This window comes from Mesoplodon mirus, assembly GCF_964341445.2.
Source record: "Mesoplodon mirus genome assembly, chromosome: 7".
NCBI classification, from domain to species: domain Eukaryota; kingdom Metazoa; phylum Chordata; class Mammalia; order Artiodactyla; family Ziphiidae; genus Mesoplodon; species Mesoplodon mirus.
This window is the reverse complement of record NC_138983.1, coordinates 434141-683631: the sequence shown is the minus strand read 5'-3', so window position 1 is coordinate 683631 and position 249491 is coordinate 434141. Positions and strand designations below refer to the sequence as shown.

Here is a 249491-nt window from a genome sequence, read left to right as displayed (position 1 = left end):
TGAAAATTTTTCTCTGCCCTTTGGCCCCCTCTCTCTCCCCGCACTCTGCATTGTGTATCCGCATTATGCATGAACCATCCTCCCCCATAGGCAGAAATACCTGCTCAGGGACTTCCCTGGTGGCGCAGTGGTTAAGAATCTGCCTGCCAATGCAAGGGACATGGGTTCGAGCCCTGGTCTGGGAAGATCCCACATGCCGCGGAGCAGCTAAGCCTGTGCACCACAACTACTGAGCCTGCTCTCTAGAGCCCACGTGCCACAACTACTGAAGCCTGCGTGCCTAGAGTCCGTGCTCCACAACAAGAGAAGCTACCGCAATGAGAAGCCCGCGCACCACAACGAAGAGTAGCCCCTGCTCGCGCCGCAACTAGAGAAAGCCCACGTGCAGCAACGAAGACTCAACACAGCCATAAATAAATAAATAAATAAATAAAAAGAATCCACCTGCCAATGCAGGGGACACCGGGTTCGATCCCTGGTCCGGGAAGACTGACATGCCACGGAGCAACTAAGCCCATGAACCACAACTACTGAGCCTGCACTCTAGAGCCCGTGAGCCACAACTACTGAGCCTGTGAACCACAACTACTGAAGCCTGAATGCCTAGAGCCCGTGCTGCACAACAAGAGAAGCCACTGCAATGAGAAGCCCGCGCACTGCAAAACAAAGAGTAGCCCCTGCTCACCATAACTAGAGAAAGCCCATGCGCAGCAACGAAGACCTAACGCAGCCAAAAAATTAATTAATTAATTAATTTAAAAAAAAAAGAAATACCTGCTCAACCATAAAGAGCAGCATTCTCCTAGCATCAGCAAGACAACTCCTTAAAAGATAACATTTCCTCTTGACCTTGTAAGGGGCCACAATGACACTTAGGTCTGGATCGTGTAAACTGTCAATAATACATCATTTAGTATACAGCCCTCTGTCTCAAAAAACTTGTAAAACTGTGCCTGGACTTCTAATGGGTGGAACAGTTCTTGGAGCTTTCTGAGGGACTATTCCTGAGGCTATAATCCTCAATTTGGCTCAAATAAAATTTTCCATTAGCTGATTAATTTTTCATCAACAGGTGTCCCAAGAGAATTAAGTACGAAATCAGTCATAGGAAATGTAACTACATTGTTGTTGTTATGAGATGGCTTGTCTTTCTTTCTTTGAATTGAGTTATTCGTGTATTCTCGATTAAGTCTTTTGTCAGATGTGTATGTATTGCAGATATTTCCTCCAAGTCTGTGGTTTACCTTTTCATTTTCTTAACAGTGTCTTTGATGAGTTTTAATGTTGCTGAAGTTTAATATATCAATTTTTAATTTTATGGTTAGTGCTTTTTTTTGTATTTTCTCTTTTAAAAAAAGTCTTTGTGTACTCCAAAGTGACAAAAATATGTTCCTATGGTTTCTTTTTTAAAATAAATTTATTTATTTTTGGCTGTGTTGGGTCTTCGTTGCTGCGTGTGGGCTTTCCCTAGCTGCGGTGAGCGCGGGCTACTTTTCATTGCGGTGCACGGGCTTCTCATTGCAGTGGCTTCTCTTGTTGCGGAGCATGGGCTCTAGGAGCACAGGCTCAGTAGTTGTGGCACACGGGCTTAGCTGCTCTGCGGCACGTGGGATCTTCCCGGACCAGGGCTCGAGTCCTTGTCCCCTGCATTGGCAGGCGGATTCTTAACCACTGCGCCACCAGGGGAGTCCCCCTACGGTTTCTTCTAGAGATGTTTCAGTTTTGGCTTTGATATTAGGGTCTTTGATGAATCTCAAATTGGTTTTGTCTGTGTTATGAGGTAGATGTCAAGAGTCATTTTTCTCCACTTGTCTTATCACTCGTTGAAAGGACCTTCGTTTCTCCACTAAAATGCAAAAATGGGAAATACAATTCACAGAAGAAGAGATATTCTACTCATCAGAGAAATGCAAATCAAAACCACAGTGTGATGTCTCCATTCTCTCAGTCAAATAGTGAAAATTAAAAAAACTGACAATACCAAGTGCTGGTGAGGACGTGGCGCAACTGGAATGAACACACTGCTGTTGGGGATGCAAAATGGCACAAAAAGGACTGTTTGGAAACAATTGGGTGTTTTCTCATAAAGTTAAGCACGTACTGGGAATCCCCTGGCAGTCCAGTGGTTAGGACTCCGCGCTTCCACTGAAGGGGGCCCGGGTTTGATCCCTGGTCCTGGTCAGGGAACTAGGATCCCGCAAGCCTCGCGGTGAACCAGTCCTCTCACTCCTCAGAGAAAAACATTTGCACAAAGATTTGCACGCAGATAATCACAGCAGCTTCACTGATTAAAGCTCTAAACTGGAAACAACCCAAATGTCCATCAGCAGAAGCTCCATGCCGGGGAGCTACCTGACCATGAAAAGTAATGGGCTAGTGACCTCTGCAGCAACTTAGAAAAATCCCACAAGTGTTCTGGTGAGTGAAAGGAGCCAGACACTAAAGATTCCATTTCTGTAAAGTCCAAGAACGGGCTAACTGCTCATGGTGATACCAGTCCCCACAGTGGCTGACTCAGGGGAGGCCAGAACAGAAGGAGAAAAAGCGTTACCCAGAAACTTGGGTCTGCTCGCCTGCTGAGCAGCAAAGCCAGTCATCTGACACGGGGTTGTGGTGAAGGAAAGCACAGCGCTGATTGCAGGGCTAAGCGAGGAGAACGGGCAGCTCCTGCTCAAAGACCCCAAGTCTCCGGAGGCTGGATCAGCACGTGGACTTTCTTCTGATTGGTTGGTGATGAGGTAACAGGGTGACATTTCGGAAAGCTCAGTCATCAACCTTCTGGTTCCAACCAGTCTGGGGTCTACAAGCTTGTGGTCTGCAAGTGAGTCACCATCCACCGGGTTGCGGGTGTCTTAGTTCCTGAAGAACAACTCAAAGAATTCCATCAGATTGTTATGCAAATCCCTTGAGGAGGAACTAAGGTTCGGTTTTATCCTGAACTGACTGTTGTCTGTACTTTTCTTGTTTAGCTGCTTCTCCCTCACTTCCCTAATTAGTAACTGCCTGTCCCTGCTCTTTGAACTCAGGAAGGGCTTGGGAGGCTAGAGCCTTTTTCTACAAACAAGAAATGAGGGACACAGAGGGGCTTTTGTACCCGGGAGGGCCCCGCAGGGTCCTGCTTGGTTTCAGAAGGGGGACCAGGGAGTTTTCTGGGGTGGTGGGAGTGTTCTACAGTCAAGGTTTCAGAGTGATGCAAGACCACCAGCATCACCTCCCCCTGGGAACTTTCTGAAAAGTCTGTTTTCTGGCCGCCCACAGGGCCTTGCTGATTCTGGTGCAGGCCAGGGTCTGAGAACCTCAGCTCTGTATATTTAAAGGGCAGTGGTCACTCAGTGTAGACAAGGAACAAAACACAACAAAATATAGACCCTCGGAAACAACCCCTGCCTGGCATCTACTGGTTCCCAGTACAAGACATCCTGGGGTGGAAGGTTGCAAAGATGTGGGGCAGAGTCTGCTAGGCAGTTGCCTGGTGGGGCGTCTCTCCAGGGGTCCCTCTCTCTGCCTTTTTCCCACATGGGCCCCACCCAGGGGAGGGGGGAAAGGGGAGACTCCAGGAGAAGGAGTGGGCTTATTTGCCTGCAGGAGGCCCCACGCTGGCTGTGTTCCAGCGGGCACCCACCCCCTTGGCCTCAGCCAGGTCCTCAGCGCGAATCAGATCTCTGTGGGTTGAATCTCAGTTGATGGTGGCCCATTTCCCAGAGGCGCAGACGAGTAGCTGGGCCAGGCAGGGGGAGGGGGTCTGGCCAGGCAGGGGCTCCCGGGGCCATAGTCACTTCCAGGCGCTGCGGGACCTGGGCCAGGAGGGAGGTGTCGACGAAGCTCGCCCCTGACGCCATGATGACTCAGGGAACACCAGAAGTTCCTTCCAACCTTGTGATGAAATACAATTTATATTTTATGGCAGGACAAGAAACATTTAAAGATAAAACTATTCTCCACCGCTTGGGCCTCCTCCCTCCCCTTTAAGGCGTGTTGTGCATCTGCACTAACCAGACCTCCTTAGGAGACCACATTCCTTCTTAATCTGGTAAAGGGTCACCGATGACCCATTACTTGCTTTGTGCAGATCTGGGTTGTGTAAACTGCCAACACATCATGTAACCCTTTGTTTCAAAAACTTGAGCCAAAGTTTCAAGTTTCAAGAGGTCTAACTGTGCTTTGACCTCTAATGGGCGGAATAGTCCTCAGAGCTTTCTGAAAGACTGTGTCCTGGGTTATAATCCTCAGATTGGCTCAAAAACTTTCTTTTTCTATGTCATTCTTATATTGACTATTGATTAATTTTTTCATTGACACTTACGTGGAGGGCTGTGATGTCCAGGGAACTGCACCCTGGCTGGTGTTTACCATGCACTGAATCAGAGAAGGTGGGATGCATCTGTCTGCAAACCTGAAACACCATGCACAGCTTCCCTCATCCTCCCATGATTACCGGCTTTGCCATTAAAGCCCCCAAATCACCACCAACACTGCCAGTCACCGGGATGCGTCCCAGGGGCACTGGGAGCCTCGCTTCCCACGTATGTTGGGCTTGGGCTGCTCTGTGGATCCGAACTCTCGCTGGAAGGCCGGCAGTGCCAGGCCTGGACCGAGAGTGTGCCCCGCAGGAGGCCAGGAGCAAGGGGGTGGCTGTGAAGATGGTGAGGAGTGATGGCTGACGTCCCCCTCTACCGACTCCATGACCTTAGGGTGCTGGTGTGGCTCAGGAAGGGGGCCTCTGGAGCCTGGAGAACCCACAGGTGCTGTATCACTACATGGACGCTCTAACACAAACCCAGACGGTGGCTGCGTGGGGCCAGTGTCAGGTGTAAGTTTGGGGAGACAAGGTACAGCTAAAGCCTCAGGGTCGCAGAAGGAGCGAGGCGTGGAACGAGAGCGGGGGCTGGGGATAAGGGCCTCGGGAGGCCGGCTGGCCAGCTCTGACTGCTCCAGAGGGGCCCGGTGCCCGGCTCAGCCCCTTCCCAGGCGGTGGAAGGTAGGGAGAACCCCAAGGTGCTCTTGCATGGGCTGCAGGAAACCTCCCAGGAGCCATGGTGCCCCCCAGGGGTCCCCACCCAGGTGCCCACCCCACTGATCCCTGGGGACAGGCCAAGGGTCAGGCTGGGTCAGTGGGCAGGAGGCTGCCCTGGGGAGGTCCAGCCTCACTGCGGCCATACGGGCCAGCGTATACAAGGAGGGTTCCAAGACTCCTGTTCCAGCAGCACCAGGACTGTCCTGTGGCCCAGCCAGTGCCATGGCACCATCCACTGGAAACCCGGTCAGATGCCTGGAGGCAAAGAGAGGGTGGCAGGGACAAGAGAAGTGGCTGCCTGGATGCCAGCTAGGAGCACATGGGGCAGAGGCCGTGGGCCTGTGAGTGGTGGGGGCATCAGGGAAGGCCCCCCTGAGAAGCTGGCCTTTGAGCAGATGCCAGGGTCTGGGGGAGAGCTGGGCAGGGCGCTGCGGACGGGACACAGCCAGTGCAATGGCCCTAGGCCAGAGTGGCCACCTGTCGTAAGAGCTGTACGAGGTTGCGGTCTGGAGGAGTGGGGGGATCCCAGCCCTCCCTGAAGACTCGTGTCAGGAGCCTGGAGGGCTGGAAGCAGAGGAGGGATAGGCCTCAGGTTTTAAAGGATCCCCTGGTGCTGTGTTGGAAGCAGACTTAGGGGCAAGGGTGGAAGCTGGAAGCCGTGACGGGCCACTGCTCTCCCTGGGGGCAGGGACAGGGACCAGAGGATGGTCATGATGGAGTGGGTGCACGGTGGGGAGAGGATATGTTCTAGGCAACCACTGACTGCCCGTTCGCCCTGGCCAGGCATGACAGTAACCACCTGCACAAGTTATCTTACAACAGGAAGTCCTAGTAAGGAATGCTGAACTAAGAAGCTACCACCAACCGGAAGACCTCAGGAAAGGTCAAAAGGAGAGAGGAGACTCCAGTCCACACGTCCTACCAGCCTCTCAGAATCCTCCTCGCTGGAATGTGTCTTGGCTGAGCGATGGGCACGCTACCAGGAATCACTGGCCAATCTCTGGCCAATCACTCTGACTCACGCTACCTGAGTCAGAGTAATTGGCCAGAGACAACCCAGAAACTCACCCCATCACCATAAAACCCGAGACTGCGAGCCACGTGGCAGAGCAGTCCTCCTGGGCTCCTCACCCCGTTACCCCCGCTGCTCTCCACCCGGGCGCCCTTCCCAATAAAGTCTCCTGCTTTGTTGGCACGTGTGTCTCCTCGGACAATCCATTTCCTAGTGTGAGACAAGAGCCCACTCTCGGGCCCTGGAAGGGGTCCCCCTCGCTGCAACACCAGGACAGCCAGCTGCTGAAGTCCCGCAGGCTGTTGGGGAGGGAGGGCGTCAGGTGGGGGCAGGGGTCTCTGGTTTGGGGGGGTCTTGGTGCTGAATGCGAAGCAGCAGTGGGGTCAGTGGTCTGGAGCTCAGGGCAGGGGTTGGGCTGGAGACACATGTTTGAGGGGCACTGGGTGGGGCATCTGAAGCCAGGAGGCTGGAGGGCCCACCCAGGGGTGGGGGTCGGGGGGAAGATGGAGAAGAAGGACAGGGATCAGGGCAAGGTCGGGCCTGGACCTGGGGGGAGCTTCTGGAGAACTGGATGTCCTGGGGTGGGGGAGGGGCACTCCAGGGCCTGGGGTGTGGCCTCCAGTTGGGACCTCAGTGCTGACCTTGCACAGGGCAGCTGCCGTGGAGGGTGGGAGGGAGAAGGAGGGATGGGGTGGACCCTGGAGGCTTTTGGGGGTCTGCTGTGAAGGGAGCAGGGCTAGTGAGGGCTGGGATCCAGGGCACGCATGCAAGCATGGCCTTTGTCACCAGACAGGACGTCCTGGGGGGTGGGAGGATGGGCAGCAACCTGGGCAGAGCTGGGCAGTGGGCAGACGGCTGTGGCCCAGGGGGTGGGGGGTGCAGCCTCAGGGATGTGGCAGGAAGCAAGTCTACCAGCCAAGATGGTCGGGGCGCAGCTCCTGTTCCTCCTCCGGCTCTGCTGGGCAGGTGTGGGCGGGCCGGAAGGTGGATTTAATCTCTGGGGTTCAGTGGGGGAAAGGGAGCTGCTCAGGGAGAGGAGGGCCATGTGGACACAGCGGGTGAGGCGAGGTCCCGGGGGAGGGGGCGGGTGGGGGAGTTGAGTCAGGTGAGCAAGGGCGGGTGTGGAAGGTGAGTCAATCGTAACATGGACGGGAACCAGAGCTCAGTTGTCTACGCTGCCCAAGAAGTTATCCTGGAGCAGAGTGGCTTAAAACAGCAAACATTTCTTTTATATCGGTTTCTATGGGCCAAGAATACAGGAGCACCATGATTTCTTAAATATGACACCAAAAGCACAGGCAATAAAAAAAAAAAAGGTAAATTTAACTGATCTCAGGTGGCCTCGGCCTGCAGAGGCTTGAAGCGGGATCTCGGTGAGAGTGTGGAATCCTAACCACTAGACCATGAGGGCCAGTGGCCAGTGACAAGGCCCTGGCTTGTCTGCTTTGTAGAAATGAATTTCAACAGAGAGACAGAAAGTACAGAAAAGTGTTTATTAGGAGGAAAAAGAGTGAGTGTGGATAGACACACGGGCGGGCTGAGAGGGAGAGTCATGCCCTCGTGGTGGTTTGAATCACTTATATGGGGCATTTCTTCCGGGCTTCCTCTGGCCAGTCATCTTGCTTTGCCTGGCTCTGAGTCTGTATTTGGTTTATCTCAGGCTCCTCCCCTGTGTGTGCATCTCTGAGCCAAGATGGATTCTAGTGCAGAATCATGGGGGTAGGTTGACACCACCTATTATGGGGTGGCGCCCCCTCCCTTTTTGGTCCCTGAGGAGCCTTTCTGCACGTGTGGAGTCAGGAAGGTCTCCTGGACCTCAAGAATGAGGACTATGTGCTCTTTATCTCTTACCTGGACAGGACTCAGCTTCTCTCTGCTCCAGCCACTCTCTTTATCTTGGACTATCTGTCCACAGGGGACAGACTCCAGCTACTCAGCCGGGGGCTCGTCTATCTCCTGCCTCAGAACTACATCAAAATTTAACACTTCAGGACTTCCCTGGTGGCGCAGTGGTTAAGAATCTGCCTGCCGGGCTTCACTGGTGGCGCAGTGGTTGAGAGTCCGCCTGCTGATGCAGGGGACACGGGTTCGTGCCCCGGTCTGGGAAGATCCCACATGCCACAGAGCGGCTGGGCCCGTGAGCCATGGCTGCTGAGCCTGCGCGTCCGGAGCCTGTGCTCCGCGGCGGGAGAGGCCACAACAGTGAGAGGCCCACGTACCGCGCAAAAAAAAAAAAAAAAAAGAATCTGCCTGCCAACGCAGGGGACACGGGTTTGAGCCCTGGGCCGGGAAGATCCCACATGCCGCAGAGCAACTAAGCCTGTGCGCCACAACTACTGAAGCCTTTGCACCTAGAGCCTGTGCTCCGCAACAAGAGAAGCCACCGCAATGAGAAGCCCTTGCACAGCAACGTACAATGAAGCCCGTACAACGAAGAGTAGCCCCCGCTTGCCACAACTAGAGAAAGCCCGTGCACAGCAACGAAGACCCAACACAGCCATAAATAAATAAATAAATACATAAATAAAAATTTAACACTTCGCATCAAAGGACACAATCAACCGGGTGAAAAGGCAACCCATACGAAGTGAGAGAGTGGCATGGACATATATACACTACCAAATGTAAAATAGATAGCCAGTGGGAAGCAGCCACATAGCACAGGGAGATCAGCTTGGTGCTTTGTGACCACCTAGAGGGGTGGGATAGGGAGGGTGGGAGGGAGATGCAAGAGGGAGGGGATATGGGGATATATGTATACATATAGCTGATTCACTTTGTTATACAGCAGAAACTAACACATCATTGTAAAGCAATTATACTCCAATAAAGATGTCAAAAAAAAAAAAAAAAAAGAAAAGGCAACCCATGAGTACAGGAGAAAGAAATGTCTAATCACTATATCTGATGAGGGATTGATATCCAGAATGTATAGAGAACTCCTAAAACTCAACAACAAAAACCAAACAACCCGATTCAAACATGGGCAAAGGACTAGACATTTCTCCAGAGACACACAGGTGGCCAATAAACACATGAAAAGATGTCCGATGTCACCAATCACCAGGGAAACGCAAACTACAACCACAGAGAGATATTACCTACACCCAGGAGGACGGCTATTCTCAGAATAACAGAAAACAACAAGTGCTGACGAGGATGTGGAGAAATTGGAACCCTCCTGCACTGTTGGTGGGAAGGTAAACTGGTTCAGCCACTATGGAGAACAGTATGGAGGTTCCTTAAAAAACAAAAGATAGAGCTACCACACAATCTGGCAATCCCACTTCTGGGAGTATCCTGTCGACCAAAAAACAGCGCAGGAAGCTGCAAATTAGAAAAGAGAGTTTATGTGGGTCTTAAGGGTTGCAGTTCAGGAGATACAGACTCAGGTAAAACAGAAAGAGTGTTCTGGGGAAAAGGGAGAGTCAGGGCCTTATAAAGACAAAAGCCACCAGCTTGTGAAGTTGTCTGCTGAGAATTGTGATTGACTCTGACGTGAGTCAGGAAATATTTGTCCTTAAGGAATCACGAGTTATCTTAGGGTGAGGGTCCAATAAGTATTGTGAGTTTCTGGCAGATGCTCTGGATGCCTGCATTAGGACAGTGAGTGGTCAAACGGTCAGATTCCATCCGGGCTGAGATGTGCATTAGCCTCACTACCTCAGTGGTTCCCCGGCTCAGTTTTCAAGTGTGCTTTTAGCAAACCCCACCTCACTTTTATTTTCCTTCCACAATCCCCAAAAGACTTGAAAGCAGAGCCTCGAGCTATGTCTTCACCCATGTTCACCCATCATTCACAACAGCTAAAAGTTGGAATCAAACCAAGTGTCTGATGATGGATGAATGGATAAAAGACACATGGTACAAACGTATATGATATTGTGATTTATAATCAATACATACTTTGTGTCCCTATTTCCTGGCAGACAGCTCCCAGAGCCCTCTGAGTTTCCTAAGAGCAACGGGAGCATCTTTTGTTACAATATTTGGTCTTCTGGCCTCAATCCCTGAAATCCCTTCAGAGCCATGAAGTGAAATGGGTGGCTTATTATTCATAACAAGTCTCTTTCCACCACTACTGGGTTTATGGTAATGAGGTGACTATTGGAAATCCCCTAAGGATGGGGATATGGTTGCCAGGGAAACCAACCACGATTAGAGGGTTGGAGCCTCCATGAAAACCCCAAAGATGGGGGTTCAGAGAGCTTCCAGGTTGGGGCCTTCCACGTGCCAGGCCCCAAATTCCACAGGGACAGAAGCGCCTCTGTTGGGAGCCCTTCCAAACCTCACCCTATATACGTATCTCTTCACCTGGCTGTTCATTCATATCCTTTAATATCCCTTATAATAAACCCGCGATCTAGTAAGTAAACTGGTTTCCTGAATTCTGTGAGCCACTCTAGCAAGTGAATCCAACCAGAGGAGGGGTCGTAGGAACCTCCGATCTGTAGTCAGTTCGTGAGAAGCACAGGTGAACCTGGATTGGCGGCTGAAGTGGGGTCTCTCTTTCTTGTCTCTGAGCACCTCTCCTGTGGGTGCTGCAGCTTCTGTCTCTCCTGCTCTCCACACCCCTGGGGGTGTCCTCTGGGGACATCCCAGCACGGCCCAGTGGTACCCTGGGCCTCAGCCCGCATCCACTCTGCCCATCTGAGAGGTGAAGGTGGTTTCTGTGCCTTTTCTGACGGCCGAGTTCAAGTCTCTGCTCAGGGACGGTCGCAGAGAACACCCTCCCCAGCTTTGCCCAGTTCCTGGCTCTGTCCTTGGTTGTCAGTCTCCCAGTAGATTCCATATCAACAATTCTTATGCTTTTGGGCCTCAGGACACTTTTATTATTTATTTTAAAATTTATTTATTTATAAAAATATTAATTAATTAATTTATTTATTTTAGTTGTGCAGGGTCTTAACTGTGGCACACGGGAACTTCTTTGCAGCATGCATGTGGGATCTAGTTCCCCAACCAGGGATCGAACCCGGGCCCCCTGCATTGGGAGTGTGGAGTCATCCACTGGACCACCTGGGAAGCCCCCTCAGGACACTTTTAAACACTTAAAAATTACTAAGGCCCCCAAAGAACTTTTACATATGTGTGTTATCCATCCATATTTACTGTATTAGAAAATAAAACTATGAAAATTTAAAGACCTGCATTTATTCTTCCTTTTAAAATAATGATGACAGACTTGTAGAAACCATCTATACCATGGTTTACCTCAGCTGACCCTCTAAACTCACCTCCAACCCTTTAAGTGCTCACCAATCCTGAATGAATTATGTCTTGAATTTGCCTAATTCTAATCCAGACCCCAAACCTCACACACACCTTACCTTTGCCCCCCAGATCCTGCTAAGACTCTCAAGGTAGCTAAGCCGCGTAGCTTTATCGATCTGTCCCTTGGTAGCATTTTGGGGAGCCAGCATTCAACACATAAAGAATAGATTTCTATGAGAAATAGTTTTTTAAAAATTCAGTAAGAAGAGTGGCATGAATACACTTTTCTGCGAATCTCCCTGACGTCAGGCTTCTCAGCGGCAGCTGGATGTCGTCACCACGTCTGTCTCCGGTCAGTTGGGAAATGTCGTCTTGGTCGAAGCATCCGGAGAAAGTCCGGCCTCGCCCAGACTTGCAGCTGGAAAGGCAGGAGCACATGAACAGCCTTTTGGGATCCTCGCGGACTTTCTCTTCCCCTTCGACACCAAACCCCAGCACATGGCGTCTCTCGGGGCGGCTGCAGTCTGGACCGGGAGCCCACCCCATGCACGGCTCACTGGGGCACCGGGGACCCTCGGTCCATCTCGCTCCGTGGACGGGTCTCTGGCCGCCGTGATGCTGTAACATGGCACATCGGTCGTTTGGAAAACGCTGGTTCAGAGTCTCCCATTCCGTGTCCACGTGGAACTCACACCAACATCACATGCTCGGAGAAAAGCCTTCAGGTCGGGAAGCTGTCTCGCTGATGCTGGCAGGTTCCAAAATTCTCATTCCCACTAGAGAGCTCAAGTTTACCGTGACAACGAAGACTGTCCGCTGTTTTTCTCATTTTGGAGAAAACGTCTGCCAAGAACCCCAGTGTGAACAACGACGGCCCGTCGGTCAGTGGTTCTCACCCCTCGCGCGTTGCCCGAGCCCAGCGCCACCCGACTCCTCACGCGCCAGGGCCCAGACTGAGGTCAGTTAAATTTGGAGCGTTTGCTGAAAGCGCTCTTTCCCCGGGAGAGTGTGTGGGGAAGACGGGGGGGCCCTGCCCCGTGGCCACCCCGGGATCCTTGCTGAGCCAACACCTTCACCCACTGGGGCCTTTGCGCCGTCTGTGCCACGGGAGCCCAGTGAAAACGGCAGCTCACCTGGTGTTAGCTTCCGAGTCTGCGGTAACAAAGTATCATAACCTGCATGGCTTAAACACCAGGAACTCATTGTCTCCCAGTCCTGGAGGCTGGAAGTCCAAGGTCAGGCGTCGGCAGGGTTAGCTCGTCTAGGGCTGTGAGGGAGCATCTGGTCCAGGCCCCTCCCCCAGCCTTGGTGGTTTGCTGCAATCTCTGATGCTCGTCATCTTGTAGAAGCAGCAGCCTGATCTCTGCTTCCGTCTTCAGGTTCGGGTTAGACTTCTCTGTGTGTGTCTATGCCCAAATGTCCCATATTTATAAGGATACTAGTCATGTCGGGTCAGGACCCACCCTCATCACCCTATCCTACATGAATTTGGGGGGATACAATTCAACCTGTAATATACCACTGTCTTGTTATGCAGCTTGTTTAGCCTTCAGGGCCCCCCAGGGACCTGTGGACCCCACCTGGAACGCCGCGCCGCGCGGTTTAACTACTGAACAGGTCGAGAGCTTCTCAGCTCTAATTTTGCCTCTCACGTTAGCCTGACACTTCAGGATGTCAATCGCTGTGGGGCCAGGTGGTTAGTCGGGGCCCTTTTCATGCTTTCAGTACTGTCCTCACCTGTGAAGCCGACCCTGCTGAGCACCACCTTCCACAGGTGACAGGTGTACCCCTCACCTCTATTCTGTTCCCAGCAGCTTGATGTAGGTGTGAAGACATCTCACACCCTATGCTATTTTGTGCAGTAACCTTTTGGTGAATCAAATATTTCGAAAACGTTAAAAAGAAAGGATAAAGAAGCAGCTCCACCCACAATGTCATGGGAAGCCGCTCTTGCCTCCTGGCCGGGCCTGTGTACGGGAGGAGAGGAGGGGACTCAGAGCCATGCCACGCTGGTGGGAGGAGGGCCACAAAGACGAGCTTGTCCCCAAGACAGAGACGGCCTTGTTGAGGGGACATTTGCTGGCGGCACAGCCGGGTCAGAGCGGGTGCTGGGCGGGCAGCTCCCTGGTGTGACGTTCCCCGCTCCACCCATGGTCAGATCCCCCGCAGCCTCCGCTGGGGTTGGTGCCATCCAACCCTCCCTCTGCCCTGCTCGACAAGGGCAGAGTGGGAGGTGGGGACGTGAGTGGTTAGGGACACGCATCAGGCCAAACTGCATTTGAACCCAGGCCCTGACCCACTCTGGGGCTCCAGGCAGGGGACCTGGCCCCTCTGTGCCTTGTTCTTGTCTGCGCCTACTTCCTGGGCACTGGGCCACCAGGGAAGGTGGTGCTCAGTCACCCCCTGACCTGGGGGCCCTGGAGAGTGATGCCCTCAGGGTGGAAAGCACAGTGACCCCTCATGCCTACGCAGACAGCTGTGTGACGTGGGGCCCTCCCATCTGCCTGTTCTTGGGAGGGTGGGGAAGCCCCTCCTGGGAGCCCAGAGGCCTGAGCAGAGAGGCGGGGCCGGGGCATCTCAGAGCAGCTCCTGGGTAGTGAAGTCTGGCCTGGGGCCCCGGGGGAGAGGGTGCTGAGGTGCTCATCCCCGCTCTGAGGGAGGGGCTCAGCCAAGCAGGGGGCGGGGCAGGGTGTGGGGAGGCTGTCAGGTCCGGGTTCCCCACTGCTGGCTGTTCTGGACCAGCAGGGTCTGTGGGTTTCTGAAGGAAGGCTGATGCCCTCAGCCCTCCCTTTTCATCTTGGGGCTCCTTGTCTGTGGGGTCCTGCCCAGGCCTGGGAGGACAGAGCCTCCTCTCGTGACCTGGGGCTGGGGGGAGAACCTTCCTTTCCCAGGGAGAGGGGGCCGTGGTGGTCAAGTCTCGTGTGGCCCAGAAGGCACCAGACACCCCCAGTTGCCCTTGACTGGGCTCTGCTGGACAGACTCGGCCCAGCATGGCCTGTCCCAGTTGGGAGTTGGGGCTTCCGAGGCCTGGCCCAGAGAGGGACAGTCGGCCCACCATCTCCCACCATGAAAGGCACAACCTGCCTCTGGGTCCAAGCTTCCTGTGGTTGCCCATCAGGTAGAGACCCCGGAACCGAGCCCTCTGGACACCCTGATCCAGGGTGGGTCCACCGGCTGCTTTGGGGATATGCAGGTCAGACGCCCCTGACCTAGCCAGGTGCTAGGGCACCCCGGCCGTCACACATCACAACACGCAGGGCCGCCAGCAGAGAGCACCCAAGTTCGCTCATGGCCAGGTGGCCGGGAGCCTGCGTGGTGTGGAGAGCTGCCCACTGTGTGCTCAGGGACCCCTCCGCTCCTGCACGGACCCCGTCCCAGCTGGCCATCTGCCCAGCCCTGCAGGCCCACGCCCTCTTCTGGGGCAACTCCCTCAGCTTGGGCTAAGCTCTCTAGATCTAGCTTCTGTCTTGCTCCTGTGACTCACGCCCCCTCCCTCCCTGGAGGTTTGGCAGCCCTGCTCCCCACCACTCCCACCCGGGCCTTCTGGATGGACATCAGTGGGCAGGGCCCCCCTTTCAGCCCACAGCTCCCAGGAGTGTCCTCTGGGCCCTCTCGCAAGGGTGTGGAGGGGAGGGTGTCCTGGGCCCCCCACCTGGGTCAAGGGGTGAGCAGCCTCACTGGGAACATCCCCAGCCCGGCCTGGCCGCAGCCTGCCTCTGCTCAGGAGCTCTTCCAAAGGCGCAATCCTGGGGGGCTCCAGGACCCACAGTGACCCCGCCCCACCTCCAGGAGACAGACACAGGGCTGATGCGAGACTTAAGTGGTTTAATGATATGGATTCGAGCCTCGGTCACCTTTCCTCGCTGGGGTGTGAACCGCAGAGTCCAGGGCTCCAAGACTCAACCCCCAGCACACAGCACGCCAGGCAAGGCTGGCCTGACACTTGCTCAGAGAAAGTTCCCTTCTGGCTCTGCGGAGGGGGGAGCGGGCAGGGCTGGGGTGGGGGTGAGGGGTGCCCAAGGCGGGCAGGGCTGGGGTGGGGGTAAGGGGTGCCCAAGGCCAGAACTCGGGTGAGTGGTGTTCAGTCCATCCTTGATCCTTGAAGGGAGAACAGCATGCCCCCCACCCCAGTGGGGTCCGGAGTCCCCCAGCCCACCCTGGGGGCGCCGTGTGCTGGGTGGGCGCTGAGGGCAATCCCTGGGGGCAAAAGGCACCAGCCCACCCAGTTCATAGCCAAGGGCAGCTGGGTGGCTGGGGTCTGCTGCCCTGGTGGCCCGCAGCCGGCCACCTGTAGGTATGGGGATGCAGTGGCTGCAAGGGGCCGAGGGAACGGCGGCAGGGCCTGAGTCACCTGCGCTGGGAGAAACCCCTGTGTGGACGGAGGCGGCCAGAGGAAAGGCCCCTGCCCCCTCCCAGGGTGCGTGTGTGGGTTCTGCGGCCTCAGGGAGAGCTGTGGGGAAGGGCAGGGCCGGGTCTGGGACCGGCACATCTCTGGCCTCAGCGGGCGGGCGGACGAGGGGCTGGCACCACCTGGTGGCAAGTTTGGCTACGGTGGGCGTCGGGGCAGGTGGGGAGTGTGGGCCGGGGCACCGCTGAGCTGGAGGACAGGCCCCACGTGCCACGAGGCGGGCGAGCCGGTCCCCAGCCGGCACGACTCTCCGTCCGAGTCCACGGTCCGAAATCCGTACACGTACAAAAATAATACTCCAGCCGCGGCGGCGGGCCCTGCCGCGGGCCGTGTGCCCTGCCGCGGGCCTAGCTGTCTTCCTCCGCACGCCTCTGGTTCTTGGAATGGAACTTGCTCATGAGCTCCTCCAGCTCCGACCCACCTTGCTGCTTCTGGGGGAGCCGGGGGACCCGCAGGTCAGTGTCTCGCCAGCCCCCCTTCCCGGGGCGCGCGGGGAGCGGAGGGCGGGGCGGCTCACCTCCAGGACGGCCTTCTGCACGGTGAGCTGGCTGTACACGCGGGCGCCCTCCTCCCCGCACACCTTCCGCAGCTCATCCTTGTTGAGCGAGAAGAGCTGGGGCCCAGTCAGGATGCCCAGATTCTCCACGATCCTGCGGGCGGTGGGGGGGGCAGGGGGCGGGCGGGGGCGTGAGGGCGGGGCCGCGGGCGTGGCGCCCGCCGAGCCCGCCCCCTGCCCGCCCTGTGCGCCCCTCTGCTCACCGGGCGCTGAAGGCCTTGGCTTCCAGCCAGGCGCGGACCTCGTCGGGGCCGGACTCGTAGGTGAGCGGCAGGTGCACCGGCTGGCTGCGCTCCACGCGGAAGTGCCGCGTCGGCTGTGCCTTGATGTGGCTGATCTTTTTGATGAGCTCGTCGTTGACCTCGTCCATGTGCTGCATCAGCTCTGCGGGGCGCCAGGCGGCTCAGGCCTGCACCGCGCGTACCCGGGGCTCCCCTCCCCACCGCCTCCCCCGCTGGCTCTGGGCCCCCCCGCCCGTAGGGTCTGGCGGCCCCATCCCTCACCGCCTTTGTTCCCGGCAAAGCCTGGGGGCAGCTTGTGGGTTGGGCTGGCAGGACCCCAGTATTTCACCCCCTGCAGGGTGAACAAGAGGGGGGGTGGGGGCGCCATTAGGTCAGCTTATCATCCCTCCCGGCACCCCTCCCCGCCCCTCATCCCCCACCTCCCAGGACCTGCCCAGCCCCCCACCTTCCCAGACTCAGCCCGGAGCCGGGGAGCCCCCGCACCAGCCCCTATAGTCGAGGGGTCCAGGCTCGGGGCCCGGTCTTTCTCTGGCCGCCCCCCACTAACCCCCAGCCACCCGGCCAGACCCTGCAGCAGGACGGAGCAGACCTCCACCTCACCTGCTCCAGGAGGGCGTCCTCTGGCCGGGCCTCGGCCAGGATGTTGCCGGGCACATAGCCTGCCTGGCCGCTGCGATTTCGAAGCTTCCACCACTGGTGGTCGTCTTCCAGCACCTGTGGGCGCCGCACCTCCACGTCACCCCTGACCCACAGCGCCCGCCCCCCTCCGCCATAGGCACCAGTGCTGGGTGCTGGGACCACCGGTGTGAGCCCCTCTTTACTGATGGGCCAGAGAGAATTCCAGAGTCGCCCCTGAGCCTGCTCCCCCGTCCCCATTCTACACACCCCCTCCAGGTGTCCCTGGCCCACCTGGCCTCCCACCAATCCATAGGGGCCACCCCCCTCCTCATTCCTCCCAGCAGCATCCTAAGCCTCTAGCCTGGTTGTGGATATAGATCACCACCCCCTCTCCAGCTGTTCCACTTTCTGTCCCCCAGTGGGTGGCCTGGATTCAGGACGGGCACAAAACTCGGAAAGTACCTTGAGGGGGCTCCCGGGGTGGGCATGAATGACAAGCCCCTGCTGGATTGGGGGGTCCCCCACTTGGCACAGGGAGGGCCCACCCCACCCTTCAGCCTGAGCCCAGCCCAGCCCAGGGGCCCATGGGCTCCCTCCGAGATCCCCAAGACAGGGAGGCCCCTCAGCCAGGTTGTGCTGGGGCGGGTGCCAGGCTGCGGACCCAGAGTGGAGCCCTGGGGTCAGGCAGACCCCACCTCTGGAACACCACCCTTTCCCCGGCCCCCACTCACCTCCAGGACCTCGTCCTTGAGCACCGACAGCTCGTTCGCATTGCGGGCTGTGAAGTCGTAGAGGACCTTGACGTACTTGGCCATGGCCAGTGCGGGTTCGTAGCCCCTGTGTGGAATGGGAGGGGCTGAGGCTCAGGGCTGGGCTGGGGTCTCTTCCTGGGCCTGGGGGAGGGCCAGGGGCAGCAGCTTCCCAGGTGAACGGCTGCGTCCTGTTCTGCGGCACAGCGGCTGTGGCTGTCAGCTGGGATGGAAACTGTGACAGCCCCGTTGCGTCTGGGGCCCCCTGCGTGGGGGGGGGCAGTGGAGGCGGATGGGATGCAAGGGTCTGTGGGCACAGCAAGGCCTGCCCTGCCCTAGCCCTTAGCCCTGGAGGCCTAGGGGTCTCCAGGCCCAGCCCCCCAGGGGATCTAGAGCCAGGCATGTACCCAAGAAAGGACAGGCCATCCCTGGAAAGTGGCTGACCATCGGGGGAGGGCCGGATGCTTTCAGAGCCATAGTCCCTCCGGCACTGCAGACACGACGCAGGGCCGCCCATGAGCTGCAGGGTCCCAGGGTGTCCCAGCTCCTGCACGGAGCAGGCCTGTGCCTGCCACTCGTGCTGGGCCATCCCTTCTGGTCAGTCTGGCCCCTGATCACGAGGGCACCCCTCATACAGTTGCAGGGCTCGGGACACTGGGTAAGTGGGGGCTCTGGGGCTGGGGCAGCCTCTGGGGCCCTGGTGGGGGGCTGTGTCAGGATTGGCCAGGGTGGATTGGTCAGGGGCTGGAGGTAAAAGGATGAAAATGTTTCTTGAAGGTGGCCCTAGGCCAGGGACCAGGGCATCAGGCTGGTGGGGCACAGGGAGGGGCACACTTGTTCAAAACATGGATTCCAGCCCCCTCCCCTCCTGAGACTGAATCCTGGGGTCTGGTGGGTAATGAGCTCCCCAGGTAGGTCCTGGGCCAGGACTGAGAACAGAAAGTAGGAGGGGAGGGGAGGAAGGATGGGGACTCCCCCAGGCCCTGGGGCTCTAAGACATGGTCTGTGGAAATGTGTGTGGCCAGAGGGAGAGAGGCCGTTCCCACCCAGACCATCAGTCTCCTCCTCCGGCTCTGAGCCTCGGCCTAAGTCAGCCCCACCAGGGCAACTGGGATCGTTGAGATCATTTAAGTTCAGTGGTTTAGTAAATTTCTAACCATGATTCTAAAGCATAAACATGGAGAAACACAAAGAGATGACGTATTAGGTACGTCATCTAAGCACTTTATGGGTGCTTTCGACATTTTCCCCTCAATTGTACACCACAAAGTTGAAAGGAAACCCGGCTCTAGTGTGGAAACCGTTATTTTGACCGTTGTGAAAAAGGCATTTGCTGCCACCTGGTGGCAGTGTACCCATAGCAGAGCCTCCGTGATTTGAGGGGTGAGCCTCACACTCCCTCACTTTGAGCAGAGCTTACCTGTGAGCATGTGGGGAGCTGACTTGGGGGAGGACGTCTCCCTGGGGTGTGGGCTCAGATGCGAGGCCATGCTTTGGGGAGTTTCTGAAGGACTTGCGGCTCACTGGAGTTGGCTGCGGGGAAGCAGACACCGGGGCTTGGTGTGAAGCAGGGGCTGGGCCAGGAGGGCAGGGCGGTGGGGCAGTGGGCGGAGGTGGAGTGCAAGCGGGGCTGCGGGCGCTCTGACCTCATCAACGGGGGCTGACGCCAGCCCCTCCACCTCCCAGGGGGCCTCCTGTAGCACGTCCAGGGGTGGTTCCCAGCCGCTCTGGAACTTGGGCACGTAGGGGGGCGTCTGCGGCTCCCGAGGCCACTCGGAGCTGGGGTGGGAGGTCCTGGGGTGAGCTGTGCCCACCCACCAGAGCTGGCCCCATCCAGGACCCCCAGCCCGCCCGCCGAGGGACCCATCCTGGTGTGCGCCCCATGCCACCACCCTACCGGGGTCGTGTCCAGGTCTCCCCCAGGGACTCCCACAGCGCCATCTCCTTGGGGACCAGGTGGCCGCGCAGGAAGCCCACAGTGTCTCGGGAGAGCAGGGGGCTGTAGACGGAGCGCGCGATGTCTGGGCCGCCACAGGTGCTGACGATCTGGGGCACAGCAGGGCGTCAGAGGCCCCCCTCCCACCCTGCGCTGCCTGCCCGCTGCGCCCCCCACTCAGAGTGCAGACGCCAGCCCCAGCCCACTGCCCAAGGTGGGCACTTGCTTCCCCCCAAGTCAGGGGCAAGCCCCCCAGGCCCCCGCTCCCCCGCCCCAGCCCCTGCCTCCCCCCAGCCCCAGGCACCAGATCCAGAGGTCCGAAGAGGAAGTGCACCAGCTCGGCTGCGCTAGGGTTCTGGATGTGCTTCTGCAGCTTGGCCTGTGGGCAGGGAGCAGGCCGACCTGTGGGGTGGCACCAGGGACAAGGCACCCCTGCCCAATATCAGCTCGGAGGGATGCGGTGGGCCGCTGTACTCACTAGCAGGTTGATGGCCAGCTTGGTCTTCTGGAAACAGTCAACAAACTCGGCCTCGGAGGGGGGCCGTGCTCGCAGCGTGAGGACGCCCTCTGGACAGGGGGTTGGGGGGTAAGCCTGGCCGGCCCGTCGCTGCCCCGGTGGGTCTGGCCTCAGTCTGATGTTGCCCACCCGTTGAGACTGGACCTTGCTCCGCTCGGTGGCCACTGTGCTCCCCACCCCCACTCCTGCGTCCACCCCAAGGCCCCTCCCCTGTCCGGTGCCCCCCACCCCCTGCCCCGCACCTGCCGGCCCCTTCTTCCCCTTCTTCTTTCCCTTCTTGCGCTGGTTCAGCTGCTTGAAAGCCTCAGCAGCCTTCTGCAGCCGAGCCACGAACCACTCGATGTCATCCAGGGCGCAGTTGAGGATTTGCTGGGGTCAGAGCAGAGGCAGGGGTCAGCCTCCGGCGCCCCACCGCTGCAGGGACACCCTCACCCGCTGCCTCTTGGCCCCTGGCCTGGGGGAGGGGGTGGGTGTTGGCTGGGGGTTGGCCCCAGGAGCCCGGAGTGGGTGGGAGGTCCTGCCGGCCCGAGACCCACCGTCTCCTTCTCAATCTTCTGAGCCAGCACGGCCCTCGGTTCCTCGTCCTGCGACTCCCAACGGCGAAAGCCTGGACGGGAGCAAAGCGGCTGCTGACTGAGCTCCCCCACCCCAACCCTGCTGCCGCCCCCAGCCCATCCCCCTCGGCCCACCTGGGTCTCCGAGCGGCATGGGCAGGCCCACTCGGTTCTTGGAAGGCGAGTCCCTGCCGTAGCGCTGGAAGGGGATGGGGGCCGGGCCCTGGGACGGGGGCAGGACGGACTGCCGCTGCCTGATCTTCTCCTGGTGGCCCCTGAAGTGGGACCAAGTGCCGCTGAGCCTGGCCGCAGCCCCAGCCCCAGGCCCGGCCCCTCCCCCCCGCCCCTCCTACCCCCCTACTTGAGGGTCTGTGGCCGCATCTTCTTCCCCAGGCGGCAGTCGGCCAGCGCGCTCTCGATGTCCTCATGCACCAGCTCCGCCTGGGGGGACGGGGCGTCAGGCTGGCTCTTGGGAGGGATCTGGGCCCCCCGCCCCGCCCCTATCCCGCCCCCCACTGCCCGCCCCTCACCTCCACCTCGTCGCAGTGGAAGAAGTGGACGTCGGGCTTGCTCTGGTCTGAGTCCTGGCACACGAGCAGCAGCACCGACGGGTAGCGTAGTTGGTTCAGCACCGTCTGGCTGTGCCGCACGGTCGGCAGTGGGAAGTTCTCCAGCTCCTCCTGGGGGACAGGCGGCTGGGACCGGGCTTGCCATGGTGCGTGGCGAGAATCCCAGACACGGATGAGGGCTCACGGCCATGGGCACGGGGAAGACCCGAGGAGCGGATGCCGGGGACATGGGCTGACTGTGGGCGTGGCCTGTGGCGTTCACGCCACGGATATGCCACGGAAAAGGAACGTGGCCTGGACATGGGCACGGACACGGACCCCACGGGGCAACGTGCACACAACGGGCACCGCCTCGGTACAGCGGGTGGAGAAGCTCTGCGAGGTGGACGTGTCCCTGTGTGACGTGGCTCCCCTGTACTCTCGGCCCTCGGCCTGCTCCCTCTCCCGCAGAGGCCCAGTGTGTCTGGGTCACTGCCTGTGCCTGCCTTGCAGGATGGGCGAATGCCCTCCCTCCTGCTGCCACCATACCTGGGATTCCACGTCCAGCAGCCGCAGCGACTGGTCGTTGACCTGCAGTAGCATCTCCTGTGTCCAGATCTTCTCCTTGGAGCTCAGCTGCACCAGCTTCCGGATGGCATCTTCCACGGACACGATGGCCTCACTCTTGTCCATGATGAATGTGGCCAAGTGCTGGGTGGGCAGGCAGGGGTCACTCTGGGTGGAGCCCTCCTGGTACCAAGAACCAGGGCCAAGGGGCTGCGCCCTGGGGCTCTGAGGGGCCATGGCCAGCCTTGGGGGTCCGAGGGGGCCACAGCCGACCCTGGGGGTCTGAGGGGCCACAGCCAACCCTGGGGGGGTCAGAGGGGGCCACAGCCAACCCTGGGGGTCTGAGGGGCCACAGCCAACCTTGGGGGGTCCGAGGGGTCATAGTCAACCCTGGGGGTATGAGGGGGTCACAACTAACCCTGGGGATCTGAGGGGAACATCCCTGCCCTGGAGGTCTGAAGAGACAAAGCCCCACCTTGGGGGTCCTCTGCTCTCCTTGGGGGATGTCTGTGGGGGCTATGGACATGCCCTGGCAAACCCCTTGGCAGTCCTACACACACAGCCCCCAGCCCACCCACATCTGCCACTGGGCTCCGGGACCAGGCTCCTTGCCCCCCCAGCAGCCCTGGTGCAGGCTCATGACAGGGCCTTGGCATGTGCCACCTCTGCCCGAGCCCGGTCTCCCCCAGCTCGCTCTTCCTTCCGGACTGTGCTCGGACACTACCTTCCTGCCTGCCTGGCCACAGCCTCACTGTCAGCACGTCCCTGCCCTGCCCTTGTGTTTATCATCATCCGACTTTATGCTGGACACAACATGCTTCTTTGTTTGCTTTCTGTCTCCTGCCTCCCTGGTGCCTGTGACAGTGCTGGGCCCCCAGCAGGCCCCCAGCAGGCCCCCAGTGAAGGTGATGGGAATGAATGAGCAGCCCATGGGGACCCCTGGCCCTCCCCGCTCCTCTCTCTCCAAGCCTGGCTCAGGCCCCTCCTCCTTCCAGGACCCCCCATGTGTCCTCGCTGACCTTTGCTGAATTCAGTAAACAATGCTGGGACAGCTGGGTGAACACTCACAGAAACTCCAAGCAGTTAAGGCTTAACCACAGAACATGGAAGCATGAAAGTGCTAGAAGGAAATACTAGGTAATTTCTGATAATCTCAGGAAGGCCTTCTTCACTGGGGGACTTTGCTAAGCAAGGAAGAGAATCCAGATGCTCAAAAGACAAGACCGGGACTTCCTTGGTGGTCCACTAGTTAAAACTCTGAGCTTAAACTGCAGGGGGCGTGGGTTCGACCCCTGGTTAGGGAACTAGGATCCCGCATGCCATGCGGTGGGGCCACGAAAAAAAAAAGGGAATAAAAAGACAAGACCAATAAATTTGACTTAATAAAAAAAAAATTTCTGCCTGAGAAAAAGTACCACATACAAAGTATATAAAAAAACCCCACAGATATAATAATAGATATAATGGAGGTGATGCAGGCTAATTTTCTTGATACAGGAAAAGGCCAACCTGCATTACAATGATAGTTCTTACTTTGTTAAAAGCTCTATTTTATTTAATCATTAAGGATATCAACGATAAATGAATAAAGAATGAAAGAATATGTAAATAAGTAAAAGATTAACAGCTCAATAGAAAAATTGACAAAAGGTATGAACAGAGAGTCTATAGGAAAATAAATATAAGTAACCTTTTAATATAGAAAATTATACTCAGGGGAATTTCCTGGTGGTCCAGGGGTTAGGACTCTGCGCTTTCATTGCCGAGGGCCGGGGTTCAATCCCTGGTTGGGGAACTAAGATCCCACAGGCTGCACGGTGCGGCCAAAAGGTATATATATATATATATATATATATATATATATATATATATATATATACACACACACACGTATATATGCAGACTCTTTCAATACAAGAATTGCAAATTGAAGCTGGAGACTATGACTTTAGAGATGAGTTTTCACCTATCCTGTTGCCCAGCACTAACAAGCCCTTGTGGGTTACACTGGCTGGTTAAGACATGGAGAAGGAGGAACCCTTGCTCCACACTCGCCTGGCTGCTCTGGGGAGGAGTTGATGGCACTGGACCAGCCCACATGCTTCCCTCTTACAATCTCAAGGCAACCTGCACACGTGTAGAATGTGGCACGGGTACAAGGCTGCTCCCTGCAAAACTCTTGGAGGCCAACCTACATGTCCATGGGCAGGTTAGAAAGAGACTGGGCAGGGGAATTCCCCGGTGGTCCAGTGGAAGAATCCGCTTTCAGGGGACACAGGTTTGATCCCTGGTCAGGGAACTAAGATCCCACATGCTGAGAGCCCGAGCACCGCAACTAAGACCCGATGCAGCCAAATAAATAAATGAATAAAATGCTAAAAAAAAAAAAAAAAGAAAGAGAGCGCGCAGGGGACTTCCCTGGTGATTCAGTGGATAAGACTGTGCTCCCAATGCAGGGGACCCGGGTTCGGTCCCTGTTTGGGGCACTAGATCCCACATGCATGCTGCAACTAAGAGTTAGCATGCCGCAACCATGAGCCTGCATGCTGCAACTAAAAGATCCCACATGCCGCAACGAAGATCCCACATGCCGCAACTAAGACCTGGTGCAGCCAAAATAAGTAAGTAAATAAATAAATATTTTTTTAAAAAGGGGACTTCCCTGGTGGTCTAGTGGTTGAGAATCCGCCTTCCAGTGCAGGGCACGTGGGTTCCATCCCTGGTTGGGGAACTAAGCTCCCACATGCCGCAGGCAACTAAGCCCACATGCTCTAGAGTCTGCATGCCACATCAAGAGAGAAGCCCGTGTGCAGCAACTAAGATCCAACGCAGCCATAAACAAACAAACAAACAAACAAATAAATATTTTTAAAAAGAAAAGAAAGAGAGTGGGCAGAAACGTGCAGTGGCTATCAGGCAGCTGGTCTGTCTGCATGAGGCGCATTGTCAGCAAAATACTGCACAGCCAAACCACCCCAACCATGCTACCCATGCATTCCAAATGACTGAAAACATAAAGAGTGTATTCTCTGACCAGAATGGGATTAAATTAGAAATCAATAACAGAATGATAACTACAAAACCCTATTAATTGGAAATTAAGCAACACACTTCTAAATAAATCATGGGTCCATATTTGTAGAAATTAAACAGCACACTTTTAAACAACAAATGAGTGAAAGAGGAAATCACAAGGGAAATAAGAAAATACCTAGAGACAAATGAAAATAGAAACACAACATATCAAAACTTATGGGATGCAGCAAAAGCAACACTAAGGGGAAATTTATACTTATAAATGCTTACATGGTTAAATGCTTAAAAAGAAGAAAAATCTAAACAACCCATGGGTCAAAGAAGTCACAAGGAAATTTAGAAAATATTCTGAGTTGCAGCAACATGGGTGGACCTAGAGATGATCATACTAAGTGAAGTAAGTCAGGGACTTCCCTGGTGGCACAGTGAAGTAAGTCAGGGACTTCCTGGGTGGCACAGTGGTTAAGAATCTGCCTGCAAATGCAGGGGACATGGGTTCAAGCCCTGGTCTGGGAAGATCCCACATGCCGCAGAGCAACTAAGCCTGTGTGCCGGAGCAACTAAGCCTGTGTGCCGGAGCAACTAAGCCTGTGCGCCGCAGCTACTGAGCCTGCGTGCCACAGCTGCTGAAGCCCATGAGCCTAGACCCGGTGTTCCACAACAAGAGGAGCCACTGCAATGAGAAGCCTGCGCACCGCAACGAAGAGTAGCCCCCGCTCGCCGCAACTAGAGAAAGCCCGCGTGCAGCAACGAAGACCCAACGCAGCCATAAATAAATAAATAAATTTATTTAAAAAAAAGAAATAAGTGAAGTAAGTCAGACAGAGAAAGACAAATATCATAGGATATCACTCATATGTGGAATCTAATTTTTAAAAAATGATACAAATGAACTTACTTACAAAACAGAAACAGACTCACAGATTTTGAAAAAAAACTTATAGTTACCAAAGGGGAAAGGTGGGGAAGGGATAAATTAGGAGCTTGGGATTAATGTACACACACTACTGTATATAAAATAGATAACCAACAAGGACCCACTGTGTAGCATAGGGAATTATATTCAATATCTTGTAATAACCTATAATGGAAAAGAATCTGAAAAAGAAGGAATACATGTATATGTATAATTGAATCTCTTTGCTGTACATCTGAAACTAATACAACATTATAAATCAACTATACTCCAATAAAATAAAATTTTAAAAAAGAAAATATTCTGAGCTGAACAATAATAAAAACAAGCACATCAAAACTTGTGGAAGGTAGCTAAAGCAGTCCTTTGAGGAGCTTTATAGCTTTAAATGAATGTCAGAAAAGAAGAAAGACTTAATATCAATGGTCTGGGCATTCCTCTTAAGAAACTAGAAAATGACAATCAAATGAAACCCAGAGTAAGTGAAAAGAAGGAAAGTAAGAGCAGAAACCAATGAACTAGTAAAATACACAAACAACAGAGAAAAATCAACAAAGCCCAAGGTTGGTTCTGAAAAGACTGATGAAATTGATAAACCCTTAGCAAGACTGATCAATAAAAAAATAGAGAAAACACAAATGATCAATAACCAGAAGGAATGAGAGGACATCACTACAGATCACACAGGCATAAAAGTGAATTCATAATAAAAGAAAACTTCCCACAAAGGAAACCCTATATTCAGGGCCTCACAGGTGAATCCTAACAAATACTTAAGAGGGAAATCACAACAATCTTCCATAAACTCTTTCTGAAGACTAGAGGAGTAGGAACATTTCTCCACTCATTTTATAAGGCCAACATAACTCTGATACCCAAACCTGCCAAGGGCATTGCAGGAAAAGAAAATTATAGACCAATGTTCTAATAAATATTAATGCAAAAAAATCCTTAATGGGCTTCCCTGGTGGCGCAGTGGTTGAGAGTCCGCCTGCCGATGCAGGGGACACGGGTTCGTGCCCCAGTCCGGGAAGATCCCACATGCCGTGGAGCGGCTGGGCCGGTGAGCCATGGCCACTGAGCCTGCACGTCCGGAGCCTTTGCTCCGCAACGGGAGAGGCCACAACAGTGAGAGGCCCGCGTACCACACACACACAAAAAAACGCATTGCATTTTTAGGAGCTTCCCTGGTGGCACAGTGGTTGGGAGTCCGCCTGCCAATGCAGGGGACACGGGTTCGTGCCCCGGTCCGGGAGGATCCCACATGCCGCGGAGCGGCTAGGCCCGTGGGCCGTGGCCGCTGGGCCTGTGTGACCGGAACCTGTGCTCCGCAACGGGAGGGGCCACAACGGCGAGAGGCCCGCGTACAGCAAAAAAAAAAAAAAAAAAAATCCTTAACAAAATAGTAGCAAATTAGTCTTGTCAATACATAAAAAGGATAATAAACCATTAGTAAATGAAGTTTATCCTAGAAATGCAAGGTTGGTTCAACATTTTAAAATATCAGCATGATTCATTACATTAACTGTAGTAAATACATTTCAATTGAGAAAGCATTTGATAAAATTCAACAACTTTCATGATAAAAGCTCTCAGCAAACAAAGAATGGAAAGGAACTTCCCCATTCTAGTAAAGGGTATCTACAAAAACATACAGCTTATAAAACGGGGAACTGGACACAGGCAAGGATGTCCACTATCATTACTTTTGTTGAGCACATGATCCTGGTAGCTCTAGCCAGGGCAATAAAGCAAGAAAAACAAAGTGGCTAAAATTAAGAAATTAAGTACTGTATTTTCAGACAAAATGATTGCGTACATAAAAAAATCCAATGAATCTATAAGCAATTCCTGAAACAAGTAAATGAATTCAGCAAGGTCTCACGATACTCAATCACTATACAAAAATTCAATTGTATAAAACAAATGCTGGGACATCCCTGGCAGCGCAGTGGTTAAGAATCCACTTGCCAATGCAGGGGACACGAGTTCGAGCCCTGGTCCGGGAAGATCCCACATGCCACGGAGCAACTAAGCCCATGCCCCACAACTACTGAGCCGGTGCGCCACAACTACTGAAGCCCACACGCCTAGAGTCCGTGCTCCGCAACAAGAGAAGCCACTGCAATGAGAAGCCTGCGTACCTCAACGAAGACCCAACGCAGCCAAATAAATAAATAAATAAATAAAACTACATATAAATAAAATAAATAAATAAAACCCCTCCCATTGCCACTACCTCTCACCCTCCCTCTTGGCCTCAGCTTCCTCATCTGGGAGGGGTCATCAAACCTGCCCACGTCCCCAGCCTTGCTGGCTGCTGGGCAGGCAGGAGAGGTGGCCCCAGCCTGGTGTCCTTCCACAGGCTAGCTTGGACCAAAGTCTAGGAGAAGGGCTGGGAAGCCCCGCTGGCACAGGTGGCTCCTCACCAAGGAGGGCAAAGTCCCTCCCACACAGAGGTGGCAGAGCTGCCCTTGGATGCTGAGCCTGCAGCAGTCATGAGCTGACCACACAAGACGGCCGCTGCCTGCCCAGGTTGGCAGGGAGGGCTGATCACCAACACAGCCCAATGCAAGAGCCCTAGGGACTCCCATGTCTCATTGCACCCACTGTATAGATGAGAAAACTGAGGCTCAGAAAGCAGTGACTCACCTGGCTTCTGTGGGCATGGAGGGCTCTAAGGGGAGGGACATTCTTACCTTCTTGGTCCAGGCCCCTCATCTCCCTGGTCCAGGGCTCCCCGCTTCCTGGTCCAGGGCTCCTCACCTTCCTGGTCCAGGCCCCTCACCTTCCTGGTCTGGGCCCCTCCCCTTCCTGGTCCAGGGCCCCTCACCTTCCTGGTCCAGGGCTCCTCACCTTCCTGGTCCAGGGTCCCTCACCTTCCTGGTCCAGGCCCCTCACCTTCCTGGTCCAGGGCCCCCCACCTTCCTGATCCTGGGTCCCCCTCCCTCCTCCCACTTTACTCATTCCCAGCCCTGCTGTCCTGCAGGTTTGGACGATGACCAGGAACCAGGAACTTGGCCGGCTGCCACGAGCAGGAAGGTCATTTTAAAAACATATTTCCTGAGTTCTAAGTGTGAATTAAAAGTGACGTAAGAGCAAAGGCCTCCGGAGCTGGTGACTCGTGTAGAGCGCAGTTACCCATATCGATTGTTCAGGCTTAGTGGGATTAGCCATCGAGAACTTCCCTGCGGGAGCTCAGAAACTCCTCCCTCTTAGTCTAGCTCCCTGTTGTGAGGCCAGGATGACAGTTTCCCTCCCACTGGGGCTTCCAGGGGAACCCAGAGCTGTCTTTGCCTTCCTCTGTTGCCCCTGGCATCCCTCTCCCCGATGTAGCTCCACGGTTCCTGTGCCCCTCGGACCGGGAGCTCCCCAGGACTGGAGGGAGGCTCTGGGGGTGAGCCCAGAACAGGCTGCCTGCTGTGGGACCACTTCTACCCCGGCCTCAGTTTCCCCACAGGCCCGGGGACCCCGGAGCACAGAGGACAGGAGTGCCCCGTGGGGTGAGGGGCTCACCTGGACGTGGTACTGGGAGGTCTCGTGCATGATGACATTGGAGTTGGAGTACTTCTTCCTCTGCTCTGAATAAGGAGACGTGGTCACTCATCCCTGAGGGCGGGACCCCAGGTGGGGCCGCAGGGAGGGCAGAGTGCAGGGGAGGAGGGCTGCTCTACGGGCCCTTTGTGGCCGCCAGGAAGGACACAAGGGCACGGAATGGAGGGACAGCCCCTCCTGGCAGAACACGGAGCTCCCTCGGTCCCCAGGAGGGACCCCCAGCTCAGAGTGGTGATGGCACAGCTGTGTCTGGGGTCTGTCCTGGAGCGGATGCAGGAGGCTCAGCCTCCTTTCATGGAGGCCTCCCGCCCACCTTCCTGGGGAGGGGTCTGGTCCAGGGCTTCCCCCAACTCTAAGAGCTGCCAGCTACCATCTCCCTGCCTCTCCCTGTCCCTCCCTTGGGCTCCTTGCTTTCCAGAGGCAGCACTGCATGGCTGGGGGAGGGGCAGAGCTGGGGGAGATGGGGGCCGGCCAGGCCCCGCCCTCCCAGAGCAGACACCTGGCACTCAGTCCAGCAGGATCCCCCGCCCCTGGAGGATCGGGTGGCGGAGAAGAGCACAGAAAATCAATATTGATGCTCCCTGAATTATTAGTAAGGCCTCTCCCCTTACTGGCTCACTGTGGGGAGGGCTATTCAGTGGCCAGAGTTTGGGGGAGGGACCTAAGCACCTGCTGGTTGATTAGGGTCCAGGGGCCTTCTCTGGGTGCCCAGGGCTGACCTGCATCTCCCCGGGTGGGGGCCTGGCACAGCCCTGGGGAAGGGAGTAGGCGAGACCCTCCCAGCCGAGCTGGCCCCTGAGGCCTCTTGTCCTCAAACCTCACTCACCAAACAGGTCCTTGGCACTCATCTTGGCCACACCGTCAGACCGGCCCAGGCTGCCACTGCAGGGGAGGGGCTGGTGAGGGTGGGGCCCATGCCGCACCCCTCCCTGGGGACTACGGGTGGGTAGCGGGTGGTGGGGGCCTAGTGGGTGGGGGTGGGGCCTCACTTGGCAGCACCCGGGCAACAGCTCACGGACCCTGATTGGCTCATGGCGTCCTCGACGGTGGCTGGCGGTGAGAGGGCAGACCTCAGAGTGGCCTGAGTCCAGGGCTTAGTGCCTGGCCCACACCTGAGTGCACAGGGGAGCCAAGCTGACACCTTATCGTGACCTGGCTGGGGCCTTGCTACCCCAGCACAGGGCCTGGGTCCCCTCCCCCTCCCTCCCTGGATCCAGGGCCTGGAGCCCCGATGGCCTGGCCGGATTCCCCAGGGTGCCTGGGCAGGCAGTCCTCAGGGAGCACAGCCCTGCCTTCTGGACACACCAGGACCACCCCTGCTCCACATCCCAGCTGGTGTTCACTGCAGCCCCATCTCTCCCTGGACCCTCGGTCCTCTACAGGGACCCCCAGGACGTGCCAGCAGAGGGGTCCCACCCCCAGAGGCTGTCTGGAGTGGGGGGGGCGAGGATGTCCTGGGGGCTCTGAAGGGGGGTCGGGGGAAGAGGCACCTTCCAAGCAGAGGGAACAGCACGTTTAAAGGCCCTGAGGCAGGTGGGAGCCAGACAAGGGAGAAAGGCAGCAAAAGATGAGGCTGGAGCCCAGGGTGAAGGGTAGGGGGCCTGGGGACCCAGAGCCCAGGGTGGAGTGCAGATGGAGCCCACCCTCTGAGAGGTGAGCAGAGCCTGGTACCCCTGGGCCAGGCTGGCATGTCCTGTGGGACTCTGTGCTCCGTGGGGACCTCTGGGTCCACACTGTGCCGCATCAGATGTCACCAGTGATGCCATCCATCTGTGGCTTCAGTGTTTAGGGGGCTGCAGGGTTGGGTCGCAAGCCAGGGGTGCTGGTATCCAGGGCAGGTAGTACCTGATACCTGGTAGCTTGTACAAGTACCTGGTAGCTTGACCAGGTACCACCTACAGGGAGGGCTCCCAGGAGGTGTGAGGGACCCGGGGGCTTCAGGCTACCCCCTCCCACATGCCACCGAGGGTCCGGGCTTGGCCAGATTCCTCTGTCCATCTGTCCGTGGAGAATGTCCGGAATGCTCATGACCTTAGTAGGTGAGCCCGAGTGTTTGCTTAATGGGATTCCTGGCGGGCTGAGCCGAGGGTGCTGGGCACGTGTGTCCAGATACACACACACACCTGGGCGAAACCGAGGCCTGTGAGCACACAGACACCTAGGTCGTGACATTCGGCCTCCCCTAGGGGGCGGGGTGGGGGGCCTCAGGGCCAGCCAGGGAGGTGGGTCCAGGCATCTGGGTTGGGGAGCAGCTGGGGGAGGGGCCACTTACAGGCCGGCTCCAGCGGGGAGTAAGGGGGCTTCTTCAGCTGACTGGGGTGGGGATGACACTAGCCCTGAGGGCCCCAGGGCCCAGGCTGCACTTTGGTTTCACTGTGGCCATTTTCCGCGTGCAAAGGAAGGCCGAGTATAGTGCCTGGTCAGGCAGGGAAGGGGGAGGAGGCCCAGCAGGGCAGGGAGGGCAGAGGGACCAGCTCCAAGTTCAAATTCCAGCTCGCAGCTGACCGACGTTGGGGAGGAGTCAGCTTAAGGCATAGGGAGCCAGGTGGGGCCCTGGGATGGGGGAGACCCTGGGGCTCTGGCTGTGCCCAGGTCTGGGCCCTAAGCGTTGGGGGAGGGAAAAGCCTGGGAAGCTGTAGGTGGGGAGCAGGACGCCAAGCTTGCACTTGGGAGACGGAGGCAGGCGCAGAGCTGGGCGGCGCTGGACCCGACTGCACTGGGCAGGGCCAGGAGAGGCCCCGCCACAGGCCGTGGGGGAGGTGCGGGAGCAGAGGCGGCGCCAGCTGGGCTGGGCCTCCCAGCGCAGCTGGGGCTGACCACATCTGGGTGGGGCACAGGGGGTCGGTGGCGCACTTCAGAAGCACCAGGAGCCCTGCTCACCCGCCTCCCTGCCACCGGGACACCTGAGGCACAGGGGCTGCCTCAGGCCAGCCCAGCCCAGCCCAGGTTGGAGGCACACAGGTCCCGGCAGCTCGGCCCCCAGCCTCCTCCCTGAAACTCCCACACCCCAACCTTAACCGAGAGCCTGACCCCGGCCCGATGTTTCCCTGGCCCTGCGTTCGCCTGCCTCTGACACACAGGAAGCCCGCTAGCACGCCAGAGGAGCCCCCAGCCTGCCCCGGCAACAGTGGTGCAGACCCTTTGAGGGACAGGGTCTGACCTCAACACCCCTTCACTGGAGGAGGGTGTTCTCCCCACGGAGCCCCAGGGCTGGGAGGCAGCCGGCTGACTCAGAAGCCACTGGCTTACAAACATCCCCAGCGCACGGCGCCGCCCCAGGACCGGACGGGGCGGGCCAGGCCGCAGGAACCCGGCTGCGGCCACCAGCCCAGGGAAAGCCCGCGGGCCCGGCGCGGCCCCTCGCGCCCGATGCCCCATGCGCCCCGGCCCGGCCGGCAGACCCAGGCCAGGGCCCCGCGTCGCGCTGTCACCTGGGGAAACTGAGGCCCAGGCAGCCCGCCCTCCGTGCGCTCGGCTCCCCTTTGGCTCCAGGGCCAAAGCGCGTGCGGGCGCCAGGTGGGGCACTCACCTGCTCCTCTCGCGGCCCCGCGCCTGGCCGCCCACTGGTCCCTTAGTCCGCGCGTCCGTCCGCCTGTCTGTCGGAGCCTGGCTCCAGACGAGAGAGGGGCGAACGGAGGAGCTGGGGCGGGGCGCGGGAAGGAACCTGAGCGGCAGGTTAGAGTCACCGTGCGCGGGCGGGCACTGGGCAGGGGCGGGGGTGGGGCGCGGATGCCCCGCCCACCCCGCCCCCGCTCCAGACCCCGCCCCCACCGCGGCTCCCCGCGGACGGTCCCCACAGCCACCCGGGTCCCTCTGCGCAAACCCCACCCCTAAAGCGGGGGCGCTGGTGGACGGGTGGGCGGGACCGGGAGCCCATCCCTCCCTGGGGCGCTCGGGGCGACAGCGCGCCCCGACGCTGCTCTGAGATCTACCCGGGGCAAGCCCAGCTGCCTGCACCCCAGAGGGGTGGCGTGGAGCCCTGGGGAGGTCAGACCTGCCCCTGCCAGGTGCCCCCAGCCTCAGGTGCCCCAGGACCCAGGGCCGAGTCCCATCCTCTTCCACTGGGGCCCCTCTGGTCTGGGGGGAGCGCTAGGGCCAGGCTTTAGTCTGAGTGAGTCTCAAAGGTAGGACCATGGGCCAGAGGCCCTGAAGTCCAGCTCCCTGAGCTTGCCAGGTCCGGGGCGGGGATACCTCCTCCATGACCTAGGAGCTCCTAAAGTCTCTTTCTTTGTGTCGCCCAGCCCAGTGTGGGCACCCTCTGAGGAGTGGGGTTATCCCATGGTCGGGGAGGGGGGGTGTCGGGATGCCTGTGGCCTACGTTGTCCTTGAGTGCCAGGGCAGCGTTGGTGTGAGGGCGCTCTGGGCAGTGACCCCGCTTTAGGCCAGGCCCCAAGCTCTGCCCGCGGTTCTGTCTTTCGTCCTCCTGAACTGATCCCCAGGATGGCTGTGCCCACCAAGCTGGGTGAAGAGGGCAGGCCGGGTGGTGGTGGGCACCCCCAGGCACCCCAAGGCTCCCGCTGTTTTCCGGGGGTGGGGGAGCAGAAAAGGTGTGCCAGGACGCAGGGTCCCAGGTCCGCGGTCCTAGAAGGCCGCGCAGCTGGTGTTTGCCAGGAGCCCCAGCTAAGGAGACACAGTGTCCTGGAAGGCCAGTGGCACTGTCCCTCCCCACGTCGCCAGGACCTTCCTGCCTGCCTGGGGTGCTGCTGGTGAGCTCGCACAGGGTCGCAGGGAGTGGCCTTCGTCCTCCAGCCCCGCCCTGCCACAGAGCCCTGGTGAGGCCTGGCTTCCTGGTCCTGTCTCCCCTCTGCCGACAACGTCCCCAGAGGGGACGGCACGCCAGCCCTTCCAGGAGGCCCAAGCCTGAAAGGGCAAAACGTGGGAGGCACGCAGGGAGGGGAGCGGCTGAGGTGGGCGCTCTCTGCTTCTGAAATCAACGTGATCGGGAGCACTGACCCCCTCAAGAATGCAGTTGGGGGCCTGGAGTCCCAGGCTGCTTGGTGGCCACCTTGAGTGTGGTATGCACCGTGGCCAAAGCAATGGGGATGTCAAGGGCATGGCCCAGACTCTCGGGCAGGCTGTGAACCCGGAGGACAACAGGTATCTTGCTGCCTGGGTCTGCAGGGGAGGGGCTGAGGTTCCCAAAGACCGCAGGTGCGTCCATCGTGGCCTCCCTGAGCCCATGTGGGCGAGAGAGGGTGGAGCCCTGCTGAGCGCACAGGAGGGTAAGCAGGGGGACGCCCCCACTGGCCTCTGGGGCTAGAGGCGCACACTGGTCCTGAGCTAAAGAAGTTGGCTGAGCAGAGAGCTCTCCGCTCCCACAGGCCCCCTAAGGGTAAGACTGACGAGGCTGACAGCACCAGTCCCCCTCGCTGAGGCCAGCCCCGCGGAGGCCCAGGCTGGGGCAGCGCAGCTCCGGGGATGCTGCGTGGGGCCTGCAGTGGGCACGCGGCCTGTGCCCTGAGGGATGAAGGGAGAACCCTGGAGGAGAAAGGTGGCTGCAGCCAGGGGCAGTTCAGAGAGGTCGAGAAGCTTCTTTATTTAAAAATACCGTGAAGAGAGAATATCCAGATGCTCAAACACAACACTACTCCAGACGTAGAAAATGTGAAATTGAGACCAAGGGAAGTCACTAGAAAACATCGGTGCAGACTCCTTCCAGGAGCACTTACAGAGGGCCTGGGAGCCGGACAGCACCCTTACTGGGGACTCTCCAGCTCTCCTCCCCCACCCCCTTGCACTGGGGCTTCCAGGTCACCTTCACCTTTCTCCAGAATCCCCAAGGGAAAGGTGTCACGGCTGAGGGGAAACCCCGCAGCCCCGAGCTGCCTGGCCCTCGGCAGGTGTCTCCTGTGCGCGGCAGGTGTCTCCTGTGCGCAGCAGAGTGCACCACCTGCCCGGGGCTCGGCCCGCAGAGCAGGACCCCTGGTCCCTGTGCCGCCCCGAAGCTGCAGGGAGAGCAGAGACGGCTGATCCCGGCCTGAGAGGGAGATGCCACGGACACCACGAGGGCACTGGCCTGGCTGCCTGCTTTCCAAAGGCCTCATCCCCCTTTGCACCCTGGATGTCGGTGGCTGCTGAAGCCAGATCCCCACCAGCCAGAGACGTCCCCGCGATTCCCCACAGACCGGCCGGGACGGCCCCACCCCTGCTTCCGCCACACACAGCCCCTGCCCAGCACCTTGTTCTGCCCTGGTTCCCGACCCCACCTCCGCCTCATAGACCCTCCACACCATCGGACACTCTAACAAACACTGAGGCAGGTCAGCACGAAGATGTCCTTCCCACTCAGCAACCGTCAGTGGAGGAGGTGACGGCTGGGGCACAGTCTGGCTCTGAGGAGGGTCTCCTGCCCGGGGCTGTCCCGCAGGCCGGGCACCGCCCACCTAGCCCTCGAAGGCGGCGATGGCCACCACCTGCAGGACGGCCTCCAGGCCGTGGAGCGCCAGGAGCATGGCGCTGAGGACCGCGTCTGCCCACAGCACCAGGGTCTGCCAGAGCAGGAAGTAGACGGACAGCAGGGCACCGCCCACCGTGAGGACCAGGCTGGCGGCCAGCGGTACCTCGGCTTCCATCAGGTTGCCCTTGGTGCCTGGAAAGCAGAACAGACATGCTGGGTGAGCGCCGGGCTTTGGGACGCACAGGCCCGGGAGGGCCCCGGCATCTCGGTTGTGAGACCAGTGCCAGCTTTGACCACCATGTGATGCCTGGGGACCTGAGTGGAAGATCCCACTGTGACCACTGCAGGGGGCTCTTCAAAGTGCGGGAAAGCAAACGCAAAAAGGGGGATGTCTTCCTTAGTGAGGAAGAAAGCCCACTGAGGCTGTGATGTTCTACTCTTGGTCTTTGGGTCAGTTGTGTGGGTGGGAGAGGGAATTTGGTTTTCTAAAGACAATTCCAACTGCATTCTGACACCTTTTCCTAATTCCACATTGACTGAGAAGATTTTGTTTAAAATTTCCAAAAATAGTTCACTTTGGGCTAAGGTCATTTTGGAAAATTTCACGCATATTTACAGAAAACAAAGCAACCGCACGTTTTACAAACAAATGGGTCAGCATGGAAGACGTAGATCTCCAGCTGTTCCGGCCACGGGTGCCCAGGGTGCCCCAGGAGCGTGAGGGGCTTGCGGATGCCCAGCGACTCTAGTGCCATTTGCCACCCTCCCATGGGCACGGGCTCGTCTGTGTCGAGGGTGTGCATGTGCAGGGGCCCGGGATGTGCTGGCTGTTCTATCAGCCATTCCAGAGGCAGGAGCATTTCTCAGACGTGTCAGCGGAACACACGGCGTGATCCCATTTAGAAGCGATGTGCTCATGTCCGTGTGCCTGTGACTGGGAATGGGGAGGCCTGGGCCCTGATGGTGAGCTGGGAAGGGAGCGGGGGGCTCTCTCGGGGCTCCTACACTGTCTGAGCTTCAGGACGTGAGGGGAGTCGGCTGAGCAAGATTCTGGCTGGGGGCCTCCAGGAGCCGGACTGGGGAGGTGAGGGAGCCTTCCACCATCCAGGCCCTGCTGCCCTGGTGGGGTCCTGACAGAACTTTCCAGATCCTTCTCCTCCTGACCACTGAGGCCAAGGGAAGGGGAGGAAGGAGGTGGGAGTGAGTGTTTTAGGGCCCCAGGGTTGATGACTGAGCTGGGTTCTAACCTCAGTGCTGTTTGTTACCCGGCAGCTTGTGCACGATATGCTTCCAAACAGGAAGCATCCCCACCAAGGACGTGGCCCATATTCTTCATCTTGTGAACAAAGCTTCCGGATAAACAAATTAATACTTAATGACACTGTAAGGCGAGGCCTGCAAAACCATGGGTAAGCAGTTTAAATCAAAAGTGTCTCTAAGAACCCTGTTACAAAATGATCAACATGTAAAGGTTCACACATGAAGCTAGCAACAATCTCAAGTACTATGTGGCTTTCAGTCAACTCACCGAAGTATAATCGAACTGCTTCCAGAATCCCCATCAGAAAGAGCAGAGTCAGGTCAAGGACCAGGTAACTGTGAGGATAAGTGAAAACCTGACCTGGAGAAAAACGGGCAACAAAGCTGAGCTCCTGTTACAGGACACAGGGTACCCACACCTTTGAGCTGCCTTTTTGCACGAGACTTACTTTTATACATGGCCAGCAGGAACGTAGCTAGGAAATAAAGGGCATAGTACGTTCCACTCAGATAGAGCAGCATCTGAAGAGGGAGCGATGAGAGCTGGCCAGCGGTTAAGGACTCTCAGGCCCAGCAAATGACCCTGCCCGAGGGCACCCACCTGGGGGGGGTGGACAGAAGGGGCTGCCCCGCCACCTATCCAGAGGGCCTGCGAACACGTGGGTCCAGCCCAGGCACCTGAGGGTGGCCACGAAGACCTGGCCGACAGCCCCCTGCCTGGTTTCCTTTGATACCCCTCCTGGTGTCACCACACCTGGCAGGGCTCCTGTGGGCTCCTGGGTGGGGCTGGGGCTTCCCCCCAGGGGACATCCTAGCCTGGAGCAAAAGGACCGGGCACATCCTTGGTGAGTGCAGGCAGGACGGCCTCGGCACCCCGGGCTTCCTCAGGTGGCATCACCCTGACCTAGGTCCCAGTTATAACACTGAGAGCAAAAAGTGACCTTTTTCACTTTCTTCAAAGAAAATGTCTTTCTCTCTTTTGGGGGGCAGTTTAATACCCACTAGCAACTTTCCTGAGCTCTGAACACTTCGTATTTGTTTATGCTAAAACAAGTCTGTAAGTTTTCCAAGTGAGGGGTTTTCGTGTTCCTGCCCCCCTGGGCCCGGAGGGAGTCAGGCAGCCACCCCTCGGCGTGGGGCTGAGCAGGAGGCACCAGTGGAGGAGGTTATATCAACTCTCTCCACCTGTTAGTGGACGCCCTTCCCACTCAGGTGGAATGACTACTCAGAACTTATAGGGAAGGTGGGGCTGGGGGCTGGGGGCTTAAAGCAGCAAAAAGCAGGAGCCAAGAGCCAACTTCAGGTGCCTGGGAGGCCTGGGTCTTGGGCTGACGGAGGGCCACAGGGATGCAGCAGCGGGATACCACCGTGGAGGAAGCTCTCCCTGGAAGAGAAGGTACAGTCAGAGAGGTCCCAAGTCCTACCAGGATGCTCCAGCAGCCTGTTCTCCTGTTGCCGCGGATTTATGGCCCGCAGCTAGGTTCCTTTCCAGCACCTCTGCACCCACTGTCCCTCCAGGGAGGATCTGACCATCTGCTTTTCTGAACCTGAGGCTGGGAGTCAGGGTGTACCCACAGGCGAAGCCCAGATCCACACCTGAGGCCAGATGCCAGGAGAGAAACCAGACACACAGCTTTTCTCATCTCATATCTGCCACACGTACATAGATGAAAACGTTTTTTGATTCAGGTTACAAGTCTCTGTCATTGATAATAGATGTTTGCTTTCCTCTGGAATTTTATTCATGGCCCCAAATATCCCTCCCCAAATAAGAATCTCCTAAGCCAGCAATCTAGGCTCTTTCCAACCCTCTCCCGCCACACAGCAGTTACACATTCTGCCCGCGTCTTCAGATGACAGTGTACGGTGACGCGCCATTAACGACTCAGAATTTGCCAGCAGCGAGAAGGACGGCGCTCTCTCCTGCTCCATTTCCTCCTTAGTCCCCGGGGGCAAGAGAGAAACTCCCAGCCTGGGTGAGCCTTTGCTTCCTCGGCAGATTCGAGGTCCTCTGGGAGTCTCACTTGGGTGGGGGTCTTACGTGGGTCAGCACAGGACACGGGTGATGGAGAGGCAGCATGTACTGAGCACGGGGAGCCTCAGAGGGTGCCCAGCACAGATCATTCATAAACCTTCATCGCGATATGGGAAGAAGGGTGCTCTCTAAACCCGATCCCTTCTTTTTCCAGGCCCAAGCTAAACTAGGCTGCCTCGATACCTGTCATTATTTGGGTGGATTTCACGTTAATCAGGACTTTGCTCCCTTCTGACCCTTCTCTTGACAGTTCGCTTCAGAACTTCAGATCTATTTGCCAGTTGCCTATTGTTATGCTTGAGATGATGGGGCTCAGGGAAGAAATGCTGTTGAAAAATCTTCAGCGCCACAGGATTTAAATACTTGACATGAAGGGTAGCTACAATTAGATATGCTGTTCTAACGACTTCAGACCTACAGAAAGAGGCTCATTCTGACTAAAGATAACCGTGGCTTTTAGAACTTCGCATTTTTTGTCAGTGATTCACTGTAATAACAATGTGGCCGTCAGAAGTTAAATGTGAAAGCAAAGAGAAAGAATGTTTTTCCTTGGGTGATATACGAAGGGTGTGAAGCGGATCGCTCTGGTGTAAACGTAATTTTCCACCAAATGAAAACGCGCGAACCTCAGTACCCGTGGCCTTGCACAAAGGTCTGGCGCTTGGGAACCCCGGTGCCGGGAAAGCTCTGTCTGAAGCTCAAACCACAGTCTGCTTCTTTGTCAGCTGCCCAGCTCACCGCTCCCGTCTAGTCCCAGCCTCTCCTCGCACAAGTAATTTCGGAGCCTGACAGCTGAGATGGGGAAATTGGCCTTTTCCATCCGGCCGAGTGAGAGCCCCGGGCCGCCCGCGTACCTCGCTCTGGTTCCACGAGCTGTGCGGCGCGGGCTCTTACAGACCCAGCGGCCAGGACTTCGAATGGGCCACCGACCGGCCGGCCCCCCGCCGCCCCGCGCAGGGCGCCACCGAGACAGGACGAGCCCGTGAGCCGGCAATCCCGGCGAGAATCCAAACCTTCGCTCCAGAAGCCGGTCCCACTGGGCCCGCAGGCGGGGCCCACTCCAAACCGGGGTGTCCCCTTCCTGCCGGCCCCGGACAAGCCCGGCCCGCTCGCTGCCGGCCCGCTCGCTGCCGGCCCGCTGGCCCCGCAAGGTTCTCATCTGGGTCGGGGGGCGCCGAGCGTCCCCTTGGGGGAGCCGTGACCTCACCGCCGTGGCTCCACCGCCCCGCGCGTCCACGGGAAGCGGCGGCGCGGACCCGGGACGGGTTCTCCGGGCCAGGATCTCACCTTGTGGACACATGAAGTCCACTGGTTAACGACCCCGGCGAGCTGCGCCCGCAGCTCGGCCTTCCCCGCACCAGGAGGAACCGAACCAACCGAACCCCTCTCCCGGGGCGACCTCCGAGACCCCGCACACCGAACCCAGCCCCTCACCTCGCCGCGAAACCGCCATCTTGCCGCGGCCCGCCCCCGCGGCCCGCCCCGCGGCCCGCCCCCGCCTGCCGCGCTCCCGGCAGCCTCTCGGCGCCGGACGCAAACGGCGTCCCTTCGGCCATTTTCGCTTCTGCTCCCGAAGGGGCTCGACGGCGCCGTGTTTCGGGACTTGATTCCGAACCGTGGCCGAGGCCCGATTAGCCCGTCCGACAGCGCTCGGGCACTTTCGGACAGGAGGAGGCGGAGAGCCGAGGCTCGCTCGTGTGGATCCCTGCTCGGGTGCGTTCGGCTCCGCTCGGCTCCTATTCGGGTGGGCTCGGCTCCCGCGGGCGGCGGGTGCAGGCGGAGCCTGCAGCGCAAGGTTCTCTAGGCCGGGTCGCGTTGCGTCGGAGACCGGCGGAGTCGGCCTCACAGTAGGGGACCCTGTTGACTGGGGACCACGGCCGGCGCGGCCTTCTAGGCCCTGAGGAGGGCTAGCGCAGAGCCTCTCGGAAACCCTCGTGCGGCCTCGGGCCAATTCGGACCGACTCGGCTCCGCACTTCGGACCACTTCGGCCCCCCTCGTTTCCGGACTCTAGGCCTCGGCTCGGCTCGACTCGACAGGGCCGCTTCGTGCCGGTTCGGCCCCTGTTCGGGCGGCCCCGGCTCGGCTTGGCGGCCGGCTTCGGGCGGGCTCGGCTCAGCTCGGCTCGGTTCGGGCAGCCATCCTCGGTCAAGCTCGGCCCGGCTCGGTCCGGCTCGGGCGGCCTCCTCGGGCGGCGCTCTTCGGGCTCCGTCCCGGCCTTCGGGCGGCTCCGGCCGGCGCCTTCGGGCGGGCTCGGCGGAGTCCGGATGGAGGACTCGGACTCGGCCGCCAAGCAGCTGGGCCTGGCCGAGGCGGCGGCGGTGGCGGCCGCGGCCGCTGTGGCGGCGGCGGCCGCGGCCGCGGCGGGAGGCGAGGCGGAGGAGCCGGTGCTCAGCAGGGACGAGGACTCGGAGGAGGACGGAGACTCGGAGGCGGAGCGCGAGACGCGGCGGGTGACGGCCGTGGCGGTGATGGCCGCCGAGCCCGGGCACATGGACATGGGCGCCGAGGCCCTGCCGGGCCCCGACGAGGCCGCCGCGGCCGCCGCCTTCGCAGGCAAGTGCCGCCCGCCCGCGGTTCCCGCGCACCTGTCCGCACCTGCCCCACACCTGCCCTGCGCGCCTGCCCCGCACACTTCCGCACGACCTGCCGGCACCTGCTCCGCGCGCACCTGCTCCTCACACTTGTCCTCCACGCCCACCTGCCCTGCCCACGCCTGGCTGACTGGCACACCCATCCTCCCCCAGCACATGCCTCGCACCTACCTCGTGTGCCGTGTGGTCCCTGCACACCTGCCCCATGGGAGCATCCTGGCCCTGCCCTGCAGCATACTTGCTCCCTGAACTCCTTTCCTTCCTTTCAATGCTCTGCGCTACTTCCAGAACCTTCTCAGCACCTGCCTCGTGCCTTGTGTGTCCTCTCCTCCTCTGTCCTGGGAGCTGGTGACACAGGGGTCAGACACGGGTCCTGTCCTGGAGGAGCCCGGGGTTGGGAGCATCTGGTCACCCAGAATCCTGAGGGCCTGCTCAGGTGTGACCTTAGCCCTGGGGAGCAAGGCATCTCACTTAGTCTGGGAGGGCCCGCAGCCTTTGGGGGCAGTCCCCTCTGGCCTGTCCGCGGGGCCCCCGTTTCCTTTACGGATCTTCCCTTCCTCGGGGACCACCCGGGCTGCTGGGCCACACTTTTGTTCTTGCCTCACAGAACATTCTCATTTTCAAGGTTCGTGAGCCACGCCCCAAAGCGCCCTTTAGAGGTTGTGTCTCCCCTGGGCACCGTTCAGAAGGAGGTAGAGACTTTCCTAAGCATTGTTCCCTCCCACTTGGGCTCCCGTGTGGCCGGCAGAGCTGGGCACTGGAACCCCTGGGGAGCATCCTAAGGCTCTTCTCCCCTAGGGAGTTTCATGGCTTTCAGAACTGGACAGCGGCCTCCCCACCCAGTGCTCCGGTTTATCTGGCCCCGGAGGAGCTGCGTGGGGCCTGCAGCCAGTTCCCTCACTGCCCCCGTGCCTGTGGTCTGTCCGGGATCCTCGCAAAAGGCAGAGAAAGAAGGCTTTGTGGCCCTTCAAGGATTCCATTTTTGTTGCTAAACTCTGGTTTGAAGTTGAGATTTTGGATGGTGAGGTTTTTCTTCAGGTTTGTGTTGTTTTTGCACGTGTCTTTCTGAATGCAGGAAGGGAATGTGATGCTATTTGTGGCAACGTTGGAGACACGTACTGACATCACAGTGTTTCTTTCCCGCGGAGTTTTATCCTTGTGTTTTTCCAGTATGTTAAAACTTGTTGGTTGTGAATTACCAAGGTCAGGTGATTCCCGGGTTTCTGTAACTCAGCAGGACACGTTGCTGGCTTGAGGCTGCCTCCTGGGCTGCTGGCGAGCTCTTTAGACCTGAGCTTGTGTTCAGACCCCTCGGCCCGCGGCTCCCTGGGACACGGTGGAGGAGACAGATGGGGAGCAGGTGTTTTTAGAGCAGTTTAGTGAGCTCGGGCTGATGGAATGTGCAGGACTCTCGGTCAGTTTGAGCACCTCCCCCAGGCCACAAGCGCTCTAGGCTTGGGACATTCTGGAAGGCAGCGCCACCCCTGGTGGCTGGAGGAGCGTCAAGGGAGGGCTGTCCAGGGCAGCCCGTCAGGAATGGGCCATGGGCAGTGGGGGGAGCACGGGGGGCGGGGCGCGGCGGCGCCCCCGTGTACAGACGCTGCTGGGAGGGGCCGGGCTTAGAATTGGGGGGCGCGTGGGGTGGGCACAGGCAGGTCTGCCGCTTTTCAGGAGGAAGAGGTCCGTGGCAGGTGGGGGTGAAGGAAGGGGAGGGAGGGATAGACATGAGCCTTCCTGCGCTGACCTGCAGGAGAGGGGCCAGGAGGATCCCACCCGGAAGGGAGGGAACTCTAGGATTTTAGGGGCCTCTTTGGGGTATGGTTTTAACTAGAAGGGAGCGAGATGCCAGGGCAGAGCCGTGGCCGGCTCAGTGGGTGCGTGAGGGCGGGCGTGCCCTGTGGTTTTCACTGTGTGTGGCAGGCTCTGTGGGGAGGGAGAGGTGGCCTCTTGTCCTTGGAAGGACCAGGTCATTCAGACTGGTCTAGAAACGTTGGTTGGGCGTTTCGTGTACAGCATGAGGCCTCCCACGGTAGCTCAGGTACCTGACCTGGATCCACCGTGGGCTGCCCCCCACCCTCGCCCTATCCCCAGTGGCCTCTGGCTGGGCCCTGAGTCAGGCTCCTGTGTTGCAGAGGTGACCACTGTGACAGTGGCCAACGTGGGCACCTCGGCGGACAACGTCTTCACCACGTCGGTGGCGAACGCCGCCTCGCTCTCGGGCCACGTGCTGGTAAGCCGCCATGGGAGCGCTTCCGGCCCCGAGGGAGGTGGCTCGTCCCCCAGAGACCCTGAGCCTGCCCTATGCCGACTGCCTGGGGAGGGGAGGGGAAGGGAGGGGAGATCGCATGGTTTCCTTTTAGCCTGGATCACGCACCTGGGACGCTGTACACCTGAAAGCAAAGTGGTTGTTACTGAGATATGACAGACAGAAAACTGTTGCTCCTGAGTGTAAGGGCAGCAGGTTGGTGAAGGGCTCAGGGGTGCAGATTTAAGAGTCTTGGTTTATTTCTTATGGTATCAGGATGCGCACAGGCTGATAGCCAGGCAGTGACTTGGTGCCTCTAGCCGGTGTCCTGCCTGACAGCAGACTGTCACGTTCTCGTTTTCTAGGAGGGGCTGGAGCCAGAGGGTCGGGGAGTTAGGGGCGGCCCCAAGTCAGCAGGCTCTGAGGACAAGAAGACCCAGAAACTAGTGTGATCCTTCTGGAAACTGACAAGGAGAGGGGGTCTCAAGTATCTACGTGTCTCACACACCTTCATGAGAAAAATACTTTGTGGTTCTCGAATGAACACAAAGCATTCTGTTTTTCCGGTCGAGAGCTGTACGAATTCAGTGATTCAGACGTAAGCAGTGTAGACGCCCTTACTGAGGCATTGACCCTGCAGGTCTGTGAGAGCAGGCCAGGTGTGTGCACGTGCACGCCGGGTGGAGGGCCCGCAATCCCACGATAAACTTCTACTCACCTCCCCTGGTTTGAAGGCCACATTTTCAGATGTAAGGAAAGGCCTTTGTCTTAGTTTTATCCTCTCAGCGTGAAAGCATGAGAGTGTCCCAGGCCTTGGTGTGGACGGGGTGCGCCGGGGTCTCTAGTCCACTCCAGGGCTGTCTGAGTGAGGCCATGACCGTGCGCCTATGGACAGTTGGGGTGGGCTCAGTGCCCGCAGGGATAGGAAAGGGGCATCTGGCTGGCCCAGAGGAGGCAGGCGCGGTCACAGCAGCATCCAGCCCCAGTGGAGAGGCATGTAAGCAGCATGGCTTGGGAGGCCCCGTGTCTGGGTGGGCTCGGGCATGAGAAGGGGTCCTGCACTGGGCCTTGGCTGTGGTTACGAACTTGGCCTCTCGGAAACCCTCCCCTGAGGCCTGCAACCTCAGAGGCTGCCCAGGCAGACGGGAGGGCATTTCCTGTTCCAGGAACACATTTGTCCCTTCACTTAGACAAGCCATGTGAACATTCGCTCAGAGCCATGCAGACCTAGCGTCGCCTAGGCGACATGAGGCATGGTGGGCCCCCCGGTGGCGGCGTCAGCTGGAACCTCTCTGTAGGACCATATCCCGGCATGCAGGTGTGCTCCAGCCGCTGTCACTTGAGACTACTGGTGTTCTTTCCTCCAGTCGGGCAGGACAGCCCTTCAGATCGGGGACAGTCTGAACACCGAGAAGGCCACGCTGATCGTCGTGCACACGGATGGGAGCATCGTGGAGACCGCCGGGCTGAAGGCACCCGCTGCCCCTCTCACCCCCGGTACTGCCCTCCTGCTCCAGGCCTCGGGGGCAAAACGCTCTGAGAGCTGGTGGAGTTTATCCTGGGGGTGAACTTTATCTTGTGGTGAATTTCAAATTTCAAATACTATTTAGTTTAAGTATAAAAAGTGGATTTTTTCAGGCAACAGAAGAGTTGCCCAGAGTTACAGGGGGTGATGCTGCTGAGCTGGGGGAAGAACCTGTTAGAATCAAGATGTTTTTTGTGCCTTTCTGTTATTCGGGGTGCGTTCAGGGTCTCTCATGTTCATGATGCTTTCTTTGCTCAAGGCCCTCAGTCTCCTCCGACTCCTCTGGCTCCTGGCCAAGAGAAAGGTGGAACTAAGTACAACTGGGACCCATCGGTGTACGACAGTGAGCTGCCTGTGCGCTGTCGGAACATCAGTGGCACCTTGTATAAGAGCAGGCTCGGCTCAGGTGGGCGCATGTGGGGTGGGCCCAGGTGGGCACAGAGTGGGCCCAGGTGGGCTCGCGTGGGGTGGGCCCAGGCTGCTGCTTATTTTGTTTCGAGGATCGCCTTCCTTTTGCATCCCCCACTGTAAGTTGGGGCCAAGGATGGTTGTAATGACTCATAAACTAGTTAAGCAAACGGGCAGGTTGAGGAATGGGGTGGCCCGTGGTGGGGGCAGGGCTGGACCATGTTTCCTAAGGTCCTCGGTCAGCTGGGTGACCCGTAGGTAGAAGGCTCTGCAAGTGGGAAGAGGTCATGAGCTCCGTGTGGGATGTGATGGAGTGTGTGGTGACTGTGTTCAGCAGGTTGGAGCTCAGGCATGCGGTGGGAAGCGCTGCCTGCAGATGTGGGCTCACTGTGGGGCGCCGAGGGAGTGGCTGAGAGCACGCAGGCCCGGGACGCCGAGGGGGAGTGAGCGGGAGGGGAGATGGGCCTGGCCCCATGTCAGCGGGAACTACAGCGGGTGGCTTCGTCCTTTCAGGAGGCCGGGGGCGCTGCATTAAGCAGGGGGAGAACTGGTACAGTCCTACCGAGTTTGAAGCCATGGCAGGAAGGGCCAGCAGCAAAGACTGGAAGAGAAGCATCCGCTATGCGGGGCGGCCGCTGCAGTGCCTCATCCAGGTACCCAGGTGCCGCGCTTCCCCACCCTCCCTGCTCAGCTCAGAGCCACAAGCCGCTGGCCCGCCTCCTGGGGCATCGGCTGCAGGGCTTTCCAGGGCTCACAGGCTGGAATCAGATGGGGTTCGAGTCCCCCGCTCACTTGCTGTGTGACCTGGGGCAAGTTACATCACCTTTCCATCTGCTTCCTGATGTTCCAAATGGGATGTTGGGGGCGTTTGCTCCACACCTTGTTGTGAGGAGTGGATGAGGTAACGTAACAGCTTCCGTTTGATTTTGTGTGACTTGTTTGTTTATTAACAGGAGAAAATCAAACGGAAGTTTAATAGCACGTATACACGGGGGAGACCGAGGAAAACTGAGTAACTCTGCCCGTGACTTTTTTTTTTTTGCGGTACGCGGGCCTCTCACTGTTGTGGCCTCTCCCGTTGCGGAGCACAGGCTCCGGATGCGCAGGCTCAGCAGCCATGGCTCACGGGCCCAGCCGCTCCGCGGCATGTGGGATCTTCTCGGACCGGGGCACGAACCCGCGTCCCCTGCATCGGCAGGCGGACTCTCAACCACTGCGCCACCAGGGAAGCCCTGCCTGTGACTTTTTAAAAGACACCTCACTTCTCTCTCCTTGAGCTCATCCATGAGAGGATAGGGCTCCTCATTGCTGTTTCCGGTTTAGCTCTAGGAGGTTGATAGAGAAATCACACCTACACTCCCTGGCAGGGGAGAGATAGATGCTGCCACCAGCAGAGACGTGTACAAGAGAGAAGGTTCTGGAAATGGTGGGATTTTACCTTCACAGGGGGATCGGGGTGAAACTGGTTGAGATCTGGGGCTGTTGACTCACTTCAGAGCCGACTTTCTCACATGTCGTGGTACTTTTTAAACTTCAGGATGGGATCCTAAACCCTCATGCCGCCTCCTGCACCTGTGCCGCCTGCTGTGATGACATGACCCTGGTGAGTGGGCCCCTGCTCCCCTCAGCTCCTCTCAGGGCTGCTTCCAGCTTAGTTTCTCCCTCAAATTCTGGTTTTTGAACATAGTCTGATGAGTGAGGCCTCAGGTGGGCCCTGGGGCTGCTCATAGGACGTTAAGGGAAACTTCCTTAAATGATGGAAAGCTCCTATAATGTCATCGTCTTTTTTTATATATATAAATCTATTCATTTATTTATTTTTGGCTGCGTTGGGTCTTTGTTGCTGCACGTGGGCTTTCTCTAGTTGCGGTGAGCGGGGGCTACTCTTCATTGTGGTGTGTTGGCTTCTCATTGCGGTGGCTTCTCTTGTTGCAGAGCACGGGCTCTAGGTACGCGGGCTTCAGTAGTTGTGGCTCGTGGGCTCTAGAGTGCAGACTCAGTAGTTGTGGTATAGGGGCTTAGTTGCTCCGTGGCATGTGGGCTCTTCCTGGACCAGGGATGGAACCTGTGTCCACTGCATTGGCAGGTGGATTCTTTAACCACTGCGCCGCCAGGGAAGCCCCTATAACGTCATTGTCTTAACCGTATTTTTTTTTTGTGGTGATGACAAGTATATATGCGCTGTTTTATGTTTTTCATTTTTAACATCACGTCATAAAAAATACTACACTGAGCTGATTTATATAGAGAACTTTTAATGTCTTTTGAAGTCTTTTCTTATCCTAAATTCTTAACTGTTTAAAGAAAAGGGATATTTGCATTAGTTTTAACGTATGTTGCTGTATAGCTTTCAAAGTGTGATACTAATTTGTTATGTGTGAACTACCAGTTTTGTTTCAATGTTCCTATTGTTGAACGTTATTTTTAAATGTCTTAAAATTAAGTAGGAAGCTGCATGATGCGATTTCTTTTTTTAATTTTGATTACTCACCTGGTTAATTAGCAGCAGCTATGGAAGAAAACTTAATTGGAGAGATGTTGAGTGGGAAAACCAAAGATTCTAAAATTGTCTAGTTCGTGTGTAGGTCACACATGAGTCTAGTAGAATGACCAGTAGGATATTTGTGTGAGAATAAGATACTTTTAAAGTTTGCTTGGGAAGACTGGTAAGTGACATCCTTGGAGATCTTCCAGGGGTAGGAGGAGCAGAGTGGGGGGTCACCCCCCTCGGGAAGCATGGAGTACCTGGTAGGGTTGTTTACGGTCACTCCAAACGCCGAAACCCTCAGGTGTCACCTGACGGCACATGTATGGAACGTGTGTACTGAAGCTAGAAACTGCCAGCAAGAGAACTCCGAGAAGATGTGGACCCGCGGGCTGGAGGCCTTGATGCAGTGAAGACGTCCTTCTCCCCACACTGGTCTGTGGGTTTAACACGGGTCTCTTCGGAGCCCCGGCAGGATCTTGTAGACATCAACAAGTTGATTCTAAGATTCGTATCAAAAGGCAGAGGAGGGCTTCCCTGGTGGCGCAGTGGTTGAGAGTCCGCCTGCCGATGCAGGGGACACGGGTTCGTGCCCCGATCCCGGAAGATCCCACATGCCGCGGAGCGGCTGGGCCCGCGAGCCATGGCCGCGGAGCCTGTGTGTCCGGAGCCTGTGCTCCGCGACGGGAGAGGCCACAGCAGTGAGAGGCCCGCGTACAGCAAAAAAAAAAAAAAAAAAAAAAAAAAAAAAAAAAAAAAGGCAGAGGAAATGGGTAGCAACACAGTTTTGAGGACGAAGACTACAACTGGAGGAATCACAACACTTGACTTTCAGACTTGCTGTATTGTTTCCGCGGTCAAGACCGTGTTTGGCAGAGGGGGACGCATCGATCTAGGAGCAGACCCACTGTCCACACACAGACCTGCAGGTGTGGGAACAGTCGGACACTCACAGGCGTAGAAGTGACCCTTGACCTAAACATCACGCTTTATATACACACGAATTCAAGATGGATCATATAGCCAAATGTGTCCAAAACTAAACTACAATTTGTAGAAGAAAATCTTTGTGATCTAGGGTTAGACCAGGGATTTCTTAGACATGGAACCAAAGGCACAATCCATGAAATGAAAACTCATAGGTCAGACTTCATCAAATTGAAACATTGTGGCTCCTGCTTCAGGAGTGGTGCTGTGCGGGGCTTCAGGGACCCACTCCCCCAATAAGTAACCCTAACTGGTGAAAATGATAAAAAGCAACCACTTAAGGTCTCTGGAGATTGTCCTGGGGGCATACAACAAAAAAAGAAACATTTATCCAGGAAAATCTTGTGAGTCTGGCAGTCGAGTCAGACCCTGCCACTCCCTGCGTCCCTCCAGCTCGGCCTAGGGAAGCTCCATCGTCCTGGCCCTGCTTGCCCCTAGGGTGGAGGTCCACGCAGCTGAGGCCAGCCGAGAAGACCAAGCAGCTCGGCGAGCAGGGCTGATGGACTGAGTGCCGTTTCTGCCCTGCTCCAGGGCAGCCCGTGGGGAGGAGGCCGGCAATGCAGGAGGGCAGCCAGCTAAACCTCCCATGGGACAGTGACCACCCTGAGGAGCCTCCTCAAAGGCTTGTCCTAAAAGCCCCCCAGTACAGGAGCCTAGTGTGACTGGATCTGACAGTGGAGCAGTTTGCAAAGGGTAGAGCAGTCGGCTGAGCCCAACAGCTGGTGCGGTAGCTTGGTCACTGCCGCCTGGAGGCCAGCAGGGCCACACTGTGGTGAGAGAGACTTTGTCCAGGACTGCAGCCAGGAGGCCCTGGAGGGAGGGGGAGTCATCTGCACAGCCACTCAGTACAGCGCCTGAAATGTCCAGTTTCAACAAAAATTGTGAGTAATGTAAAGGGCCAGGGGTATGTGAACCACACAGAAGAAAAGCAGCAGGCGGCAGGCACTGCCCATCATGGGGGCAGCAGATGAGACTTCCAAGAAGCCTCTATGTCTTCGGGGCTGAAGGAAACACGTCAAAGGGTTGTCAGCACGGGTCTCAGTCTGCAGGGGCTGGGCAGGAGGCCAGGGCACTTCAGGAGCAGGCGTTGACTTTCTCACAGTTGTGGAGGCAGGCAGCCCAGGTCAAGGTGCTGGTTTGTGCCTGGCGGGGCTCCTCCTGGCTTGTAAGCTCTCGCTTACACAGCTGCTCCTACAAGGGCACTAACCCCGGCGGGTCAGGGCCCTACCCTCCAGACCCCCGCTGCCTCCTCACTCCAAATACGGCCACCCTGATGGTCAGGGCCTCACAGGTGGTCCTGAGGACACGGTTTAGCCTAGAAGGTGACGGCAACGTCTCAACACGTGGAGAAAATCAGTAAAGGGAGGAGCCACTGGGGAGAGCCCGGTGGAAATTCTGGGGTTGGCGCGTAGGACAGAAGCTCACTCACGGGTCCACAGCAGGTTTGAATGGGCAGCAGGAAGGGCCAGCGAGCCCGCAGGGGTCTTGGGCGTGAGCTGGGAGGCTCCCCTGACCTTCACGTTTTCCTGCTGTTTCTGCTCCGTCAAGGTTCTCTCCTCCCGCGTGTCGGGGCCTCAGGGTCTGCGGGGCGCCCCCTGCTCCCCACTTGCTTTCTGTCTTCCGGGAATTCCTAAAAATTTGGTGTTGATATTACTCTCCTGTTGGAAGCGCTGTTACTCACACGTTCTCTCTGAAAGTACCTTTTCTGTTACTTTAAGCCGTTTGGGGCCTAAAGGGAGCTAAGGGAGCTTTGCACGGTTCCGTCTTCTGGCCGCAGTCTGGGCACGTCTCCAGGCAGGTCGCTGTTGGAGAATAGTCCTGGGTGGCGTTTCCACACATCTCACTTTTCCTCCCGCCCCCCCTCCCCCAGAGCGGGCCTGTCAGGCTCTTCGTCCCCTACAAGAGGCGCAAGAAGGAGAACGAGCTGCCTGCCACACCCGTCAAGAAGGACACCCCCAAGAACATCACCCTGCTTCCCGCCGCAGCCGCCACCACCTGTGAGTCACAGTGAAGCAGCTGTCGTCACGCGACATGCTCTTAGCATGTCCTGCTCACATGTGTGGCCGAGGGGTCTGGGTCAAAAGCAGCATGGCTGCCGCTCACGGGGGTTCCCTGGCCTCTTCGGTCCCGGCCTGTCCTCGGCACGGACTTCACTTTGCGACTGGAGGCCTGGGTCTCAGTCCGCGCAGCCCCCAGGCCCTCCGAGGTCTTGCCGCCCCGGGGCAGGCGCGGCTGGGGCACATGTAGGGAGGGCGAGGCGGGGGAGGCACCTGCTTCTGAAACCGCGAGGCGAGTGGGGCTGCGGTGGTGGGAGAGGCCTGGGAGGCTCCCAGTCACTAGGGGCTGTCAGCAGCCTGACGGCTCCTGCAGGGGAGGCGCCCCGTGTCCTTGGGGCTGGTCGGCAGGCGGAGGCAGAGCCCCCAGAATGCCGGGGGCACCGCTGTGTTTTCTCTTCAGCTTTGACGAAAACTTTTCTCTTAATTCAGACTACAAAGTCCTTCTTACGTTCCTTTAAATTTTATCTCTTGCTTTCTGACGGGACAGTACATCCAGGTCCTCAGGACACACAGCAGGAGCTGCGTCTGCTGGGGTGGGCGTCTCTGGCCCCCCCCCAGGCACCACCCCTGCAGAGGTGGCTGTGGGCCGGTGGGCGCTGCTGTGGCCCCCGCGCATCCCGCTCTGGCCCCTGGCTTTTTCTGCGATGTGCCCGGTGGGCCCAGCACGCAGTGACAGCTCTCCTGCTTTTCCAGTCACCGTGACCCCCTCAGGACAGATCACTACCTCTGGCGCGTTGACCTTCGACCGGGCGTCCACCGTGGAGGCCACCGCGGTCATCTCGGAGAGTCCGGCCCAGGGCGACGTCTTCGCGGGAGCCACAGGTGAGTTGTCTCAGCACCTGGCAACGCGGCCCCAGGGGGTCGCTGGACCCCCGCAGGCAGGGGCGGCGGGACCAGGGCCTGAGAAGCTGAGGCTGCTCATGGAGCCTAGACGGGCGCCGGGGGGCAGAAATGCCCTGTGTGCATGTGGAATGCTCTGGTAGCCGCCTCCGGAAGGTGAAAGGGAACAGTGGAAACTGGCTTTTGTACTGTGTTTTATTTCACCCAGAACATCCCAAATACTGTCCCTCTGACAGTTCACGTCCTCCACTTCCACGGCTCAGGAGCTGCCCTGTTGGACGTGCAGCACAGCTGGGTCTCACGCCATCGTGTCCCTCTCCCCTGACAGTACAAGAAGCAGGCGTGCAGCCCCCATGCAGGGTTGGCCACCCGGAGCCCCACTACCCAGGATATCAGGACAGCTGTCAGATCGCACCGTTTCCGGAGGCCGCGTTGCCAACATCTCATCCCAAAATAGGTCAGTGTGAAAGAATTCTCCGCCAGTGGCCGTCACGTGCAGAATCATCTTTCTGAAAGGCTTCCTAGGTGAAGTGGGGTGTGGGGCTTCAGGCCTGTGTTTGTAAAGCAGGTTTCACTGGAAGCTGCCGCTCGTTTCTGTGTGGGGTGAGGCTGCTCACGTAGCGACCTGTGACCTGCAGAGCCTGAGATTCGGCCAGGCTCTGACCAGGACACTGTGCCTGGGGTCTGTCCCGTGAGGACGCTCATCCGGGTGGCCTCAGGTGAGAGGGTGTGTGCATGTCTGCGACTCGCCCCGCCTGAAGCTTAATGGGGACATCGCCCCGCGTGTGCATTTTGAGCGATTTGTCACTGATGGCACGTTTTGGACACATTTCTATGTCAGGACACTGTTTTACAGGGAGCATCGTAATCCCAGCTGGTGGACCTTTGTGTTTTTCACGGTTTCCACCAGAGACAAGACAGCAAGATAGAAACTTGCCCCGAGTTCTAGAAAACGCCCCTTCTCCTTCTCCTTTGCTTGTCTCACCGCTCTCTCCTCTTGCTGTGACACCCCTCCCACCCTTAAAGCTCGCCTCCGTTCTGCCTCTTCCCCATACCTTGCCTCAGACCCTGGCCCCAGGCCTGGTGAGCCTCCTGGCCGGGCTGCGGCCCTGCTGACTGCGGGGTCTGGGCGGGGCCTGGATGGGGAGTGTCTGCCCCATGTGGTCGGCCGTGCCCTGAGCAGGGCTGCGAGGCCTGGGCTACTCGTCCCCCGTCTGCTTACTTGTTTCTTAGCTTGTTTCAGCGTGGACGTGTGGCTTCCTGTTTCATTCAGGGCTCTGCAACCTGTTGCTGGGATGATTTGTATTGGGATGGTCCCTGATTTGGCTGGCGGGGTCCCCTAGAGCGGCTGCTGCGTCCTCTGTCCACCCTGTCATGCTGCCCGTTTCCTTATGTCCGGCCCCAGGGCCGTGCCCTTGCGGGGGCGGGGCAGGGTTCACAGCAAGGTCTGGCCATGGCCGAGGGGGCAGGCGTCGCTCGTCCAGCTCCCGTGTGTCTCCTGCAGCCTGTGTCCAGTGGCCTCTCGCTGGGGGCTGGAAATGGGCCTTGGTGGGGCTTTTACACCAAGGACTCGGCCGACGCTACAGTCAGGGCTTCTTCTCTGGGAGGATGTTAGACATTCAGCAGCACAGCCTGGGTGTCTCTGCCCCCAGGCCCCCCGGGACAGGGGCGGGGAGCCCTTGCGTGTCCGCGTGTGCGAGTCTCCACTTCCCGTCCAGAACAGCGTCCCTTTGAGGTTCCCTCCCGCCTCCACGACTTTCTTCTCCAGCTAAGGGGACCTTGTCTCCTGCATCCCTCATCAGCCCCCTGGGGACCACAGACATCCCCGAAGGCTTTCTGTGTGAGCAGAAACGAAACCAGGAGGTTTTAGTTCTTCCGTCTGCTTTACTTTTTATGTGATGTAACAGCCCCCCCCGCCCCACTGGCTCTGCACAAGCTCCGTGGTCACCTCACCTGCAGCTGTTGTGTCGTCCATGGACGGGCGGCTTGAAGGCGGGGCCATGGGTGTCATCTGTTCGCCACCCTACTTTCCCACATTTGATGAGCGTGCGGAGGCACCTCGAAGCCAGGAGACGGGTTAAGTTCTTGTTGTGTTTTGCTTTCCACACGCTAGTGTTGACATCCTTGCCCGCCCTGGCGGTGCCGCCCTCCACCCCCACCAAAGCCGTGTCTCCCGCTGTGGTCAACGGGCTGGATATGTCGGAACAGCGGAACTGGCTGTACCTGGAGGAGATGGTCAATTCCTTGCTCAGCACCGCGCAGCAGCTGAAGACGTTGTTTGAACAGGCCAAGCAGGCCAGCTCCTACCGAGAAGCCGCCGCGGCCCAGGCCAGAGTCCAGGCAGATGCAGAGCGGAAAGAGGTACCATTTGCGCAGCGGGTCTATGGTGGCCACCTGCAGAGCCCGCCCACCTTCCTGGGCAGGGGGATCCGGAGGCCCACGTACAAGTGAAGCTTCTCTGATAGACAAGTGGCCACCGTTACCTGTCGGGCGTTTTTGTCCCTCACACACACCAGCCGTTGTGTTTGAGTGCCCGCCTGTTGTAGATGTCACTCACCCTGTCAGGCCATCCTCCTCCCGGGGAAACGGGTCTCGTGTGTTACCAAATATGGAGGAGCGTCCTCTGGTGTGTCTTTGGGGCAGAGGTCAGAGCAGGTGTGTGTCTTGTGGTCACCAGCCCCTCCAGGCACCCAGCTCGGTGCCCGCATCTCGGCCCTGCGGGGAACTGGCTTCTCAGCCCCAGAGGCGCCGTCACAGGTATTTCGCTGCCGACGAGGTCCCCGTGGCTCAGGAAGCCCAGAGTGTCTCCTGCAGCACAGGGTCCCTCAGCCCTGTGGCGCCTTTCGGGATGCAGTCTTCTAGGTGACGCGGGGCAGGTGCCGAGAGGAGGTGTGTCCTCACTGCCCAGGGCTCACCTGGGGCTGGAGGAGGGTGGGCCGGGCTGCTCGGTACCCAAGCCCTCTTGGGGGCGGCTGGAGGCGGGAGAACGGACAGTGATGCGTCTTCAGTGTCACTTTGGTTTGTAGGTGTGTTGAATTGGTTTATTTCCACCAATCTGAATAAGAAAAAGAATTTCAGTTAGTACTACTTTTTTTTTTTTTTTTTGCGGTACGAGGGCCTCTCACTGTTGTGGCCTCTCCCGTTGCGGAGCACAGGCTCCGGACGCGCAGGCTCAGCGGCCATGGCTCACGGGCCCAGCCGCTCCGTGGCATGCAGGATCCTCCCAGACCAGGGCACGAACCCGCGTCCCCTGCACTGGGAGGCGGACTCTCAACCACTGCGCCACCAGGGAAGCCCAGTACTACTTTTTATAGGTAAGGGGAAAGAAGAGCTTTTCAGGTGCAGTTTTCCTTTTTTTTTTTTTTTTTTTTTTTTTGGCCGCGACACCTGGCTTGCTGGATCTTAAGTAGTGGGGCTCTCGTCGCCAAGAGGCAGTGGATTGAAAGTCTACGTGCGTCTTTCATGGAGCTGCCTTTACTCCGCTGCGCCCCCGCCAGCCGCTCAGCATGGTCGCCTCTTCCTGTACTTCACTGACCATCTGCATCATCGCTTCTTTAATATCTTGGCCGATCCTGACCTTCGGGTCAGCTCAGGATCTGCTTCTGTTCACTCCTTTCCTCTTGACTGTGGAAGCTCTGTTCCTTCCTTCACATTCCAGTCATTCTGACTGTTTGTTGGACCTTCTGGGTTATTCATGGCAGAAGCTCTGAATTCTGTTGGATTCTTTCTCTTCCCCTGAAAAGTGCTGGACTTGGTTCTCAGAAGCAGCTGAGCTCCTGGCTGGTCTCCTGAACTTTGTTGTGTGATGGGGGGTCTGTCTCGGTTACCTCTGCCCGTCACATCTCTAGTCCTGGTCTGGGCGGGCGGAGGGGGCGGCATTGCTGCCCCCTCACGTGCGAGAATGCAGGCCCTTCTGGGGCGGGGGTGGGGACACCAAGGTCCCTACTCAGCGCCGCCTTCTGGGCTGCTATTTCTGTTGGTTCAGCTCCGTGCTGGCTGCCTGGGGGCAGCAAGTGCCTGTGGCCATCTGTGCCGGTCTCGGTCTCCCTTGGTTTCCAGCCATCTGGCAGCTCCATCCTCAGCCCTCTGCCCGCCCCCCAGCCCAGGTGACCAGGGCCCCTTGCTGTGGCCGCACACACCTGGTGGGGAGGCCCTGAGGGAAAAGCTGCCCCACGTGGGGGGGTCGTTCCCCTCCCCCTCCCCCTTGGGATTGGATCCACCCCACCACATTCCTGCCCCACCTTCGAGGACCTCCCCAACCCCAGGGTTGGATCCACCCCCCCCATTCCTGCCCCACCTGCCTGGGCCTTTCTCCCCGCCCCTCCCCGGGGTTCAGTACCCACCCACCCCCATTCCTGCTTCCTTTAGTTGCTTTCAAGCCTTCAGATCACTGTGTCTTGTGCTCAGTGGTCACTGTCTGGGAGGGTCAGCCCTACAGGCTGCTCTGGTCACCAGAGCGGCAACCGTTCCTTCATTCTGTTTGGTTTTGGAGGCTGCACATGCGGAGCAAAAGTGGTCTCCTGCTCGGCAACCAATTTTTAAAAAATTTAATTTCTGCATGTTTCATGTTTGTAAACATTTTACTAGTCCTGTTTTTAAAATACTTAATCGTATCTGTTTTTTGCAGTTATAACCAGCATCTTAATCACAAACTGCACTCATATGTTCATGTTTCTGATCATATACATTAGAAAAATCCCCAGTATGCATAACGAAAGGGCATTTTTTTCTTCGTTGAAATGTGGTTCACATACTGTGGAATTCACACCTTTAAGGTGCACAGTCCAGTAGTTTGTTCACTAACTTCTACAGCCATCACCGCCGTCTGATCCCAGATCACTTCCCAAAGCAGCCCGGGACCCGTTAGCCGTCATTCCCCGCCACCCCCAGGCCCCAGCTGCACCAACCTGTTTTCTGTCTCTGTGGCTTTGCCAGTTCTGGATGTTTCTTGGAAACGGAATCACACAACATGTGGCCTTTTGTGTCTGGCTTCTTTCACTGAGCAGAGTGTTTTCAAGGTCCATCCACGTTGTAGCCTGGGCCAGAATTTCATTCCTTTTTATGGCTAAATATTAGTTGTCACACCACATGTTTCTTCCCTCAACCATTGGTGGACATTTGGGTTGTTTCTACTTTTTGGCTGTCGTGAACAGTGCCCTGAACATTTTTGCACAGCTGTTTGCGTGGACGTGTGTTGTCACTTCTCTTGGGTGTGTACCTGGGAGCAGAGCCGCTGGGTCCCACGGTGGCTCAGGGCTCACTTTCTGAGGAGCCGCCAGACTGTTTGCCAGGGCGGCTGCCCATCCTGCGTCCACCACCATGTGTGCCGTGTGCCGTGCCCACGGCCTCACCACCACCTGTCCCTGATGAGCACGGCGGGGGGGGGGCGACCCTCACTTCCCCTGGGGGTTGGCGAGGATGCCCCCTTGCCGAGACTATGGGAGTGGGGGAGACCACTGTGTCCCCCACGTCAGGCCGGCTGGACGGCGGGTGGGCGGGTGGCTCGGGTCTGGGGTGGCGCCGACAGCACAGGAAGCCGACCCTCATCCCAGCAGGGAAGTACAACGGGAAAACGGTTTAACTTTCCGTTTTACATTTTTCATTAATTTTTGTGGACCTTTCTTTCACAGAATAAAATTACAAGTAAATTAGACACATCTCTTCCCCTCTGTGAAAATTCTCCAAAGACAGGTGGCATGAAAAAGACGGAGCGAGGCGTTTCCACCTGGTCGGTCCCGAGGTTACTTTCAGGGCACCATGTTGAGTCAGCTGCGTGGGTTTTGTTTTTCACGTAGGAATAGTCCACAGTCATGGCCACGCTCATCCCACATTTAAGGGTCCAGAAGCTGAATTCCTGTTGTGCAGAACTTCCCCCTCGACCCACGTGGGACACGTGCTGACGTGCGTGTCCGTCGGGTCAGCCAGGAGCATCTGCCGCAGCCGGATCGCTGAGGTCCCCACCGTGAAAAGTTGGGCTTTGCATTTCATTTGTAATTTTATGAATTTCTAAGAAAGAAATGCAACGATTTTTATCCTTAAAATCCTGTTTGGCGGAAGGATGCTCAGCCTTTAGGGAGGGGCTTGAGCCCACCTCCCCCGCCAAGGCATCCGACACGTCCCCGCATCCTGAGCTTTGAAAATGGCTGGAGCTCTTACAGGTGTGTTTGTCCTCTCTCTGGAGCTATAGGTGTGACGTGTCCTCCAGTAGTTTTCCTGTAAGCTGATCACATGGCGAGGGGAAGCTAGGCATCCGTCCTGTCCGGGTACCACCGGTGGGTGGACGCTAGTGTCCTTTTGTGTGTGCTGGTGTCACGAGGCTCCTCGGGTGACCTGGTTAAGTTGCTTGCAGACGTGGGTTGACCACCTTGTGCACCCTGTGTGTTTACCCTTCGTAACGGGCAATGTGTCTGATCCCTGTGGCCCCGTGATGACCACAGCACCTGGACGCTGGGTTCTTGGGAACTGGACTCCTCGGAGAACTTGTTCCCCAGGATCCTCCAGGGGCTTCAGGGGGCTCTGGGGGCTGAGAGGCCCTGACCTGAGTCACGTGTGAGTGAGGGGATGCAAAACGTGTCCCTGAAGCAGGTGACGGCAGTGAGAAGCGGCCGGCGGGGCCTGGGGGACGATGAGCCAGGAGGCCAGGTGGGGAACACCGGTAGCTGTTGTGGAGAGGCTGCTGGACACCCTGATGTCGTCAGGGTGAGACGGAGCCCCCCAGCTGGATGGTTGGGGGAGGGCTGCCCCAGAGAACTCTTCTGGAGAATCCTGTCCACAGCATCCTCCTTAGAGTGCTGGGGTTTGGTGGGGAGGACCGGACGAGTGAGACCTCGGGACCCCGAGGAGGAGGCTGGACCCTCCCTCCTTGGCTCCCTGTGAGGGCACAGGTGCTCGCGGCCCAGGGAGGGAAGCAGGGCTGCCTGCTTGGACGTTTTATGTGGAATTTCTTGAAAAATCAAGTTTTAGCCCTGCTGAACTATTAAGGAGATTTTGCCAGTTGTAACCATGGGGCATTTGTGTTGTGTGTATATAGTTAGCTCAGCAGAGATTCAACAGGGCGGAAGACCAGACGCCCTTCCCGTCAAGGACTCTGTGTCCAGCACAAGCCAGCCACATGGCTGCAGGGCACTGGGCCGCCTGCCACGGCCCCTGGCTGGGGGAACGCGTGCACTCTGGGCCCCATCTCTGTGCTCTGGCCTGTGTTCATGTCTCCCGGCTCCTTCTCAGACCTTCGATGATCTTCCCAACTTCCTTTTCAAGCGGGAATTGTGGCCCGAAGAGTAGCAGCGGCGGGCGGTCTGGGCAGCGCCTCTGGCTGCACCGCAGACGCTGTTCTCAGCGCCGGAAGAGAGCCGGTGCCCGCGGGTCGGTCCGGTGACACCTCTTCCAGGCTGCAGACGTGCCTCCTGGCCGTGCCAGGGTGGGGGGAGGTCTCTGGTTTGTCTCTTCTTATAAGCCCCCGGCCCCCCTCACAGACTCATCTCACTCCAGGGCCCCAGGGCCCAGGGCCCAGCATGCGCACTTGGGGCAGATCGGGGGTTTCCATCTGTGAAGTGATCTCCCCTTTTCCTCCCCTAGTCACCCTGGGTGGGGGTCCCCCTCCTGGACAGGGGTGATCTAGGAATAGTTCCAGAATTCTTCTCCGTGGGGAATCTGTCTCTTGTACATTTGTTTATACCTTTGTTTGTATGAAGATGGGCTCATGGCACCCGTGTTACTTGTTCTGCTCATCCGGTTTGGCTTTGACAGCTGGAGCTCTCAGTCGGCTCCCGCGTCCCTTACGTGCCCCTCAGAGCACCTCCCTCCTTTCTGGTGCTAGAAGACGCTCCAGGCCCACCTTGGGGGTTCCCCGCCCCAGCCCTGGAATCGGCCATTTCTCCAGGGAGCCTGGTTCCTTTATTGGAGAACGAACGCTCTTAGGAACCAAGATCTGGGCCCTCTTGGCCGGCAGCACGTAGCCGTGTGGGTTGTAATCGGTGTGTGCAGACACAGCCCGAGGGCTCTGTGCCCGTCCGTCTCCGTCTGTGTGTCAGCCGGCGTGTCTGAGCTGGATCTCCTGCCCCCGGTTAGCTTGGGTTAAGAAGTAATTCCCAAGGGGATGTGTTGGGAGCCCGGGGTCGGAAGTACTTGCCGCCCAAGAGCGGCTCCCGCCCCACAAGGTCTGCTCACGACACAGGCTTTTGATGCAGTTAAGAGGTATTTATTGAGCGGTTGCTGTTTTCCAAGAACTGTGCTGGTGCCAGGAGCACCAACATGGCAGGTCCAGGTGAGCGGGGCTTGCGGGCTTGTGGGGGACAGGGTGTGACACGAGGCCGCTTCCCTGAGGACTTCCAAGCTGAGAGGCAGGAGGGTCCGTGGGGTCCCCGAGCCTCACGGGCAGCCACACCTCTGCTCTCACTAACTGTGAGACCTTTGCTCTCCCTGGAGGAATTTCTATGTGTGGTTACAGACTTCGGTTTTTTTCTGTAAGTATTTTGTTCTTTAAAGTAGAGACAGGGGACAAGCTAACTTAGTAGTATCTCAGAGTCCCCGTCATGTGCGTGTTTCCCGAAGCGAGTGAGGCGGGTGGCGGGGGTTCGGGGTGGAGCATGTCAGTCAGCGCTGGGCAGAGGAAGGAGCTGCAATCCAGAACAGGAACCAAGAAGCAGTTTGCTGCTTGGCATATACCCTCGGGGGTAGCGGTGGGAGGCGGCCAGTGGTGTGATGAACGGGCGTCTGGTGTGGCTCATGGGTGTGCGAGTCACACACTCACCCGCCGGCTGGGAGCAGGGGCCTGGCCTGCAGTCGGTGCAGCCGGGTGCGCCGGGCAGCGCGGGTCACGGCTGCACACACCAACGCTGGCGGTGCCACCGGAGTCCCCCTCCCTGGCTGGCTAGAAGGAGAGGCTCCTTCGCGTCTTGTGGGGAAGACACACAGGAGACCCACCTAATGGAGCCGCGTGGCTGGGCTGGGGGCGCCTGGGCTGTGGATGAGGGTCTGGCTGGGGGACTGCAGGGCCTGACCGCTCAGGAGACGATCCTGACAACTGAGAATCCTGGCCTTCCTCAGTTTGGTTTCCTACACGTACTTGGTGGCAATGAAATCCCCTGGTATTTGGAGCAAGGTTGGTGCATTGGTGTGATCCGGAGCCCTGCTTCCCGCTCAGCAGGTGCCCACCCCGCGTCTGGGCAGCGGGGGGCGGGGACGCGGGTCAGCCTGTCCCCACGACTGACGCCTGTGCCCTCTTGCAGCAGTTCTGTGTCAACTGCGGCCGGGAGGCCCTGAGCGAGTGCACCGGCTGCCACAAGGTCAACTACTGCTCCACCTTCTGCCAGCGCAAGGTAGGCCTCCCCCCATGTCACCTCTGCATTGTCCCTGGGCTCCGGCAAAACCCCGAGGCAGCCACACAGGCCATGGCCATGGCCATGGAGGCCACTGCTCCCCCACGGCCTTGACCTTGTCACGGTCAGTGCTCCCTAGCCTTGGACGCCTCGTCATAGACCCTGAAAGTCAGCACGGTTGTACATGTAGACCTCTAATTCTGAGAAGATTAAAGAGTATTCTGGAGTAGCAGTTGCTAGTTCAGGTTTTTATCACTTTTCTCACCCTTACTCAGAGTGAGGGGCCAAGCCGTTGACTGGGGCCTGTGGGGTTATCCTCTCCTCTTAGAAACTTTCCATGATTAAAAAAGGTAACTTGCCGGGTGGACAAATAGTAAAAAATCCCATCCCTGGTGCCTGTGACTTGGAGCTGCATCTGCGGACACAGCCTCTGCCGTGCAGGGGACCCTGTGCCTGGCGGCTTCCCAAAGCGCCCCATCCTCAGATGTCCTCGGGTGGGAGGTGGGCAGGAATGACCCCCAAGACCAGGGTGTGTGGGACGTGGCATCTCCCTCCTCTGCGTCTCAGGGCTTCCCAGGGGGCTGCAGGGGTCAGCACAGCGTGGAAAGCGTGTCCAGGGGCTCCCAGCTACTCTCCTGAGCCCTGGCCCGTTCCCGGGGCGGGAGACTTGGGAAAGAGCCCCGCAGGTCTGCTTTCCCTTGTGTCACCTATGGCTTGTGTGCTGAGGAGAGGGCCCACACGCCTGCTGCGCTTGGGGACGCTGGGAGGAGCCCAGGCAGCCAGGAGCAGCCGGCCGGGTGGACGGGCTCCTGCTGGCTCGTGATCCGAGAGGGCGGCTGATCGGTGACTCTTCCCTGACTTTGAACCATCAGAGGAAGATTTGTGGCTTTATTTCTTGATGGAGTCGTTTAGCCAGATAACATTTTGTCTAAATGCAAGCTGCAGTCTTGGAACCTCTCTTGGTGAATTGGGCGGTTATATTTCAGGTATAACCTTGTTGACAAAGACTCCATTTCTTCCGTTGATTGTGTTAGGTTTGTGCTCCTGTGACACGCTGCCCTGATAAAGGCATAGGCTTTGGTTTTATTGGGTTGGCCACAAAGTTCCTTCGGTTTTGAAGTAAAAAGAAAAGACACATTTTTCATTTTTCCCAACAACTTTATTGAACAACGTATTCACTGTTTTGTTCCACTACCTTCTGCCATTTTTCAGGCAACTTCATAATTCCATCTTACCAAAACTTTTTATCTTTTTGAGCAAAGAGCTGTTTCAGGTGCCTTTCACAGTCTTCCAGGGAATTGAAATTTTTTCCATTAAGATAATTTTGTAAAGACCAAAATCAATGGAAATCCGAAGGGGCAATGTGTGGTGAATATAGCGGATGAATCAGAACTTCCCAACCAAGCTGTAACAGTTTTTGCCTTGTCATCAAAGAAACATGTGGTCTTGCGTCACTGATGGAAGATGATGCATTTTCTGTTGACTCATTCCAGACACTTTTTGTCGAGTGCTGCTTTCAGCTGGTCTGATTGGGAGCAGTACTTGTTGGAATTAATCGTTTGGTTTTCCAGAAGGAGCTCATAATAGAGGACTCCCTTCCACTCCCACCATATACACATCACCTTCTTTGGATGAAGACCGGCCTTTAGTGTGGTTGGTGGTGGTTCATTTCGCTTGCCCCACGATCTCTTCTGTTCCACATTATCGTACAGTATCCACTTTTCATTGCCTATCACAATTTGTTTTAAAAATGGAACATTTCCATTACATTTAGGTAGAGAATCGCATGTTGAAATACGGTCAAGAAGGTTTTTTTCGCTTAACTTATGTGGAACCCAGACATCAAAGCGATGAACAGAACCAAGCTGATGCAAATGATTTTCCAGGCTTGATATGGATATTTTGAGTATGTCAGCTATCTCCTGCGTGGTATAACGTTGATTGTTCTCAATTATTGTTTCGATCTGATCGCTTTCAACTTCAGCTGGTCTACCTGACCGTGGAACATCGTCCAGCGAGAAATCTCCAGCACGAAACTTCGCAGACCACTTTTGACACATTTGATCAGTTACAGCACCTTCTCCATGCACTGCACAAGTCTTTTTTTGGGGGGTTTCAGCTGCGTTTTTACCTTTCTTGAAATAGTAAAGAATAATATGCTGAAAATGTTGCTTTTTTTCTTCAATATTAAAATGGCTACACAAAATTTCACCAATTTCGATAACTTTTTTAAGTGCACGCTGATATGACAGCTGTCACAATACAGTCTAACAGAATTGTTTCAAGTGAAGTTAAAGACAATTAAACGCTACTAGAGCCACCTTATGGAAAACAACAAACTCTTTGGCCAACCCAGTATTTACAAAAATCAGTGTACAGTGCAGCTCAAAACCCGTAATTTTCACGTGGGAGCCATCGTGAACACTCGGTAGGACCTGAAGACACTTAAACCCCAGGCTCCTCGTAATAAATGGTGGTTCGGACAGTGCCGCTTCTGGGCCCGCCCACTGTGCTCCCCAGAGACCTGGAAAGGTCGTTAATGTTACTCACCTGCTTACAGTTGGACGAGGGCCATCAGTTGCTTTGGCTTTTACGTGCCGACTTTCTTTTCTTTGCAAATCCCACGTGAGGTGGGTGTGTGTGTATGTGTGTGTTTTACATCTTCATCGAGGTAGAATTTACATACCATAAAATCCACTAATTTTGAGGGCACGATTCAGTGGTTTTTAGTAAGTTTGCACTTGTGCAAACATGACGATTCGGTTTCAGAACTTTCCCTCATCCCCAAAAGCCCCCTCGGGCCCACACCCCAGCCACTGGCAACCACGAATCTCTTTCTCTGTAGATTTGCCTCTTCTGGACATTTCACGTAGCAGGAGTCGTATAACATGTGGTCTCCCGCATCTGGCTTCCTCTGACCAGCGTGTTTTCAAAAGGTTCATCCACGTGGAGCCTGAGTAGCGTCCACGGTGTGGCTGGACCTCGTCTTGCCCTCCATCCTCAGCCAACGGACATCTGAGTGGTTCCCGCCATGTGACTGTCGTGAACACTCACGAGCGAGCTCCAGGGTGGAGACAGGGTTTTGTTTGTCTTGGCTACGTGCGTCCATGGGTTTGCTGAGTCACATAGTAAACTTGTGTTTAACCTTAGTAAGAAACTTCCCAACTTCTCCGAAGTGACTGCACCCCCCCCCACCCCGGTGGCGGGTCCACCACGTCCACAGTGCTTGCTCTTGCTTTCTGGTCGTAGCCCTGCTACTGGGTGTGAAGCGACATCAATGCGTTTAGTCTGCATCTCCCTGATGTCTAAAGATGTTGAGCATCGTTGTGTGTGCTTATTGGGCGTTGTATATCTTTTTGGGGGAAGTGTCTATTCAAATCTTTTGCCCATTTTTAAATGGGATCGTTTCTCTTCTTATTGAGTGTGGAGATGTCTGTGTATATTCTGGATACAAGTCCTTTATCAGATACGTGATTTCCAAGTATTTTCCCCCAGTCTGTGACTTGTCTCTTTATTTCTTAATAGTGTCATTTTAAGGGCAAAAGTTTTTTTAATTTTGATGAAGTCCAGTTTACTTTGAAAAAATTTTTATTATCTATTATTTTTTATTTTTGGCCGTGCCATAAGGCTTATGGGATCTTAGTTCCTGACCGGGGATCAAACCCGGGCCCCCTGCAGTGGAAGCATGGAGTCCTAACCACTAGGGAAGTCCCAAGAAGTCCAGTTTATTAAAAAAAAAAAACATTTTTAATGGAGATCACGCTCTTGGTGTCATATCTCAGAACTTTTGCCTGACTCAAGGTTAGGAAAATCTCCTCTTCTCCTCTAAAACATTTATAATTTTAGCTCTTTTTTTGTTTGTTTTTTCGGCCACATAGCGTAGCTTGCAGGATCTCAGTTCAGCAACCAGGGATTGAACCTTGGCCATGGCAATGAAAGTGCTGGAGCCTAACCACTGGACCACCAGGGAGCTCCCTTTAAGCTCTTATTTTTAGATTTATGACCCATCTTGAGTTAATTTTTAGGTGTGGTGTGAAACACCGTGGACTTGAGCCCAGCACACATGAAGTTTTAAATACTGTATAGACTTACAGAGTCAGGTAATCTACATAGTCAGGTAATTTACAAATTCAAAATTTATTCTTGGGCTTCCCTGGTGGCGCGGTGGTTGGGAGTCCGCCTGCTGATGCAGGGGACACGGGTTCGTGCCCCGGTCCAGGAGGATCCCACATGCCGCGGAGCGGCTGGGCCCGTGAGCCATGGCCACTGAGCCTGCGCGTCCGGAGCCTGTGCTCCGCAACGGGAGAGGCCACAACGGTGAGAGGCCCGCGTACCGCAAAAAAAAAAAAAAAAAAAAAAAAAAAAAAATTATTCTTTTGAGTCTAAAAATAACAGGTGCTGGAGAGGGTGTGGAGAAAAGGGAACCTTCTTACACTGTTGGTGGGAATGTAAATTGGTGCAGCCACTATGGAGAGCAGCATGGAGGTTCCTTACCAAACTAAAAATAGAGTTGCCATTTGACCCAGCAATCCCACTCCTGGGCATTTATCCAGAGAAAACTCTAATTCGAAAAGACACCTGCACCCCAGCGTTCACAGCAGCACTGTTCACAGTTGGCAAGACTTGGAAGCGACCCGAGTGCCCATCGACAGAGGATAAAGAAGCTGTGGTCCATACAGACAATGGAGTACGACGCAGCCATAAAACAGAATGAAACAGTGCCATGGGCAGCAACAGGGATGGACCCAGAGATTAGCATTCTGAGTGAAGTAAGTCAGACAGAGCAAGACAAATACCATATATCACGTATATGTGGAATCTAAAATATGACACAAATGAAATTATTTACAAAACAAACAGACTCACAGACAGAGAACAGACTTGTGGTTGCCAAGAGGGAGCGGGGTAGGGGAGGGATGGATTGGGATTAGCAGATGCAAACTATTATACATAGGATGGATAAACGACAAGGTCCTAATGTATAGCATGGGGAACTATATTCAATATCCTGTGATAAACCATAATGGAAAATAATGTGAAAAAGAAAAAATATGTGTATATAACTGAATCACTGTGCTGTACAGCAGAAGTTAATACAACACTGTAAATCAACTAAACTTCAATAAAAAATAAATTTAAAAAAATTTATTCTTTTGATATACAGGCAGACCTTGTTTTATTGCGCTTCTCAGAGGTTGCGTTTTTACAAATTAAAGGTGTGCGGCAACCCTGCCTGGTCAGGTGATGGTTAGCATTTTTAGGAATAGAGTGTCTTTGAATTAGGTTCGTACAGTCACACACTTAATAGACTACAGTGTAGTGCAAACGTGATCTGTATAAGCCCCGGGAAACCTGAAATCTTGTGTGACTTGCTTTATTGCTACATTTGCTTTATTCTGGAACTGAACCCGCAATGTCTCTGAGGTATGCCTGTAATTATTTGAAATTTTACTTTTTTATTATAAAAATAAGGCAACACTTGTAGAAAATTAGGAAGACATAGGACAGCACGAAGATAGGCAGCTGGAACCCTGCCCTCCGGGGGTCACCGCTGGTCTCTGTGCTTCCGAGTGTGTGTGATGTTCATTCAAGTCTTGTCATGGCTCACCAAACCCTAACCTCTCCATGCGTCTTGGGGTCCGTGTCTCCACTAACCACGCCCCGTCGGGCCCCCAGAGTGAGCCCTGCTCCAGGCCAAGTTCGGCTCCATTTCCCACCTGTGAACCGGCGACGGCAGCTCCCACCCTGACGGGGGGCGTTGCGGGGGGGGGGGTGGACGTCCTCCCCAACCTCCCTGGGGGCCGCGGCCTCCCAGCCCCTCTGTGGACACGTGGCTGGCTCCCGCTCAGTGTTTTCACTTCTGCAATGATAAGTAATACGGTGGGGCAGCAACATCAGAGACAAGTGTTCCTCTGCAGGTGTGAGCGTTTTCGTTTAGATCCCAGGGAGGAGGCAGCAGGATCAGAGCGTGGACGTGTCTCAAGGGTCATCCTGGGTATTTGCCTTTGGAGTGGGTCCCTAAACAGGAGGGTGGGCGAGGCTGGGAGCCCCCTGCCCTGGAGGGCTGGCTGCTCAGCACGTGCAGACCCACTCCCGGGCACAGCCTTCTCACTCTGAACTGTAACACGGAGTCTGTCCTTCCTTTCAGGACTGGAAGGACCACCAGCACATGTGTGGTCAGTCGGCAGCTGTCACCGTGCAGGGGGACGATGTCCATGTCGCCGAGGGTGTGATCGAGAAAGTCACCGTGTGAGGGCTCGCGGGGCCTCTGTGGCCAGGAAGGACCCTCGAGGACGGGGGGCGCTGAGGACAAGGAGGAACTTGCTGGCCAAGTTATGAGTGGACGTCGTGTGACCGGCGCCCTCCTGCCGCCAAGCCCCGAAGGGGGGCAGGGGGCGTGGGCCTCTCCAGGGCGGCCGGTGGACGCAGCCTGGGCCCTCGATGCCCGCTCGCGGTGCTTTTTTTTATCCCTTGGATCATGAGCGTCCGGTCTTCCCTACGGGTGTGTCGTGTTCTGTAACACGCGTGTACATACATGTGTCTGTCAGTAAAGTTGGCGCCCCTGCCCCACGTGGACTGGTGACTCCAAGCTCCGACCTCCCCGAGGTCCGGGGGCCCGATCGTGAACTTCGGAAGCCGAGACCAGACGGGCCCCAGCCCGGCGGGATGGGAGGCCGGCACCTGCTGCCCAGGAGCTGGGGCCCCAGAGCTGCCAGCCGGGAAGGCCGAGCCGCCGTCCAGTCTCAGGGACAGCTCAGCGTCTGGACGTGCCACCTTCCCTTTGCACAGAGCGTGCCCGGGACCCCTGGGGACCCGCCCAGGGTGGCTCCTGCCTGCACCCGGCTATCCTGGCCCAGCTCTCGCGGGCTGGGGGCCTCGTTCCTGCCCTTCCCGGTGCCCTGCCCAGCCTGTCCCCAAGCCGGGTTCAGGGAAAGCCTGCGGTGCCCCGTCTTCTGTGCAGAGATGGACTTTGATCCCGACGCTCGCCTCACTGTTGCATCTCGTTCACACCTCTGGCCCCACACCTCCCAGCTCCTGCTTCCAGAAGGTTCTTCATAGCACACAGAGACTTGCCTTTTGGGCCACACGCTCCCCGGTGAGCCGAGGGGGTGGCGCCCACGCCCGTCCCCCCGCGCCCAGCCTGGCTCCAGGTGGGGGAGGACCTGCCCCCCCAGAAGCCCCTCTGCCTCCGTTCCATCGGCCTCTGTGGACTAAGTGGGTTTATTGGGGTTTTATTTGTTTTGTCGTCCCGCCTCTCCACCACCTTGGGGAAGGCCAGGCCCGGCCCCTGGGGTTTGCACAGCATGAAGGTGGTGGGAAGTGAGAACTGGGGGTGGGGGCCAAGTCGGCCTCAGCAGAAGGGGCTGCACCCCCAGAAGAACCCCCCCCAAACCTGAAAAGGATAAAATGGTGACTTAGGTGGGCAGCGCCCACAGGGCAAGGCTTCTAGGTCCCTTCCTGGCGTCCAGCTCCAGGCAGCAGCCTCCCTGTGAGCAGATTTGGCAGCCTTGGGACCAGGCCCTGCAGGGAAGCTGTCCTGGGGGAGGGTTTCCTGGGGTCAGGGTGGCTTCCCCTCCCCTTCTCCTTAAAGTAGAAGCCTGAGGACTGCACGTGTTGGGGGCAGTTTTCCAAAGTGTATCGTTTCTAAGCCTTTGAAGCTATCTCTGCATAACCCTGGACATCAGGAGCCTTCTAGAGATTGCCATCCGGGCGCCAAGGGTGCATTGACACCCTCAGTTCTGTGTCAGCACTTCTGATGGCATCTTCTGCCAGATGCAGCCGCGGGGGCCAGGCCAAGGCTTCTGACTATGCAGTGCGGCAGCCGTCCGGGTGCTGCCGGTCCTCTGAGCTGAGGCTGCGGTGACACTTGGCATCAGTGGGCCTGGGACCCTCGAGGCACCGGCTAAGCCCCCGAGTCAGCCAGGCTCTATATATCTGCACCTGTTCCCCCAGTGCCCACCTTGTCCCTCCCCCTTCCCACCTTGTCCCTGTGCCCACCTTGTCACTCCCCCGTGTCCACCTGTGCCCGCCTTGTCCCCCTCTTGGGGGACACACGAGTCTTCCCACAGGGCCAGCGGGGATGGCGCTGGACACCAGCAGATCCCAGCCCATCTGCAGCCCCACCTCCGAGAGAGGTGCACTTACTGGCCTGGCCTGTCTGGGGCATGGTCACCCCATCCCTAGTATAGGAGATGAGAAGGGTACATGGATGGGGATGTGGCCTTGCTCCACACAGACCCTTGGGTTGGGTGGGCATGGCAGCTGGTGCCCACGGCTGGCGGGCAGGGGTGCTGCTAGTTGAGACCCTCTTGGCAGTGGTAGACACCAGCTCTGACCACCTGGAGTGACCACGGAAGGCCCAGCAGGCGCATGTCGGGGCACATCAGAGATGGGTGGCAGGGCATGGGCGTGGGGTGTGGACCTGAGAGATGAACCAGGTGGCAGGGCCAGCGGCCACAGTCAGGGGCCCTTTGCTCCGACCCTGACCCTGACCCTGCCGTCAGCCTGATGGTTCCTTCAAGTCTGAGGTTCCCAGGAGGGACCACCAGCCCAGCTCTGAAGCAGGTGTCTTGCCCGGGTGAGGCTGTGCCCTCTGGGGCTCCTCCCGGGAGGAGACCCAGGGTATCTGCTGCAGCCATCCTCATGCTTCACAGGCAAGAAGGTGCTGGAAGCTGAAGCAGCCAACAGACCTGGGGGTCTGGCCCTGGGCCCCCTCCCGCACTCCCATTTTGTGTTGGTCCCTGTGTGGTGCAGGGACACAGCACCCCATACTGGCCCCCAGTCCATCAATACTCAGTTCCTCGAGGGCCAGTCTCTCCCAGGATGATAGGGGCAGGCTGGTCCTGGGGGGTGGTCAGGGAGGCTTTTCAGAGGAGGTGGCAGCTGAGAGTCTGAGCGGGAAACGGCGCTCACCCAGAGAGGGGAACAGGGTGGCCCCCCTCTCCACGGAATATTTTAGCACGCTGAGGGTGGGCCTGATGCCGTGGCCCTCACAGCCCATAGTTTCTCATGTTCAGAGGAGAACTTGGCACCCGGCAGTGGCCGGCTTGGTTACAGTTCCTGACAGAAGCGCTCAGCCACAGTACTGGGACCAGCAGGTGCCCCTGGCGGGGGACTGGGAGGGCCCAGGTGAAGTCCAAGTGGGGCTGTCTCGGGTTGGGGGGCGCCATGCTGTGGGCGGGATAGGCGCAGCCACTCCCTGCTCTGCCCACTTGCTCCCAGCCAAGTGGGCAGAGGATGGCTGAGTGCCTTGTGGGCCTGCGCTGGCCCTCCCTGGAGGGAGGCTGCCCCCGTGAGCCCACCCAGCACCCAGGCCCCCTGTTCCTCTGGGCTTTGGGCATCTATCGGCAAGTCAGGAGCTGGCAGGGAGCTGTGCTCCGACCTTGAGGCAGCTGCCAAAGCAGTGGCAGGGGCAGCTCAGCTGCATTTTGCAGGGACAGTGGGTGGGGCCACCAGGACGAGGGGAGGAGGTTGCTGGCCTGGGAACAGCTGTCGGGTCGGGGTGGGTTGCAGCTGGCCGGGTGTGTGGGGGAGGGAACCTGTTAGGGGAGGGTGTGAGTCGGGGCAGTCTTCCCAGGCAACGGCTGGCCCTGTTCCCAAGGCTTCTGGGGCAGGGCAGAGCTGAACACACCTCGCTGCAGCCTCCCCGCCCACCCCAGGGGCAGAGCCAGGACCTGGCTTGGTGGGGTCTCTTCTCTGGGCTTCCTCCGAAGGAAGGAAGGGGTTAACTGGCCGGATGAGGGTCAGTGGAGGCCTCGGCTCCTCCTCCTTGCCCCCTCCCCCGCCTCCAAGAGCCTTCCCAGCAGGTGTTGGGGATCTGTTTAATTACTCCTACAAACCCCCAGGCGAGGCGGGGGTGCTGACGAGGGGCTGCGGTGCCAGCGGTCTGCTCTGCAGCAGAGGCGCAGAGCCTTGCGGAAGACGGTCCGGAACTCGGCGTTGAAGATGGTGTAGATGACGGGGTTGAGGGCGCTGTTGACGTAGCCCAGCCAGGTGACCGCGCTCACCAGCCGCGGGGGCACGGCGCACGTGGGACACAGCGCCCCGGAGATGTGCACGACAAAGAAGGGCGTCCAGCACAGCAGAAAGGCCCCTGGGGGGCGGGGTTGGGGCTGCCGTGAGCGGCTCCCTGCCACGCCCCCCGCCCTGGGCGCCGCCTCACACCCTGGGCGCTGCAGTCTTCCCCTATGCCCACGTCCCCAGGCCGGTACCCACCGACCACCACAGGCAGGACTCTCATAGCTTTGCGCTCCCGGCCCGTGATCTTGGCGCGTCTCCTCCTGCGGGCCCGCAGCGGGGGTTCGGCCGGCATGGCGTCCGGGGGCACGACGGCATCCGAGGCTGGGGTGGCGTCGGGGGGCGGGGCGGCATCGGGGGCCTGGATGGCGTCGGGGGGCGGAGGGGCGTCGGGGGGCGGGATGCAGTCTGGGGCCGGGATGGCGTCGGGGGGCGGCGGGCCGGGGCCGCTGGGGCGGCGGGGCGCACGGCCGTGCAGCTTGGCGCGGCGGGCTGCCTCCCAGCGCCGAAGGCCCCGGAACGTGGCCCAGTAGAGCAGCAGCATGAGCGGGCAGGGCAGGAAGAAGGAGCACACGGACGAGTAGACCACGTAGTCGCGGTCCTCCAGGCGGCACACGGAGGGATCGCGGCTGCGCGCGTCGTTGAGGCCGCACAACACGGGTGCCGCCACCGCGGCCGACAGCAGCCACGTGGCGCCGATGAGCAGCAGCTGCCGGCCGCCGCGGCCCTGGCGGTTGTAGCGCAGCGGCACGGCCACCGCTGCGAACCTGCGGGGAGCGTGGTGAGGGCGGCGGGGCGGGGCGGCCCTACAGGGTCCGGGACGGTGGGGGCAGCCTACCTGTCCACGCTGATGGCGCACAAGTTGAAGATGGAAGCCGTGCACAGCATGACGTCCATGGCCATGAGCGCGTCGCAGAGTCCGGGGCTCAGCAGCCACACGCCGCCCTGGACCTGGGCGCAGGGAGGGGCCCCGTAGCAACAACAGACACAGGACGCTACCCTCCCCCAGCCGCCTGCCCAAAGCTGTCTTTCTGACCCCCAGTGGTCCGGGAGCAGAGGGGGCTGAATATGGGGGTGGGGGAGGGGAGTGAGCCGGAGACAGCTGGACAGTCCTGCCCGCCCCCAAGCTGGGGGCCAAGAGGCGCCCCCCTTCCTTTCTCTTAGAACTGAGAAAGGCCTTGGGGGGATCCTGGGGGGCATAGTCACCTGAGGTCTGTGATCTCTGATGCTGTGGGGCTCAGGATACCGTGGGGCCCCTCCCTGCGCAGGTGGGGACCCTGCGGCCCTAGAGTGTGAGGCCAGCACCCCATCCCTGCCCCCCGCCCCCGCAGACAGCTAAGAGTCAGTGTCTGCGGAAACTCGCTCTCTGGGCCTCTGGACGGGTCATTTCACTCCTGTCCCCTCACCCGTAAGAGAGGGCGAGGATGGCACCCACAGCATTGTTACAAAGTAAAGTCCCCGGCACCGTGCCCGGCAGTCCCACCAAGGGCAAAAGAGCAGGCAGCCGCCCCCCTCTAAATCCCCTCCTGCTGATTTGGGGCGATTAGGAGCTTAAGAGCCGTCACTGTGACGTCTGTCTGCGGCTCGGGGTGGCGGGGAGCGGCGGGTCATGTCTGTCCTTGTCCTGCTAGCCTCTGCCCCAGCCCTTCCCAGACTCACTGTGTCCACCTTAGAAAAACCAAGCCTCCCCTCCCCCATAGCCCAGGACGCTGTGTCCCCAACTCAGCCCTAAGCAGCTTTTCTCTGCCCAAACTGCGGAGTGGACATGGCTGGCACCAAGGGGGACCGACCCAAGGGCCAGACCTGCTCTGGGGCTGGAGGCTCCTGGGCCCAGGTTCTGGCAGGGGCTCTGGACCCCACACCTGCGCCTTCCCTTGGTTCCACTGTCAGGCCCGGGTGTCCCCTCGCTCCAGCTGTGCTCACTGCCCTGCAGCTCCTGGCAGCTGAGCGTCCCTCCTGCTGGGAGCCCAGTCGGTGCGTGAGTGAGGGTCTCCTGCCCTGGAGTGTGCTGGTGTGTGCACCCCTGTGGTCCTGCCTGGCTGTGGTGTGGCCTCGTGCAGTGACGTGTGTGTCTCTGTGCCCCGGGGGAGCCGGCATAGGGCTAAGCCTGAATCTGCCTGTCTGTACAGGATCGGCGGTGCCAGCTCCATGCTCACCCTTCCACCCTCTACACCTGGCTCCCCTGGGGGAGTGGAACCCGGCTGAGGGGGCTGAGTGGGGGGCTGGACTGCCAAAGTCGCCTGTTTCTGGGGTCTCTGCTTGAAGGACAGAGGCATCTCTTGGGTAAAAGACACCAAGACAGAAAGGGAGAAGAGGAGAGAGGGGCGGAAGAGGGAGGGCGGACAGACAGCAAAGCGGGCAGATGGACAGCGAGATGGGGGAGGGGAGTGAGGCTCGGAGGTGCTGGAGGCTCCGGTCATCCTGGGACCAGGCGCGGCCCCCAGCTCGAGGCTCCTGAGAGGCCAGGCGGCAGGGTCACGCTGGGTCCTCGGTGTGGCTCGGCACAGGGAACAAGGAGCAGGTGAGGGTGCGCGTGCGGTCGCGACGCGGGCTCACCTCGGAGTAGACGAAGAGAGGCAGCACGAGCAGGGCGAGCAGGAGGTCGGCGGCCGCCAGGCTCACGATGAAGTAGTTGGTGGGCGTCTGCAGGGCGCGCTCGGCCGCCACGCTCACGCACACGAGCGAGTTCCCTGCGAGCACCGCGCCGATGAGCAGCACGCCCCCCGCCAGCGCCGCCGCCGCCCCGGGGCCCCCCGCGCCGCCGCCCGTGCCGGGCCCGCGCCCAGCCAGCAGCCCGTCCGCGTCCGCGGCGCTGCGGTTCCCCATGGCGCACGACCCCGCGCGCCCCGGCGGGTGCTCAGCACCGCGGACAGTGCCCAGGTCGGGAGCCGGAGCCCCGCCCCTCCGGCCCGCCCAGCCTGGTCTTAGTCCCGCCCTGTCCGCCCGGCTCGATGGACCCCGGGGCGCTCTAAGTTGCATCCAGTCTTCGCCCATCTTGGACTTCTGCGCTCCGAGACACCGGCAGGTGGCCAAATGCAACGTCCCAAAGCGACCCGAATGAAGCGATGTGATTGGCACGGGCGGGCCCAGCATCGCTCTGCGCCTGGAAGGGTTGGGGTGCTACGCGCTGGTCTGAGCCCCGAGAAACCGACGGGGATGGAAGGTCGGGCCGACCGTCCCTCGAGACTCGCGGGCACCCATGCCACCGCCATCCCGCCCGGCCCCAGAGAGCCCCCGCGTCCCTACATGGATTGGGTCCGGGCGTCGCCTCCCCAGGGACCCTGCTGGAGGCCTTCGAGGCGGAGGTGGAGCCACTTCTCGCTCCATCCGGTTCAAGCGTCTGGGGAGGACAGCCTTTTCAGGCCACCAAGCCCAGCCTGCCCCCTGGCGCCCCCGGATGATCGGCGGTGCCAGCTCCATGCTCACCCTTCCACCCTCTACACCTCACCCGACCCAGCCTCTTGGGCCCCTTTGCGTCCCCCAGCAATGACTGCAGACCCCAACCAGGGGCCCTGCACTCCCCCCACCCAAAGCAGCCTCTCCACCAGTCTGGACCACACTCACTCACTCTCCACCCACATCCACTGCATGACACTTCATCTTCCCCCCAGTAGCTGAGCGGTCAACCTCAATTCCGGCTCCATCACCTCCGAGCCTGTGACCCTGAGCAAGCTGTGCACCCCTCTGAGCCTGGAAAATGAGCTCACCCCACAGAGCCTGAAAGGCCGTAACAGGAGGAAAGGCCTTAATAAGCCCACAGGGGGCTTAGCAGTCGCCAGAGTTCTGTGTGCTCTTCAGACATGTTTTACCTGTGTCGCTTCCTTCTTCACAGAGAAAAGCCCCAAATGAGAACCCTCTCAACCTGCACCCTCCACTCCTACAAACTCACTAGACCCCGGGCCTCCCTGGAGCACTGGGGGTGATTCTCCCTCCCTCCCTCCCAAGGATGAGCCTGGGGCCCCATGTGTCCATCACCCTCCACCTGCCAACATAGGACTGTAGGAGCTTGAGGGGCTCTGGGTACAGGGTCCCAGACCCATGCAGGTAAGACTGCGTTGTATCCATGGGGCACAGAATTGGCAGAGATGGCTGTTCACGACAGAGAGGTTAGCCTAGACCATCTGTCTCAGATTATAAAAGTGAACAGAAAGAACGTGCAAGGAAAATGTGCAGTGAGAATTTTCATTACGGACTTCCTGTGACCCGCAGCCTGGTCACTAACGGAGCCAAGAAGTGGGCTATGCAGCTGCATCCCTCGGTGGGACCATCTAATGCACGTCCTGGCCCCTCGTTTGCATCTGTGACTCCCTCCGCCCTGGGAGGGCCAGAAAACTCAGGATGGACCTGAATCGCAGAGGTGCTGCCAGGAATCAAGGATCCTGATTTCAAAGACATCAGGAGACACAGGGGCCAGCTTGAGGGACTGGTACTGTGTGTATTAAAGAGAAAACAAGGACTCTGAAGAGACAGATGTCATGATATGCTCATAAAGGGCAAAATCACTTGAGGTCTGATAAAGGAAAGGTGTTCAGGACACGGTGTAGATGGGCATCCAGGTCTGAGTTGCATTCAACATCTCCATCCCTTCCATGTGGATCAGTAAAGGGACAGGCAGGCTTCCCCCGCTTCTGAAGCCTTGAGCAAGAGAACTCACAATACTAGTGACTAGGGCAGGAAGTTTCTTTTCTCACAAGACAAAAATCCAAGGCAGGGTTGGTTGGCTCTGTGATCTTGGGTTGGGTGCCAACTGGTGAGTCCAGCCTATCCTCCTATCTGCCTTGGGTCTCTCTCCTGGTCCTCAGACATCTGCCACCATTAAGAGTGAAAAGGTAGTCCAGACTGGGAAAGGATATAATATAGTTGCAATATAGATCTCTGATAAAGGATACAGATCCAGAATATATAAAGAGCTATGTTAAATCAACACGAAAAGAAAGACAATCCCATTTTAACAAAGGTAAAAGTCTTGTACCCACATTACAAAAGAGGGTATCCTAATGGTCAATAAGCAAATAAGCACATGAGAAAGTGCTTAACATCCTTAGCCATCGGGGACATGACAATAAAAATCACAACGAGGGGGCTTCCCTGGTGGCGCAGTGGTTGAGAATCTGCCTGCCAATGCAGTGGACACAGGTTCGAGCCCTGGTCTGGGAAGATCCCACATGCCGCGGAGCAACTGGGCTCGTGAGCCACAACTACTGAGCCTGCGCGTCTGGAGCCTGTGCTCCGCAACAAGAGAGGCCACGACAGTGAGAAGCCCGCACACCGCGATGAAGAGTGGCCCCTGCTCGCCGCAAATAGAGAAAGCCCTTGCACAGAAACGAAGACCCAACATAGCCAAAAATAAATAAATAAAAATAAATAAATTTGAAAAAATTATCTCCATAGTCAAGGTAATTCTTTTTTTTTTTTTTTTGCGGTACGCGGGCCTCTCACTGTTGTGGCCTCTCCTGCTGTGGAGCACAGGCTCCGGATGCTCAGGCTCAGCGGCCGTGGCTCACGGGCCTAGCCGCTCTGCGGCATGTGGGATCTTCCCAGACCGGGGCATGAACCCGTGTCCCCTGCATCGGCAGGCGGATTCTCAACCACTGCGCCACCAGGGAAGCCCCCAAGGTAATTCTTTAAAAAAAAAAAATCACAATGAGGGAGTTCCCTGGTGGTCCAGTGGGTGAGACTCCACATTTCTACTGCAGGCGGCACGGGTTTGATCTCTGGTCAGGGAACTAAGATCCCACATACGGTGCAACACAGCCCCGCCCCCCCCCAAAAAAATCACAAAGACATGTCATTGCATGCTAAAATGGGGGGAAAATGTCAGATATGTAATTTGAAAATATTTCCTCCCAGACTGTAGCTTGTCTCTTCATTCTCCTAACAGTGTATTTGAGTTAATTTTTTTTAATGTGTAAGGTATGAGCTGAGGTGATTGATTGATTGATTGATTTTTCTCCCTTATGGATGTCCAGTTATCCCAGCACAACCTGTTGAAAATATTGTTTTCTCTCCATAGAATTGCCTTTGAACTTTTGTCCAAAAGCACTTGATTATATTTGTGTGGGGCTATTTCTTGACTCTCTATTCATTTCCATTATCCAAGTGTCTTTCCTTTCAGCAATAGTACAGTCTTGATTATTGTGACTTTATAGTAAGTCATGATATCAGGTAGTGTGGGTCCTCTAAAGCTGTTCTTTCACAAAATTGTTTTGACTATTCTAGTTCCTTTGTATGTATGAATTTTAGAATCAGCTTGTCTATATCTACAAAAAAGTCCTGCTGGGAATATGACTGGGGGAAATTGACATCTTAACAATACTGAGTCTTCCAATTCATGAATATAGTATATCTCTCCATTTATTTAGATATTCTTTGATTTCTTTCATCAGTATTTTGTACTTTTCAACATACAGATCCTGCACATATTTTGTAAGATTTGTACCTAAGTATTTCATGTTTTCTGGTACGATTGTAAATGGTACTTAAAAATTTTTTGGTTTCCAGTTGTTCATTGCCAATGAGCAGAAACAGTTTTGTATATTGACCTTGTATCTTTTTTTTTTTGCGGTACGCAGGCCTCTCACTGTTGCGGCCTCTCCCGTTGCGGAGCACAGGCTCCGGACGCACAAGCCCAGCGGCCATGGCTCACGGGCCCAGCCGCTCCGCAGCATGTGGGATCTTCCCAGACCAGGGCACGAACCCATGTCCCCTGCATTGGCAGGCGGACTCTCAACCACTGCGCTACCAGGGAAGCCCGACCTTGTATCTTTTGATGTTGCTAAACTCACTATTAGTTCAAGGATTTCCCCCCCCACTTTGGTTTTCTTCAAGATTTCTACATAGATAATGATCTTGTTCATGAATAGAGACAATTTTATTTCTTCTTTTCTTATCTGGATGACTTTTATTTCTTTTTCTTTCTTCTTTCTTTCTTCCACTGTAGTTGATTTACAATACTGTGTCATTTTCAGGTTTACAGCAAAGTGATATATATATAATCATAGATTTAAATGTAAAACCTAAAACTATAAAAAATTTGGAAGAAAAGACGGGAGAAAATCTTTGTGACCAGGGATTAGGCAAAGAGTTTTAGACATGACACCAAAAGCATGGATCTACAAATGAAAAAATAGATAAACTGGACTTAACTAAAATTAAAAACTTTCAGTCATAGAATGGAAGAAAATATCACCAAATTGCATTTCTAGCAAATGACTTGTATATAAAATACATAAAGAACTCTCAAAACTCAACAGTAATGATACTACAGGAAAGAAAACTGCAAATGAGTATCCCTTATAAATATACATATAAAACTCTTCGACAAAATATGATCAAGCCAAATCCAGCAGCACTTTTTAAAGGATTATACACTATGACCAAATGGGGATTTATCCCAGGAATGCAAGGGTGATTCAACAGACAAAACTCAATCAATGTAATACATCACATTAATAGAATGGAAGAATAAATTTAATCATCTCAGTTGATGCAGAAAAATGCATTTGATGAAATCCAACACACTTTCATGATAAAAAGACTCAATAAACTAGGAATAGAAAGAAATTTCCTCAACACAATCAAGGCCATATATGAAAAACACAAAATATCATACTCAGTGATGAGAGACTGAAACCTTTCCCTTGAGATCAGGAAAAAGACAAGGATACCCAACTTTGTTGCTTCTATACAACATGTCCTGGAAGTTCTAGCCAGAGCAAATGGGCAAGAAAAAGAAATAAAAGGCACCCAAAATCGGAGAAAAAAAGTAAAACTATTTCTATTTGCAGATAGCATGATCTTATGTATAGAAAATACTGAAGAAAAAAAAACTTGTTAGAGCTAACAAACAAATTCAACAAAGTTTCAGGATATAAGATTGACATATAAGAATCAGTTGTATTTCTATATATTAGCAATGAACAATCCAAAAATGAAATTAAGAAAGTAATTCATTTGAAATAGCATCAAAAAGAATAAAATACTTAGTAAAAAATTTAACCAAGAAGGTGAAAGACTTGTACACTGAAAACTAGAAAACATTGCTGGAAGAGATTAAAGAAGGCATAAATAAGTCAATCTAATGTTCATGGATTGGAAGATTTAATATTGTTAAGATACCTTTTCTCACCAAATGATCCCCAGATTCAGTACGCTCCCAAGTGAAACTCCAGTGACTTTTTTTTAAGAAATGGAAAATCCAACCCTAAAATTCATATGGAATTGCAAGGAAACCCCAATAACCAAAACATTCTCGAAAAGGAAAAAACAAACTTGGCACAGTTGCTGATTCCAAAAATTGCTACAAAACTACAGCAATCAAAACAATATGGTACTGGTGTTAAGGACAGACATAAAGATCAATGGAATAGAATTGAGGGTTCAGATATAAACCCATACATCTGTGATCAATTGATTTTCTTTTTAAAAAATATTTATTTATTTTTGGCTGCGTCAGGTCTTAATTGTGGCACACAGGATGTTTTGTTGTGGTGCCCAGGCTTCTCTCTAGTTGTGGTGTGTTGGTGTGATCAATTGACTTTTAACAGGGGTGTCAAGACTATTTAATAGGGAAAGAAGAGTTTCTTCAATACATGGCATTGGAACAACTGGACATCCACATGCAAAACAATGAAGTTCAATCCTTACCTCACACCATATACAAAACTTAACTCAAAAAATGAATCATAGTCTAAAATATTTGATCTAAAACTATAAAACTGGGAATTCCCTGGTGGTCCAGTGGTTAGGACTCTGTGCTCTCACTGCCGGGGGCCTGGGTTCGATCCTGGTTGGGAACATAAGATCCCACAAGCTGTGTGGTATGGTGGAAAAACAAGAGTCTTACAAGAAAAATAATAAAAATTAAAATAGGGCCTCCCTGGTGGCGCAGTGGTTGAGAGTCCGCCTGCCGATGCAGGGGATATGGGTTCGTGCCCCGGTCTGGGAGGATCCCATATGCCGCGGAGCGGCTGGGCCCGTGAGCCATGGCCGCTGAGCCTGTGCGTCCGGAGCCTGTGCTCCGCAACGGGAGAGGCCACAACAGTGAGAGGCCGGCGTACAGAAAAAAAAAAAAAAAAAAAAAAAATTAAAATAAACCTATAAAACTCTTAGAAGAAAATATAGGGGCAAATCTTCCTGACCTTGGATTTGCAATGGTTTCCAAAGAAGGTACACAAATGACCAAGAAGCATGTGAAAGATGCCCTACATCACTCATCATTGGGGAATCGCGATTCAGAAGCACAATCTCATAGAATTCTAAACTTGATCTAACAATTGGATGAAGTTTTCATTAGTCTCCTAACAGTATCTTTCTGTAAACCTTGACAGGTAGATCCTAGAATTTATATGGAAATGCAGAGGGTCAAAAATAGCTAAAACACTCTTGAAGAAAAGCAAGGTGAACGGATTTGATCTGTCAGCTATGAAGACTTATAAAAGTACCGTAACTAAGATAGTGAAGTAATTGAGGCATTGTAGCTAAGACAGTATGAAGGATGACAATCAGGCTGATGGCATATAACAGGGAGCGTGGAGACCTAAGTGCACATAGATGGTTGGCCCACAGTTACAATGACATTGAAGGGCAGGGGAGAAATATGGTCTTTCAGTAACTAATGCTGGACGACTGGACGGCCGCATAGAAAAAATGAAACTCAGTCACTGCCTAACACCATGTGCGACATAAATTCCAGATCTACATCTGGAACATAAAATAATGACGCTTTGGGAGGTAATATATGGGGTTATGGCCCATATATTATGTTATCTTAATTAAGCAGGAGACAAGAAACAGGAAAACACTGTAAGTTCCACCATATTAAGAATGCTGTCTCCCTGTGTTCACCAGCCCTAAACTATTGACAACCTTTTCTCAATCCTGGCCAGTTTCCTGCTTTGAAAGACCCTTCTTAGAGCAATTGCGCCCTTATCCCAAAGCCTGGTAACGACACCCCTTGAGCCATTCTGAGCCCATGCTCTTTCTGGCTTGGGTTTGTTAACTCAGGTTCGTTTGATCAACAGGCTCCCTTGGCGATGATCTCTGTGGGGTCCCCGACAATTGACAGTCCTTAACTTTTTGAGATATATGCTGAAATCCTTACAGGTAAAATGATACAAGTTCTGAAACCTGCTCCAAAATTAATTTGAAAAAAATAGAGAAAATCAACAGGGATAGATAAGATTTATCATAAATTGTTGAAGCTGAGTAATGGTACATGGGCGTTTGTCTACTTTTGTATGTTTTTAATTCTCTATAATAAGAAAAGTTATTTTTCTTTTTCTGGTCCTTAAGAGGGGATGTTCGTTAAGGCCACAGAAAGGCTGCACCGTGGGTCCCAGGCTCACACTGTGAAAGCATCCAGCCAAACATAACCTAAGTCACACTGGAGTTTGCAGTTCTGTGGAAGGCGGGGAAGAGCAGAGTGGTCGTAGATTTGAGAGAAATAATTCTTTTCAATACCTTCCTAGGACATTCCTAATGTAGAACTAAGAGTAGATACAATTAACTTAAACTTGACATTTAAATCTTGGTTAAAACAAACAAACAAAAAAAGAGTAGAGAATATTTTCTGTGCTTCAGTATTCAGAGAATAAAACTGTGTCACAGTGAGAGAAATTCTTCTGCTTTGAAAATGCTCCCTCCTATGTTCTACCGTGAAACAATAAAGCTGCGGGGCTTCCCTGGTGGCGCAGTGGTTGGGAATCCGCCTGCCAATGCAGGGGACGCGGGTTCGTGCCCCGGTCCGGGAAGATCCCACATGCCGCGGAGCGGCTGGGCCTGTGAGCCATGGCTGCTGAGCCTGCGCGTCCGGAGCCTGTGCTCCGCAACGGGAGAGGCCACAACAGTGAGAGGCCTGCGTGCCGCAAAAAAAAAAAATAATAATAATTATAAAGCTGCATATTCTTCCTCAGAATCCTGAATACTGAAATTGGCCATTATTAGGATCCCACACACAGAGTGATATCCGATCAGAGGCTTCAAATAGCTATTCACATACGTTGACTGTTTTCTGTGTGTTTGTAACGAGGACCCAGCCAGGGTTGACGTCCTGGAAATCCCTGGGGCTCTCCCTGAAATCTGTGGGTTGAACGTGGTGTTTTGTCACGTGGCTTGTGTTGTGTGTTTCAGAGTAGGGTCCAAACCAGGCAAGGTGTGAGTGGACCGGTCCATTCCTGCTCCAGTTCCCATCAGGGTCCGGTCCTCGTTACCTGTCGCATTTCAGCATGAAACGCTGAGGTAGCCACACGTGGGTGTGGAGGACACAGGCCAGGACCGTCTCTGGAGAGATTCTGAGCAGCAAAGACAACTGGCAACAGCCATTCAGATGTGATGGAGGCAGCTAGTTACAAAATTCTCTGCGCCATGCACATGCAGGACACAGCCCGCCTCTCCTTGCCTCGGCTCCATCTGGGTCCGTCCTTCTATGCTAGTGACTGCTGGGGACCTCGAGCAGGTGTGACTGAAATCGCTCAGGGCAGTGGATGTGACCACAAAGGGCAGAAGGAGAGGGTTCTTTGGGGTGATGGACTTGCTCTGTACCCTGATTATGGTGGTGGCTACACGGATCCATACATGTGTTGAAATTCATTTTTTACAGTATGTTAATTTTTTAGAAGTCAATTTTACTGCATGCGAAATTTTTTTTTTTTTTTTTTTTTTTTTTTTTTTTTTTTTTGCTGTATGCGAGCCTCTCACTGTTGTGGCCTCTCCCGTTGAGGAGCACAGGCTCCGGACGCGCAGGCTCAGTGGCCATGGCTCACGGGCCCAGCCGCTCCACGGTATGTGGGATCTTCCCGGACCGGGGCACAAACCCGTGTCCCCTGCATTGGCAGGCGGACTCTCAACCACTGCGCCACCAGGGAATCCCCCCCAAATTTTTTTAATAGGAAAATCTTTCCTATGAAGATCTGCCTGGTCACTTAAGTGTTTGAGGTGCTAAGACATCTGACTGGTTAAACGACTACTCAGAATTTTGAGTGTTCTCATGAATGTCATTAATCAGTCAATGTTGTTAAAGTTTAGGGGTTTTAATTTGCCAAATTTGTGCAAGAAGAGGCCACAGCAGCTGTTGCAAATACACGTACAGAAAACAATGAGATACCACTACACATGCCCTGGTGTGAATGCAAAACAGTGCAGCCACTTTGGAAGACAGTCTGCTGCTTTCCTATAAAGCAAACCATAATCTTCCCATGGGATCCAGCAATCATGGTCCTTGGTGTTTACCCAAAGGAGCTGAAAACTTATGTCCACACAGAAACCTGCACACAGATGTTTACAGCAGCTTTATTCATAATTGTCAAAACTTGGAAGCAACAAAGATGTCCTTTAATAGGTGAGTGGATAAATAAACTGTGGTCCATCGGACAATGAAGTATTATTCAGCACTAAAAAGGAATGCGCTATCAGGCCATGACAAGGCACGGAGGAACCTTAAATGCATATAACTAAGTGAAAGGAGCCGATAAGAAAAGGCCACAGACTGTATGCTTCCAACCCTATGACATTCTGGAAAAGGTAAAACAATGGAGACAGTGAAAAGATCAGGGGTTGATGCAGGAGGGATAAACAGGTGGCGAGCAGGGGATTTTTAGGGCAGGGCCCTGGGTGGTACTGTCCACAATAGCAGACTCGTGTCATTGTACATTTGTCAAAACCCACAGAGTGTACAACACCAAGGTGAACCGTACTGTAAATCATGGGTTTAGTTAATAATAATGTACGATACTGGTTCATCAATTGTAACGAATGTCCCAAACTAATGCCTGGTGCTGGGGAGGCTGGGCACGTGCGTGTGTGAGCTCCTGTACTTTCAGCTCCATTCTTCCGTAACCCTACAACTGCTCTAAAGAAAGTCTACTAATTATCTTTAAAATGCATATAAAGTTTAACACAAGAACTACTGGTTTATAAGAAGTCCTCTTACTCGATTTGTAATTTACGTGTAAGGATTTCATGGGTGCTGGTTGTAAAAGCCCCGAAGCAGGCCCAGGTCTCCCGCCTCCAAAAATGCACCCAAAGGCCAAGGCGCCCCAGGCCCGGGTCTTGCGCGGCATCAGCCCCCTACCCCCCCCCCCGCCCCCGGCCCACCTGCCCGCCGCTCCCCCGCCGCCCCGCGCCCGGCGACTGGGAAAGGTCACTGCACTGCACGGGCCGACCCCCCGCAGGTCCCGCCCGCCGCCCCTGCGGGGTCCCCTTGTCCCCGAGCGCCCAACCCCAGCGGGCCCGCCGAGGGGCGCCACCGCGGCGGTGGGGGCGGCCGGCCGGCCGGGGCGACAGCTTGGGGGGCGGCCCTGACCTTCCCGCGCGATCGATGGGGCGCGGCTCGGGCGGCGCGGAGCCGGGGCGGCGCTGACCCCCGCCCGCCCCGCTCCCGCTCCCGGGCGCCGATATAAAGGGGCCGCGGCCCGACGGCCGCTCAGCCCCGGCCCGGCGCCCACCATGGCCACTCGGGCCCTGCTGCTGCTGCTGCTGCTGCCGCCGCCGCCGCCGCTGCTCCGGGGCTGCGCCGCGCGCCCCGCGCCCCCCAGGTGAGCCCGCGGCCCCGGGGCCCGCGCCCGCCCGCCCCCACCCCGCCCCGGCCCTGACCCCCCGCGGCCCCCTCCGCGTCCCCTCCGCAGGGCCCCGCGACACTCGGACGGGACTTTCACCAGCGAGCTCAGCCGCCTGCGGGAGAGCGCGCGGCTGCAGCGGCTGCTGCAGGGCCTGGTGGGGAAGCGCAGGTGAGGGGCGGCGGGATGGGGGGGGACCTGCCAGGGGGGCTCCCCAACTCCAAACTAATTCTGACTTGGGGTGGGGAGCAGCGAGCAGGACACAGAGAACAGCACAGCCTGGACCAACTCCGCGGAGGGCCACCTCTGCCTGCTGTGGTCGGACGCTCCCACCCTGCAGGCCTGGTGAGCACCAGCCCCATCCCCCATCCCCTGCCCCGTAGCCTCCCTCCCTGGGGCACTCCAGGTCCCGGGCACAACTGGACACAGCAATGGCCCAGGGGTCTGGGAGGGTGAAACTGTCAGCGCTGGTGACCAGAGAAGGCCCAGTTTCGCCAGATGGGCAGCAGTCTCCAGCACCAAGCCCCCAACCCCTAACCTGGCTGTCTCTGCAGGATGCCCCTGAGGCCCCCCGAGGATCAGGCCTGGTCTCCCCAGATGCCTCTTGGACTGAGGGCTGGGGTCATGGTGTCAGAGCCGGCCATCCCTGCTGCTGAGGGGACCCAGATGAGGCCCTGAGGAAGAAGGAACCTCCCAAGGGGAGCTTGGACAGGGGAGGGGGGGGGTTGCAGTTGGCACCAATAAAGGAGCAATTCAGACCCTGGCCTTGTGAGCCCGCTCTGTGCGCCGTCTGGGTACCATCGAGGAAGCTGCTGCAGGGCAGGGCTGCCAGAGGGAAGGAGAGACCCATCCTTGGGATTCTAGGACCGTGGCCATGCCCAGCTGCCCTTTAAACCTGGGAAGCCAGTGGGGAGCCTCATCTTTCCGCTTCCTTATCTCCTGCCCCATCCACTGAGCTCCCTGGAAGCCGCCCGGCACCTCTGGCATCCACACAGCAAACATTCAGGGGCTCTGGGGGGGTTCAGATGTCCCCCAGCTCCTGCCCCAGGGGGCAGCGGTGAGGGGGCAAGGAGGCTCGGCCAAGCAGGAAGAGGCGACAGGCAGGACCCAGGAGGCCACTCCGCAGTGAAAGGGCCTGAGCATGAGTCTTGGCTCTGGGTCCAGGCATGCAGTCTGGATGGGTGGCCTGACCTCCCGGGGCCTGTGGAGCAGGGCCGGTGATGACACCCCAAGTGCCAGGCTGCAGGAGGCCTTGTAGGACCACGGGCTCAGGGTTGCTCCGCAAAGGTGTCTCAGGCGCGCACGGCCTGGGGCCTGGAGGTGCGAAGGGCTCCGCCAGACCCGGCAAAGCAGCCCCTCCCCCACCCAGTGTCCTCTCCCAGCTGCCGGGCTTAGGGGGCTGAGGAAAGATGGAGGTGGGGCAGCTGGGGGCCTGTGCCATGGGCCCCTCACCAGGATGCCCCTCTCTAGGGACCCAGGGTCCCCCCCCCAGCTGCCAGCTGCCCCGAAGCACTGCCATCCTTGTCACTGTGACCCTGCCCAGCCCCCTTGGAAGAAGCCGGCTTGTTTCTGAGACAGGCAGGAGAGTCCCTAGGACACATATAGCCTTTCCCTTCCAGACCTAGAGGGTTAAACTCCTCGGGGAGAGGAGGTGGGCCCGGAGGGGAACACCTGTGGCCTGAGCCTGAACCTCCCGAACCGCCTAAGGAGCTGTGCCCACGAGGGTTCTGGCAGAGGGGCCCAGCAGAGGGGCATCCCAGGTTGGGGGGCAAGTACAGCAAACACAGAGGCCCACCCCAGCCCCAGCCCCAGCCCGCCCAGGCCCCCGGTGCCCGCCCACCAGCTCTGGGTTCCTCTGTCTTGGGGTCTGTGGGTTGAGCCCGTCAGCCCCTGCATGTGGCCCGGTTCCGGCCGGGTAACCACCTGGTCTGCCCCTCCTGGCAGCCGGCGAGGCCTGGCCGGCGGCCGGCGGGAGCCCCCTTGGTGGAGGCCAGTCCTGTGGTTGGTCCAAGGCAGTCCTTGTAAAGGATCATAAAGTGGGGCGGCGCCTGGCAGGGGCGAAGTTCGCCCAGGCAGAGACTGCGCCAGCAACACAGCCGCTCAGAGGGTCCCAGACGCCAGACGGGCCCACACCCTCCCCCGGGGCCGCCCGCCTGCCGAGATGGTTACTTGGGCCCTACTGCTTACTCTGCTCGTGGCCGTGGCCCAGGCCCAGGGTACTGGGGGCAGTGGCAGAGGGGCGGGGCGGCAGGCAGGGGGCTGGCAGGCACCGACCCTTCCTCTCCAACTTCCAGTCTGCTCTGTGAAAAAGACCTTCTTCGAAGTCAATGAGAACACGAGTCCCGGGCAGCCCCTCCTCAACATCACCATCCCTGAGGGCCAGCAGGTGACCCTCGGACCGTCGTCCACCCGTTTCGCATTTCGGATCCAGGGGACTCAGCTGTTTCTCAATGTGACCCCGGACTACGAGGTGTGGATGGCGGGCCCAGGGCTGGCTGGGCCCATGGGGTCAGCGGGGGTGGCCAACCCTCCATGGGACCCAGGCGGCCACCCACACTCCTCCCCAGAGAAGGGCTCTCTGGGGATCTTTGGGTCTCAGTTTGCCCAGGGGGCCTCTCGGGCCCCCAGGCTTGGCTGAGGGCTGGCCCTGAGGGGCTGGGGCCCTCGGGGGACGAAGCTGCCTGGGCCCCGCCGCCCTCTGGACTCAGCACGATGACAGGGACGCTGGGCGAGCACCTGCTGCTCTCGCCCTCTGTCTCGTCACCTGTGGAATGGGGCGGGGGCTGGGCCAGCTGCCCAGGGGATTCCCACACCTGCCCGCCTCCGCAGGAGAACTCAATGCTGGAAGCGGTCCTGGAGTGCAAGAGGGATGACACTGTGGTGAGTCTGCCCCCCAGACCCCCTCCCGGCATCCCCACATCCCCACCCTCCCCGCGATGCCAGAGGGCTCCGGCTTGGACCTCTGTGCCCTGCTCTGCCTGGCCCACGGTCACTCCCTGGCGACCTCACCCAGTGGTGTGTTTCAAGTGTCACCTCTGTGCCGGCAACGCCCACACTTCCTCCAGGCCAGACTGTGCCTCGAGCCGCAGACTCACAAACCCGGCCCCGGACGGACATCACACCCCACGGACACCCCCACCCCGAGATCCAAGGCCTCCCCAGAGGCGCCTTGCCCTGCCAGCTCAGTCCTCACCTCCCCCTCTCCACACTGGTCCTCCAGCAAATCTGCCTGGCTGACTGGGCCTGACACCAGCACCTTCCGGCTGGTCCATCTGTTCCCCTCTTGGCCCCGCCCACCCCAGTCCACTCTCCGAATGGCAGGAGAAAGATCCTATCCAGTAAAGCAAGCAGCGGTCCCTGCCCTCCCAAATAAAGCGAATAAAGGCCCAGCGGCAAGCCGTGCCCCCCACCCCCACCCCAGCTGCTCCCTGTCACCTCCTTGGAGAGGCACCCGCCTTCCCGGCCCCTCGCACCAGCCAGCTCTGTGGTCTCCCTGAGCCCCGTGGGTGCCCCCCGCCCGACGTCACAGCGCACACCACCCACAAGTAACTCAGGATGAGCCTCTAGCGGACGAGGCCGCTTCTTCTTAACGCGGTAGTGTTGTCACAGCCGGAAAAGGCAGGGGCTCCTCAGCAGCGCAGCATCCAAGGTCCACACCCCCCAGCTCCAGAGCAGTCTTTCACAGTTTCCTGCCAGCAAGGCCCACCCAGTGCAGCTGGTTGATGTTTTTCTCACGTCTCTTTCAACATGTGGTGTCCTGATTTTCCGTGAGACTTATGCTTGAAGAAATTCGATTGTTTTGCCGTTTTCCTCATTTGGGGTTTTGCTGGTTGCGCCCCCAGTGCCAGCGTTATTTTTCTCCAGAGCATTCCCACCTTCTGGGCTTTTAAAAAATGACTTTCTGTTCCTTGTCTGTAACGCCCGCTGGAGCGGGAGCCCCAGGCAGAGAGCTGTCTTGGGAACTGCACCCCAGCGCCTAGTATGAGCTCACAGCCGCTGGGCCGGGGACCCTCCTCCCTCCCGCAGGTGACCCAGCTGAAGGTGCTTGTGTCACTGCTGGATGTCAACGACAACCCGCCCACGTTCCCCTTTGTAGTCAAGGTCCAAAGGGTGCCAGAGGTGAGTGGAAGGCAGCAGTGGTTCACGCCATCTGGGGCATCTGGCGCCCGGGATGGGGGCCAGAGGGCACAGGGCTAGTGGCTGGGGGTCTCACCCTGGGGGTCACGGGCGTGGCCAGACCAACCCCCCTCCGTCCCCCAGGACACTAAAGTGAATGCCCTCGTCATCCCCGAGACCGAGCTGAAGGCCCAGGACCTCGACAAAAGTGACATCCTGTTCTACACCCTCCAGGAAGTGACCCCGGTCAGTGCCCCCAGTCCTTCCCTTTGGGTATCCCCACCTCTGCGCGTCCTCCCGGGGCCCCAGGCTGAGTCCCCCACCTCCCCAGGGTGCCAGCGGCTTCTTCTCTTTGGTGGGTGCGAACCGCCCAGAGCTACGGCTGGACCGGTCACTGGACTTCGACAGGTGGCAGAACATGACCTTCCAGCTGCTGGTCCGGGTGAGCAGGCCACTCCCGCCCTCGTCCCGGATGCCCACGGCCCCACCCGAGCCGCTCCAGCCCCAGGCCCCCGGGCCTGATGGCAGGGCTGCGGTGTTGCAGGACACGCGAGAGGAGAACGTGGAACCCAGCCACACGGCCACGGCCACCTTGGTCCTGGAGGTGCAGCCCGCCGACCTGCGGCCCCCCTGGTTCCTGCCCTGCATGTACTCTGACGGTTTTGTCTGCATCGAAGCCCAGTACCACGGGGCTGTGCCCACAGGCCATGCACTGGTACAGGGGGCGTGGAGGAACAGGCCAGCATGAGCACGGGCCTGGCTGCCACGGGGCCAGAGCTGGTTGTGATTTTCAAGCAAATGTGAATGACTTTTCGTAAACCAATCTTGCCCCACCCCATAGTGGCAAGTGGGACACAGGGCCTCTGAAATTCCAATGAGGAAACAGGGTCCAGCTGTCCTTAGGGCAGAGCCAGCCAGGCCCCTGGGACTCAGTGAGGGACCCCAGGGACCGAGCTGGGTCCCTGACTGCCCCCTGGGGCTACCCCAGATCTCCTTGAGGGGAGCGGGAGGGGCTGAGCGGAGGCCACGGCACCAGCTCCACGGCATCCCCTCCCCTCCCTGTTGCTGCAGTCAGGACCCCTCATCCTGCATCCTGGGCCCATCTACGCCGTGGACGGGGACTGGGGCATCAATCAACCCATTGTGTACAGCATCTTCAGGGGTGAGTGGGCACCAACCAGCCCCCAACTTCTCTCTCCATGCAACACCCTGACCCCGTCCCCACATGGGCAGAACCAGCTGGGACACTGGGACCTCAGGCCTCCAGAGGAGACTGCGGCCAAACCCTCCCGCCGTCCTCCCAGGAAACGAGGACAGCTCGTTCTCCATTGATGCCGGCACAGGCAACCTCACCATGACCAAGAGCATCCCTAGCCCCAAGACCTTCCTTCTGCTGGTCAAGGTGGGTGCCCGCACAGGGCCAGGTCTCCACGGGCCCTTCCTGGGCCCCTGGCTACAGGGCTCACCCTTCAAGGACCTGCTGGTCACTGCTGCCTCTCCAACCCCCAGGGCGAGCAGGCGGATCGTGCCAGGTACTCGGTGACCCAGGTCACGGTGGAGGCCCGGGCCGCCAGTAGGAGCCCGCCCCGCTTTCCCCAGAGCCTGTACCGTGGCACCGTGGCACTCGGCTCTGGGGTAGGCGTGGCCATCAAGGATGCAGCTGCCCCCTCCCAGCCTCTGAGGATCCGGGCCCAGGATCCTGAGTTCCCAGTAGGCACCGCCTGGTCCCTGGGTCTGCCCGGCCTCCTGCCATGGGGGGGTTGGAACGGTCTGGGGAGCAGCCTGGGTTCAGGACTCACTGGGGCCACGTCCAGGACCTCAACTTGGTCATCACGTATCGGATCACCAACAACTCTAACTTCAGAATGGACGGGGAGGCTGTGCTGACTAGCGCTTCACTGGTGCATGCCGGGGTCTTCTATGCAGAGGTGAGAGGCGGGCAGTATCTCCGAGGGCCAGGGGTCAAGCTGGAGCCCAGGAGGGACAAGCCCCCTTCCTGCCCAGGTTGAGGCCAGGAACACGGTGACCTCAGGCACGGCGACCGCGGTCGTGGAGGTTCGAGTCTCAGAACAGGAACCCACCCCTGCAGGTGAGCCTCCCGGGGACCCTGGGTTGGCTTGGGGAGGGCTTCTTGCTAGGGGGAATGGTGACCCTGAGCCCTGGCCCTGGCCCCAGGCCCCCCCACTTCCCCAGAGACAGCAGGAACAACCAGAGCTTCCAGCGGCACCACGTTGGAAGCCCCCCGGCCCCCTGAGCCCTCTCGGGGGTCCTCCACGACCAGCTCTGGGGGGGACAGCGGCCCGCACCCCTCCTCCACGACCAGCTCTGGGGGGGACAGCGGCCCGCACCCCTCCTCCACGACCAGCTCTGGGGGGGACAGCGGCCCGCACCCCTCCTCCACGACCAGCTCTGGGGGGGACAGCGGCCCGCACCCCTCCTCCACGACCAGCTCTGGGGGGGACAGCGGCCCGCACCCCTCCTCCACGACCAGCTCTTGGGGGGACAGCGGCCCGCACCCCTCCTCCACGACCAGCTCTGGGGGGGACAGCGGCCCGCACCCCTCCTCAGGCACAACTCTGAGGCCTCCGGCCTCCTCCACGCCTGGGGGGCCCCCCAGTGCGGGAACCAGCCCCTCCCCCCCGTCAGCCTCTCCCAGCGGGGGCTCAGCACAGACCTCGAAGCCGGGAATCTCTCTGCCAACGTACCCTGGGCCCGCAGGTAGCACCACCATTTACCCTAGTTATCCTCGTGCTCTCTGACTCAGGACTCTGGGTGGTCGCTGTGGGGTAGGGCCCACCCAGGTCGGCCCAGCACGACCATGGGGACCACGAAACCCCAAGGGGGGTCCGGCGATGAGACAGGTCCTGGGGGGCCCCAGGAGGGAAGCTAGGGAAGATGTATGGAGGGTGGGGCAGAGGCCAGACTTAGGATCCAGCGACCCCCCCAATTCCCAGGGCCGTTCAGCCCACGGGCCCCGTGCTACCCTCAGCTCCCTGCCTGGCATGTTGGCCCCCTACCTCCCACCTGGAACTGGTGGGCACTGACCCCCTGCCCGCTCCCAGCAGCCCGGCCTATCGGGGCTCCCAGGGAACACACGGCTCCCTGGCGGGGGTCGGTGGCGCCCACTCCTCCAAACCTCATCTCCGGTGGCCAGGCGTAGCTTGCTCTTCGGGTGTCCCGAGCTTGCCCCAGGCTGGCCCGGGAGTGCTTGCGGTGGGACAGCGAGCGGGCAGTGGTGTTGCCAGCAGGGACGCCTGGGACCGGAGGAAGCAGTCCAGGCATAGACCACGTTGAGGGCCGGCGCTTCTCGGTGGTGGAGATGGCGGCGCTGGGAGGGGTGCTGAGTGCACTGCTTCTTCTGGCTCTGATCGCCCTCACAGTCCTCGTCCGCAAGCACTATGGCCACCGACTCAAGTGCTGCTGTGGCAAAGCGCTGGTGAGGCCCTCGGGGTGGGGGAAAGGACAGGAGAGAGGACAGGGAGCAGCGGAAAGATGGAGGGGGCGGTGGAGAAGCGGCAGGATGGAGAGAGAGGCAGCGTGGAGGCCAGGAGTCCATCCGGGAGATGGAGGGCAGAGGTGAGGCGGGACGGGGCGTACATACCATAGCCCACAGATGGGGAGGAGGGCAGAGAGAGGCGGAGCATCCAGCCACCTGTCTCTGGGGGAACAGGGGTGGTCTGAGCCCAGGCCTGGTCTGGTTGACTGCTGGTTCCCGCCTGCCCCCCAGGAGCCCCAGCCCCAAGGCTTTGACAACCAGGCCTTCCTCAACAACCCCGACGAGGCCAGCTGGGCGCCGGCTCCTAGCCCCTCATCCAGTCCCGTCCCGCCGGCTCCCCCAGAGCCTGCACCCCCAGAACCCAAGCCCCCCAGCCCGGAGACCTTCCGCCGAGTCCCTGAGTCCCCCGCGGTGGCCCTGGATGGGGACGGCCCGGCAGCTGTGAGGTCCATCCTGACCAAGGAGCGGCGGCCTGAGGGTGGCTACAAGGCGGTGTGGTTTGGCGAGGACATCGGGGCCGAGGCCGACGTGGTGGTCCTCAACACGCCTGCCTCGGAAGTGGACGGTGCTGGCGACAAGGGCAGCGAAAGCAGCGGGGACGAGGGCGCAGAGGCGGGCCCGCGCGGGGGTGCCCAGGACGCGCCTGGCTCCAACTCCGTCTACCTCTAGTGTGGCCGCCCCTCCTCTCCCGGCGAGGCTGGATCACCGGAGTCGGCTTGGTCGCTCTCCCCCCACTCCATTGCACAGAATAAAGTGACATTTTCGGATCTGCGGGGACGTGTGGAGTCTGCCCCAAGGGGTTGCCAGTGGGGGTGGTCAGGACGTGGTCCATTCGCTCCCGCCCTGCACTGAGCCCTCCTCAGAGGGACCGCCAGGGGCGCCCTGGGGTCGGAGAGGGGTGGGCGGGGTCGTTCCCTGCCCAGAGCGCTGGGTGCTGTTTCCCGTAAACCACCTGCTGCGCCCGCGGGGCTTCCCAGGCTCGGTGCCAGCTGGTGGCCAGGAAGTTCCTTTCCTTGTCTAACCACGGCCGACCCAACACAGAGATTCTTCCCCTGGGGGAGGCAGAGGAGCCACGTGGCCAGGAGCCGCCCTCAAGGACACTCATTTGGGAGAGCATGGGCCCGGGGACCTTCCAGGGGGTCACACTCCTGCGTCTGTGGGCTACAGTGAGGGCAGTAAACACGCTGGGGCGCCCTCAGAGGCACGTGGTCCAGGTGGCTGGGCTGTGACGGGTGGTGCGGGGTGGAGGGGGGAGGTTTGGCCCAGTGCGACAGGGGCCTGCAGGCCCTGGGCCCCGGGCAGCAGGTGGGGCCAGTGGGTGCACAGGACAGAGGCAGAGGCTGTGGACGCGACCCAGAGCCACGGAGTTAGGGACGGAGCCCCCTCCACTGGCTTCCTCAGGGGCGACCCTCAGTCAGGACTTCAGCCCCGACCACCGCCACTGTCCCTTATGCATCACTGGCGTTTTTTCCTCACGAAAACGCATTTCCGATTCCTTTCCAAGCATTTTAATCTCGACAGTATTTGAGTATTCTTGCCTGGACAACTGTCACTGGTAAGAATCCAAAGAGCACAGCTGCATCTCCTCCCACGCACCCCCCTCACCCGCTCGTCCGCTCAGGGACCTGACTGGTTTTATTTCTGATCCCGGGGTCCCCAGCTTATCCCACTGCTTCTCCCACCACGTTGGTTGCTGGCGCCCCAGCCCCCCGCAGCGCTGGGTGAGGGAGGGGAGCGGCTGGACCCCGAAGGGGCTGTGCCCTGCAGCAGCCAGGGCCCCAGTGCCGCCCCCGCCCCCGCCCGCGGTTGCACGTGACTTCCCGGCCCCGGCCCCGCCTCCGGCCCCCGCCACCATAAAAGCGCTTGCTCCGGAGCCCCAGCGGAGTGGGTGCCAGTACCAGGTACTCGGGACTCCCAACCCACGCGAAGCGAGAAAGGCAGCGACGGCCGCGTCGGACCCCGGGTTCGCTCCGCGGAGCAGTGACCAGGAGGGGTGGGCAGAGCGGGTGACGGCGGGGGGCACGGGTCCGGAACTGGGGGACCTGGAGGCGGAGGTCGCGGTGCCGCGCGGGGCGGGGCGGGGCGGGGCGGGTTAGGTTTCGTTTTCCCGCAGCGCGCGGTTTCGTTTTCTTACGGTCGTTCCCGTCTCGCCCCAGCAGGGCCCAGCCCGGACGCCGGCTCGACACGTGTGACCCCTCGTGTGCCCGAGGCCCCGCCGCATCTGTAGGGACACCCATCGCCTCCTTGGCCAGGACTCACCTGGGCAACACCGTGGCCAGAAGCCCTCAACTGCTATCTGTGACCCCAACACTTGGGACCCCAACACCCGGGACTACCCGTGGAGACTCACGCGGAACCCTCCTCTCAACCTGCGCCATCCCCCGACTGCCCCCGCGACCCCAGCCCTCGCCGCGGGGGGCGCGCCGTTCTCTCTACTCCCAGCCTTTGCGGAGGGAGCAATGGCCGTGGCTCCCGACGGGTGAGCCCGCCGCCCTGCCCGCCGCCGACCCCACCCACGCCCCCGGTGGCCCGCGCGCGCCCTGACGCCTGGCTGCTCCGCCCGCAGGGCGACCCCGCGCGTGCTCTTCGGAGACTGGCTTCTGGGCGAGGTCAGCAGCGGCCGCTACGAGGGACTACGGTGGCTGGACGCGGCCCGAACGCGCTTCCGCGTGCCCTGGAAGCACTTCGCGCGGAAGGACCTTGGAGAGGCCGACTCGCGCATCTTCAAGGTGGGACCCCAGCCCCGCCCGGGGCGGGGGCGGGCCGGTCCAGGCCCAGGCCCGAATGTCCGGGCCGCGTAATCCACTCAGTCTCTCTCCCCAGGCCTGGGCTGTGGCCCGCGGCAGGTGGCCTCTCCGTAGCAGCGGAGGTGCCCGGCCGACCGCCGAGAGTGCGCTCCGAGCTTCCTGGAAAACTAACTTCCGCTGCGCGCTGCGCTGTACGCGGCGCTTCGTGATGTTGCAAGACAACTCGGGGGACCCTACCGACCCTCATAAGGTGTACATGGTCACCCCCGAGCCGGCGTGCGAAGGTGAGGAGGCCACGGCAGGGCTGCCGGCAGGGAGACTTGGCTCTGTCCCGGGAGCAGCCGCTGGGTCGTCTTTTCGGTTTTAGAAAACTGGCATGGGAGAGGCTGGTGCCAGATTGATGGGGGATGGCGGGGCCGGGGTGAGGGCGTGTGGCGCGGCTAGTGGGGACTAGAGATCGCTGGGAGGAAGCTCATGGGCCTGTTGGGATCAGTGAAGGGGAACTGCGGTTGAGCTTTGAGGAGCTGCCCAGGGATTCACACCTAGGTGTCCCACTCCAGAGTCGCAAGTCCAGTGTTCCCCCAACCCTAATTCTCCCTCAGAAAGCCCAGGCATTAGCCAGGGGGAGGACGAGGCCCTTGAAGATGCCCCACCTACAAGGGTAAGGTCACTCTGCCCTCTTGGATCCCACCTTGGGCTGCCCCCTCACTGGGGCTGGGGAGCTGTTGATTTATGCTGGGACTGTCTGTCCTCTCCTGCAGGATGGGCTTCTGGGGCCATACCTGGCAGCAGATGCTGGCGAGAGGCTGGGGCATGGGCTGGCCGGGCTGAGCCCTGAGCCCTGTGCCCCAAGCCCAGCTGGAGATGCTGGGGACCTATTGCTCCAGGCTCTGCAGCAGAGCTGCCTGGAGGACCATCTGCTGACAGCTGCGTGTGGGGTGGAGCCGATAGTCCCTGAGGCTCCTGGTGAGGGGCTGTTGGAGGGGGTGCTCTGCCCTGCAGGGCTCTGTGTGCCAAGGGGAGGGACAGGCAGGACAGCAGAGTCCCTGGGGAGAGAGGGCCCGGGGGAGGGGGGTCCCCAGCAGGGACGGTGCTGGCCAGAGGTGGGCCACCATCCCTGCTGGGCACAGCTGAGCCTCCTCAGGTCCAGAGCTCCCTGCTTGGGCGTTGTGCCCGCCACAGTGAACGTGGCGCCACAGCCCCAGGCCCAGGTTAACAGGAGCTAGGGGACACGTGGAAGGAAAAGGGAGGAGCCGGCGGCTCGGGTGCCAGCTCAGGCCTGCCTTCCTCTCCAGACACAGGTCCACCCCCAGCCCCCTGGCAGCCCCGAGAGGCGGAGCCCCGCACCACAGCCTCCCCCAGTGCCTGCACCCTGATGGCAGGGCATCTGCACGTGGCTGGCCCCACCTGCTCACAGCTTGGTCTGCACACACTGCCCAGCTTGGGGGCCCTGGACTTGACCATCACGTACAAGGGCCGACCAGTGCTGCAGGAGGTGGTGGGGCGCCCAAGCTGTGTGCTCCTGTACGGCCCCCCCGGTGTAGGTGGTGGGGCTTCAGAGCCCCAGCGAGTAGCCTTTCCTAGCCCCGCCGAGCTGCCTGACCAGAAGCAGCTCCACTACACAGAGAAGCTGCTGCAGCACGTGGCCCCCGGCCTGCAGCTGGAACTGCGGGGTCTCAGGCTGTGGGCCCGGCGCCTGGGCAAGTGTAAGGTCTATTGGGAGGTGGGAGGGCCCCTGGGCTCGGCCAGCCCCTCCACCCCCGCCTGCCTGCTGCCCCGGAACTGCGACACCGCCATCTTTGACTTCGGCACCTTCTTCCAAGGTCAGTGATGCACCTGCCCTGGGGCTGAGGGCCTCCCCGCCTCCCCCCCGCCCTCACCAAAGCCCTGTCCTGCAGAACTGGGGGAGTTTCAGGCCTGCCGGCGCCGGGGCTCCCCTCACTACACCATCTATCTGGGCTTTGGGCAGGACCTATCAGTGGGGAGGCCCAAGGAGAAGAGCCTGGTCCTGGTGAAGGTGAGGTGGAGGGTCCCTGGGGTGGGGTGGGGGGAGGGAGGCTGTACACAGCCCTCCCCCAGCCTGACGGCACCCTCCCCACAGCTGGAGCCATGGCTGTGCCGGGCATACCTGGAGGGCGTGCAGCGCGAAGGCGCGTCCTCTCTGGACAGCAGCAGCCTCAGCCTCTGCCTGTCCAGCTCCAACAGCCTCTATGATGACCTGGAGCACTTCCTGGAGCACTTCCTGATGGAGGTGGAGCAGCCTGGCTAGGCTGGGCCCCCAGCCCCTCCCGATCTAATAAAAAGATCCCAAGAACCAGTGCTGGTGTCCTGACCAGGGGCAGGCTTGAGACGGGGGGCTTGGAAGGGGCACTGTGGATGCAAGGTTCACCCCACTTCACGGGAAACCCGCGACCTGTGGGCCCAGGAAGGGAGCCCCCTGCCCGCCCCCACGTAGGCCTCCTGTGCACACCCGTTCTCCTGACTTCACAGTGAAGAAACTCAGGGCACGCTTTAGAACCAACAAACTGCTCCAAGAGCACAAGGGCCCCTCAGGACACATGTTCCCCCCTGCCCCCAGAGGGGGCAGCACCTGGGGCCCCTCCGCTGTGAACAGGGCTCCTCCATCTGTGCTGCACCCAAGGCCTGTCCCTGGCCTTCGAGACCCGCCAACACTGCTCTGCCTGGGAGGTGGCGGACCTAAGTGTAAACCCAAGCAATTACTTATAAAACACAACGAGCAGACAGGGAATCCTGGGACCAGATGGTTGTGTGTGGGAGAAGCACCACCCACCCGCCCCGCCGTTTCTCATCACCAAAGGCTTCGCCTTTCAAGTACTGAGCCAATCAAGACATTTCTAAAGATAATCTGTTTTTGATAAATTAGAACACAATGGGAACAATGTGTGTCTATAATATACATATAAAAGTCCAGTTTTAAACTGTGAGCAAGACAGGTGCACAGACCACGTGCGATCACAGGAACCCTGAAAACGGGAGGGCGAGTGTGCCCGGAGTTTTCTGCTTCAGCTGCTCCAGCCAGAAGGGCCCCGGGCAGGCCTCAGCCCTCGGCACCCTGGGCAGGCGGCTCCTCACCGGCCTCAGCCCGCCGGTGTCTGCGCATGTGCCTGTACTTGTCCACGTAGGCCTTCACCAGGTTGCCCACCTTCACGGGGTTGATCTCCCCACTCTTGCTGTGGCAGATCTGGGGGAGGGGGACACAGTTACCCTGACGTCCCTTCACACCTGCACAGTCAGGGATCACGGGGATGGGGCCCTGGGGACCACACTGAGGGACAGCAGGCAGCCTGACGTGCGCCTGCCTGCTCTGCCCTCCTCGAGAGCTGCTGAGGGTCCCACTGAGATCAGCTGGCATGTTCACCTCTCAAGAGTCTCACTTCCTACCCGCGAGCTGGGTTAAACATCTTGTGTCATTTAGCCTCTTTAACTAAAGTCACGAGGACACAGTCGTAAGCCCCTCACAAACACCAGCATTTTACACCCGCCAAGCATCAATGAGGCGTGGCTACAAGTGGCCTGAAGCTGCGGCCAGGATGTGGCCGAGTGACCCTGGGGCCGGAGCCCCTCTCTGGGCTCGCGGACCCCACACCCACCTTCTGCACGGCCTTGCGCAGAATGTCCTTGTACTCGTCCTTTGTCACCTCCCTCTTCTGGTAGAAGGGCTTGATGGCCAGCTTCACCTCCTCCACGGCCCGCTCCTGCACGTGCAGCTTCTTCATGTACTAGGAGGGAGGACACCTGTGAGACCACTGGCCCCTGGCTTCCCACCCACCCACCCGCGCCAGTCCCTGGAGGAAGGAGGGGCGGGACTCACCTCCTCGTTCTTGGTCTTCTCCAAGGCTGGCCTGGGAGCAGCTGTCCTCTCCTCGGAGCTGTTGGCAGCAGCGGTGGTCACGGTGGCAGCATGACCAGCCGGCTCTGAGGCTGCAGCCAGGATGGTGGGCACCGGGGCCGGGCTCTGGGCTACCCCGCAGCCCATCAGCGGCAGGCTCCCCTGCAAGAGGAACTGGACCGCGGGCTGGCTGACAGGTGCATATGGTGGGACACTCGAAGGCAGAGCCAGGGTGGGGGGCAGGTTCGGGCTCTGTACCTGGGTGAGAGTACAGTCCGCTCAGCCTCCGCAGAGCTCGGTGCCCCAGTGCCCCCGGCAACACGCTCCCAACCCCCACTCCCAAACCACTAAAAGCCCCGGCAGAAAGGGGCTAGTGCGTGAGGCCCTCAGCCGCAACCCGGCCCAGCTCGAGTGGCCTTAGCCCAAGGCCCCATCCCTCCAGCCCAGGTGCCCACCTGAGAAGGGTCAGCATCAGGAAAGCCAGGCTCTGGAAGCGTATAGCCAGGGAGAGGGGGCTCAGAGAAGGGAGCCTGCTGGAACGCAGCCATGGGGCCCGCGTCCTCGGTCTCCCGGGGCTTCTGCGGCCTGTGAAGCGGCGTCCCTGAGGGCCAACACAGGGGGGTGGGTGCTCTGTGGCCACGCCAGAAGGCTGTTTCCTGGCTGGAAAATTCCAGAAAAGCATCCCAGCAGCAAGAGCCACAGGTCAGGCCGTGGCCATCTCCCTGCATGACCAAGGAGGCCCGTGAGCCATCCAGGGAGAAGACTCCGTGGTGGTCGCTGAGCCATCCTTGTACCCCGCCCCGTTGCCCCGCCCCGCCCCGCCCCACCCCACCCCACCCCACCCAAGCGCCTACTCACGCAGGCCTCTGTCCTCAGCCAGGGCACCGCTCTCCACCTCCTGGAGGTCCCAGGTGACTCTCTTCACCAGCGCCTTAGCCCGCAGCAGGGGGTTCTGAGAGGGGCCTTCCTCCTTCCCCGCAGGCGCCCCACCTATGGCTTGGCCTCCCAGAGCGCAGGGAGCTGTGGCTGCCTCAGCCGTGTCCTGCTGGAGCAAGTGCTTCTCTAGAGGGCCCTCCATCCTGGGCAGGGGCTGTACCACATCTTCACCATGGATCCGAGACACCTCCCTGCGGATGATGGCCACGGCCAAGCCAGCATCGTGCTGCTGGCCAGCTGGGGGCCCAGTGGGCTTGGGCAGGAGGCCTCGCTCTGGGGAGGAGTCCGTGCTCTCCGGAGAGGGTGGGGAGCTCATGTCATCAAGCTGCATGAAGATGGCTTCGTTTGAAAAGTCCTCGAAGAGGTGCCCCGCCTCCACGGAGTCACCGTAATCCAGATCCTCGGGGGGGTACTCGGCTGGCACCTCCAGGACTGGGGGGATCTTTGTGGGGGGCTTGTCGGCCTCGGACCCCTCCAGCAAGGCGTCTGTTCCTGCCAAGGCCAGGGGCCTGGCCGGGGGCTCCCTCTCTGGCCTGGGCTCCCCCTGGGGAAGGGGTGCTGGAGAAGCCTCTTTTGGGGCCAACTTCCTCTCCGGGGAACGGGGGCGGGGCCGTGGGCGCTTCTCGCGGGACCGAGGCCTCCGGTGCTCCCGGGGCCTGTGCTCGAGGCTGGGTGACCTGGACCTATGCCGCCTCCTCTCCCGGGAGCCTCGCCTGTCTCGGAGCCGCGAGGCACTCTCCCTGTCTGGCCGCTCCCTCCTCTCCCTGGGGTGCCTGGGCCTCCGGGCTCTCTCCAGGCTGCTGGGGGGTGAGCACTCCCTCCCCCGAGACCGGGACCCCGACCTCCGCCTCTTCTTCCTCCTGCCCTCGCGATGCTCATGGGAGGAGCTGCCGGAGCCGGAGCGGGACCTCCGCCGGCCTCGGCCCCAGGAGCCCCTCCTCCTCTCCCTGCTCTTGTCCTTGGCCTTCCTCCGCTTGGTGCGCTCGCGGCTGCTGGAGCGGTCGCTGGAAGACCTCCGATCCCGGGCCTTGGGCCGGTGCCTCTTGGCCTGGTCCTCACCTGCCGGTGGCGACGCAGACCGCGAGCTCCTGTCCCCAGAATGGGATGAGCGGGAGCCTGAGCGGGCCCTCCGGTGCTCCCTGGTGGCGACCCTCGGCCTCTGGGCTTTCTTCCCGCCGCGGGAGCTGGACCTGGAGCGGGAACGGGTTGGGGACCGCAGCTCCACGACCCTGTGGGTGGTGGCGGGCAGGGCGTCCGGACTGGGTGGGGCGTCTGGCTCCACCGCAGTCACACAAGTCACCGTCCGCCCCTCTGAGCCAAAGAAGGAGCTGCGGGGTGGTGGGTCCTCGTCCCCCCAGGGCTCCGGTGGGGACGGCCTCTGTGCCTGTGCCGCGGGCTCCTCCTCGCCCTGGAGCTCGGGCAGGCTGCAGGGCCCCCGTGGGGGCTCAGGCTCCTTCCCCATGCCGGTCTGCACCGTGTAGGAGGTGACGCAGCGCACGGGTGGCAGTGCTGGGGCCTTGGGGCTGTCAATGGAGATGGTGCGCGTGATCTCAGAGGGCAGGAGGCCAGAGCCCGGGTGCTCAGGGCTGCTGCTAGCCGAGCTGGAGTCAGAGCCCGTGGGGTTGAAGGGGTCATAGATCTCGCTCTTGAGCTGCTTCGTCTTCCTGACGGAGAAGAGGGGCGCTGGGCTCTCTCTTCTCTGCACCTTGCTGTCCACGGGCCGGAACGTGTTACAGAAGCCGGGGCTGAGGACTCTGCCGGAATGGGCTGTGTTCCCAGGAATGTTGATCCTGAAGCTCTCGAAGGTGGAGCCGACACCCTTCCCCCGGGAGGGGCCCAGAGGGGCAGGGGGCTGGGGGCCGCCCCCAGAATGCGTGCTGGGCTCCCGAGCACCCCTGCTGCTGGGCTCACCCTCCGCCCTGGCGCCACAGCCAGGCTGCCCGGGGCCCTCCCTGCCCGTCAGCCGGCTGATGCAGGAGCTGGGAATCTCGACTCTCTGCCCGCCGGCGGGGACCTCGCCCGCCCGCCTGTCGTCTCTCCTGATCTTTGGTATCCTGGGGGCTGGTCTCGGGGCCTGTCCCAGCACTGTGCTCTCGGAAGGCGAGTTAGAGCTACCATCCGAGGTCTTCAGCGCCGCAGACCTCAGAGGCGGAGGGTGCTTGCTGTCGCCGTTAAATCGGGGGCCGTCACTTTGTTTTAAGCTGGGTCTGCTCACGCTGGACAAGGTCTGAGCCTGGCCTGACTGAGGGGTCACCAAGGAGTCCAGTCTCACAGCTGCCCCCAACGTGAGCGCAGGGACATGGGCGGGGGTGGGCAGGGCCGGGGGTGTGCCTGGGGTGGCCCTGCCTGGACAGCTGGACCCCAAGCTTTCTGGCCCGCTTCCTGACTGAGTCCCTCTGGGCTGCAGGCAGGCCCCAGACCCGGCGCCTTCTGCCCCTCTGGACGGGCCAACTGAGTTTCGCTGAAAAGAAACTGGCGCTAGAAGACAAAAGGCAAACAGCCATCAGTCCCCGCCCCGTCCTTACAAAGCTCCACCCTCTCAGAATGCCCTCCCAGCGGTGCACGGTTCCCACTCCCGCTCGCTCTGGCTGAGCGCAGGGACAGGCCGGAGGCTCGCTCTGCTGCTGCCCACCAGCCCCTTCTGCTTCATACACTATCTTCACGCTATTTGTGGATCAGAAAGGGGTCTGAGCCCGTGATGGACCCTTGAAAACAGGGTAGCACCCCAGTCTACCAATGACCGCGCCCATGCAGCCCACCCTGCCCTCCACGGCCAGAACCCCCCAGGCCCGAATCCCGCTGGGGCCCAGATCCGTGGCGAGGGCTCCACGCTGGTTCCTGGGGCTGTGAGAACAGACGGCAGCTGCTGACAGCAAGGAGGGCCTGTGGGCTGCCTGGAAACTCCCCCAGGCAGTGTTCTGTGTTATCAGAAAGCGACGCGACAGGCATCTCCAGTCCCTCAGCACCCTCACCTACACTCGGAAGCAAACCCTAAAGCCGCTGGGTCACCACACGACTGTCCCTGGAGGAACGTGTGTCGTAATCTCCAGGCACGCAGAGGTGGGGGTGGCGGGCCATGCGCAGAGGCTCCTCACCTGCCCTCTTGGCACTGAGGGAGCCGTCGCGGTGGATGACGATGTCGGCGCCGTTCATCATCAGGAAGCTCTGGCCCGACAGGATGCTCCCCAGCAGGTCAGGGCTGGGGTCCGCGTCCACTTCCGGCTGGGGCGCCATGGCAGGAGCGCTCCTCCTGCAGGGCAGACCCGGGGCGGGCCCAGCCGTCACGGCCCTCCTGCCCACGCGCCTCCACACCCAGGCAGCAGGCAGGGGCCCCGAGGGGAGGGGTGAGACCCACCCGGCAGCTCCGACTAAAGGAAGATGGGGTGGGGGGGGGTGGAGTCGTCTGAGGCTTTGGCCTCGGCTCCACTTACTGACAGGCAGGAGCTCATGAGCAACGCCGACTGGTAGAGTTGGTTAAGTCTTTCTTTTGGAGGGTCAAACAGAGAAAAAGCTTGGCTCCCTGCCCGGCCCCTCCCTGCTGTGGGCTCTGCAGAAGAGCTAGGCACACGGAGGCAGCCTCTGGGGTTGTCACCTCATCCCCGCGCCCTTGGCTTGGGACTGGCCGCAGCACTTCCTCACCCAAGAGCCAGAGGACAGGCCACAGGAGAGGCCGTGGGTGCCGGGTGGCAGAGCGCCAGCCCAACATGGGGCCTGCGGTCCTTGCACGCCTGGGGCCCCACCCCGCACCACCGCCCCGGCCATCCTGTCCCCCAGGACACACCTGGAGAGCCCCATGGAGACAGGCCTGGCCACGGGCTGGTGCGACCGCAGGGCTGACCGGGACAGGATCCTCCTCTTGGCACTCAGAGGGGAAGCAGGGCTTGCAGATGCCTCTTCACTGCTGGAGGAGGACACAGGTCAAAGGGCACGGGGTGACCCTGCACATTGAGGCCCAGGGAGCCACCCCCCTGCCTCTCAGCAGTGCCTGGCACAGGTGGGCTAAGCACTGCCCCCACGGCAGCCCTTGTGACTCAACACTGAACCCAGGCCCCGTGCAGCGGTCTTCTGTCAGCAGCTGCCGAAGTCTCTGAGCGGGGACGGGGTGGGGGACAGGCGTGCGAGTTAGATCTTTCTCCAAGTTAGGGGACGAGTAGGTACAGAATTCTGAGAACAACTCGGAAGCAGGAACTTCACAAATACGAATTCTGAGGGTGAGCCAGGCCTCCACCAGGGGCGACATGCCCATGGGCCTAGGAAAAAAAGTGAGCCCCCCCAGCTCCCCCTCTGCAGTCACCTGTCGAAGGGGTCCAGCTCATAGGGGTCTCCAAACAGGGAAAGAGAGGCTGCCCCGATGTCTGCACGCATCAGTCCCAGAGAGGGGTCTGCAGGCTTGTACACCGAGGGGATGCAGGCTCCATGGGCTGGCCTGCGGAGGCCCAGCGTCCGCGCGATGCGGGAACGAGCTGTGGCTTCATTCTGAACCCAGGGGACAGAGGGAGAAACACTGATCCACAGGGCTGAAATCCACAGCCTCCATTCCAACCATGAATCCGCAGCACCAAACACTGGGCCGAGTGGCCACAACCCTGCAGCCTGAGGGTCACGTGTACTCATCACACGTTGAAGACCCTGCCTGGGCCTCACCCCCACCCGGCTCACACCGGGTGCCGGCACCCCAGGGAGCAAGCGCCTTGACGGGTTGTAGCCCAGCCCCCTGCGCCCCCGTGGTCCCAGAAGCCGCTCTGAGGGGCCCAGAACACATCTTGTCTCAGCCCCATCTTCAATCCGTGCTGCAGAAACGTGCGTATTTATCGGTGAATCTCTAAGTAATTATAAGACAAGGGTCCTTCTACGACTCCCACTATCTACCTACACACAGGATTGAAGCTCGCCCAGTGTGACCCCCCCATCCGATGCCACCTTTATCTTCTTCCCTTTACTCTTCTTCACGCGGCCCTGCCGTTTCCTGGACCTTGTCCCCGAGCTCCTGCTCTTCACAGATGATCTGGACTGGGTTTTCCTTCTTCCTGACACTTTCTTCCGTCTTCCTACAAAGAGCACGTTGATAGCACGCACTTCACTGTGCGCCCCACCCCAGGTGTCCCCCCCAAGACCCAGCGGATGACAACTGTCCATCCCGGCCTGGGGCCTTCCTCTTTTTATTTTTTTTGTTATAGGGTTTTACATACTTCGCCACAGAGGAGGGGAGGGGGGAGGCAGCGCAAAGCAAAAACAGAGTAGGTCTGAGCCTACTTTGATTTGTAGACCTGATTATTAGAACCAGCAGATTATTTTACACAATTATGAAACAAAATTAAATTAGAAAACACAAACCCTAATAATCAAAAGTAAAAGGAAATACTGGCTCCCAGCTCTGTACCCACTTGGTGGTCTCACCCTGGAGAAGCACTCTCCCAGAGGCTTGGAAACAGACGACCTCACGGTACGTGTCCACTAAAACGTATCCTGAGGATTACATTGCAAACCCAGCAGCATTCCGTCCCCCTCAGCCGCCCTGGGGCGCTACGGGCTGACTGGGGACGAGCCATGGCAGGCACAGGGCGCCCTCGTTCTGTGATGCTCCAGCACCCCCGAGCTCTCAGGAACCCCAGCACAGAAACAGCAGGTTCCGAGAAGACGTGTGCCGTTGAAGCACTTCCACTACACTGGAATCTGTGACCTCGTGATGAAGCTAAAAGCCCTACCTGATCTCCACTGAAGGATGCTACAAGCAGCCCGGGGGTTCTGAGAACTGCTCAACAAAGGAAACAGACGGAGGCGCCAGCGAGCCCGTGCTGTCCACGGAAACTGCACTCCTGGAAGCAGCCCGTCAGGAGGAAGCCTCTCCTTCACCTCCTCCGTGACTTCATGGATCTGAGACCTGAGCCCCGGGGCTGCCTGACTGTGAACAGAGAGCCTGGCGGAGCTGCCCGCTGGGAGGACCCCCAACCCCAACCCAAGCAACCCTGCAAACACCCAACCAACCCAACAAAACGCCCACCTGCACCTGAGCCAGCCTTGGGGCTCCAGCCGCCCAGCTGGAGCAGGTGAGACCTGCCTACGAGGGATGCGCCGGGACAGGACACCCTGCATCACCCCCAGTCAAGAGGACACAGAGACACTTAACAGGCGGCCACTAGCGCAACACAGATCTCCTTTGGCTCGCGATTCACGTAAACTATTTTTTTTTTAATTCCATCACAATTTGTGACACAATTAGAACTTTCAACACCGACCAGCTATTTCACCGTGCTGTGGAATTATTGCTCATCTCCTTGGGTGTAACAACGGCCTCGTTGTTAAATCAAAAGAAAGACTCCCTCTTCCAGAAACATACTGTGAGACACTTAGAGGTAAAATGAGGATCTGCTTCAAAATAACAGAGGAGGAGGGGGTGGAGACAGACGAAGCAGCCCCGGCCAGGAGTCGCCAGGCCACGGAAAGACGGTCACAGGGTGCTGTTCCTGTCTCCCTGCACTTCCACAGTGTGACTACGTCTGTAAAAAGTGCGAAACATTGGGCTTCTCTGGTGGTGCAGTGGTTAAGAATCCGCCTGCTAATGCAGGGGACCCAGGTTCGAGCCCTGGTCTGGTAAGATCCCACATGCCGTGGAGCAACTAAGCCCGTGCGCCACCACTACTGAGGCTGCACTCTAGAGCCCGCGAGCCACAACTACTGAAGCCCGCGCGCCACAACTACTGAAGCCCGCGCGCCTAGAGCCCGTGCTCCGCAACAAGAAGCCACCACAATGAGAAGCCCACGCACCACAACAAAGAGTAGCCCCCACTCGCCACAACTTGAGAAAGCGCGCGTGTAGCAACAAAGACCCAACGTTGCCGATAAATTAATTAAATAAATTAATTTTTTTTTTAACTGTGAAATATTCACAGCAAAGATGTAACAGGCAAACATGGGGGCCACTCGGGACAAAGGGAGAAGTGAGCCCGTCTCTCCAGGAGCTGCAGCACTTCCGGCTCTTATCCTGGGACGGGTCTGTGAAATGCAAGGGAGCAACTGCTGGGACTGAGAAGTGAGACCCTGGACACGAGAGGAGATCCAGACAGAAAACACGAGAAGCAAAACCTCTCTCATCCTGAACTTCAAGGCAGTGATCAGCGTGACCTCGGGGTACAGCTCCTGGCTCCATCCACTACACAGGGATGCGAACCAGGACCGCCCACTGGCGGCCCTCAGGTGTCTTCTCTGTGCTCAGCTCTTCGGGGGCGAGGGCTCTCCGGGAGCACATATGCGCTCGGCACCCGGCGGGGCCACGCAGGGCAGCGGAACCTGACACACACACGCCCGCTGGGGGTGGGGAGACGAGTTTGGGCAAGAACGTGGCGCAGCTACAATGCGCACGTTGCTGACGGGAGCACAGGGGGTGAGTCACCTCTAACACACGTTCACTGGTTGCGCCAACTAGTCTACTGCTCTCTACCGACCCAGAGCATTGGAAACACCCGCCTGAAGGAAAGATACTCACAGCAGCTTTATTACAGAACCAACCCAAATGTCCGGCACAGGCAGGTGGACAAGCTGGGGTGGTTCGTGCCGTGGCAAGTTCCTTACCAATAAACAGCAATTAACCCCAGGCACCCACTACACAGGCCCCCCAATCACTTTGCTGAGCGACAAACCAGAGCACATGCTCAAGGCCTCACGAGTGAGAACTGAGGATGGCACGGCTATAGCGCCAACGACCCGACGGCAGGTGCCTGGAGGGGCTGCCTGGGGAGCAGGGGCACCGGCTGGAAGCCTCGTCGGTCTCACCCGGAACCATACGCCCAGAGTGGATGTGCTCATCACAGGAAACGTATGTCTCAATAATGCTGATTTTTAAAAGACCACAGATTGCAACCCACTGAATGAAACAGGAAACCACATCTACTGCTTTAAATGAATAGTCAAGGAGAAAAAGGAAAGCTCTTCTTTGGAGAATTCCAACCCATGAATATAAATGGAGCACAGACCCAGAAATCACCGAGGATGTGAAACTGGGGTGATAGCTTCTCCCCAGGCAGGGATGTCGACTACCAAAGAAAAATGGAACTTACTGGGACAAAATCACCGAGACTAACACAGAAAAGGACTAGAAAACGTGAATAGCGCCAAAACCAGCAAAGACACTGAATTAATCATTTTAGCTGTTCCCACCCAGAAAAGCCAGGCATGGGGCTTCACCTGTGTGTTGCCCAATCTAGAGAAAACGTCACGAATCTTCCACAAGGTCCTTGGGGACTCTTCCCGATCAACTTCGGGGAGGCTATGTCACCCTGATGCACATGCAGGGTGCTGCTGCATAAACAACACCCCGGGGGGTTCAGAGGAAAGGACCAGACCCAGACCCCTGGGCCTGCAGGGCCTTGTGTGCGATGGTCTGTGGAAACCAAGCTACAGGGATGGCAGCGACCACTGGAAGCCAGAGACCGAGCCAGGCCTACCTCCTTTCCTCCTCCGACGGGCAGGGGCTCGCGGCCCAGGGTGCTGGTACACGGCTGTGCTCAGCCCAGCGGCCACGGCTTCGATGGTCTCATCCAGCAGAGGAGACATGAGGTACCTCGGGACGTGCTGCACAGCACGGGACGGCGCTGGTCAGGGGGGCCGGAGCCGCCTCAGGCCCCTTGAGGGAGCCCCGAGGAGCCCCCTGAGCCCCCGGGAGGCTGGACGCCTCAGCCTGGCAGCAGCAGACATCAGGCAGGCTGCTGGGGGCTCCCCAAGGGCCCAGTGGGAAGTGGGGTCTGGGAAGGCCTCCCGAGGAGCAGGCCAGGCAAGGATGCAAAACAAGGAGGGCTTGCGGGCCTCAGAGTGGAGGGCAGAGGTGCCAGGAGGGACTGTGGGCATCTGTGGTGGGGTCCCGGGACCACGTTTCCCACGAAGTCCTCTCAGCTCCTCTCAGTTCAGTACTACGGCCTTGGCAGGTGTCAGCTGCAAGGCAGGGGACCCCCGGCAGCTTCCACGATGCACCCATGGGCCGGGCCACCGACCACTGGCCGGACCCGACCGTCCAGCACCCTCAGAGCCAGCTCTCCACTGCTGCAGCTGCCTCAGGCCCACTTGGCTTTGTTCCCTGCACGCGGCCAGGATGCGAGGCCACCAGCACCCACCTGGATCCTCCTGGCTGTGGAGATCCGGTTCCGGTTCACCGTCGCTCGGACCCTCTCGCTCTGCCGTGTCCTGGCGATGGCCCGGGTCCTCCCCGCGTGTGGCTGAAGCCGGCTGGTGGTGGGCACTACATCGGCCAAGAGCAGGGAGACCTCCTCCTCGCTGCTCGCGGGACCTGCGTCTTGGAAGAAAACACCCTGGGCTGACGTGCACTCCGCTGAGCCCTGGCCCTGGTAGGAGGGCTCCGGGAAACGGGGCACAGAGGGTGTCTCTCTGGAGCTTGGGCCCCTAGACCCCCATCAGCCAACCCCCTGTCTCCAGCCCGTGCCCCGCCCAAGGAGTACAATTGAAAGCCACCCCTGCTGGAGAGCCGGACGCGATCTCCCCAGGACGAGGTGCCGGTCCCACAGGAAGGGTCCGGGCCACCTGAGGGGGGGGCAGAGTGTTACCCGCAGCAGGGGTGGCCCCGGGGGCAGCACATTCCGGACAGAACCACTCGTCCACTGGCACCTCCTGGAGAGGGGGGTCCAAACACTCCATGTGGTACCTAGGAAACGAGATGGTGTCCCCAGCCTCACTGTCCCAGCCAAGCGAGCCCTATGACAGGCCTCCCAACAACACACCCTGCTGTGGATCTTGTGGCCCCCCAGGCCACGTGTGGAAGCCCTAACCCTGCATCGCGACGGCACCTGGAGACGGCCTGTGGGAGTGACGAAGGTTAAGTGAAGTCATGAGGGCGGGGCGCTGACCAGGGACACAGCGCCCCCTCCCCGACCGTGAGCTCTGCCGGGACTGACTTGGATGCCCCCACCCGAGGCCGCGGGGGAGGCCGCCTGCTCAGAGGCCTGTGCGCTTGGAGCTGCAGACACCTGTCTCCTCACTCTCCCACCGGCATTCTGGGTGGACGGACCCCCACCGCAGGCTTCTGGGCATCTCTGCCCTCCAAGGGGACCCTGATGGCCGCCAAACTCTCCCCGGGGGATGTACCATCTGGAGGGACAGAGCTAAGAGAGCAGCAGCTGGACCCTGACGGCGGCGGGGTGGCAGCCACCATCCTGGGAGGCCAGTCTCCGAGGAACTAACACCGTGCACGGCAGCGCCGCCCAACAGCGTCTGCTTTTCAGTTGCTTCTAACTAATCCTCAAGGGAAGCAGTTAGGGAGAAGCCACCGCTGGCATGGGCCGCCGGTGCCGGAACCCTCCAAACTCCATCTCAATGTCCCAGATGGCGCCGAGCCAGGTGGAAACCAGCGCTGAGCCCACACTCAACACCCGAGCCCAGGCTGCACTCAGCTTCGAAGCCGCGTGCTGCTCACAGCCCTGCCCTGCGTGAGGGTCCAAGACAGACCCACAGGGCGAAGCTTGCCCCGACCCCATGGTTGGACCTCACCCGAGCAGCCCGGGGACAGACGGCGGGAGGCCGCTCCTCCTGGGACGCGGCAGGCTAGCACCAAGGACCGGGGAGCACCCAGAACCCCAACTAGGTTTCAGCCTGAGAAGATCCTCCAGGATATGGTCTCAGAACAACATCCAAGAACTGAGTGGTAGCTTCTCACAGAGTGTCCCCAGGATCGAGCGTGGTTCAACCCCGTTCGCCACCAAGCCCCAGGGCCTGGGAGAGGAGGCTGGCGGCGGTGACAGGCACCCCACCCAGCTACTCTGCACCCACTAGTCCCTCCATGGAGGAGATGGCTGAGGGCTCAAACCCGGGAGAGCCCCATGATCGCCCAGCAGGACCAGCCTGCAGGGCTCACTTGAGCACAAGGATGACCTCCTCCCACGGGGAGAGCCACAGCCATGCGGCACAGAGAGGTCCTCCCTCGAGAATAAATACCGCTACATAAAACACAAATGGGGGAGCTCCCTGGTGATCCAGTGGTTAGGACTTGGCAATTTCACTGCCAGGGTCTGGGTTCAATCCCTGGTCGGGGAACTAAGATCCCAAAAGCCACGGAGCATGGCCAAAAAAAAAAACCAAGGCAAAACCTCCCACAAATAATCTGTACCTTGCTTCATATAACAGTGAAAGAATCTGACGTATTCATGTATCTATAGACAGGCTTGTGATTTACTCATTTAAAAATGAGTAACAGGGCTTCCCTGGTGGCACAGTAGTTAAGAATCCGCCTGCCAATGCAGGGGACACGGGTTCGAGCCCTGGTCCAGGAAGATCCCACATGCCACAGAGCAACTAAGCCCGTGCGCCACAACTGCTGAGCCTGTGCTCTAGAGCCTGTGAGCCACAACTACTGAAGCCTGTGTTCTAGAGCCTCTGCTCCGCCACAAGAGAAGCCACCTCGGTGAGAAGCCCGCACACTGCAACGAAGAGTAGCCCCCACTCGCCGCAACTAGAGAAAACTCACACACAGCAACGAAGAGTAGCCCCTACTCGCCGCAACTAGAGAAAACTCAGACACAGCAACGAAGACCCAACACAGCCAAAAATAAAAATAAATAAATTTATATTAAAAAAAATCAGTTGCATCTCCCATTATTAAAGAAAAATGAGTAACAGAGTGATCTTAGACTTGTAGACTTGTGACTTTAGTTGAAAGATTTAACTGTAAGAAAATTTAGCTAATGGCAAATATTACCAGTGAGGATATTCAGAAGCATACGAATCACTATATTTTTTTTATCAGCTTTAATGTTTTAGGTCTATCACAATTTTTATGTACTTGCTTTATCTGTTAAATTCAAGCACATAAAAAAAAAGTAAGTTTATAAATATACTTTACGACAAAAAATATTTTTGATGAAGTTGCAAAAATCCCCAAGAGTCACTGTTAAAACTACTAAAATTGGGGCTTCCCTGGTGGCGCAGTGGTTGAGAGTCTGCCTGCCGATGCAGGGGACACGGGTCCGTGCCCCGGTCCGGGAAGATCCCACATGCCGTGGAGCGGCTGGGCCCGTGAGCCATGGCCGCTGAGCCTGTGTGTCCGGAGCCTATGCTCCGCAACGGGAGAGGCCACAACAGTGACAGGCCCGTGTACCGCAAACAAACAAACAAACAAACAAAAAACCTACTAAAATTGAAACAATTTTTTTTTTGGCCACACCATGCGGCATGTGGGATCTTAGATCCCTGACTAGGGATTGAACCTGACCCCCTGCATTGGAAATGTGGAGTCTTAACCACTGGACCACCAGGGAACTCCCTGAAACAGAACCTGATATAAAGAATTAACATAATCAAGCATTGTAGGCTCAGACAAGGCAATCCCGAGGAAGAAGTGAGCTGGAGGTATCACCCTCTGTGACTTCAGACTATGCTACAAAGCTACCGTAATCGAAACAGTACAATACTGGCTCAAAAACAGACACACAGAACAATGAAACAGAAAAGAGAGCCCAAAAATAAACCTACACTTACATGGTCAATTAATCTACAACAAACAAAGGAGGCGAGAATATACAATTGAAGAAAGACAGTTTCTCCAATAAGTGGTGCTGGGAAAGCTGGACAGCTTCATGTAAAAGAACGAAATTAGGACAATTTCTCACACTATATACAACAATAAACTCAAAATGGATTAAAGACCTAAACGTAAGACTGGAAACTATAAAACTCCTAAAAGAAAACAGTAACAGAACACTCTTTGACATAAATCACAGCAATATTTTTGGGGATCTGTCTCGCAAAGCAAAGGAAATAAAAGCAAAAATAAACAAATGGGACTTAATTAAACTTTAAATCTTAACTTTTGCACAGCAAAGGAAACACTGACAAAACGAAAAGACTTCCTGAATGGAAGAAAATATTTGCAAATTACATGACCTACAAGGGATCAACATCCAAAATATATAAACAGCTCATACAACTCAATATCAAAAAAAGTGATTAACACATGGGCAGAAGACAGCAGACATTTTTCCAGAGAAGACATACAGATGGCCAAAAGGCACATGAAAAGATGTTCAACCTTGCTAATCATCAGAGAAATGCAAATCAAAACCACAATGAGACAACATGTCACACCTGTCTGAACGGCTTTCATCACAAAGACCACAAGTGACAGACGCTGGCGAGGATGTGCAGAAAAGGAAGCTCTCTTGCACTGTTGGTGGGACTGTAAATTGGTGCAGCTGCCATGGAGAGCAGCATGGAGGTTCCTCAAGAAACTAAAAATAGAACTGCCATAGGATCCAGCACTTCCACTCCTGGGTACTTAACTAAAGAAAATGAAAACACTAATGCAAAAAGATACACGCACTCCAATGTTCACAGCAGCGTTATTCACAAAAGCCAAGATACGGAAGTAACCCAAGTGCCCATGAACAGACAAATGCATAAAGAAGATGTGGTGTACACAAACACACACCCTCAGCCATAAAAAAGACTGCAATTCTGCCATTTGCAAAAACATGAATGGACCTGGAGAGTGTTACGCTTAGTGAAGTAAGTCAAAAGAGAAAAACAAATACTCTATGTCATCACTTATATGTGGAACGTAGAAATGAAACAAACCACCGTATATAATAAAACAGAAGCAGACTCAGATATAGAGAACAAAGTAGTGGTTAACAGTCAGTAGAGGGGAGTCGGGGAGCAAGACAGGGGTATGGGATTAAGAGATACAAGCTATTCTGTATATAATAAGGTACAAGGATACACTGCACAGCACAGAGAAGTAGAGCCAATATTTCATAGTAACTTTAAATAGAGCATAACCGATAAAAATTTTGAATCACTGTGTTGTACACTTGAAACTAATGTAAGTCTATAAACCAACTATACCTCAATTTAAAAAAATGCATGCTGTTCCACTCAATTTTGTTATGAACCTAAAATTGCTCTGAAAAATAAAGTCTCTTAAAAAAAAGAACTGTAGGCTCCATTTAAAAGTTTAAGGGGGGAACTCCCTGGCGGTCCAGTGGTTAGGACTCGGTGCTTTCACTGCTGAGGGCCCGGGTTCAATCCCTGTTCAGGGAACTAAGATCCCACAAGCCACACAGCAAGGAAAAAAGGAAAAAAAAAAAGGGATAAAAGCTTAAGGGAAAATCGAGGCTTTGTGAGTGAAAGCTCCGACAGCCTCATCCAGGGCTCCCCAGCATCAAGGCCACTGGAAGGCACACAGGCTCGTCTGGCACAGGGAACCCAGGCCAAGAAGGCAAGGCTGGTGACGAGGGCCAGGCCAGGCCAAGGGGTGTGGCGGCCAGTACCAGGCCTCTCCTTCCCACCATGCATGGGCTCTCAGGCAGCATCCAGCTATCCCAGGCCCTTCCTTCTCAGGCCCCAAGCAGCCACCATCACTGGGGAAAAGGGTGCAGTCTGCGTGTGAGCAGCATTCTGAATGCTGCCACCCCCGCGGCCCCATGTCCCCACTCAGTCATGGAGTGTGACAGCAAGAGCCGTGAGCTGGACACACGGGTCTGCAGGACACCCAAGGCTCCGCTTCTGCCCTCCAGCTCCAAGACTGACAACAGGCTAGAGGGGACCCGCTCAGACACGGCCAACTTCCGGGACTCCAAAGGGGCAAGGAGCACCAAGGTGAGGCAACCGTGTCACTGAACACGGATGCAGGCTGAGACTGGCGAGAAAGGAGGGAGGAACACATTCTCAGCTGCATGAGCCCCGAGGGTGGGGCTCGGAGGCAGGTGGGAGACGCTGTCAGGCCCGGGGAGGGTGACCTGCTGTCTCAGTGCAGGGAGATGGCAGGTAGTGGGCCCTGGTGGGCAGCCCAGGCAGTGTCTGCACTGGGGCAAGCGCAGGCCCCACAGGTACCCGTCCTCCAGGGCTTGTGCTGCTCCAGGACAAGGAAAGGGCCTGACGAGAAGCAAGGGACTCAATGGTTTGAGGAATGACAATGAAAGGGGATCCACGGACACGGGGGTGGCTGGCAGCATGGCTGGAAGCGCGTCCCACTGTCCTGCCGTGTGAGGCTGCCCCAGCCCCTGGCCTCGCACAAAGGGTGGGTCCCGCTCGTGTCCACCCTCGGCCCAGCCAGCCCACACCCCCATGTCTTGCCTCTCCCCCTCGTCCTGAGATACCAAGTACATCTCTGCAAGCGGCCTCAGGATATCGTCTGGAAACAGGTGGAGGATATACAAAGCGATGGCGGGAGGGTGGGAGACGAAGCACGCAGAGCCCAGGACGCAGGGGTGCAGACGACCCTCGGGGGGCAGGTGGCGCCGAGCACGAACACAGCGGGGCAGGCCCCTCTAGCAGGTCAACAAGACCAGCTCTGAGCCGAGCTCAGGGCGCCCGACGGGAGGGGCTCACCCAGCGTCGCAGCCATCACAGAGCAGCAGACGGTCCTCCCGGTCGCTCCTGCCGCACACCCCACAGAAGGTCGGGTCTTCATCCTCATCCTCCCCAAGCCTGGCGCTCTCCACTGGGATCTGGGGACAGGAGAGCGTGCTCAGCACATGGCAAGCGGGACCCAAATCCCGGAGCCGTTTATATCACGGTTTGCAGTGGACCCAGAGCAGATTCACACGGGCTCCATGGGCCCAGAGGTTCTGAATTAACACGAATCAGTGACCTTTATGTTTTCTAACTGTCTCAGGGTAGTTAGCCCTAAGAAAAAAAATGATTCAACAGGGCTTCCCTGGTGGTGCAGTGGTTGAGAGTCCACCTGCTGATGCAGGGGACACGGGTTCGTGCCCCGGTCCGGGAAGATCCCACATGCCGCGGAGCGGCTGGGCCCGTGATCCATGGCCACTGAGCCTGCGCGTCCGGAGCCTGTGCTCCCCACGGGAAGAGGCCACAACAGTGAGAGGCCCGCGTACCGCAAAAAAAAAAAAAGATTCAACAGAAAAAGTCTGACCCACGGAAGGGCCCCAGAGAGGAGTGACAGGCGAGACAGCCAAACATGAGGGCTATGCTGCACGAACCACACAGGTGGAGAACAGAGAAGCGCCGGGCTCTCGTCCCCCGAGAACTGTCCCAGGACCAAGCAAAGACACAGAAACGTGACTGCCAAAGAATGACACTCAAACATGTGCTGCCCCGTGACGATCACAGCTATTCCTCATCGCCGCCGCCAGCCCGAGCCACCTCCACAGGGTGCTTCGGTCTCCTGCGCGTGAGTCCCACCGAGAAACAGCCTCTGCAGCTCACTTCCCCACGGTTGACACGCTTGAGCCACACTCTCTGCCTTTGTTCCTGCACCAGCCAGGGACTCGGGACCCTCCCGCGGCCTCCTGGACCCTGTGCTGGCTCTGAGCCGCTCTCGGATCTCCTCCAACTGGACCTGCTGGCGTGTAAGTGGGCCCTCTGCCCACCTCCCCTTCCCACACAGGAGGCGCTCGGGGCCAAGGACTCAAGAGGCAGGCATTCAAGGAAACAGAGCTTGCCTGCAGGGAAACTGCCAGTGCTCCCCAGAGACCTCCAGGCAGAAGAGCAAAGCGCCCTGAGCAGGCCACAGGAGGCTCCACCAGCAGGACGGGACGGGAGCTGCTGGCCCCGGCAAAGACTCCAGGAGAAGTCTGCTCCCCCAGAGCCGGAGTCCTCGCACATCCCTGGCTCCACAAATAAAAAGGCACATCTGCGGCTATAAGACTCGCTGAGAAGATGTAAGGCAAGTCTCTACGAGTCTTTCTTTTTCTTCTTTTTGGCCGAGCCATGCGGCTTGCGGGAACTTCCCCGACCAGGGACTGAACCCAGGCCATGGCAGTGAAAGCGAGGAAGCCTAACCACTAGGCCACCGGGGAACTCCCTCAACGAGTCTTTCTAATGCTGCTCTTCAACAGAAGAAGACGTATGGAGGTCTCCCAGTCCCCAAACAGCAGGTGAGCAAAAGCACGCTTTTAAGAGCAAGGAAAACATCTTGTCCCCAGCCCTCATGCTCCTGCCATGCGCCTTCCGAAGTCTGGTCCCGAGAGAGCTGGCCCCCTCTCCCAGGTCTGGGGTCCACACCCTGACCTTCCCTGCCTGCTGTGGCTGCCGTGGCTCAAGAGGAGAGAAAGCTCGGAGATGCAGAAAAGGCGTGTGGGAGTGGAGAGGAGGACGTCTGGGAAACCGCTCCCACGCAGAGCCCAGGCTGGCCGGGCACACGGCACCACCTCCGGCTCCGGGCTCCACGTTCGTGGCCGCAAAGGGCCTGTTAGTCGATTTCGAAAACACACGTAACCAACGCTGCAGGAAGGCAACTTGCCTGTTGAGGGCATGCTGTCCCATGAGATGGGGACCAAGGTAATACACAAAAGGGGGCGCCTACACGTACCTTCTTCAAGATTTTACCGCCAAACTGAGCTCGAATACAAATACATTTAAATGTAGTTCGATCCACTGGACAGGAATTGGCATTCTGTGAGAAAGAAAAATCATACTGCAACCTTATAAAATCACCTTCGCTATTAATACCATCTGAAAATAATTTCATTTAGAAGTCAAGACTTCCTTTTACATTAAAAATCTAATTTACAGAATGCCTGCGCAGGCTAGGCCCTGTGCTAGGCGGCTGGGGATACAGCAGTGAAGAAAGACAGAAATCAAATCCCTGCCATGTGGAGCGGCTCTCTTGGAGGGCCAGTCAGTGCTAAGAAGACAAGAGGAGGGCAAGGGGTGGGCAGGACAGCTGGGTTACTGGCCAGCAAGCAGGGGGCGGAGGAGAAGAGGCTGGGTGCTTGAGGCGATGCCGTTACTGTCACCCTCGCTGGGTAAGGGCAGGCGCAGTGCGGCGAGACCTGCCGCCTTCCCGGGGTCCGAGTTGGTGAGGGTGGGAATAGAAAAGAAGCGGGCAGGGGCGCTGGTCCTCAAGGACGGTGAGAGGCACGGGGCTGCAGGCCACACGTCCTTGGACTCATTACTTCTTTGAGGTTTTTCACAAAGTTCAGAAAGTAGGGAGGGGGCAGTGCTTCTAAAGCTCACCCTGCAACACTGCACCATCTGGTGAATCCCATGCGCTTTTATTGCTAATCACACGACTCAGGCTTTCCTGGGTCTATGAGATGACCCCTCAGCACGTGAGCACCGGCCAACTCGGCCTGAGCAGGCTGCCCCTGAGCCACTCAGGATTTCTGGTTCCCGAGGGGCACTGGCCCATAAACAACCCTCCTGAGCCAGCGCTCCACGAGCATATCACCCCACAGTGAGCTTCACCGACCACCCCGAAGGCCTAGAGCTCGAACGAAGCAGAGATCAAGCTCAGACGCCACCCGGGGCTCCAACTCCTGCTGTAGAGCAGAGACCCAGACCCTTGAGAGGCCGGCCACGGGCTGGGTCACACACACAGAGAGGACAGCCAGAAGGGAGGAAGTGCCCGAAGAGAAGCCACGCACCTTGGACCACTCCACGATGCAATCGAGGCAGAAGTAGTGGGCACAGTTCTCAGGTGTCCCCACAGCCTGGTCCCTGAAAGCATTAAGACAGATCGGGCAGCTCTCCGAATCATCGTCAGAGTTAAATGCACCGCTGGCTTCCAGTGCCCCCCGAGTAGCCACTGCTGCTGCTAACGTGTCCACATCGTCGCCGCCTTCTTCGGAATCCTCGGAACCTTGACAAAGAGGCAATGTTACAAGTCCACAAACCGGAGTACAGGAGGCATGCAGGCCGCAGCCGCACTCGGGTGAGCAGGGTCCCGAATCCCACACACGAGGGACAGACCCACTCCTGCAGCCTCACCAGGACAGATGTCACCGGGCATTTTAACCCGAAGCTGCTTCCAAGCTCAGGGGACACCAGCCCCACCCCCCCAACTTGGAGCCGAATCAGAACCCTCATGAGGCAGGTAGCCTCCAGGGGCCAGCCCGCCTCTCGGCTCAGCGCAGCGGCCTCCAGAGGGCACCACGTGCCATCAACACCCTTCTCAAAACAGTGTCGGTGAGCCACGGCCCTCAGGGAAGGCCTCTCCTACAGGTCTTTCATTTTTCTTGCTTCGGGGATTAGAGAGCGTAAATTCCTAACCCAGCAAGCTGGCCACAACAGTCCTGATCAATTTCTGAAAGCTTCTGAGGCTGGGGTTAGGCCAGCACAAAAGGAAGAAGACACTTTCAGTTCACCAAGGCAGAGTCAACATGTGCATTAGTTTTCTCTCCCCACTCAACTCCACTGAAATAACGCTACTTCACATGGACAGGAGAAGCAGGCTAGGGGTGTGGCAGGCAGGGTTCTTACACGCCCCCGAGACCCTGCTGTCGCAAGGCAGAGGGAAACTAGAACATAACCAAATGAGCTCTTTAGAAGCAGTTTTCTCTGGCTGGTTGTAGAGCGTTGCGGCCTATCCACTGAGGGGTGGCTCCCAGGAGCTGAGTGACGACGGCCTCCCCTGGCAGCCGGCCAGAGACAGGACTGGAGCCCCATGCCCGCAGGGATCTGAAATCTGCTGACACACCGTGACCTTGGGGAGCACCCTGAGCCTCAGATGGGAACGGCAGCCCTGTGACCCCTTGATGTCAGTCGGGTGAGACCCAAGCAGAGGACCGGCCACCAGTGTCTGGACTACAGACCCACGGAACCACTGAGACACTGAGCACGCGGTTCTCAGCCACTGTGTTCGCGCCAATCTGTTACAAACCAAGAGAAAACTAATAAAACTGGTGTCCACAAAATCTTGGAGACTGACTTTGCTCAGCTTCCTGCCTGGCTAAGGGCAAGGAAGCAGCAGCAGGCGGAGGCTGGAGGATCTGGTTCTTCCTCTGGAACTCCAGAAGGCTCAGGAACTGAAGGGAAGGCAGAGAGCTGGCCATCTGAGGGCCACCTGACCCCTCTGCAGTGTCCCACCCACGGGGGACGCCTTTGAAGTGCCTGAGGGGCAGCGACCACCAACGGAGAGGCGGCTAAAGACACAGGCAGGTGCCAAGACCCTGGGCCACCCGCCTCCCCACCCCGTCTCAGGGGCTGCCGGACCAGGCCCCAACCAGATGAAGGACCAGGCCAAGGGAGGTGCAGACATGGGTGCCAGCCCGGCGTGGCAGCTGGCGGCACAGCACGCCTGGGAACCCAGCGCAGGTGAGGGCACGGCTCACACGAGGAGGGCAGGACCACACTGGAAAGAGCTGGGAGCGAACCGAGATGAGGCCGAGCAGGGAGGGGCTGCGAGCTGAGCAGACCAGGACACGTGCGCACCGCCTGGAGAGCAGGCTAAGGCAGCAGGTCAGAGTCCCAAGTCCTCATGTTTCATTCTAAGACTTGAACAGATAATACGTATCTAAAGTTGAAAACTGAGCAAACAGCGACACAAGCAAGTGACTTTCAGGAATCAACACTAGCGCAGGAAAAGCAAAAAGATGAGTAGAAAGAGCTGCTGAGGGAAGGGGGACGTGGCAGATACCAGGCCCGTAAGGATGCAGGTAACTCCCTTTGAAGACACTACCTCTGAGACCTCTTAAATTCTCACCAGCCACAGAGATGTGCTCCTTGCCTGTGAGTTTCACTGACTGGCGCGGAAAACTAGGGGTGTCCGGTGGAGTTTTACTGCCCATCAGCTATGGCCGTGGCCTCCAGGTGCCTGCCCGCCACTGGGCACCTCCTCACCACCCGCGGGCCTGCTGGGCACTGGGCTCTACGCCAGCTGTCCCTGCACGGCACTCCCCACCAGCCCATGTCCCCCATTACCCAGCTAACCCTCCTATCCTTCAGATCACAGCTTAGATGTGTCTTTCTGGAAGCTTCTCCTCACCAGCCCAGGCCCACAGGGGCTGAGGCCTCCCCATTCCCAGTACGTCCCCGTAAACACACTCTTGGCATCTATCACCTGACCTAACTGCTCCTTTACTCCGCTGTCTCTGCTGCTAGGCAGTTAGCTTGGGCAGAGAGCCCCGGCTGGGCTCCTGCCCACCCTCCAGCCTGCAGTCCCCGTCCTCTGGCCTCCAGTAGAGGCTCAAACCTCTGCTCGAGAGATGAAGTGACAAAGACCTGATGTCCTCTGCCTCCAGCCCGGTCAAGGCCACATGCCTGTGCCCAAGCCCCAAGCCCATCTGCAGAAACAAGCGAAGAGCCACAGCGTGACCTGCAAACTCAGCACAGAACTTCACGTGCCTGCACAGAAGTCAAAATCTAACTCTGGAAGAATATGTCACCAACACACACGCGGCAGCAAACTCACACTGATGTGCTGTGTCAGTGCTCTTCCTTCACAAGCACTGTCCCACACGAGGGGTTACCTTTCTGGAACATTCTGACATTCATAAACACAGGAGTCCAAGGACTGCAATAAAAAGACTAGGCAGATGCTTCAGGACCACACACGTCCTGAGTGGACGGCTGCTGTCAGAAGGAAAAGAGCCGTAAGCCAAGCTTCCAAAGCCCGGTGCCACGTGGGGAGGGGGCTGAGCGCACCTCCCTCTGAGGGGCTGGCACAAGGCAGTCCAGCCTGGGGACCCCACAGGACACGTACCAGCCAGGGTGCCCGGGAAGGCCAGGGAAGGAGGTACCGTGAGGTCCTCAGGCGGCACTATCTCCCCTTGAAGCAAAGCTCCCCGCGCAGGAGTTCAGAGGCACAAACATCAAGCAATGTAAGCACCCTGGGAATTTCTTAATATAGTCATTCCGTGCATCTACCAGTTCTCTCAGGGGCTCCATCAAGAGCGAGAGAAAGAGCCACAGGAGGCACCGCCATCCTGCCCAGGTGGTCCCTGGTCAGGTGGTCCTAGGTCCCGGCAAACCTCGGCTCATGCTACCCCTGCCCTGCAGCAGGGGCTGGGGGCCCGCTCTGCCCGCAGTCCAGTCCAGCTGCGTTCTCCCTGGCAACGCCCTTCGCACTGCTCCCTGTTCTCAGGCATTTTAACCTCCTGCCGCCACCAGGGAAGAGACCTATCCACCGTGCCATCAGCCCAACTACATCAAAGCAAGCCAGCTTCCCAGCTGAAGACGAGACCCACTGCAGGGGACTGCCAGACAAAGCTGCCATGCTAGGGAGTCTCACCCCCAGTGTTCACAGCCCCAGGTGGCCAGCGCGGTTAAGACAGCAACTTCAACAAGGCCATTTTATAACAGCAATCCCTGTCACGAGAGAGGGGACACGAGGGGCCGCTCGAACGTCAGCGTTCTCACCAGATCCGTCTTCCAGGTCCCCCTCCTCGTCCTCGCCGTCACTGTGCTCACTGCACGTGTCATCCTCGGAGCCCCCGCTGTGGGCATCGCTGCTTTCTTCTAGATGGACAGGTAAACACAGGCCCGGGGGGCAGCGTCACGGCTGAGGCAGGTTGGAAGATGCACAGAGGTGTTCAGAGGACATCTGCCCACAGGGTGCCCAGCGCTGCCCCCAGGGATGGGGGGGTGAGGCCGCATGGGGACGTGGGGAGGGAGAAGCAGCATCTTTTGCTCGATTTACATCTGTACTGATTGCATTAAAAATAAACACGAAACAACATGCCACTTGTGCACTTGAAGAGCAAAGCATGAACATTTGCTCCCCAGCTCCGTGTGGAAAGGCGGGAGGGCGGCTCACCAGCATCGCTGCTCAGGGCGGCAGGACGGAGTCTCAGGCGGCTATCGGGCCCCGGGCTTCGGTCCACAAGCTCGTCCAGGCTGTCGTCATCCATTGCTGGACATTGGAGTTCAGCTCTGAAAGAAACCAGGGGCAAGTAATTCCCCGCCGTCCCAAGCGTTACGTAAAGCTCCCTGCCGAGAGAGCGACAGTCACTCTCTACACGCCACATCCTGGTGACACGTGTCCACCCGTAGCACAGGAAATATAATATGCTCAAAACTGTGCATACAGGGCTTCCCTGGTGGCGCGGTGGTTGGGAGTCCGCCTGCCGATGCAGGGGACACGGGTTCGTGCCCCGGTCCAGGAAGATCCCACATGCCGCGGAGTGGCTGGGCCCGTGAGCCATGGCCGCTGAGCCTGCGCGTCCGGAGCCTGTGCTCCGCAACGGGGAGAGGCCACAACAGTGAGAGGCCCTCGTACCGCAAAAAAAAAAAACAAAAAAAAAACAACAAAAACTGTGCATACACACAAAAAAGACTGGCTCCTATCTACAGAGCCACGTTCAAAGTCAGATCCCAATTTATAACGAACCTAACTGAGCCTCAGACTGGCCACCTTCTTGTTCAGTCAGGCACCCACCACACCTCAACACTCCCCAGGTACCCCGAGGCCAGGCTCGAAGGAAATGGCTTATCACAAGCTGAGGCAAAGCAGCGCTTTCAATGGGGGATGGTCACCAGAAGGCCCCGGTGCCAAGCAGGGCCCTCTCCCTGCACTCCCCTGGCACCTCCCTCTCAGCCCTGGCTGGCCAGCCCAGGCTCCGCGCACCTGACTATGCCTGGGAGGCCACAGGTACCAGCTGAGGTTCCTCTGACCTCGCCCCAGTGCATCCACAGGGCACCACCAAGTCACCTGACTACCCGGGAGCAGCACACGGCCACGAGGAGCAGAGGTCAGGTTCTGCCTCTTGGCTGCCATGTCCACCTGCTCTTGGGCTCCTGATCTCCAAGTGGGGATGCCTGTCGTGCCTACTCTGCAAGGCCACTGCCAGGATAACACAGAAGATCTAGACCAATGACCTCACAGACATAGTGGGAGACAATTACCCTCCCACACCAGGGCCTCTGACTTTGGTCTCCACATAAGGGTTCCTTTCCCATCAGTGCTACTCACTTCCCAAGTGACCCCGAGAGGAAACACCGCCCCCACCCAGGTGGCACAGTGCGCTTCCGACCAAGTCCAGTCTGCATGGTCAAAGGAGAGGGGTCACAGGAAAGACCGGAAGGCAGAGGGGCAAAGCAAGAACCAGGGGCAGGGGGTTAGGCTGACAGCAGCGTGCCCAGAAGCCAGGAAAGGCTCTCATTCCTGGATCCCACATGCAGGCTTCTCTCCCGTGGGCTGTGAGCCACACACTGTGTATTACACACGCATCACAGAAACAAGGGGATGGGCTGTCACTACCACCATTGTACAGATGCTCCCGAAGAATGATCCCGATGGGGCTGAGGCCAGGCTCAGACCCCGGAACGTCTCACTTCCCGTACAAAGCCCGATTCTGGGACCATGTTTTCTAAAATAGTGAGGGCATGTTAATGTCATGAAACTGCCAACTGCCACATGATGCTTCTACCTGGAAGTAGTCAACTGAAATTTTTAACCCCTGAAAGCCACCACCTTTCTTCTACCTAACATCCTAAGGTTAAGAAAATCAGCAACAGTTCCACTCAACTTAAGGGTCTGCACCCCACTTCTTGGTAAGTCAGCAACACAGTAGGGACCTTCCCTGTCCTGTACCCACGTCCTGACCACGTCTTCTGCTGGAGACGCACAGACCATGGTGCCACTGTCCGTCCAAAGGGATGACACCTTTCCCCTGAGCATGACGGCTGCAGCCCATTGCAGGTGAGAAGCCCTATCATCCTCGGCTCTGGCTGTCATTCTGGGACACCTGCTCTCACACTTACCCTGCCCCTACTGTGTGCAGCACGCGTCCTGCCCTAGAGAAGCCCAGCCTATGAGGGAGGTAAATACTCACACCCAGGAACCTACCGGGGGAAAAAAATCAGAAAATGTAACCCCCCAAGGAGACGACAGAGCACAGCCAGGGACAGTTCACACGCAAAAGGTCAAAAGCACAAACAAATAATCCCTGGCCTCTCCCTTGGTGACTGAGACCTAGGCCTGCCTGCCAGGGGCAGTGGCAGGGCCTGGCTCAGAGAGCTGTAAGAGGTCAGTGCGGCCACGATGGGGTCTGGCTTGCCTGAGACACCAACTCCAGAATCAGGATGACTGACTCCCCGTGTCCCTGCACCTGTGGGGATCAGTCCCGAGAGCCCTGTGCTTCTCCATCACAGCTGCGAGGAGAACCTCCAGGCCTCCCGACAGCCCTCCCTTCCTGCGTCATCACACACAGTAACTTCTGGCAGCGGCCAGGGAAAAGAGCCGGGTAGCCTCTGAAGGTGCCTTCCAGAGCAAGCGCTGTGCGACCACGGAAGAAGAGACCACCGTTAGCAACCCCCGGCCCCCCCCTTCCTCTGTAAGGAACCCGGCACTCAGAACACTGTGCGAATGGGACCCTGGCTTAGCACCTACTGGCCCCACCAGCAGCCCCAGCTCAGACGCGCCTGCCCAGATCCACCATCCCCACCTCTGCCCATATGTCCCAGACCAACGGCCAGGAAGCCTTTTCTGCAGGAAAGCCCACAGCCTCCCGGCTGCTGGCCACCTTCGGCAGTGCCGGCAGCCCTCTGTGGTGCTCCTGCTCAGCCTTCAGATTTAAGGGAACTAGGGGAAAAATTTAAACCAGAAAGAGTATTTCCCTCTCCTTTCCAATTCAGGGACTCAAAGCACCTGCGACCCCAACCATCACTAAGGAACCAAAAGACCTTCCGGTATGGTCACGGGCAGCTACGCCAGGACCAGAACCTGACGGCCCAGCACCAGGCCCTGAGCAAGCCTGCCCGGTCCAACGTCTCACACGGGGCCAACTCTCAATTTTCTTTCATCGTCTGCCACAGAGGCTACAAGACCTCGAAACTGTAAACTGCAACGGAAGTCAAAAAGCTAGAGCCCAGCAAGGTCTTGGCAGGGTTGAGACAGACACCAAGAGTCCACGCTGGGAGGTTGCTAAGAGAAGCAAAGCCAGGCTGGCCCTGTCACGGCCTTGCCACCAGCCTAGTGCAAAAAAAGGAACGAGCTCTTGTCATTCTGACTCAACATTCTTCTCCTAAGAAAAAATACCGAGTGGTCCAGGGAGAGGGAAGGTGTGCTATGTCCCAAGTCAAACCTCACTTCAGCCTCAGGTTCTGTCCAAGTGACCACTAGCCAAAATGTGGCTCACAGGCTGACTACCATCTTGCTGCTGCAGAAGCAAGATAAATATATAAACGCCAAAGTTGACAAGAATGTAAAACAATCCTCGTTACTAAAAAGAAAAAAAAAAAGCATGGGCCAGGAATCAGGGCTAGGGTTAACACAGGGCCCTGGCTCCGCACTCAGGAGCTGTGTGACGTTGTCAAGTTACTTAACCTCTCCGGGATCCAATCTATATATGTAAAACAGGAAGGCCAATACCTAGTCCCAAGAGACTGCTGTGAAGACTACGTGAGTTAAAGAACGGGAAACCATCCCGTCAACCAAACGGGCCTGTCGAAACACTGGCGAAGCCAATGAAAGCAAAGACGACCAGGAGCCGAAAACGAGTTAGCAAAGGGTCACACTTCGCTCTAGGAAGGCACCCCCACGGAAACCCGCCTGCAAGCCCGGCGCCTCCCAGCCTCTGCGCGAGGCCTCCCGCGCCCGCAGGCGGTCACCGCCGCCCGCCAGCCCGGGGCCAGTGCGGCGCAGGCCTCGCACCGCTGGGCAGGCCGCAGACAAAGCGCGAGGCGCCCGGGGCGGCCCTCCGGCCGGGGCGCAACAGACACCCGGGAAGCTGCGGTCCAGCACGTACCCGGAACCTCGCGCCCCGCCGGCCGCTACCGGGCGCTCGCCGCCACCGCCGCAGCCGTCGCCCGAGCAAGAACCACGACTAGGCCCGATCGCCGCCGCCGCCGCCACAGCCACCGCCGCCGCGCGCTCCTCGACCCGGAAGTGCATGGAGCCGGCTTCCGGGGTCCTCCCACCCCGCCCGTTGGCGGGAACCACTGGGACCAGGGAGGGGAAGAAAGGCCTGAGGTGGAAGAGAGAGCCGCTCCCTGAGCTTGGGGATCTCGAGGTTTTGGAAACACTGTTTAACGCGTTATCACCGTCCAAAGAGACAAGGTGCTTGGAAGAACTTGAGGTGTCTAAGTTCCCGCCTTTGGGCTGTTCTGGGACTGCCCCCCCGTCGGGGAGCTGGTACAGTCCGAGCCCCCGCCTGTCTCCCAGGGCGAATGGGAGCGGAAGCCTGGCACACCTAAGGTCCCGCCCCCAGCCAGGGTCCCGCCCCGCGCGATGGCCCCGCCCCCACCCCGGGTCCCGCTCCACGCGGCGCCCCCGCCCCACGCGGCGCCCCCGCCCCGCCCTCCCGCCACCCCCCTCCCATTCCTCAGACGCCAAGCGCGAGCTGCGGAGAGCCGGGATGGGACGGCCTGGTGGCGCTTCAGGGACGAGCAGTTTTGTGCCGTCCGTTCACTCCGACCAAACACTGATGGGTCCTCTGCGCGGGCTCCGCCAGGCGCTGGGCACAGCGAGGACGATTCCCCAGTCCCGTGTTCCATCTTGTCCAGACACAGTAAACAATGAACGCTGCGAATCACTGCGCCGCGTGGTGTGTGAGAAGCTGATTCGTGCTCTGATAAAAAGAGCAGAGTCCGGGGCTCCGGAGGCAGGAGGACTGGCCAGTGGTAGTTAGCGGGTGAGGATGGACCCGGCCGAGACGTGATGGCGGAGGGAGCAGCCGTGGGGAGAGCTCGGAGAAGCTTCCGGGACCACAGAAGGGAAGCCCGCGAAGTGGGTCCGGGCGGGGAGCGGCACGGGAGGGTCCTGAGCAGGGTGACAGGCGCTGGCTGATAGGATCCCCCGGGCGGCAGCGGGTGAACAGAATGGAGCAGCGGGGGCGGGCCCGGGGGACCACTGGGGAGGCCTCTTTGGCCAACCCCCCTGCAGGGACCACCGTGGTGCCGGCTGGGGTGGGGCGGCGCAGGTGAGGGAAGGTAGATTCTGAAGACAGAACCGAGGGGGCGTTGTTGAGGAGTTGGATGTGAGATGCCAGGTAAAAGGGGAAACCAGGAAGGGTTCCTGGAAGCCAGGGGAAGAAGGCGCATCCAGGAGGACGCCTGTGTGGAGCGAGGTGGGAGTCACCGGTGACCCGGAGGATAGCAGCGCTGGGGGGCGGGGCAGCTGGAGGCGGTTTAACGAGAAGGCGAGCAGAGTGATGGCCGGCGAGCACCAAGCGGGAAACAAAAGTGGAGGCAGCTGGGAAGGAGCCCACCGAGAGAAGGTTGTTTTGTTTTTTCTGTTTATGAGAGGAGAAATAACCCGCGTGCTTACAGGATCCGGAAAGGACTTTGCAGAAAGGAAGAATGGATGGTGCCAGAGAGGTGAGGGACTCTGGAGGGAATCTTCTCTGTGGGCGTGTGTGTGTGTGTGTGTGTGTGTGTGGCGCTGGCACAGCATAGTACCTCTTGGGTGTCACCCAGGCCAGGTACCCAAACCGGGACACTTTGGCTCTCAGCGTAAGTATGGATCTTGGGACCTCGGAAGAGTTTCTCAATCCCTCTGTGCCTCGTTGGCTATAAAATAGTGATGTGGAGGGCTGGATGGGTGGGGTCCAGCATGGTAAACACCCTGCACCAGACACCTCCCCCTGCCTCTCAGCTTGGTCTCAGCAAGTGTCGGCCCTTCTGCACACGCATGCCTACCTGCCAAAGACCACTAGATGTGAGGACACCGCCCAGCAGAGGATCCCAAATCTGGGTGGGTGGGAGCACGCCACTAAAGCTCCTGGGAAGGAGTTGAACAAGCAGCTTGGAGCCCCCTTGGAGCGGGATCAGCCCCTCCCACCCTCATCTGCAGCAGCTCTTGGATCCTGCTGGAAGACTGTCATGATAAACACATGCAGGGCTTCCCTGGTGGCGCAGTGGTTAAGAATCTGCCCGCCAATGCAGGGGACACGGGTTCAAGCCCTGGTCTGGGAAGATCCCACATGCCGCGGAGCAACTAAGCCCATGCACCACAACTACTGAGCCCACGTGCCACAACTACTGAAGCCTGCACGCCTAGAGGCCATGCTCCGCGACAAGAGAAGCCACCGCAATGAGAAGCCCGCACACCTCAACGAAGAGTAACCCCCACTCGCCACAACTAGAGAAAGCCCGCGCCCAGCAACCAAGACCCAACGCAGCCAAAAACAAATAAATAAAAAAAAGAGAGAGAAAAAAAAAACCTGTACCTTGCAGCCCTCACTGGGCCCTGCCTGGTGCATGCTGGCACACCCTGCTCCTGCCCCTCGCAGGCCCAGGCAGGCCCAGACACAGGATGCATGCTCCTCTCTTCGTGTGCACAGGAGGGTGGAGCTGGACAGGGAGCTCCCTTGGTTCTGTCCAGCCCAGGTCAGCCCTGTCCCCTGCCATCAGTCCTGCACAAACACACAGGGCCAGAGCCGGGGAAAGGAGACAGGCAGGGCTGTGATCCCTGACAGAAAGGCAGGTGTATCAGTGTCCTAGGGCAGCCACAACAAATGACCACAGACTGGGGGGGCTTAAAACCACAAATTTCTTCTCTCACAGTCCAGGAGGCCAGAAGTCCAAAATCTAGGTTGACAGCTGCACTTTCTCTGAAATCTGTAGAGGGAATCCTTTGTTTCCGCTTCTGGTGTTTGGTCCTTCAGTCTTCCGTGGCTTATAGCAGCATCACCCCAACCTCTGCCTCGGTCTTCATATGGCCTTCCTCCCTGTGTGTCTACCTTTCTTAAAAGCACACTTGTCTTTGGATTTAGGACCCACTCAGATAATACAGGATGACCTCATCAAGCTGCAAAGACCCTTTTTCCAAGTAGGGTAGCATTCACAGGGTCTAGGCATTTGGATATAACATATCTTTTTGAGGGACCACCATTCATTCCACTTCAGAGGGTGATAAAGGGTGCATTTGGAACCAGCAGGACTGAGGGGGCACTGCTGGAGGTCGTTCCAGCACGGCAAGGCAGGAACTGGGAGTCACCCTGACTTCTGGCCTGTCCCTGTCCCCGAATTCCAGACTTCTCCCCTCCAAACCTCTGCCTGTCTGCCCGCTCCCAATCACACCCAGCGCTGAAGGTGCAGGCCCTGCCCGCAGGGGGCCACACCCAACACCCTGCACTTGAACTTCTATACTCAGGCTTCATGCTCCTGAGGTCCCAGACAGGGTCAGATGCCTCCCTGGAGGCCCACACTTAGCCACCTGGGCAACAGTTTTGAAGGAAGAAATGAAATGACCAAGATGGTGGGAAGGGTGCAGGAGGGGCCCACCTGGTTTTGTGGCAACTGGTGGGCTCCGGGGAGGACAAGGAGTGGGGTAGTGAGCTGGGGGGCAGGAGGGCTGCAGGAGAGCAGCCGGGGTGGCTGATGCTGAGGAGGTACTGTCCCTGGGCCAAGTCGGGAGCAGAGGGGCCCTTTGTACCTGCCTGGAGCCGGGAGAACGGGGTCCTCCAGGGAGGGCCAGGCTCTGACGCAGGTGCCAGAGACCCTGGTTGACTTGAGGGAGGTGGGCAAACGGGGGAGTTCTTGCTTACTTTGGAGGGGACACAAAGGTCTTAAGAGGACCTTAACCCTAACCCTAACTCTCCAGACTGGATGGTGGAGAACAGAAGGGGCTCGGGCACGTCTCTGCCTGATTAGGGGTCCGGATGACCCATGATTCTCCCTCAGGGAGGCTGCGAGGGGAGTGTGAAGAGAAGGGGCCAGGGCCACGACTCCCCTTGCTGCCACCGTGGGGCTACACCAGGAATGGATGACTCCAGGTCTGAAACGCTCCGTTCCCTTGGTTTCTACATTTTCAATGCCCGGACAGGACAGGGAAGAGGACGGGGGCAAGCTGCCGAGGGCCCTGCGCCCTGTGCCGTGGCCCCTCCGGACAGGAGTGACCAGGAGTCCCCCAGGGCCAGCCCGCGGGCGTCGCGGGTCAAACCAGGCAGAAGCGGAGCCCCCTTAACGCCAGCCAGACCGCCCCGGAGTGGGTGCAGGAGGCGCGGCCAGTAGGTGGTCGCGAGGGCACGGGCCGGCTTGCGTGTGCGGGAGCCCGCCCTACCCGGGGAGGGGCCCGGCTCGCGCGGGCTGGGGGTGCTGAAGCGCCCGGGCTGTTCCACCGCCGTGGCCGGCGTGGGTAGCGCCTCGGGTCGTACCACCCGCCCCGGCCGGCGGGGGTGCTGCCCCGGGCGCCAGGCGGCGACGCGGCGCCCGCAGGCCCCGCCCGGCAGGTGGCGGCCCCGCCCAGAGGCCGACGTGCGGAGAGGAACGCGCCGGCCGCGCCCGCGAGGCGCCGCGCGACGGTGGGCGTGGCGTCCCGTCCCCGGCTCGCACACAGTGGCTGCGGCGCGGCAGGGCGGGCCCGGCTCGGCCGACCATTGGCTGCGGGACCTGTACATTTGCATACGGGCCGGGCGCGGAGCGCGGAGCCGGCGGGGGCGCGAAGGGGCCGCGGCCGCCGCCGAAGTTGGGCAGAAAGCCGGCGACGGCCCCGTGCCGGGGTCGCAGGTGACGCGCGAGGGGTCCCAGGCCGGTGGGCGGGAGCTCGGACCGGGCAAGGGCAGCGGGATCGGACAGCCAAGTTGGAGGGGAGGGAAGGGTCGGGGGCGCGGGACGACCCCTCCGCCCGCACGGCGGTCCCTCCAGGCGCAGGGCAGCCACTGCCCACCGCACACTGCGCTGCTCCGGACCCACTGTGCGTGTGACAGCGGCTGATCTGTCTCTGGGCTGCGCGACCGCCCCGTCCCCTCTGTGACCCTGCGGGGCAGGGGACGGCCACATCGGGTCAGAGGGCGCGCGCCAAGGCGGGTGGTGGGCAAAGGCGCCCCATGGACTGGGTGTGCTTTTCTGCGCCCAGCAGTGGGCTGAGGGAAAACGGGGGACATTAAGGGAACTTCGCTGTCCTCCGCACGAGGGGGTTCAGGTTGGACCAGATGCCCTCTTGGAGGGAACTCTTTCCCTTGTGTGTCTCAGGGTGTCAGGATGTGCAGGGTTCCTGGGACCGCCTTCCCGATGTCGCCAAGCTTAAGGCAGTCCTGGGCAGGCATGGGTGCCGGGGTTCGACCCTTGGACGTTAGGACAAGGACCTCCAGAACCAGCCTCTTGAGGGCTACCTCTGAGGACTTCCTTGAGGACAGTGGTGACAGATTTGACTTTTCTGTGCACTCTGCCACTTCAGCAAGGCCGCTAAGGGAGTCGGGGCTCTGAAGACCGTTTTGTGGTACCCCTGACACACCCTCCCAGGGGCGGGGGCTCCTGGAGGCCCGCTTTCACTGTTAGGGATTCTTGAGTTCACCGTGAAAATCCTGTGGTTGTGGAGCCGGCCCAGAGCAGCCTCTGGGCCTGCAGACGCCAGGAGGCCAGCAGCAGGCTCTGTCCCCTCTCCCAGGTGGTGGGGGCTGATGGCTGGAGCAGCCTGGTGGGGAGGCAGGCTTAGACGGGGCCTTGTGTGGACTCGGACTCCCCTTTGGAGGGACCCTGTCCTAACTGATGGTCGATGTGGTGTGATGAGTGTCACACCCAGGAGGTTTGGCAGGGCCAGCTTCTGCAGGTGGCAGGGAGGCTGTTGGTGGCTTTGGGGTTGAGAACCAGCAGAGCTGATTTGCTGCCACTGGGCAATGACTTACTGTGGGCAGCCGTCTGTGAACCCTGGTGTTCTCAGCCAGCCCTGGAGGGCCCTGCTGTGCGGGGCGGGGGGCAAGCAGGAACTCTGAGGCCAGTCGGGGCACCAGTGCCTTCCCCCCAACAGTCTGGCCCTGCAGAGCGACGGTGAAGATGGCTGCCCGGTACTCACAGCAGGCAGGGTCCTGCCCTACCATTCACTGGTTTGATGGGAGCTGGGCCTTTCCTCACCTCAGCACATTTCACATCACTGTTTTCAAAGTACAGTTTAAAACTCAAAAGTAAACTTTTCAGCAACTCAAGGATTTGCTTAGTGATCTGAAGCACTTCTGGCAACTTTCGGGGGTGTGGAATTTTGTTCACCTGCAACAGCCTCAGAGGAAGGTTCTGCCTGAGGACCCTCTGTGAGCTGGAGAAGAGGGCTGTCAGCGTCCTCAGAGCCAGCCTCAGGCCAGGGGCGGGTCCCTGCCAGTGACTTCAGAAGGAACGGGTGTTCCCTGAAAACAGACACGGAGACCAGGGGGCATAAGTCTGCCCAGTTCTGTGTCTGCTGCCCTTTGGGGAGTGGGGAAGCCCACAACACTGGGAAGGGCATGGGCTGGTCCTCCCCTTTCTCGTGTGTGTGTAGGGTGGTCCCTGGATGGCACCTGGCCTTGCCCCCTGCTGGCCTACGTGCTCAGCTTGGGAGATGACGCTGTGCTAAGGCTCAGGGCTGGTGCCCAGCGGTCCATCCAACCCTCTGGAGCACAGGTGGGGGCTACAAGTGAAGGGAGCAGGCCCCTCGGACAGTCCCCAGTCCTCCCACCCAGGGCAAGGCCTGACTGGCCCGTGCACTCCGGGCTGCACCCTGTGTGGCCTGTGCTTGGCCCTATCTGGAGTCACAGGTCAGGCAGGATTGTGGACAGGTGAGGGGATGGGCTGGGGGCTCCACAGAGGAAGCCAGGGCCACATCCCTTCCGCCACCAGGCCTGTGCAGCCACTCCCATCCCTGCTGCAGCTCAGGCAGGAAGTACCGGCTCCTAGTTACTCCCATAAGCCGTGAGTTTGGTGGTTTCCTTGCTCCTTGCACTCAGGACGTCGCGTCCCCTACTGTCGGCCCCAAAGGAAGTGGGGAATCCCAGGCCTGGCTCAGGGGCCACCCCAGAAGAAGGCTGAGTCCATCCCAAAGTTGCCCGCCCCCAAACTAAGCATGAAGACCCCTGTGATCTAGGCTGTCCCGTCCCCTGTTCCTCAATACACATGGCTGCACCCAAGCCTCAGAGCCCCCCAGGTTCTGACCGGCAGAGCTCTCCCATCCCAGCCACAGCTCTCTGAGCTTGGAGCCTGTGGCCCACCCCAGGACCAGGGATGTGATTTGGACCTCGCCCTGCCCCAATTTCAAGGCTGCAGGCATGCAGCTGAGGCTTCATGCCCACCTGGGGAGCGGAAGTGGGTGGCACACCCTCCAGGGGCCAGCAAAGCTCCCTGGGCCTCACAGACGCAGACCCAGGAGTCCCCGCAAGCTCTCAGACTCAGGAAACCTGATGGACGGGTCTGCTGTGTCCTTGAGTCCTCATATCCAGGAGCCACCCCAGAGGGGGCAGCGCTTTCTGCTGCTGGTGGGGAGCAGGCCAGAGAGGGAAGCCAGGTGGGGGAGGGGTCCAGACAGAAACCCAGGTCAGTGCTGAGGCTGCTTCAGGCGCCCAGCACCACTCCAACCCCAGGCTCAGGTTGCCAAGGAGAGAACCCCCCTGCCCCCCGCCCCCGCACACCAACAGGGAAGGGCCACCCCCCCAGGGGGTGGGTGGACAACAGCCGCCTGAAATGTGAGCCCCTGGGAGCTCCAGCTTTAGACCAACTGATGACTGGTCCCTGGGAAACCCCCATCTCAGGATCTTTGGCTGCTGCCAGCCCCAGGCAGCTCAGGGGACTACCCAGGGACCCCACAGACCCTGCCCAGTGCAGCCTCGGGACACGCGTAAGCCACGTGGGGCAGTTTATTGAGGTTTTAGTGTCGGGGTAGGAAGGCAGCACACACACGTGTGTGCGTGCACCTGCACACACATGGACGTGGGGAAGGATACCTCCCACACGCAAGCGCATACCTACAGGCTGAACACAGGGTGGTCCGTGCACCTCCCTTCCCCAGCAAGGAGCTGTGGCCTTTGGGGCCTAGTGATTTCTGGGCTGGCCATGACCCGTGCTTCTCCAGGGGTCTGGGCAGATTTGACAAGGACTAGAGCGAGAGTCCTCAGCCTTCCCCTGCCCCCTGCAGCAGAAACCCTAGGGCTCTGAGGAGTCCCATCTCAGACCCAGGGTACCAGGGCTTCCCACTGCATGGTGGAAGGAGTCCTCTGTGACCCCGAGCTCGCCTTCTGTCATCCAGGCTGGGCTGGCCTTGGCTGCCCTTGCTCGTGTCATCAGAGCCCAGGGCTGGGCTGGCACTGGACGTCCACTCTGGGGCGAGAGCTGCTACCTCCAGGAGTTCTGCCTCATGGGGGTGACTGTGGGGAAGACATGGGCTGAGAGGGCTGCGGGGGCCACAGAAGGACCTCATCCCACCCAGAGTGGGGGAGACAGACATACTCTCTGGGCTCAGGCTGGACACTAGGGCTGGACTCTGGGGGACTCCCAGGAGGGGCTCTTCTCTGGACGGAGGCAGAAGATCCTGTGGGAAGAGCGGGTCAGCTTGGAGCTGGGCTGGGCCCCCCGCCGACCTGGCCACCCTCCAGAACCGCTCTGACCTGCGTGCCAGGGGGGGCCCCGTCCGGCTGTGGGGGCGGGGACAGTGCGGCCCCCGTCTGCCGGATGAACTGCTGCAGGTTACACTGACGCAGCTCCCGGTTCAGCTCCTCCAGCTCCTGGGCCTGGGCCTAGGGCACATGGGACCCTCAGAGGCGCACAGCCGTGGAGCCGCATGGCCTCATGCTCTCCCTCGTCTGATCCTGAGACTGACACCCAAATCCACCCTGCAATGGAGGAACTGGCAGGGGTGCGGGGTCCAGCGGGCTCACCTGCAGGGCGTGCTCGGCAGCCTCCAGAGCCCTGCCCACCAGGGCAAGGCTGCCCTGCACCTCCACACTCTGCCGCTCCTGGGCGGCCAGGTCCTGGCGCAGGCGTTCTGCGACAGACGCTGTGGGCGAGGGGGGCCCAGGGGCCTCTGCGGCCAGAAGTAACTTGGCCTCCAGGGCGCGGGTCTGGGCGTCCAGGGCCTGCAGCCGAGCAGCATGCTCAGCCGTGGCCGCACTCAGCGCCTGCAGGCGGGCCTGCGCCTCGTGCTCCCGGGCCTGTTCCCGCCGCAGCTCCTGCTCCCAGAAGGCCTCCTGGCCCAGCTCTGCTGCGTTCCTGCGCACCCTTCGCTCCAAGCCCTGCAGGTCTGTGCAGCAGCCCGGCACTGGTGCTACGGGACCCACAGGCTCGGGTGGCACAGGGCCGGGAGCCAGCCCAGGGAACCCCAGGCTGAAGGTCAGTGCTTTGCAGGGCTCACGGTCCAGTGCTGGTCGAGGCTTTGGGGGAAGGCTAGCTCGGATTGGGCAGCGCTCAGGGGGAGGGCAGCTGTCCGAGGAGGGCCTCCCAGCGAGGCTGGGTCCTGTCCGCCTCAGGACAAACTGGACATCGCTGGCAAACTGTCCACAGGTTGCCTGGGCACCCACTGGGCACTCCTGGGGTAGCAGCTGCCGTTCCTTCTCTCTGAGACGCTGCACGAGCACAAAGCGGCCTGTCTGGCCTGGAGTAGGGGAGAGGGGTCAGTCAGCCCACATCCCTTACCGTCTGTCCACCTGGCTTGCGCAGTTGGGGGAAAGCAAGGGGAATCAGCAACAGCCCCACCCTCCTTGGGGCACCCCAGGTGCACCTGCTGGGCCCATCCGTGCTTCAGGGGACTCACCTATCGCTTGGGCCAGTGCGATGACCACTTCCTGACAGGTGGTCTGCTCTGAAACCCCACAGACCACACGCTGGATGCCATCCACCCACACCTTCAGCTCCATGGCCGCCAGCTCTGAGAGCATCCCTGTCCTGCAGGGAGGGTGAAGGCCACAGGGTCAGGCCCTGCCTGGCCCCAACACAGCCTGGCCCCGCTCTTCCTCCTTGAGGCCTGCCCCTCACCCCCTGAACTGGCTCAGGACTGCTGCCCCTCAGCGTCTGCTGCCCAGCCCCATCTGCAGGCCGCGCATTCCTGGGGGTGGGGTAGCAAAGACCAGTTCCCCCCAAAGGGGGAACCAGTGTGCCCTCCCGCAGCGCTCGGAGGCTTCCCCACTTCCCAGCCTGCTCTCGCCCCGCCCCACTCCCGGAACAAGGTAAATCATTAACCAGACCCAGCCACCTGGCTCGGAGGGTACAGCCCCTCCCGCGGAGCGTCCGCGCGCAGACCTCGGCCCTCCGGACCCACCGCACCCGGCACGGGCGGCCCCTCCCCACTCCCGCCCGTCCCCGCGATCGCCGCGAGGCCGCTGTCCCCGCCCGGGGCGGGTGCAGGTGCGGCGCGGCCCCCACGCCGGCCCGGCTTGTGCCCCTCCGTCGGAGTCGCCGTCCGGGGCCGCGCCCTGCGCTCTGGAAGCTCCGGGGCCCGGCGCGGCTCACCTGGACGCTCGCCTGCCTCCGGAATCCGGACGCGAACTGGCTGCTGCCAGGCGCCGGGCGCCGCCGCAACCTGCCGCCTACAGCGCCGCGGGAGCGCCCCGGCCCGCCACCCCATTGGCCCACGGCCGGCGCGCCCCGCCCCGCACACTTCCATTGGCTCCGCGGCGCGCACTGCCCGCCCCGTGCCGACGCCCATTAGCCACCTACTCTGAGCCTCGCCCCTGGCCCTCCCCATTGGCTCCCCTCCCGCCCCGCCCCCGGCGGCGTCCAGGTGTGGGCGGGGCTCCGGGGAGCAGAGAGGCTGACAGAACCCGGGTCCACGCACGCCCCAAGCCCGAAAACAACACGGAAGCGCGTCCCAGACCGCGGTCGCAGGCGGCGCGTGGGGCAGGTGCCTGGCCGCGCTCCACGACTGACTTCCGCAGAAGCCGCCCAGTCTGATGAGCTTCCCGCCTAGGGAGGGGCCGCCGGCCTGGGACCCCGCGAGCCCGGCCTGCGCCCAGCGGAGCCGCGGGGCCAGAACCGCCCCTCCCCCGGCCTGATGGGCCCGCGTCGGAACGCACAGGGGTCGGGGGCTCTTAGTGGGAGGCAGTGGAGCTGGTTGACCGCTGCTCCTCTCTGGCTGCTGCCAGGCTGACAATCCTGGTGGGTGAGGGGGCCTCCCAGAGGTTACCTGGGACAAAGGCCCTGGACTCTTTGCCTGAGGTTCCTTCCTCCCACCCTTTCCTGCCCTCAGTGGGGCCCAATGCCTGCCCAAGCTGTGGACACGCTCCTGCACCAGGCCAGTCCTGCTCTCCTGCCAGGAGACCCCAGGCCAGCGCGGCAGCCAGGGCCCCTCGTAGCCTCAATGCTATCTGTGTGGCCCAGCAGCAAGGGCATCCAGAGCCTGTACTCGCCCAATCAGACTGGGCCATGGGGGGGGGGTCCTCCCTCCTGCCACAAGCCCTACCAAGAGCAAAAGCTGAAAGTCTGAATGAATGAATGGTGAAGGAATGAAGGTGGGGTGGGGGTGGGGCAAATACTGGAGGGCGTGAGTCTTATGGGTCAGGTCTGGGGCCTCACTTTTGTCCAGGGGCGCGGGTGAGGGGACCATTGTCATCGTTATATAAGTGTCCCTAGGCCTCCCTGCAGTGGCTCGAGTGGTGGAGGTGGATGGGAGGAGGGGAAGGGGAGGCTTCTCTCTTGGTCAGGTAAATGGGCACCAGCCGCTATGCTCACAGAGGCTGTAGGAGGAACTCAGGAGGGGTTCCACTGCTGGTTAGAGCGCAGCAAGCCCCTCCGCCAGGTTCTCAGAGCTCTCACCTGCCTCCTCTCCCTCCTTCCCAGTCAGCTCAGGCCCCAGTGAGGGCCACATTCTCACGAAGGCTGTCCTGCTGGCCTGTGGACACACTCACAGGGCAGCAGTGCCACCAGTACCCACTGATCACCATGGTCAGGCTGGGGAGGGACGGTGGGAACCTGCCCCAGGGTCATTTGGAGGTGTTGGGCTGAGCTGGGGACCATGGCAGACCCTACTGGTCACTCTGTGCCCTCTGGGCCTAAGGAGGTTAGCTGGGCAGTAGCTCAGCCTCTCACAGATTCTCCTTCAGGCTGGACAAGGAGGGGGCCCAAGGTCCACTCAGGGCCCTGGTCTGGGGTCTCCCTGGAGGCTCCTGGTAACAAACGGCCCCTCCCCTTCTGGGTGCTTGTATCCATGGCAACACTGTAGAGCCTTTCTCTCCCCAGGCCTGCTTGGATTTCAGGCCTCAGGTGAGTGTTGGCGGGAGGGCCCTGGGTCTGAGGGGGACAGGGACATCACCGGCAAAGGACTGGCACCTTTGGGGACACTTGTACTAGGCTGGGGGGCAGGACTACAGCTCCTGGAGGGCAAGGGTGACAGGGGGGAGATGACAGGGAGTGTGTGAACACCCAAGTGACATGGTGCCAGGGGTGGAGGTGACCTGCTGCCCTGGCCTGGTCAGAAACACACAGGTGTGGACACCCACATGACTGGCAGTGTGCTGTCCTGTGGGGCAGACACACACACACACACACACACACACCCCTTCTTGGAGAGTGACGCCCTGTGAACCAGTGGTGCCATCTTGGGGCTGCCATACACACGCACGTGTGCTAGCCATGTAAGGAGAGCCCTGCGAGGGTGCCCACACATGGGACCCAGGGCAGCCTTACCATCCCTCCTCTCAGCTCCCTCAACAACATCAAGAATGGCCCCTGAGTCTTGTCAGGAGGCTGAAGATGCCGAGGAAGAGGCTTTCCCATCCCTGGTGGACCGAGAACTGGTCAGCGGCCACGTGGGGCCTCCAGCCAGCGCCTCTCCCGACCCTGGGGCTCCCGCGTGCCCTCAGAACACCAAGCCCAGCTCCACCAGGATGGTCTCCTCTGTCAACCCGCAGTAAGGAGGGGAGGGGGGAGGTCAGCTGCTTGGGCCAGGCCAGCCAGAGAGCAGGGCCTGATCAAGTGGCAGGAGCGCTGGCCTTTCAGGTCTGCCCCGGAGTCCCTGGACCCCCGCACCCTGCGGCTGCTGTGGAGGCAGCGAGAACTGGAGATCCAGGCCCTGCGGTGGGCAATCGAGAACCACCGGGAGGCCCGACACTGCCGTGTCCTGCAGGAAGTGGCTGGGCTTCCAGCCGAGAGGTCGGCAGCATGCTGCTGGTCCCCCGCCCGCCCAGTCCCCGTCCCGACCATAACTCCGAGTTTATGTCTGACTCCAAAGTCCACTGCCAAGACCGCAGCTCTGACCCTGGCCCTGACCTTCGCCTCTAGCCCCCGTCCTTACCTGGCCCTGATCCCCCACCCCAGCCCTGAAGAAGTTAATATACTGTAAAGCCACCCAGACCCTAATCCCGAACATGTCCGTGGGTGCTGAGCCCAACCTAGATGCCACCTCCAGCCCAGACCTCTTCAGGGCCTGACCTGGCCTGGCCCAGTTGCACTCTGTGCCCTCAGGCCCCTAATGACAGTGAAGAAGAGCCCCTCCTTCTCTCCTTGGCTGCCGACCCAGAGGTGGGGGCTGCTGAGATTGCCATTTCCCCCAGGAGCTCGCGCAGCCGGAAGCTCTTGCAAAACCAGGTCCAAAAGCTGACTCTGGAGTTAGAAGAGCAGAAGGAACAGGCCCAGCTGGTGAGGGGCAGGTGGGATCAGGGAGTGGGGTATGGGACCCAAGCCGGGGTGAGGATGGGGGTGGGGGGCAGGTAGGGGTTCGCCTTGGCCGGCAGGGTCTGTAGAAGGCCCCTCCCACCTCTGGGCCCTCCCCGAGCAGGAGAAGGCACACCTGGAGGAGCGGCTGCTGCAGACCGGAAACACGCTGCGGCAGCTGGAGGCCGAGTTGCAGGCCTTGCAGAAGTCCTGCCTCTTGCAGCTGGCCCGCTTCTCCTGGGTGGGCTGCATGCTGCGGTCTTCCACGGGCAGTGTAGAGGTGAGCCTGGCCCCTGGGTGGCCCCCCCAAGCCCGCCCTCCTTGGTCTTCCCTCCGACAGCTAGCATGTCCCCTTGAGACTGGCGCTTCCGCTGGGGATCCCTGGGCTGCCTGGGAGGCCTGCCCCCCTCAGGCTGCCTCTGGAACCGGACCGAGCCTGGGGCAGGGAGGAGCTACAAGCCCTGTAGTCCCGACACTTACTTAGCAAGTGTATGCCTCCAGCACTGGGGAGGTCAGAGGGGAGAGTGACCTTGGGCAGAGGGGAGTGCTTCCCCCCAGCCTGCTGCCCCTTTTGCAGGTGGTGACGGCAGAGACCCTGATGGACCCCAGTGACCTCTCTGAGAACGATCGGTCCCCCACTGCTGGGGAGGTACGCAAGGCCCTCCAGGTGTGTTCTTGGCTCTGCAGCCCTGCGGGAGGGTCAGGTCATGTGCTTGTCGCTCCCTGGCCAGGGTTTCCGGCTGGAGGATGTGGACTGGAACAGCATCGGCCACTGCTACCCTAACCTCTTCACCAACCTCAAGTCCAGCTCAGATCAAAAGTAACTGCACTGGGTGGGGACTCCCTAGGGGGGAGGGGAGGGGAGGGCTTGCCTTGGTTGGTATGGACCAAACTCCAAGTTCCACCCCTGAGTGTCCCTGGACAGGTCACTTAGAAGGGAAAGGGCTCTGGGGCCATCTCTGTCCAGCCATGAGCCCTTTGCCCAGGCTGGATCCTAGGGACTGGGGCCACAACTTGGTGTGCCCTGCCCTCCTTATGGAGGTTGGATGGGGGCAGGGCTGGGGTCCAGGAGCTGAAGCCACGGGCAGCGAGCTGATCTTGGCCTGCAGGCACCCCCGGGCCCCGCCGCTCCCAGAGCTCCCACCAGCTACACAGCCTGACCAGTGGAACTCAGAGCTGTACTGCCAGCAGAGGCAGCATTGTCTCAAGAGCGTCGAGTGGAGCTCCCTGCCCCTGGTGGGCACCAGCAGCTCCAGGGTTGCCGACTCCGAGTCCAGCAGCTGCCTGCTGGCTGCACGTTACCACGTGCAGAAAGTGACAGGGGACCCTCTCCAGGCGCCAGGCCACACTGCTGAGCAGATGGAGGCACAGGCACAGGGCCTCTGCGGGGACAGTCAAGCAACATCGGAAGGTGGAGTGGGGCGGGTCTCCCCTGGTTTCTCCCCCCTCCCATCCCCGCAGGACTGTGATCTCTGCCCAAAGTCCTAAAGGGCGTCCCCCACCCTCTGGGCTTTCACAGTAGCCCAGTTTGAGGCAGCTGGGGGCCTTTCCAGCCACATCCCTAGGGGTTAAGGTGGTCTTGGAGGTCTACTGCCACTGCCTTTGTGCTCTGGCTTGAATCCACGTCCCCCCACCACGCCCCAACAAGTACTGCCAGGCACTCCTCTGCTTCCCTCAGCCTCCTGGGTCCAGCCATCTCTCCTGTCTGGGATCCGACCCTTGCCTGGTGCTGCTCCTCTCCCACGTGGAACCTCAGGGCGCTGTGGGCCAGCTCAGGCCTCACAGGAGATGTCCCCAGTGGACCCTCCATATTGGGGCTCCCCTCCTGGACAGGCCGCCTCTCCCTGGATCTCCGGAAAACCCACTCGGACAGGCAGGGCAAGAAGGGCCAGGAGCCTGAGTCCAGTGCGGATCCCCACCCCCGGCATTCCGGGCGCTGTCCAAGGTGAGGAGGGGAGCCAGCCCCGAGCGCAAGGGCAGGAGCAGGTCTCCTAGCGGGACCACGGTGGGAGGGGCCCGAACGTCTCGGCACAGCTCCCCTGCCCGCGCTCCCGCCCCAGCCCCACGGGCTCCTGCCTGAAGATCATGGCGGTGAGCCACCGCCGGAGGTTCGTGCGCATCCTCACCCAGTCGCTAGAGGACACGGCCGACCTGGGTGGCTTCGTGCTGCAGCAGCTGGTGCGCGACTTCCCCGTGTGCATGTACCGCTTCCCGCCCAGCACGCTGCTGGAGCCAAGGCACCACATCACGGTGCGTCTCGCTCCCCGCGCGGCCCCTCCCCGGCCCCCCGCCGCCGCCGGCCCCTCACCCCACACCCGCCGCCGAAGCCGTCCCCAGGTGCGGGGCGAGGCGCCGGGCAGCACCAAGCAGCAGCCACCCTCCTCCTTGGGCCAGGAGCCCGTCCACTTCCGCTCCAGCCGAGGCTGCGTGACCCTCCTCCTGAACCCCCAAGGCGAGGTCAGTGCGGGTCCCAGCGGGGGTGGTGGGAAGGGCGGGCTTTGCGGGGTGGAGGTGACCACCGTGTCCCCTACGACCCCGCAGGTCCTCAGCGAGCACCAGGCCGCGCACTGCGTGACCCCCGTGTGCAGGATCTCCGCCGACAACACCGACTTGTCCATCGACCGTTTCCCGCTCTCAGAGGCCCGGCCCGGTGCTGACCTCGCGGAGCAGCAGCCCCTGCCTCGACCCCCGCGCAAGGGTCTGGTGCAGGAGGCCCGGGGCGGGCGCCGGAGGCCGGGGTGGGGACCTCGGGTCCCCCAGTCCATACCTCCTCCCCAGGCCTAGACTCGACAAAGACCCCAGACCCCCTGCTAGGACTGTCCCCCACCTCCCCAAGGCCCGCCCTTGCCAGGACCACCCTCCAGCTATTCAGGACTCCCCTCCACCTCCCCTGGCCCTATCCCCTCCAGAACCACCCCTTCCCGCGGACAGGCTCTGTCTCTCACGACCCCCCTCACCGCCCTTCCCCCCAGGACGCGGGTCCAGTTGCCCCGCCTGAGCACCAGAAAGCTCCTCCGCCAGCGAGAGGTGCTAGCGCGGCCCGAGGGCGCCAACGAGACCCACCCAAAGCTCCTGCCCGCCAGCCCCATCCCCATCCCCGGTGAGCGCGCAGCAGGGAGGGACGTGGAGGGAGGGGCGGACGGCGAGAAGGGGGCGGCCGGCCGACCCCACACCCTCATTGTCCCGCGCAGAGGCCGGGCTGGGCCTCGAGGACTGCCAGGCTAGGAAAGAACACAAGGTCCGGGTGAGTGCTGGCGCGGGTGTCTGGGCAGCCCCCGGCCCGGCCCGGCCCCGCCCCCGCCCCGCCCTGCGGCCACTCAGGCTCCGCCCCCCCAGGTGCGCCGGAAGAGCGTGGACCGCGGCTGTCCGATGGTGGCGCTGTCGGTGCAGAGCACGGCCGAGAGCAGGTTCGGCTTCCGCTTCCTCAGCTGCCCGCCCATCACCGCGGACTCGCGCTGGCCGGTGTAGGGCCGGGCAGGGCGGCGGCCCCGGCTCTGTGCTCCCGCGTCTCCACGACTGTGGCTGCGGGGCGGGGCGGGGCGGGGCGGGGCGGGGCGGGGAGAAAGCGCCGGAGGCAGGCGGTGCCAGCTGCATAGTTTATTGAACCAACGCCGCCTACCAAGTAAACCGCATTTCTGTACACCTGAGAGTCGAAAATGATTCGCTTGGTTTCCGGGTATCCGGCCCCAAGAGGAGGGAGCTGGCCACCCCGTCCCCGCGCGGAGAACCCCACAAGTCCACCAGGGATGGGAGGCGTGGTCGCACCCTGGTTGGCCTAGGGCAAGCGCCTCTGCTCGGGACCACGGCAACCCAAGGGTGGCTCAGAGCCCTGGGGCGGCTGGAGGGCTGGCCAGGGGATGGACAGGGCCCAGCTCCAGCCACCTCGGCCTGGGCCCAGTCTGCTCTCTTCCAGGCCTGCTCCTCCTGGGAAGGCCAGGGCATACGGAAGAGGTGGGCACCTGGGCCAGCGGTGGCGAGTTGGACCATCCTCTCCTGGGCTCTCCCTCTTCCCACCCTTGGTGGTCCCAACTTCCTTCTACCAAGAGGGTCCTCTACTGGACCAGGCTCACTTCCCACCCCGCAACACACCCGCCCAGGTCCTCTGGGTTCTGTGAGGCCAGAGTTCACACGGGGGCTCCCATGATCGCCCTGGGGGCCTTGCCTACTGCCCAGGCCAGCCTGGCAGTGGGTAGTGGTGTACGCTAGGGCTGGGGTTGGGCTGGGATGAGATGAGGTTCAGGTGCGGCATGCACCGGAGGCTGGGGGTCTGGCTGCTGGATCTGGTGCTGGCTTTGGGCCTGGACAGCCTTCGGCTTGAGGGCTGGGGCCTGAGGCCACCTCTAGGGCTCTCAGAGCAGTCATTGCAGCCAGCCCCTGACCCAGGCTAGGCCCCAGACTACCCAGGGCTCTGAGGCGACGCCCCCGGAACTGCAGATCTGCGGACCCCCAGGAGCTGCTGCCCCTGTCAGATGGCATGAGGGACTTGGGAGGAGAGGGGGTCAGGTTGTAGCCCAGTGTCCTGGAAGGCTCTGGGAAAGAAGGAAAGAGACAGCATGTCAGACAAGGGCCCCCAAGGAGTCACTTGGGGCGGTCACCATGGGCAGGGCTGCAGTGTCCACTGTGGCTCCTCCCCTTAGCCCTTCACCCCCCCCAAGGCAGCACCCCACTGCCCCACTTCCTGTGCTCCCCAGGGAAGTTGTGGCCCCTCGGCCCTGTGACCTCTGACCTTTGCTTGAGCTGGACCCACCTCTGGGGAAGTCTGGGCTCTGGCTTTGTGTCACTGGGTCCTGTCCCCCAGGGCATGCTCACAGGCTGGTGGCCCTGGGGCAGTTCCCAAACCTCCCCTATCTCGAGGCCCTGGCACCCACCTGAGGGCAGGCTGGGTGGGTGTGTCTGTGGCCGCCCAGAGCCCACCCGGACCCGGACTGGAGTAGGAGGTCCTGGCACCCCTTTGTCCCTCGCTGGCTGTCACCCCTCCAGCCACTCCTCCTGGCTGCCTGCCTGCTCCCCCTCCGCCTCTCCAGCCCTCCTGGCTGTCTCAGGGCCCACCTTCCCCAGCCCCTCCCTGCAGGCCGCAGCCAGCACAGGAAGTGCAGAGCTTTGACCTGCCCTATTCCTGCTCCATCCTGGCTTCCTTGATGCGAACCCGCCCCCAATGCCACGCCACCCTGGAGGGTCATTGGGCCAATCTTGCAGCCTACACTCCTGTGGCCCCTGCTTACAATGCCCCCCCCCCGGGTTTGCCCACCCAGCTGTTCTGCCAGTCGGTTCAGACCCTTCCTCCAGGAAGCCTCCCTGAGGCCTGCTGGGTGAGGGGTCTCTCTGCCTCAAGGCCCTGCATTTGCTCCTCTCAGCCATGGTACTCTGAAGCCAGTGTCCCTGAGGGAGGGCCTCGCCCTGGCTTAATTCTGTGTCCCAAGCCCAGCACAGGCCCTGTCTGCAGAGGAAGGGCGGTACCCCTCCCCACCTTGGTCTCCTGCCCGTCTGGTGGCCTTGCTCCCTTTGCTGGCCTTGTGCCATGCTCCCCTCAGGACTTCTGGCGGGTCTGTCCTGCTTGTTGGTCCTGGCCCCTCACTGCCCCCACCCCGGGGCCACTTGCTCTTTCATTCAGGACCCCTCTGGCCTCTGCTCACACTGCCCTTCTCTGGAGGGCCTTCTCTCTCTCTCTCATCCAGCCCCGGTGGCCACATGGTCCCATGGGCTCAGGGGAGGGGGACTTGGGGTTGGAACCCCTCGGTCGTGAGACCCCACCCCCAAGAGAGGACCTCCCCGTCCCACCCATCTCAGAGCCTGGCTGAGGAGCGGGCAGAGCTGGTCTGAGCCTGTGTGCGCGGTCACGCCGGTACCTGGGGCCAGGCTCAGGGGGCTGGGGCGAGTCTTGGGCCCAGCCTTGTGCTGCTCTTCTTCAGGGCCCTTCTGTGGGCCCCTGGGGGCGGCGGCCCCCTCCTCCCGGGACTCCAGGCACCTACTGGGGAGGGGACTGGGGTGCGGGGAAGGGGAGAGGCTGCAGCCCTGCCCCTCCTTTGGAGCCAATCCCAGATGAGTGTGGCTCCGGGCTGGTGCCCCAGCCTTGGGCTCCCATGACCGGCCCATCCAGCCACCGGGAGGACCAGCAAGCACTCAGCCAAGGCAGGTCCCAGCCAGAAGCCCCCACCGGTCGGGACACACAGGGTGGTGGGGCCAGGCTGGGGGGCAGTGAGCACCCACCGCAGGTGTAGCTCCCTCAAGGCTGGAAGCCCGGCCGAGGCCAGGAGGTGGCAGCTGCCTGCAGGGTCAGGCCCTGGGGTGGAGGCCCGGGCAGCCAGGTCTTCGGGCCCGGGAGGCGGCAGCCTCTCTGGGTGTGCCCCAGCCTGGGGAGGGATGGGCTGGTTCAGGGGCACGGCCTTCGGGGGGTGCTGGGGCAGGCGCCGTCAGGCCGGGGCACGGCCCCCTGTGGGGAGCAGGCTGTACCTGGCACTGGTGCCGGCGCTCCTGCAGGCCTTTGGCGGGGTTTCCACAGAGGACCCTGCTGGCACCTGAAGAAGAGGGTGCGGCTGGGCCTAGTTCGGGGCTGAGGGGCTACAGGGCAGCTTCACGCCGAGGTGGGTCGCCTACCGTGGGTGAGGCTGCTGGCGTCGTCCTCTGGGGCTGGGCCCTGGGGAAGAAGGCCTGCAGGCAGGGGGCCCCCGGGGACCAGCAGGGAGTGGGGCCAGGGCCTGGGGGCCCTGCGCTGGGTCTCAGGTGAGCATAGCTCGGGGCTGCGTCTCCAAACGGGGGATCTGTGGGGAGAACCTGCACAACAGTCAAAATCAGAGGTCATCAAGGCCCACGCCAGCCGGCCACCCAGGATCCCCCAAGGTGAACCCTGTCCACGGAGCAGGGCCCCCCACCACCCAGCATCCATGTGCCCAAGGCCCAGCGCCACCAGGGGGCAGGTTTGGCCCTCCTTTCCCCCTGAGGATGGTTGGGGAAGCCCCCACCAGGGTGGCTCACAGGGAGGGTGTCCTGGCCTGGGGGTGGGTGTGCAGGGCTCTGGGGATGGAGCAGGCTGGGGGGGGCGGGGGGTTCGAGGCTGAGAAGGGACACGAGGCGGCTCTCCGTCTCTGAGAGACCTGTGGGCGGGGCCCGTGGGGGGGGGTGGAGCCCTCTCCTGGGGCAGCCCCAGCCCGAGGCCCCTGTACTGCTACCGTCTGTACCCAGCCCGGGGAGCAGGCTGTCCAGGACGCTGCCCTCCTTGATGGCCTCCTTCACCATGAGCCAGTCGTGGTCCAGCTTCCGGGAGGTCGGCAGGCGTGTGTGTGTGGCCGGCAACTCATCCAAGACCTGCAGCTGGGGGATGAGCTTCCTGACCTCTGCCCGGTAGTTGTAGCCCTGGGGCGCCTGCGGTGGGGGTGGCAGGCCTGCGTCCGGTGGGCCCGTCAGGCCAGCATCGCCCTGTAGCCGCTGCCCCCAGACCTGCTGGGGGGCAGTGCAGGGGAGCTGGGGGTTGGGGATGCCATCTCTCTCTGCCCAGGCTGCCAGGCCAGCCAGGGTCACTCTGGGACAGCAGGGACTGCAGGGACCCTGGGCTCTTACCCATGCATGACCTCACTCTCTGGGCTCACTGCCAGGGTCCAGGGGTGCCCTCTGGCCTGCGGAGCTGCCCTGAACTCAGAGCTCCGGCCCAGTGGGCAGCCGCTGTGCACGGGCACCACGAGTAGCTGGGCAGGCGTGTGAGCTCTGGGTGTGCATGGGCAGTGCAGGGGGGTGTGCAGCCGCGGGCAATGTGCACAGGCCCCCGGTTTATGAGCAGTGCTGCAGGGGGTGGGGCTGCCTCTGCACGGGGCCTGCACGGGTGTGTGTATGTGAGCGTGCGTGCTCACGTACATGACTCTACGTGCAGACTGTACAGAACACGCGTGGTTCCCCATGGCGTGTGCACAGACCTCTTGGGGTGTACGCGTGGCCCTTCGGAGTCTGGTCCTGGCCCAGGAGGACAAGCTGGCAGCCGCTGGGCCTCCAGCAACATGGGAATGAGCTCCCAGTGAAGAAGCCCCCGGCAACAGGCGGGTGTGCCCTAGGCGTGTGCCCTGGGATCCCCTGCGACCCGGCCGGCGTTCAGGTGGGCAAAGCAGTGCCCGGGCCGAGAGGCTGGAGCTACAGAGCGCCTCCCCGCCCGGTGCCCACCTGGTGGATGGGGCCGGGGCCGGGCCGAAGGCATAGCGGGTTGCCGTCCAGGGTGAGCGTGGCCAGCCGCGGGCACAGCTGCAGGTAGCGCAGCTGCCCCGGGTCCTCCACACAGTTGCCCTCCAGGTCCAGCACCTCCAGCTGCTCAAGCAGGCACAGCGGGCTCAGGTCCGAGACGTCGTTGTAGGAAAGGTAGAGTTCCTGGGGGGCATGAGGGGGCTCAGTCAGGGCCCCCACGCCTCCTGCACCCCCCAGAGCGCCGCAGACCCACCTTCAGGGCCGGGAAGGAGCCGATGCCATCCAGGTCAGCCAGGCCGCAGCGAGCCAGCCACAGCACCTGCAGGTGGCCCAGGGAGGTGCCCAGGTCCCTGCAGAGGGTAGGGTTGGCTGGTCAGTGCGGTCCTGGGGCGGAGGGTCGTGTCTCGGTGGCCGTGAAGGCCCTGTGCCATGCCTCCTGCCCAGCCGCCACCCACATCTGTCTGTCTCCAGGTTCAGGGACAGTTGTGACTGGCTTGGGTGGCCTCCAGGCCGAGGAAGGGGCTCCAGAGCCCCCAGCCCCCTGTCTTCCCTCCTGGCTGCAGCCGCCTGTCTTGGGCACCTTATCCAACCCCTGCAGGGTCCGGGCCTGGCTGCAGGAGCTGCCCTCGTGCTAGACGGCCGCTGCCCGCTGCAGTAGGTGTGGGCGAGATGTCCCCTCCCCAGCGGGGTCAGCCGGGGTGTCCTCCCTCCCTCTTTCCCCCCGGCCTTTTTTGTGGATGATTTCCCTGTGTCACAGCCCCTCCCCCTGCCCCCACCTGGGACTTGTTTGTGCCACCCTCCCTTGGCGGCCGCTCCCCTGCCAGTGGGCAGGCTGGGGCTCTCCCATCTGCCCCCCACCTCAGTGGGCCCCACCTCTGCCCGCAGGGTCGTCTCAGCCTGGGTGGCCCTTGTCTCCTGTCTGGGCACCAGCCCACTGTTGCACATCCTTTCCACCAGCTTCTGGGATGTTCCCTTTTGTATTTTTTCTCCTCGCGGTCTCTGCTCTCATATCTGGAGCTCAGCCTCTCACGTGTGGTCTCTGAGAAGGAGCTTGTTCTCATCCCTTCTCTCTCCCATTTCCATCTCTTTGCCTTTCCTCTGCTTTCTGGGAGATTCCCTCCTCTTCCAACAATGCTGGTAACATTTTTTGTCAGCCCTCATACATTTAATTCCCAAGCGCCCTTCGTTGTTCTCTGATCTTATTTCATGGCATTCTGTTCTTGTTTTGAGGGTGCAAAGAAGCCACGTCTTCTTCCGTGTCTCTCAGAGCATTCACTGAAGGTGCCTGGATGTTTTACTCCCCTCCTGGCATTGTCTGCTTCCTCTGGGGTCCTGTGGGTTTGTCCTGACTTCTCCCTTTCATGCTGGGGGTATTGCTATATTCCTAATTATACTATTAATAGCTTCTTGGGCATTCAGACTGGGAATGAGGGTCTGAAATGCTGCCTGGAAATGCTGACTCACTGGAGATGCTGAGGTGAGGGGCTTCCCTGCGGTGATGAGGTGGCACACGTTGGTCCTTGCTGGCGCCCTGCCCTCCCTGCCCCGGCTCCAGCAGCTCTGGTCTCCCCATGGTCCTGAATCATACCTGCACTGTGGCGCGCCGGGTCTTGGCATCTGCTCTTCCTCCTGCTTTAGGGGCTCTGCCTGCTCCCCTGGTCCACGTGAAGGAACCTCACTTCTGAGGTGTTCCTGGCCCGCCTCACCTTTCTGCATCGCTGGGGCCCATCTTCCGGTTCACAAATTCTCCTTCGGTTACGTCTCATCCACCGATTAACCTGTATGTTGCGTTTTTAAAGTTCTGTTCTGTTACCATAATCTCCACCTTTAGTTACAGAGATTCCATGTTCCTCCCCAGTCTATTGCCTTCAATGCATTTTCCAATCATCTTTTTTTTTTTTTGCAGTAAGCGGGCCTCTCAGTGCTGTGGCCTCTCCTGCTGAGGAGTACAGGCTCCAGACGCGCAGGCCCAGCGGCCATGGCTCACGGGCCCAGCCGCTCCGCGGCATGTGGGATCCTCCCGGACCGGGGCACGAACCCATGTCCACTGCATTGGCAGGTGGACTCAACCACTGCGCCACCAGGGAAGCCCCCAATCATCTTTTAATTGGCTGAAATTTGCGTCTCATGATTCTTTCAAGAGGGGCTAATCAAACTATTTTCCTTAATCTCTTACTCATTCCAAAATGTTGGCTGGGTATGAAATTCTTGATTCATACCGTCTTTCTGCTGGGCCATGTAGACATCATTCTACTGTCTTCTGGCTTTGAGTGTTGCTATGGAGAAGTCTGAGGAAAACTTCCTTTTATTTCTCTTCTTTTTTTTTTTTTTTTTTTTTTTTTCTTTTTGCGGTATGCGGGCCTCTCACTGTTGTGGCCTCTCCTGTTGCGGAGCACAGGCTCCGGACGCGCAGGCCCAGCGGCTGTGGCTCACGGGCCCAGCCGCTCCGCGGCATATGGGATCCTCCCAGACCGGGGCACAAACCCGTATCCCCTGCATCGGCAGGCGGACTCTCAACCACTGCGCCACCAGGGAGGCCCCTATTTCTCTTCTTAAAGGAAGACTTGATCTCTTTCCTTGGCTGCCCCCAATATGATCTGTGTCTTGAAGTCCAAGAACTTTATTAGGATATGTTTCAGGGTTGGCAATTCAGTTTCAGTTTTTTATTTCAATCTGTAGATTGAAAGTTTTCTTTTATGTCTGACAAGTTTTCTTTATTGTTTAAACATCTGTTAGGTTCTATTGTTTCTCTTCACTTCTGTAAAGATTACAATTCTGCACATGCCAACCTCTGCTAGCTGCCCTCCAGGATTCTTTTATTTATTTTTATTTTTTAAAATCAATTAATTTTTGGCTGCATTGGGTTTTCGTTACTGCATGCGGGCTTTTCTCTAGTTGTGGTGAGCGGGGGCTTCTCTGTTGTGGTGCGTGGGCTTCTCATTGCGGTGGTTTCTCTTGTTGTGGAGCACGGGTTTTAGGCGCACGAGCTTCAGTAGTTGCAGCATGTGGGCTGAGTAGTTGTGGCTCGCGGGCTCTAGAGAGCAGGCTTAGTAGTTGTGGCGCACAGGCTTAGTTGCTCCACGGCATGTGGGATCTTCCCGGACCAGGGCTGGAACCTGTGTCCCCTGCATTGGCAGGCGGATTCTTAACCACTGCGCCACCAGAGAAGCCCTAGAAAGTTAGATCTTTAAATATATTTATCAAAAAACTGAAAGGAGTAGAACAATTAAGCTAAGCATTCAGCTCAAGGAGCCAGAAAAAGAACAACAGCAAATAACAAAAGAACACGAAGGAAAGATGTAATCAAGATTAGAATAGAACCAGTAATAACTAGAAAAACCATAGAGAAGATTAACAGAGCCCAGTGCTGATTCTTTAAAAACTTAATAGACAATCCTCTGGCAGGACTGATCAAGGATGAACAGAGGGACGATGCAAATAAATGTATGGAACTTAAAAAGAGGAATAATTATGGCTATAGCAGCAATTTAAAATAACAAAAACCATTATGAACAAACTCTATACCAACATTCTTGGAAACTAGACAAAGCTGGTGCCAAAAGAAAGAAAACTAGACTAATAACCACTAAAGAAATTAAAGTGATTAACACCCCTCGCCCCACCCCCACCAAGTCCCCGGATCTGGATCAGTTTTAAAAATAAGATCTATCATGGAATAGACAATCTCTATCTTCCACAATAATTTCCTGTACAGGAAGTTTCAAAAAATTAAGCAGTTGAAGAGAACAATAAAAGGGAGGGCCCCGTCTGAGTCAGTCCTTGATTCCAGGACCAGAGAAGTACAAACTGGGGCATTAATGCACTATCACTCATGAAGACTGATGTGAAAATTTCAAAGCAAATATTATTTTAACTTTACAGTGATTTAAAAATAACTCATCAGGGCCTCCCTGGTGGCGCAGTGGTTGAGAGTCCGCCTGCCGATGCAGGGGATACGGGTTCGTGCCCCGGTCTGGGAGGATCCCATATGCCGCGGAGCGGCTGGGCCCGTGAGCCATGGCCGCTGAGCCTGTGCGTCCGGAGCCTGTGCTCCGCAACGGGAGAGGCCACAACAGTGAGAGGCCCGCGTACAGCAAAAAAAATAAAAATAAAAAATAAAAAATAAAAATAACTCATCAAGTAGTGTTACTGCAGGAATGTAAGGATGAATTACCATCACAAAATCTGTCAGTGGAATCCAGTGCATAAATAGACTAAAGGAGAAATATCATTTTATGACCATGTCAATAGATGCAGAGGAACCCAGACACATACCCATTAAGATCGGGAACAAACCAAGGATGCCTGCTACTGTCATTGCCACTGTCTAACATTGTACTGGCTAGTAGATCCTGGCCAAAGCAATAAGACACGAAAAAGGAGCAGGAGGATTTGAGTGAAAGATAGCACTTGTAACTTGCTGATAACATCACCATCAATACAGAAACCCATCTGAATTAACAAATTATTTGAATTAATAGGACAGTTTGGCAATAATGTTAAATACAAAACAAAGGTACACTACTGCCAAAGGTAATAGACCCATTTATAAAAATCAATTGTTTTATTGATTTAAAAAATCTATTCTAGGGCTTCCCTGGTGGCGCAGTGGTTGAGAGTCCGCCTGCCGATGCAGGGGACACAGGTTCGTGCCCTGGTCTGGGAAGATCCCACATGCCACAGAGTGGCTAGGCCCGTGAGCCATGGCCGATGGGCCTGCGTGTCCAGAGCCTGTGCTCTGCAATGGGAGAGACCACAACAGTGAGAGGCCCGCGAACCAAAAAAAAAAAAAATCTATTCTAGGAAATCCAAAAAAGAGAGCACATATGTATACATATAGCTGATTCACTTTGCTGTACAGTAGAAACTAACAGAATATTGTAAAGCAACTATACTCCAATAAAAGTTAATAAAATAATAATTTAAAAAATCTATTCTAAATCAGCATAGTGTTTCTCTAAATTTGCAACAATCAAACAGAATACAGCAGAATCAGGCCCTCATCCATGATTATAAAAATACTATAAGTATGTGGGAATTAATTCAGTTCTGGTTTCAGGGAGCCCTGCCTTCAGAGGAGGCTGGTGTCCTGCCCTGTCCCAAGTGGCAGCAGGGTGCACAGGTAGGGGTCCTGGTTAGCTCACTGCAATCATAATTCCATTCCCTTACTAGTGGTTGGTGTAAGAGAGTATATACATGATACAGTTCTGGCCAAAGAAACACAGAAGAGTGCTGGGAACCTTCTTGTTCTTACTGATGGACACAGGAAGGCACATTTCCTGTTATGGGATGAATTGCATCCTCCCGCCCCACCCCCCCACCCCGCCAAATTCATATGTTGGAGTCCTAACCTTCAGGACCTCAGAATGTGATCTGATGTGGAAACAGGGTCTCTGAAGATGTAATTGGTGGAGGTGAGGTGGGCCCTAATCCAATATGACTGGTGTCCTTACAAAATGGGGAAATTTGGATCTGGACACAGGGAGAAGAAGGCCACGTGAGCTGAAGGCAGAGATTGGGGTGATGAGTCTACAAGCCAAGGAACGTCAAAGGTGGCCAGGAAACCCCCAGGAGCGAGGAGTGAGCTGGGTTCTCCCTCTGCCTCAGAAGGAGATACACCTTGATCTTGACTCGTGGCCTCCAGACCTGAGGGATTCAGTTTCTGCTGTTCAAGACACCTGGTTCGTGGTGCTTTGTTCAGCAACCCTAGAAGACTAGCTACCACACTCCCTCAGCCCACCAACATGGCTGCAGCAGCCCCAGGCATGGGGATGGGGGCCACATCCTGAGGGGCCACCGGCTGCGTGAGCCACCACCGGGCTCCTTGTGTGCCCTCAGAGACAGGGATTCTCACCTATTCTGTTCCCTGACATATCCTCTGTGCTTAGAACAGGGTTTGCCCCATGGTCCTTAGGCACTTAAGGGATAAAGAATTTCTCACTCCTCAGGCCGGTTGGATGCAGGTTTCTGTAACTTGCAGCTGAAAGCGTTCTAACCTATAAACTTTACAGAAGAAGTTTAAAGACTCTATTAAAAACATTAAAGCACACATGAATGGAGAGCTATACCATATTCATGGATGTATATAACGTAAAAATTTACCCAAATGAGCATGTGACTTTAAAATTCCAAAACAAAACAAAACAAAATCCTGAAAGATAAGGGTGTGTGAAACCCAGCAAACTGATTGCAAAACTCAAATGCAAGAATAAGTGCTCAGGAATAGCTAGGTCAGTTTGGAAAAAGGGAAACTACGATGATTAACACATATCAGGAGTGGAAGCAACCTCACAGATAAGTAGGATTAAAGACCCAAAAATGAAAAGTGAGACCATAAATGAATAGAAGAAAAAGTAGAATATCTCCAAGACCCTGGGGTGCGGACAAACCTAAAAAACACCCACAATACCAGCCAGAACTGATGGACTGGAACAAATCAAAATGAGGGGTTTCTGTTTAAGTGAAAGCCACCATGGTCTGAGTTCACGGGAGGAGGAAGGGTGGAGAGTCTTCAGGGGACACACACACGATTAAGTTGTAGTGAGAACTGTCCCTTCAATCATTTTAATTATCTCCAAGTTAGTTGTTGAGTTTCAAAGATTGTTACTGTGGTTTCCCCACACAGTGGTCCTGGTGAAGGATGCTCTTGTCGGATGCTGGCCGGCCTGGAAACCAGCCCCATCTGTCCTCACGTCAGTGACACTTTCAGGGGCTGAATTCTCTCTCAGCTTCAGATGAAGCGACAGCCGTCACATGAGAATTACTTTCCCGTCCTCATAACACTGCCTGAGGTTTTAATGTCTTGACTCTCTCTGTCATCAGCTAAGCTGTAATACTACTTCATTGCACTGTCATATTGAATTAGCTTCCTTTTACAAATATTTGTTTACTATCACTCCGTGGAGATTTGCAAACAACGTTTGGCCAAGTTTCAGGATTCGCTAACAGACAACTTAAAGATTCCTTACATTTTTCACTGTCGTTATCAAGGAACAGAACACGTTTTATATAAATCATGATTTAATTTTTTCTTGGAATTGATTTTTTTTTAAATCAAATATTTTGTTTTGTTACAAATGGTAATGAATACTTAATTTTATACCTTCCACTTCTCTTTGTAGTTTCCATCCTTTATTTTATATGTTTTCTATATATTTTATTGTTCTTTGAGCTAATTTTGTAAGCCTTAATAATGAAGGAGTAAATATGATTTTGTTTTGTCTTTGTTAACTTAAAGTATTGACGTCTCTGTCAGAATATTGCTGAACCATGTATCGGTACTAAAGGCAATTCTGAGAACCTGCTTTCCAGACCCTTCCTTGCAGGCCCAGGAGCCGTGCAGGAGCCGTGGAAGCTGGCATCCACCTGCTTGTCCCTGCCTACGGGGGCCATGCGGCCTCTGATCTTCTTTGCTTCCACTTCTAGGCTTTCAGGTGTTTTTCAAATTCTTTTTGATGTTTATTCAACAAACAGCAGTACAAATAGGAAAAATCGTGCAAGGCTGCTTAATGAATACATTTATCATCTCCTCTGGAAATGACTGGATACTTACAGTCCATTTAAAACATCAGGAGAACTTTCTAGAATGGGGACTGGCCTCCCACTGCCCCAGGACGGCTGTCTGGCTGCATAAAACCAGCAGGGTTGGGCTTCCCTTGTGGGGCAGTGGTTAGGAATCCGCCTGCCAATGCAGGGGACCATGGTCTGGGAGAATCCCACATGCTGTGGAGCAACTAAGCCCGTGCGCCACAACTGCTGAGCCTGAGCTCTAGAGACTGTGAGCCACAACTATTGAAGCCCGTGTGCCACAACTACTGAGGCCCACGCGTCTACAACACGAGAAGCCACCGCAATGAGAAGCCCGCGCATCGCAATGAAGAGCGGCCCCCACTCGCCACAACTAGAGAAAGCCCGCGCACAGCAACGAAGACCCAACGCTGCCCAAAATAAATAAATAAAATAAATTTATAAAAAAATAAAACAAAAAAAAATCCCAGCAGGGTTTTCCTGACACCCATTTTGTTCAAACACCCAATAAACTCTGATATTACTTCAGCTTTGTTCTTTCCAGCCCGACGAAGTAAGCAAAAACCTTAATCTGTCCTGATTTTTGCATTTTGTCTTTTAAGCTATTAAGATGCTATTGTGTTTCACGTGGGGCCTGAAGTCCGGCTGGGCAGCAGTGGCCATGCTCCTCTGTTCGTCTTGCTGGGCTGATGGGGGCCGGCTCAACCCCCAGCTACGGCCCCACCAGCACGGGGACACAGCCCTGGACTGTGGTGAGGGGTGTGGGGATGCCCCAAATCCAGAAGCTGGTCGGTGATGAGCCACCCAGGCTCGTGGGTTGGGGGTCCTCTGCCAAAGGTCAGTGGGAGCCTTCCGGGCACCACAGGGAGGTCCCTGGAGACCTCGTCAGCCACAAAACCTGGTGTGACCAGCCCGACCCTGACTGCAGGCTCCGGGTGGCTGGTGTCACCCTCAGCGGGGCCTCCAGCTGACCAGGGGTGGGCGACGTGACCAGGGGTGGGCGTTAGGGCCGGGAGCCGGAGATAGTGGGATGCACAGGACGCCCCCCCAGGCCAGCGGCACGCCCTCCCCCGTGACCCCCGCGGGGGGTGGACACTCACCTCAGGGAGCCCAGGCAGCTACCGTTCAGCTTCAGCTGGCTGAGGTTGGGCAGGTGCAGCCCTGTGGGGCCGCAGGAAGAGAGGTCAGCGCAGGCCCTGCTGCCCTTTGCACCTTCAGAGGCGTCAGTGCCCCTCGGCCCCTGCTGCCCGACGGCTGCTCTGAGGCCCAGGGGCAGCCTTGGGGCCACATGCTGATGTCTGAGGCCCGGCTTGAATGACGCAGGCCAGCAGGGGAGGGTGCAGGAGGCACCCCGTGGGGGCAGAGGCACACAGAAGGCCACGGGGCCATGGGACTCTGCGGGGAGGGGAGCCTGGCTGGCGCGGGTCTTGCCCCCAGGCCGCCTCCCACGGGGAACTGCGGGCACGCCCAGACCACACACTGGGCTCCAGAGCACGGCCCCCCCAGCCAGTGTCCCGTGCTCTCAGGGCCCCGGGAGAGGGTTCTCAGTTTCTGGAGAGAGGGGTGCAGGGCAGGTCTGTGGGTGCAGTGGTCCAAAGACCAGATCCTGGTGGGCAGGGCCCGAGCAGACCGAGCCTTCAAGCACGGCCTGGCTGTGATGGGGGTGGGTGTGCACGGGGGTGGCTCTCACCAAAGTTCCCCAGGCTGTTTTTGTGGGTGTTGACACACAACTCCAGCACGCTCACCAGTCGGAGGTCATCCACCTGGGCCAGGGCCTGCTGCAGGAGTCGGTGGGGAGTCAGCCCTGAGAGCTGGACAGTAGTCACACACACCCCGCCCCCCGCCCCCGGGAAACTCCTGCTTTTGGCTGCAAGGCTGGAGCAGGTGGCAGGCGTTTCCCTGCCTCACCCATGTTGACTGCGGCCATGATTGGCTCCAGCTGGACGATAAGTGTGATGTGACAGGAGTGGAGATTGTGATCCTGTGTGGCTGGTGGGGCCGTTGCCAGAGAAGGGTGTGCCCTGAGGTGTGCTGGTGTCCTCACAAGACCCGTGGAACAGACCCAGTGCAGCTCGGGGCCTGGAGCCCAGCTCTGCTCGGCACGGCCGAGCCCCAGCCTCCTTCAAACCCATGGACGGTACACTTGCACTGTAAGCTGATGAGTTTGGGGGTTGTCTGTTACGTAGCATCACTATAGCCATAGCTGACTCATACGAAACTTGGGACCTAGGTGCAGCTCCAATAACTACCATAACAAAATGATGAAGTGACGTGACACTGGATGGGGACTGGTGGGGGTGGTGTGTGACGTGAGTGTTACTGAAGCTGGAGGAATGGAGACCCAGGTCATGTGACAATGGAATTTTTGGTAAAAGGGTCTCCTGTAGTAACCTGGATGGCAGAAGATGCACACAATGAACCTGTGATGGGGGTGGAGAGGTGCCAGGCAATTGTGGGCAGAGTGAGCTGGCCACAGTTCACTGCATTTGATGAGGTTTTACAGAAGGCAGAGTTCAGAGCTGGTGGAGAGAGCCCAGGGGTCCTGGAACTCGTGGCTTGGAAAATAAAATGGCTTCTCAGCTCAAACCAGTAAAAGAAAAAACGAAGAAGTGCTTGGAGTTAGGATGACTCAGTAAGACTCAGCCTCAGGGAGAAACCAGTTGCCACATGCTGGCTACATGCGGGAGGGTCTGGGAGGACAGAGGCCTGAGACCCCCAGTTCCAGCGACTGAGGGAAATGCTTCAGCAGCCACGCTTTGGCATGGTGGGCACTGGACTCAAATACGTTAGGAAGCAAGGGTGGACCTGGGGTGCTTGGGCCGCGCTCACACAGGCAGGCTCTCTCCCCAGCCAGGAGCTGGGTGGGGGAGGGGGAGGTCCCAGGGTGGACGGAGTAGCTCTGATCAAGGCGTGTCCCCAGCACCCAGCCCGTGCAGCAGCGGGGGCCGGCGGCCTGACGTGACGGGTCCACGCTGGACCAGGACCCTCGGTGCTGCGGGCGCTGCAGGCCTGGCTGGAGGGCGGACACACAGTGGCTGCTGGGGGGTGTGGGGAGGGGGCCGGCGGGAGTGTCCTGTCCACCTGCAGTGACCAGACCTCGTGGACCCTTCTCCGAGTTGGTCAGGAAAGTGCGTGGGGACCTCAGGCAGCCAGGCTTCCTTCTGCCGAGTGTTGGTGGGTGCGTCACCCCAGGGTCTCTAGGGGTCCCTCACCTGGGTGCAAGTGTTTGTGCGGGCTGGAGGGGTGCTGGGGAGCGCCTGGCCCTTAGCGTGGCCAATGACGGGCGAGGGGCATGGCCAGAAAGGGAAGGGGTCCGGTCACCAGGAGGTGCAGGGCTGCTTTCTAGGGTCACTGGGCAGGAACCTGCAGTCACAAGGGCTCTGCAGAACCTGCTGGGCCCCAGGGTTGGGGTGGGAAGCGGCTGCCACCGCATCCCAGGTTTGGGAGAAAGCCTTCAACAACTGCGCCAGATGCGGTCAGTGGGACCCCAGGATGCCCCGCCCTGCAGATGCCTCTCCCTCCTCTGCTCGTGGTTCCCTAAGTCTGCGCGCCACGCGCTTGGATGGGCTGTCACCCTTTTCCCCACAGGAATGAGGGGCCTTCTCTCTGGTTCACGGAGGGGTCCCTGGAGCCCAGCGCACGGTAGGGGCTCAGCAAATCTGTGGCTGGGCCTGGCTCAGGCCCTTCTGTGGCCTGAATTCCTGGGGGACATCTGTGTCACCAAGCACCTGGGGTTGGCCCAAGGGTGGAGCAGGCGCAGGGGCCCCAGCGGGCCGAGGGCATCTGTCAGCCACGCGGGCCCCTGCGGCCGAGCCCAGCCCCCCGGCACTCACCAGTCGGGCAGGTGACAGGTGCTCCTCTGGCAGCCACCCGCTGTGGCTGCCCCCTCGGCTGCCTGGGGCCTTGCTCTGGGGGCGGGGCTTGTGCCGGCTCTGCCAGCTCAGCGCCCGCACTCGGACACTGGCTATGCTTGGCCAAGGCCCATGGGCTCTGTCCCAGGCCTGGTCCATTCACATCCAACCTGCTGGGTGTAGGCAGAGGGTAAAGCTGATCAGCCTCTGCTCTTCCTCTGATCCACAGCCCAGCCGAGACCCTGTGCAGCCCTTGATGTATGCACGCACACAACAAGCCCCTGGAGCCCACCTCTGGCCCAGAGAAGGCTGTAATGGTGAAGCCCCAGCCTGCCGGGGGCCTTGCCATCTCCTCTCTCAGCCTGGGCTCACACCCCTGGCCTGGGCAGGCCGCCCTCCCTGTGTTTCTGCCCATCCTTTAGGGTCCATGCAGGGTGCCAGCTCTGGCCTACCCTCTGAGGCCCCATGTAGGCCAGGGAGGGGGGCTGCCTCGAGGTCCCATTTGCCCATGTGCTGCTGTAACCAGCAGCAAGCCTCTGCCTCAGGCCTTGTGCTGTGTGTCCTTCTCCACTTGATGGTCTCCGACCCTGGGGGGCTCAGGACCAGGGTCTTAGGCACTCCCCCCCTACCCCTGTGCCCATTGAGACCCCCTCACCTGGAGGCAGCTGCTTTTTCCCACCGTGGGTCAAACATCTGGGCAAGAGGGCAGCATGTGGCCCCAGGCAGCACCTGCGAGAGAGACAGTCAGGTTGGCCTCCTGGCCGGGTCACCATGCTCGAGGGACGTGGGACAGGCTGGGCCAAGGTCACAGGGCCCAGAAGTGAGCAGGTGCAGAGGTGTGGGGCTGTCAGCCTGGGGCCTGGCCCTTAGGTCCTTTCAACCATCCTGATGGGGCACCTGGCCCGGCTGACTGGGAAGACAGCCATATGGGTGACCGACACTAGGGTCCCTCTGGGTCCATCCAATGCAAATGCTTGGTCTTCATTCAAATCTCCACTTCCCTCCATCCCCAACTCTACCCTCTCCAAAAGGGGTCCCCAGCCTCTTGCTCTGGACCATCCCCTGTGGGCTGGCCTCCCAGGCACCCTGTCCCTCTTGGGCGTTACCACCAGGCCCACAGGAGGTGGTCCACCTGCACCAGGCTCACCTGGCATTGCTCCTTAAAGACACAGATGCCTGTGCCTGGCCCCAGACCCTGGAATCATCTCTGAAGTCTGTATGGAAATCCTGGCTTCATCCCTCCACCTTGGATCAGGGCCTCGCCGACCCCTACCCCTGTGCTCCCTCCTGACCTTCCTGGACTTACTACCTTATAAGACCGACCCCCTTCTACAGCCCTCGGTTCAGTCGAGTGAGTGCCTTGCCTGAGACAGCAAGTGAGCTCTGTGTGGGCAGGACACTCACCTGCCATGTCCAGTGTGCAGAACAGGGGCTCAAGAATATCCCCCCCCCAAATCAGTGAATGTGGCAGATGCAGCTTCTGGCCACTGTTCTTGTCTATCACCCCCTGTGGATGGTCAAGATTCATCCTTCCCGGGGTGTGGGTGGTCAGCTAGCCTTTGACAGAGAGGGTGGGAGGGAGTGCTGGGCCTTGGGACAAGCTGCCCGGGCTCCACGTGCCCTTGTCTGGAAAGTGACCACACACCGAGGACCCAAGGAGGTGAAGGCCATGCAGGGGAGCCTCACGAAGAGCCTCACGGAATTTCTGGCCAGGATTTCTTTCCAAAAGTTCCTCTGCTGCCTGCCTTTCTCCAGCTGGTGAAAGGCCCTAAGCCTCAAAGGAGGACCCCAGCACCAGGCCCTCTAGGAAGATGCTGCCCCCACCTACCCCAGGGCTGCCAGCCTTGGGCTCTGGGAAAGGGACGGGCTGGCCAGGCTGTGGCCTGGGACGCCAGTGGGCCACCCTCTTCCCTTTGTGCCTGAGAACAGCTGACCTGAGGTCCTGCCCATGACTAGGCCCAGAGTATGGGTCCAGATTAGCTAAAGGTCTTGGGGTCCAAGGAGCAGGGCCTGGGGTGGAGGCTGAGGTTCCCATTGAGACACTATCCCTTCACATCTACTCACTGGCCTGGACCCGTCCACACTGTTCATGGCCCTGATCCCATCCTGCCCTGCCACTCCGTGAGACCCCGAAGTTGGAAATGTGGTGGCCTTTCTCTCTCCACGGCCCAGACTAACACCAGCTCCTGGCTGGGCTCATCACCTCTCTGGGTCCCCTCCACCTGCTATCCCTTCTGAGGGTAGGGCCTCTCCCCTCCTAGGTCCTCATCATGGAAACTCCCAGAGTGGGTCCCTAGGCAGGGCTTGGGGTCCCTCCTGTCCCGGTGACCGCGAGACCCTCAGCAGGGCCAGGGGTTGTGGGATGGGTCCCCAGGGGACCAGATATGACAACTGGGGCATCACTGGGACCTCACTGTCTTTCTGCTCCATCCCCAGCCTCAGTCCCCCCCCCCACACACACACGGGAGGAGACAGCGAAGCCTGCGGCCCCGGACCCAAAGGCGCGCTCGGCTCTCACCTGAGGGGTTGGCCCCGGTGCCCCAGCCTCGGGGGCTTGGTCCCGGGCGCCCTCCTTCGCCGGGCGCTCTCTTCGACTTGGGGTTGTTATTCCGGCCGCGAGGTTGAGGGGCCTGGGCGCCAAGGCAACGGGGGCGGGGCCTCCTCTGAATCTGCAAATATTCATGAGCCGCGGGAATCTTCCAGCTCCGCGAGGCCGAGCCGCGCCCCTTAGCAATGGTTGCTAGGGCCGGCGGGAGGGCGGGCGGGGCGGCGGCCAACCAGGTTGGGAGGTTCGCGCGTGTCCCGCCCCGCACGCGCGGGAGCGCCCCTCGGGCCGGGAGGGCAGCTAGGGAGGTGAGACGCGGTCGAGACGGCGGGGCACAGGCAGGCCAGGTGTCGGCTTCCGCAAAGGTGGTCTGGGGTGGAGACTCGCGCCCACCTTTCTCAGGTGGTAGGCGCCCGTGTCGGGTCGTCCCTGAGGCCAAGGCCCTGCGGGATTTAAAGGAAGCGCCTTGGGAAAGGACCCTCTGAAGACGAGGGAAATGCAAACCTGGACTCCTGGAGGGGAGTCCGGAGTGTCCGCGCCGGCGAGAGGCGCCGTCACCCGTTTTCACTTATCCGCCTTTACTTCGCGTCTACGCGCGTCAGGCGCGAGCCGGGCTCCGTCGTGGCCGCGGCGCAGTGCGCGGGACGGCCAACCGGACACAGCCACGGCACGTGGGGTCGGCGCCGTGCCTGGGGCGGGGGCGGCCCCCAGGGGCCCGCCGAGGTCAAGGCTTGCAGTAGGGTGAGCTTCTGGGGAACAGCACGGAGCCAGCACGGGAGGTGGGCCGAACGGCGCGGAAGGGGTAGGAATGGAAGGGGGTGCCGGCTGAGCAGAGGGGGAGGTTTGGCCTTACGTGTAATGCACCATTCTTTCTTATAAACAAGGAGAATGTGTTTATGCGTTACTTTGAAATTTTTAAAAATATTAAATCATGTACTTCTGAGAGTCTCTAAAGGAGATACAATGTGCATACTTATGCTTGGGGTGGGGGAGTCTTCAATTCAACCCCCTATGGCAGCTTTTGGGTTGCATTTCCTGGGTACCGTTTGGGCCTCAGGGTGAGCTTCTGCAGGGCTGGGCTCCGGGCTTTGGGGAAGCTGGGTGGGCGGGTAGTCTGCAGGGCCTGCCGAAGTTGGGGGAAGCTGGAGATCAGGGAGCGCGGGACAAGGGCCCTCTGCGGAGCCCGGGGCGGGGCTGCGCACTACGTAAGTGAAAAACAAGACCCCCCGCACTGGGTAAAAAGATTGAGCCGGACTCGCTGCTCCGCGGGCTCAGACGTCCCCGCCCAGCCGAGGCGCCCTGCGCCGCCTGGCCCTGGGCGCATGGCTGAGCCGCGCCCAAGGACCCCGCCGAACCTGCCAGGCGTTCTGGGAGCCGGGAGGAGCCCCTTCCGAAGCCACCTGCACCTGACCCTCGTCCCGGCAGCCCCTCCGCTTTTCCCCGGCCTCGGGTCCGGGGGAGTCTGCGGTGCTGACCCCGTGGGCTCCACCCTCCCTGAGGCTCAGCCCTCGGGCTGTCCCCTCCGCTCCGGAACCCCTACGGTGTGCTGCACGGAACGGCGCAGGGACGGCCTAGGGGGGCGTGGGCGCAGCTGTGCGCGCCGTGAAGGTGCCCAGGGGCCCGGCGCTGGGCTCCAAGAGCGGCGCAGGGGCTCGAGTCGGACATCGGCGACCCCGCCCCAGTCCACACCCGGCCGCAGACCCGCTTCGCCGCGGAGTCTCTATCTCCCCGCGAGTCCCGCCTGTTCCCGGGAGAGTCCGGGCAGTCTCCGGATAAGTTATCTTCCCCGGACCCCATCCCCAGCGGAGCCAACCCCTCAGGCCACGGCCCACGAGGCCCAGCCGGGCGGGAACCGCCCTCCGCGCAGCTCCCGGAAGCCCCGCCCGGCCGAGGCCTCTGACGGGCGGGCCTCTCGGCCAACCGGGGTGGGGCAGAGCGGGGCCCGGCGCGCGCGGCCAATGGCAGGCTGTGCCGGGCTGACGGACGGGCGCGGGGCGGGGCGTGCGCGGCCCGGTCGGTTGTCCGCCGCCCGCAGCCCGAGCCGCACCCGCCGCGGACGGAACCCATGCGCCGGGCGAGCCCAGTGCCACGACCCCGGCCCCCGCCGCCGCCCCCGCCCCGGCCCCGGCCCCGGGGGCAGTCGTGCCAGTGAGCGGTGAGTGCGGCGGGGGCGGCGAGGGCCGGGCCGGGCGGGGGGCCTGCTGTCCTCGCAGGGCGCGCGGGGGCGCAGGTGAGCCGCGGGCGGCGGCGGCGGGCGGGGCGCTGCCGCGGGGGTTGCGGGCGGCGGCTGGTCCGCTCTGCCTCACCCAGGCCAACCCCTTCGGCTCCGTGTCCCGGGCCCTGCCTTCCGGGGCCCCACAAGTGCGCTGGGTGTCCCCGAGCGGAGGCCCGCCCGTGACCATGGCGCTAGGCGGGGTCTCCCACCCGCCAGAGACCCAAGGACCCCTGCGAAGAGCTCGGGCACCGGGCGGCCATCACATACACCAGACGAGTCTGAGGTTTAGGAAGTCACTGCCCACTGTCCCCACAAGGGCATCCCTTCTTTAACGCTTTAAGCGTCACAAATTGAGGGCACCCCAGCTAGGGGCCTTTTCCTTTCTCACCTGTCTCCTTATTTCCACACCTCCTTTGGGTCTTTTCCTGTGATCAGCTTCTGCTTCCTGGAGCCCTGGCCCCCTGCCCGCCTCCTCACCTTCCTTATGCTCTCCAAAGTTCTTCTGGCAGTGGGGCCCCGTGGGTTTCCCTTTATTTTTCCTTTATGTGGATTTTTTCTTTGGAGCGTAGCCCGAACCTGCCAAGGCAGGGGGACTTTCTGTCTGCTCGTCATCCTGTGCCTGGAGCAGTACCTGGCATGCAGTAGGTGCTCAGTGAATACTTGTCAAATGCACCAGTATGCCCGGGGGTGGGGGGCCCTGGAGCCGGTTGTTGGCTGCCACCAGCCTGTCCGGGCATGCTGCTGTGCCCGCCACTGTGGCAAGGCCTGTTCTCATGGGGGCGCTGGTAACCTCAGCCCACAGCGCTTCCAGTTCAGGCTTCTTGCCTACCCAGCAGCTTCTAATTCGGGTGCATGCTTGGGAGGCGCTCTCAGCTGTCAGCCCTGCCTCTGGGGGGCCGGCTCCCTGCTTCTCTCACACAGTCATTAAATGCAGCTGGAGGCAGGACCCCCCCTCCCACCTCTGGGCTGGAGGTGCCACAGGTGAGCGGCTGGGCCACCATTCTGGCTGCTGCCCCTGTTACCTGGATGTCCGGGCCCAGAGGGCAGGCCGGGCCTGGGCAGGCTGGCCCAGGGAGCTCAGTGGGCCTGCCCTGTGTGGTCTGGCCGTGCTGAGTGCCGCTTCCTCGGCAGGTGGGACAGGCGACCACTGCAGTGCCTTGTGCTGTGGTCTTTTGAGGAGCAATGACGGAGTATAAGCTCGTGGTGGTGGGCGCTGGAGGCGTGGGGAAGAGCGCCCTGACCATCCAGCTCATCCAGAACCACTTTGTGGATGAGTACGATCCCACCATAGAGGTGAGCTGGCCTGCCCCCTGTCCACAGCCTGGCTCCTGACATGGGCTTGTCTTCTACCCGTTGTGCAGGAGGGGGTCTCTTCGTCATAGGTCTTGGGGGGCACGAGAGGAACGAGGGAGGGTCCCGTCCCCGGAGGGCCTGCTGTTTCTAAGCAGTGTCCTCCCCAGGACTCCTACCGGAAGCAAGTGGTCATCGATGGGGAGACGTGCCTGCTGGACATCCTGGACACAGCGGGCCAGGAGGAGTACAGCGCCATGCGGGACCAGTACATGCGCACCGGGGAGGGCTTCCTTTGTGTGTTTGCCATCAACAACGCCAAGTCCTTCGAGGACATCCACCAGTACAGGTGAGCTGCCCGCCAGCCCTCAGGGGCCTCCAGTCCTCCCTCAGGGGCCACGGGCAGCCTGCCCGCCGGCTCACGCCTTCCCCCTTGCAGGGAGCAGATCAAACGGGTGAAGGACTCGGACGATGTGCCCATGGTGCTGGTGGGGAACAAGTGTGATCTGGCCGCACGCACCGTGGAGTCTCGGCAGGCCCAGGACCTCGCCCGCAGCTACGGCATCCCCTACATCGAGACGTCGGCCAAGACGCGCCAGGTGAGCAGGTCCCCTGCCCCCGCAGCTAGCCAGGGCCCCGCCCCGCCCCGCCCGGGAGCCGCACTCACTGCCCCCTCTCCCTTGACGCAGGGCAGCCGCTCTGGCTCTGGCTCCAGCTCCGGGACCCTCCGGGACCCTCCGGGACCCCCGTGACCCAGCAGCCCCTCTCGCTGTAAGTCTTCCCGGATGGCAGGGCAGCGAGGGAGGCCAGGGCCCGGGTCTGGGCCGACACAGCTCCCGGGGGAGGTGGAGGTCCCTGGAGAGAGCTGCCCTGAGCCAGACCGGAGCGGTGACCCTGGGGCCCCCACCCCTGTGCCCCCAGATTGCCCCATGGGTCCTGGTCAGCGGGCCATGGGGGAGCTGCTGAGGACAGGCCTCTCAACGGGGTGGCCCCTGGGGCCAGAGAGGAGCAGGGTCCAACTCCCCATTTGCGGGGTGGGGTGGAGAAGGGGCTGGGGTTCTGCTCGAGGCCGAGGCAGTGGTCCCCGCCCTGAGCTGGCCTCCTCTTCCCAGGGCGTGGAGGACGCCTTCTACACGCTGGTGCGCGAGATCCGGCAGCACAAGGCGCGCAAGCTAAGCCCGCCTGACGAGGGTGGCCCGGGCTGCCTGAGCTGCAGGTGCCTGCTCTCCTGACAGCGGCGTGGGCGCGGGCCGTGGAGGTGCTGGCTGAGACGCGGGCTGAGGACGCAGGGAAGGAAGGAAGTGCTGCCAGAGCCTGGCCAGCCCAGGTCGGTGGACAGAGTGACCGCGGGCCTCCCGGGACGCTTTGCACAGACTGTCATGAACTGACGCCGGCGGCCCCCCGTTGTCACTCTCCTCCAGCCCCGTCCTGGCCCACTGGGCACAGGCTGAGTCGCAGTAAATTATTTCATGTCTTGACCCTGGCATTTGGCTGAGGCCGGGAGGCTGCGGTGCGAGTGACGCCCCAGGAGGCATGCGGGAACCTCAGCTTCGTGCATCCGGCAGCTTCTCTGCCTCTGGGGGCCCCGGGTGCGTCCTCCGGAGACCTCTGGGTGCTGCGAGAATCAACCCATCTACCACTTAGCACACGAAACTTTATTCACCTTTAACCGGCAAGGGGGGAAACTGAGACCAAAGACTGTCCCTTCCCTGGGAGGGAGGCCTTCATAGGGAATGGCTGGGGGGCGGGGAGCTTCTTCGGACTCCAGGAGGGGTCGTATCTCCTGAGTTTTGGGGACCCTGGAAGGCAGTAACTGACTTTGGCAGAGGGAGGGACACAGCCTGTCGGGTCCAGCGGCGCCCTCTGCTCTGCCCCGTGGGGACCAGGTGGCTGGCTGCCTGGGGTCTGGCGTCTGGCTGGCCCTGCCTCCTTATGTGTGTGGGTGGCCCGCTGGCCCCTGCCATCCCCTCGTTGGAGGTGGCCTGTTGCTCCCAGGGCCACCTCAGGTCACCAAAGCGGCCTGTGGGGCCCATCCAGGCCCCAGGTGGCCACATGCAGCTCCGAGAGGGCTCACCTTGCCTTGGGCAGAACTCTGGACGGGCCAGGGAGGCCCCTTTAGTCATCATCCCAACTGTCGGGGTGCTCACAGTGCCCTTGCCTTCCTGGGGCCCAAATCAGGCCAGGCCAGGCGCTTCTGGGTCAGGGCCCTCTGCTGTGTGAGGGGGTCCTGTCCTCGAGAAAGGCCAGCGTGAAGAAGTACGGCGTGTCACTGGCTTCCCAGGGCCTCGGGGTCACTGTGGTCACAGTCACCTTGTCCTCTGGAGGCCCCTGAATGTCCAGCTTTCTGGTGGACGCAGAGGTTGGGGGGGTTGTGGGGACGTGCGGGGCTTGCTTTCGGGGCACTGCCCCGGCTCCATCGTGGCCGTGCTGGTCACTGCCCCAGGAGGGGTGCTGGCTGCAGTTGCCACCGGGCAGGAGGGGTGTCGTGGGCCTAGCAGTGCCATCTTCAGTGGGCTGGGCAGAGCCAGTGGCTGGGACCTCAGTGGGCTTGCAGGGCCATGCCTGTCATGTGGCCCTGGGGGTGGCCCAGGCAGGTGTTGAAGGGGAGAGGACCCAGCATTCCAGCTTAAAGCCGATGTCTGGGGGCCACTTGCCTGTGGCCTCATGGTTCACTGAGAGGCTTGGGAGGGAATTCCATCCCTGTGGCCGCAGCCGATCCTGAGGACTGTCCTGGGCTGGGGACAGGCAGGCCAGACCCGGGGCCCCCGGGGCCCCCAGCGGGAGGCCTGCGGCCGTGGCCCCCTCGTGCCGCTGCTCTTTGACCTTCAGGATGGCCAGGCCAGGCGATGGGCCAGGCTGCTTGTGCTGGGTAGGTGGGCCAGGGAGGGCCAGCCCATCTTCTCCGGGGAGCGTCTTGATGCTGGGAGCGGTAAGGAGAGGCCTGGGGGCTGGGGCAGGTCGCTCCAGGCCCAGGGGCCTCGTGGGGAACTCATCAGGTTTGCTGGAAATAAACAGATCAGGTCAGCTTCTCGACCAGGCCGTTCGGGCTGCGCAGGATGGGCCCGTGGGACCCTGCATGGCCGCCCCAGCCCAACATGGAGAACAGCTCTCCAGGCTGCTGACCCCTGGCTGTCCTGATGCCCAGCCCTGGCCTGGTCGGCCGAGTCTTAGAGCAGAAGAGCAGATGGACGGGGGTGAGGAGGAAGGCCTGGGGCTCGCCCCACCGCTCACTGCCCAGAGGGTGGCTCAGGAGGAGACTGTTGCTGAGTGCACCTGGGGGAAGCACGTCCCACTTCATCCTGCGTAGCTCGGCCGTCGAGGCCTGCAGCTGCCCGAGCACCGCGTCGTCCTCCGGGGCCCAGGCCCAGGAAAGCGTGTCCTGCAGGAACTCCTGCAGGCCTTCCAGGGGCAGCCTCAGGAGGTGTTCTGGGGGTGCGGATGCCATCAGGCCAGCGGGGGCCCCACTGGGAAGACTCAGCCCCCCACCCTGGGGCACCTCCCGTGGGCGGTGGCTATGTTCCACTGGGCACCACACCTGGGGGTCTGCTGTGCCCAGGAGAGCCACGGGCAGGGCCACTGCCAAGGGCGTGCTCCGGAGGGTGGCCTCTGGCCTCCTGTGCTGGCCGGCCTGCCTCCTCTGTGGCCTGCACTCCATGCTCGGGGACCTTGAGGGCTGTGTACACCATGGCCGTCAGCATGTGCTTGCTTTCCAGGATGTAGGCGTCCCAGAGCTTCAGGGTGAGCGAAAAGGGGGTCTGTGGGGACAGCAGGCCCAGGAGGGGCAGCTTGAGCTGGGCACGGTGGTGGTCCCAGCACAGGGTAAGAACCTGCCTCCGGCCTCCGGCCCCTGCAGTCGCCCAGGCTGCATCAGACAAGCTCCTGCAGCTCCTCGTCTGGCTGGGCTTGTCCCGGTGGGGCTGTGGCTCCTGGACTCAAGGTCCTGAGGGCCTGGCCAGCACGAACCCTAGTCTGGGGGCAACAGCCTGTCCCACGCTCGGTGGGAACACCTCAGTGGAGCAGAACGCTGGCTTGCCCACCCCCGGGCTGACCCAGCCTTCTGATGGGAGCCAGAGCAGAAACGGCTGGGACTTCGAGATGCCCTGCGCCCACCAGGAGGGCTCTGGGCTGCCCCCGGACGCCCCTCGGGAGGGGCATGGCATGTCTGGGGGGTGGGGCTGGGTCCTCCCCAGGCGTCAGGAGGGGGTCAGGGAGCACCTCTGGGACTCAGCCTCCTGGGCAGCGTTGCCCAGTCGATGAAGCACCGCAGGAACCACTGGATGGTGTCAATGCCCGTGGACGTCTGTTCCTCGTCTTGATGGAGGGCACAGGGGCTCGGGACCTGTATGCTCGGCTGGAAACCTCCCTATTTCGGGGCGCCGGCCAGCCGCCCTCAGGGCCCAGGTGGCCGTGCTGCCGTGAGCCTGCTCGGCCCGAGCTCGCTGCTGATCCCCCGCCCCCAACTGCCCGGGAGAAGGAGAATGAAGCCTGCAGGAGGCCAGGCCCCCACGGTGGCTGTGGGACAGCGCCTCTGTGGGGGGCGGGGGGCGATGCATCTACTCACCAGGTGTCGCTGCAGTTGGGGGAGGGCTCTGCCTAGAATGTGCTCTTCATGGACCTGGAGTCTCAGCAGATTTGGGAACCCAGGGATGAAGAATCCCGAGGAGCCCCCGGACCCCCACAAGTCAGAGCTGTGTCCAGTGAGGGTGGAGTACCACAGGCGCCCCCGGTGATGACCCCAGCGTGCAGGGCCCTCCCTATCCCTGGCTGGACACGCCCTTCCCAGGCAGGACAGCCTGTGAGGCCGGGGTGGCCAGGGCAGAGGCCCTGCTCCCGGAGGCCCAGCTCGGCTGGCGCCCTGGGCTGAGGGGTGGGCAGGCGTCCGCCCTGGCACTTGCCCTGGCCGCAGCGGGGGATGGGGGACCCGGTACAGAGGGACAGGGAGTGCGGCCCACAGGGTGGGTGACGGGGGTGTGCCTGGCCCTCTCCTAGGCTTGGCAGCCAGGCTGGGGGCACGGGAGGGGGTGTTGCTGTCCGGGCTTCATCTGGCCGTGGGCTCAGAGGACGCTGGGTGGTGGCAGGTGTGAGGCAGAAGGACCAGCAGGGAAGGGAGAGTTGCCTGGACGGGGCCAGGACTGAGGGCCGTGGCTCTAGGACCCGGAGGGCAGCACGGGGAGCCAGTGCCCTTCGCTGATGGGGACGTGGACTGGGCCCAGGTCCCTGCGAGCCCACTGCTGGGGGAGCTCTGCAGGGAGACCCCTGGCCCTGAGGCACTCCCAGCTGTCCTCGGTGGTCACCTCCATGCATGGCGTGTTTCTCGTCAGTCATCAGCTGGACCAGCGCCATCAGCAGGATGGCCATAACCTGGTTCATGCCCTGGCAGTAGCCTACCTCTTGCAAGAGCCAGATGTGCATGGAGGACCCACCCAGAGGCCCCCTCTCCCCCCACACACACTACCACCTCAGCTCCTGGATGGGCTCCCGCCTGGCCGAGCCCACACTGCCCTGGAGGGGCCACCTGAGATGCCCTCTGGGCCGGAGAGCCCCTGAGCAAGCTCAGGCGCCAGCACCACAGCAGCCCCATGCCTGAGGCTCTGGGCGCCGTCCTGGGTCCCCTCTGATTATTGGGAACCGTCATCCCTGCCAAGTTTCTGATGAATAATACAGCATTTTTAGGATCAAAACTCAAGTTTCAAGGGTAAAGTCTACATGCAATGAAATATAAATACCCCAGGTATACAGTTCGACAGGTTTTTATTTTCTTTTTCAGTTTGTACACGTTACAGTTCAGTCTCTGGGATGTACAGCCCCTTGGGTTTTCGCACACGGGCAGGGCCGCCGCATCCGTGCTCCAGCCTAAGGTTCCACCCCGTTAGCCCTGGCAGCCACTGATCCTCACCCTCCCGGGGCTGTGCTTTTTCCAGAATGCCCTGTGAATGGAATCATATGTGGGTCTGGATTCCTTCACTTAGCAAAATATGTCTAAGACTCATCCATGCTGTTGAGTGAATCAATAGCTTGTTCCTTTGTGTCCCTGAATCAAAGTCCATTTCATGGAATCCCCCAGTTTACCCATTCCCCCGATGAAGATGATCTTGGTTGCTTCCAGTTTTTAACGATCACGAACGGAGCACTGAATATTGCGTGCGCGTTTTATGTGGGTTTAAGTTTTCAGCTCATTTGGGTAGATACCAAGGAGCATCATTGCTGATCACATGGTGAGAGTATATGTAGTGGGTTTTTTTTGGCTGCATTGGGTCTTCATTGCTGCAGCATGTGAGCCCTAGAGCACATGGGCTTCAGTAGTTGTGGCTCATGGGCTCTAGAGTGCAGGCTCAGTAGTTGTGGCGCACGGGCTTAGTTGCTCCGCGGCATGTGGGATCTTCCCGGGCCAGGGATGGAACCCGTGTCCCTTGCATTGGCAGGTGGGTTCTTAACCACTGCGCCAGCAGGGAAGTCCCAGTATGTGTAGTTTTGTAAGAAACCGCCCAACTGTCCCCCACGGTGGCTGCGCCATTTGCATCCCCACCGGTGCCGGATGAGAGTTCCTGTTGCTTCACATCCTTGCCGGCACTTTGGTTCTTACTCTGCATGAGTCCTTAATTAGATATATGATTGGCAAATATTTTCTCCCACTCTGTAGCTTTTTCATTCTTTTAACAGTGTCTTTTGCAGAATGAAAGTTTTACATTTAGATACAGTTCTTTCTCTCATAGGTGTCCTCTCTCTCACCTGACCGGCCTCTTTCCCAGTGTCCATGGCCTCACCCCATCCTGGCGTTCTGGTTTTCTAATGCAACAAGTGAGTTTCCCTGCAAACAAGCCAGAGGTTTAAGATGGAACCAGAAGTTGGGACACAGCCATGTTTACTCGTTTGTGTATCCAGCAGGCTGTGTTCTCAGACAACAGTGGCTGGGCCTGAAGTCTAAGATATTTACAATCTGGTGCATTATAGGAAACCTCCCTGATTTTGTGCCCAGGCCTGCAGATGGGCAGGGGTGGTGGGACGGCGGGGCCCACCAAGCTTATCCTCACACCCTGGGCTCCTATCTGCGTGAGGCCTGCAGCCCGGTGGCTGTGGGGTGATGGAGGTTCTGAGGGCCAGCGGCGGCTGACTCGCCCTGGGCCCGGCCTTGGAGGTCAGCAGAGACACAGCCACACTCTGGGCCAAGGCAGGCATGGGGCCTCCCAGCTTCGGACCCGTGGAGTCCCCCCGGTAGAGGAATCTCATCGTGAGAGGAGCATGGGAGGTCCAGGGCGACCACTCGGGCAGCACAGCCCACGCCTGCCTTGATGCTCCCAGCGCCGTCTTGGCCAGACCCCTCTTCTCTCTGGGGTTAGGGCTCTGAAGAGCATCTCTTGGTCCAGAGTGAGCTTGATCTGTTGGCTATTCATGTGCGCCCCGAACCTGTCACGGCAGAACCTGCTCTCCTGCCCACCCACAAGGTCTCCCCGGCCGGCAGGGTCTTTGCCCCATATACCCAGTTACCCAGATTGGAACAGGTTGTTCAGAAAGGAGTGAGGCGTTGGGAGACCCGATGTCAGGGCTCCCATTAGGGTTGGATGTCAGGGGATTACAGTAAATGCTTCAGGTGTAGCAACAGGGTCAAGGTCACGCATAAGAATCCCTGTGTCGTCATGTCCCGCCCCGCCCCGCAAAATCCCGCTCAGCTTTGGGATCTTAGTTCCCCAACCAGGGATCAAACCCTGGCGCTTGGCAGTGAAAGTGCCAAGTCCTAACCACTGGACCACCAGGGAGTTCCCAAGAATCCCTGTTTTTTTTTTTGCGGTACGTGGGCCTCTCACTGTTGTGGCCTCTCCCGTTGCGGAGCACAGGCTCCGGTCGCGCAGGCTCAGCGGCCATGGCTCACGGGCACAGCTGCTCCATGGCATGTGGGATCTTCCCGGACCGGGGCACGAACCCGTGTCCCCTGCATCGGCAGGCGGACTCTCAACCACTGCGCCACTAGGGAAGCCCAAGAATCCCTGGTTTTTTTTTTTGTTTTTTTTTTGCGGTACGCGGGCCTCTCACTGTTGTGGCCTCTCCCGTTGCGGAGCACAGGCTCTGGACGCGCAGGCTCAGCGGCCATGGCTCACGGGCCCAGCCGCTCCGCGGCATGTGGGATCCTCCCGGACCAGAGCACGAACCCGTGTCCCCTGCATTGGCAGGCGGACTCAACCACTGCGCCACCAGGGAAGCCCAAGAATCCCTGTTTTTAAAATGCATACTGAGAACCTAGGGACGGGGTGAGGCCAGACATCTTGGGTTCTCCGTAAAACACCTGTGCTGGTCAAGTGTGTGGTGAATGCAGGACACAGGACAGGGCAGTGTCGCTAGTGTTGGACCTGGGTGATGGAATTTGGGGGTTCGTCACACTTTAAAAAAATAAATGGTGGAAATTGTCTAAAAGAGCAGAAATATAAAGACATCCAGATGAGGCGTCATGTTGACCCCGGCGACCCGCATTCGTTCCATTCGTTCCATCTGGGCTCGGGTCCAGCCTGGTCTCTGCTGCCTGGAGCCCCTCCCCTCCCGCGGGGCCCTCTGGGGCCTGTTGAGCCAGTCCAGACTCTCCCCTCGTGCCCCCCACCCCCACCCCCACCCCGTGCCCCACACCGCCGTCCTCGCTCCTTACGTGCCCCCTCGCGCCCCCTCGAGGCTCAGCCGGCACCGACAGGCCGGGGGTCGGGCACCCGACATCCCAGCTTCAGACCCAGGTCCACGGCCTCCCCTCGCGGGGCCCCGGGGACCCACTTGATGCCGTAGCGCTCCCGGGACATGATGTGGTTTCGGAAGGTGCGGTTCCCATCCAGGTCGATCTGCTTTATGTCCTGGGAGTACAGCCGGGCCTGCTGCTTCGGGCTCTGTGGGCGGGGCCCAGGGGCGGGGCGGGCGTCAGGCGGAGCCCAGACCCACGGCCACCACCGCCGGACAGAGCGGGCGCTGCGAGGTCAGCGGAAACTGAGCTGTTTCTGCAGAAGCCTTGTTGTGCGCGTTTCTGAAGCCAGGGCGGGTCACGAGTGACGCCCACGTCCAAGGCCCAGACCCCCGCCCTTCAGGGAGGCACCGTCCACGCCAGCTGGACCCCTCCTCCGCCCGCGGCATGGGGCCTCCCAGGATGACAGCACCCGCGGGAGGCGGCTCCCAGGTACGTGGGGAGGCGGAGAGGGCGGTTGGGCCTCTGTTCCTTGACCCCCGCCGGAGTCCCACCGCCAACAGGCGGGGACACGAGGGGTGAGGCGGGGCGAGGCGGGGCAAGGCGAGGACAGTAAGGGCGGCTCACTGCCTTCCCCCCGATCGTCACCCACTCCTTGTTTCCCAAGAGTGAATCTGGCACCAGCCCGACTCAGGGCCCCTGGGGACGGGGGCGGGAGGGCTGCTGGGGGCTCGGGCTCCCAACACCCAGACGCTAAAACAGCCCAGGAGGAATGCAGAGCCCCGCGGCCCTGACACCCCCCTTCTCAGACCCCTGGTTAAGAAGGCGAAAAACATATCCTCGGGGCTCCCCTTAGGCCTAACAGACACGCATGTTTCCTGTTTCAGAGCTTTTTACGTTCACACGGAGGGACATTCTTGACCTTCGCATATTATCTTCATCTCTGTATGTATCTGCCTGGTTTCCGGGGGCCCTTTGAGAGCTTCCGGGCTGAGCGTGACGCTGGCTGTGGTCCCACAGTTAGCGGGTGTCCACCACGTTCTTAGCCTCTTCGGTTACCCGTCCTGGGGTTGCCTGTGGAAGCATGACCACTGTCATATTTCTCCTGCTGGTCTTACTTGGTCTGGGCACACAGAGCGCCCTCCCCGGGCAATGTGACCTGGGGGTACCCTTGGTGGAGAGGGGTTGCTGAGCGGTGGGAACAGGCCAGGTGTAGGGACCTCTCCGGGGTGAAAAGACCTGTTTCTTGTCCGGATTCAGTCCTTCTGTTCAACTGAATGCAGGCCTGTCGTTCATCTGGTTTGGCTTTGCTTTCTCCTTTCATGGCTCTGTGGGTGTCTCCTTGCTCTTCTCCCCCTGGTTTCTATCCCTTGCTGTCTGACTCTGTCCCCCCAGCTGTCTGGGAGGGCTTAGTTTGATTCCAGGTGGCATGTGTCCATATCTGGACCCAGTGTCTGCACTGGGCCAAGTGGGATGGGCAGCAGGGGGGTGGGTGGGGCCTTCCCAGCAGGCGGGCCCCGGGGCCTGCAAGCCTGGGAGGTGCTAGGAAAGCGCTGGGGATGGGCGAGGGGTCCCTGAGGCCCAGCCCCCCAAGCTCCTGATGTCCTGGCCTGTTGGTGCTGCCCCCGCACAGGTGGAGGGGCCGTACCTGGTCGTCCCTTTTAAAAATATATATATATTTATTTATTTTTGGCTGCTTTGGGTCTTCGTTGCTGCGTGCAGGCTTTCTCTAGCTGTGGCGAGCGGGGTCTGCTCTTCGTTGTGGTGCGCGGGCTCCTCGTTGCAGTGGCTTCTCTTGTGGAGCACGGGCTGTAGGCGCGCGGGCTTTAGTAGTTGTGGCATGCAGGCTCAGTAGTTGTGGCTCGCGGCTCTAGAGCGCAGGCTCAGTAGCTGTGGCGCACGGGCTTAGTTGCTCCGTGGCATGTGGGATCTTCCTGGACCAGGGCTTGAACCCATGTCCCCTGCATTGGCAGGGGCATTCTTAACCACTGCGCCACCAGGGTAGCCCTGGTATTTCCCTTTGTTCTCCGCCTTCACCTTCTCCATGTCCAACAGCAGAGACCATACCTGACTTCACACCTGTGGGGGGATTCCTTTGTAGACCCGCCGGCACATCTCCGGGAGAGAAGCCAGCTGTGAGACAGGCGCAGGGGATGCCAAGGAGGAGAGAGTGAGAGGCGTCTGGAGGATGCTCCGGAGGGGCTGGGTCTCCCACAACTAAGAGCAGGCCGTGGCCCCACTGCTCCCTTCCTGCGGGGTCCCCGGCTGGGCTGGCTGCGGCCCTGGCATTGGATTCTCCCCGGGCCTTGTGGGGCACCCAGCCCAGCGCCCTTCAGAGTCAGGATGCTCAGCTTGCTACCTTCTCGCCACCCCGGTACTTACTCCAGTTCCTCAGCATCTTCACCCACTTGTCAGCTCGCCCGATCTCCTGGGCTTTTTGCTGGAAAATGGTGGTGTTGGCCCAGCTGCCAGCTTCCTAGGTTGGCGCTGATGGGCGTTAACTCAAAGGGGCCAGGAAAGGCACAGACCCCTCAGCCTGAGGACCCCTCGATGGCTCTGGGGTCAGGGCAGCAGGGAACCGAAGCTGCACCCACAACGTCCTCCCCCCTCCCGCTGGTGCAGCATGGACGGCTCTTACCCTCACCGAGTGGGTGCTGCGGCTGACAATGCTGAGGCCCTGGGTGCTGAGGCTACGCAGATCCCCTGACTGGAAGGCAAGAGAAGCAGAGCGTGAGGACCTGCACCTGGCCGGGTGCCCAGAAGGCCCCACCTGCCCCCATCGACCCCCAGGTCTCAGCCCAGGAGGCTGCGGAGGGGAGGGCTGATCCCAGGAGGGAGCTGGCTCAGGGATGGGCTGCGTCCCCACAGCAGCCCCAGGATGTGCCCCTCCTCCTGCCGATGCTGGTCACCCGCTCTGTCCTGTGCCCTCCCGGCCCCTGCCCTGCCGGAGAGCAGAGGCCCCCGCTCAGGGGTCTCAAGTGAGTCGCTCCCCAGGGCCTCACCCTGCTCCAGAGTGGACGCCTCTGTCCGGGAGCCCAGCACCCTTAGCCCTGCTGCAGGCCAGCTCCGTCCAGGTACGTGCACGTCTTCTCCTCTCTCCCCCACCGTGGCCTGGCCTGGCCTTCTACCCTGTGTCTCCTCCCAGCCCCAGACCGAGGGGTCAGGTCGTCTTCAGCTGCAAACTCCGCCTGCGTCTGTCACTTTCCCGTGAGCTTCTGAGGCCGGTCCTGCCTACTCCCCCTGCCCGTCCCTCCAGCGCCTGAGGCCACACCTCTCACTGTCCTCTGGGCCCGGAGCCTCCGAGACCTATGGGCCAGGCGCCCCTCACCCTGTGGCCACGCTCTGCAGAGTCTGCTAACCAGGCTGAGCCTCCCTCTGACCTCGGAGGCAGAGGCCAGGGCCAGGCATGGAGGCCACGCGGCTGAGGCCCAGGCCTGGACCAGCGCCCAGCTCTGCCCCCGCCGCCTCCCCGAGTCCTCTCAGCTCCAGCCCAGTGCAGACCCTGACCCGCCGTGGCCACCAGGGGTCGAGGCCCTGAGCTGGGGCGATGGGTCCCGCCTCCAGAGAGGTCTCTCTGCAAAAGGAAACCTGCCCCGAGACGGGAAGGAGGGGCACCCTGATGCCTCATGGCAGAAAACCTAGCCTGTCGCCGACTTTGTACAGCGAGCAGTCAGCATCCTCCCCAGGTTCCACTGGAGCCCCTGCCTGGACCTGAAACCCAGAGAGGCTAGAGGTGTAGCCAAAGGAGGGGCAGGACACCTCCCCTGCCCTGTGTCCCAGGAGCACAGCACGAGACCCACCTGCCCGAGTGGGAGCTGCTTGGGCCTCACCTGCTCGTAGCTGGCTAGGATCCTGCCTGGGCCACCTGGTCCCACTGGCTGTGACCCCCACCCAGGCCATACCCGCCCCTCCGGGTGAGGACACCCACCTGGGTTCCGCCTTCTCAGCCTGGGCCGGGATCCCCGCCTGGAACATAACTGCCCCTGCTGCTGTGGTTCCCACTGGGCCGCACCTGCGCATACCTGGCGATGAGCCTCACCTAGGCCTCACCCGCCCCTCCTTGGCTCTTTTCCCACCAGGGACATATCCACTCCTGCTGGCTGTGCTGCCCCACCTGGGCCTCACCTACTGCTGACTATGATCCCTACCGGGGCTGTACTTGCTCCGACTGGTGACGATACCCACTTGGGCCTCACCTGATCTACCTGCTCTGATGCCCGCCGGGCCTCACCTGCCTGTCCTTGGCTCTGACACCTGCCTGGGCTGCACCTGCTCTTCGTGTTTACCATCTCTGCCGGGGTCTCACCTGCTTGTATTTGGCTGTTATTTCTGCTCGTTCCAGGGCCAGCAGGGTCTCCAGCTTCTCCATGTCCGACGCTGCAAGACAAAAAAAAATCCAAATACTCCAGTGTGCTAAAGAGCTTCAGAGAGCCAGCAAGTTGAAGTTGGCTCCTCGTTGGCAGCTCCCCTGTCTGTGTGATCAGAGGGGAGAAAACCACGCCGCGTGGGTGGGTGGCATCCCGGTTGGCGGGTCATGGCTCATACCCACACCTCCTAACACTTACTTTCACTTCCAGACTCCCCTCCAAGCCGCCTGGGAAATCCTGTCACAGTGAGCTGAGGAGGAACAAGAAGGGGGCCAGGAGGCCCAGGCGAAGTGCTGAGCTGTGCGCGGTGAGCTGTGATCCTGGCCTTGGGCGCTGAGGAAAGGAGAGGGGGGCTGCCGGCTGCAGAGGGGCTCCTGCGGCTTCTGGGAATCACATTTTGCTTAAGCATCAGAAGCATGAGCAACAGGGGACTTCCCTGGCGGTCCAGTGGTTAGGACTCTGTGCTTCTACTGCAGGGGGCACGGGTTCCATCCCTGGTCGGGGAACTAAGATCCCACACGCTGCATAGCATGGCCACAAAAAATAAAAATAAAAAAGCACGAGCAACAGAAAAAAATTGATAAACTGGACTTTATCAACACGAAAAACTTCTGTGCTTCAAATGACACCATCAAAAAAGTGAAATGACAACCTACACAATGAATAAAAATATTTGTGAATCACCTATCTGATAAGGGGCCTAGTATACAGAATATATAAAAACTCCTAACTCAATAAAAAGAAGTAGACCAATTACAAAATGGACAGAGGACACGGATAGACCTTTCTCCAAAGTCTACCCAGCTTCAGAGACAAGGCCACAGGACACACCACTCCTCACCCACGGAATGGCTATTACCAGTAACACGAGGATGCGGAGAAATTAGAACCCTCCTGTACTGTGGACAGGAAATACTGATTCGGGCTACAACATGGATGGAGATGATGCTCAGTGAAAGAAATTGGATACAAGAGACCACAGTGATCCCATTGATCTGAAATGTCCAGCATCGCCAGATCCATAGAGACAGACACTCGATCAGTGGTCCCCAGGGCTGGGGGAGGGGCGAGGGGAGGGGTGAGGGGGTTCTCTGCTGATGGATACGAGACTGTTACGAGGTGGTGAAATGTGGACACAGTGGTGAAGGTTGCACAACTTTGTAAATACTCTAAAAACCACTGATTGGTGTACTTTTTTTTTTTAATTGTATTAGTGCCAAGACTTTATTAATTTATTTTTTCTGTGTTGGGTCTTCGTTTTCTGTGCGAGGGCTTTCTCTAGTTGTGGCAAACGGGGGCCACTCTTCATAGCGGTGCGCGGGCCTCTCACTATCGCGGCCTCTCTCGTTGCGGAGCACAGGCTCCAGACGCGCAGGCTCAGTAGTTGTGGCCCACGGGCCTAGTTGCTCCCCGGCATGTGGGATCCTCCCAGACCAGGGCTCGAACCCGTGTCCCCTGCATTAGCAGGCAGATTCTCAACCACTGCGCCACCAGGGAAGCCCTGATTGGTGTACTTTAACAGCTAAATTTGGTGATGTGTGAATTGAAGAAAAAGAGCTCTCTGAGCCCGATTCCCCAGTCTCAGCCCCAGGAGACCCTGAAGGTGGCAAGGGCGCTCCTGGTCAAGGGCGGCCCTGGGCTCCTGCCCACTAGGCTCCTCCCAGGACCGGGCGCCCACCCAGGATGGCCCCACTCGGGAAGCAGAGCAGGGATTGGGGACCGGGGGTCTCTAGGACGAGATGCTCACACCTACTCCAGTTCACTGAACTCGCAGCTGGTTCTGGCTGGTGAATCAGCTCAGAGACACCGCAGCTGATCAGGAGGGTGTGGCTTGGGGAGAGGAGGACACGTTTGACCTCGGGCAGCCTCTGTGCTGCTGAGACCGTCTCTCAGTCCACAATTTTGAACAAGGCAATGGGGGAAGGGCCTCACTGTCCCCATTCACGCAGAGGGACCCACTCGTTCCTGGACACTTGCAGAAGGCCCAGCCCATTGGGAACATGGCTGGGATGTGTTGGGCCAGTGACACGTCAAGAGGACTTGGGACAGGGCACTGCCCAGGATGAGGCCCTATATCCCAGCCTGGCCCACGGGCCGAACACAAACATCCTCACCTGGCAGTGCCCCTGATCTGGGGCACGATGGACAGGGCACTTCGAGGACGCAGGGCACAAGCACAGGACTTGGAGAGGGTGCCGGGCTGTGGGGCTTCCGAAGCTCTGAGCACCTCCCCGCACCCTGCCCTGCTCCGCTCGCCTCCCCTCCATCCACACGCCTCCCCTCCCCTCCCTCGCACCCCTAGCCTTCACCCTTCACCTCCTCCTGCACCGTCCCCTCCTGCCCGCTTCTTGCATCCCTTCTCCATCCTTCCCCCTCCTCCATCAGCTGCTACACTGTCCCCACCGGCCACTTGCCTCCACCCGTCCTTCTCCTGCATTCTCCCCATTTCCCGACACCCAGACCGACCCCTCAGCCGCTCGGCCACCCTCCCCTACTGCTCCTGCGTCCCGCCGCCCTCCGCTGCTGCCGCCGGTTACCTGTCCTGTCCTTCCCCCTCTTCCTGTCTTACCTCCTCCTCCCTCTGTCACCCTGCATGCATCTCCCCGCTGGCTCCGTCTTCTATCCGTCTCCCCCTGCTCACCCTCCCGCATCCTCTCTACCCCCTCCTGCTCTCCCTGCTTCTCCTCCGGGCCAGGTGTCTAAGCCCTGACCTCGGGCTCCTCACATGGACTCGGCACCTCTGGTAGCAGCCCTCCCCCTACAGACCGGTTACGGGGCTGGATGTGCCCAGCCCATGGTCAATGCTGGGGGTCAGCGTCATCTTGGCCGCATCCCAGGAAGGATGGAACCGCCCATCTGGTGACCTCTGCCCCCAACGTGGCCACAAGGGATGAGTATGCAGGTGATGCTCACCTTTCTGGCCTCTCAACTGCTGGAGTGACGCCTGGTCTCTACAAATGGACTGGGGTCGGGTCGGGTGGGCTGGAGCAGGGCGGTCGGGCGAGGGTCACACGAGGGCTCCCAACTGCCTACGGACACGAAGCAGAGTGGGTGCCGGGCAGCAGGCAGAACTGCGGTGTCACTGCCCGGGTCAGAGGTCAGGATCAGAACCAAGCCCTTTGCCTCAAAGGTCTCTTGCCTTCGGGGGAGGGTCCTGTCACCATGCAGGTCTCACCCGGGAGGCCTGGCCCTCTCCCGCCATCCCTTGGCCCATCCTCACGGAGTCCAGCCAACCCGCCTCCAGATGGGTCCTGTATCACAATTGTCCACTCCCCCTCCCACAGCATCACTGAGTGTCTTTTTCACCAGTCTTTGAAATCTTCATGATTACCTTCAAGGTGTGTCTGTTGTTAACGGCTGTGAATGTGCATTTCATGGGTCCATCAGGATATTATTATTATTATTATTATTATTATTGCGGTACGCGGGCCTCTCACTGTTGTGGCCTCTCCCGTTGCGGAGCACAGGCTCCGGACGCGCAGGCTCAGCAGCCATGGCTCACGGGCCCAGCTGCTCCGCGGCATGTGGGATCTTCCCAGACCGGGGCACGAACCCGTGTCCCCTGCATCGGCAGGCGGACTCTCAACCACTGCGCCACCAGGGAAGCCCCATCAAGATATTATTAAAGTCCCTTCCTGACGGGCACTCATGCTTTTCTGATCTGGCAAATGCAGCCGGAGGGCTCCAAGCTCATGCTCTTCCCACCTGGAAACGATGGTCTGTGCCCTCCGTGCTCTTAGCTTTAACAGTGTGTTCATGGTGCCCACTCACCCCCATCCAGAGCCCTCTGAGATTCCTTGACCTGCAGACCTTCCCTCATAGCTGTGACCTGGATCACTGCTGAACTGAGAGGTGCACGGTGACATTGCTTTGGATTCAACCTCCATATCTCTTAGGAGTGAGATGAACAAGCATATTTGATCATTCTCTCCTTTTTATTGTGAACTATCGGTTCATATCATTTCCCATCTTTTTGCCTTGTAAGAAATTGGTTTGTAGAAACTCCTCACCCGCTAAGGACATTAGAACTGGAAATATTTTCCCACAGTTTCATATTTTCTTTGAGTTTGATTAGGGTCCCCCCCCTGCCAGGCAGATACTTGATTTTCATGTGGTTGAATTTGTCCCTGTTTATAAGTGGCATCTAGGATTTTGTCTGACTTAGGCTTTTGGTAATTATGGCAGCACGAGAGTACACTTCACCTATGACTTGTAGCTGGTGTGGCTAGGCCCTCTCTCACACTTCTACAGGGTTTTCCCAGCTGTTCTTGTTCAGTTATTTTGCACGTGAGCTTTTGAATCAGCTTGTCTGAGTCCTGAGGCGGCTGACCGACGTTTTCCCTGGGCCCCTGCGTGTCGTCGACTCGGGGCGAGCGTGTCCTCACGGCTGGCCCCCGGCCCGGGGGTGGACAGGCCTGGCGTGGACGCGGATGGTGGCGGCCTCAGTGATTCCCCCCTGTAGCAGTGGGGAGGGGTCGGCAGGCTGGGCACATGGTCTTGTTCCTGCAGGGAGGCGGGCTTTGGGGGTCTGTAACTTCTCGGACACTAAGAACCTACTAAAGGAGAGCAGCATGAATAAGGCCCTGCGTGGGCGCCACGCCAGCCCCCGCGTGCTGTCGGCCTGGCTCCACCACGCCACCTGGTCCAGCTCTGGCTCCCGAGGAGGCCTGCGCGTGTGTGTGCGTCGTGGACGTCCTGGTCCTCCCCTGTGTCCGTGGCATCTCACACTGTTGCCCCACAGCATGAGGCCAGTGCTGGAGCCGGTGGGTGCTCCCTGGCATCTGCCCTCTCCCTCCGCCTGGCTGGGGCTACAGACAGAGGCGCGGGGGCCCGGGCTCTTGGACTGCCCAGAAGGGCAGGAATCAGCAGACCGTCCTGTCCCTCGCTCCTGCCTTCCATCCCAGCGGGCGGGGCTCTGAGGCGGAACCCTCGTGATGGGAAGGGCTGGAGCCCAAGCTGGGGCACCGGGTGGACCAGGCCCAGGAGTGGAGCTGGTGGGGGGCTGGGCCATGAACTCCCCGCTCACCGTCAGCTTCTGCCCCGCAGTCAGGGGGTCAGGTGGGGCCCCACTGGAAAGGAAACGAGAGAACTGGGACTGACTGCGGCCTCGGCCGGTTCTGTGACCACGGCCCTCCCCCTGCGCAGCCCCGACCCACGGGGACTGGCCAGGCAGCCACGGCCCAGGTCCTTACCCCCAGGGACAGGGATCAGGGGTGGTACCCCCAGGGCCCAGATCCTGCTCAGCCGGCCCCCTCCTGCCTCCTGTTCCCGCCCTTGAACGCTTAGCCTGGCCCCAGCACAGCAGCCGCCTTGGCCTGGAGACCAAAATACGTTCTGATTCCCCTGAGACTTCCTCTTTCACCTATGAACTATTTAGAAGTGAACAGGTTAATTTCTAAGTATTTGGAGAGTTTCATGGTATCTTTCTGTTAGCAATTTCTAGCTTAATACAATTATGTCATACTACATGTATGATTTCAATTCTTTTTTTTTTTTTTTTTTTTTTTTTTTTTGCGGTATGCAGGCCTCTCACTGTTGTGGCCTCTCCCGTTGCGGAGCACAGGCTCTGGACGCACAGGCTCAGCGGCCATAGCTCACGGGCCCAGCCGCTCCGCGGCATGTGGGATCCTCCCGGACCAGAGCACGAACCCGTGTCCCCTGCGTCGGCAGGCGGACTCTCAACCACTGAGCCACCAGGGAAGCCCGATTTCAATTCTTTTAAATCTACTTAAATTTGATTTATGACATAAGACAAGGTATAGCTCAGTGAATGTTTCATGTGCACTTGAAAAGAGTGTATGTTGGGTATGTGTATCTGTATTTATTTACACACACGTACATGCATATGTGTATGTGCATAGATACATATACATGTTTATGTGTATAGGTACATGTACTCGTGTCTGTACACACACAGTTGGTTGACGTTGTTGTTCTGTTTATATCCTTCCTTATTTTCTCTCTACCCGTTTACCAGTCACGAAGACAGGAGCATTGAAATCTCCAACCATAATTGCGGGTTTGTCGAATTCTTCTTTAAATTCTATCAGATTTTGCTTCCAGGATTTTGAACCTCCAATGTCAGGTGCATACACACTTAGTACTGTCCTGTCTTCTTGATAAATTGGCCCTTTTATCATTACATAATGTCCCTATTTATCTCTGGCAAAGTTCTTTGCTCTGAAGTTGACTTTGATATTAATACAGGCACTTCGGCTTTCTTCATTAGTGCTCACATAGTATATCCTCTTCCACCCTTTTACTTTTAAACTCACACCTGAAGTGAGTTTCTTGTAGACAGTACATAGTTGTCTTTTTCTTTTAAGTATTCTGGCAATCTCTGTATGTAGAGATTTTCCGTGTATAGAGATAAACAGTTAGTGTTACTGCTGTAAGGCAACAGTATGCAGTTTTCAAAAGCAGGTGACAGTCTGTCAATCATTGTGTTCAGACCATCTGCACTCAATGTAATTATTGACATGTTTGCATTTAAGTCTATCATTTTATTATTTGTTTTCATTTGTGCCTCTGTTTCTTGTTTCTCTGCTTACTCCTTTCTGTCTTCTTTTGGGTTATGTGAACTGTTTTAGGTATCCCATTTTAATTGCATTTTTTATAATATCTCTTTGTATAAACATTTTAGTGGTGGCCCTAGGGATTACGATCTTGTATCTCTACTCTAGGCCATTCATACAACAATCAAATATAGGTGGGTTAAAATCCTAACTATATAAAGCACACTTTAAAAATGTTTAGAAGCTGAATCCAACAACACATAAAAAGGATCATACACTGTGATCAAGTTGGATTAATCCCAGGGTCACAAGAATGGTTCAACATCACAAATCAATCAATGTGATACACCACATCAGCAAAAGAAAAAACAAAAACCACATGATCATCTCAATAGATGCACATAAAGCATTTGATAAAATTCAACATCCACTCATGACAAAAACTCTCACTAAAGTGGGTATAGGGGAAACATATCTCAACATAATATAAGCTATTTATGAAAACCCACAGCCAACCTAATACTCAATAGTGAAAAGCTGAAAGCCTTCCGCTAAAATCTGGAAAAAGACAAGGATGCCCACTCTCACCACTTCCATTCAACATAGAATTGGAAGTCCTAGCCACAGCAATCAGACAAGAAAAATAAATAAAAGGCTTCCAGATTGAAAGGAAAGAGATAAAACTGTCACTATATGCAGATGACATGACACATTATATAGAAAACCCTGAAGACTCCACACAAGGGCTTCCCTGGTGGTGCAGTGGTTGAGAGTCTGCCTGCCAACGCAGGGGACACGGGTTCATGCCCTGGTCCGGGAAGATCCCACATGCCACCGAGCGGCTGGGCCCGTGAGCCATGGCCCCTGAGCCTGCGCATCCAGAGCCTGTGCTCCGCAGCGGGAGAGGCCACAACAGTGAGAGGCCCACGTACCGAAAAAAAAAAAAAAAAAAAAAGACTCCACACAAAAACTATTGGAACTGATAAATGAATTCTGCAAGGTAGCAGAATACAAGATTAATATACAGAAATCTGTTGCATTTCCTTACACTAACAATGAAATACCAGAAAGAGAAAGCAAAAAAATTCCATTCAAAATCATGTAAAAGAAAAACAAAACCCCAAAACAAAAAACAAGGGACTTCCTTGGTGGTCCAGTGGTCAAGAATCCGCCTTCCAATGCAGGGGATGTGGGTTCAATCCCTGGTTGGGGAACTAAGATCCCACATGCCGCGGGGCAATTAAGCCCATGAGCCACAACAAAAGATCCCTTGTGCCGCAATTAAGACCTGACACAGCCAAAAAACAGACAAGAAAACAAAACCTAGGAATAAATCTGACCAAGGAGGTGAAAGACTTATATGCTGGGAACTATAAAACATTGTTAAAGGAAACTGAAGATGATGCAAAGAAATGGAGAGATATCCCATATATCCCATGCTCCTGCATTGGAAGAATTAATATTGTTAAAATGGCCATACTACCCAAAGCAATCTACAGAGTTAATGTGATCCCTATCAAGTTATCGATGACATTTTTCACACAACTAAAACAAATAATCCTAAAATTTATATGGAACCACAAAAGACCCAGAATTGCCAAAGCAATCCTGAGGAAAAAGAACAAAGCTGGAGGCATAATGCTCCCAGACTTTAGACAACACTACAAAGCTACAGTAATCAAAACAACGCAGTAGGGCCTCCCTGGTGGCGCAGTGGTTGAGAATCCGCCTGCCGATGCAGGGGATACGGGTTCGTGCCCCGGTCTGGGAGGATCCCATATGCCGCGGAGCGGCTGGGCCCGTGAGCCATGGCCGCTGGGCCTGCGCATCCGGAGCCTGTGCTCCGCAACGGGAGAGGCCACAACAGTGAGAGGCCCGCGTACCGCAAAAAAAAAAAAACAAAAAAAAACAAAACAAAACAAAAAAAAAACAACGCAGTATTGGCACAAAAACAGACATATGGACCAATGGAACAGACAGAAGAGAGAGCCTAGAAATAAACCCCCACACCTATGGCCAATTAATCTTTGACAAAGGAGGCAAGAATATACAATGGGAAAAAAGACAGTCTCTTCAGCAAATGGTGTTGGGAAAGCTGGACAGCTACATGTAAATCCATGAAGTTAGACACTTCCTCACACCATACACAAAAATAAACTCAAAATGGCTTAAAGACTTAAACATAAGACATGACACCATAGAACTCCTATAAGAGAACAGAGGCAAAACATTATCTGACATAAATCATAGTAATGTTTTCTTAGATCAGTCTCCCAAGGCAGTAGAAATAAAAGAAAAAAAATAAACAAATGGGACCTAATCAAACTTATAAGCTTTTGCACAGCACAGGAAACCATAAACAAAATGAAAAGACAACCTACAGACTGGGAGAAAATATTTGCAAATGATGTGACCGACAAGTGCTTAATTTCCAAAATATACAAACAGCTCCTACAACTCAATATCAAAATAACAAAGAACACAATCACAAAATGGGCAAAAGACCTAAGCAGACATTTCTCCAAAGAAGACATATAGATGGCCAACAGGCACGTGAAAAGATGGTCAACATCACTAATTATTAGACAAATGCAAATCAAAACTACGAGTTACCAACTCACTGTGGTCAGAATGGCCATCATCAAAAAGTCTACAAATAATAAATGTTGGAGAGGGTGTGGAGAAAAGGGAACCCTCTTGCACTGTTGGTGGGAATGCAAATTGGTGCAGCCACTATGGAAAAGAGTATGGAGGTACCTTAAAAAACTAAAAAAAAAGAATTACCATATGATCTAGCAATCCCCCTCCTGGGCACATATCTGGAAAAGATGAAAACTATAATTTGAAAAGATACATGCACCTCAATGTTCACAGCAGCACTATTTACAACAGCCAAGACATGGAAGCGACCTAAGTGTCCATCAACAGATGAATGGATAAAGGAGATGTGGTGCATATATATACAATGGAATATTACTCAGCCATAAAAAGAGAATTAAATAATGCCATTTGCAAGAACACGGATGGACCTAGAGATTATCATACTAAGTGAAGTAAGTCAGACAGAGAAAGACAAATAGTATATGATATCACTTATTTGTGGAATCTTAAAAATGATACAAGGGCTTCCCTGGTGGCGCAGTGGTTGAGAGTCCGCCTGCTGATGCAGGGGACACGGGTTTGTGCCTCAGTCTGGGAGGATCCCACATGCCGCGGAGCGTCTGGGCCCGTGAGCCATGGCCACTGGGCCTGTGCATCCGGAGCCTGTGCTCTGCAATGGGAGAGGCCACAACAGTGAGAGGCCCACGTACCTCAAAAAAAATATATATATATATACAAATGAACTTACTTACAAAACAGAAACAGACTCACATAGAAAACAAACTTATGGCTACCAAAGGGGAAAGAGGGAATGGAGGAGTAAATTAGGAGTATGGGATTAACATATACACACTACTATATATAAAATAGTTAACCAACAAGGACCTACTGTATGGCACAGGGACCTATATTCAATATCTTATAACGATCTATAATGGAAAAGAATCTGAAAAAGAATATATATGAAAATACCCTTAACCTCACCAACTGAATGCCGAAAAGATACCATTTCATATTCTTAAGACTTGGGTTGGTTGTACACTTGAAACTAACACAACATTGTAAATTAACTATACTTCAATTTAAAAAACCCAAAAAAACAAAACTTGGGTTGTGGGAGACAGACTGTCAAACCAGTTACTGGTGAAACTCTGGAGCAGTGAGTCATCTTCCGCCCTAAGGTACAGGAGGTGGTTCTTACAACCACTCTAGAGGGTGACTGCACAAGACTGCTCACATTACGAGCCAGCAAAGCACCTCCCCCAGTGAGCAGGAGCACAAACGGTAGAATGCGTCAGAGTGTGTTTGCAGAAGCACTATTTGCAACAGCAAGAAATCAGAAAGGACAGGTCAATGAGTAGGTAAATGTTGGTATATTCATGGAATGGAATACTCTGCAGCAGTTAAATGAATAAACTACATTGTATCAACATGGACAAATCACACCTCAGACTTGTGTTTTGTTTTGTTTTTTGCGGTACGCGGGCCTCTCACTGTTGTGGCCTCTCCCGTTGCGGAGCAAAGGCTCCTGACGCGCAGGCTCAGCGGCCATGACTCACGGGCTCAGCCGCTCCGCGGCATGTGGGATCTTCCCGGACCGGGACACGAACCCGTGTCCCCTGCATCGGCAGGCGGACTCTCAACCACTGGGCCACCAGGGAAGCCCACGCCTCAAATTTTATTGAATGGAAAAAGCAACTTGCAGAAGGATACCCACCATATAAACTTTATACATTGTTTGAAATATGCAAAATAAGTCTCTGTATCTTTTAGGAATGTAAACTTCTGTCATTAAAATAATACATGGGAATAATGAACATTAAATTCAGGTTAGTGGTTACCATTGGGGCAAGATTGCAGGATGGGACTGGAGAGGTGGTACAAGGGACTGCAAGCATATTTTTATTTATTTATTTATTTTTGTGTGTGTGTGTGTGTGTGTGTGTGTGTGTGTTTATTTATTTATTTATTTATTTTGGCTGCTCTGGGTCTTAGTCGCGGCACGTGAGGTCTTCCTTGTGGCATGCAGGATCTTTAGTTGTGTTGTGGCATACAGGCTTCTTAGCTGCAGCATGCAGACTCAGTTGCTGCATGCATGTGGGATCTAATTCCCCAAACAGGGATCGAACCCAGGCGTCCTGCACTGGGAGCCTGGAGTCCATGCAATCATATTTTTAAAGGTAGGGGGTCAGTCATGAGTGTTCATTATTTTAAAACAATTGTATGTATGGAATATTCAATATTAAAACACATGTGTATGTTCATACAATACATATATATGGAAACACCAAAATCTCAGGAATTTTTACTGCTGAGTAACAGGATTGCTGTGGGTGATTTTTACTTTTCTTGTTTACACTTGTATGCATTTTCTAAAAATATCTTCTAGAATGTTCATTATTCTGATTATCTGAAAACAATGTTTTTTGATTAAAGGAATGTTCTGTCACAAACAGACATTATGTTTCCTTTTCTCCAGCACTATAACCCTGGCTTCGGTTCACCACCCAGGGCCGAGCAATAGCTCAGCCAGTTTACAAAGTCTCTGCTCCTTCCATACAGCCTCCGCCTGTTTGCTGTGGTTTCTGCGCTTTCCACAACCAGATGGACCTGGGAAATGTTCCCAAGCGTTCCCAAATTCCCTGAGCAGTGGGCTGGGCCACACGCAGAACTTCCTGCTCACAAGGACCTGCCAGCCTGTGGCCAGAAGGGAGAGTGTGCAGGAGCCCTCAGCCCAGAAGAAAGAGGAGACAGTGCGACAGAGAACAGCTTCACTTCGTTATTGGTTACACCGGCTGCAGCTGCTCGTGGTGTCTGTTTCCCCCAGTACGTAAGACTATAATAGATCCTCTACACTTAAAACTAAACCAGCGTTTCACATGTGTGCTTGTACGCGTGTGCACACACACCAGGAGGAAGTCTAGACTGCTGACTGACAGGGTGGCCACGAGCCCTGCGGCCTTGAGCTCGCCTGTGCTTCCCTGAGCCGGGGCGTGCCATGAGCACAAATGCGAAGTGGATTTCAGAGACTTGGTGTGACTCAGGATGTAAACGATATCACTCATAACTTTCAAAATATTGATTACATGTTAAATGATGATAGTTTGGATATATTGGCTTAAATAAAATAATTGTCAAAATTAATTCCACCTGTTTCTTTTTATTTACATCTTTTAAATGTTTCTTGTTATCAGATGTAATGTCACGTGTGTGGCTCATGTTCTAGTTCCACTGGACGGAGCTAGTCTGGAGTGTTAATAATAGTGCAAAGTGCCAGCAGGATCCCCTGTGGGTTGTAAGATCACAGGCTTTTGTTGATATTACCGTTTTGCTTCTCTGTATTTTCAACTATTTTACAATGAACTTTATTACTTAGAAAACAAAAGTAATGAAAACAAAAGAAAACCACTTTTGACAATTTCAGGAGAGGATTATTTCAACATAGCGCCAGAAGGCTTGTGTCATGGAGTAGGTTCTGCTACGACGGGACAGGTTGGTTGAGGAGGCCACCTGGTCACTTGCGTCTCAAGACAGCCATTCCTGCTTTTCTGGCAGTGTGGCTGACTGAATATTTTATTGCTGAGAGTGTAGTAAAGTTTCTTTTGGCTTCTCAAATTATTACTGTAATGGTATGTAAACTTTTAGGATTATAGTCAATCTGGGAAAATCTTAGTCAAGCTTCTTTCATCTCTGAGCTATAGTGTCTTAGGTTTCCCTGTGGCCTGGCCACCTTGGGTCACCTGGGAATGGGTGGGTCTCTGTGTGCATAGCCTCTGTCTGGCACATCACAAGATTCATGTCCTAGTGTCAGATCTGTGAAGAGCCTAACCCTGTCCCCAGCTCGCCCACGTGACTTGCTGGTCACCAAGCATCGTAAGTCCATTCACAGCTTCTCTTTGAAGTTTGCCTCTTCCTTTTAGTGAATTCTCCTGTGACGAGATGAGAAGAATTCTGTGACAAGTCACTTACTGATGCTGGGATAATTTCTCTTGATTCCACTGCTTAACTTTATTGCTTTTGTTTCATATTTGATTGATTTTTTTAATCTGAATTTTCTCACAATTCTTTAATAAATAAATTTAGATATAGTCAAAGAAGGTGCCCTTCATATTTGTCCAAATCAGCATGTGCAATATTTATCTTGCTTCAGTGGAACATTCCAAAAACGTCTTTCCAATTGCAATTAAAAATGGATATTCCTGGGGCTTCCCTGGTGGCACAGTGGTTAAGAATCCGCCTGACAATTCAGGGGACATGGGTTCGAGCCCTGGTCCGGGAAGATCCCACATGCCGCAGAACAATTAAATCCGTGCACCACAACTACTGAGCCTGCGCTTAGAGCCCGCGAGCCAAAACTACTGAAGCCTGAGCGCCCAGAGCCCATGCTCCCCAACAAGAGAAGCCCACGCAACGAGAAGCCTGCGCACCGCAACTAAGAGCAGCCCCCGCTCGCCACAACTACAGAAAGCCTGAGTGCAGCAATGAAGACCCAATGCAGCCAAAAATAAATAAATTAATTTTTGAAAATTAAAAAAAAACTAAATTGCTCCACATTCTGTATGTAGAGGGCAAAGCTGAAGAATTAAAAGGAAAAAAAAAAAAAAAACCAGCTCTGGAACAATTAAACATCTGTATGTAAAAAAGTGAAACTAGACATAGACCTTACACCTTACACAAAATTTTTTCAAAATGGATCTTAGACCTAAGTGTAAAATACAAAACTGTAAAACTTCTATAGGAAAACAAGGTGGCCTTGGGTTTAGCAACGCATTTTAGATGCAACACCAAAAGCACAATTCCTGAGAGAAAAAAACAATAAAAATTATGGACTTTATTAAATTATGGACTTTATTAAAATTAAATGCTTTTGCTCTGTGAAAGACATTGATAAAAGAAAGAAAAAAGTCACAATTAGGAGAAAATATATGCAAATCACATATGAGATAAATCACTTGTATCTGAAATATACAAATAACCCTTAAAACTCAACCAGGAGAAAATAAAACTCCCCAATTAAAAGATGGACAAAAGATCTGAACACACATATCACCATAGAAGATGTACAGATGCAAAGATGAAAAGATGCCCAGCACCATATGATTAGGGAACTGCAAACTAAAACAACACCTGAGATGCCCCTACGCAGCTGTTAGAATGGCTGAAATTTTAAAAACGGGCAGCAACAAATTCTGAAAAGGATGTGGAGCAACAGGAACTCTCATCTGTCACTGGTGGGGATGCAAATGGTGCAGCCACTTCAGAATTCAGTTTGGTGGCTTCTTACAAAACTAAACATACTTTTACCATTCGATCCAGCAATCGCACTCCTTGTTTACCCAAAGGAGTTGAAAACTTATGTCCACACAAAAACCTGCACGTGGATGTTTAGAGCAGCTTTGTTTACAATCATCAAGAACTGGAAGTCCTCAAGATATTTTCGCCAGGTCAATGGATAAACAACCTCTAGTACATCCCTAGGGTGGAATACTCTTCAGCGATAAAAAGGGATTTGTATGGAGGAATCTGAAATGCATCTCACTAAGTGAAAAGGCAAAACTACAGAGATGCCAAAGAGAGGAGCAGAGAGGGGCAGGACTGAGTAGTGAAGTACAGGGGATTTAAATTTATTTATTTATTCTTGGCTGCATTGGGCCTTCGTTGCTGCGCATGGGCTTTCTCTAGTTGCAGTGATCGGGTGCTACTCTTCGTTGTGGTGCTCGGGCTTCTCATTGTGGTAGCTTCGCTTGTTGCGGAGCATGGGCTCTAGGCACATGGGCTCAGTAGTTGTGGCTCAGGGGCCCTAGAGCGCAGGCTCAGTAGTTGTGGCTCACAGGCTTAGTTGTTTCATGGCATGTGGGATCTTCCTGGACAAGAGGTCGAACCCATGTCCCCTGCATTGGCAGGAAGATTCTTAACCACTGTGCCACCAGGGAAGTAACCAGGGGATTTTTAGGGCAGCGAAACTGTTCTGTATAACACTAGAATTGTGGTTATATGACACTATACATTTGTCAAAACCCATAGAACTTTAATGTATGCAAATTAAAGAAAAATCATTTAGGAGGTGGAGGACCCCAGGAAGGAAGGCAGACTGTGACAGGAGAATGTACCTGCCTTACAGTGTGTGAAGCCCCCTCACGGAGGGGCCAGATGAAAGGTGCTGACCTCAGTCACTTTGGAAATGAGTGGGGTCTGTAGGCCTGAAGCCAAAGGATGTGCACACAGCTCTGGGCTCTAGTGGTGAAGTTGTTTCCCATGGGGCATGGGTCAACAACCGTGTCCCTGCTGTGCACGTGCGCTGGGATTGAACAGGAAAGTACACGGATGGTGGGGGCCGGGAGTCTCACCCCGGAGGAGTGGGAGGTTACAGGCGACCAAGGGGAGAGTGATCCGTGGATCACAGATGCTGGTTGGAGACATCAGTGAGAACTCACGTTCGTTTAATGTAGAGACAGGTGGTTACACACAGGAATATTTGTACCGTGTGTGTGTATGCAAGGTTGGCACGCACGTATCTTGTTGCTCTGTCGGCCGAGAGGGCCCAGAGGCTCCAACACCCCAGCAGCAATGAACACACCCAGCTAGCTGGTCATCACGCAAACGCTGGCGAATAACAGACTCTCCTATCACTCAGGAGATGTGAGGACTTAGAGCCTCCATCGCAGGGATCCAGGACAAAGGCCAGTCAGAGTCCTTAGTATTCAGCAAACACAGGTGATAGAATAGAGACATTCACATCGTCATTTATAACTTCCAAATGGTCAGAAGAGAAGTAAACAGACACAGAATGTGAGAGACCGAAGAGAAGCTTCTAGTGACAAACTAGAGTCTGAGGCGAATAACGCACTGAGCAGGAGCCGGGGAGATTAGACATTCCGGAAGAAAAGGTAAGTGGAGCATCGGGAATGGCAAGAAGCTGAGTACTTTAAAAAAAAAAAAAAAGTTTACTTATTCCTCTTAATTTCTTTGAAATACACAGTACTGTTTAAGATAAAAATTATTACATTTTCTCATGGAGTTTCTTATGTGTGTATATGTATTACCTATGACAACTAAAAGTCACAAAATGGGGGTACACATAATCCTATACAGTTGTTAGTTTTCCACATTTTAAGTGACATGTTGAAATATGAACTCTGCAAACCTGAAAAAACTTAAAGATGCATATTTGAAACCACAGAGCAAACACTAAAAAAAGGAAAGACATATAATTAAAAGGCCATTACATAAATAAAAATGTAAAAAATATTTAAATAATCAAAGACAAGGCCAGAATAACAAATGAAAAATAAGAGCTTTATTAAGTAAGCTATATCAATAATTACATTAAAACACAATTATTTTAGGCACGGTTTGGCTGAATTAATTTTTTAAAAAACCCACAATACTTGGGACTTCCCTGGCGGTCCAGGGGTTAAGACTTAGGCTTCCAGTGCAGGGGGTGTGGGTTTGATCCCTGGTCAGGGAGCTAAGACCCCACATGCCTCACGGCCAAAAAACCAAAACATAAAACAGAAGCGATATTGTAACAAATTCAATAAAGACTTAAAAAAAATGGTCCACATCAAAAAAAATCTTAAAATAAATAAGTAAATTAATTAATTAAAAAAAAAAAGAAAAGGTAAGTGGACTTGAAGACATAGCAATAGAAACAACCAAGGATACGACATGGAGAGAAAAAATGGAGAGCGCACCAGTGAGGTGGAAAACAATTGCCAGTTACATGTACAATTGGAATCCCTGAAAAAATGCGGGGGGGGGGGTGGATTGCTTGAAGAAATAGCAGCCAAATTTTTCAAATTGATGAAAACTATAAACCCACAGATCCAAAGGTGCTCTTTCAACACCAAACACAAGAAAAGGAAAAAAAAAATGGCACTGAGGGCTTCCCTGGTGGCGCAGTGGTTGAGAGTCCGCCTGCCGATGCAGGGGACGCGGGTTCATGCCCCGGTCCGGGAGGATCCCACATGCCGTGGAGCGGCTGGGCCCGTGAGCCATGGCCGCTGAGCCTGCGTGTCTGGAGCCTGTGCTCTGCAACGGGAGAGGCCACAACAGTGAGAGGCCTGCGTACCACAAAAAAAAAAGACACTGAGGCAATCATAATCAAATTGCTTAAAACCAGTGATAAACAGAAAATCTTAAAAGTGACCAAAGAAGACACATTGCACACAGAGGCTCAGTGACAAGGAGGAAGGCAGATTTCCTGTTGGAGGGACAGTGGGCAACTTCTGTAAAGTATTGAATGAAGAAAACTGTGTCACCCTAGAATTCTTTACTCAGCCAAAATGTCTTTCAAAAAGAAGGCAAAATAAAGATATTTTCAGATGAAAGCATTCATCACTAATAGATCTGCACCATGAGAAATGGTAAAGGGAGCCCTGCAAGTGGAAGAATCAGGTCCCAGGTGGACTCTGGGCCACAGCTCGGGGGGCATGACCTTGGCGGGGTGTGATCTCACGGGGGCAGGATCTCAGGGGGCATGAGCTGGGGGGGGAGGGGGGAGGGTGTCCACAGGCAGGGACAGGGGTGGCAGGAGCAGACGTGCTCCCTGGTTCCCCATGGAGGTGGGCGGGAAAGCACTCAGTCATCCCATGAGAACAACAGCACCTCCTGGCACAGCTCACTTCATTGTGCTTCTCAGTTATGGCGTTCCTCACAAATTGAAGGTCTGGGGTGACCCTGCATCCAGCAAGTCTATCAGTTTCATTTTCCGAGCAGCCTTTAATCACTTCATGTCTGTCGTCACATTTGGTAATTCTCACAATGTTTCAGCCTTTCTCATTATTATTATGTTTGCTATGGTATCTGTCATCAGTGATCTTTGATGTCCCTACTACAACTTGTTGAAGGCTCAGAGGATGGTGAGCATTTGGGGGCAATAAAGTATTTGTTAAGTAAGTATGTATGTTGTTTTTTAGACATGATGCTATTGCACACTTAATAGACTACAGTATAGTGTAAACACAACTTTTCTATGCACTGGGAAACCAAGAAATCTGTGTGACTCGCTTTATTGTGACCTTCGCTTTAATGCGGGGTCTGGAACCAAAGCCGTAGTATCTCCGAGGTCTGCCTGTATAGGTTCTTTTTGTAAATGCCTTTTATTAGTTTGAGGAACTTCTATTCCTAGTTTGCTGGAGGTTTTAATAAGGTTGTTGGGTTTTGTTGAATGCCTTTTCTGAATCTATTGAAATGATTACATGTTTTTGTCTTTTAACTTGTGAATATGTATTACATTTCGTCATTTTAGATGTTGGACCAGCCTTGCATTCCTGGGTTGAATTTCAGTTGGCCATGATTTATTTATATTTACATTTGTGTCATGTGTCGTGTGTGTGTGTGTAAATGCAACACACCTAGAACAGCCTCGACGACTCTGAAAAAGAAGACTCAAGTTAGAGGATTGCAATATCCGACTTCAAGACTTGTTATGAAGCTACAGGAATACAGACAGCATGGAGCTGGTGGAAGACGGAGACACAGGTCAGTGGAGCAGAACAGAGTCAGAAACAGATCCTCACACACACGTGCAGTTGATTTTCGACAAAGGTATAAAGCAAATTCAGTGAAGAAGGATAATTTTAGCAATAAATAGCACTGGAATGAGAGAATATCCACACAAAAAAAATCTCCAAATCTGGCATCACCTACAAAAATTAATTCAAAATTTATCATAAACCAAAACGTACACCTAAAAGTATAAAAATTCTATAAGAAAAGAAAGGAGACTATCATCACGACTCTGGGTGAGACAAAGAATTCTTAGATAAACACCAAAAGTGTGGTACACAAAGGAAACAAGCCAATGAACGGGGCTTTATCCAGACGCGGAGCTTCCGCAGGTTGAGAGGAAGGGGCCGAGCCGCGGCTGGAGGGAGGCTGCAGCCGCACCTCAGGCACGGGCTGGCGCCCCTGCACCCACCTTGGTCCCGAGGGCACAGATGGGAGATACCCCCGCCCTACACGTCGGCCTTGTCTCAGAGTCACCCTCGAATGTCTTCCTCAGCCCACGGACCCCCACCTGCTCTGCCCACCCCCCAGGTCTGGGCCCCCAGGCCCTCTGGTCTCCTCAGGGGACACAGGGACGACAGCCCGGCCTCCCGTGACTGCAGCCTGCGCTCCCATCCTGGTGCCTCCCCATCATCTCCCAGGGGACAGTGTGGGTGGCCCAGCACGGCCAGAGACCAAGCCTCGGAGCCAAGGAGGTGAAAGGGACAGCTGTCAGACCCAGGCACCTGCTCTCTGCCCTTCTGCTCCCAGAGCCAAGGCCCCCAGAAAGGCAGGCTGAGGCTTCGGAGTGGTGCTCAGGGGCTGCAGGCCCGGCCCGAGGACCCCCTGATGGCCTGAGGAGCCTGCCAGCCTCTCAGGGTCCTGTTCCCTAAAAGCTAGCTTCCTCCATCGAGGCCTCTTCATGCAAAATCAGTAAGGAGAAAATGGATAAAAGAAAAATGAATCAACAGAAAGACAAGAAAATGGAACGAACACTAAAGTATCTTTTGGGCCCACCTGAAAAAAAACCCCAAGGGACCTATTTGTTTCCGTCCCTCTGTCCCCGTGGATGGCGACACACAGTCACACGTGGGCCGAGTGCCCTGCGCGATCTCTGTGGGCGGCAAGGCCCTGGCAGGCGTCTGCGATCAGGGACCCAGACTTAGAGCAGAAACAGGGCTAAGTGTGCACACACCCGCAGGTACCTGCACTTGCACACACACACGCATGTACAGACACCTGCAGGTACCTGACAATTTGTAACAAGCACCACAGACAGAGGCTTAACAGCAGACGTTCAGCTCCCATTTGGGAGGCTGGCATCCCAGACCCAGCACAGCTGGGAGGTTTCACTTGGGGGTCACTCCTCCCGGCTTTCAGGAGCTGCCAACCCACCCCACCCCAGCCTCTCTTCCCGTGAGGGCCTTCCTGACCTCATCTTACCCTCATCGCCTCCAAGGGGCCCTGCCTACAAACACCATAACACTGGGGGGCAGGGCTTCCACATATGAATTCTGGGGAGACACGCACAGACACACATGTGCTCACACACGCACGTGCATGCCCACACGTATGCACCCTCCTACGCTGACTGCTGTGTCCTCCTCCTAACAAATGACTGAGAACAAGCCCTTTCCTAAGAAATTCTATCTGGGTGCTATCACCACAGCTGAGCCTGGCCTTAGCCTCCAAAACGCTCCTGAACTTGCAAGAGACTGGGGTCGTGTCAGGGTCTCATAAAAGGGGCAGAACGAACCAGCCTCCTTAACCTCCATGCGGACTCCTTGAAGGACAGGCTGCCTCCGCTGCGAGGGCGCGGACGCGACCCCCAACCCTCAGGCACCGTGTGATCCTCGGTGACACGACACCCTCAGCCTAATTCGCCAGGAGCCCTTGCGTCCGATGACTGATTTCAGGACAACCGGAGCTGTGACCACAGCGGCAGGTGGCACTGTGACCTACCCCAGTCACAGGACAACTGTGGTCCTGAGCACACAAGCCACGCCGGCCACTCAGAAAACCACGAAGCAAGGACCAGAGTCACAGCACACTCTTGAGTCAGAAACCAGTGTTTCTCAGATGAGATGGATTTCTGCAACAAAAGGCGAAAACTGACGCTGTGTTAACGTAAACGCAGCAGTCATGGCCCTGCCACTCAGCCTGCACGGGCTGGACCTCTGCCTGCTTTCCTCCCCTGAGGAAAGGCCTGAGGGCTCAGGAGGGCTCTCTGTGAGTGGAACGGGGGTGCAGCTTCAGGTGTAAAGAGCTCAACCAGCCAGAGGGAAGCGGGGGCGGTGGAGGGGCTGTGGGTGTGGACGGTGTGGGAGAAAGGTGTGTAGGGCAAGCAGGGCAGCTGGCAACCAGAAAGGACCTCTGGGGGCACCATACGCACAGGGTGCCTGCGTTGAGTTCCGCGCACGCCCTGACCCTCTCCTCCATCTTTCGATAAGATCTGCATTCCTGGCCGAGAATAGAGTGCCCGACTCCAGCACAAAGGGGACCTTCCTGCCTGGGCCCAGTGTCGCCGTGGGTCCTCCTAGACCTGCTCCGTAAGATGGGACAGAACGCCCTGTGGACTCTCCCAGATCTGAGGCCACCCACTCCCTTTGGCTGCCGAGCGGCGGTGCCTTTTTGGAGTGAGCAGACCAAGGATCCCTCCTCAGCAGAAGCCACAACAATAGAAAGCTTCTCAGTCTCAGAAGAAGAAAGGAAGATAGATGAGAGTTCTCGGAGGGAAGTTGACTGCAAACTGATGCAAAAATGGAAACCGATTTTTTTTCTGATTATAAAAATCATACTATTACTTTACAAGAAAATCAAACAACTGATGAATAGGCTTGATTGCAGACAGAAATCAAGAGGACAGTCCAGGGCTGCCCCTGGCGTGTTCATCAGTTGGAACGAGACTATATCACAGGTGAGCTGAACATGCGTGGAGGTGGGCATTGTCAGCCTGCTAAGGAGTCAGATATTCTAGGAAAATAAATGAATAAATAAAATGAAAGAAGCTCCATGAAGGGAAAGTTCACCCTTAAGGAAAAGGAACCCAACATACTTGGGATCTGAAAAAAATAAGACAATCCAAAAGGTAATGCCCCACTAAAGACAAACAACCAGGTTAGTGGTCTGAGGCCGAGGCCGGGGTGCGTCTTCTCTGCGCACACATGCAGCCCTCAGCCACGTGTGCCAGACTCGCAGTAACTGCTCAGAGATACTCTATACAGACCCACAGGAAGGTGTATGCCTTCTGCCGAGGCAACTGGATTTAATGCTCTTTTATATCATTGGCATTTATAACGTGTTCTTGGTTATGCCCGTGCATTTTTGAATCACTGTAAATTTGGGAAGTGCTCTGTCAAGTTTCTTCCGTGTACGAGCTCCCCCTTTCCTGTGAAGTGACGAGTCTTTGAAGATCTTCAAGGATCTGTGGACAAGGCGCTCTGAGCCATCAAGGCCGTCAAGACCCTCGTGGTGCCACGGCCTCACTCCTCCCCACGATCGGATCTGGGAGGAAACCACCTCTCTTCTCTTATTCTCCCGTCTCCATTAATTGAATCACCTGACCATTCAAGAGCCTGTCCGTAACTCTGTTTGACATGCTCTCTTCCTCTTAATGAACGGGGTGATCTCAACATTCTTCTGCTGTATTTCGTGCCTCAATGTCTGAATAATTTCTGTTGATTTCAACGCTCATCTCCAGCACTGTTGTTTCATATTTCATTATCTAAAATTTCCCCCAGTTCTTTAACAAGTAAATTCAAGGTGGGGGACTTCCCTGGCTGGTCCAGTGGTTAAGACTCCGTGCTTCCAATGCAGGGGGTGTGGGCTCGATCTCCGGTCGGGGAACTAATATCCCACATGCCACACAGCACAGCCAAACGATAAATAAATAAATAAATAAATAAATAAACAAATTTAAGGAGGCAAAAGTCGATGTCCTTCATATTTGTGCAAATCAGGAAGATATAATTTTTTACTTATATTGAAATATTGCAAACCATCTGTCCAAATGCAGTTAAGATGGCATATTCCTAACTCAGGTCTTCCACAGCCAGATGCCAGGTGATGCCCGCAGCTGCCTGTGCTCCTGGCCACAGGGGCGCATAATAGGGAGATACTGGAGTGGGAAGAGGCTGATTGAGTTAAAATGCTTTGTTGTGACAAATCTTACAACACATGTTGAAGAAACCCATTGCTAGGGTCCCTCCTGACGCCTGGAGGGGCTCAGGTGAGTGAGGGGTGCCGGGCTCCACACTAAATTGGCGCCCTCCCCCAGCCCCCGGCCCCTCGGCAGCTGACCCTGACCCCCCAAGGAGCTTTCCATGGTTGACCATGAAGGTAGGGATCTGTCCAGAGTCGGCTCTGGGCCTCCTCCCCACGGCTTTAAACACCCACCAGGTTGCCATGGCCTCCCTCCACCCAGGCATCTCAAAGCTGTCAATAAATCCCCGGGTGTCTCATGGGCACCCCCAAATCCACATGACTAAAATAACTCCTCCCATTGCAAGGTGGTCTTTCCTCAGCCCACCCCCGCATAAGCTGCCCTACTGTGTGCTCAGCTACTGAGGCTGACGCTGGAGTGACCCTCCTCTCACACCAACAGCCAGCCTGTCACCACGCTCGTCAACTGTGCCTTCAGAGCACTGTGACTCCTGTCCTCCTCTTCCCACTGGACACCCTGGCCTGACCACCTCCATAATTACCCCTGATGGGTCTCCTGCTCTCGGGACAGAAACTAAGCCCTGCTCCAGGGGCCATGAGGCCATCCACACAACTTGCCGGAACTAAGGGGGCTCCCAGGTATTGGGGGCTCTGAGGGGATGGAGGACTGCAGGGGATGGGGGGGCTCCAAGGGGAGGAGGGAGCTCCAGGGGAACATGTGTGCGCCTCGAAGTCCGCGTCGTGGGGGATGCAAGAGAGGGAGTCTTGCTCCACTTGGCTACTCCTCCTTTCTGCCTTGGACCGTGGGCCTGTGGTGGAGCTTCCATGGCCATCCTACAGCTGCCCCAGCCCTGAGTCACTACGGCAGCATGGATGGTGTCCACCTCTGACCTAGAAGAGGATGCTAAACGCCCCTTTGGGTAAGCCTCTGTGCAGTGGGCATTCTGTGACGTTAGCCGCAGTTCAGGATCTGGCCAGTGTGAAGGCAAAACATGAGCCTCAGAGAGCACCGCCCCCCATTCTGCCAACGCTGCTGCACCACTAATTCCCTTGTGCTCAGACAGCCAGTCAATTTAGCCAATTCCTCCTCTTCCCCCAGCTGTGCTCCCTTGCCCCACGCTCCCCCCACCCCATCATGCGAGGGCTACGGGTCATCCTGGACACTTCCTGCTCCTCCACTTCCGTCCCCTCCCACAGCGCCCCTTCCAGGGAGCCCCAGCCACCCCACGCCTGGCTCCGCCTCCCTCCCCTCCTCCTTCCCACCCAATGCCAATTTGGGGGGCTGCCCTGATCCCCCACGTGGCCCCCTAAGTGACCTTCATCACGGCCATGCTGCACCTGGAGCCCAGGGTGGTCTCTGTGCCACTGAATAAGTGGGCAAGTGGTATCTCAGAGCATATCTCATTTCAGTTAAAAAAGTAAATCAATGTAATATTTCTCACACATTGTGTGAGTTAAAATGCTTTGTTTTGACAAATCTTACAACACATGTTGAAGAAACCCACTGCTAGGGTCCCTCCTGACGCCTGGAGGGGCTTAGGTGAGTGAGGGGTGCCAGGCTCCACACTAAATTGGCACCCTCTCCCAGCCCCCGGCCCCTCGGCAGCTGACCCTGACCCCCCAAGGAGCTGTCATTAACAGCTAACTCCTGTTAATAAGGTGTCATTAACAGCTCCAGGAAATCCTTGTGTCTCTTTTCTAGTCTTCTCCCCAAGAGGGTGGGGTATTTCAGCCTGCATACCTGGTGTCTATTCTGAGTTGCTAACTCTAAATCAGTAACTCCTACATGCAAAGATAATGTGGTCATATCTATTCTCAGGAATATTTCTGTGCTTCCCAAGGGCTTGGAGTATAAGCCCAAGTACAGGTTGCATTTCATACTCTTGAAGAGGGAGGTGGCCCCATTTCCTGGGATGGTGGAATAGAGGGTTCAGGTCAACCCTCTGCTGAGAAATAAAGAGCTGGGAACAGTATCAAGACAAAACCCATACACCTCTTAGAACTCCTACCAAGACAGTGAGGAATTGTGGGGCTAAGGCCCAGAAGAGGGCTCAGTCTGAGAGACGAGTCACCAGGAGTGTCTGTTGATTTGGAGACAGCAGCTGTGAGGCTGAGGAGCTGATCAAAACTTGCTACAGAGCCCAGGGGCTGTGGTAAGAAGGGTGGCCAGTGAACCCTTTAGGTTCGGGTTGGACCCTGGAAGAGCTACATACTAGAGCTAGAGTGAGCAGGAAAGAGATATGCCCCCATAAGAAGCAAAGATCAGCTTCAAGCGATCCCAACCCGTCAGGATGAATGTGACCTGACGATTGCCTGTGCTCCTAGCCTGGCAGTCTGCTCCAACAGAAGATAATATCATCAGTGTGTCATCCAATCATCAAGTTCTTTATGATTTCTTAAATATAAAATGTGCAACAGTCAATCAAAAGTAACCAGGCATTATCAGGAAATAAGATGTGATGAAGAAGAACAGGCAATAGAAACAGACCCAACAGAGGTGCAGATAATGGAGCTATTAGACAAGGACTTTAAAAGAAATACACTTGGACTTCCCTGGTGGTGCAGTGGTTAAGAATCCTCCTGACAATGCAGGGGACAAGGGTTTGAGCCCTGGTCCGGGAAGATTCCACATGCTGCGGAGCAACTAAGCCCATGTGCTAAAACTACTGAGCCTGCGAGCCACAACTACTGAGGCTGCATGCCACAATTACTGAAGCTTGCGTGCCTAGAGCCTGTGCTCTGCAACAAGAGAAGCCACCTCGATGAAGAGTAGCTCTCGTTCGCCACAACTAGAGAAAAGCCCGCACACAGCAACAAAGACCCAACACAGCCAAAAATAAATAAATAAATAAATTTATTATTAAAAAAAAAAAGAAATACACTTAATGTACTCAAGGAGTGAAAGGCAAGATTAACAGATGTGGGGAGGGGGAGACCTGGAAACAAAAACAAACAAATGAAAATTCTAAAAGAAATAAATAGAATAACTAAATTCAAGGACTCAATGGATAGTTTTGACAGCAGATCTAAAGATAAAGAGAGAATCGGTGAACCAGAAGGCAGGTCAAAAGAAATTATGTAGATCGAAACAGAGTCAAAGGATATAAAATCTAATAAAAAGCATAAGAGACATGTGGGTACAGTGGAAAGATCAAGCATATTTATTTATTTATTTATTTATTTAAATAAATTGGGTTGGGTCTTCGTTGCTGCATGTGGGCTTTCTGTAGTTGCGGCGAGCGGGGGGCTACTTTTCCTTGCGGTGCATGGGCTTCTCATCGTGGTGGCTTCTCTTGTTGTGGAGCATGGACTCTAGGCACGTGGGCTTCAGTAGTTGTGACATATGGGCTCAGTAGTTGTGGCACATGGGCTTAGTTGCTCTGTGGCATGTGGGATCTTCCTGGACCAGGGCTTGAACCCGTGTCCCCTGCATTGGCAAGCGGATTCTTAACCACTGCGCCACCAGGGAAGCCCTCAAGCATATTTTTAATTGATTCTAGATGAAGATCAGAGAGTGAGGCATCCAAAATATCTGAAGAAATAAGAGCTGAGACTTTCCTGAAACTGATGAAAGATATCAAGCTACAGATTCTAGAAGCACAGTGAGCAACAAAAAGGATAAATACAGGGAAGAACACATCCAGGCACAATATAGTAAACCTGCTGACTGAGAATAAAGAGGAAAGCTTTAAAGTACCCAGGAAGACATGTCATCTTCAAAGGAGTGACAATAAGAGTGACAGAAAGTATGGAAACCAGAAGACAATGGAATAACATCCTCAGAATGCTAACAGAAATAAATGCCAACCTACACATCTATACCCAGTGAAAATGTCCCTGAAAAATAAAGAATGCACAGAAAAATTTCCAGAGAAACAAAACCTGGCAGAATCCAGTTTCCTGGATAGAAGTTTGAAAATGCTAGGATTGAAGAGGGACCAAGTTTGATCCCTGGTTGGAGAACTAAGATCCTGCAGCCATGCAGGAAAGAGAGAAAGAAAGGAAGGAAGGAAGGAAGCAAAGGACTCAACCAGGTGAATCAGGTAAGTTCAAAAATAACAAGAATGACATAACTTCCAGTGAATCCCAAAGGGCCCTCCACTGTGGCCAGCAGATGTATGGTGGTAACCTGCACCCTCAACTTTGTGGGGTGTCTTAAAATTGACAAATACGGGTGAGAAAATGAGGGGAAAGGCACTTCCAGACCTTCCTTCCCCTCCTCAGGTGTTTTATTCAGCTTTCAATTTTATGTCATTTGGCCGGGCACCACTTGTTTCATTCGGTCTGTGGACACCTGGCCACACCCCTCACCAGCTCCAGTCCCCGCAGGTAACCCTCTCTGGCCTGGCCTTCCCCTCCCGAGTTTCCCTCCATCAGGGATTTCTGTCTGTTCTACTCATTGTTGAATCCTCAGCACCTACAACACAGCCAGGCACACAGGAGTTAATAAATATTTACGAAGAAATGCATTTAGGTGAGGCACGAATTGTTAACATTCAATGACAATATTAGATGAAACATCACCTATAGATTACAAACGTTGCCTTAATTAACAAAGTTGCCACTTCCGAAACCAACTGTCTGTCTGTGTCTGTGTCTGGCTCTCCAGCTCTAGTTGTCGGTGCTCGCAGAATCCCGACACTCAGACTTTGCTCCAAGTCAGAGAACCGACCCGCTGCCCGCCACGTTAATGTCACGGCCCGGGCCCTGCGAGACCTCATCCTCACCGGGTCCGACTTCCGAGGCCCACCTACGGCACGCGCGGGTCCGCCCATCAGTTCCAGCCGGGCTGGAGGCGGTGAGGGCACCTTGCGGGCCACCGCAGGCCCCGCCCCACCCGCAGGCCCCGCCCCACCCGCAGGCCCCGCCAGCAGGCCCGCCCCTGTCCGCCCGCCCACAGGCCCCGCCCCTAGAGGCCCCGCCCACCGCCTGTTGCCCCGCCGCAACGAGGCCCCGCCCCACCGCTGGTCCTGACACCGCCCCCCGGTCGGAAGTAGGCCGTCTCCCTCCCCGTCAACAGGCCAGGGACGGTTCGTTGTCGTGTCTAGGTCAGTCACTCCCTAGGTGCGTCATCGCGTGGGCCAAACAGACGGCCGACCGGTCCGGGGTCAGTCCTTACCTGCGCCGGTCTTGGTCGGGCCGCGCGTGGACGCACGCCGGGTGCCACTGGGGCCACGCAGCCCGGGGAGACGCTCGCTTGCCAACGTGGGGCGAGGGGTCCGCTGGGCCGGGGGCACCCCCACTCCGCGGGCCTGTGGGGCGGGGCCTGTCGGGGGCGGGTCCGGTGAGGCGGGTCCGCGCGGGCAGAGGCCGCGGCACCGCCCAGGGAACGTCGGCGCGCTCCGATGACGTCAGGGCGTCCGAGTTCGCCTCTGCGCGTGCGCGCCGCCGCCGGCCGTCCTCCCGGGGCACGCTGGGACCTCCGGCGCGGGGCCCTGGTTCTGCGCCAGGGTGGTCTGCGTTTTGGTGGTCCGCCCTTTGGGGCCGAGCAATCTACACCAGCAAGGGCTGGCTCAGCCAGACTTTCCTTCTCAAATTGAGTAACCCCCGACCTTATTCCCCAAAAGAACTGATCCCCAAGAAGGACAGACAGCCCTGGCAGAGAGCACTGGCCCGGGTGGCGCCCACAGGGTGCTGGGCCTTGGGATGGATGTCCCGCCCTGCAGTCTGTCCCGTTAGGTCACCCGAGTGACCCGGGGGAGCTGGGTGGGCAGCTCCTGTGGGAAAGAGAAGGACATAAGTGGGACAGCACCTCGAGGGCCGCGAAGTCGGGTTGTCACAAGGTCTGGCTGAGACAGTCTAAATGTCAGCTTGTGGAGATTGGTTGAGTAGATTGAATACACTCGAAACAGTGACACACAGTGTGCCCACTAAAAGTTAGCTTCCATACATATGTATTCACGTACGTGTATATTCGTGTATACATTGTATACATATGTATTCTTAGGTGAGAAATATAGCAGCTCCCTAATTCATTAGTTTCTTACTGCTACTGTAGTAAGTTGCTACAGACTAGATATTTTACAATTCTGGAGGTCAGAAGTCAGAGATGGGCCTTAGGGGGTTAAAAATCAACGTATCCACAGAATGGTTCCTTCCAGAGGCTCCAGGGGAGAATCTAGTTCTTGACCTTTTCTAGCTTCTAGAGGCTGCCTGTCTCCATCTTCAAAGCGCAGCCACTCCAACCTCTGCTTCCATTGTCACTTCCTCTCTGATTTTGACCCTTCTGCCTCTCTTTTAAGGACCCTCAGGATTACATTGGGCCTATCCAAGTAATCAAGGACAGTACCCCCATCTCAAGATTCTTAACTTTGTCATATCTGCAGAGACCCCTTTGCCATCTATGGTAACTATTGACAGGTTTGGAGATTAGGATGTGATCATCTTTGGGGGCCATTATTCTGCCTACTATTGCTTATATTTCATTTTTATTTTTAAAACTGCGTATTGTGTATACAGGAGGAGTAGGGGCAGATACACAGGTGTCAGATCATTTGTCTCTGGAAGATGGGCATTCTTGGGCCTTTCATTTTTTTTCTCTCTCTTCTGGTTTTTCTACAAAAAGCACATACCGCTCCTGTGATAAAAATCATGTTAAAGTTGGTTGGCATGCCAGTGCACCCAGAGGCCTCTTTCTGACCCCTCCCCTCTCCCTGCTGCATCCTCACCCACCCCAGCCTGCAGGAGTTTCTGCCAGAAACCCAGCACCACGCTCATTCTCCTGCATCAGGGTTGGGGAGAGCTGCTGTCTTCACTCGACAACTTGTCAACTTGCACCTGCTCTGCGGGAGCTCATGGTGTCGGGCGGGTGTGGGTGTCTGTGCCTTGGGGGCCCAAACCTGCGAAGCCACTGGTCTCTCCAGGACCCCTGGCCCCACGTTGGTGGCCCTGACCCCCTTACAAACTACACAAGCAAGGACTGGCCCCGCTGGATATTCTCCCCAAGTTGAGTAACCCTTCCTTTATTCCCACAACGAACCAGCCCCCAGGCAACTGGTCAGCTCCCTGAGGTTTCTTTGTTAAATTTAGAGATCTTGGTTGGTTTCAATAACTGACCATCTGGGCCACATGTGCTTTTCTCTTCTGCTGTAAATTCCCGCTCTGATGTTTTAAATTTACCAGTAGTGAGCCTGCGAAACCCTAGGCCGCCAACCTTGACCCCAGTTAAAGCAGAACCCTAGCCGCCTGCCCTCAACCCCCTGCCTCCTCCCCACCTTGCTCTGTGGCCCCAGGTATGCCATGTGCATTCCAACACATGTGAGTAATAAACCTTTTTTTTTCCCCCAGAGTTTCCTAAGGGTCTTTGTTGAAGGCTGCCTTGCAGTCACAAAGGCAAGTCCAGCCACAACACTGGTTATGGCTAGGCCAAGAGGGGCGCAAAACAGGTGTGTTATGAAGCTTTTAACCATCTTCCTACTGGTAGACATTTAGATTGTTTCCAGATCTGGACAGTTGCAAAATGCTGCAAAAAGACATTTTGAACATGTCTCCTAAGCTCATGCATGAATATTCCTCTTGATCGATACACAGAAATGCAGGGGTGTATAGTGTTTTACATAAGCCAAATGCCATGCTTGTTACCCGAAAAACGTTTTGCCTTGTGGTGAGTGTTGAGCCAAAAGACACAGCCAAGCCAAAGATCCGGAGAAGGAAGGATTATTTCTTGCTGCAAGTAAGGGGAACACGGGATCTTCTCCAAAGCAGTGTCTCCCCGCAGAGTCCAGGGTTTATTTGACTGAAGTCAGGAGGGTCAGAAAAGGTCATCTTCACCCCTTAGATTCCGGTTGGTCTGGTGGTTGCGGCTTCAGGCTAATCGTCACCATTGAAACAGAACCGGGGAGTCTTTACAACTGGTACATTATTTTTGCTGTTGTTACTTCTCTTGTCTGATCACAGTCGTTTGTTTCTGCGTTCTTTTGTTCCCTTAAGATCATCAATTACTGAGACGTGTTCAAGGGCAAGCATTGTGGCCCAGCTTAGATCACAAAACGGCTTAGGCCAAAAAATGGCTTCTGTTAAGAAAGCCATGCCTGGTTCTCTCTCCCAGGAAACCTACCGTATCTGCTTACACACTGACGCATTTCATCACAGCCAAGACAGATAGTTTCCATCTTTTCCTGTGCGGCAGCAGAACGAAGTGTCTCAGATATTCGATTTCTGTGCTTTAGGAAACTCCCACGTCCAGCCTGCTGGTGGGAAGGCGTAGAGAAAGCCCCGACGGCCTCTGTCTCCTTGGGGGTGGTCGGGGCTCCCCGCGCCTGCGCCCGCATCTCCGCCTGGCGCCCCCTCCCCGCAAGGTGGCCTGCCCCCGTTCTGGGCGACAAAGTGGAAAATCAAACAGGGACGTCAACTTTTACCCCGGAGTTCAGCGGAAAGCGGCGAAGGCTTAACTGTGGGCGTAGGCTTGGCGCGCGTCTCAGAAAAGGGCCCGGGGCCAAGCCGGGGAGGGATGGAGGGTTGGCGGGCGGGCCCCTCCCGGGGTCTAGTGTCTTCCAGCCGGGGTTCGATGGGCGAGGACGACCTGGCGCGGGGCTCTGGGCCCGCCCGGCCCCCACTCTTCAAGGCCCCGCCCCAGGACGTGACCCCACCCCCTGCCCGGGCGGAAGACGCAGCTCGGCTCTCTGGTCTGCGGTGGATGCGCCGGAGGTAGGTCCGCGGTCGGGGCAGAGCGGGAGCGGGCCGGGGAGCGGGGCGCGGCGGCCCCGCGGCGTTTTGGGGGCCCCCCAGCCGCTGACCGCGTGGCGGACGGTCCCCGGGCCCGAGAAAGCGCGGGGGCCGGGGGCGCGGGGAGCCCTCTCCGCGCGGCATCTGAGCGGCCCGCCTCTCCCTGGAGAGGCCCCGGCCCGACCCCGCGCTGACCTCCGACCCCCGACCCCCGGACACATGCGGAGCCTTGGGCGGGCGTGGGGGGCTGCGGCGGCCCTGGGCGGCCCCGCGCGGACCCCGGCGCGCCCCTGCTCCCCGCCACCCCCCGCGCCTCGCAGAGGTAACCAAGCTGCGCTGGTAGCGGGGGGCGGGGCCGCGGGCGCCGCTCCAGGGAAGGAGAGACGAAGACCCACCTCCTGTCTTCCGGCACGGTCTTGCGCAGCGGCCTGTCCGGGCACTTGGAAGCATTAATTAGGGGCCGTTGTTGAGATCCTGGACCCGCGACTTGGGTCCTGGGGAGCAGCCCAGCTGGTGGGGGTCCTGATTGCCAGGGAGGCCGTGGGCCGGACATGTGCTTGTTCCTGTCCAGATCAGGCACCCTAACTGGGGGCTTGTGAGGAAGGCTATACACGCGGCATCTTTGCGGGATGTTAACACTTTTTCACGGGTTCTCAAAGGGATCCGTGTCCTCTGGAGGCTAAGACGCCCACAGGCCAACCAAAGGGATACTCTGTGTCTAGTCAAGTCTGGGGGCTTGGGGGGCGCAGCTGCCGGGTATCAGTTTCCTACTCTGGAGAGGCGAGTCCCCTAATGTCACACTGGATTCGGGGAGGGAACAGCCCGGGGAGCGGTGTCAGGGCCGGAGATCCTCACGGGCCCCTCCCCCTGATCGCTCTCCCGCGATGACTGAGGGTTCTGAGTCAGGGTTTGGGTGGCCACACCCTGGGCTGGGGGTGGGTGGCAGGTCTGGTTTTGCTCACGTGCTCTGGCCAGTGGGCTGAGCGGCCTCTCCCTGGGATGGTCCCTCCCTGTGATGGTACGGGAAGTGGCCAGTTACCCGTGCCCTCGTCTCAGTTTCTTAGCAGGCCCCTCTGCTGGGACGTGCACACGTGAATCTGAATCTTACCTGATCCTTGGCCCCAGGGCCCTCCCAGAAGGAATGTAACTAGAGCCTTTGCCTGGGCTGGCCCTCCTCCCCGCTGTGGGCTCGAACCAGCGGGGGCCGGCAGGGGGCATGCCCTCTTCTGCAAGGCCGGGGCTGTGCCAGGCACGGACACAACAAACACGAGTGAAGCATTGTTCTCAGGAATCTGGGGGTTTCGGGGAACCGGGAACCTCACATGGGTCTGAGTCATCCTGTCTCCAGAGACCTGGAAAGGCATGGCTTCCAGGCGCGGGTGTTTACTGAACTTTCTGTTCCTCTTGACTGAAAGCCCGCTCCCTGCCGCACTCCCGGGCACCCCCCAGCTCATGGCTGCCGCTGAGTTCCTCTCCTGCTGGCCCCCCCTTCAGGGCCACAGTCGGCATCCCCCCGGGGCTCTGGTTACTCATTTGTTCAGGCTCTGTGTGTGGCCCTGGTGAGGTTTCAGGGCCTGTGACCTCCCACCCCGTCCTTGCTGGCAAGGCAGAGGCAGGGCTTCGGGCGGTGAGCGCCGGTCTCCCCTTCCTCGGGTGGGAGGGGCCCGGGGGGCTGGGGGATGAGGGCAGCCTCTGTCCCCGTGGCCACATCCCCGAGCTCTGCGGTCCGTGGCAGTCTTTGCCCGGGAGCCCTCTCCCATTTCTGCTCCTGGAGGCTGACATGGATAAAGGTGTTGAAGAAGGGAAACGAAGCAGGCGGTGAGGCTGTGGCTTCTGCTGGAATGTCCCCTGGGGTCCTGTCTGGACGTCTTCCGTCCACTGGGTCTCTGGCCTGTCAGACCTGGAGAGTTTGGCTGAAATCCTCTCCTTCTCCCCTGCCTGTGTCTAGGCAACACCTCGCCTCCCACCATGAAGCTCGACATCCAGTGTGAGCAGCTGAGTGACGCCCGGTGGACAGAGCTCCTGCCTCTGATCCAGCAGTACGAGGTGGTCAGGTAGGAGGAGCCATGCCTGCGTCCCCGGGGTCATCACCCCGCAGGGGGTGAGGGCTGTCCCAGGTCACTTCACTTACAGAAGCATGATGTAAATTTTGTATGATTTTCACGTGCCATAAAGTGTGACTCCTTTTGTATTTTTTTCCAACCGTTCAAATGTAAACCCATTCTGGCCCAGGCCTGGTGGGCAGAGCAACCTGGCCCAGGGTCTCCTCCGCTCGTCCCCTTCCCCTGGGCACGCAGTTGCCGCAGCCGGCTCGTGTGGGCACTGCCTGTCCTCTGCCCCTGCCGGGCTGTGGGCTGGGAATCCAAGTCCAGGCTGACTTCTGCTGTCGAGGCCCTCAAACCCGCAGGTTCCTCAGGGCTCACAAGCAAGAGATGAGTGCCTGCCGGCTTATCTTTTTTTTTTTTTTTTGGGATTTAAAAGTATTTTATTTTTGAATAGGTAAGACATATGGTACAAAATTCAAAAAGACACCAAAGGGAATACAGTGAAAAGTCTCTCAGTCCTGTGCCCAGTCCACTCTGTTGCCCTCTGCATCAACTACCCTTGTTTCTAAGAATTTAGCCCACAGGTATAATTCCATAGATATAATGTGAAATAACATATGCACAAGAATGTTCATTACAGCATTATTTTTAATAGCAAAAGATAGGAAACAATGGAAATACCCATTCATAGGGGACTGATTAAATAAGTTATGATTTATCTGTTCAATGGAGAAGTATAAAGTTATAAAATAGAATGAGACAGCCCTTTATGTGCAAGTATGTATTAAGTAAAAAAAGTGCAGAACAGCATGCACAATATGCCATTTGTGTTTCTAATACAAGGAAGGATGTGTATATGCATGAATATCTTGGGAAGGGCGAGCAGGAAGGCGAGGGCTGGGAGGAAGAGCAGTGGGAACAGCGTTTAAGAAGGTGCAGTGCCCGAAGGGTACACTGAGGAATGGTGAGCTCTCCGAAGTATGGCGTGTGCGGCGGAGCGGCAAGGGCGGGGTTAGCAAATATCCAATTCTTTTCCCCTCTGTGTCAGACAAATAGCAATAGCAGCGTAGGCTTCACTTTGTTGTATAACCTTCCTTTTTCCCTTAATCTATTTTGGAAATCTTACCCAGGCATTTAGAGCCACTTTTTTTTCTTATTAAGGCTCCATAGCAATTAATTGCTTCTAACCTTTTGCTATTACAAACAATGCTATAATAAATAACTTCTTACATGTGTCATTTTACTTTTTTTTTTTAACATCTTCACTGAAGTATAATTGCTTTACAGTGGTGTGTCAGTTTCTGCTTTATAACAAAGGGAATCAGTTATACATATGTCCCCATCTCTCTTCCCTCTTGCGTCTCCCTCCCTCCCACCCTCCCTATCCCACCCCTCCAGGCGGTCACAAAGCACCGAGCTGATCTCCCTGTGCTACGCGGCTGCTTCCCACTAGCTATCTACCTTACGTTTGGTCGTGTATATGTGTCCAAGCCACTCTCTCACTTCGTCCCAGCTTACCCTTCCCCCTCCCCGTATCCTCAAGTCCCTGCTTATCTTTCTTCTTTTGAACTTATTTGAAATAGTTTTATGGAAGGTTTATGGAAGAGTCACAAAGACAGTGCAGGGTCCCCCGTGCCCCGTCGCCTGGGGCGCTGGTCAAAGCGAAGAGCCCAACACAGCTGCCTTGACTCATGTCACTGGCTTTTCTGTGCATGTCCTCTCCTGTTCCCAGCTCGTGCGGGACCCCCCACGGCATCATGGCCACGTCTCCACGGCCCCTCCTGTCTGTGATGGTCCCTCCGTCCCTCCTTGTCCTTGGCCGCCTGACTCTGGGGTCCGCTCACTGGGGCTCAGGTGAAAGTGCCTCTGACGTCTTCTCAGGGTTGAGTCACACGTTTTGGCCAGACAACACAGAAATGACGTTGTGTCCTGCCTGGCGTATCGTATTGTGGGAGGTGTTGTCACAGCAGTGCCACGTGGTCACCCCTAATGGTCGCCGTGACCACCTGATGCGGGGTGCCTGCCACTTCTCAGGGTGACGCCCCTTCAGACTCTGCTCATGTCCTGTTTCTCCTGGGACTTTTTGCCTGTTGATCTTCGCAGCTGTTGGGGGGTTTTTTGCCAGAAGTGTTCCTGGGACTCTGCCTCACTGGGGTGTTTACTTTTTTCATTCCTTCCACATTAATCACGTGTCATTCTCTGAGGAAGAGCTGGCTTTCCTTCCACCTGTATTGACTCAGTGGTTCACTTAATCGGTGGACGTGATCCTGGGTCAGGGTCTGGCACGTTCCACGCTGGCCTCTCCGAGCCTCTTCAGCTGGGCTCTGCCCTCGAGCTGCCGCCTCCAGGTTTGGTTTCTCTCCTGGGGGTGGAGGGGCACTTGTGCCCGCTGACCGTGTCCCGGGGAAGATGCGGAGATACACGTCCGTATAGGTGCCAGTATCTTAACAGTTTTCATGAGACGATCCACGCGCTTTTGCTCTTTCATTTTAAGATGTGTTGGTTGTGACCCACCTCGTCGAGTTCTTGGCCCAAGAACGGGTCACAACCTGCTGTGTGAAGTGACTGAGTGTCCGTCTGCAGGCTGGACGACTGTGGCCTCACGGAGGTGCGGTGCAAGGACATCGGTTCTGCGCTCCAGGCCAACCCCTCCCTGACGGAGCTCAGCCTCCGCACCAATGAGCTGGGCGACGGCGGCGTGCACCTGGTGCTCCAGGGCCTGCAGAGCCCCACCTGCAAGATCCAGAAGCTCAGGTGAGCCGTGCTGGCCACTCCTGGGCTCTGGGCCCTGAGGCACACCTGAGCCCTCTCGGGGCCCCCGCCCCACGGGCCCCGCCCCACCCCGCGTCCCCTCCTGCAAGGCCAGCTGCCTGGCCTCCCCGTGGGGGTGTGTGTGGTGGCAGCGGTTCTGTGTCCGCCTTGCTCGGGCTCTGGCAGACGGAGGGGTGGCTCGTCTTGCGTGGGAGCCGCAGCCGGCTCCTGGGGCCCGCTGACGGCCACGTGTCCAGCCTCCAGAACTGCTGCCTGACCGAGGCCGGCTGCGGGGTCCTGCCCGGCGTGCTGCACTCCCTGCCCACCCTGCGGGAGCTGCACCTCAGCGACAACCCGCTGGGCGACGCCGGCCTGCAGCTGCTCTGCGAGGGGCTCCTGGACCCGCAGTGCCACCTGGAGAAGCTGCAGTGAGTGTGCACCCCACCCGGGGCCCCGAGGTGCCCGTGCCCACCCGTCCCCTGGGTTTCGGCTGTCTGCCCTGGGCAAGCCCCCTCCCCAGCTCATCGGCTGCAGGGAGCTTCGAGGAGGGGCTCTTCCCTGAGGCTGGGGCTGTGGCCTCTGAAAGCAGCTGGCAGCTGGCCTGTGACCCCAAGTGAGCACACAGACGGGGTCAGCCACAGAGGGAGGAAACCGAGCCAGAAAGGCCCAGCTCGGGCTGGGTGTCTTTCTCCTGGGTCTCTGGGCACCCGCCACCTGGGGAGATGGCCCCTCGGCCACTGCCATGCTGTCACCGCCTGGCAGCCGTCCAGTCTCTGCAGGCCTCACGGCCGGGGTGGGAAAGGAGACCCAGACAGGTGCCCCCTGGGCCAGGCCGCGTTCCTGCAGCCGAGGGGCTGACTGCCCGCCCTCCCCCAGGCTGGAGTACTGCAACCTGACAGCCGCGGCCTGTGAGCCCCTGGCCGCGGTGCTCAGGGCCACACGGGACCTGAAGGAGCTCGTGGTGAGCAACAATGACATGGGCGAGGCTGGCATCCGGGCGCTGTGCCGGGGCCTGGCGGACTCTGCCTGCCAGCTGCAGACACTCAAGTAAGTTCCGGGCTGGGGCTGGGGGGCAGGGCGGGGGCTGGGGGGCGCCCCAGTTCCCAGCGCCTCTCGTGCCCCCAGGCTGGAGAACTGCGGCCTCACGCTGGCCAGCTGTAAGGACCTGTGTGGGATCGTGGCCTCCCAGGCCTCGCTGAACGAGCTGGACCTGGGCAGCAACCCGCTGGGCGATGCAGGCATCGTGGAGCTGTGCCCTGGGCTGCTGAGCCCCAGCTGCCAGCTCAAGACCCTCTGGTGAGCCGGCCTCCGGCCGGGCAGACAAAAACCTGGGGGCGGCAGGACACGTTGGGAGCCTCTCTGTGCTGACGGGGGACTCACCTCCGTAGGCTCTGGGAGTGTGATATCACCGTCAGTGGCTGCAGAGACCTCTGCCGCATCCTCCAGGCCAAGGAGACCCTGAAGGAGCTGAGTCTGGCGGGCAACAGTCTGGGTGACGAGAGCGCCCGGCTGCTGTGCGAGAGCCTGCTGCAGCCGGGCTGCCAGCTGGAGTCCCTGTGGTGAGGGGGCCTCGCGGCGCCAGGGGATGGGAAAGCCCGTGCAGAGGACCCTGGGTGGCCCGGGGGGAACAGCGCCGGGGGCTGGCGAGGTGCAGGTGCCCTCGGGGGGTGGGGGAGGGGGGTGCCAAGGTGGAGCCACCCAAGACGGGCAGAGACTCGGGGGAGGGGGGCTGGCGCTCAGATCCCCCGGGGCCTCCCGGGGCACCCCAGAGGCGTGGGCCGTGGTGGCCCCAGTCCCCGGCTGCCGCCCGCAGGGTGAAGTCCTGCAGCCTCACGGCCGCCTGCTGCCACCACTTCGGCTCGATGCTGACCCAGAACAAGCATCTCCTGGAGCTGCAGCTGAGCAGCAACCAGCTGGGCGACTCGGGCGTCCAGGCACTGTGCCAGGCCTTGGGCCAGCCCGACACCACGCTGAGGGTGCTCTGGTGAGCCTGCTGGGGGGCACCCCGTCCACCCGGGCTGAGGGCGGGGACAGCTAAGACTCAAGCCCGCCCCCCCCCCCCACCTGCGCTCCATGATCTGGCGGCGGCCTGGGCCCTGGTCGCACAGCCAGCTGGGGGCGCACCCTCCGCCTGACCTCGGCCTTGCCCTCCGCCCAGGCTGGGGGACTGTGACGTGACGGACGACGCCTGTGGAGGCCTGGCCTCGCTCCTGCTGACCAATCGCAGCCTGCGCGAGCTGGACCTGAGCAACAATGGCCTGGGTGACCCCGGCGTCCTGCAGCTGCTGGGCAGCCTGGAGCAGTCCAGCTGCGGCCTGGAACAGCTGGTGTGAGTGGCCCTGGGGTGCGGGGGACAGGTGAGGCACACAGGGCGGGGTGGGGGGCGTGGCCGCTACCTCACCCCCTCCTTCCCTGCAGTCTGTACGACATCTACTGGACGGAGGCAGTGGAGGAGCGCCTGCGGGCCCTGGAGGGGAGCAAGCCCGGCCTGCGGATCATCTCCTGACGCCCATCCCCGGACGGCCCTCCTCCCCAGAGGAGTCCTGCCTTTAACCGAGAGAAGAGCTTAAATCAGCTCATTTTTGGGAGAGCATTTTAGGCACTTTATTAAAACGCTTTTCTGGCAGGAGGGGTCTTTGTCCGTTCTCGTGGTCTCCACGAGGCTCTGGTGTCAAGGGGGTGATGTTTTCACAAGCACCCTGCTGCCCAGCGAGCACCACAGATGTAGCAGCCTTAGGCAAGTCAAGTCAGGGGTCCGGGCCTGGTGGCGGGTGTGCCCAGCGGGGTCCTCCGTAGGGGTCCGGTCTGAGCTCCCCAGGTGCTGGCGGGGTCCTGTTCCTTGCGGCCTTGGAGGCCACCCCATCCTACAGGCCTTCACTGCCTCAGGCGTCCCGCCTGCACTAAGGGGCACCAGAACGCGGCCCCTGCCCTCGGGGCCTGGTTCACCTTGGCCAGCAGCGCGCTTGGACCGCCTGTGTGTGGGCCGCAAACCCCGGCTGGGAGCTGCTCCCAGGGCCTGGCCGAGCCTGCCAATGGCTGGCTCCCAAGTGCTCTCCTGGTGGAGGCCGGAGCCCTGTGGACGTAAGGGCAGGGTCCACCCCGTCTCGCTGGCCTCGTCTGGCCGTGGGCAGGCAGCGTAGGGGTGACCTGCCCTGAGCAGCACGATCAAGGTGTACACACTGGGCAGCTTTCAGAGGGTCGGCGCCTGGGCAGTAACTTCCTGCCATCACGACAAAGCCCTCCAAGGTACCCAGGGCCCTGGCTTTGTAACACCTTCCTCCAGAAGAGAGCAGGCTGTGGAAGATTGGGTGGACCCACCCAGGTCTGGGCGGGAGACGCTCCAGGGGAACCTGCACCCGCTGTGGGCCAGAAACCACTCCCGGGGACCACGCCTGGGACCAGTGAGCAACGCAGGCCTCCAGCCCTGCAGGGAGAGCGCAGGCCACAGGATGGAGGTAGTCTGGGACCAGAGCGACTGTGAACTCCGTGACGCCGAGAACCCCTGGTGGAGGTGGGCGGACAGGACGCTTGGTGTCTTCGCAGTGGTGGGACAGGCGTCGGCCCTAAACCCAGATCAAAGGTGACACTGGGACGGCAGCAGGTGGGGTGGGGCACACTGAGGCCCCGGGTCACACCCCTGATGCGAGGAAGCCCATGGAAGCCAGAGGCTGAGAAACTCAGCTCAAGGGCACAGCACAAGAGCAGCAGGTGGGGCGGGGTAACAACCGCCCTAGGTTTGAAATTCTCCCCAGAAGTAGTTACGGGAAAATAAACTAAGGAAACAAGTCTGCCGAGGCCCTGGCGCTCTGAGAGGCCCTGCCCTTGGGAAGGTCGGGAGTGTCACCCTTGCCCGGAAGTCAGGGCGCTTCCCTTTGCCGGTGCGTGTGAAGCCTGAAGACAGTGCGCCATCACCCACACCCCGCCCACAACCAGCTCCCTCTAGCCGGCCCGAGGGGCGGATGCAGTAGGAGGCGCCAGGGGGACCGGTGACCCTCGTGCCTGCTGGTTGTCTGCCAGGACAGGCGTCCAGCCCAAGTGGCTCCCAGCTGCCCTCCGGGCGGCACAGGGTAGGGCAGGGGCGAGGGGCCGTGAGGAGCTGCAGAGCTGCAGGCTGTCACCTTGGCTTTTATTTGTTCTGTTTGCTCGTGGGGGCGACCTCAACCCTGGGCCACAGAGACCCTCCCTCATGACCCGCCCTCCTGACGGCGGGCACCAGGCCTTGGAGTCTCTGACTCGATGTGCGGGCAGCCCTGTCCACGCACCCTCCAGGTTGGAGGGTCAGATGGAGGCTCCCGAGGAAGTGGATCTGCCCTTTCCCAGCCACGCCAGGGCGTCCCTGGACGACTGTCCTTCACACGTGCCGCCAGAAGGTCGTGGGGGACCGGCGGGGCCCAGGGAGCAGAGAGGGGCACCAAGACGCTGCTGCCTGGGCCGGGCCGTCTGGGCACCAAGGCTGGGGGTGGCCGAGGTGGTGGGCTGACTGCACAGAAGGGGGACCAGCCGGCCCAGGGCGAGCCCCAGAGCCTCAGGAGCACACATACACACACACACGCACCCACACGTGTGCACACACCACACACACGCGCCCCACCCCACCGTGTACGCGGGAGAAAAGGGAGATAGAACCTCGAGGGCTGAGGCCTGCTGGAAGGCTCCTGGCGGGAATCCCAGAGGGTGGAGGGCGCCGGGCCTGGGCTCTGCAGGCCCAGCCGCAGCGTCAGTGGGGTGCTGGCACCCCCTCCCTCTCGGCCTCCTCGGACCCCGAGGGGTCGTCGGGCCCTGGTTGGCGCCCGTCCACGCCGCCGTCCGCCCTGCCCTGGTCGTCCCTGCCCTGCTGCTTCTGCCGCCGCGTCTCCTTGTACCTCAGGGTGATGTCCCTGGGGACAGCGGGGTCTGCGTCACCACCAGCCAGCCCACGGAGGTCCCTGGACGCTGCCCCGCAGGGGAGCTCAGAGCCTGGGGTGGGCAGGCAGGACCACCGGGGCCACAGCGCTCACCGCAGGAAGAAGCGCCAGACGGTCCAGGTGAGGGCGAGCACGGAGCCGAGTGTCCAGCACTGGGCGATGTAGAAGGGCAGGGACAGCGTGAGCGTGTGCGGGTCGTACTTCACCACGATGAGCAGCTCCGTGACGGTGATGGCTGCCACCAGCCAGGCCTGCTGGCCCAGCTTCTTGTGGAGCTTCCTGCAGAGGGGGGCGGGCGCAGGGGTGAGGCCCGAGAGCGCCCCGCCGTCGCCCCCGCCCCCTCCACGGCCCAGGCCCCGCCCTGGCCCTCACGGGTCGTCCATGAAGTCGTAGATCTCCCGCATGGCCACGCCGCCCACGTTGACGAAGAAGACTAGCCGCAGGAGGACCAGGTAGTGCTCGGGGGGCATCCACAGCACGAACTTCAGGTAGAAGGTGTTCAGCTCTGCCAAGAGAAACTGGGGGCAGAGGAGAGTGGAGGGCGCCCGGGGCAGGGAGGGGCGGGGGCATGCAGGAGGCAATAGGCCTTACCACCAGGATGATGCCACACACGGCCAGCCAGCGGCGCAGGCTGGAGGCCGGCTTCCACTCGAAGCGGACCCAGCTGTAGGGCGTGAACTGGAAGACGATCCTCTTCATCTTGCCCCTGGAACCGCGGCCCGTCAGCCCAGGGCAACGCCCGCTGGGCACACTCGCCCCCAGCCCCTGGCCCCCCAGGTCTTTTCCTGGACTCTCTACTTCTTCACAGAGGGAGGTGGCTGGGAAGGGACGATCCCGAGAAGGGCCAGCAGGGAGTAAGAGGAGCGGGCTGGATGGGGACGGGCTGACGTCCCGGCCGCCACGAGGGCAGCACCCAGGGTCACATCCTGGGTGGAGTTTACAGAGGCAAGATCCTCGCCTGTAGCACCTCGCGAAAGGACCTCGGGGCGGGGGCGGCCCTGCAGGCCCCACACTGGGGTCAAGGCCTGCGCGGAGCAGGGCGGCTCTCCAGACGTACTTGTAGGTTGGGATGTTCCAGAGGCCCTGCCACTTGTACGTCTTTAGGGACAGCCACTCGAGGGTCTTCATGCCGCAGTAGATGCCCAGCCCGTTGCAGACGAGCACGTCCATGATCCACTGGGGGCGGGAGGGAGGTGGGTGCCACGGGTCCCCAGGTCGAACGGCCCTGGCTGAGGGGACCCCATGCCGCCTGCTGCCCCCACGTTGTGGCCGGCCGGGACGCAGAGGGCGGCACTTACGTGGTCCCACCAGCACTCGCTGAAGTTGGGCAGTTGATGCTCCAGGCTGTATTCCAGGAACTCAAACATCACGCTCACGATTGTGCACATCCACCAGTCGCGGATCATCAGGGTCTGCGGGCCGCCAGGGCGTCAGCCCCCTGCGCGGGATCCCCCAAGGACATCCCGCCCCCTACCCCCGCCCCACTGCCCTCAGGTGGGGCGCGGCGGCAGGGCAGCTGTGGCTCTGGCCGCCCCAAGTTAAGACTTTGAGGGCTTCCCTGGTGGCGCAGTGGTTAAGAATCTGCCTGCCAACGCAGGGGACATGGGTTCGAGCCCTGGTCCGGGAAGATCCCACATGCCGCGGAGCAACTAAGCCCGTGTGCCACAGCTACTGAGCCTGTGCTCTAGAGCCCGCGAGCCACAACTACTGAAGCCCGCGTGCCTAGAGCCCGTGCTCCGCAACAAGAGAAGCTACCGCAACAAGAAGCCCGCGCACCGCAACGAAGAGCAGCCCCCACTCGCCACAAATAGAGAAAGCCCGTGTGCAGCAACGAAGACCCAATGCAGCCAAAAATAAATAAATAAAATAAATAAATTTATTAAAAAAAAAAAGACTTTGAGGCAACTTGCAGGTATGTCGACGACTCGTGTGTCCAGACCTGAGGGTGCCCAGGGCTGGGTGGGATGGGGGCCAGGGGCCCCCCGTGGGTCTCTCCCCTTTGCTCTCCGGCGGCCACCGCAACGCCCAGGACACGCAAGGTTGGGTCAGGCCCCCCAGCTCGGCAGCCCGCCTGTCCTGCACCGCGGCCGCAACCCACCGCACGGCTGGAAAACGGCCCAGAGTTCAGGGCGGCTCCAAAACCAGGTACCCCGCCCAACGAGGAGGTGCCTACCTTCAGGTACCAGCCGATGAAGTGTGCGGGCACAAAGCCATCCAGCTTGTCCTGTGGGGCACAGAGGCAGGCCTCGCGCTCGGTCCACTGTCGTGAGCTGGGAAGGGGCCCCGCCGCAGCCAGAGGCATCCCTGCGTGTGGGTGGCATGGCCCCTGGTACCCTCACCCCATCCAGTCCAGAGTGACTCGGGTCCCAGAAACATCCATGCCTGGGGCAGCGCCGAGCTTCACGCGTGGGAGGTGGTGGGGCCCCCACGTCATGAGGCCGGCCAGCCCCCTCCGGGCACCTACCCAGACGTTGTGGAAGGGGTCGGTCTTGTTGTCTGCATCATAGATGAGGCAGTTTCCCCCGTAGTCCCTCTCCGGCAGCGGGACCCCCAACCTGGGGTCAACGTACTTCAGAAACTGGCGGCCGTCCTGGACGGTCTGCAAGGGTGGCGGCATGTCAGTGGGGCGGGGTTTGGGGTGCGCAGACAGCACCTGCCAACCACGAGGGGAAGCACTGTCTCAGCATCACCCCCACTTCGGGCCGGGCAGAGCGGGGATGTCCCAAGTCTGAGGACGTCCTCACGCCCCCATGGGACCCCAGGACCATGCCACGTGGCGTCGCAGGGGCACCTCCCGTGGGAGGGCGCTCAGATCACCAGTCTCCCCACCTCTCCTCCCTACGTCCGGTTCGGGGTCCAGACCCCACACCGAGGAACAGCACTGTGGGACACGCTTCTTCACGCAGTGCCCAGAAAGCCTCTCCCAGACACCAACGTTAGCCAAACAGTCCTCCAGCCTTGGCACAAAGTGGGCTTTTGGGGGCATACCCTGGCAGAAGAGGACCCCCCCCATTCCTCCCTCCAGGCCCCCGCTGGCCGCCAGCTGGGGCCTCTGGTCCACAGGAGGCACCCTGGGACACCCGTCATCAGGACCCTGTCCCCTCGCTCCTGCCCTGAGTACCAGCGAAAGGGCACAGCGGGGAAGAGGCTATAGGCTGGGGTGCCGAGACGCGGTCCGTGGTGTGTGTGGACAGATGACACTCAGACCTGCATCTTGTCACATGACTGAGGTGACACCACGAACAACTGAAACCCTCCCCCACAACGTGTGCCCTGGTAACACGGGATCTGAGGGCCAGACAGCAGGGCAGAACCCGACACCGCTGTGTTCCTGAGTCAGGATGGCCCCACGGGCTCTGCTCCAGAGCCAGGTCAGTAGGGGCTCAGATCCCTGGACACTCAACCCTCAGAGAAGTGAAAAACAGCACTGTAACAAGTCTCCGTCTCAGGGCATCTGAGGGCTGACGTGACCCAAGGAAGTCAGCTCCGGTCCCCGCTGAGAGCTTGTCACCCAAGCCCAGAGGGCCAGACCATGAACCTCCACTCCAGCAAAGGCCAGGGAGGCCGACTGACCCCTCGTGACATGGCTCTGGGAGAGGACAGCAGCCTGGGCAGGGGGGCCTCCCAGAACCGGCCATTTATAAATCTGCAGACTCAGTGGTCAGGACCCACAGGGCTCCGCGCTGCTGGCTGAGAGAGCCCAGATCTTGGTTCCTAAGAGCATTCGTTCTCCAGTAAAGGAACCAGGCTCCCTGGAGAAATGGCAGATTTCAGGGCTGGGGCAGGGAACCCCCAAGATGGGCCTGGAATGTCTTCTAGCACCAGAAAGGAGGGAGGTGCTCAGAAACACAAAACAAAACACCAAGAACCCACGTACGTGGGGTATGGGAAAGCTCCCAGCAGCCAAGGCTGGAACAACTTGAGCAATGAATTAAGTACTGAACTGTAACCCGAAGTGTAACGCAGATACCTACCCACGAGTCTGCGCTGATGTAAGAAATGACTGATCACATTATTGAGTCAGGGAGAAGAGACAAACCTCCCACACAGAAGGTTTCCCATCGGATTATGGAGCTGCTCTCCGCCCCGCTGCGCAGGGGGGCCTCCCTCCCGAGGGCGAGGCATGGAGGGGACCCGACAGACACACCTCTGCCAGGGGGTCGGGGTCAGCACCGATGGTCAGAATCATGTGTCAAATCACGACAGAAACACCAGACAAACCCCCAGCAACCCTGATACCAAAATCAGAAAAAGACATTCCAGGCAAACTACAGAGAGTGTCTCTTATGAATATGGATGCAACAATCCTCAACAGAATACTAGCAAAGTGAATCCAGCAGTATATACAAAAGGTCATACACCACGACCAAGTGGGCTTTATCCCAGGAATGCTAAGCTGGTTCAAAATGAGAAAATGAATCAACACAAAACATCATGTTAATAAAGGGAAAAAACCACATGATCATCTCACTTGATGCAGAAAAAGCATCCAACCAACAAAATCTAATACCCTCTCATGAAAAAAACACTCAACAAATTAGGAAGAGTGGAGCTTCCTCCACTGACAAGGGGCATCTGGTGAGGGCTGAGGGCTCCCTGCTAAGAAGTGGGGGACGGTGTGAGGCCAGAGACGGACGGACAGACACTCAGGTTGGAAAGGAAGAAGTGAACTCCCCCTATTCCTGCACAGAGACCCCCTCAGGAACCCCCTGAACAGCAGCAGAGCTGTGGGAACGAATGAGCAGGCACAGAGGACCCAGACCGACAGAGCAACAGGCTGCGTTTCCAGATGCCAGGGACCAGCAGACCAACACGAAATCAAGACAGTCCCACTCAGGACAGCATCAGAAAGAGTGAGGTACTTAGGAATACATTTAACAAAGGAAGTGCAAAACATATACTCCGAAAACCACAAAATGTCGCTGAGAGAAATGAAAGACCCACGTAAGGGGAGGGTCCTGTGCTGCAGAGGAGGGGAAAACCTGAGAGAAAGTGTGGGCTTTAGTTAATAATGATTAATTGTAACAAATGTGTCATATTAGTGTAAGATGTTCATAACAGGAGACCCCGGGTGAAGAAACTCTCCGCACTGGCTTCACAATCCTGTAAATGTGTCTTAAAATAAAAAGTTTATTTTAAATAAATAAAACAAAACATGAACCATTTAAAAAAATCAATCAGAACAAAAGCTGGTCTCCCAAAAAGACACACAAACATCCAACAAGCACATGAGCAGATGTTCAGCATCACCAGCAATCAGGGAAACACAATCAAAACCACAGGAGAGGAACTTCCTGGTGGCGCAGCGAGTAAGAGTCCACCTGCCAACGCAGGAGACACGGGTTTGAGCCCCGGTCCGGGAAGATCCCACATGCCGCAGAGTGGCTGGGCCCGTGCGCCACAACTACTGAGCCTGCACTCTAGAGCCCGCGAGTAACAACTACTGAGCCCACATGCCACAAATACTGAGCCTGCGTGCCTAGAGCCTGTGCTCCGCAGCAAGAGAAGCCAGGGCAATGAGAAGCCCGCGGACCACAGCGAAGAGTAGCCCCTGCTCGCCACAGCCAGAGAAAGCCTGCTCACAGCAACAAAGACCCAATGCAGCCAAAAATAAATAAATAAATTTATTTTTAAAAAAAAAAGGAAAACCACGAGATATTTTACCACTTCACCACCCTGCCCCCCCCCCAAAAAGGAAAATAACAAGTGTTGGTGAGAATATGGAGAAATTGGAAGTCTGTGCACTGTTGGAGGGACTGTAAAATGCGTACAGCCGCTGTGGAGAATAGTCTGGCAGCTCCTCTAAAGGTTAAACAGAATTACTCAGCAATCCCACTTGTAGGCGTGTCCTCAAAGGAATGGAAAGCAGGGACTGGAACAGGTACTCACACGCCCACGTTCACAGGCACCAAAAGGTGGAGGCAACCCCAGTGTCCATCCATTTGAGTGGATACACAAAATGTGGTTTAAACACACAGTGGAACATTACTCAGCCTTAAAAAGGAAGGAACTTGACACAGGCTACACAGGGTGAACCCTGAGGACATTACGCTCAGTGAAATAATCCAGTCACAGAAGGACAAAACCTGTCTGATTCCACCCACGTGAGGTCCCTGGAGGAGTCACATCCACAGAGACAGAAAAGTAGATGGTGGGGCCCAGGGCTGGGGGAGGGGAGAGGGTGAATGTTTCATGGGGACAGAGTGTCCATTTGGGAAGACGGAACGTTCTGGGGATGATGGTGGGGAAGGTAACACGACCATGTGAATGTGCTTCGTGCCCCGCCCTGTGCACCTAGAGATGACTGAGATGGTAAATTTTATGTTATGTGTATTTTACTGTAGTTAAAAAACACTTTTAATTAAATACACTGCAATAAAACCAAAAAAATTGCACAGTATTCTACATACACACGTGTGTGTGCACACATGCTGTAAAACTGAACTGTGACAAACTCTGTGGAGTACACTGGTATCAATTTCCTGGTTTGATACTGTCTTATATATATATATTTTTTTTTTTAATTAAAGTATAGTTGACTTACAATATTCTGTTAGTTTCAGGTACACATGCTGTCCTACATTTGTGCAAAATATTGAGGACCTGGGTGAAGGAACACAGGACCTACCTGTACAATTTGTTCACAACTTCCTGTGAATCTACAATCATTCCAAAACAAAATGTAAAAAGAAATCAACATGAATAAGCAATCTCAGTGTAAAATATAAAACCAGGTAGGTTTTAAAAGAAAGTATAGGAGAAAATCCTAATAAATTGGTGTTGGACAAAGAAGTATTAGATATGACATCAAAAACACAAAAAGAAAAGACATAAGGACCGCCACTGTTAAACAACGAAGGCCCAGCATATCCAGCAAAGGACCTTGTAACCAGGACAATATAAAAAGCTGTCATAACTCAACACTACAAAAACAAACCACCCGATTTTTAAAAAGGGCAAAAAATAAACACTTCACCGAGGAGGATGTTTGTTTCATGGCTCGTAAATGCAGGAGAAGTTGGTCAGCATCATCAGCCACTCTAGAAATGCAATGAAATCCATAAGACACTGGCTAAAATGAAAGATCCTGGTGATGGCAAGTACCGCCAAGGATGAGAGAGGGTGCGGGCGGGACACAGCTGCCCCGGGAGTGAGACACCTCACCTACGACGCAGGAGTCCCTCCTGAGTGTTCATCCGCAAGAAATGAAAGCTCAGGTCCACACAAGAGCCTGTACCTGAGGCTCAGAGCAGCTCCACGCACATCTGCCCCAAACCAGACACAACCCCAGTGTATGGACAGATGGCGTCCCTCCACCAGGAACCCCATCCACGGTGAAGAGGACCGGCTGTAGGTGCGCACAGCTTGGCTGAGTTTCAGAGGCAGTGAAGGCCACGCTCTGCACAACTCCACTCACACGAGACTTTCCAAGAGACAAGTGGTGGTGATGCAGGGACAGATGGCAGCTGCGAGGCCACTGCGAGGCCAGGGCCACGGACGTGGCACCCGAGGGGGCCTGGGGCTCTGTGCCTAACTGTGGTGTCCACACAAACACAAACAGGTGTTACAGCTCCCAGCCCTGCACGCCTACCCGAAATGCAAACCTTCCCACGTGATGATAAATCACTCAGCTGTCGCTGACTGTTTTGAGATTGTGAATCCTGAAGACCACCCTCAAAGGCGAGCCGATAAGTCCAGCAGAACAGGAGTATTAATCAGGCAGACGTTAGCGGCAACAAATCCTGATCCAAGATTTACTGAGGAGCTAAGTTTCCAACCTCCACCCCAACCCCCTTGCAGAACGTGTGCCAGAAGGGAGAAAAACACACAAAGCCACAGCTGGTCACCTGCAAAACCAGAAACAAGGCCCATGGGGACTGGTCCCGGGCCCACTGCCCACACTCAGAGCGCCTGTGCTGGGGGGTCAGGTGTGCCCCCTGCGAGGGCTCAGCCCTGCTCAGATCTGGAGCACCCGCCAGGCGTCCACGTCTGAACCCATCGTCCCCCGGCCACGTGGCAGCTGCGCCCAGAGGTCCAGGCCCGCTGAGAACAGAGACTGCCACAGGCGATGGCTGGCGCCTTCCCACCCCTACAGCCCCTGCCCCCTTCGGGTGGGGTCCAGCCTCCTACCAGAGCCCTGGGGGCCAATGCGCAGAGCATTCTGTGCCACCTCCACTTTCACAGTTCACCCAACCAACAGACCCGCTTACCTGGAAGAGTATAAAGATGAGCACCAGCTCGTAGACCACACTGACGCAGAGCCAAAACCTCCAGTAGGCTGTACAGACACAGAGAACACAGAGGCGTCAGGGGGCGCCGCCCTGCGGCCCGCGGCCCCGCCCCACACAGCTCCCTCACGCACGGCCTCTGCTCGGGGCCCTCAGGTCCCTGGTAGAGACTTCAGAAGCAAGATCTAACTCAGGGCTGAGCACAGTTTCTCTCTGACTGTTCTTCCTCCCTTCTCTTCCATTCCCGTCCCTAATCTCTCCCGCAGCACAGAAGGCCCGCAAACCACCAGACACGAGCAGTGACAGCAAACATCCTTGTCTTGTGTCTCTTAGGGACGCTTCTAACCTTCATCATTAAGTAAGTTTGCAGGGCTTTGGTGGACACCTTTCGTCACGTTGAGAACCTTTTAATTCGAGTATGCTGTGTTTCTATCATGAATGAGTACAAAACTTTATTCTTCTGCATTTACGAGGATCAATTCTTTTCTTTAGTGTTAATGTGATGAATGAAATTAACACATTTCCCAACATTAAACCATCTCTGAATTCCTGGGATGATGATTTGTTTTAGGAAAGTGTCTTAAGTTCCAGTCAGCACTTCTGTCCCTCCGGGGACTACACTTGGCGGTTCTATATTATATACTTTAAAGTTGCTGAGAGAGTTGATCTTAAATGTTCGCACCATAAAAAAAAAAAAGTTGAGATTACATGAGATGACAGAGGGGTTAACTAACCATACTGGAGTTTGCAATACACATGTATCAAACCATCACACAGTACACCTTAAACTTATGTTACGTGTCAATCTTATCTCAATAAAGCTGGAAAAAAGAACGAACGTGTCCCTCAGAACCCCTTTCACTGGCCGGGACTCCTCTCTCTCACCATCTGCTTTCCATACTCTCAAGTCCCTGGGGGATGAGATAACAGGAAGGGGGAGGTCTAGAACTGTCCTAAAAGCCAACGGTAACTTCTATCTTCCAAGAATCTTCAGAATCCTGTTTAATAAATGCCTAAGGGGAATTCCCTGGTGGCGCAGTGGTAAAGAATCTGCCTGCCAATGCAGGGGACATGGGTTTGATCCCTGGTCCAGGAAGATCCCACATGCCGCAGAGCAACGGAGCCCGTGTGCCACAACTACTGAGGCTGTGCTCTAGAGCCCAGGAGCCACAACTACTGAAGCCCGCCCGCCCCAGAGCCCACGCGCCACAACTACTGAGACCACATGCTGCAACTACTGAAGCGCGCAGACCACAACTACTGAAGCCCGCGCGCCTAGAGCCCGTGCTCCGCAACGAGAAGCCCGCGCGCCGCAACGAAGAGTAGCCCCTGCTCGCCGCAACTAGAGAAAGCCCGTGCACAGCAACGAAGACCCAATGCAGCTAAAAAATAAACAAACAAATAAATAATAAATTAAATAAATAAATAAATAATAAGATATCTGCTTCCCCTATGCTTAAGTCTGTAAAGAAAAAAAAACCCCACCAGCCTACTTTTAAAAGCTAATTTACCTTGAATTAAAAAAATAAGCCGTGCTCACAAACTAGAGACACAAGGTTTGGCCACGGCTATTCCACAGCTATTCCAGGTCATCTGGGACAGCGCCACACGCTCTCCCGCCCCCGCTTCGGTGGGGACCTAGGGTACAGGCAGCCGGGCAGGTGAGTGGGAGGGGTGTGGGGCCTGTTGTGCCAGAAGAGGGTGAGAACTGTGCACACGCCAGGCTCTGGGGCCAGCCTGGCACCCTTAGGGCTTGGGCCTAACCCATTTGCCAGGGGAAAAACCGCCCCGGAGACTGACGAGAATCCAACCTCGCACGGGCAGGAAATACAAACGTGGTTGAGTTCTTGGGAAGGTGGGCTAACATGTTCCGAGACAACGGACGTAAACAGCCGAGGTGACAGACTTATTCTTCGTGCCCTTGAAGATAGGAAAAATCTGGAAAATTCTCCCTGGTTCGAGGCTGCAGCAGCAGGTCGAGGGCTGTGGAGCAGGGATTTGGGGCGGCCGAGTGTGGCTGCCCAGCTGCGGGGACGGGCACCTCCTCCCATGAAGGCTGTGCTGTCCCTCCCCCGGCCACCCCCACTCGGCTCAGACTCCCCACTACTAGCACCCTGTAGAGCCCACCAGGACCCAGGCCTGCCCCCCACAAGTGGCCAGTGGGCCCTCGTCCCTCCCCACGGCCAGGGTCCCCACACCCCGCCGCAGCTACGGCTCTCTGCGAGCCACCCCGGAGGCTCCTGGTCACGGGCTGCCCCGCTCCCAGACCCGCACCCGTATCTTCTTCCCGAGCACCAACTCCGGCCACCTCGGCAGCACCTGCAACGGCCTTGTCTACTCCAGCTTCTGCAGGGAGCCGCTCACGAGGCAAAGGGGCCCCTTCAGTGGCAGCCCCAGCTGGAGCTGCAGCCAACTCATTTCCAAATAAAGCAACGCCCCACACAGGTCGGCTGTCTGCTCCCCCAGTGGCTATCTGAGCTGGGCCCAGAGGAGGGCGGGAGGCACGCAGAGACCCCAGGGCACCTCCTTTGTGGAGTCCGTTCCTGCCAGTGTGCACACGTAACCTGATTTGAGAGGCTGAGGACTTCCTGCCACTACCACGTGAACAAGCCATCTGGATGGTGCTCTGGGGCAGGTCCCCACGTGAACTAAGCCGAGACTGGCAGAGAAACAGGGTGTGCGCACAGCAACCAAACTAAGGAAAGGCAGAGCCACGCTCAGAACATCAGCTCAGAAACTGCGGCACTGCTCGCTCCAGAGGGGCTCCGGCCTGACACTCACACCGCTCAGAGCCGCAGACGGAGCTTTCCTGAAGCTGAAGCCCCGGGATGACGCGGGCAGGCCCCGTCTGTCCTGCTCGCGGCTTCGTCCAGTGCCGGGTGCCCACGAGAACTTCGCTGCGCCCTCACCCACCGACAGCCTCTGGGGAGTTTCTGGCAGCTCCTGTTCTCCCTTCCAAGTCTGTCGGACGAGCACTGAACACACCTGGTTTCTCACTGTGACTCTGGTGGTTCTGACACTTCAGCTCACTTTTCCGTTGCTCTGGTTAAGAGTCCACGCCCTTCTGAGGCAAGACTGGACGGGCCCACACCAGTGGAGACGGTGGAGAAGGTCCTGCAGCCCCTCCCCAACCCCCAGTGGGGGCCGTGCCCTTCGGCTCAGGAAGCTCACGCTGCCCCGGGGGCAGGGACCACACAGGCTTCACCCAGCACCAACGTCCCCACCAGGCATTAAGGGGGCAGAGCCCCCGGGGGTCTCGCTCACAACCCCCGGCTCGCTGGCCCCTGGGCAGATACGCCCCTTCTAGGGGGCAACTGGGTAGCACCCATCAGGAGCCCCAAATGCTCATGCCCTTCATCTGCTACTTCCCCTGGACCTTTGGTCCCATGGATAATCAGACAGGTACACAAAGGTGTACATGTGGAAATTCACTACAGCCTGGTTTATTGCCACGAAATTGGAAGCCCCCAAGTATACAATCATACAGGACTGGTTAAGTAAACTGTAGTACATTCAAATGATGATAACAAATGATGATAAACAAGGAACCATCAAAAATCCAGTTCTCAAATGAAAAATTAACAAGGATGTGCATGTGTTAAGCCTGAGGTGAATACTGCCTGATACAAAACCACACATACAGTATGATGCCAACTTCTTGTTTTTACACCTGTGTACGTATACACACATACACACGCATTAAATCTTAACGGTGGTTATTTTCGTGAGTGGTTTTTATTTTTATTTAAAAATACTTTTTGTATTTTCCAAATTTTCTACGATAAATACACACCCTTACTGAGACAGAAACTCGTTACTAAATTGAGACCCTTCAGGAAAACTGACCACCCCTGCCCCGGAGCCGGCCCCTCGGGGAGGCTGGAGCCCGGACAGGCTCGGGCCCCTCCAGCTGTGAGGGGACGTCCCAGGGGTTGCCAGAAGGCCCCACGACTCCGGCGGGGGGCTGCGAATGGCGCCCTGTGAGCCCCCCAACAGCAGGGGGCACAACCACCAGCTCGAGGCCACGCCAAGCGCACTGGACGGCCCTGGGCGCCTCCGCCTGCAGGGAGACCCCCGTGACTAGCACAGAGAGGGCAGGGATGGGGGAGGAGCGGGGGCGGGGGAGGGTCCCCGGGGGCTAGCGCCCAAAGAGGAGGGGCTTCGAGGTGGCAGTGAAGCCGGCCAGCCAGGAGGGGCCCCAGAGGGGACGGGACACTCACACGCAGCAGCACAGACACAGAGAGACCCTCAGAACAGCAGGGCCACACGGGCACACACGGAGAAAGAAATGGCAAGTTACCTGGATGAGGTCTGGAAAATGGCCCGTCTTTAGCTTGTGTGACTCCAAAACATAAGAAAACCAAAATACTGGCCACAATACCTCTGCAAATAAAGAACAAACAGCCCTCAGTGTGCGGAAGCGCCAAGCTCCGGTCGGCTCCTCCCTGGCGGGAGGTGGGAGGGACCCCCGGGCGCCCACCACGGGGACGGCCCCTGACCCCGTTAGGGCAGAGCCAAGGCTCGGCCGCAGAGAGGCTGGCGGCCCAGCACTGCCGCCCTGGCCCCAGGGGCAGCACCACCCCGGGGAGAAGGCCCTGCCACTGGGCTGGGTCATGTGTACCGTCAAGAGCCACATCACTAAGACGTGTGGCACGTTAAAAACACACAAACAAACAACCCCTACACTTCCATACAGGATGATCCAGAGCTCACTAAAACCCCGAGACGGAAAGGTATCATTAGGGTCAAACGGCTTCCCGCTCCTACAAGGCTGGGGCCCCACTAGAAGCTCTTTCGTCCTGTGGGGCCACCGTATCCAGTCCCAGCAGGAACCCAGCAGGAGACAGAGTGAAAGCCATGCAGACACAAACGGCACCCCTGCCCACGACGGAGGAGCAAGGCCGGCCCAGCTCACCCCGCCCATGGGGGACTGTCATGCCACAAGGGTTCACAGTCTCGCGTTCGCAGGCCTGGGTGACTGCACATGAAGCTGCTGTGCACGGACGCACTTCTCACGGGACGCCCGAGGCCGCTGTCCCCAGGAGCAGGTCTGAGGACGTGAAGCCCTGTCTCTGGCACTCAGCGGTGGGGTGGGGTGCAGGCGAGGCTGCCCTGGGGGCAACGGTCACCCTTCCAGGGTCTGGTGAAAGGGCCGCTAGATACCCTCCCGCCCCAAAGGGATGATGTGGGAAAATCTGTCACCCAGAAGGACTTTTAGAGGAAAGCAAATAAATTACACTTTAAAATAATCTTTTAATTTTAGAAAAGTTACAAAGATAGTACAGAATTTCCCACACTCTGAGCGTGGGACAGCTGTCACCGTCAGTGAACCAACACTGATACAGTAACTGAAGTCCACAGTTTTTTCCTTCAGATTTCTTTACTTTCTATCTAAAGTCCTTTTCCTATTCCAGGACCCCATCCAGGGCCCCACATGACAGTCCTCAAGTCTCCTTAGGCTCCTCTGGCCTGGGACAGGTTCTCAGACTGGCCCTGTTTTGATGGCCTGGACAGTTTTGAGGAACACTGGCCAGGTATTTTGTGGAAAGCCCCTTAATGAAGGCTGTCTTTTTTATTAGACCAGGGCTGTAGGATTTTTGGAAGTGAGATCACAGATGTTAAGGACCATCTTCACATCAAATCAAGGGTATACGCCATCAACACGATTCTGATTGTTGGTGCTGACCCTGACCCCCTGGCAGAGGTGTGTCTGTCGGGTCCCCTCCACGCCTCGCCTTAGGGAGGGAGCCTCCCCGCCACCGCACAGCTGGCAGGGAGCGGCTCTGCAACCTGATGGGAAACCTTCTGTGCAGGAGGTTTGTCTCTGCTCCCCGATTCACTAATGTGTTCGGTCATGTCTTACTCAGCCCAGATGTGTGGGTACCTACATTACACGCTGGGTTATAATTCAATACTTGATGGATTTCGCTGCTCAAATTATTCCAGCTTTGGCCGCAAGGAGCTTTCGTTTGGCTCCTGTACTGCTCTGACACGCCCCATCTTTGTGGAGGTTTGTATTGTTGTTTCTGAGCACCTCCCTCCTTTCTGGTGCTAGAAGACGCTCCAGGCCCATCTTGGGGGTTCCCTGTCCCAGCCCTGCAACTGGCCATTTGTCCAGGGAGCCTGGTTCCTTTACTGGAGAACAAATGCTCTTAGGAACCAAGATCTGGGGGCCCGTGTGCTCCTTGCCTCTGGGCCCTCTCGGCCGACAGAGCAACAAGATACGTGTGTGCCAACCTTGCATACACACACGGTACAAATATTTCTGTGTGTAACCACCTGTCTCTACATTAAACGAACGTGAGTTCTCACTGATGTCTCCAACCAGCATCTGTTATCCACGGATCATTCTCCCCTTGGTCGCCTGTAACCTCCCACTCCTCCGGGGTGAGACTCCCGGCCCCCACCATCCGTGTACTTTCCTGTTCAATCCCAGCGCACGTGCACAGCAGGGACACGGTTGTTGACCCATGCCCCATGGGAAACAACTTCACCACTAGAGCCCAGTGCTGTGTGCATGTCCCTTGCCTTCAGGCCTACAGACCCCACTTGTTTCCAAAGTGACTAAGGTCAGCACCCTTTGTATGTTCTCCTGTCACAGTCTGCATTCCTTCCTGGGGTCCTCCACCTCTTAAACGACTTTTTTTTTTTTTTTTTTTTTAATTTTTGGCTGCATTGGGTCTTCGTTGCTGCACGAACGCTTTCTCTAGTTGCGGCGAGCGGGGGCTACTCTTCGTTGTGGTACGTGGGCTTCTCATTGCAGTGGCTTCTCTTGCTGCAGGGCACGGGTTCTAGGCGTGCAGGCTTCAGTAGTTGTGGCTCGCGGGCTCTAGAGCGCAGGCTCAGAAGTTGTGGCGCACAGGCTTAGTTGCTCCGCGGCATGTGTGATCTTCCCGGACCAGGGCTCGAACCCCTGTCCCCTGCATTGGTAGGAGGATTCTTAACCACTGCACCACCAGGGAAGCCCCTAAATGATTTTTAAGATTTGCATACTTAGGTTTACTCTTTGTGTTGTTCAGTCCTATGGGTTTTGACAAACACACAGGGTCCTGCATTCACCATTACAATATCAACAGAACAGTTTCAAGAGCCTAAACAAATCTCACACTCCGTCTATTCATCCACCCCCTGCCCTGGGAAACCACTGATCTTTCTACCATCACATAGTTTTGTCTTTTCCAGAATGTCACAGCGTTGGACTCATACAGTATGTAGCCTTTTCAGGCTGGCTTCTTTCCCTCAACAATATGCATTTAAGCTTCGTCTCTGTCTCCATGGCTTGATAGCTCATTTCTGTTTATTACTTAATGATATTCCATTGCATGAAGGTACCAGTTTGTTTACCCACTCACCCACTAAGGGCATTTTGGTGGCTTCCAAGTTTTGGTGATTGTGAACAAAGCTGCTACAAATGTCCATGTTTTGGTGTGGACTTAAGTTTTCAGCTCCTCTGGGTAACTACCAAGGCGCACAGCTGCTGGATTATGTTTAGTTCTCTGAGAGAGTCTCCAACCATCTTCCAAAGCGGCTGCCCCGTTCATGTTCCTGCCGGTGATGGATGAGAGCTCCTGTTGCTCAGATCCTCGCCAGCGCCCGGTGTTGCCGTGTTTTCAATCCTGGTCACTCGAGCAGGTGTGTAGTAGCGTCTCCTCTCCAAGCTGATGCATGGTGCTGAGCGCGTCCTTTCACGCACCTGTGTCCTCTTTGGTGTCCATCCAGACCTTCTGCCCGGTTTGTAACTGTGCTGCTGGTTTTCCTACCGCTGAGCTTCAAGAGTTCTTTGCACAGTGCATACAGATACTTCATCAGACGTGTATTTGGCAAATATTTCCCACCAGCCTGTGGCTTGTCTTTTCCTTGTCTCAGCAGTATGTTTTGCAGAGCAGAAGTTTTTAATTTTAATCAAGTCCGACTTATCAGTTTTTTTTTCTATGGATCATGCTTTTGGTGTTCTATCTAAAAAGTCATTGGGACTTCCCTGGCAGTCCAGTGGTTAAGACTCCACACTTCCACTGCAGGGAGCGCGGGTTCGATCCCTGGTCGGGGAACTAAGATCCCACGCGCCTCATGGCGAGGCCAAAAAAACCCGGCATCATCAAACTCAAGGTCACCAGATTTTCTCCCACGTTTTCTTTAAGAAGTTTTATAGTTTTCTATTTTATATTTAGGTCTATAATCCATTTCGAATTCATTATTGTGAAAAGTGTAAGGTCTGTATCTAGATTATTTTGTTGAAAATTCTCCTTTCTCCACTGACTTGCCTTTGCTCCTCTTTGTGTGGGGCTACTTCTGGGCTCTCTACTTGTCCAGCCTGCTGCCAGCACCACTGTCCTGACCACCACTGCACAGCTTTATGGTCAGGCTTGAAGCCAGGCAGCGTCAGTCCTCTGCCTCTGTTTTTCAGTATTGTGAATACATTATATTTCTACACATTACAAATATGCAAAATATGTTTATATTGTACATGTATTGATTTATTTACACATTTACACATGCATATGTGTATATATACGTAAACATCCCAATGTCACCAACAGATAATGGATCAAGGAACTGTGGCGTGTCCACACGGTGGACCACCCCGTGGCAATGGACCAGGATGACCGCTGACAGACACGGCAACGTGGGTGTCACAAAACCATCATGCCGAGTGGGAGGGGCCAGACAGAAGGGCGCACGCTGGGTGAGACTGTACGACAGGCAAGAAGGGCCTGTGGGGACGGATCGGTGGTGGCCTGTGGCCAGCAGTGCAGACTGACCGCGGCCCTCAGAGGAAACTCAGCGTGTACCTCCACCTAGTTGTGGCACATAGATGAGCCATACGTTTTAATTACGTGCATGCTATATTAAATGACACAACAATAAAGTTGGCCTAGGAAGAAAAATCTACTCCCTTAAAGTGACAGAACTTGTTAGATCCACAATGACACACAAGATGAAACTGAAAGCTTAGGGGAAACGAACCAATTTCCTAGATTTTTAACAATGTAAATATTAATTTAAAAAAAATAAGCGTAACCTTTGAGAAGTATTTTACATATACAAAACCTTTCCCTGAGAGCATCAAAAGCTCTGACATAATAAAAATCAGCAGCCCCAGCGGCCTCCCGAGACCGGGGGTGGGGGACCTCATCACAGCCCAGGCAGATGTGCTGACGTGGGGGGCAGGCTGTGGGCCCCTCTGGGGTCCACGGGGGTGAGAGTGGACTCAGCAGAAATGAACCCACACGCGTATGTGACTGTCCCTGGAAGAGGCCGCAGAGCCTCAGACGGGTGAGTGTGGGGCTCCAGGCTCCACCAGCAGCCGTACGGGGGAGGAGAGCAGCTCCTCTGTGCCCCTGCAGTGGGCCGAGAGGGCCAGAGACGGTGGCTACGATGTCCTGTGTCCCCAGAGCACAGAACTTCAGGGCAGAGCAGTGCCGAGGGCCCTCGAATTCCCACCCACCTGCCTTCCCCCGGCCCCGCCTTCAATGAAATCACACAGGGGACCCCAGGGAGAGGACCCAGGTGTCCCTCTTGGTGGCACCTTCTGGCTCACTGTGCCAACCTCTCTTGGGCAGAAACAGCTCAGGAGAAAGGCCAGTGCAGGAAGAAGAGGTGGGGAAGCACCCACCCGGGTCCACAGCTGCTGTCCCGGACGAGGCCAACAAGCCCCCTCGACGTTGGGGGTCTGAACCCCTGGGCACAGGGCAGGGCCCGGGGCAGCAAGTCTTTGTGACTCGCCTGGCAGGCGTCTGGTGAGTGAGACCCAACCCCTGCCTCGGGCGGCGTCCGGGACGCGGCGCGTGGGCCCACTCTTGCTGGGGGGGGGGCGCCGCTCTGCCTCGTGACTAGTCTTGCCCTGTGACGTCATAACTGCTCATCTCTAGCCCAACTTCACAGCCACATGGGGACACCTCTTCAGTGTGACCAAGCTCTACTTTTTGGTTCTCCCTGCCTGGCTGTGCCCAGCAGATGCTGCAAACCCTCCATAACCACGTGCTGGCAAACAAATGCACAGGAAAGGCCAAGTTCCAGCTGGAAACCCCCTTGAGGCAGACGTGGGGCTCCGTCTCCAGGTCCACAGGCCCAGCGTCCCCCTCAGAGACCCACCCAGAGGGGCCCAAAGAGCAGCCCAGCTCCCTCCTCTGCTCTGGGCTCCGTGACCCCCTGCTGCCAGGCCTGCGGTGTGATCACACGGGGCTGGGCAGGGTTGGGCAGCCCGGGCGGGAGGCCTGCGCCTTACAGGGGAGGGTGACACACACCTCCTGGTGTCCTGGACCCAGGCGTCTACACCACAGTCCAGGCGGAGGGTGAGACCCCTGGGTGAAGGTGTACGAGCCCAGCCCACCACCCAAAGCTGACCAACGGTCTCCTGCCACCTCTGTCCCTTCCTGGCCTCCTCTAGCGGTCCCACCAGAGCAGGTGGAGCCTGGGCCCCAGATCAGAACAGCAACGGGGGCTTCATGGCACCAGAGAGGGAGAGGTGAGTCCGTCCAGCGTAGAAAATGCACAGAAACGAGTTCTGAAACCAGCTAGTTTTCCCCACGCACCTCTGAGACTGGCCCCAGAATCCATGGGATTCAGGCAAAGGACACAAACCTACCAGCTAGTCTATTTCTGGAGATAATGCTGGAAAGACAGTCTACCCACTTCCTGCCCTGCAGGATGAGATGGACCACCGGACTCCTAAAGCCAGTTTAAAACTTTCAAAAAGTCTTCTAATCAACAGAGTGTAGAAGAATGGTGCTAGCTGATGGGAACCACCCCTGGCCTCACAAAGAGCCCAGACACTCAAATTCACGGTCACTATGATATTGTGATTTATAGCAAGAAATACGTATTTGGTCTTCATCTGTTTCTGGCCAGAGCTCCTAAAACCCCTGGTATTGCCCAAGCGCTGATGGCTACAAAGGTATCTTTTGTTATGTTAACGAGGTGACTTTTGGACCCCACCACGGATGGGAGCTGGTTGCAAGGGGGCCTAGCAGACAACTGGAGGGCTGGAACTCTCCGTCCTACCCCCAGACCCCTGGGGAGGGGTAAAGATTAAGTCAATCGTCAGTGGCCAGTGATTTAATCAATCACGCCATGTGAGGAGGGCCTCCCTACACACCAGCAGCACGGGGGTTCAGAGCCTCCAGGCTGGTGACCGCGTGGACGCTCTGCATCCCATCCCCACACCTTGCCCTATGCGTCTCTCCCATCTAGCTGTTCCTCCATCTTTCTATGATAAACCTTTGATAATAAATAAGTAAAATGCTTCTCTGAGTTCTGTGAGCCGCCCTAGCAAATTAACTGCACCCAAGGAGGAGGCGGTGGGAACCTATGGTTTACAGCCCGGCAGGTGATGACCGCTCTTGCGACTGGAGTCTAAGTGGGGAGGGGATGCAGTCTGGCCGGACCGGGACCGTGGGGCCTGGCGCTGCCTGGGACGGTGTCAGAACTGAGTTGACCTGCGGCACACTCAGGTGGGGCCTGGGGTGCTGAGGGTGGGATGTGTGGGGAAGCCGCCCCGTCGGAACTGACCTGAACCCCTTTAAACCCCTCCCTGGAGCCGCCACAGCACCTTCCGGTTTCTCGCGCGCAAATGCAGCGTGAGCAGCAGGTCCCACGGCAGCCGTGCTGTTGATCCCAGGGATGGGGACGGGCAGAAGAGGGGCTGAAAGTGCCACACAGCACCCAGGGACCCCACCAGCCGCGTGGAGCGAGGCTGGGCCGGGCCGGTACCTCTTGGTGTTGTAGGCCGTGTCCCGCGGTGTCTCTTCCAGCAGCGTCACGTAGCCCAGCACGCAGGTGAGGATGAAGAGCACGCTCAGGGTGTGGGCCCGCCTGCAACGCAAACAGCCCGCGTCGGTGCACGGAAAGCACGCGTGGGACCGCGGCGCGACGGGCCGCCAGAGGAGCGAGCTCGGCCCTCGACCTCCAGCTCAAAATCCCCAGAGTGCCAGCTACGGCTGCGTGACTCCCAGACGGTCCTGTGCCGGCGCGGCGGCCCGTTCGGGCAGGGAGAGCGGACAGCGCATTGGCTCGAGGCGTCCCGGGCAGGCGGCTCTGGTTCAGAGGGACCAGGCAGCCGGTTAAGTGGGCTCCGGGCACCGAGCAAGATCGCCCCGAGACCAACCTCGTGATTCATGAAGTGCCCATGGCTGAGAGATTTGCCGGGACGACAGCGGAGCACTGGCGGCAGAGAGAGGCCCCAGGGTCGGAGCGAGAAGGGCGCGGGCCGGCCACGGCCGCCTGCCCATAAGACCGGGCAGAGGGGACGGCTGCCCGGTGGGGGTGAGACGTGGGCTCCCCGCTTCCGCCTGCCCACCCTGGCTGGGCCTCCAGAGCTCCGATGTGGGAAAGGGGCGGCGCTTGGCAGGCAGCGGGCGGCCTCTCCTGGAACCAGCACCAGACCGCACGCCGCCCAGTCACATACCCGCCCGGGCCCCTCTGCCTGAACAACTACCTGCAGGGAGGGCAGAGGCCCAGCTTCCGTGTCCGTGGACGGACGATGCAGCCCTGCTTTTCTAAACGAGGGCACCTCCAGCCTTGAAGGGCACCGTGAAGACGACTGAACAAACATGCGAAAAGCATCGAGCCCAGTACTGGCCTCCCGTCAGAACTCCGTGAAACACGCAGTGAAGAAACGAAAAAGCCAGCCACCAGCCGGGAGAAAACACTGATGACACATACACCCGACAAAGGCCTTTGTACCCAGAACACATAAAGAGCTCTTACAACTCAACGATAAAGACGATCTCCCGAAATACGAACAAAAGATTGAACACACACTTCAAAGAAAAAGACCAACAAATGGCCAATACCACACGAAAAGATGTGCAGCATCCCTGGTCGCCGTGGGAGCAGACATGCAGCACGGCAGTCAGCAGCGCCCGCCCCTGGGACGGGACCCCCTGGGACGGGACCCCAGACGGCACAAGTGCCTTTGAGGAAGGGTCCTCACGAGGACGCGGAGCCACCAACAGTCACACGTTCCAGGTGGGGCTGCAAAAGGGTGCAGCCGCTTCGAAAACGCTTCCCAGTTTCTTACAAAGTTACACAGAGTCGACCACCCAAGCCAGCCTTTCCTTCCAAGTGTTTACTTGTGAAAAATGAAAGCATATGTCCATTCAAAGACTTGTATGTCGACGTTAACCCCATGCGGACAGCCAGGCATGAAAGCAACCCGCTGTCTGTTTCCACCGACAAGACTCACAGGAGGTGGCGATAGAGCATGGATGGCAGATTGGCGGGGGAGGTGCTGGGGCAGCAGCTTCCAGGATGAGGGAAGGTCCTGCATCCCTACCCCAGTGGTGGGCACCATGTGCAAGGCGCTGGAGTGTGGATATGGACCCTCAAGTGGGTGTGTGTCATGGAAAGCAATCGTACCTTGATTCAAGTAATTTTCTAAAAAGCAGGAGTGGGGCTGCATGAGATTAGGCTGGCGCTAGAGACCTGGACCATAGCTAGAGCCCATCCCGACATCCGGCAGACCAGCCCTCTTCTCCATCCTGATTATTCTTGCATATTTACTCTCCCATCTTAACTGTGACATCAGTCTGACAGCTGCCACAAATAATTCTAGTAGGATTCTAATTGGAACTGCACTGAATTTATAAATTAGCCCGGGAAGAACCGATGAGTCACAACGAGATGAGAGTTCCCCACCCACAAGACACGGAATATCTCTCCATCTATTCAGGTGTCACGCCCTTCACGTAAGTTTTATTTTCTTTGTGAAAACAAAAACAAAAAGTCATGTTCAGATAAGTTAGCTCCAAGTAAAGAAAGCAGAGAGCACACTCTTTTGCCATATTTCACAATACTGGCATTTAAAACTATTAGAAGTGAACAAAACTCCTATTTTAACTATTTTCATACAATTCAATATTAGTATATTCACATTTGAGTCCTAGGCCATGAGGGAACTTCAGGAAAATCTCAGCCTTTCCGCTGAACTCTGTAGAGTAAACATTTCAGTGCCCGAGAGATCTGTGGAATAATTACAGCACACAGACTACATTATAAGGTCCTACTTTAGACCTTCACTCCTAAGGTTCTCCGGATGTGGTGACCCAGAAACTGATCCTCTGCCGGACATTAGCCAACACCTACACACAGAGGGACCCAGCTGCCTCTCCTGGGTCTAGGACATGGCCCAACCTTCCCACCCCGGAGGGGACATCAGATTTTAGCAGGGAGAACAAGAGTCACTGAGAACCCACCAGGGACCGAGGGCATCTGGATTACGAGGGTGACAACGATAAGGCATGGGCCTGTCACCTTGGCCCCTGAGGCTGGTCAGAGCTGTAAATGGCAGTGTCAGGGTCATGCAGCTTGGTGATGAGGGTCTGGGGTCTGAGCCCTGCTCAGGATGCCTCTAGCCCACCTGTATCACCTCATAAACCCTCGCCGTGAGGTGATGAGACCCAGGGCCAGTGGGCCTGAGTGACCCAGACACTAAGCGGCGCAGAGCAGCTACCAGGTGCCAACAAACCCCAATCCTGTCTCCCTGAGCTGTCGTTCCAACACAGCAAGACACACAGAGGTCTGGGTATGGGGACAATGGAACGGGGTGGGGTGGGGTGCAGAATTAGGGAGGGCCTCACGCAGGACACCTGGGGCCAGCAACGCGAGAGCAAAGGGCTGAGGGGCCACCGTGGCTGGAGGAGGGGGTCCTGCCCTGGGAGGCCCGGACTCACGTCGGCGGGGCAAGAGCCGCTGCAGAGCAGAGAGCAGATGGGGCTGCCTCGCGACCCTCCAGGGCGGGCAGGAGATGCTGGGAGTGGCTGGTCTGGATCTGCCCAGAAGGTACAGCTGACACTCTGGACGGGACGTGGAGCCCAAGCCGGCTGAACGTGACTGAGCAGAACCGCTCAGGGCCGGCTGGGTTCAGCTCCAGGCCTGTGTAGACGTGCCTGCTGGGCCGTGGGCGGAGCCACGGGACAGCACCCTCGGCAGGCAGGCCGGCAGGCAGGCAGGCAGGCAGGTTCAGTCCCCTGAGCTCCAGAATGCCCACTGCCTGCCCCAGGGTCACGGTCATGCCTACCCTGGTGAGCATTTTCAGAGGAAAAAAGCAAAAAACAGGAATAAAGTCAGAAATCAAGATGTTAGAATTGGTCCCAAAGGTCCCTGCTTTTCAGCCGCTGCAGCACAGACTCCTCACCAGGCTTCTTTTCAGCTCAAACACCAAGTCTGAGCTCAGATTTCTCCTCAGAAACCATGGAGGCCAGAGGAAGTGGGACAAAATTTGTAAAGCAGTGAAAGAAAAGAAACGTTAAACCAGGATCCCATGTCCAGCAAAAACATCCTTGAGGAACGAAGGTGAACTAAACATGCGTGGATGGAGGACGAAGTAAAGGATCCGGTGCCGGCAGACCTGCTCTAAAAGAATCACTCACTCCAGGAAGGTCTCTAGACAGAAGGGAAGTAAGACTAGAAGGAAACTAGGTGGGCAGGAAGGAAGACGGAGCTGCTGAGATGGGAAGGCTGGGCAGGTCAGGTACTGTCCTCATGAACACTGTGTGACGGGGGCCACCAGAGCCCAAGGGGAGAGGCCAGACGTACTGAGATGGACTTGATGTGGCAAAGCGAGGATGCTGGGGCTGGAAAAGCTCTGCATGTTCGCTGTGGCCACAGAGACGTGATAAAAACGACAGGTCGGTGGCGCAGGACAGCAGGGGAAGACTCTGTGTCCCTCTCGGATGCCAGAGCTGGGCAACGACCTCTTGCTCCTAGTTCCCAGTGCCCAGGAAGACAAATGCACCGTTTGGTTGAGTGACTAATAGATGACGTGGGGGATCCAGGCACAGGGAGAGATCGGCCGTAAATCCTGTGACTCCAGCCACTGGGCCAGGGTGAGGGCATGAAGACAGCAGGCTCCCTGCCAAGGCTAGCAGAAAATACCCAGTTGTCGGCCCCTGTCTAGAGATGACCATACTCACATGCCGAGCGGGCAGGGAGGCAGACTGCCAGACCAATCAGAGACGGTGCGAAGATGTGGCTGTGAGACTGAGTGCACAGCGGCGGCTCGGCCAGGGAACGTCAGGACCAGAAGGCCTGTCCCAGGCCTGCGAGAGGCACCTGGGGCCACCGAACCTCCTGGCCTGCTGACCAGCAGGACCAAAAAGGCACCAGCTGGCAAGTCATGCTGCCCTGATGTGGGCGAAGCTGGCAAACCCCAACCCACACTGACTGAGGAACATGGGGTGTCTAAGATCTGCCCCGCAGATTCTCACAGCTACTGTGAGACGGTTGCTGATGGCAGAGCCCGCGCTCACCAAACACTCAATGTTGTAAGATGTGAGCATGCAGTGAGCATTTCCAAAATGTTACAACCATCCATCTTGTCCCTGACTCGAAGCGTGGTGACCCAACGGCGATTCACCTATCTTCCACCTATAGGTGGCTATGTCCAGAAGCACCCGTCGGGGCACTAGGTCTCCAAGAGCGTCCAGAACAATTTTCAGAAAAATCGAGCCGCCGCATCTTTGCACTGTGTCTGCCGTCCTGAACGTTTCCACCAGGTGTTCACCAATGAAGACAACCACGACTGGCAGAAGAGGTGGTGTCTGTGCCACCGCAGACCCCAGCGGTCCTCTTGCCCCTTCCCCGAGGTCCAGTTTGGGGCAGCCCAGCCTTGGGCTCCACGGCTGACTCCTAATTCCATACTCTGTGGCTGACAAGTAATAACAAAGAAACTCACAATCCTCATACATGGCCCCCAAGAAGCCCAAGCTCCTTTGGAAACGAAAACTGTAAAAACAAGGTTTTGAACATGCAAGAGTTCTTCCAAGTAATTTTGGAACATATAGGCGTTTCCACAAATACATACTTTTTAGTCTTTATGTTAATTTTTTGGTAACATCCATTAATAAAATTCCCTAAAACTCAAAATAAAGAGTTTTTAAAATCCCAGCACAGCAAGTCAATGATGAGAGACTCAGAAGAAGGTAAGTGGCTGGGCCCTGCAAGTAAAAATAAGTCATTCTCGCCAGGTGAGCATCTGGTTACCTGCCTTGAGGAAACGTGAAGCTTCTTCCCCTGCACAGGTGAGGGCAGAGGCCCGGGACGCAGCAACAACCACACACGCCAGCACCCCACACACCTGCGGTGCGGAGGCTGCAGACACCCGCCCAGGAGGCCCAGGAGGCCCAGGAGGCCGGTACCGGGAACTGGCAGCCCCGCGGCGCGCCCTCCTTGGAGCCTTCCTGGCTCCATCAGGCCTCCCCACAAGTGAGCGCAGCTACAGCAGGCCTTTCTGTGTCCCCATGGGCAGGGACCCGCGGGCCGCTGCTCTGTGCTTCTAAAGAAACCCGCACGTGCCCTCGTAACCCTCTGGTTTCTGTGAGCACTGCTCAGCACCCCCTCGGCCAACATGCTGAGCCTTCTGAGGCTCCAGTCTTGTGCCAGAACCTAAGTTTCTTGTTTAGTTCTCTGTTGTATCCCCTAGAACAGCAACTGGCACCCCCAAAGTATGCACTGAACGAACGGGAAAGGAAAGCAAGCTTGGGCACCACTCCAGAACCTCTGTCTCCCTCCTGTGGTAACCAGCTGGGCTTTCGGAGGACGGTGCCCTCTGTCCTGAAGTCTGAAGGGGTCCTGTCCCCCGAGCAGGAGACACCTGGTCCACTCACAGAATGTCTCTAGCTGTGGGGCCACACCCCCGCCGAGGAGGGCACCCCACCCCTCTCCCCCTGGCTCCAGGCCACTGGAGCACAGTATCTTCCCAGAGCAAGGCTGGGTGGCCACCCCCAGCAGCAGCTGCCCACACCCACAGGAAAGATCCCGACCTCGTTAGATGCAGGGATGCCTCCCCCACCACATCCGCTTCCCTGTCTCTCCCGAGTCAGATACAAGCAAGACGCCAGTGGCCCCACGTGCACCTCCCAAGGTTTCCAGCTGTGCCGTACCTCGCCGACTGTCCAGTGGCTCCGTCAGGCTCTCCTCCTTTCCTGCTCGCATTTTCTCTGCGGTCCCAGGCTCCCTATCTGAGGAGCTGCTTCCACATGGCATCCTTGCTGCCTACATGTCTGTCTCTCCCATGAGCTCTCTTCGCACCAAAGCCACAAATGTCCCCAGGGCCTACCACGGGATACAACTTTAGGTGGCCGTGAACTGAGTAGCATAGAACGGCCACAGCCCTCCTCCCAAGAAGCACACTTTCTAGCGTATGGGGTTTGTGGCCCTAAGAAGCAAGGAAAGAGATGCACAGACTGGCGAAGGGTAGCCCAAGGTCACTGAGCCATCAGGTGCACGAGCCACACCTGGGACCTGTTGGTCCAAGACTGCTTTCCTGGACCCTCAAACGCAGAAGTGCCCAACTCGGCCTAAAGCAACATCATGAACTCTTCCAACTCTGCTCCTGGCGGCCCCTCCCTCCCTGACCCCCGCGAAGGGAGACTAGAGGACAGCCTGACCCCGAGGCTTGGCCGGGACCGAGCGGCACAGGGGTCAAAGGGCTGACCTGGCGAGGAGCCACTAAAGAGAGGAAGAGCCTTTCTCTACACTAGTTCGCTCAGCCCCTGGCACGGAGTAAGGTGTCGATATTACCGCCACGTGCCGGGGGAGGAGACGATCATTTCACACGGAATCAGCACCGTCAGCGAAAGGGATCACGACGGAGGGCAGCGGGGGACTGTGGACAGGGAGGGCAAGAAAAGCCTTTCTGAGGTGACTTCGGAGCCAGTCCTCCCAGGATAGGGGGCAGGGGTCAGAGATGAGGGGCTGGACCACCAGGGAGTCCGGGTCGGGGCTGCAGCGGCAAGGGGCCGGTCCCGGGGTCCTGCGGGCACCCCCAACCCGCACGACGTGGCCACGCCCCTCGCGACCCCAGCCGGCACTGAAGCGAACCACCGTCCCTCACCAGAAGAAGGTGTTGGTGCCGTCGTCGTAGACTTCTGACTCGGTGCTGCGGCGGCCAGCGGCCGGCCCGCTCGCTCGGCCCGTAGCCGCGCCGTCCAGCGGCTCCTCCAGCGAGGCCTTGCCCACGGGCACAGGGGACCCCGGCCGCGGCCCCTCGGCGCCCTTGCGCTCACCCCTCCGCATGACGCCCCGACCCCAGCAGCTCTGCCCCTCGCCTTGACCCCACGCACCAGAGTCACCGCGAGACCGCGCGAAGAGCGCCGGGCAGGGGTCGCGGCGCTCGCTCCGCAGGGTCTCCGGAGAGCAGAGGCGGGGGGCGGCAAGAAAAGGGCGGGCGGTGCATTGTGGGACTTGTAGTCCGGGCGCCTGGGCGCGAGGCATGCTGGGATTCGTAGTCCCCAATGTCGTGCGTTAGAAGCAGTGCTTGCTGGGAGGGATGCCGCCTGGTTGCTAGGTAACCAGCGCGGCAAAGTTGCGGGAAGCGCGAGGTTTCCCTATACTGCTGGGGCGCCCGGGCTGCCCCAGACCCTCCTCCCCCGCGGCCTGCCCCCCCGGCGCGCCACCAGCACTCCCCCGTTTCCCAATACCCTGAGCCCAGGCGTGTTCTCCCCAGTCTCCATTGGGAGCTCCAGACTCTAGCCTGTAGAGTCCTCTTCAGGGCCAGAGAGTAGTTCTTAAGAAAGTAGTAGACATGCTGATCTTGGTTGACTCAAATTATTAATGTAGACAGAGCCCCCAGCAAAAACATTTAGCTCTGACCCATTTGAAAAAGTCCGGCAGGACTTGCCTGGTGGCACAGTGGTTAAGAATCCGCCTGCCAATGCAGGGGACCCGGGTTCAAGCCCTGGTCTGGGAAGATCCCACATGCCGCAGAGCAACTAAGCCCATGTGCCACAACTACTGAGGCTGCGCTCTAGAGCCCGCGAGCTACAACTACTGAAGCCCGCGAGCCCAGAGCTTGTGCTCCGCAGCGAGAAGCCACCACAAGGAGAATCCTGCTCACCGCAATGAAGACACCGCAATGAAGACACTTGCCGCTACTAGAGAAAGCCTGCGCGCAGCAACGAAGAACCAACGCAGCCAAAAAAAAAAAAAGTCCGGCAGCTGCTCAAAGGGTGAAGCATAGTTACCATGTGACCCAGCAATTCGTATATACTCAAGAAATGAAAACATATGTCCATGCAGAACTGGATATTGTCACCTTTAATAATAAAGTAGCCAGTTATTTCACCAGCAAAGGCAGGCTTATTCAGGAATAGCAGAGGAATTGCAGCTCAGTATCTCTGAACCATGGTGGACCACTGGCAAATCCAGAGAACAAGGAGGGGGAACGTGCTATTATAGGGAAAAAGGGGAGCTGGGAGGGGCTGTGATATCCAGCGCCCATTGGAGGAGCTGGGGGTCCAAAGTAAGGAGGCTTCCCATGGGCTGGGCCACTGCAGTCTCTAATTGGCTGGGCTGCCGTGGGAGGAGAGAAGTTTCCTTCGTCCGGCTGGGTGGCCCGTAGAGATAACTTCCTTTCGGAGGGCGGGGGGGGGGGGGGGTGTCTTTTTCTGTTTGCATTTCCAATGAAAATAAATATACCATTCGTTTTGTTTAATTTTAGAACTGCAGTCCTCCAATTTAATCTTATGAAAAACGAGTTTGGGGAGATCAAAAGTTTCCCATAATGGCCATTGTAATTCTGGATTACTTTGGCCCACTTAGTTAAAAAATAGTCATGTAGGGCGGTCCCTAGATTTTAAACATGAAACCAGCTGGAGTCCCCAAAGGAGAGCTGCCCTCATAGCATTTAGATGGCCAGGATCCCATTTCCCTAAGTCCTCCTGAAAACCCAAGAAAGTTGCTAGAGTCCTAACCCAGATTCCAAAGGGAATAAAACAAAACTCTTAGATCCCAATTAGCTCAGTCCCCAAAAGAGAACCTTGCTATCGTGCACTCCAGAAAACAGCTGAGTACTCACCAAGGATGAAACCACAGCCCTGAAAGGACAAAGCCTCTGTCCTGAATAAAGTTGTAGAGCTCAAAATGCAAAGAGCAGAGCTCAGAATCCGAGAGGAGACTCACCAAACCAAAAGCTGGTGGTGACTCACAGAAGCAATAAGCACAAAGGGCTTGGTGCAATGCCTCAATTTCATCCCTTGGGGTTTGCCTCCAGACCCCACTACTGACACCACATGTGTCCACTTCAATAATATAAATAGCTAGTTATTTTACCAGCAAAAGTGAGTTTATTCAGGAATAGCAGAGAAATTGCAATATGAGATACGTGAACCATGGTGGACCACAGGCAAATACAGAGAACAAGGAGAGGGAACTTGCTTTTATAGGGAAAAGGGGGATTGGAAGGGGCTTTGATAGTCAGAGTCCACTGGAGGAGCTGGGGGTCCAAAGTAGGGAGACTTCCCATAGGTTGGGCCACTGCAGTCTCTGATTGGCTGCAATCAGAGTGAAGCAGAGAGAAGTTTTCTTCTTTCTGCTAGATAGTTAATAGAGATGCCTTCCTG

The 249491-nt window shown here is 57.6% G+C and overlaps 15 protein-coding genes and 1 long non-coding RNA gene across 47 annotated transcripts; 9 read left to right on the top strand and 7 right to left on the bottom strand.

Annotated features, from left to right (window-relative positions):
* Positions 1–15051: 15051 nt before the first annotated feature.
* EPS8L2 (EPS8 signaling adaptor L2) lies at positions 15052–33101 on the bottom strand. Its single transcript, XM_082629525.1, has 21 exons — positions 32972–33101; positions 30432–30554; positions 30269–30324; positions 29404–29468; positions 21918–22079; positions 21351–21500; positions 21182–21261; positions 20956–21095; positions 20803–20873; positions 20509–20635; positions 20228–20316; positions 20054–20128; positions 19711–19859; positions 19460–19592; positions 19234–19346; positions 17796–17901; positions 17047–17160; positions 16708–16777; positions 16408–16588; positions 16166–16298; positions 15052–16079 (listed from the first exon to the last, which is right to left on the bottom strand). Exons 2-21 carry the CDS (start codon positions 30473–30475, stop codon positions 15996–15998), a joined length of 2142 nt encoding a protein of 713 aa, XP_082485651.1. The 5' UTR covers positions 30476–30554; positions 32972–33101; the 3' UTR covers positions 15052–15995.
* A 1852-nt stretch (positions 33102–34953) lies between these two features.
* TMEM80 (transmembrane protein 80) lies at positions 34954–40626 on the bottom strand. 6 transcript variants are annotated; one of them, XM_082628418.1, is made up of 5 exons: positions 40569–40626; positions 38464–38483; positions 37549–37642; positions 37368–37460; positions 34954–36031 (listed from the first exon to the last, which is right to left on the bottom strand). In XM_082628418.1, exons 1-5 carry the CDS (start codon positions 40585–40587, stop codon positions 35826–35828), a joined length of 432 nt encoding a protein of 143 aa, XP_082484544.1. In that variant the 5' UTR covers positions 40588–40626; the 3' UTR covers positions 34954–35825. The 6 variants fall into 6 exon arrangements, with proteins under 6 accessions (XP_082484544.1, XP_082484546.1, XP_082484548.1 ...); XM_082628420.1 differs by having other exon boundaries at positions 38451–38483; positions 40569–40597; XM_082628422.1 differs by lacking the exon at positions 40569–40626 and adding an exon at positions 40148–40417 and having other exon boundaries at positions 38451–38483.
* Positions 40627–41292: 666 nt separating this feature from the next.
* DEAF1 (DEAF1 transcription factor) lies at positions 41293–68160 on the top strand. 8 transcript variants are annotated; one of them, XR_014294726.1, is made up of 13 exons: positions 41294–41688; positions 43859–43956; positions 45339–45468; positions 45756–45902; positions 46418–46557; positions 47442–47507; positions 51247–51373; positions 52127–52255; positions 52602–52730; positions 54387–54634; positions 61501–61590; positions 63162–63301; positions 63430–63820. XR_014294726.1 is itself a non-coding variant. In XM_082628412.1 (12 exons), the coding sequence occupies exons 1-12, from the start codon at positions 41400–41402 to the stop codon at positions 63494–63496; spliced, it is 1722 nt and encodes a 573-aa protein (XP_082484538.1). In that variant the 5' UTR covers positions 41293–41399; the 3' UTR covers positions 63497–63821. The 8 variants fall into 8 exon arrangements, 7 of the variants coding, with proteins under 7 accessions (XP_082484538.1, XP_082484540.1, XP_082484542.1 ...); XM_082628412.1 differs by lacking the exon at positions 63162–63301 and having other exon boundaries at positions 41293–41688; positions 61504–61590; positions 63365–63821; XM_082628414.1 differs by lacking the exons at positions 63162–63301; positions 63430–63820 and adding an exon at positions 67739–68160 and having other exon boundaries at positions 61504–61590.
* A 3012-nt stretch (positions 68161–71172) lies between these two features.
* DRD4 (dopamine receptor D4) lies at positions 71173–74433 on the bottom strand (the record flags this gene model as incomplete). The annotated part of the gene is made up of 4 exons (XM_082629712.1): positions 71173–71683; positions 71806–72374; positions 72446–72558; positions 74164–74433. 4 exons carry the CDS (start codon positions 74431–74433, stop codon positions 71412–71414), a joined length of 1224 nt encoding a protein of 407 aa, XP_082485838.1. The 3' UTR covers positions 71173–71411.
* A 10617-nt stretch (positions 74434–85050) lies between these two features.
* SCT (secretin) lies at positions 85051–85838 on the top strand (the record flags this gene model as incomplete). Its single annotated transcript, XM_082628128.1, has 4 exons — positions 85051–85139; positions 85230–85331; positions 85413–85505; positions 85715–85838. The coding sequence occupies 4 exons, from the start codon at positions 85051–85053 to the stop codon at positions 85836–85838; spliced, it is 408 nt and encodes a 135-aa protein (XP_082484254.1).
* Positions 85839–87321: 1483 nt separating this feature from the next.
* Positions 87322–93441, top strand: CDHR5 (cadherin related family member 5; the record flags this gene model as incomplete). Its single annotated transcript, XM_082628127.1, has 15 exons — positions 87322–87376; positions 87455–87630; positions 87990–88040; positions 89187–89279; positions 89421–89522; positions 89608–89718; positions 89821–89991; positions 90348–90438; positions 90581–90678; positions 90786–90986; positions 91091–91204; positions 91281–91365; positions 91452–92024; positions 92525–92712; positions 93004–93441. 15 exons carry the CDS (start codon positions 87322–87324, stop codon positions 93439–93441), a joined length of 2547 nt encoding a protein of 848 aa, XP_082484253.1.
* Positions 93442–94655: 1214 nt separating this feature from the next.
* Positions 94656–97854, top strand: IRF7 (interferon regulatory factor 7). 4 transcript variants are annotated; one of them, XM_082628540.1, is made up of 9 exons: positions 94656–94765; positions 94932–95251; positions 95339–95501; positions 95596–95803; positions 96122–96180; positions 96281–96485; positions 96815–97342; positions 97418–97536; positions 97621–97854. In XM_082628540.1, exons 2-9 carry the CDS (start codon positions 95232–95234, stop codon positions 97786–97788), a joined length of 1470 nt encoding a protein of 489 aa, XP_082484666.1. In that variant the 5' UTR covers positions 94656–94765; positions 94932–95231; the 3' UTR covers positions 97789–97854. The 4 variants fall into 4 exon arrangements, with proteins under 4 accessions (XP_082484666.1, XP_082484669.1, XP_082484667.1 ...); XM_082628541.1 differs by having other exon boundaries at positions 94665–94735; XM_082628542.1 differs by having other exon boundaries at positions 94718–94735; positions 94929–95251.
* Positions 97855–98371: 517 nt separating this feature from the next.
* Positions 98372–127031, bottom strand: PHRF1 (PHD and ring finger domains 1). 5 transcript variants are annotated; one of them, XM_082628237.1, is made up of 18 exons: positions 126672–127026; positions 122741–122856; positions 122344–122442; positions 118632–118846; positions 117575–117658; positions 115630–115748; positions 109857–109954; positions 109410–109588; positions 108747–108873; positions 105226–105353; positions 104600–104781; positions 104087–104206; positions 103401–103555; positions 100228–102783; positions 99825–99970; positions 99352–99627; positions 99131–99259; positions 98372–98721 (listed from the first exon to the last, which is right to left on the bottom strand). In XM_082628237.1, the coding sequence occupies exons 1-18, from the start codon at positions 126815–126817 to the stop codon at positions 98578–98580; spliced, it is 5019 nt and encodes a 1672-aa protein (XP_082484363.1). In that variant the 5' UTR covers positions 126818–127026; the 3' UTR covers positions 98372–98577. The 5 variants fall into 5 exon arrangements, with proteins under 5 accessions (XP_082484363.1, XP_082484364.1, XP_082484366.1 ...); XM_082628238.1 differs by having other exon boundaries at positions 104087–104203; XM_082628240.1 differs by having other exon boundaries at positions 109410–109582.
* Positions 127032–127561: 530 nt separating this feature from the next.
* On the top strand, positions 127562–129046 carry LOC309808327. The gene is made up of 3 exons (XR_014294735.1): positions 127562–127651; positions 128194–128241; positions 128809–129046. It is a non-coding gene; the product is annotated as an uncharacterized lncRNA (long non-coding RNA).
* Positions 129047–134346: 5300 nt separating this feature from the next.
* Positions 134347–137118, bottom strand: RASSF7 (Ras association domain family member 7). Of its 3 annotated transcripts, none has more exons than XM_082628132.1 (6): positions 137047–137118; positions 136352–136482; positions 135480–136192; positions 135210–135338; positions 135052–135133; positions 134347–134969 (listed from the first exon to the last, which is right to left on the bottom strand). In XM_082628132.1, the coding sequence occupies exons 2-6, from the start codon at positions 136473–136475 to the stop codon at positions 134938–134940; spliced, it is 1080 nt and encodes a 359-aa protein (XP_082484258.1). In that variant the 5' UTR covers positions 136476–136482; positions 137047–137118; the 3' UTR covers positions 134347–134937. The 3 variants fall into 3 exon arrangements, with proteins under 3 accessions (XP_082484258.1, XP_082484260.1, XP_082484259.1); XM_082628134.1 differs by lacking the exon at positions 137047–137118 and adding an exon at positions 136790–136857; XM_082628133.1 differs by lacking the exon at positions 137047–137118 and adding an exon at positions 136573–136772.
* Positions 137119–138162: 1044 nt separating this feature from the next.
* On the top strand, positions 138163–139873 carry LOC309808584 (lamin tail domain-containing protein 2-like; the record flags this gene model as incomplete). The annotated part of the gene is made up of 2 exons (XM_082629008.1): positions 138163–139441; positions 139531–139873. Exons 1-2 carry the CDS (start codon positions 139197–139199, stop codon positions 139871–139873), a joined length of 588 nt encoding a protein of 195 aa, XP_082485134.1. The 5' UTR covers positions 138163–139196.
* Positions 139874–139920: 47 nt separating this feature from the next.
* Positions 139921–143840, top strand: LMNTD2 (lamin tail domain containing 2). 5 transcript variants are annotated; one of them, XM_082628993.1, is made up of 12 exons: positions 139921–140169; positions 140309–140464; positions 140762–140833; positions 140916–141004; positions 141294–141595; positions 142018–142129; positions 142245–142434; positions 142522–142641; positions 142726–142922; positions 143157–143284; positions 143376–143428; positions 143521–143780. In XM_082628993.1, the coding sequence occupies exons 1-12, from the start codon at positions 139927–139929 to the stop codon at positions 143650–143652; spliced, it is 1794 nt and encodes a 597-aa protein (XP_082485119.1). In that variant the 5' UTR covers positions 139921–139926; the 3' UTR covers positions 143653–143780. The 5 variants fall into 5 exon arrangements, with proteins under 5 accessions (XP_082485119.1, XP_082485117.1, XP_082485118.1 ...); XM_082628991.1 differs by having other exon boundaries at positions 142579–142641; positions 143376–143840; XM_082628992.1 differs by having other exon boundaries at positions 142245–142641.
* LRRC56 (leucine rich repeat containing 56) lies at positions 143767–162346 on the bottom strand. The gene is given in 14 exon segments (XM_082629007.1): positions 143767–144453; positions 144456–144713; positions 146031–146164; positions 146392–146534; positions 146635–146699; positions 146779–146955; positions 147351–147621; positions 148330–148530; positions 148601–148697; positions 156975–157035; positions 157565–157652; positions 159708–159898; positions 160381–160454; positions 162244–162346. Coding segments are annotated over 12 exon segments (1779 nt in total). The 5' UTR covers positions 159885–159898; positions 160381–160454; positions 162244–162346; the 3' UTR covers positions 143767–144346.
* A 213-nt stretch (positions 162347–162559) lies between these two features.
* On the top strand, positions 162560–167253 carry HRAS (HRas proto-oncogene, GTPase). 5 transcript variants are annotated; one of them, XM_082626900.1, is made up of 6 exons: positions 164296–164425; positions 165617–165778; positions 165946–166124; positions 166215–166374; positions 166465–166546; positions 166888–167253. In XM_082626900.1, the coding sequence occupies exons 2-5, from the start codon at positions 165668–165670 to the stop codon at positions 166525–166527; spliced, it is 513 nt and encodes a 170-aa protein (XP_082483026.1). In that variant the 5' UTR covers positions 164296–164425; positions 165617–165667; the 3' UTR covers positions 166528–166546; positions 166888–167253. The 5 variants fall into 5 exon arrangements, with proteins under 5 accessions (XP_082483025.1, XP_082483024.1, XP_082483026.1 ...); XM_082626899.1 differs by lacking the exons at positions 164296–164425; positions 166465–166546 and adding an exon at positions 162560–162578; XM_082626898.1 differs by lacking the exons at positions 164296–164425; positions 166465–166546 and adding an exon at positions 162904–163011.
* A 39334-nt stretch (positions 167254–206587) lies between these two features.
* Positions 206588–217647, top strand: RNH1 (ribonuclease/angiogenin inhibitor 1). Of its 2 annotated transcripts, none has more exons than XM_082626627.1 (10): positions 206588–206609; positions 212174–212279; positions 214854–215024; positions 215279–215449; positions 215898–216068; positions 216147–216317; positions 216410–216580; positions 216835–217005; positions 217180–217350; positions 217440–217647. In XM_082626627.1, exons 2-10 carry the CDS (start codon positions 212194–212196, stop codon positions 217525–217527), a joined length of 1371 nt encoding a protein of 456 aa, XP_082482753.1. In that variant the 5' UTR covers positions 206588–206609; positions 212174–212193; the 3' UTR covers positions 217528–217647. The 2 variants fall into 2 exon arrangements, with proteins under 2 accessions (XP_082482753.1, XP_082482752.1); XM_082626626.1 differs by lacking the exon at positions 206588–206609 and adding an exon at positions 210068–210207.
* Positions 217648–217775: 128 nt separating this feature from the next.
* PTDSS2 (phosphatidylserine synthase 2) lies at positions 217776–247322 on the bottom strand. Of its 2 annotated transcripts, XM_082626624.1 has the most exons (12): positions 246986–247322; positions 239863–239964; positions 232454–232536; positions 228136–228203; positions 222390–222524; positions 222099–222149; positions 221224–221337; positions 220983–221101; positions 220517–220631; positions 220298–220443; positions 220019–220204; positions 217776–219898 (listed from the first exon to the last, which is right to left on the bottom strand). In XM_082626624.1, exons 1-12 carry the CDS (start codon positions 247165–247167, stop codon positions 219739–219741), a joined length of 1461 nt encoding a protein of 486 aa, XP_082482750.1. In that variant the 5' UTR covers positions 247168–247322; the 3' UTR covers positions 217776–219738. The 2 variants fall into 2 exon arrangements, with proteins under 2 accessions (XP_082482750.1, XP_082482751.1); XM_082626625.1 differs by lacking the exons at positions 228136–228203; positions 232454–232536; positions 239863–239964 and having other exon boundaries at positions 246986–247137.
* Between the last annotated feature and the right edge of the window lie 2169 nt (positions 247323–249491).

Bases quoted from the DNA above. Each gene is read 5' to 3' on its own strand.
- DEAF1 (XM_082628411.1), top strand. From the start codon at position 41,400: ATGGAGGACTCGGACTCGGCCGCCAAGCAGCTGGGCCTGGCCGAGGCG. The intron at 47,508-51,246 runs GTGAGTGGGCCC...CCCCTCCCCCAG, and splicing joins GCTGTGATGACATGACCCTG to AGCGGGCCTGTCAGGCTCTT. The intron at 51,374-52,126 runs GTGAGTCACAGT...CTGCTTTTCCAG, and splicing joins CGCCGCAGCCGCCACCACCT to TCACCGTGACCCCCTCAGGA.
- PTDSS2 (XM_082626624.1), bottom strand. From the start codon at position 247,167: ATGCGGAGGGGTGAGCGCAAGGGCGCCGAGGGGCCGCGGCCGGGGTCC. The intron at 222,525-228,135 runs GTAAGCGGGTCT...CCACCCTTGCAG, and splicing joins TCATCTTTATACTCTTCCAG to ACCGTCCAGGACGGCCGCCA. The intron at 220,205-220,297 runs GTGAGGGCCAGG...CCCCCTCTGCAG, and splicing joins TACGACTTCATGGACGACCC to GAAGCTCCACAAGAAGCTGG.
- IRF7 (XM_082628540.1), top strand. From the start codon at position 95,232: ATGGCCGTGGCTCCCGACGG. The intron at 95,252-95,338 runs GTGAGCCCGCCG...CTCCGCCCGCAG, and splicing joins ATGGCCGTGGCTCCCGACGG to GGCGACCCCGCGCGTGCTCT. The intron at 95,804-96,121 runs GTGAGGAGGCCA...ATTCTCCCTCAG, and splicing joins CCCCGAGCCGGCGTGCGAAG to AAAGCCCAGGCATTAGCCAG.
- PHRF1 (XM_082628237.1), bottom strand. From the start codon at position 126,817: ATGCACTTCCGGGTCGAGGAGCGCGCGGCGGCGGTGGCTGTGGCGGCG. The intron at 122,443-122,740 runs GTGAGCCGCCCT...CTGTCCATCTAG, and splicing joins CGCCCTGAGCAGCGATGCTG to AAGAAAGCAGCGATGCCCAC. The intron at 117,659-118,631 runs GTGCGTGGCTTC...TCTTTCTCACAG, and splicing joins GCATCGTGGAGTGGTCCAAG to AATGCCAATTCCTGTCCAGT.
- LMNTD2 (XM_082628990.1), top strand. From the start codon at position 139,927: ATGCCACCTCCAGCCCAGACCTCTTCAGGGCCTGACCTGGCCTGGCCC. The intron at 140,170-140,308 runs GTGAGGGGCAGG...CTCCCCGAGCAG, and splicing joins AGAAGGAACAGGCCCAGCTG to GAGAAGGCACACCTGGAGGA. The intron at 141,596-142,017 runs GTGGAGTGGGGC...CCTCCTGGACAG, and splicing joins CAGTCAAGCAACATCGGAAG to GCCGCCTCTCCCTGGATCTC.
- RASSF7 (XM_082628132.1), bottom strand. From the start codon at position 136,475: ATGCTCTCAGAGCTGGCGGCCATGGAGCTGAAGGTGTGGGTGGATGGC. The intron at 136,193-136,351 runs GTGAGTCCCCTG...CCCCTACTCCAG, and splicing joins CGCACTGGCCCAAGCGATAG to GCCAGACAGGCCGCTTTGTG. The intron at 134,970-135,051 runs GTATGTCTGTCT...TCTTCCCCACAG, and splicing joins GTCCAGCCTGAGCCCAGAGA to TCACCCCCATGAGGCAGAAC.
- EPS8L2 (XM_082629525.1), bottom strand. From the start codon at position 30,475: ATGAGCCAATCAGGGTCCGTGAGCTGTTGCCCGGGTGCTGCCAA. The intron at 20,874-20,955 runs GTGGGCCGAGGG...GCTCCCGTCCAG, and splicing joins CATGCCGCTCGGAGACCCAG to GCTTTCGCCGTTGGGAGTCG. The intron at 20,636-20,802 runs GTGGGTCTCGGG...CTCTGACCCCAG, and splicing joins AGAAGATTGAGAAGGAGACG to CAAATCCTCAACTGCGCCCT.
- HRAS (XM_082626899.1), top strand. From the start codon at position 165,668: ATGACGGAGTATAAGCTCGTGGTGGTGGGCGCTGGAGGCGTGGGGAAG. The intron at 166,125-166,214 runs GTGAGCTGCCCG...TCCCCCTTGCAG, and splicing joins GAGGACATCCACCAGTACAG to GGAGCAGATCAAACGGGTGA. The intron at 166,375-166,887 runs GTGAGCAGGTCC...TCCTCTTCCCAG, and splicing joins CGTCGGCCAAGACGCGCCAG to GGCGTGGAGGACGCCTTCTA.
- TMEM80 (XM_082628418.1), bottom strand. The intron at 37,461-37,548 runs GTAAGTCTCGTG...GTTTTTCTCCAG, and splicing joins CCTGCTGGCCATGTATAAAA to GTCAGGTTTTCACTTATCCT. The intron at 36,032-37,367 runs GTGAGTTGACTG...TCTGCTTTCCAG, and splicing joins AGCAGTTCGATTATACTTCG to GCACCAAGGGCAACCTGATG.
- RNH1 (XM_082626627.1), top strand. From the start codon at position 212,194: ATGAAGCTCGACATCCAGTGTGAGCAGCTGAGTGACGCCCGGTGGACA. The intron at 216,581-216,834 runs GTGAGGGGGCCT...TGCCGCCCGCAG, and splicing joins TGCCAGCTGGAGTCCCTGTG to GGTGAAGTCCTGCAGCCTCA. The intron at 217,006-217,179 runs GTGAGCCTGCTG...CCCTCCGCCCAG, and splicing joins ACCACGCTGAGGGTGCTCTG to GCTGGGGGACTGTGACGTGA.